The sequence below is a fragment of the Paroedura picta genome, chromosome 2, assembly GCF_049243985.1.
Source record: "Paroedura picta isolate Pp20150507F chromosome 2, Ppicta_v3.0, whole genome shotgun sequence".
NCBI classification, from domain to species: domain Eukaryota; kingdom Metazoa; phylum Chordata; class Lepidosauria; order Squamata; family Gekkonidae; genus Paroedura; species Paroedura picta.
Genome location: NC_135370.1, coordinates 125,979,185 through 126,232,862, shown reverse-complemented (window position 1 = coordinate 126,232,862; position 253,678 = coordinate 125,979,185). Strand labels below are relative to the sequence as shown.

Sequence of the window (253,678 nt, the reverse complement as noted above, 5' to 3'; positions counted from 1 at the left end):
CCTGCTTATGTTCTTTGCAAAGCTATGAACTTGTAATGTGAAGGTTCTGTCTTCCCTTAAGCAACTGATTATTTCAAAGAGAAATATTGATTTCCTGCAGTCCTATCAACATATAAAGCTTCTGAACATAAATTTCAAGAATTCTTTCTCTGTGAAGTTCTAATGGTCTTCTAACCTTTGGTGAAAAAAATAGATCAGAAAAAGTTGAAGCATTTCTTGAGGGTTATGCAAATTAGGCATGTTATTGTAATGAATCAGCTCTTATGATGTGCAAATTAGGTTGCCAGAATTTGTGGCTCTTGTGAATTGCATATCTCATTACTTAAAGATCCATCCTACCCTTTCTGATGTCTATCTGAGAAAGATTCGGTTAGGGCTGTAAAGGCCTCTGAGATGTTTGCAAGATTTGAGGAGTCTAGTCAGTCCCTTGGACTGCAAGGTGAACAAACCGGTCAATCCTAGAGGAGATCAGCCCTGCCTGCTCCTTAGAAGGCCAGATCCTCAAGATGAAACTCAAATACTTTGGCCACTTCATGAGAAGGAAGGACTCCCTGGAGAAGAGCCTAATGCTGGAAGCGATCGAGGGCAAAAGAAGAAGGGGACGACAGAGAATGAGGTGGTTGGATGGAGTCACTGAAGTAGTAGGTGTGAGCTTAAATGGACTCAGGGGAATGGTAGAGGACAGGAAGACCTGGAGGATCATTGTCCATGGGGTCACGGTAGTCTTTTGCCAAGGGATGTCGCGCCCCTGCTCCACTTGGTTTCCCACCGGCATCCCTGAATTCCCGCCGCCCTCTGGGGGGCGCTGCCAGCAGCAGCTGTCAGTGCCACGCCGAGGGGGAGCTCCAGCCATGGCATTCACTGGAGAGCACCAAAGGTGAGCCGGCAGCAGAGTGGCAGGGCAGCCCCTGAGGCAGCAGCCGGAGAGGAGGATGAGGAGGAGCCGCAGCCCGGTACCGACTGATCCACGGACCGGTCCCGGTCCCCGGACCAGGGGTTGGGGACCACTGCCCTACAGGGTCAGTTGCGACTTGATGACCCGTCAAGAAATACTGGTTCTGTGAATTTAGGCAGATTGTAAGTGGCTGGACAGAAGGGATTGTGTCCATGCTTGGTTCTTGTGATGCTTTCTTCCATGCCCAGGGAAACGCCGATGCCATTTTGTGTTTAGGAGGTGAATTTCCTCCAGACCAGACTGGCCAGGGATTCTGGGTTCTTTTTTTGGGGGGGGCATCATCTGGGAATGGAACTGTGGGTTGACAAATAGTTGTGAATTTCCTGCATTGTGCAGGGGGCTCTGGATGACCCTGAAGGTACCTTCCAACTCTGTGATTCCAACTCTATAATTCAATGCCTGAGTTTTAAAAAAGACTTTTAGCCTGGCTGTTAAAAGCAAGTGAGGTAGGTGCCAGCCAAGCCTCAGTGGCAAGGTGCTACCACAGAAAATGCCCTCTCTGTAGTTGCCACCCACATCACCTCTGAAGGCTCAGAAAGCATGTTTCAAGATCAGAACTTAACTCTCAGGCTGCATAATATGGGAACAGATAATCCTTCGAGTACCCTGGCCCCAAGCCATTCAGGATTTTAAGATAAGAACCAGCACTTTGAATTGTGCCCTTTTTTGTCTATCTAGTAGAGAATTAAAATCATTGAGGAGAAATAAGGAGAGCATATAAATTCAGGGAGCAAGAATATTTAAAGAAACAGAGATATGCAGAGAACTGATTTATCTGGCCGCTCACCATGTTTTAAGATGGGCTTGTAAAGTGACTCAAGCTTTAGAACTACCAAGAATCCTTTGTGCCATGACATTCTTCCTTGCATTTAAATAAGCTGCTGGCATTTAAATTTTCTGAAGAGGGCAACATGCATCTGGTAGCCCCATGGCCATATTTGGCTCCCTGACTTCTCAACTCAGAGACAAAACAGGGCTATGCAAGGAACAAGAGTAGCTAATGATGGGACTTGCTGACTAGCTGTGCTGGTGTTTGGGAAGGGGAAAGGATGGGGCTGCTGTTTTGCCCTAGAGCCCTGCACTGTCTAAGTGGCCTCTTACAAAACTAGTTGTCAGCGAGGGTTCCAAAATGATTCCAAATCTGTTCACAGAGGCATCGGGCCCAGTATCTGCCTGCTCCTGTACCAGCCAGCCCAATTAGTCTGGTCATTATTTGAACTCCTGCTCCACGTGACACCAAAAGTGAATGGCCGCTGAAGGCAGGGCTTTTGTTGTGATGGCACCCTGATGACAGAACACTGTCCCCACAGATGATGGGGTTTTCAGTCCCAACTAGAGGCATATTTGTTTGACTCAGGTTTCTCTTATTGCTGGTAATATTATTATCACTGTTGCTATTACCAAAATATTACTGGCTATCTATTTTACTACTACGATTTTAGTATATTAAATATTTGATGTTTGTTTGTTTTTTAATTTCTGCCTTTGATGGTGTGACTGAGTTAGAAATGATTAAAACCAAAACTAAAAGCAAGTGGACACAAAGACGTGAAGGACTGATTCTATCAGGCCATTTAATGACAGGAGGCCACTTGGGACACTATGATGGCAGAGTTGGCACTTTGGCCTACAGCAGGGTTGGGCAACCTTTTAAAAGTAAAGAGCAAAACTACATCAAAAGTCAGAGCAATAGAGCAACTAGCCAGTATCAAAAAGTCTATTTGCATAACCAAAACTACCCGTATTTGCCAGCGTATAAGACGACTGGGCGTATAAGACGACCCCCCAACATTTCCACTCAAAATATAGAGTTTGTTACATTACATTACAGTACTAAGGGCCACTATGGACAGCTATGTCTATCCCAACTGAAGTGCACCCGGCGTATAGGACGACCCCCCCCCCCACTTGGAGGCATGTTTTTCAGGGTGGGAAGTAGTCTTACACGCCAGCAAATACTGTATACAGTTTAACATTACTGATTCATTGATTAATAATCTATTAAGTTTTATCAGCTGAGAGGCTGTGAATGATTTATTTGAAAGTAGCATACACAAGGTCTCAAAATAAAGAATACACAGAGCACCCTATGCAATTGTTTTAGTATACTGGCACAAATCTGCAAAAGTTGCACTTGGATTACTGCCAGCTGTTCACCTCTATCATTTTCCCCTCTATAAAGCATCACTAATAAGCCCCATAAAGTTCCCTTCACAACCTGTTTATTGTATTATCTCACCTGTCTCTCCAATAGATTGCACCTTTATTGGATTTCCTTGTTTAGAGACCCATATTTACTTCTGCACTGAGCCTCAGCTGGCTCTGTAGTCATAGCTCATTGTGAATCTTATGGAAAACATGTTTGATAGGAAAATATATAGCCATAAGTTGAACCTCTAATAATATGCTCACCTGTTTGCCATCTGCCTTAAATGGCTGCTGAGCAGCTTTGCAGTTGTGCAAATGGCAGTGGTTGCAGAGTTTCGTTTCCTTGTCTTGTGCAGCTTTTGCATCTGCACATTATGTAATTATTCTAACCATGCATATTCAAGGTCAGGTCAGTAATTGTTGTTTGGCAGCCAATCATATAAGTAAATGGTAAGCAAATAAATCAGTCAGCCACAGGTTATCAGTAAACATTATATTTTAGAACAAATCTTACAGTTTGGTCTTCATTTATGTCTGTCTTATAGTCATTACTGATAACCTGTGGATGATTGATTTATTTGCTTACCATTTACTTATATGATTGGCTGCCAAACAGCATGCAGGGACAACAGATCAGTGGGAGACAGGGGCAGGAGGAGGAAGAACTGGGGCTTTTAAACCCACTTTTTACTACTTGAGAGAGTCCCAAAGCAACTTACAATTGCCTACCCTTCCTCCCCCCACAACAGACACTCTGTGAGAGAGGTGAGGTTGAGCGGGCTCTGAAAGAGCTGTGATTGGCTGCATGTGGAGGAGTGGGGAATCAAACCCAATTCTCCAGATTAGAGGCCGCCGCTGTTAATCACTACACTAACCAGCTCCCAAGACTCCCATTGGGCAATGAGAATGCATTTGTGTGAAACATTTCCAGATTCACAGTACTTCCTGAATATGTTTTTTTAAAAAAACAACCTGACAAACAAGCCATAACAGTTTATGAACACCTGAGTTTATTGTAAAAATACTGGCTGGCTATTCACAACCAGTGAACAGTCTATTACCCAAACTGGTGAGCGAGCATTCTTACTTTCACCCCAATGGGCCAGCTTCCTTGGCTGTCCCGTCCTTTTCTTTGCCTGCTGTCCTCCTAAATCTCCTAGAGCATGCATCCTTTGTGTTTTGATCCTTATGAAGTTCATAGATAGATAACTAACCATGATTGCATCTAGAATAGTCAGAGGAGCAGGCAAGACTTGGAGCCAGGATGTGCATCATTGTTTCTGGGCAGGAGGCAAAATAGGACAAATGGGATTAAACCACAAAAGGTCATAGAGAATTTACAGTTAACCCACTGAAAAAGGTAAGGGAGTGGTCAGTCTCAGAGGAAGCTGTAATTGCGCCACAGTAAAATAATCCACAGATGAAATATAAACTGCCTTCCAAGCACACCTGGAGTACTGTGTGCAGTTCTGGAGGCCTCACTTCAAGAAGGACGTAGATAAAATTGAAAGGGTACAGAGGAGAGCGACGAGGATGATCTGGGGCCAAGGGACCAAGCCCTATGAAGATAGGTTGAGGGACTTGGGAATGTTCAGCCTGGAGAAAAGGAGGTTGAGAGGGGACATGATAGCCCTCTTTAAGTATTTGAAAGGTTGTCACTTGGAGGAGGGCAGGATGCTGTTTCTGTTGGCTGCAGAGGAGAGGACACGCAGTAATGGGTTTAAACTTCAAGTACCATGATATAGGCTAGATATCAGGAAAAAAATTTTTCACGGTCAGAGTAATTCAGCAGTGGAATTGGCTGCCTAAGGAGGTGGTGAGCTCCCCCTCACTGGCAGTCTTCAAGCACCCTGTGAGGTAGGTGGGGCTGAGAGCGCCCTGACAGGACTGTTGTGTGAGAACAACTCTAACAAGACTGTGATTAGCCCAAGGTCACCCAGTTGGCTACACATGGAGGAGCAGGGAATCAAACCTGGCTCAACAGATTAGAAGACACTGCTCTTAACCATTACGCCACACTGGTTTACTAAAGATAAATAGGGCTGTTTGACTGGCACTCAGAAGGTACATAAATGAAATTAATACTAAAAATAACTAATGTAATTATTATATAAAAGTATAAACATTTATGCATTTCTAGAAGGGTTTTTCTTCTGCTGGGAAGACGCAAGTATTCCTTTCATGTCTGTGACTCATTGTACAGCTACAAAACAGAGAAAGGGAAGTCAGTGGGAAAGAATTCTGAATGGGAAGCATTCTGAATGGGAATGATGCAAATTGTCTCTGGCATACTGAGATGGATGCCATATATTATTCACTGGAATGAAGCATGGTTAACTGGAGAAGAGAATGTGAGAAAAGAAATTTAGGTCAGAATTTCCAAGAAAAAAAAAAGAGAGTGAAATGTACTGTAAACAGTTTCCCTGAGGGGATTAAATAGAAAGTACCCCTGACTACATGAGTTTATGTGACCGTGAAATTGAGACTTTCCTAGGAAAGGAATGATACATTCTCAGTATCTTATCTGTGACTGTTTGACTTATGGACCCAAGTTGTATCTGAGCAAACTGTGATAATGGTTGTTTGTAGACACAGCTGTGGTTGCTTTTGGCCTCTGCTGCTGAAAACCTAACTTTGGGGAGAATAGAATGGATAGAAACAGGAGTTCATTCCATCAAATTAGCAAAAATCAGAATCTTACAAGAATTCTGGTGCATAAATAAATCTCAAGATCAACTGAGTGCTTATAAATTACAAAAATTAAATTAAGCATCATGTATTGCAATTAGTGACATTTACTATGACTGTCCTGTGAACAACCAAAATCCCTGTAACCTCCAGATATTATGAAAGTAGGATCAGTAGCAGCATCAGTGCAATGGTGACCTTTTACTCCATCTTCCTATATCACATAACCACTCAATAATGAAAGGCTTTGACAAGTGGAAGGGCACTTAGAAGCAATCATGTTGATAGTCAGCAATGGTTCTGCACAGTGGAAAGAATTCATCGGTCTCTTGGAACACACACATCATCTTCACACATCTCTGCAGAGGGAAGATCCCTCCTAGGCATAAAATGGCTGTAGTGAGATGCCATGAGATACTACACAACACTGCTGAATACTGTGCAGCTGTGTCCCTTTAGATAGGGGATAGGTATGACACCTGTGCTTCAGAGACCTTTGAATGGCTTGCACTCAAAGTGCAGCACAGAAGGTTTGCTGTGCCAAATTAAGCAACAAATAATCCATAAACAAAGAGGCCTTTTTCCTACAATTCGCAGCACTTGCTATCACAAATCTCGAAGCATTCTCATGACTGCATTAAGTTTAAAGCAAACAAAAAAGCTTAACCAGCAGTTCACAGAATTGTCCAGCACCAAATATCACTGTGTCAGAATGGACAGAACAATAATGTTACAAACTATCTGGTCATACAGAAGAATTTACTCTTCCATAACTTGTACAGTATGCACCACTTTTTGAAGTTGTATCTCTCCCACTTTCAGTCTCTGTACATAGTTACTTTAATCAAACCTTTCTGGGTCAAAATGGTTGCTCAGAGAGACTTGCCCCCTATCCATTCCTTTATTGCTATCATTTTTTAACTAGCTGTTTGTATTTCCTTACTATCTCATGACTGTAGATCTGAACTTTGAGTGTTATGCTGGTGGTTTTATCATTGTTTTCCCTGTGCCCTTAGGGTAGAAAATATCAGAAAAACTTAAATAGAATAAATTAAATTAGGCTACTAAACCAGACAAGCTGGTCCAGAAAACATCTTAAAACAAATTTTAACAAAAGCACTTTGCTAATATGCAAATGTTTGGGAAGACATGCACTATCATATATTACAGTTTCCTGAAACCACCTCCAACAGTAATCCAGATGGGAAAACAGATATAGCAGGGCTGGACAGGACTGGGAATCCAGAAAGAGGCAGGTGCAAAGGACAATACCTAGCCAAAAAGAGGAAAACAAGCAGATAAGCAGTCTGATAATGCAGAGGGGAAACTTCTTGCAATAGAAAACTAATGCCCAGGGGTACCTTAAAGACCAATAACATGTATTTCACTATGAGCCTTTATGAGGCACAGCTCACTGCTTCAGACAGAGTTACAGTGGTCTTTGCAGCTCTAGAGCAGACTGTGGTAGGGAACTGGGACTTCTTATTTCTGGAATTAGGAGGATTCTGGTTCCTGGGGTAAGTATCTTGGCCTGGAATGCTTACAGTTTCCTCTTCCAAGTGTTCTTATTAGCAACAGGATCAGCATGTGACCTGCAGTGCTCCTGATTTGAGATATATTTATTTAATATATTTATTTCATACTCCCATGGGGAACCAAAGCAGCATAATTTTTTCCATATCCTCCATTTTATTCTCACAACTCTGTGAGGTAGGCTAGACCGAGAGGTTATGACTGACCCAAGGTAGCTGAGTAAACATTTATAGAGCCATTGTGGATGGATGTGATTCCAAGTTCATTCTGGAAGCTTTGGAAAAGGATTGTCTTGCTTGCTAAGGGTAATCAATGAAAACCATCTAGTCTCCCCAGTCAATGACAGGACAACATCAACAGGGGCAGCCTTCCCACTAGGCAGACCTTAGCAACCGCCTAGGGAGCCAGAGAAGCAGGGAGTGCCAGTGGTGGCCAGTAGCAAACCCAGGTAGGGCCTCTGTCCCCTGTGCACCTGCCAGTGGCCAATGATCCATGCCTGCCTTCTGAGAAGGAGGAAGGAAGGGAAGGGAAGGGAAGGGAAGGGAAGGGAAGGAAGGAAGGAAGGAAGGAAGGAAGGAAGGAAGGAAGGAAGGAAGGAAGGAAGGAAGGAAGGAAGGAAGGAAGGAAGGAAGGAAGGAAGGAGATGCTGGAAATGCCAGGTTCTGAACCAAAGACCAGGGTCCCAAACAGATGATCAATTACCGAGCCATGGCTTCTAGCCAAATGAATGTGGAAAGGGCACAGGAGACTATGATCCTGGGCCACTCCTGATTGCCACACAATTGACTCTTCTGTGCATTGCTGATGTGCGTATGAGCTGTATTGTGCCTCAAGAGACAGATCATATTTCCAGAGACTGCATATTCACAGTTTGTACTCATACTGATTAATGCACTTTCAGTCTACTTTCAATGGTCTTTAGTAATGATTTGCAAACAGATTTTGCCATTTCTCACAGTAAAATGCAATGATAAAGTGCACTGAAAGTGGATGGGAAGTGCATTATTCATCATATGTGAAAGTGCCAAGTATGGAGGCCAGGAACAGGGACCACAGTAGCTCCATCTTTTGACCACATTGAAGCCTGGTAGCTGAAAAGTATAATAGGAGCTGATGAAGGGACAGATCAATATGGGTAGAAATGTTAGTTTGCCTGTAACAGTAGAAAAGAGCAAGAGGAACAAAATTTGTGGCAAGGTACTGAGATTTTGTGAGTCACTGCTTATTTCTTCAGATAAACTCATGTCCCGCCACAAATTTTGTTAGGCCTATGGACTTTTGCTCTTTTTTCTATTGATGAATGGACCTAATGAATGAAAAGGAAAAACAAATGACAAACAAACAGGCTAATATAAAGATGTGCTCAGTAAATAGACTAAAAATTATCTCTGTTCTCATGCTTGCTCTGTCTTCACTTTCAGTCTGATGACTAGATCACCTGTAGATCTGGTAAAATATTACCCTCGCCCTTCTAGCTCCTGAAACTCATGATCAGAACACTGATGTGTGGAAGCTTTTGCAGGGCTGTCCTATATTTCTCCAATGGAAACTGACTGCCACAGGCAGCTCTGAACTTCCCATTGCTTGGAAAATAGGAGCATGAAGCAATATTAAGCATTTGATACTTAACACTCTTGCCCTTGCTGTTTGACTCTTGTGCATACCAAAGCCGTAGCTCTTAGCAACATGAAATCCCATCCTAATTAGCCTTCACTTAACAATACTCTTTTGTATGCTGTTAGAATGTCAAGCACCTTCTGTTCAGGGGATACAAGGGGGAAAAAACAGAGTATTGAAAGCCAACATTTCCAGACTCTTTTGCAAAGTGAATGGCAATATGGATAGCCTTTGAGCATGAAGAGCTGGGCCTGAAAGCTAACTAAAGGTTTGTAATTGTTTCAGAATTTAGACACTTACATGAATTAAACTGTGGAGCACTAGAATCTAAATGCAGTTAATCGTAAATAGATGGAATTCCTGTGAGAATCTCTAGGCAAACAGTTAGTCATATGCCCTGTTTTCCTTCATATAAAAAGGTATTTTTTGTCCCCAAATATGTCTGAGACACATAAATGGAGAAAGGATGGAAAATATTGTTTCACATGTAGATCCAGTCACATAATCTGTTGCCTTCATCATCTAGACAAACAGATTGTCACAGTGGAAAGAATGCGTCCCCTTAAAGTTGTGGCCAAAGAAACACAAGCACCTCCCAGATGCTTCATAAAAGCATAGGAAGAGTCCTGCTGGATCAATGATCCATTAAGTCCAGCATCCCGTTTCTCACAGTGGTCAATCAGTTGCTCTGGGAGCCTTTGAAGTTGCCTGCTAACATTCAAATTCAGAGGTTTACTCCTTATGGACACCAGTAGCTACCGACAAACAAAAACACATCATTCTGCTTAGGGTAATCACTTTATAGAATACCTCTATTTGCCAAGGTAAAGAGTCATTTATATCAGGGGTAGTCAACCTGTGGTCCTCCAGATGTCTATGGACTACAATTCCCATAATGCTGGCAGAGGCTTATGGGAATTGCAGTCCATGGACATCTGGAGGACCACAGGTTGACTACCCCTGATTTATATGATACTAAAATTTGAGTTAAGAATCTAATGCTGGAACAAAATTTGCTTTCCCCTTCCTCCCACACTAGAGATGTAAAATTCTTCATGTGCTTCTCTTCCACCAGAAGGGGGGTGTGCTCTTGAGATAAAAGTTCTGCCAATTCCACAGAGTTACAATCACAGTTGAAGCTCCAATCAATGACAGCTGCTCTTCAAGCTTCCATCCAACATGTCACATAGTAAACCTGCAGCTTGCATGTCAGCGAAAACTAGTTAAAAGAATTCATGTGAGCTCACATGTCTCAGAAGTTCCAAGCATAACAATTCCAGCTCTTATAGGACCACTAGACATATCCATAATAGTCTCCAGTTCAATAAAATCAAAGTCCAGTACCACCTTTAAGACCAACAAAGATTTATTCAAGGCGTGAGCTTTCAAGTGCAAGCACCCTTCGTCAGACTATGATCATCTTACATGATAGGTAATATATAGCAAAAATTCATTACATGATACAGACCAACTTAATTCATTCAAATTATCAGCATGAAGTTGTTCTTGTTTAAACTTTGGGCCTCCAAGCTTGGACTTTCAAAAGGCTTTTGGCAAGGTACCTAACCAAAGACTCCCAAGTAGGCTTAGCAGTCATGGGATAAGAGGATGAGTTCTCTTATGGCTTTTTAAAAAATGTTAAACAACAACAAAAATGGGAATAAATGGACAGTTCTCTCAATGAAAGGAAGTAAGCAATGAGGTCTCGCAAGGATCAGTACTGGGGCTGGTGCTACTTAATTATGATCTTGAACTGGTGTGACTGGTGCATTGGCCAAGTCTGCAGATGACATAACATTATTCAGGATGGTGAAAACCAAGGCTGACTATGAAGAGTTCCAGGATGAATTCTATAGGTTGGGTGAATGAGCCAATGAAGTTCAATTTATGTGAGCCTAAGGTGATGCACATTGAAACAAACAAACAAACAAAAACTTCAAATATAATTAATGGAGTCTGAAATTACTGATACAGAGAGGAAAAGAGACCTTGGGGTCATTGGGGATTGATCAATGGAAGTGTCAACCCAACACGCCACAATAATAAAAATGTCAAACACTATGTGGGATTATGAGGAAAGGGATTAAAAATAAATAAAACTGCCTATAAATAAAGTCCCTGTATAGATCTATGGTCCAGCCTCACTGGAATAGTGTGCAGTTCTGGTCACCATATTTTTAAAAAGATAGTGCAGAACTGCAAAAAAAAGGACTGAAGAGTACAACCCAGATGATTCAGGAGTTGGAGCACCTTTCCTGTGAGGGATGGCTGAAGAGTGGTACTTTTCAGTTTAGAAGAGACTACTGGGGGTGGGGTGATTGAGGTTTATAAAATTATGCATAGGTTAGAAGAAGACTGAGAGAACATTTTCTCACTTTCCCAAAATACTAGAGCATGAGGGCATTCAGTGAAGTTGATTCAGGATGGTTGAAAATATTTATAAAAATGAATGCAGAATGAAAAATAATACCTGATTGATAAGTGCAGTGAAAACAAGGGGAAATACAGAACAGAAAAGAAAACTCAAGGGACATGCACAGTGACAGCATGGGACAACACCAGTGCATAAAAGGCCTATGTTGGACCAATCAACATGTTTTGCAATAGTGCATTGCTGTTGAAATCAACAGCAGCAAATGTTGACTTTGCCTTGGAAGACACTTTCAATGACAAAGTTGACTTTCAGTTGGCACAGCAAAGGATGGTCGTTGCAGAGCACTCTTATTATTTTGAGAACTGCTTGGCTTTATGTCAGAGAACTTTTATAGAGCTAAAACTGAAGACATCAACATAACAAAGGAGATTCTGAGCTTGATCAGCATCACTCAAAGTTTTATGGTTTGGCTGAGGGTCAGAAATTTAAAAATACTTTATCCTTTCAAATGGTACTCTCTGTTTTGCATAATGGGAAGACATATATACTACTTCAAGGCCTGCAAAAGTCAGACAAAGATAAGCAGCTTAACAATCTAGGCTGCTGGGTCGATTATGATAGTTGTGCAGCACCAAAATAACAAGGGAAGCTACTCTACATGAACAAGCAATGCTAAGAAATCCCTCCCCAAAAACTTGACTTGGACATGCATATTGATTTCAATAATCAAAGCCACGAGGAAGAAACTTTGTTTAGGCGTTAGTGAAAGCCACAGGAGAACATAATCCATTCATTTATTTTAAATGGTACCCTGACCCTCAATCAAGTTGATTAACCAAATAGCAGACAAGAAAATGACCATACAAAATGATAAATCATATTTATTATTAGTTTTATATACCACCCCCTCCCTGCCAAGCAGGCTCAGGGCAGTTTGCAATATATAAAATCACAATTAAAATCATAATTAAAATATAATCGAAAAATTCAATACTCCATTATATTTATGGATGTTCTGCTGGTCTGCTTCTTAATCCATTTCACAATGGTGTGGGTATTAGTTTAACTTTTTTTCAGTAGGGGGAATATGGAGATAGAAAGTTAAACCACTAAAACACACATATATAACTGTAAAATATAAAAGCCTGCAATACATATTTATCAGTATTAAATCTGAAAGAATGTACAAGCACCCCAAAATAATATAATATAAAATCAATTCAAAATATAGGCAGGAATACAAAGCCAATAATTTCAATCTGTAGTCCTCAGTATTTATTTGTTTGTATTTTTGTGTACTGCTTCTCATTATGACATCTTGGGGCAATATACATAAAACCAGTGGGGAATAGTAGCCAGTGCAGTGGATGGATGATCAGGGTGATATGGGCTCTCTACGGTGTTTGAGTAAGAACACAGGCAGCTGCATTTGATTCCACTTGTAGTTTATGGAGCAGGGATAAGGGTAGGCCTGAGTAGAGCGAGTTGCACACTGTTCAGGCTGGGAAGGCACGCTTCCTGGTCTGACCCTTTCTCATCCAACCAAAGGACCTCCATCTTTGAGGGGTTAAGCTTCATGTAACTACACTGAAACTATTCCGCTACAGCCTCCAGGCATCTGGCCAGGGAGTTGGGGGGGGGGTTGGTTGGTTACAAGCCGACCATCTATCAGGAAAAAAAATTATCTGCAAAATGGCAAGGAGTTGAGAGATCTATCCAAGTTTTTGTTTGTTTTTGATTTAAAAAAAAAACACTACTACCTTCTTCTTAAAAGATCCCGTGAAGGGTTTTTGTAGAAATACACCAGCTGTACTAATAAATGGAAAATGTATTCACTCTACAAATGCAGTAAATAATGTTAGCCACCAGATGGCATCAACAGACATAGTTCTGAGTTTTTGAGCAAATGGGGTTGTTCCCGCTGCAGGGTTATGTGACAACCCCCCCCTCCCCAAATTCATTGGAATTATATCACACAACATCACACAAGATCACACAACATTTAGCCTTTTCTTTTCCTTTATGTTCAATTTTGGCTGTCTATAAGGAAACGACAATGCTATCATTGCTGTTATGTGTTTTGCCTGAATGAATTCATTTGGCTCCTGCACAATTTAATTTGATCTAGATTTCAACCCTGGTATCTCTTCTCAGTGCTATGGCTGAATACTGAGCTGGTATGAAGTAATAACATGGCAGAGAGTATCAGAACATATGCAGAGTGATTTCTCCATAATTAAATGACCACACCTTTACATTTGCAATCAGGCGAATATCTCAGATTAAGAGAATGTGACTTCAAAGGTTGCTGGAGATGTGATATTTTACAAATTAAACACATAGAATTGTAGAATAAATTCTCAAGAGATGGATTTTATATTTCTTCTTTATATTTATTAACTATTTGGATTCTCTACAATACATATCGTACAGCAGAACCCAAGCATATTTTTTCTCGGCCTGGTAAAAATGTGACGTATAGGACTTCAAAGAAACATAGGATTGCCAACCCCCAAGTCAGGCCTCAATTTTTCAGAATTATGGCTGATTTCCAAAATACAGAGAGAAGATCCCCAGGACAAAATGACAACTGGAGAGGAGGGTTCTATGGCATCAGATCCCTGTTGAGCTCTTTCCCCATCACCAAAGAATCCCCCTACCTGGAGCTACCTGGAGCTGGCATCCTTACACAAGCATGATCTTGCCCCATAGATACAGTTTCATAATTCATAGTGGGATAATGATTGTAGTGCAAGCTTTCACAGACAAGAGTCCCCTTCACTGAATATTCCTGGGTTTTTTGGCAGCAACAGACTAACACAGTTCTCCTCCTGGAATTATTACTGAAGAGATTTGAAATCAGTCTTATCCTTATCCTCTATATATTTGTGAAACAGCCTGGGGGATGGAACGTGTCTGGCTGTCCGAGCTGGCTGCACCCTGATTGGCCCTGCCCTTACAGCTCCCGCTCTCCCTCCCTGGACGCTAGCCATATTCCTCTCAGATGCACCAGAGACAGAGAGAGACACGCAGAGCCCTGCCAGACTGAACACGAGCCCTCATTACCTCCTATCGCTCCTTTTGCAAGGGAGGCAGAGAGAGACACAGAGAGCGCTGCCCCAAACTGCACACCAGCCCTGCTTCCCTCCTAAGAATGAGCCCTAATTTCCTGCTCTGCCTCCTGCTTTAAGGCACACCAAGAGACACACAGAGGGAGAGAAAGAGACATGCAGAGGGAGAGAGATCTGCACCTCCCAGTGTCCCTGGGTCCTAGCGCCCATTGTATTCCTGGTTGCAATGGGCTTTCTTGCTAGTGTATAATAAATAAACAGATTCTGAGATTTAATATGTGACTAAACTGTCCTGATATGTGAACAAAGAACATTCTTACACTGTGTTTACAAGGGTTGCCATGGCCAGGCAATCAGTGGGAAACTGGGGGGGAGGGACATTGGCGCACTATTACCAACCGTGTGACATCATTGCCAGGAAAAACCTGGAAGTGATGTCAAGCCTCTCTAGAGATTCATACAGAGGAGTGATGTCATTTCTAGGGTTTTCTGCTGCTGGCCGCAAAGCAGGAAATCTCTATGCACACACCAGTAGAGGTTTGGGAGCCCTATTGTTCATTAACACACCTTGCCTTGGACAACAGAGAAGGGCTGGTTGCTGCTGAGGGAGGGAGCACAGCAAAGAGCAGACAGAGAAGGTGGGGAGAGGGAGACAAAGACAGCATGTGAATGTGGCTGTGTCCCTATCACAAGATTGTCCCTGTTTTTTTTTAAGTATCTAATGAAGCAATGAAAACTGCACCAGAGTTTAAGCATCTCTCTTATGCAACCTTGTAAACATTACTGTGATGAATGAAAAATACTTTCTGCCTTTTAGAGTGGCATTGCTCTTCTTTGCCCACTTTGTAAACAGCCTTGACACTAGTGGGAATTCCCCAGGCAGGCCTCTCACTGTCCTTTTGGGTTGCTGGATGGTCCAGCTGTATTTGTTTATAAAGATCTGTAGAATACTTCTTCTGACTCAGGCAAAGCAGGACTAATGGGGTGTGTGTGTATGTGCATGTGTGTCCCTTACTGGAAATGAGATATCTTCACCAAGTCTACATATCCCAGATAAGATAACAGCCCAGGGAAACCAATCTTCTAGTTGTTCTTCATTGAATGTCAGCATGAAACTATAAAGGGAGGGCAACAACATATCAACGAACCCTTCCCCTTACTAGTGCCACCCATCATTCCACTCTCCAAAACTCTGCACTCATCATCATCACTGTCATCTATATATCAATAGTTAAGTCAGCCAAATTTTTGGATACTCAATTCCAGTGACTGGAGATGTGAACTGGCAAAAACAGACCTTTCTAAAAACCTGAAAAGGGCCCCAAATTTGCAGGGGGGTGAGGTGAATATGAATCTCAAAAAAGAAAAGTTGGAGTTAAAAATATAGAAAATGTTTTTGTCATTAAAAGTCAGGGAGTGGGGGCAGGGCCCTCTCCAGGGCTGTTTTAACCTTTGATGAAGGACTCTTTGAATCCCATCTGGCAGCAACAACCAAGCTACCTGTTACTACCTGACTTACATGACTCGCCTAGGCCTGGCTGCTTGCTACAGTTTCACAGTACCCACACTATGAAAGCCAGTGTAGTACAGCAGTTAGGGCATCATGACAAGGTCTGGGAGACCCAGGTTCAAATCAGCAGTCTGCCATAAAGTTATTCAGATACATGGTGACAGCAGCTAGGACTATTAATGCAGCTAAATGAAAATTAGACATCTGATCACATTTAGAAGAATGGGAAAATATAATTGCTGAATATGCAGCAATAGCAAATTAACAACCTATTTGAGAAACAGGTCTATTACAATACCTGAGGAAAGATTGCATGTGTATTATATGTATTATGCTAGCAGGAGAAAAACTTAAAGTGAGAAAATATCATGTATGGTAATGAAGTAGTAGAATTAAAATCTGCTCCAAATGTAATCTCCCAAATATAAATGGGTTCGCTATATGAGATATATAATATACTTCCTTTAATGCAGTGATATACTACTTATCTATTTAAAATTATAACAAATATGTAAAGGTAAAGGTATCCCCTGTGCAAGCACTGGGTCATGTCTGACCCTTGGGGTGATGCCCTCTAGCATTTTCATGGCAGACTCAATACGGGGTGGTTTGCCAGTGCCTTCCCCAGTCATTACTGTTTTACCCCCCAGCAAGCTGGGTACTCATTTTCCCAACCTCGGAAGGATGGAAGGCTGAGTCGACCAGTGTAGTCAAAACAGATTAGGTATGAAGTTTGAAAGTTAAAACTTAAATTAATGCAATTGTACTCCAATACAGTGGTCCGCAACCTTCCGGTTGCCGCGGACCACTGCTCCGGAGTGGCGGGAGAAGGCGGCCCAGGGCGCAGCAGCCCCACGCGCGGCAGCCCCAGCGCAAACGCGCATGCGCGGACTGCTGGCAGGGGTGCAAACGCACGTGTGCGGTAGTCCGCGCACGCGCGTTTGCGCCGCTGCCATGCCGGCGGCCGCGGCTCCGTCTCCCGGCCCCTTCAAAGCGGCCGAGTAGCTTGCGGCTCGGCAAGCTTCTCTTCCCCCCCCTCCTGAAACAAGAAGCTTGCCGGGCCGCGAGCTAATCAACCGCTTCGGCGGCCCATTTGCTCGCGGCCTGGCGAGTTTCTCGCTTCGCGGGGGGGCGGGAAGAGGGAGCTGCGGCCTGGCGCCAAAGCCTTTGCGGCCCGGCACCGGGCCGCGGCCCGCAGGTTGGGGACCACTACTCCAACAGAAACAAGAATTATTACATTGTATAGATAGATAGTGCCATAAAAATAATAATGTACGGGATGAAAGGGAAATCATTCTCTGTCCTATACATTATGTACTACATGATTGTTTGTATAACTCATTTTTTCTTTTTTTCCCTTTTTCTGTACCCTCACTGTTTTTCTAAGATAAATAAATAAATAAGCTCATGTAGCATGGAAGATAAGCAGGATCAATATTTGGATGGGAGACCACCAAGGAAAGCTCTACAGAAGAAAGCCACAACTAACCAATTCTACTTTCATTTGCCTTCAACATAGCCCCTTGCTGGGGATTCCTCGAGTCAGTTGTAACTTGACAGCACATATGCCCATAATGTAATATATGAACAACTCTCTGTGGTCATCGCCATGTTATCCTAAAATCTTCAGTAGTCTACAGGCTATCAAATAGAATCATATAGAACCTTCTGTAGGTCAGCAGAATACTCAGCATCAGCGTCCTCCACATTTTAGGACAAGCCTATAACAATGTAATCCTATACAAAGTTACTCAGGTCTAAACTAATTTTTTTTCCATGGGGTTAGACTGGCATAACACTAGTATAGCAATGCAAAACCCTATTTAAAAACCTTCCCAACTGCCATCCCGTGCTGAATTATATCCTTTTTTAAGCCTGCTGACTTCAATTAACTTAGAAGAATGTAACTCTGTTTAAAATTTCACTAGCACCTTGGTTGCTAGTTTTCATTTCTATTTGGGACATAGGAGAAGCAGGTACAAGGAAAAAGAGATAACAGAGAAACACAAACTTGAGTCATGCCTTTAAGATCCTTTAGGATAGCGGAAACTTTTGTGAAATAAATGTGCCCCCTATTGATCTCCGGTGGTTTCAAGGAATATAACACACAGTTATATGCACCGATAAAAACTTGTATAATATTGATAGAGAAGAAGCATGAGAAGACATTCAGTCTCCAGACACACATAAAATGCATGTCTAAATGAGAGGTGAGTAAAAAAGAAGCTCATACCTTTGATGCTGTCTCCTCTTGAATTCATGGAGAAGGTCACTCCACACACTTGCAGAATTCTGATAATCACTTAACCAAAGTATTCATTAGTTTCTTCTTCCTGGCAGTGTTCCAGACAGTTTCCATTCCTTGGATATATTTCCTATCCACTGATCTCTCTACATCCCAAGCAGCTGGGCTTGATCTTTTCTTTCTGTGATATATATATATGTGGCATGACATCACTTGCACAGTATTTATTTGAGGAAGGTACAAGGAGTGCTCTGGTATGTGAAGACATCCTGTACTGCATACTGCCCAACACCAGACATATAACAACAATCACACAGAACTAATCTGCCACAAGCCCCCTTCTCCTTTTCTTGGCCCCATCCATTCCAACATCTTTTCTCAGTATTGCCCAGTGCAAATCAGACCTGACTATTGAGAAAAGTGGCTGACTTTTGGCTTTATATTTTCCAGCCTAAATAACTTCATTTTATTTATCTGAAACATTTATAGCTTGTGGTTCTCCTCCAAAAGGATTCAAAGCAGTTCACAATAAAGATTTAAAAGTCACAATAATACTCAGTCTGGTCAATAGAAAGCTAGTCCAGGAAGGAACTGTTATTAGACCACCCTCTCATATAGAGTCCCAAGGCGTATGGCCTTATACAGCCTCCAAAGATATAAAAGCATAGATTCCTTCCTCACATTTTCAGAAAGGACATCCATTCCCTTACATACTTTGAGAATGGTATCTGACTCTGCATAAGCGCTCAGTCAACTGTCCCTGAAGGGCTGGTCAGTGTCCATCGAGCTCTATAATATAGCACTGATACATCTGAACTTGTCTGAGCAATTGTCACTTGAGTGTATGGGTCATTCTCTGTTCTTTGCTCCTTTAGAATCCAGTATACAGAGGGGAATTTGGGTATCTTTAAACGGCTCAGGGAGTGGTATCATATTTGGTAAAGGCTGTTGTGGGCGGAGAGTGGGCGGGGCAGGTCTGGGTGAGGGCCCAATCGGAAGGAGTGAAGCCATCCAGACAGGCCAGAGATCTAGCCACCTGGGAGGTGCAAAGCGCCTACCAACCCGCCCCGCCCCCCCCCCCCCGCCGGGAGTGTTGTAAGGCGCCACCATCACTTCGCTCTTGGCCGTTTGCAAAGGAGGACTTCAAGTTAGTGGCATGCACCTCCCTGGTGCCTACAGGCCTGGGCCTGGGGAATTACTTCCCCGGGGCCATGGGGTGCACCTTGCAGAGATGGGGGATGCGCTCCATGGGCCCCAGGGAAGCCGCGGCTTCGGCGGGAAGGGAAGGAGCTGGGGATGGCTTCCCCGGGCCTGCGGAGCAAACTCCCCACCTCACAGAGGCCCTGGAGGAGGCCCTGGAGGCCCTGGAGAAGCCACGGCCTCGGCAGGGGGGGGAGGGAGCCACGCGGAGCACACCCACCTACTCACAGAGCCACAGCCTCGGTGGGGGGAGGAGGGGGCTGGGGATATCTTCCCTGTGGCCGCCGAGCAACCCCGCAGCCTCCCTGGGGCGCTGGGTGTGCTCGGCGCCGGAGGGGGGCTTTCAAAGCCCGTTATTATGAACAAGCTTTGAAGCTAGTTTAAAAATAAAACTGTACAAGAGACCTGGCACAAGAGACCTATGTTTTATATAAACTATAAGACAACACATAATAATGAAATATCTCTTATTAAAACAGATATGCTAGAAGTACAGCTAAGGGATGCAATCGGAATTGCTAGCCTCCTGGTATGGCCTGGAGCTCTACTGGAATTATGCTTGATATCCAGACTATAGAAATAATTTTCCCTAGATGAAATGACAGCTTTGAAGGACAGACTCTGTAGTACCACATCTCCCTCCCCTCACCAAACTCTACGCTTATACTTCCTGTAGATTTGGGAGGGTGGGTGAACCTGTGGAGGCTGAGGTTTGGGGAGGGGAAGGATCTCAGCTCAGCCCACTCCCAACTTCACCCCCAGAGTCTCCAAGTATTTCGCAACCTTGGGCTAGCAACCCTATATGTATTTAATGTGTCCGAGCAGCAATAACTGGTGCGGGTGGGAAAATAACTTGGAAATAACAATTTTCAGTGTAATATGACTTATAATAATCTTATTCTACTAAAAGCAGTTTTTATATATATATATATATATATATATAATGTATATATCTTATGTATATTTGAATACATTATTCTGGGGAACCATTCTGTCCTACAGACTCAGTATGCTCAGGAATATAGAACACAGTTTTGTGTCTTTCTTCCAGTAGAGGGCGGCCACACACAGCCCATATATAAATCTAACTGGAACTGGAAGCTCCGTGGCCGTCAAGGGGGTTAGTGTTTGTTGGCTTCAGGCGGCTCTCTGTAACCGAAGTGGACAAGTTACTGGGTTCAGTGAGGGCGACCACTTGCCCCTTGGATCCCTGTCCGTCCTGGTTGCTCAAATCGGGCGACCAGCGGATAGGCCCCTTGAGGGAGATTGTCAACCTATCCTTAACATCTGGAGAGTTTCTCCAGGGGTTCAAGGAAGCAGTGGTACGCCCTTTACTGAAAAAGCCATCATTGGACCTGCGGAATCCCTCCAGTTACCGCCCAGTTTCGCACTTGGTGTTCCTGGGTAAGGTGATAGAGCGGGCTACGGCGGACCCACTCCTAGGTTTCTTGGATGAAACTTCGGCCCTCAACCCATACCAGTCTGGCTTCCGCCCTGGCCACGGGGTGGAGACCATGCTGGTCGCCCTCATGGATGATATCCAGTGCCAGCTGGATCAGGGCGGCTCCACCATTCTCGTGCTTCTAGACCTGTCGGTTGCATTTGATGTGGCCGACCACGAGTTATTGGTACACCGCCTCGCCGGAGCTGGAATAAGGGGAACTGCGCTTCAATGGCTGGTCTCCTTTTTCCAGAACTGGATGCAGAGGGTTGCGATAGGGGAGAGTATGTCGAGCCCTTGCGAGCTCCCTTGTGGGGTCCCGCAGGGGGCGATACTCTCCCCCACACTTTTTAACATCTATATGCGCCCTCTAGCCCAGCTGGTCCGGGGCTATGGGCTGGGATGCCACCAATATGCGGATGACACCCAGCTCTACTTCCTAATGGACGGATGGCCAGACTCCACCCTGGATAAATTTGCCAGCTGTTTGGAAGCGGTAGCTGGATGGCTCAGGCAGAGTCGCCTGAAACTCAACTTCTCCAAGACGGAAGTCCTGCGGCTGGGCAGAAGAGGGCAGGACCAGGAAGCGTGTCTCCCATGCGTGAACGGGGTGCAATTAACACCTGCATCAGTTGCCAGGAATTTGAGGGTGACATTTGATGCCTCCCTCTCTATGGAGGCTCAGGTCACCAACGTAGCTTGGACAGCATTTTTCTATCTTGGCCAAGCCCGGCTAATAGCGCCCTACCTGTCCTCGGAACACCTGGCCACAGTGATCTATGCCAGTGGTCCCCAACCTTTTTATCACCGGGGACCACTCAACGCCTTTTACTGAGGCCCGGTGGGGGGGTAGTTTACTCCTCTACTCTCAACCACTGCCCTAGCGCTCTCTGATCGCTATGGTAATGTTTAAACATCCCTTCAAAATAAGATACAGACACGCCACAACAATGAAGTGTGTTGTAAAGGGTTGGGGGGGGGGATGAAGTAAAGGGCCGGGGGGGGAGAAGGCGTCCTTGGGGGCCCACCTCCAATTATTCGAAGGACCACATGTGGTCCGCAGCCCACAGGTTGGGGATCACTAATCTATGCAACGGTCACTTCCAGATTAGACTTCTGTAACTCGTTCTACGTGGGCCTTCCCACGTGGGCCTTCACACTTTTCTTGGATGCTTTAGGATGCTTAGGGCTAATCCTGCGTTGAGCACGGGGTTGGACTAGATGGCCTGTATGGCCCCTTCCAACTCTATGATTCTATGATTCTATGATTCTATGATTCTATGATTCTATGATTCTATGATTCTATGATTCTTTGATTCTTCCCTACGTGGGCCTCCCCAAAGGAGGCAATAGGCCCACTGTTGGGTGCGGATGGACAAACTCTAACGGAAGATGCAGAGAAAGCAAAAAGGCTTAGTGCCTATTTTACATCTGTTTTTCCCCACAGGTCAAAGTGTTTAGGCACATCTAGAGATGGCCGTAGCCAAAGGATAGTGTCGGGTGGCAGGTTAACATGGATAGAGAGGTTGTCGAGAGGCATTTAGCTGCACTGGATGAGTTCAAATCCCCTGGTCCAGATGAAATGCACCCGAGAGTACTCAAAGAACTTTCCAGAGAACTTGCACAGCCCTTGTCCATCATCTTCGGAACCTCTTTAAGGACTGGAGATGTCCCGGAGGACTGGAAGACAGCAAACGTTATTCCGATCTTCAAAAAAGGGAGGAAGGATGACCCAGGAAACAACAGACCAGTGAGTCTGACCTCTGTTGTGGGGAAGATAATGGAGCAGATATTAAAGGGAGTGATCTGCAAACATCTGGTGATCCAAGGAAGTCAGCATGGATTTGTCTCCAACAGGTCCTGCCAGACCAACCTAGTTTCCTTTTTTGACCAAGTAACAGGTTTGCTGGATCGGGGAAATTCAGTTGATGTCATTTACTTGGATTTTAGTAAAGCTTTTGACAAGGTTCCCCATGATGTTCTGATGGATAAATTGAAGGACTGCAATCTGGATTTTCAGATAGTTAGGTGGATAGGGAATTGGTTAGAGAACCGCACTCAAAGAGTTGTTGTCAATGGTGTTTCATCAGACTGGAGAGAGGTGAGCAGCGGGGTACCTCAGGGCTCGGTGCTTGGCCCAGTACTTTTTAACATATTTATTAATGATCTAGATGACGGGGTGGAGGGACTATTCATCAAGTTTGCAGATGACACCAAATTGGGAGGACTGGCAAATACTCCGGAAGATAGAGACAGAGTTCAACGAGATCTGAACACAATGGAAAAATGGGCAAATGAGAACAAGATGCAATTTAATAAAGATAAGTGTAAAGTTCTGCATCTGGGTCAGAAAAATGAAAAGCAGGCCTACTGGATGGGGGATACGCTTCTAGGTAGCACTGTGTGTGAACAAGACCTTGGGGTACTTGTGGATTGTAAACTAAACATGAGCAGGCAGTGTGATGCAGCGGTAAAAAAGGCAAATGCCATTTGGGGCTGTATCAACAGGGGCATCACATCAAAATCATAAGATGTCATAGTCCCATTGTATATGGCACTGGTCAGACCACACCTGGAGTACTGTGTGCAGTTCTGGAGGCCTCACTTCAAGAAGGACGTAGATAAAATTGAAAGGGTACAGAGGAGAGCGACGAAGATGATCTGGGGCCAAGGGACCAAGCCCTATGAAGATAGGTTTAGAGACTTGGGAATGTTCAGCCTGGAGAAAAGGAGGTTGAGAGGGGACATGATAGCCCTCTTTAAGTATTTGAAAGGTTGTCACTTGGAGGAGGGCAGGATGCTGTTTCTGCTGGCTGCAGAGGAGAGGACACGCAGTAATGGGTTTAAACTTCAAGTACAACGATATAGGCTAGATATCAGGAAAAAGTTTTTCACAGTCAGAGTAGTTCAGCAGTGGAATAGGCTGCCTAAGGAGGTGGTGAGCTCCCCCTCACTGGAAGTCTTCAAGCAAAGGCTGGATACACACTTTTCTTGGATGCTTTAGGATGCTTAGGGCTAATCCTGCGTTGAGCAGGGGGTTGGACAAGATGGCCTGTATGGCCCCTTCCAACTCTATGATTCTATGATTCTATGATTCTTGTCTTCGACTCGGAAGTTACAGCTGGTCCAAAATGCATCCTTCTAAGTTAATTGAAGTCAGCAGGCTTAGAAAAGGATATAATTCAGCACAGGATGGCAGTTGGGAAGGTTTAGAGGGATGGAATATGTTGGATTTGGTCCATGAGAATCTAACAAAATGGTTGAGCTCTCTACACAAGAGAAGCAGTTTCAGTGGCTTTGTGATATTACTGGTCAATGTTCTATTCCTCTTACAGTTACCTCTATCTTTCCACCCTAACTGATGCCAAATCAAAAGGTCGCCTAGCAACCAGCAACTCCTATTCACACTTGCAGAATAAAAGAAGCATTTGAGAAGAACTCTCTGAGGTAAAAAGATAACAAAGCCAAACTGCTAATTTCCCCTCTTCTTGCAAGCCTCTAAGAGATAGGTCACCTGCCTGTTTGGACAGTTTTGAAGAAGCCATGGAATTATGGCACCGAGACAGCCTTCTTAGATGAACAAGTCCAGAGAGAGAAGGAGCCACATCCTTATATCATGCTAAGAGGCTAAAGAGCTTAGGGCTTTCAAGTTAGAAAAAGGATAACTAAACAGGGATGAGATAATCGTTTATTTACATAGTGTGAAGAAAGTTATTTAGTCCATGTTTATCTCATCCTTTCACCAAGGAGCTCAAGACAGTGTATACCATTCATCCTTCCCCATTGTAACTGCATTACAAGAATCTAGTGCAGTGTGGTTTATTCAGAGATTAGAGCTGTCCTGGAATCTGAAATGTGAAATAACATTTCAATCTACCAGACATTCTGCCAGAGAATCTCCATTTATCAACAAAAGAACTTCAAAGGAGAAGGCCAGCAAAAACAAAAAAACAGAATTAGAATTTATCAGTATGGTTAACTGTATTAACAAGAGAACAAAGACTGAGTGCAGTGGCACCTTTAAGACCCACAAAGTTTCATTCTGGATATAAACTTTTGTATTTATGCACAAAGGAATAAAACTTTGTGGGTCTTTAAGATGCCACTGCACTCAGACTTTGTTCTGTTGCTTCAGACCAACATGGCTACCCACTTGAACAGTATCAACAAGAAATAGGGTGGCCTGGCCTGGCAACCAACTGGAAATTGGGGGAGGGGGAATGAGGGGTTTCAGTGACAGTGTGATGTCACTTCCAGGAAAACTCAGGCCCATTCCGCACCAGGATCAATGTGGCAAATTGATTATGGAAAGAAAAAACGGAATTTAAAATAGTGGAATTCGGCGTAATGCATGCCTGCCTTTGTAGTGGAATCCAGTTGTGTGTCAATCGTTTCCCACAGGTTTCCAGTCTCGCCAAAAATCGCTAGAAAGGAAGCAATTTTTCCTTGCTTTGTCCCGCCCCTGGCTGTCAATCAAATGAGCAGCCAATGGGCAGTTGTTACCATGCTCCGAAAAATCCCCTTTCCCTTTAAGAATAGGTTTTTTTTTAAAAAGAAAAACACACGTTGCAACGAATATGTCTTGATTCCTTGATTCCTTGCTTCCTCCTAACGTAGAGACCCATCTAGCTGGCAGCTGGCGTGTGAGCTGCCATTTCATCGTTGCCACGCTCCCCCGAGTGAAAAAAAAATCCCCCCCCCGTGCACGGGCGTGATTTTCGGCTGAAAATAAAGGGAACTTGCAAATGGGGCTGTGTTGTGCTTGGTGACTTGAGGGGAGCTTTGAAGCAGCTCTGTGGAGGGACTGCAGCCGGAGAAGCCTCACTGGGTGAATGAAGCCTCGCTGGCTCGTTGCTCTCCGCTCACTCCGAGAAAAAAAAAAGACAATTGCTTCACCAGAAGTTCAGAGGAGAGAGCCAGGGGGAGGGACTTTGCTCAAACCACAACAATGGTAACACACAGAACTTTTTCGAAACTATTGCAGATTGTTTGCAAGAGTGTAGCGCTTTCCAGAGGGTGAATCCACTTTTTGGGATTTCCCTGGAAGCGCTACAACAAAGCGCTTTTAGCGGGACTGTTTCAGGAGTGTGGCAGATTATGTACGACGTCGTGCATAACTGCATATTAGTAGCGATTACAATTTGCTACACTCCTGCTATATTAAACTGGTGCGGAATGGGCCTCAGAAGTGCCCTATCACCTTCTTATGAATCACTGGAAACTTTATGATCAAATCATAGAGGTTTTGGCAGTTCCTAGAAAGGATTGGTGTCGCTTTCCCGGTAAGTGACATCAGTCCTCTCTAGGAATCACCTAAAAATAAGGTTTTTGCTGTTGGGTATTCAGTGATTTCTAGAGAGGTATGATGTCATTTCCAGTCTTTTCCAGAAGTGACATCATGCTGCCATTAACAGGTGCTTTAAAAATGTTTTTTTTCTCCTGCTAGCCACTGGACTGACAATAGTTGAGGCTTCCTGAGTTGGGTGACCCCCACATCCCAGCAGGCACAGAGCGACCCTAACAAGGAATTAAACAGATGTGACACTATTCTTAGCTACCACAGATTGTTTAACACACCAAGATTAGTTGGCTACTACCACTTAGATTAGTTGGCTACTATCATGCATATTCTTGCCATGGTCATATTTTCTTTATTTTCTTCTGTTGCGTGTATATTCTTGCTGACCTAGAATTCAAAAACTTGGAAGTGCATCTAAGCCCATGAAAGCTTATGTTTCAATAAATCTGTTACTCTTTTAAAAATCTTTTGAGAGAGAGTATGCATCATATGGAAGTGGGCATATTTTCATTCCTGTCACATGAAGAGTATGTTGCATTTTCTGGGCTTTCTGTTCATGCAAAAACCTACCATCTTGCCTTTTCTTTATTGAAAACTAAAGCTTGCTGATGAATGATGCTGAGATCCACCACATTTAAATCTTGTCTCCAAGTTCTCTATTTTTTTTCCTGGCAAGTGGGATCAAATTTAGGATCCATGGGAGTATCACAGTGTAACTGCAGAATTTAGAGACACATCCTTGGTGTATACACAAAATGCAAGTGCAGAAGGAATGGAGAAAACTGGAAGTAAATGAAATATGAGAATAGCCCTTTGCTTTTCCCTTCATAGGAAAAGTCATTTTCCATGACAAGATCTCAAAGAAACCCTGTGGTCCTTTCAGTTTCCTTATAATGGGGAAATAAGTGTGATAGGCAGATAATGGGTGACAGGCAAGGGGTTAAAAAGTTTTGTGCCGATGATGTCAGTTCCTGCGCTGCTTTGGAGGGCTGGCTGGCTATGATATTTGAGCCAGGCTCTCCGCTTGGAGGAAAAGACTCTCGCAGAGAAGTGGGCAAGTGCTGAATGGGATTCAAGCGAAGCTGGACGCAGGGATGTGGGGCTGAACGTGTGGGCGTCTTTGTTATACCCCATCCTTCTCTCGCATCGCAGACCGGAGGAGAGGGGCAGGCGGATGGCAGCACGCTGATCCCGAGCACCATATCACCTTGTGCTGACCGAGAACAATACAAGGTCAGCCACATAGAGACTTTTACCCTCTTCACTTCCAGTGCCCCGCTTTGCCCAAGCCGGCGTCGCTGCTAGAAGGAGGCAGCTAAAGGTGCGGCTGTGAGCTTATGTTGTGTGTCTGATCTCCCCCGCCCCCTCCCCGCCGCCCGTTCCTTGACCTAAGTAGAGTAAAAACGTCTCTTTTAGGATTTACAAAAAGGAGAATGGAGCTGAGGGACTGGGGAAACTTCGTTGTTTATGAGTCGCCAGACTAGATAGCACTCGTCTCTCATTATTCAGATGCAGCAGCTGTAAGCCTTGCCCCTTCTGGCTAGCACTAGCAGGGAACAACTGTTGTTCCATATAAGCAAGGACTACAACAGCGAGCATAATGAGCAAGCTGCATAAACTGGAAAGATCAAGGCAAGTTCACCTATCCCTTTGCAGGGAGCTGCTAGTGGAAGGAGGCCGCTTATGAGAGAAGAATTGCCTCTAAAGTGGCCATTGAACAGACAATATTTCTGCACTGTCCTCAGTAGCTGGTGTATTTCCTTGTACTTCTTTTGGCTTTTTAATGTACTGATATTTGACATCCTCCAAACATTTAGGTGACTTACAGAACTGGTAAAAATATAAAATAATTTTTGACAGAAAATGCAACAAAACAAATAACAATAAAATTCAACAAAAGTAGCATGGTTCCCTAAAAGCTGGGTATCAAAAGCAGCCTTAGCAGGTTTTCTTCCTAAACAAGAATGGACAAATGGTGTATGAGAAAGCTGGGGGAACTCCTTCTGCAGCTGTGGGGTACAGCAGAAGATGCATCTGTATATGATCTTGCTGCATCTATAGACAAGCACAAAACCCTCCTTACGAATTCAACAAGTGTGCGTACTGTTAAGAAAGAAAAGACTACTTCTGAAATACGCAGACTCCATGCAGAAGGTGAGATGCTGATGGGAAGACTCTCCCTGGCATTCTTGAGTGGCATTGCTGAGTTGTCTTCCTTGGCCTGTACCACATGCCCCAGGGACCTTGTAACAAGGGCACAGCAAGACAGCGGGAAGGGGGGAACTGCATAAGTTCCAACTACTCATTGAGCACCTGGGAACCCAGAACACTTTGGAAGGAGCTTGAAAGCAAGGCATGTGTTAATTTCACATTTTCCCATATCAAAAATTAACACTGCGTTACAAAATCAATATGAGGCGGACAAGAAATAAGCTAGTGCTTCCCAGCGGCCATGCTCAGCTTGTGGAAATGTGCCTTATTTAGACCTATGGTGAAACCAGAGAAAATAGTAATGAAATTCCTGAAGTGATAAATTGAGAGCTGCTTAATTGCATGCAACAAATTTGTGATTAACACTTTGTGCACTCATGGCAAGGAGAATAGCTTTCTCCCATAATAAATGTATTTGTAAATGACAGATTATATGTATGTATGTATGTATGTATGTATGTATGTATGTATGAAAATATTACAGTATTGTTTATTGCACAATATTGAGTAAAAATGACCAGTAGCAAGGAAGAGATTTAGTCTTTGTTATGCAGTATGCATATAATAAGCCTGCCCCTCACCTCAATTTCTGAAACAAACCTGATTTTAACACTCATGGATGAGATAGTACAGATCATATATCCTGAAAATGATGTAATTTTCTAGGCTAAGAAGTCTGAGTATAGTAAGATCCCCTATATACTGTATCTGTAATAGTGAGGTTCAAAGCTGGCTCCTTGATAACATTTTTTGCATTCTTTCCTGGTAAGGTAGTAAAAACATGAATAATTTGTTATTGGAAAGTAATCATGGAAGGGAGGCTTTTGATTATTATTATTAATATTTGAGTTCTTAATTGCTTTTTTGAATGATCCATCCCACGGTCACCTCCAGAATAGATTACTGTAACTCGCTCTACACAGGCCTGCCCTTGAGCTTGACCTGGAAATTACAGCTGGTACAAAATGGAGCAGCTAGGGTCCTCACAGGAACACCATGGAGGACCCATATCCAGCCAGTGCTGAGGCAGCTGCATTGGTTGCCAGATGCGGCCTGGATCCGGTTCAAGGTTTTAACCTTGGTATTAACCTTTAAGGCCCTTTGTGGTCTGGGACCTGTATACCTGAGGGACCGCCTGTTGCCCTATGCCCCCCGCAGGGCCTTGCCCCCTGCGGGTACAAATCTGTTGGTCATTCCCAGCCCTTGGGAAGCGCATCTGGCCTTGACCAGGGCCAGGCCTTTTCGGTACTGGCCCCCACTTGGTGGTATGAGCTCCCGGAGGATCTATAGGCCCTGCGGGAGCTTTCAGCGTTCTGCAGGGCCTACAAGACAGAGCTCTTCCGCCAGGCCGATGAGCTAAGGAAGATCTGTGTGACCCCCCCCCCTTTAGGTCAGAGACATCGTTACATGTTTGGCGGACTTGGGGTTTATCTGCCCTTCCTTGCCTTCTTTTCAGGGACAGAATTGTGAATTTTATGTTTTTTGCCACAGCTTCCTATGAGGAAACTCTCCAGGGTCCTGCCGTCCAGGTCCACCCTGATTGGCCCTCCCCCTCCAGCTCCCACCCTCCCTGCTAGAAGCCTTTTGGCTGCGGCCTCCATTGTCACCCACGAGGAGAGAGGCAGCGACAGGGCTTTGCAGCCTGTAGGTACGCTCCTGCTAGGAGGGAGCCCATTTTTCAAATGGGCTTTGATACAAACAAACAAATAAATAAATAAATAGCCTGAGCCTTTTAGGCCAAGAAAGATGGTTAAAGTTGATAAAAGGCTGTAGTTGAATATATTTTGGACAAAGTCTAGTCCTGCTGAAGTTTAATGAATGAGGTTTTTATCTTCCTTCTTAAAAAAAAAAAAAGATCTGTGCCACTTGGATACTTCATAACCAGAACTTTTCTTTAGATGGACTTTTTCATCCATGGGGACACTTGGTGCATTATATCTGTTGCCTACTTCAGTGAGCTCATGGCAATCCAGCAAAAAGGACACACTGGCCATGTGAATTTTAAATGTAAGCCAAGTGAGAGGCCTGTCATTCCTGACCTCCTAGGAATATCCACATACCAGGCATTATGCGGACTGATTGCCAGAACAATCTTGCTGTAAAATACTGGAATCAATATCGCTTGGTGGTCTGCATAGCTAAGCTGGGGAGTGGGAGAGTATATATAAATTATAGATGTTTTGATGCTGTGGGCTGGCTCTATCATTCGTAGACAACCATGAGAGAATGCCATCCAAGGACTTTTAAAGCATTCCCTTTTATCTAATCTTTTAAGTAGCTTTGACTGAAGAGCCTATCTTAGCAGTCCTAGAAGTTAACGTTTTTTTTGGGGGGGCGGCAGGGGGGAATCTTTGTTTCAGACTCTTCTGAGTATTCTTAAAATCTAATTAAAGGACTTGTTTCATGTAAAAACTGACAGCCCCTTAGCTAAACTACAGGAGGAGATAGATTTCAGAGGGAAACATTTTTTTAGGAGGGAGTAGCATGTAGACTGCAATTCATAAAATAATATTCTCAAAGAGGATATAATTAATCAGGTAATGATAACTAAGTGTAACATTCTATTCAGATTTAGCGGTCATAGTTTATTTCAGACAAGAACACTCAGAAGAGTTTTCACACCAGTCTACTAATAGAAAATGATGGTTCTCCAATGAAACAGGGCACAGACAAGGCAAATGTTACTACGTACTTGGAAGACTACCCAACTATGCAGAATAAGTAGTCTATACATTTTAGAAAATGGCTAGTGTCATGGAGTATTGAGGCCAATTAAGGGTTAGGCAAAGAAAATATGAAAACATAATGGGAAGGCAGAATTGGCCCAATCTATACTTTAGCAGCTAGTATCTAGAATAGAAGAAGAAATTATCATCAAAGGGCTGCACACTGAAAGATATTTATCTCCAACCTTAATTCATCCTCCACAGTCCAGGATGCTAGATATTTTTAAAGTCTCTGAGCAGTTTGAGCCTTGAAGAAGGGGGAATTAATTAAAAGAGAGGGAATGTAAGGAGCTGTGAAAGAGCCTTATAACTTTATGTTAGTAGAAATAGTGGGTGGATAGGAATTAGAATAACAACATGGGTGTAATGGGTCATGAATATTGAATCTGTATCCAATCTTCCATGCATTGTAGGAAAAGAAAAGTTAAACACTTTTCACCTGTGCCATACCACTTAGTTTCTGGGTTATGTTAGTATCTTCTTACTCATTTAGTCCCAAATTTAAGTAGTTAGAAGAAGAAGAAGAAGGGTTGGTTCTTATATGCCACTTTTCCCTACCCGAAGGAGGCTCAAAGCGGCTTACAGTCACCTTCCCATTCCTCTCCCCTGTGGGGTGGGTGAGGCTGAGAGAGCCCTGATATCAGTGCTCTGCTAGATCAGTTTTATCAGTGCTGTGACGAGCCCAAGGTCACCCAGCTGGTTGCATGTGGGGGAGCGCAGAATCGAACCCAGCATGCCAGATTAGAAGTCCACACTCCTAACCACTACACCAAACTACCATAAGGCAATAGCTTTCCCTTTCCGATATGGTAAAACTGTTGGTAATTTGTACATCACTGTTGGCCTACATCTGAGGGAGGCTTCATGGTAATGGAAACTCACTCTGCAGAGATCTGTAACTTTCTAATCCAGTGGTTCTCAACCTTCCTAATGCTGCAACCCTTTAATACATTTCTTCATGTTGCAGTGACCCCCAACCATAAAATTATGAGTGTTCTTTCACGGAAATTAAACTGAAACTGACCGATAGCATGAAGATCCATTGTTCATGATTGTATATAAATTGGTTTTTCAGAACTGCGTTTCTCAGTTCAGTTCTGACTCTTGTCCCACCATGCCGATCTCACTCTTTTCCACTGCTCCAGACAGACAGCTTCAGGAGGAGCGGCAACAGTGGCAGCGCCCCCCCCCCCCAAGCAGCTCACCCTACTGCGACCCCTGTAAAAGGGTCATTCGACCCCCAAAGAGGTCCTGACCACCAGGTTGAGAATCACTGTACTAAGATAGGGCATGTATAGAGGGAGGGACAGAGGAATTGTGTTTTACAATTTTCTTCTGAAACCCTTTCTCCATATGGTGATGTGCTAAAAATATGCATATAAATATTTTCTTTTTAATAAATACTTTATAATTTTTGATCCTGGTCATGGGTCTTTGTACCACAAAGACCTCCACTGTTTTGGATATGCTATTTTAAAAGGAATGCCAGGGGGAAGGCAAGTGGCTGTTCCTCCAGGGTTGCACAAGGCAATAAATTGACCCCATGGTGAACAAGCATTGGGCAGCAGGAGACACAGAGTCAAGGCTTCAAGTCTTGGATGGGGAGCTGGGTGTCTGACTCCTGACTCTGTGACAGTTCCTACAAAGGTTGGGTGGTGGCGGCAGAGAGAAAATCCACTTCAGGTTTCGGGAAAGCCTTGGAGGGCAGGGTGGAATGGGGTCTATAGGCCAGAGCAGGACAGTTCTACCACAGATGGCGTTCTACAATTTGAGATCTAATCAAAGTACCTGGGAATGTGTCTTCTCAGGATTGCTGGGCAGGGGGAAAGTTACCTGGTACACAGAAGATATGGACACACGTTCTTATACTTTTGGCATATATGAGGCCACAGATTTATTGTTATGTAATTTATGTAAATGTGCAAAAGCACAGTAGTGGGTGGATCGCAAAAAACCTCTTCCTATCTTGTGGCCAGCCAACCATAAGGAATCAGGGGTGATGCCTCCAGCAGGCCTGCACGTGGGGACCAAGTGAAGCCTAGGTCAAGCTCCTGCTACCCATCAATCCTGCTAGTACCCAGGGAGGTGCTGCACAGGAAAGCACCATGGGCTCTCCTGGCCACTTGCCATGCCAACACCCATCCCCCGGCTGGGGAGAAACTGATGTGTATGTACACAGCCTCTTAAGGAGGTCCCCCAAACTGGTAAAGCCTGGCACGGGTTTTGCCCCCAGGGATCCGCCTACCACCAAACTGCCAGCTATGACAAGAAACAGGATAAACAGAATATATTAAGACCAGCCAGGTGCAGAAACAAAGCAACATAACATAAATAACAGGGCTGGAGGGTGGCAAAGCTTCCAGCAGCATGGAAAGAGCAAGAGGCTGCTTGTCCTGGCCAGCTGTCTTTTAAAGCTGAACCAGGCCACAAGCCCTACCCCAACCCACACTGCACCTGAGCTCTCACAATTAGATCGCACCTGCTTTGTCCGATCACAGAGACAATAACCTGTTTCTGCTTGCCGGTGTTGCCTCTGCTCAAGCAACAGTGGGCTGCTTCACTAATTAGCGGCAGCTGTACTTCTTTCTGTTCAAAGCAATATTGTCTTCTGGAATTGAGCTGTTATTTGTTCAATACCTAGAATGCCCATTTGTTTCTTGAGACTTCTGAGGACTGTTCCAAGGGCTCCATTAACAACTGGCACAATGGTAACCTTCTTCTCCCAGAGGTGCTCTAATTCTACTCATTGCTCTTGGTATTTGTGATCTTCTTTTGTTCTTTCTTTTCTATTCTGCTGTCCCCTGGGATTGCAGTGTCAATGATCCAAACCCCACTTATCATTGTTTCCTCTACAATTGTGGTATCAAAGGTGTTATTCTCCAGGTGTTTTTCTGTTTGTAATCAGAAGCCCCAAAGAATCTTTGTTTCATCGTTCTCCATGATCTTGTCTGGTTTGTACTCCTATGAATTTTTGGCTGATGGTAATCCATTCTTCTTCAGTGCATCATAGCTGCAACTCTATTATAATGTTCTTTATAGTCAGTTTGGAGCAATTTTAATATAGGTGCTGACCATATGGTCAACTGTTTCATCTTTTATCTTGCAAAGTTGACATTTGCAGTCATCACTGGTTTTCTGAAGCTTGACTTTCACACTATTTGTTTTGAGTGCTTACTCTTGTGCTGGTTGAATGAGTTCTTCCATTTCATTTTTCAAGTATTAATTTTGGATCCGCTCTCAGCTGTTTTCATTATCAACATTCTTCTCTATAGCTTTCAAATATTGCCCATGCAAGTGCTTTTGTCTCCAATTGTCAAAGTGACTTTTTATTACAATCTTTTTATAATCTTCTTTGGCTTGTATAACCCGCCTTGTATACTTCAACTAGAAGTTTCTCTTTGCTTTTCTCAGTGCTATTATACAGTCCTCATTTTTCTTCTTCAACTGCTTGCATAAAGTTGAGACCTCTTCCACCTGATTTTCTTGGTAAGTGAAGACAATTAACAGCACTTTCAGGCTCTAGTGAATGATACATCATCATTATCTTGTGATTAGTACTATCTGTTGCTTCTAATTCTGCTTGTTCCCAATCAATAATGCTAGCTCATAATTGGGGCATGTGTTAATTGCTTTTACCATATTTCCTGCATTTAATTGCATTCACAATATCTGTTAAACTCTTGGTAGTACTCCTTGAACATACGTTTCTTAATAAGGGTATGTTTGATGTTGTAATCTTCTGAAATTCAAAGGTGGTTGTCTTTTCTTTATCTGGTTTTTCTTCTACATGTTTATTACCTTCTAGTGATTTGCAGAATTGTCTTTAGTTAGTCTGGAATTGGAAGTTTTGTCTGTATTGTTGGATCCTACTGCTGTACTTCTTGAGCTTCTGGAAATTACAGTTATTTTATTTGAAAACTTCTGCAGTTTGGGCTATTGTTATGAACTAAGCTAAATCCTTCCATTCTTTTGCTGCTTCAAACACCCTTTAAATAAATTCTTCAACACAAACAATGATCCTGTCAACAAATGCCTGTGGGGGACATTTGTCCTGCCCCCCAGCACCTGAGCATACTACTCGTGTTAGTCCCACTCCCTAGATGCAATGCAGACATTACTTACTGCTGACATAGAGAGCAGGGAAGCAAAATGAGATATAAGTGGATTGGCTTTACAAAAGCTTAAAGAAATGACTGCAGACAGAGCTGGATGGTGGGCCTTTGTTCATAAAGTCACCATGAGTCAGAAATGACTTGATGGAACCTAACAACAACTGCTTTAGGATGCTTTGGGCTGATCTTGTGTTGAGCAGGTGGTTGGACTAGATGGCCTGTATGTCCCTTCCAACTCTATGATTCTATGACAAGGGTCCTGCTCTGGCTCTGATACTACAGACCCCACAAATCCTTAAACCAGACCTAGTTACCACAACTGCTGCACTATACATGAACAAGTTGGTTTTAGCTATGTTTGTTATAGGAATTGTTTCAGTTGCTGCATTGATATTTTCAAAAAGTCATGCAAATTCTTCCTTTGATGTTGTTCTAAGCACAGGTAATTTTTAATCTGTCTGCTGTTAACATGCTCTTTTTGCCTTCGGGTATTCCTGTACAGAGGTGAGCTGATGATATATTGTCAATTAGTGGACATTCAAGATCAATTTCATTTCTATGGCCTACTTCTTGGTTGATTTATTTTCTTCCTTTGAGTGGCTCTTGTTCTTTATTTCATCTAGCTGCATTGCTGTGAAAAAGTTGAAGTTGTTTTGCATAACCAACTGTGCTGATCTGCTAGACACTGTTCAATGATGGTAGAATCAGGACACTTTTCTTTCCATATTTCAAACTTTTGTTTCAATATAACATCATAATGATTCTGTTTTTGTTCTTGAGACCATTTTTTCAACATTGCTAGGGGTCCAGTAGCTTATCAGTTGCCTAATATGATTACTTTATAAAAGATCCTGCTCCCAGATCATCCAGGATGATGATGATGAAAAGCATCACAATTTAAAAGTTTCATCTGTGAAGAAATGAATACACATTCAAAGAATGCATACTTGAATTAGCCCTTAGTGAAAAGTGTCCTTGATTTTTTTTTGGGGGGGGGGAGACTTTGACTACTATGTACATTTTGGGGGGGGGGAACCTTCCTGTTACAGATTTTTTTACTGTATGGAGAAAGTATATCTGCAAGAACATTAAGTATGAAACCTTACATTTCTGTCCTTTACCCATCTTTTGCTTTGATCATTTAGGGTATCTGGAAAGGCCAGTCTGAGGAAAAGAAAGGCTTAAAATGGCAGAGCTCACAGTCAAGAATGGCAGCTGTGTGGACTGGCAAAAACGATGCCTTGCATTGGAAACCCAGCTCTTCAAATTCCGCCTTCAAGCCAGTAAGATCCGGGAGTTGCTGGCTGAGAAGGTGAGGCCAGAGTTCTTATGTACTATAAGAAACATTTTTTGCATCTTGGTAGGTCTCAGGATGAGATCAGCCAAAAGGAAAGGTTGTAGTCCTCACACATTGTCACTAACATATGTAAAAATCCATGTATGTACTGGAAAAAAACAAGGGTTTCAACTTATAATTGGTACAGTGGTCTTGAAGAGCTGGAAATTTTTACTACCTGAAGAAGTCATGGCTTACTATTTTAGTTATCAATGATTCTTTTATGCACCTTGTTAATGCCAGATGTTTTTATGTATTTTGTAATTTGACTACTGGTCTAGTACCATAATAATAATAAAGACTTGATTTGACTTATAAGAACATTGTCTATCACAATGCAACATAGAGGCAGACAGATAACATTTTGTTAGCAATTTTGAACCTCTTCCCAGTAGAGTTTCTAAAAGATTAGTATCATAGAAATATACATTAAACCATTATTTCTCGCATTGTGTGCACGGCCATTGTTTGTTCAAATCTTGGTTTGTTATAAATCCTTGGATTACACTGTCAACCAATCGGTGCTTTTACAAATAATGTCCTTTGAATGGTGATCACACAATAAGCCTGCCTGCAGAGCACCTGACTTACTGGGGGTGGGGGGAGACTCTATAGAGGAAAATGGATACTTCAGGGTTAATCCAGCCTGGGGTGGGGGTCAAACTACTGGACTCTTTGTTGAGATTAGGGAGCCCTTTGGTTCAATGATCAGGTTACTCTGTAACTTGCTATATTTCTTTGTGGTATTTTTCCCCCTCAAAGGCCAAAGAACAACCAGCTACAGGCTCCATCTCCCCAGACCTTGTCAAATTTTAAAGTAAGGAAATCTTTGCTTTGTATCGACCAGCATTTAAAACAACATTTTTGCCTTGGTGCTGGAAATTGATTGATTTGGGATTGGTGAAGAAGTGGTTCTCTCAGTGAATCAGGTGCATGCCCAATCTCCAGACACTTGTAAGAGATCCTCTGCACCTGCATGCTTATTTTTAGACATCGCTTTTTGCAGAGTTCTGAATCTTTTGGGCAAACCTAGCAACTGTACAATTCATCTGTAGGTTTATGGAGTTTGGGGCTGGAGCCTGCCAAAGCAGACTTGCTCTTTTGTACTCTACACATATATGGTGTGAACCTAAAAGTGGGATATACATATCTAAGTAAACAAACAGGGCTTCTGTGATGAGAAGTGAACACATATGCCTCTGTGACCCGTCTATAAGTCAATAAAAATATGAAGAGTGCCAAAATGCAGCCTTAAAAACAAGCCCTTTGCACTCTGCTGAGGGTCTTGGGGGAGACTCAAAGCAGATATCTTTATAAGAATAGGTTGTTTTAGTGGATTCAAATGGGTAGCTGTGTTAGTCTGAAGTAGCACAATAAAATCAGAGTGCAGTAGTTTTAGTGGTGTTTAAGAGTGCATACACCAATAGGCAGTGTGCATCTGGTAGCTGGCATTTACTTCAGCTTTCTAGTTTTCTCACACTGCTGTGCGCCCAAGAGAAAAGAGGGGCAATATTCTGTTGATGAGTGGCATGGCAGACTGTTGCCATGGAAGCATGATGACCCTGTTACAAATGAGCTGTGGGGCCTCTCAGGGGAGAAAAAGTCTGAGGAAAACATAGAGCTAGTCTGATTAACTTGCAAAGAGATAGTTTGAGCCTTACTTTGATTTTAATATAAATGCCCAGGTTTTTATGTCAAGATATGCATATGGGTACCTATTACAGGATACTTATGGGCTGCTTATAATAAATTTAAACACATCTATCTACTTGTAATAAATGCATTCCAGATTCTCTTGGTATCTAGAGTGCTTTCAAACTGTTTCCCCCCTCAGTGTTGAGTATCCAGGGGAAAAGAGGAGTAATATTCTGTTGATGATTGACGTGGCAGAAGGTTGCCATGGCAGCATGATGACCTTGTTTCTAATGAGCTTTGGGGCATCAGTCTTTGGCCATCAATGGCTGCAGACAGTACATTAATTCAGTGGCTTTCTTGGAAGCAGTGCCTTCTTCTACCCCATCACCCCTTAGATTCTTTACTTTCTGTCTTCAACTCATCCGTATCCTTAACTTTTGATACATTTGCAGACAGTTTCCCAATGTACCATCCATCCTTCTTATCCCTACCCTAGGCTCATTTTCTTTTTTTATATCTCCACTTAAGCTTTTCTGTAGCTGAATGCCTCTAGAGAGGGAGGAACAAAGAGATGGCTGATTTTGTCCAGTGTAAATTTGTGTTCCCTCCATTCTCATCAACCATCTATCTAACTGAGTAATACTTCTTTACCTCCCTGACCCATAAATACTCTCGTAATTCTTTGTAACTCTTCTCTAACTTTGATGCCTACCAAAGTAGCATCCTCAGCAGAATGAGGATTAAAATATAACTTGGATATCTTATCTGAAATGGTAGTTTTAGCTAGTTTAATTTTTGTCAAACTAATGGTATGAACCACTGGAAAACTATAATTAAGAATGCCAAAAATTGGGTCTGCTCATCAATTGTGTTTTGTTTTTTTAAGTTAATATTTATTGATTATATATATACACACACATAAGATTGTCATTGATTAATTGGTTCTCTTGAGAGATTCATCCCCCCTCCCTCACCTCCATTCAGTCATTGGTTAGTTTGATAGTCCACAAAGAGCTTCCATTGCTTCTGGAATTCATTTTCTGGTCGGCTATTGACTAATACTGTCAGTCTCACCAATTTAGCAAAGTCAGATAGCTTTTCTAACCAAAGTTCTGTCGTGGGTATCGTCTTCACTTTCCAATTTTTAGCCAACAATATTCTGGCTGCTCTTGTAGCATTCAAAAGTAATACTCTTGCCTGTACTGGCAGATTGTCCGGAAAGAAACTTAGTAACCAATACTCAGGTTTCATTACAAACTTAATTTTTAGCATTTTTTCTAGCTCCAAGTGAACCTTGGACCAATACTTATACACCTTATGACACCTCCACCACATGTGAAAAAATGATCCCACCTTCTCCTGACACTTCCAACATTTGTTATTACCCCTATTGGACATCCTTGCTAAAGCTTTTGGTGTTAGGTACCAACGATAAAACATTTTATACCAATTCTCCCTAACAGCCTGACTCCTTGTTAGCTTTGGTATCTTATTCCATATCCCTTCCCAAGTTTCTAAAGAGATTTGAGTTTCGAGGTTCATCATCCATTTAATCATGCAGTTCTTAATAGACTCTGTTTCAGTCTCATATTGCAAGAGTATTTTATAAATTTGTTTTTGTAAGTAGGGTTTTTCCTGCATAATGATTTGCTCAAACTCAGTTAGGGATATTTTAACACCCTTTGAAGTTCCAAATTCCGTTTGAGTCTCGACTTCAGTTGGTTATATTCTATCCATTGCAATGGAATTCCTCCTTCATTCGGAGTTTGAAGGTCTTTTAGTCTGCCTGTGTTAGTTAAAATGTCTATATACTTCAGACAGGATATCCTTGTTTGCTGTTGAGCGGTGAAATAAGCCTCAATTGGTGATTTTATTAGGGAGCATGTTGCCGATAATCTACCCTTATATCTTAGCCAAATCTTCAAGGCACCATCAAACCATAGGCTATTTTTTATTTTCTTCTTTTTGTTTTTGGTTTTCTGACTTGAAGAGGGCCAAAGAGTTTCATGCAAGCTTGATCCCAGTCCACCCTTATCTAATGCTAAATCTTTGAACATTGGGTTAATCATCCAATCCGCACAATGGTGTTTTTAAGCATGGCTCCTGCCAGTTTGTAAGAGTTGGGCACTGTGTGGATTTTCATATTTGTGTGACATGATTCCAAATTCACTTGAAAAGGTGACTGTGCATATTGTGTGCATTGCAGGGATTGCACACTCCTGTTGTGCATGGCTGGCAGTTCTTGTAGATGTAACATCTGAAGAGGGTGCAGTTACACCTGGAAGTGAAAAACATAGGAATATATGAGCTTTTTCATTAGCTCTCCATTAGATTTGCTAGGGGTAAATTCTCTGTCAAAAGCCTATCAAAGACATATTAAGCTGGATGCTAATGTTGAGGCTGGACATCAGTCTTGGTAGTGGTTTCTAAGTAATCTGCTTGCAGTGGAAACCTGTAGAATGTAGAACACAAATGGCCAGAGTACCAGGCGTGACATCTTTAAACCGCTCCACGGTATGAAATAAAAGGGTAAGGGGTAAGTGGGCGGGCGCTATCCGGGATAAAAACTTGGCCACCCCTTTGGCTACTTGGCCCGCGCTGCGGACTCTCCACTCCTCTGAGGCCGCCATCGTCTCCTCTGCACCCGTGGCACAGTAGGTTGGCCGCGGACACCGGCATGGCCGCCACGGGGGAGCCTCACCCCACTGGGCTGAAGGAAACCTGCTTTCCCTCCACCCGGCGACACCCCTTCCCCGCCCTCCGAAATCGCTGCTACCCCTGATGCGCCTCCCCAAATGGCTCTCCGCATCCCGCCAATGCGCTCTTCCCACCCCAACCCCGCATGTCCCTTCCCCACCCCCCAAGTCTTCTCCCGGCCGCCACTTGCCACTTGGTGCTTCAGCCGCTTCCCTGCCAGTTCTGTCATCTCCCCGCTGCCACCGCCACAGCACCAGGCCCTCTTCCCTGCACTGTCCCACTCCCGGCTGCGTCGCCCCGGGCCCTGGTTGCTGCCGCCACGCCTCACTGCCCTGGCCTACTTCCCACCGCCATCCTGCTGCAAGCAGCGTTGCCCCTGGCCGCGACACTGGCCACAGGGCGGGGCCACGAACGCCGCAGAGCCGGGCCGCCGCCACCACCACCACGTCTCGCTGCCCTGGCCTTCTTCCCGCCACCGTCGCCCCGCCACGCAGCCCAGGCCTCTGGCCTGCGCCCGCCACTGGCACACACTGACGGGGCAACGCCTGGCAACCCTCTCCACCCCCTTCCTATGGCCCCTGCACCCCCGGCCTACACATGCTAGCGCCTGCTGTATTCAGAGGACAGCGGGCTTTATTTCTAGTAATGTAATATGTCAATATTTAATGAGAAAATTATTCTGAAGATAATCATGATGTACATTCACTCTGTATTAAAGGTTCCAGCTGTAAGAACACTTATAATCTCATTGTAAAAGACAGGGTTTGACTCTATCAAGGAAATGGTGCTTTCCCCCTTAGTCTTGAATATGTTCACCCCTTTTACTTTTATATCCCCTCCCATTATTCAATCTGCATTGTGTCTTTAGATGGTAAGCTTGTGGGTTGAGTTTATCTTTTTGTACAGTATCTAATTGTTGAATAATAATCATTTATCATTTTAACGTGCTTAATATTTGTTTTCATCATTTTCCTCCAAAGATGCAGGAACTAGAACAGAGAGTGATTGAAGCAGAACAGAGAGCCCAGAGTGCAGAGAAACAGGTAAGAGGTTCTATGAAGTCTTCATTTGCCATCCTTCAGGTGGGAGATCAACTGGGATTACAACTGCTCTCCAGGTGACAGAGATTAGTTCCCCTGGAGAACAGGGCAGCTATGGAGGGTGGAGTATACAGCTTTTATCCTGCTGAGCTTGCTTCCATCCCTCCCCAAACGTCATCTTCCCAAGGCTCTACTCCCAAATCTCCAGGAATTTTCCAACCTGTTGCTGGTGAAACTAAGGGAAACTTATCTCCTTTGTTGGGAGGTTACAGTGTGATTCTTAGAGAGCCTTGCCACTGCTGTGGTGGGGAGGAAGCAGGTGGGTGTTAAGGAGCACTGCTGCCACTGGTGCTGCTGAGGTGGGGAGAAAGGGAGAGAGTGTGAGATAAAGTGAGGAGGCAGGAAGAAAAACAAATGACATGGTGAGGGAGCAGGAAGAGAGAGAAATGGGGGAAAGAGGCATAGAGAAAAGCGAAAGGAAGATAACAGGTGGTCAGAGGGAGAAAGAGTGAGAGACAGAGAAGTAGAGGGTGAGAAAGCAAAGATGGAAGGAATGGATAGTCACTCTTACGAGCTCCCACTTTTCAATGTATTTAAAACTCAGTGTGGCCAGATTTATGGATACTTGTCTGTAAACTGGAACCATGAAAAGACAAGACAACTCTTTCTACAACCTCAAGAAAAGACCCAGTTTTGCAGAGACATCTGGAAAGAAATACTCTCAGTGGCCATTACTAAAATTCTTGCTTTCTGTCAGTAGCAGCAAGCCCACAAAAACAGATGTGTAGAAGCAGTTAGGGCTTCAGAAAAATCTGATACAACTAGGTTCAAATCACTCTATTGTGGAAGCTCATTAGATGCTCTTGGACCAGTTATATATTCTTAGCCTAACCTACCTCACCGGGTTGTTGGAAGAAGGGAAGATGAAAGAAGAATGGGGAAGGGATGTGGACTGGGGACACAGGGGGGAATGAGGTGCCCTGTGCAAGTCATTGTGATTTCCCCACCACACAACTGAACCTGGCAGCTGGCATTGCAAAAGGTATCAGATGTTTCCCAGGAAGAGGCGGGAAATTTGAAGATGGAGGTGCATGGGAGATAAACATAGATTGGCTGGACGGTTGGAAGGAGAGAAAGAGACTAGCCATCAGGACTTTTAGTAGACAAGAGGAAATAAGGAGATATACCCCACAAGTCCTTGTAAGTCCCCTTCTGGTACAGTAGAATTTCCATTGTCCAGCACTAAACAACTCTTATCTATTTCACACATTGCATAAAACCTGCATTATAATACTTTTGCTTACCCACATGTCCAGTTATTTGAAGGTTTCCCACTTTCAGGTAGAGTCACTTGATTTGTACCTTCCAGTAGTAAAAAGGTGTGCGTGGATGAGAGATATGATATATCTTAGGCCAGACCACCGTGTTCTGTTTGAGCCTGGAGGTAGGAATCAAGCCTCATGGAAGCTTAGAAGTTGCTACTGCCTGCTATTAATGAAACCACCCATCTTGGTATCCAAGGAGAAAATAGTAATTAAAAAATGCTTTAATTTAATATGACATGCTTAGGAAGTCTCACTAACCTAGGATATTAAGCCTGAGCAATCAACACCTGGGAAATAAAAGCGCTACATGCTGTGTATTAAAGCTGTTGTTTTCTTTCACCACATGAGCCCAGAATTTTGGACGCCTTACCCAGTGTGCTTCTTGCAATTATTATCAAATAAGGAAGCCCCACTTCTGCCCCTGGCTTCCCACTGCAGAGCGCTTAGGCACCAGAGAGGTGGGAGAGGCTCTCTCTTTCTACTGTAATTATCCTGAGCTCTAATAAAAACACATTCAGAAGACTAAGCTGTCTTCCTGGAATGCCAGGCACTTGCCTTTCAGGTTCAGCGCAGGAGAGAGCACATTTGCCTCTCTTTCTAATGCAGACAGACAAACAGGACAAAACAGATATTTCTGCAACTCGAGAGTGAGGCATTACCATCGGAGCATAAAACTACTCTCATAGATAAATTGGGAAGCAGGTTGGGAGAAATGGAGGCATACCATTGCCATTCTGGGTCTTTGTGGGAGGACTAGAAGTTATTGCTCCTGAGACCATCTGGCCTTTAAAAGAGAAGACTGGTGAAGTTAATGGCTATTTAATGGGGGAGAGAGAAGAGGGGGGAGGGGGAGAAAGAGCATATTTATTTGCTGGGCCAACTAAATAATTTTTTACATTTCCAGAAATCTAGTTTCTAAATAATCAGCAGCTGACTAATACTGCTGTTAGGATGAAGTACTGCAGGGTGGGAATGACCTCGGGACCCATTCCCACCCTGCAGTACTTCATCCTAACAGCACAATTACTCAACTTTTTCTGATTATTTAGAAACTAGATTTTTGTCCTCATCTTTAATAGAGGACTCTATTTAATAGAGGACTCTATTGAGGCTGTGACTCAATGGCTAACATTACTAACAAACTGGAAAAAGAATTTTCCACTTTAAGGAGGGATGTTATTTTCCTAGTGTCCTTACTTCACCTGCCCATTGCCATGTTAAGCCTGTATTAAAGGAAAAGAATACTTTTTCACCAGGTTGTTGGCAACTCTATCAGTGGTAGACATCTCCTTGGCAGAATGGCCCAATCTCAGTCCCTGGAATCTCCAGGCGAGAAGATCATGTGGTAGGTGATGTGAAAGACCTCTGTCTGTGTCCCTGGACAACCACTGCAAATCAAAGTGGACAATGCTGACCTTGACTGACCAATTATCTAAGTCAGCTTTGTGTGTTCTCACCTATCATCTGGCAACTGTAGTGAACAGGGCTTCAGACATGCTGTACAGAAACAAGGGGACAAATAGCAGGATGGAGGGGTAAGAAAGGGCTGCACCTCTCTCAGCTTCTGATTCAGCAGTAGATTTTATTTGTTTATATATGAGTCGTTTCTAGGAATGGTGGGGTAAAATTCAAATACATAAAAACAACTACAAAAAACCGAGCCCCTCCTCTAGGTCACAGGGCTCAGAGTTTCTCACAACATGCAATAAATCTATAAATAGATAAAACAGACTTACAAAAACATTCATTTTCAGTCCATAAAACAACAGCCTTGCTCAGGCATCAGAATAAAATGTGATCAGTTAGCACCCAACAACTAGCACCGCAGTCTGCTGCCAAAAAATAGGCAGCACTGCTCATAGGTGGTAGAAAACTGACCTGAACCCTCCTCACTGGAAAGCCTGGCAGAACAACTCCAATTTCCACTTGAAGATGATATAGAAACTGCTGTTACAAATTGTGATGGCCCATTTGTTAGCAGGGCTATGCAGTAGGGCCATGCCACTCCTTCAGCACTCTCTATGATCTGGGGCCCAGATCATGTCATCTTGTATGCTTTGGATAATCTCTTGTTCCCAGTAGACTGTCATTCCAGGCACCTCTGTTAATACCCTTCCTTCAGCCCTTTGATATAATGTTTTTATCAATCCCAGAGGTCTGATCATGGAATTATAAAGAATGACAATTCCTTAAGAGTTCCCCTGAATAGGAACCAGTTACTAAATTAGTTGTTAATTTCACCAAGGTCCAGCTATAATGCTTACAATGATTATGTGAGGGGATCTTTCAGGCTGAAGTGCTGGAAGAGAAGCTGAAACTTGCAAACCTGAAAACAAGTGAATCAAGTGAACACAAAAAATACCAGGAACTGATGAACAGAGTACAAGAAAAGGATGAAATGATCAGCCAACTGGAGACACTACTGGAAGAGCAGGTAAAATGATCTATTTGGCAACCACAAATGGCAGTATAATAAACGGACAGACTTATTTTAACGGAATATTTAAGAAGAATCTTATAATAACAGGAAATTGCAGATCATCAGAGTAGCTATGATCCGCAGTTGCTAAAATGTGATTAAACACTAATGTAATTCAAACTAAATTATTATTTGGTACAGTATATAAGGAATCAAGTAATGCTTAGACAGCCTGTTTGAATGACTTCTTTGCTTTCCGTTTGGCAAGTTTATCAATTCAATCATTAATTATTCTGCTATCTTTCTGTGCCACTGTGCCACTGAAGAAACTGAATAAGAACAGAAAATTACTATCCAAAACCTCAGGCAGCAGTTAACTGATCAGCAAGTGCTGTTGCACATTTCTTGTCAACAGTAACTAATGCTGCTGCCAAATGTTCAGAACTTCAGTAAGCTTTTTACTGATTATGCAAAGCGTATAGTGAATATCAGTATATAGATCACTGGGCAACAGAAAAAATACAATTTTTGCTAAATTTAATATAGAAGGAAGAGAATCCTATGGTGCAGAAAAGTTAGTCTAGACTTCAACATTTTTTGTGAACATTCAGATTGTTACTGTATCCTAGCTTTAAAAAAATAACTCAACTTGTAAAAAGAAACCAATCAGATTTTTGGATAAGCTATATTCTGTCTAGCCTTCACAGTTTCCAGAGACCTGAAAGCTTGGACTACTTCCATGCCCTCCATCAGTAGGTAATGCCACCCAATTTGGCTCCGTTTGCCTTGCTAATGCACCATCTAAAATTATTTTACTGTTATGCAAATATAAAGATCACTTTGTTTTTCTGCTGCTCTCAATCTGAAAGAATTGGGGGATGAACTGATAAATACTCCCTCTTTGTATTTTTAGTAGAGAGATTCAGTTGTTATTACATTACATTTGAAAGGGGGTGGGACAGTTTGGAAATACAGAAAAAGGTATGAAATTCTATCCTTTAATATTTGTTACACTTAGAAGCCAGTTAAAAGTGAAGTAGCAGAAAACACAGAATTAACTGTAGGTCCTCAATAGGTTGCCCCAAGAGGCCTCCCACCATAGTGAATTCCTTAAGAATTCTTATCTGCACAACCAGTTTCCAATGGCCAGTCAGAGGTTCTGCTTGGGGAGATACTTTGGCACCATTTTTACTCTTCTAAATGTATGTTTGCCTGATGCCATCAAGATAAGGTAGCAGCTGAGTATATTCTTAGGACAATGCATATTTGTGGAAATACATTTTCCAGTCATTGGCATAAATTTAGTTTGAGGCACTTTTTGCCATGATTGTCACATAATCCTTGTTCTTTTTTATTGTTATGCTTCTTTTAATCACCACCTTAGCTGTTCAGTGAGTGCTGGGGGGTTATCCATTCCCATCTCCTCCCATTTGAGTTGAGTTGAGTTGTTTGCTGTCCCTCACCATTTATAATTGTCAGCAGAGGAATCACTTGGGCTTATCCTTAGGGAAGTCACTGCAAGGTAGTAACGCTTGCAGTGGGTGTTGGAATGCAAGCCACTCTTTTTCCTCTCTTTCACTCAAGGCTGTTGATTGTCCCCCATGATCATTTATCAGCACTGCTGCACTCCAGCTCATTTTCATGGGATTCCGGAACTAGGCTGCAGGCCAAAAAGGTGAAAGTTTGGACAGTCTTGCTTGTCCATTAATCTTAAGCAATATGAACCAACACAAAACCTTGGGGGTGCTCAGCCTTATAGGGTCTTTGGGCAGCTTGCACCTTTTTCTCTATTACCACGCCTGCGTGAGAGTTCATAAAACCTTCAGATGATCCCTTATAAATTGCAGAAACATAAAAGGGTACTCAAGCACTGACACCAAATTGACTCTAGTGCTTTCCTAACATGTTTGTCTTTTTTCTTTCTTTCACAGAAGCAGTTGAGAGCACAAGAAGCTAAAATTGTTCAAGAAAAAGCCGCCAAAATTAAGGACTGGGTGACAACCAAGCTGGGAGAGGTGGAAATTTTGTCTCATTCTTTTTGAGCTGTAGCAGTTGAAGTATTTAATTAGTTTATATTTTAATAGACCAGCTGTATGGATAACAGCAATACAGCATTAGTGAAAACAAAGAATTCTTTGACCATTTCCACACGAGGAATTTGCCCCTGCCCAGCCTCTCATTATTTGCGGGTTTTAATGCTGCTTCCTCATGACATTGGCAGCAATCCATAGCTCTCCAATGATTGGTGAGAGTTTTCATCCCCATTGCCCCGTGATGAGGGAATGTGGGAGAATCCGCTTCCCCTTTCTTGTCACGGCGCACAAAAAGGTGCAAACAGGGGCAAGCCTCTCTGAAAGAAGAAACACCTGACAGTCTCACTAGCATTTTGCCTGCCCTCACACCCACCCTCCCCTCTCCATTTCTGGAATACTAAAAAAAAAAATTCATGGCATAGTCTATGTTGCTATGGGACTGCAAAGCAACGTGCCCGAGTATCAGTGGAAATAAAATGTACCGTTGCGTTCTCTTCAGTGTGCACAGTACTATTGGGAGTGGGCAGCAACCCTATCTAAAACACATTCATGTTTTTGTCTTCTGGCGGTAGGGCATGAGATATAACATTGTGGAGATCTGTGGTTAGGAGTGTCAACCTGGATATCTCCTGGAGAGCCAGCTTGGTGTAGAAGTTAAAGGTGGCAGCCTGTAATCAGGAGAATTGGGCTAGATTCCCCACTGCTCCTCATGCAGTCAGCTGGATGACCTTGGGGCAGTCATGGTTCTCTTAGAGCTCACTCCACCTCACCTACCTCACAGGGTGTCTGTTGTGGGAAGAAGTGGTGTAGATGATTGTAAGCAGCTTTAAGACTTCTTCAAATAGTAAAAAGCAGGGTACAAAAAAACAGGTCTTTTTCTTCTCTTACAACTGCTCTCCAGAATACAGGGTTCATTTCCTCTGGAGAAAATGGGTTCCTTGGAGGATGGACTCTATGGCAGATGTAGCAACCCTATTTGCAGTGAGAGAAGCTAAATTACAAAAATCTCTCTCATATCACAGAAGCGCCTCTTTTTATTTATGCTGAAAATGTACATGCTGGCTTTCCAGAGCTCTGCTCAAGGCTTTTTCACCTGTAGTAGAGTGTCCAGGTATATGTTCTTCTTTTCTGGTGCAATAGGATGTTCAATTGCCCTATAACAATACAAGATTATAGTACAATTTCTGAATTTATTTAGCAATGAGTCCAGCTTCATTGAACTAAGTAGATGTCAATATCTCTGGCTGCGATGATACAGGGTAAAGAACTATTCCTAGAAATGAGACTTTTAAAATATTTTGATTAAATTAATCTTAAATTTTAATGATCTAATTTAACTAAGAGACCTGAACAGGACCTTTGTAAATGAAAGGCATTTTGTAGAATTCGTTTTCATTGCTTCCCTGCATTGTTTTTCAGCTTGAACTAGAAACCCATTACCTCAAGAGTTGCAACCTGAGACTGACAGAGCAGATTGAGGCACTTCAGAAAGCTTTGCAGGGTAAATATGTTTTTAATTGATTACCAATATCTTGGGAATCAACACGGAAAATGGAAGTGAGAATCCTCAGTTCTGTTCCTGCTATTGCATTGCTGAGTATAGTTGACAAGTTGCAAATCTCTCTTCGCCAGTCTCACTATAGTAACAGTTTCCAGTGAACAGAGGGAATGTGGACATCAAGTAATGTTTCCACTTTTCATCTTGTAAGTATTTTTTAACATTCTGTCCATAAAAATCTCATTTCTGTCTTCATAACCATTTTTGTTAATGGCAAAAGATCCACTACCTTCAGCATGGCTTGTCCTTCAGTTGTGCTGCAGCACCAAAATGCTGATTAACATTATTTGCCTGCAATGTTAGCCATTTTAGCAACATGGAGATAAATAAGACTTTCATACAGCTGTTGTTTAGGATATTGCAATAGCATTCCAGCTCCATGTTTTATCGGTGCCACATATTCAGGTATCTCTCACTGATGACATCGATCCTGATGGGTTCTGATGGTCATTTGTGAAGTTCATGAGTCCACTTGAATAGGGATTGTAGTGGATGCCACTTTGATACCTGGCTGTTACACTTTAAAACATATGAGGTCGAGTCATAATACATGTAGGACAGCAGGCATGGTTGTCCAGAATATTAAGTGTTCCATCAGTAGCTCTTGCAGCTAATAAATAAAGCATGGGTAATATATTTGTGTCTTTAAGTGCCAGTGTGCACCCACTGGGGAACTCCAGCCTTTTCAGCTATTCTAACTACATGTACATGGATGTTTGAAGCAGACCTGTAATGTCAATGTACACACAGCAGTCATATTTGCCGCATAAAGCATCGTTCTACCTTTGTCTCGCTGAGTTCAAGGCTACAGCCTTCAAACCACGTAGGACTGCTGCCTCCATTACACTTAGCTATACTGGTTGCCTTTTTACACAACAATGTAGACTTCAACTTGGTGGTGAGCCATAAGTCATATATTTCCCCACTACATGTAGGCATTTGAAGCCTGCTATGTAAAAAACCTTGCTTTATCTGTGATCCACCTTTTTTTAGTTGAATAAATCCTGAAGGCAGTGGTTTTCACCAGAACGTAATTAGCATTTCAAATGCAAGGGAAATGGCAGGGTGTCTGTTCTATGCTGCTAAACTCTCATTGGCATGTGTTTATGCCTCTCCGTCCACTAGGCTTCTGCTTTCTCTACAAGTGGATGCATGCACCCTTCCAGTTGGAAGCTTTGTAAGCAGGTTGTCATCATCGGCTCTGAATGTTTATAGAACGAGACAGTTGCTACAATAACCTGGTATTAAGTGTTCTGAGATGCCACTGATCAGACTGTTCTGAATAATGCATTGGCTTCCACACATAATTGTATTAAATCAGCCCCTGAGTCAATTCGGAGGCTCCTGAATAGAGTTTTTTGTGGGGAAGGGGTTTAACCAAGGCTTAACTGTGAAATGTGCCTTCCATCCCAGTGCTCAGCTCTGGAATGTGACAAGTAATAATAAAGACCCTATTGGCTTTGAGCATTTGTGAAGAGTATGTCCCTCCTCTCCAAACAGCAGCAACCTCTCCCCACAATACATACACATATAAGTGTGTTTGGAATTAGCAGGAACCTCTTCTGAATCTGCAATCTTCAGACAGTCATATGCCCCAGCATATCTCTTTTTAGAAATTAACCAGTGCTGTGGCAAAAGATATATCTATCTCTTCCAGGCACCTCTTCTGATCAACTGTTTTATCTATGGTTTTGACTGCTAAAAATTTGCAGACAAAGTGATGATAGTCTTTGGCCATTTTAATCATCCTATTTTCTGGTCAGAAAGAAATGTTGCCATTCAGTATACTGATAGGGAATTTCCCCTAGTTTATGATTCAGAATGGACCTATAAGCGCTAGTAGCAGTGCTGTGAGGCTCTTATCTGACTAGTGATGTCAGTAACTGACTATACTTGTCCTCTAAAATAGGCATGATTAGATTTAGGACAGTCTGTGTAGGTTTAAGAGGATGTAAACAGGCTTTGGACTGAAGGTTAGAAAGAGTGCCAAGAATGATAGTCTAGTGAAAGAAGGCTCTTTGAGAAGGTTATATTCTGCAGGTGCCAACCTGCAAATGGGCAAATGCATGTGCTTTTGTGGCTCCCACTTTGTGGAATGACCTTCCTGAAGAGGTCAGGAAGACTCCCACTCTCCTGGCTGTCCCCCAACTGTGCAAAACTGAACGATTCAAAAGGGTTTTTTTCTGTGCAAGCAGTAGAGTAGCATTGTCCAGAAGGCTACACAAATTACTCAGATAAATTATTGTGGACAGTGATATTCCTGTCTGTAGTTGTGGGTTGTATTCTCTTGTGCAATTTTTGCATCATTCACTCATGTTAACACTTGACTACAGTTCTGCTTTTAGACTTTGTTAGTTGTACAACCCAAATTCTATTTCATTATTGAATTTCCCAAATTGTTGATTGTATTGACTCACTGTGTTCGTAATCCACTTTAATTCCTGGTGAGGAAGATGGACTATAAATAAAGCAAATAAACGAATAATCTTCTGGAATTGCTAGAGCTTGTTGTCAAAAACTGAAAACAATTACAAGTATACCCATACGTGACAAAGAGTTGCAGACTGCTGCACTCTGTGCTAGCATTAACACATGTATATTTCATTTTCTGCCATATGAAAGTTAGGAAAAATAAAGGATATACAAAATAATGTAAACATTCAAAGAAAGTTATTATTTGGACTCTCATTGAGTCACAAAAGGTGCAACTACTAGCATGTTTCGATAGTAAGCTAAACTTCATATCCCTGAAAACCTTAATAATATATTATCACTGAACATATCATAGCATACTAACTTTTGCAAATATAATTACACTTAAACACAGGAAATCTTTAAAATATTGTATATGAATAGTGCAAGAGGTTTTTTCCCATAGTACTCCTCAAATATCCAGATTTGTCTGTTGGAAAAAATATCCAGATTTTTCTGTTGGAAAAAATGATCAAGTTCTTGGACCTTTTCATGCTGCACATTTGGAAGAATGTGAATCAAGAGCAGAAAGTCCCTAGTTCAAATCTCAAATTTCTGCCATGATCTCATCGGGTGGCCCAAAGCAAGCCATGAATAGCCTCAGTCCCTTCTCTGCGATAGGCGGATGATAATTCTGACATAGCTGATAGTGATGCTGTAAAAGTTAGTAATATAATATATGTGCAACTCTTTGCATACTTGAAAAATGCCATGTAGATTCCTACAGTGATTGAAGTGCTGCGTGAGTGTATTTATACTGATGTAAATACAGTAATTACAAAGCCATGTGACACTCCATAGCAAAGCGTAAGGAAGTAAAAGGTCAAAGGCAGAGTAATACAGTTCTTAGCAGAGAAATCAACTAGGTTGACCCACAGAGATTATACAGGATTCCTATCTAATTAAATGACTTTGTTCCCTGAAGGAACATGTCAAAATCAAGCAGCATTACTACTTATAGAACTGGTGGCTGAATGACTGATCTGCTCCTGGATCCAAAGAGCCAGAGAGAGAGCCAGCGTGGTATAGTGGTTAAGAGCAGTGGCCTCTAATCTGGAAAACTGGGTTTGATTCCTCACTTCTCCACATACAGCCCACTCGGCTACCTTGGGCTAGTCACAGCTCTTAGGACTGTTCTCTTAGGACAGTTCTGTTAGAGCTCTTTCAGCCTCACCTACAAGGGTGCTCTTGTCAGGAGAGGAAGGGAATTGTAAGCCACTTTGAGACTCCTTCAGGTAGTGAAAAGCAGGGTATAAAAAACAACTCTTCTTTTTCTGATCCTCACATAGCTTGTTAGATTATTCCATAAATACCTGGAATTAAAAGAACAAATTTAGAGTCCAGTGGTATCTTTAAGACCAACCAAGTTTTATTCAAGGTATGAGCTTTCATGAGCATGGTTACTTCCTCAGGTACAATATCATGAAATCAAAATAATCAGTTCAGACTTATAGATGGAGTGAGAAGGCAAATTAACACATAGCTTAATGATATTGGCCAGGTTCCAGAGATGCATACGAAAGGGCAGCAATTAGGATTTGTTTGCACTCACCTGAGATTGAATTGCATGGGAAACAATTGGCTACAATAAAAAAATGCAAATATTTACATAAAGAGAATTATGGGCAAATCTGGAATTAATTTTGCAAAAATAAGCCATACTCTGCTTGTCTTTTGCACTCAATTGTAGATACAACAACTCCATCTGTTCCAAGTTGTAATGTTCAGCTGCCTAGAAACCCATTATCACCCTTCTCTGAGAACTCAGACCAGCAGGATTCCAGGCTTCTCTCAGTGGGCCTCAGGCAGGCTCATCAAAGTGCATCTGCAAAAGCTACAACAAGTATGGTCTTTATGGATGACTCCTGTGTTGGAGGTGAGATTGAAACTTCATTGCCTTCCCAGAGCTCACTGAAATTTACCACTGACTTCTCACATGACCCAGATTCTTCAGAGAAAGATTTTGTTTCTGTGGCGCCCCCAAGAACCTGCTCAACATCTCTGAGCCAACAGACTAGTACAATGAAATTTCATGGAGATTTAACTTTACAGTCCCCTCTGGAACAACTTCAAAGGTCGATCAGTGACTTGGGCAAGATAGCATCTGTTATGTACAATCCATCAGATGAACTGAGTGCCACATCCCATGCGCCCAGGTTGGATTTGTCCTTCAGAGAAATAACAAAAGCTCCTAATTGTTCTGTTTCACCATCCCTTCCAGCCTTGAACTTGTCAAAATCCATCACTTCAGTGCCCTCAGATTTCTCAAGGAGGGAAGGTGGCAGTATGACTCTTCCCAAAGCTCGGACTCCAAGCAATCTGAGGGACAGCATCCAACTTGCCAAGAGGCATTATAGTCAACCTCAGTCAGGAACTGACTGTTTTCATCATGTGGTGAACATTGAGATAAGCAAATTTCAACCTGTAAGAGCTCCTGAGCAATGCCGGAAAGAAGTGGAAGAGACAGATATTGATGAAGAGGTAGCAGAGAAGATGGAGATGGAGAACTGCCTGATGGAAGAGGGAGAGATGGGTGAAGAAACTCCCCAGAACTTTTGTTCAAGCAAGGAGATTGAGACGTCTGAAGCCAATGTAAGGGACATGGGAGACAAACCCCCAACTCCTCCCTTGCACAGATTTCCATCTTGGGTAAGATATTCATCAGGAATCATTGCAAGTGGGAAGATAACATATACCTTGAAAAACCAAGTTTACAATTTCCAAGCGGGACACACACACACCACTCCATCCCAACCTCAGTTTGCAAGCATCTTCCATCATCTCTACTATCACTGCTCATTTCTATATTATAGATTATAATGATCAGCTCTGCAGGCAAAAATGGCTATTTTGGAGGGTGGATCCTGAGGCATTGTACCATATTGCGGTCCTCCTCCAAACCAAGAATATTTCCAACCCAGAGTAGCCAACTTCCAGGTATCTCCAGATTATAAAGATCAGCTCCCCAGGCGAAAATGGCTGCTTTGGAAGGGGGCAGGGTTGTTGTGCAGAAGAAACATTTAAAGCCTCCCACACAAGTTGTTGTGGAGATGAAACACTTTTGGCTTACTGCACAGGGTTGTTGTGCCAATGAAACAGGAGGCAAAAGAACCCCTGCAACAGCATCCAGTTTAATCTGCACAACAACCTTGCATGATAGGATTCAGATGTTCAGAGACTGGTGGAGAAGAGACATGCAAAGCTTGGGTGTATCTGCCCTTGAGCAGCAAGGCTGGCCACAGCAATATTTTAAGTGAGAATGGGCTTTTCTGTGGCCACCCTGTCAGCCAGCCATTAGGCAGAAGGGGAAAGCTTTTCCACCTCAAAAGGAAAGCACACACATGCCCACAGACTCCCCTGCGTTGCTCTTGGAAATTTGTCCCTCCACTCAGTCAGGGGCTGTTAGAGGCTTCCTTCACAGCAGGCCTGAGGGGAAGGGTGTGTGTGTGGAATCCTGAGACAGAGCAGCAATTGGCCATGGGTGAGGGGAGATTCCACCAGTAGAAGGCTTTTGAACCTTCAGTATGTTGTCAGAAGTAAGAATCACATTTTATTTAAGACAGAGTGTTACATTCCTAATTGTTAACTTCATTCCCTTACTCATAACAGTTACTAATATATGATGCACAGTTAGGTGAACTAAGGCTCTTTGAGCCTTGCAACTAATGTGTGGCTTGTTTTTTTATACCAGTTTCTACTTCTCTGTTGCAAAGCAGGGTTGAAAAGGGCATAAGATCTGGGGCTGGGGGTGGTGGTAGTGGAAGTGTATGATTAAACCTTCTCTGCCACAATTGTGCTCCCACATCACCGCTCCTCTTCCCAGTCCTTTCCCTCTTGAAAGTGTTTCTGATAAGTATTTCTGACACTGAGGACAATGTATTTATTTTAAGGCTTCTATAACATCACAGTTAAGAGTCTCTTGTGGCGCAGAGTGGTAAGGCAGCCGCCTGAAAGCTTTGCCCATGAGGTTGGGAGTTCAATCCCAGCAGCCGGCTCAAGGTTGACTCAGCCTTCCATCCTTCCGAGGTCGGTAAAATGAGTACCCAGCTTGCTGGGGGGTAAACGGTAATGACTGGGGAAGGCACTGGCAAACCACCCCGTATTGAGTCTGCCATGAAAACGCTAGAGGGCGTCACCCCAAGGGTCAGACATGACTCGGTGCTTGCACAGGGGATACCTTTACCTTTAACATCACAGTTAAAGTCTCTTCCTTCCTTCCTTCCTTCCTTCCTTCCTTCCTTCCTTCCTTCCTTCCTTCCTTCCTTCCTTCCTTTCAGTGCCACCCTAAGCAGAGTTGCACCCTTCTAAGATTTAGAACGATGACTGATAATGTCTTCCTTCCTGTCCAACAGGTAGTGTAGAGTTTTGTGCCATGCAAGATATCTGCTCGTAACTGAGTTGCTGTTGGTCTCAGAACACAATGAAGGGAAAGATAACAGGGTGCAAAAAACGAACAAAGCACCCATGTTGTCTGAAGCTGGAAGAGGATTTTATTTTTAATTTGCCTTTTCCTCTGATTTTTCCCCCTGCCTTTGTTTTAGGAGAGTCGTATCTATGCAGTAGCCAAGTGTGGCATGAGAGTGTCAGAAGTGGCTCTGGGGAGTGACTCTTCTAGCCAGAGTAAGTACTAGTTCACCCAGAGATGCCTTTGCTGATATGTCCAATGGTATTTTTAAACACCTGGGAATGTAAATGTTTATGTTAGTAGATCACTACAAGTTAGAGTAAAGCATGTTTGGTAGCTTGTGTTTATTGATAAGGCGAGTTCATGGATACAAATAAATTTCACAGGATGCAATTGCAGTGACTTCTTTTACAGAATATGTCTTGGGAATTGCTGGTGCCATTAATACAACACTGTTTAATTTTGCCTTTTGTTTGTTCTCCACCCCCAATGAATTTCTTACCTAGTGGATGAGGACACTTTGACCATTTATGCACTGGGCACTTTACTGCCCCAGCTCTCGTGCAAGAACACAAATAGGGGGCAGATGAGGTGCACTGGGCCAAATGCTCCCCCATGTGGGTGCAGGAAGAGGTGGGCCCACCTGCCACGACTAAAACTCCAGCCTGCAACCCAGCATAAAACCTCCAGTGCATAAACGGTATTTGGGAAGCTGGTGCTACATCTCAGGAGCTCTGAGAAGAGATGCAGCTTCTTCTTATATTATCATCCTAAGCAGAGTTACAACTTTCTAAGTCTGTGTTCTTATCTGAGCAGAGCAGTCTGAAGATGTCATCCTGCAAACAATGTAAAACTGGCAATTGGTCATTCACACATGCATTTTGTGATGGCTCCTACATTGTGGAATGGGCTACCTGAGGCTCTTAGGAAGGCCCCATGTTTCTATCATTTTGTAGAATGTACAAAACAGAACTGTTTGGGAGGGCATACCTATAGAAAGAGCAAAGCTGTGGCTTAATGGTTCAGCTAAGGAGATCACTTTTCTTGGGAATAAATGCAATGACTGTCTTGTTGCCTTAAACTGATTGGTTTGGATACTACCCTGGTTATTCTCTTACCTTAAAAACATGTGTGAAATTCTAGGATGACACTGATGACGCTGTGAAATTCTAGGATGACTCTGTACTCCTAAGGACACTTTGCTGGGAGTGAGGTCCATTGAATAACTTGAGACTTACTGCTAAGTAGATCTGCTTAGGATTGTTCCTTGCATTGGCCATGCGGTTATGGGCTTACAATTCCTATAGTTGACTACTACTAGCAAACATATTCCTGACCAAAATGAAAAATATACATGTACTAGAACCTAGACTAAAAAGACAAATGGGATTTAGGGCTGTATCAAATGGATTATCATGTCCAGATCACGGGAGGTGATGATACCACTTTAGTCTGCTCTGGTTCGGCCTCACTTGGAGTACTGTGTTCAGTTTTGGGCACCTCAGTTGAAGAGGGATGTAGACCAACTGGAGCGTGTCCAGAGGAGGGCAACAAAATGGTGAGGGGTTTGGAGACCAAGACATATGAAGAAAGGTTGGGGGAGCTTGGTCCATTTAGCCTGGAGAGGAGACAACTGAGAGGGGATTTGATAACCATCTTCAAGTATTTAAAAGGCTGCCATATAGAGGATGGAGCAGAGTTGTTCTCTTTTGCCCTGCAGGGATGGATGAGAACCAATGGGATAAAATTAATTCAAAAGAAATTCCATCTAAACATTCAGAAGAAGTTCCTGACAGTTAGAGCAGTTTCTCACTGGAACAGGCTTTCTCAGGAGGTGGTGGGTTCTCCATCTTTGGATGTTTTTAAACAGAGGCTAGATAGCCATCTGATGGAGAGGCTGATTCTGTGAAGGTTCAAGGGGGTGGCAGGTTACAGTGGATGAGATATAGGGTTGTGAGTGTCCTGCATAGTGCAGGGGAATGGACTAGATGATCCATAGCTTAATGTGTGAGCATGGAAACAATTATGACTGCTTATGTGTGTATTTATACCAAGTTTTCTTTTGCTGACAAAAAAGTCCTACTCTCCTAGCTTGGCACTCTCCTTTTGGGTCTACAAATAGATAGTAAATTTTCTAGAAGATGCATTTGGCACACACACACACATCCAAACTATTTCCAGAGCTCATTCTCAACTTTAATGATGAATGCTCTTTTCCTAATAACTTCATGATCACTTGTTGAGTTTTTCATGTTCCCTGTAGCCACATCAATGTTTGCTCCTGAAACCCCACTTAGTTGAATGTGAATGCCTCCGTTTATATTTTCATTGTTTTTATTCACTCTTTCTTTTAATTATAAAAGAATTCTCAGCTTCAAATTCCCCGACTTATTCATCTCCCGGGCCATTTACCTGCCTCATTTACAGAAATGTTACAGTACCTGTCTACACCATGCTAAAAGGGGTAAGGAACTATTTCACATTTCTCTGTTAGGAGAACATTGGGAAAGGTGGGCAAGCCAGTGGAGAGTAACAAATAGGAGTGAGACTTTGGTAGGTCCTTAGAATTTATATTCTGGCTGCCAGCAAAGAGCTACATTAGGAACAAGTGTTTTAACAGAAGAAAGAAATTAAGCAAGTGGTCAAATCCCACAAGTTTTGGCCCTCTGAAAACAATATATGTTAGCATTGTTGCAAGAAGGCATGGAACTGTATTGGAGGCTCTTGTAAAGAGAAGGAGAGAAGATGAAAAAATGAAGATAAATCCCAGGGTTCAAATAGAGGCTGGATTTTAGGCAACAAGCAGTGATACAAGGTTGAAGATGCTGCCTGAGACACTGGACTGGGGCTAATTAAAAGGGCAGACAATATTGGACACCTGCCTCAAAGACAGCCCCTCCTTGAAATATAGTGTACAGGGCCAAGCTGTAGCACAGGCAACAGGGAGTTCTTCATAGTCCTGTGCAAGAACAACAATATCTGGTCCTACTTCTGGAATACAGTGAAATCTATGCCCCCCTTTGCCACTCCCATACTGAACTTCTGCAAGCTACCTGTTATGGCAGCAGAGTGGCCCCATCACATACTTCTTGATTTGTCACAGAGCAGTAGTTACATCCCCACCTTCTGGAATGCCAAGAGAGCCATGCACTCAGGAAATGCTGTCTACCCGGGCTTCAGTGGAGCAGCATGCCTTTGCCTCCAAGATGCCTGGAATGACTCCTGTTGACGTAGCTACAGATTAGAACATTTGCATCTAGCCCTCAAGTAAAAGCAGCTCTGTGTGTGTAGGTGAAATGAGAAATACCTCAAGGTAATGTAATAGTAATGTTAACTCACAGACCGAGGGCTATGGCACTATACAGCTAATCCCACACTGTAGTGAAAATGGCCAACTGATTTCACGCCAGCAAAAGAGCTGCTGATTACGATATCTAAGTTATTCTTCTCCTTGCAATATCTTAGCTGCCAACAAAATATGAGACTACTTCTTAACAAGGGTGTATGTGTGCCAGCATTAACAAAATTAGTGCAGCCAACACATTCCAGAATTGTAATGTGTGAAACAACACATTTACAGTGTATGAAATTATAGACATTTCTGTGGTATGTTTGGACAAATGGGGCATTTTACATAAAATGGTAGCTGCAATTGCACTTGTAGTATTCGGTACACAAACAAAATGAATTGGAAGCTCCAAGAAAAAAGGATGAGCAACTATAAAACGTATTGGTTATTGCTATGGGGTAGCAGAGTGGGCAAAACTTTGCTGTTTTCTCATGATTTGCATGTTATGGTTAAACAGGGCTGGCTTTCCTTTCATCCTGACATTGTGGCTTGTTTTCTAGAAAGCGACCCAGATCAGCAATGTTCCTTTCTTAGATGAGTCTTCCTGCTCTGATGATGACTGCAGCTCCCACGTTAGTCTCAGAGCTTCCAATGCAGGATCTGAGCCCAGGAAAACCAGTATACCTGGCAGTCCTCGTGCAGTGAAAAGAGGTAAGGTGGAAGAAGAACAGACAGTAAACTGCAGATAGGGCAATTTTTGTCTCCCTGGCTGGATTTGACAAGCCTAGGCCAGAGATTCTGCCTGATTCTATGGTTTCCTAATCTGATAGAAAGAAAACACATTCACAAAATGTACAACCTTTCGCCTGTAGCCTCCCTTCACAAAAATCCGTTATTAGATACAACAAGCTGCCAGAATTTGCAACATTTTGCCTATTTCCCTCTCATGATTCAGAGTTGCAAAATCCATCAAGGGCAGAATGGGCTTTTGGCTTAAATTTCTGTATTCACCTTGTGTTTTGTTTTATTTAATTGTTGATGGATGTTTTGTTTGTTTGTTTTTAACTAACCTCTAGTTAATTCAATCATTGGTTTATATTATTAATTCAGCAATTGGTTTACATTATTAATTCAACCATTGGTTTATATTATACCCTGTAGACAGAAGTCAGCAGACTCCATGCATAAGAATAGGCCCAAAATGTTTTATGTGTGTACTAATGTCCACATTTCACTTAATAACTAGCACCCAACACAGCCTCCCATTTTCCTTTGAGTTAGAATAGGGCTGCCAACACTGGCAAGGAATATGGAGTTTTGTTCCTGGGTCTGTGCCTTTCTCAACTTTTACTGTTGAGAATCCCCTGAAACATTCTTCAGGCTTTGAAAAAACCCAGAAGGGTGTGATCATGCAGAATATGGTTGGGAAGCATAGCTGGGTCTATGCCCACCTCAGGTCCCTCCCCTTCCCACCCCCTCCAAGCCCATCATTGGCCATCTGGGGGGTAAGGCAGGTTGACATGACCATATATGGACACATTACCCAATAAATGTTTAACATATTAAATATATATATATTTAAAATACTTCCATCTATTTTGGAAACCCTTCCAGGGTCATCAAGAAACCCCAGTGTTTCACAAAGCCCTGACTGAGAAAGCCTGCTAGAGAGTGCAAAGTCTGGGGAGGGAATTCAACAGCGATATACCTCTGTAGAGTCTACCCTCTGAAGCAGCCATTTCCTTCAGGGCTTTTGATCTGCGTAGTTTGGAGATCAGTTATAATCCCAGGAGAACTTGGCATATAAAAGCTTCTTCCCATGCAGAAACCTAACAAAGACCAGATGTGTGTATCAACAGCATTCAAACTTGACTTCTAATTGATCTCTTTTTAAAAAAAGAAATTAAAATAAATAAAATAAATTTACTGTTTCTGACAACTCTGATTCTTCTTATATTAAATGGATAAATGCTTTTAGTCCAATAGTGAAAATTGGCTTTAATTCAATACAGAAAATGCCAGCTTGGTCATTGATACACGCCTAATGAAAGATCATTCAGTACTGGATTAAGCATGGGCAGTATGTTTTTATTTTAATTGTAATAATTTAGACTGTCACTGAAGAAAAGCTGGGCAAGAGAGATTCTGGATCAGCTGTTGGTTGCTTAGGCACACTTTGTCCTTGCCCCCAGGCAATAAAGCAAATGATACTTGTTTTTATTCTGCTAGTTTGTACATACTAAACTAAATTGGATCTTAGGTGGAGGCTAGTTTGATAAGAGTTCCCTCATGTATATTCATCCATTTTTGGTTACAGCATTAAGTGAAGCCTTGTCTGTGAAAAAATAACCTTCAATTTCATTTTCACTTGATGTTGCAAGCAAAACAGGTATCCTGTTTCCCAGCAGGGCTTCCAAAGATACATTACCTTGCTTAATTTCAATACACTGTTCCTCGATGGAAGCATTTATTCTCCTGGAGGTTACTCAATGCTGAGCTGTCAAGACAGAGACTGAGTGATGCATATGTGAATCAGCTCCTTACAGCATTCAGCATACAAAGTAAGGATGTCCTGCACACTGTCCTTTTTGTCCCTAGCAGGTATTTCTATATCCTCGCTGAGCTCAGAGAGTGACTATGCCATCCCCCCTGATGCCTATTCCTTGGATGGAGACTATTCTGAACCAGAGCATAAACTGCAGCGGACATCCTCTTATTCCACTGATGGAGGGGCCTACAGTGTAAGCTATGACTCCTCCCCCCATTCCACACTGGACTTAAATGTAAGAAGTTTGGTATTTGCTACATGATGCCTTTCTAGTGCATTTCAGAAACCAATGAACTCTTACATTCCCATAAAGCAGAAAGTGACATTTTGAAAATCCCTGATGTATTGAGACGCTGCTATATAATTTGCCGCTGTATAATTTGAATCTTGATGTGGGAAGGAAAATAAATGCTTCTCTGCTTATGACTGCAGAGCCATTATTATCCTTGAGGTATTCCTTCACATCTTATTCTTTAGCCACTGGCAGAGTTTTTGTCCATATATGAAATTTCAGATTTTGAAGAGAATTTGAGACTAGAGTAGGCAATGGAGGAGAGTAGAACTTGAATGGACTATCACTGGCTGATACATGAATAAGTACTTAACTGTGCACATCAACTTTCTACTTTTGGATGGGGTGATGGCCATAATTCCTGCTGAACAGCAAGGGCAAAGGTTATGGGCATCTGTCAATCAAACCATCACCCCCCCCCCTGGTGTAATCTTAATACCACCCATCATGAATTTTCTGGGTATAGATTGGGCCATTTCACAAGATAATGTGCTTATTTTTATTCCTAGGAGCCCATGGAGAAATCTGGTTATTTGCTGAAAGTGAGCAACCAGGTGAAGACATGGAAGAGACGGTGGTTTGTTTTGAGAAATGGACAACTCATGTATTATAAATCCCCCGTGAGTTCCTAACAAATATTCATGCTGGGGGTGAAAGAGGGAGTGAGGCATGATTTGCTTAGCCAAGCATTCCATTTAATCTAACAAGGTAAAATAAAATATATCAGAATACACTGAAACTATCTCTCATAATACCTTGCTGATACATTCTTTCATAATTCTGAATGATAAGGGGTCAGCTATAAAGAAGAAAGCCCAAGAAAGAAAGGTATGCTCTTTATTTGCAATTGAAAAGAGAAAAGAGTCTGTGAGCTAGTTAATTCTATATATGCTAGCAACTGAAAACCCCCCCAAATGTGTTTGTATTTACGTATTTCCTTTATAGCCTTCCTTTCTCACTGAGTCTCAATGCAAAATAATTTATGATATAATAAATACAAAAGCTATCATCCCTAAGCCGTCTTTTTAAATTTTTTTTCATTTCACATTGTAGTAATCTGAATAAAAAAGAAATAACAATATGTCATTAACACCTATTAATCTGTATAATTCTCATTTTATTAATCTCTTTAATAAGAGAGCCAGTTTGGTGTAGTGGTTAGGAGTGTGGACTTCTAATCTGGCATGCCGGGTTCAATTCTGCGCTCTCCCACATGCAACCAGCTGGGTGACCTTGGGCTCGCCACGGCACTGATAAAACTGTTCTGACTGGGCAGTGATATCAGGGCTCTCTCAGCCTCACCCACCCCACAGGGTGTCTGTTGTGGGGAGAGGAATGGGAAGGCGACTGTAAGCCACTTTGAGCCTCCTTCGGGTAGGGAAAAGTGGCATATAAGAACCAACTCTTCTTCTTCTCTTCGTCTTTTCAAATCGATTAAAGCTTGCAGTCTACATTTTAGATTTATTTCCTATTTGGTAGCATTTTCATGTTCCATCATCTTTCCCTTCCATAAAATACAAGCCATGCATTTGAGAAGTTTTACTTCTTTCTCCAGAGTGATATAATCTGCAAGCCTCAGGGACTGGTTGAGTTGAATTCTTCTTGCCAGATTGTACGAGGTGAAGGATCTCAAACATTCCAGGTGAGCACTTTTTAATTATTTTATTAATAGGTCAAACAGATCAGCTTTCATATGATTTGAAAAAGGTCAGGCAAATTAATTTAGTATGAAGTTAGGAGGTCTGAAACTTACTTCTGAATGTCATATCAGCCATCTTTGTATATATTTCTTCTTCCTGTATAACTACTTGTGAAGGAAGAAAAACACAGAACACGGCATTTATGCAGTCCAAATTCAGTTACAAGACTTCAGCATGCCACTAGGAGTTGTCTAAAAGAAACAGTCCACATATTGTTTCCCAATTACATTCTGGGCGTATATCATAACATATATTATAACAATATGGCAAGTCATCCGTGGACTCCTTGTTGAGGAGAAAATACTTGAACAGTTTTCGCACTTAGCACATTTCAGTAACACAGAGTGGCTTAAGTTTCAATGTTCTCTTTAACATTCAGAAAAGTAATGTTAACTCTTAAGTTTTGAGGTTGCTGGAAAGTGAATGTGGCTAGGATTTTAATACTCAACTACTACAAAACTGCCTTGTGCCTTATGGTAGTAGCTTGTGACTTTCTTGTTTACTTTAGCTTGTCACTGAAAAAAGGACCTACTTCTTGACAGCTGACTCTCCTAACATCTTGGAGGAATGGATCCATGTCCTTCAAAATATGATCAAAGTGAAAGTGACCAGTCCCATTGAAGTTCCTCTTAGTGATGCAAAGCCTACTGTGAAAGGCTGGCTCACCAAGGTACTACACAGACTTTTAACCAGGGTTTCGTGATGACACTGGAAGGTTTCTCGAATGCGTGGGAGTTAATTATTTTTATATATATATTTTTAAAATTCATTAAACATTGATGATAGAGCCTCTTGTGGCACAGGGTGGTAAGGCAGCCAACATGCTGTCTGAAGCACTGACCATGAGGCTGCGAGTTCAATCCCAGCAGCTGGCTCAAGGTTGACTCAGCCTTCCATCCTTCCGAGGTCGGTAAAATGAGTACCCAGCTTGCTTGCTGGGGGGTAAATGGTAATGACTGGGGAAGGGAATGGTAAACCACCCCGTATTGAGAAAACGCTAGAGGGCGTCACCCCAAGGGTCAGACATGACTCGGTACTTGCACAGGGGATACCTTTACCTTTTACCTAAACATGTATGAGATAATATGACCATATTTGGTCATGTTGACCTGCCCCCCCCCTGCAATGGCCAAGGATGGGCTTGGATGGGGTGGGAAGGGAGGCCAGGTAAGCATGTACACAGCTATGCTTCCTATCTGTATTCTGCATGATCATGCCATTTCTGGGGTTTCTCGAAGCCTGAAGAATGTTTCAGAGGCTTATCAACAGTAAAAAAGTTGAGAAAGGGTACCCAATAACCACATGCAGAGTAGGATATGCGACAGCAATTTGCCATCTTTTGTAGAAACCTTAAATATATTCAAAATATATTAACCCTAGTAACAAAATAGAAAGGATTTGTTTTATAACAGATCCTAACTACTAGGTTAGGTTTACAAATAATTTAAACCAGAATTCACCATCCTTTCCCTCAGGACTAGGCTGAGAAGATGGGTTATCTTGGAGGCAAAAAATTAGATGTTATAGCCTGAAGTTTCTTGAAGTTTCTGCCTGCAGTTTCTTGAAAGTGTTAATGATATCCATGGGAGTGGAAGTGGGGATTCTGATTCTGGTGTGTGTGTGGAGGGGCTTACTTCTTTCCCCTGTGTGCTGTTTCCCCAATTTTAATCACTTCTACAACTGCCATTTTTCATATGAGGTAATATAGTAAATCTGGAAGGGCAGCATTACATCAGAAGAATGGTGTGTGAGAGAGACAAAGAGGAATAACTCCCTCTCCACCACACTGTGTACTTCTTTAGCTAATTTAATGCTTGAAAAAACATGGGAGATAATTTCACAAAACTTTTGTGTTATCAGAGTCTGGCTCATTTCAAATGGAAGAGGCTTTGAAGACAGTTTCAGATAAAATAGTTTATTGTGATCAAAGACATTAGATTTCAAATAAAACTATCAAAAATCTATATGGATAGTTTAAAATCACAATAAAATAATATAGGACTAAATCATTAAACATCCTAAAACAAAAATTCTAAGTCTACAATGTGACATAGCCATTATCATCATTTATCTTAGTTTGAACTCTGCATAGATAATTACAGAATTCACCCACTTAACTTGAGTAATATGAATTTTCGCCATTTAATAGTCTAAACATCTTCTCTGAGTGGCTGTAGAGACTGTTACTGCACTAGTAATATCATTTGGATTTGCATTTTTAAAGGGCCAGCTTTTTCATCCATTTCTACATTAAAATTTGCCTTTCCAGGCACAGTCCTGAATTGCCTTACTAGATGTTTTGGGAATTCCTGGTTACAGTGATTTCATCAGTCAAGGTAGTGACTAATTTGGGATTGCCCAATTTGGAAATGCATGCATTTGGGTTTTTCCATACGCCTGCCATTTTGAGTTGTTTGGGCATGCCCCTTTCCTCATTCTCCCTCCCCCTCCTCCGTCAGGAAGCAGATGTTGAAGCTAAAATGAAAACAAAGGAGACAAAAGGCAACCAAGAATAGACAATAGAAAAAGCCCAATGTACAAAAAGCAACATAAATTCTTATTAAACACTGTATCACTTTATTAAATAATTCTTCACTTATAGAAAAGAATCTCACTAAAATTATACACAAAATCTAAATATGAATGAATGACACAAAACCACATACACACCCACTATTCACTCATACTAGGAATTACATAACACTTCTGTCACAGACATATTTTTAACACACATCCGTTCCACTTAATATTTCTGGTAAGGGCTGGGAGGAGGAGCTGGTCTCATGGCATAAGTGCCACTCAGCTCTTAACACCTACCCAGGGTGGCTGTCCCACCCCAAGTGCCTCCTCCTCCAACTGGCTTGCCTGTTTGTCCAGCAGCCTCCAAATTGCATTCCATACCCCACCCCTGACCACCCCTCCTCTTCCCTCCGAGGCTCAGAGGCTGCAGATCCCTTTTCCATGACAGTCCCGAGGATACCTAAACAGCCGAAGCTTCTCTCTATTGGGGAGAAGAGTGGGGTATAAATAAATACCGTGAGACAGATTATTTTGATTGCTTTGCTGTTTTTACAGGTAAAACATGGACGCTCTAAGCTGGTTTGGTGTGCACTTGTTGGAAAGACGTTTTATTATTATCGAAATCATGAAGACAAGGTATTTTCCTCCTTTCTTCTGCTGAGTAATTTTTACTTCTTCACATCAATTATAGTTGACATCTTCTCTCTCCCCTTTACTCAGTTTCACAATCCCCTGGAGGAAAATGCATAATCAGATAGGCAGAGAAACTGCTCCAATTCATTTCGGTTCAGAGTCCTATTTGGATAATTTAGTCACCCTTTCATGTATATTTTCCTGAACAATAATCATTCCACTTAAGTGTGGAATACAGTACATGTCTGTTGTACCATGAGTCCTTTATCCTCTCGTCTAATGAACAGTGATGAAGGAAAATTCATATTTACTATGAAGTACATCATACTGGAGAGAAAGTGGTGTTTATTGCAGATGCCAGCTGTGAAGACCATAGTAGTACCATTCATAGCTTATAGAATCATAGAATCATAGAGTTGGACAGGACCTCCAGGTTCATCTAATCCAACTCTCTGCAGAATGCAGGAAATGGCTACAAGAGCCAAGTACCTACACAATCCCTTCTGTCCACTCCCTACAATCTGCCTAAGTTCACAAAATTAGCCTTTTTGTCAGATGGCTATCTAGCCTCCTCCCAAGGAAGCCACCTCCAAAGGAAGCCTGTTCCACTGAGGAACCACTCTAATTGTCAGGAACTTCTTCCAGATGTTTAGCCGAAAATTCTTTTGAATCAATTTCATCCCATTGATTCTAGGCCCTCTGGGGCAACAGAAAACAACTCTGTTCCATCCTCTATGTGACAGCCCTTCAAGTACTTGAAGATAACTATAATATCACCTCTTAGTCATCTTCTCTCCAGGTTAGAGACCAAGCTCGCTCAACCTTTCCTTATGCATCTTGGTCTTCAAACCCCTCACCATTTTCATTGCTCTCCTCTGGACATGCTCCAGTTTGTCTACATCCTTCTTCAGTTATGAACACAGTACTCTGTGAGATCTAACTAGGGCAGAGTAAAGCAGTAACATCACCTTGCGTGATCGGGACACTATACTCCTTTTGATACAGCCCAAAATCTCATTTGCCTTTTTAGTCACTGAGTCACAGGGCCATTCCGCACCGGGATCCATGTAGCAAATTGTTTGCTGAACGAAAAATCGCCATTTTAAATAGTGGAATTCGTCGTTATGCATACCTGTCTTTGTAGTGGAATCCAGCTGCGTATCTATCGTTTCCCACAGGGTTCCGGTCTCTGCAAAAATCGCTAGAAAGGAAGCGCTATTGCTGAGCTGTGTCCCACCCCTGGCCGTCAACCAGCCAATGGGCAGCCGTTATCATGCTCCCAAACAGCTCCTTTCCCTTTAAGGAAGGTTTTTTTTAAAAAAAAAAAAAACACACCTGTTGCAACGAATATGCGTTGATTCGTTGCAACGGAGAGACCCATCCAGCTAGCAGGTGATGTTTGAGCTGCCGTTTCATCGTTGCCACGCTCCCCCCCAGTGAAAAAAAAATCCCCCCCCTCACGGGCGCGATTTTCGGCCGAAAACAGTGTGAAAAATAAAGGGAAAATAAACCAGCAAACGGGCCTCTGCAATGCTTGTGCTTGGTGACTTTAAACAGAGGGACTGCAGCTGGGGAAGCCTCACTGGGTAAACGAAGGCTCGCCGGTGCGTTGATCTCCACTCGCTCGGAGAAAAAAAAATGGTGATCGTTTCGCCGGAAGATCAGAGGAGAGAGCCAGGGGGAGGGACTTTGCAGAAACCGCAACAATGGTAACGCACAGAACTTTCCCGCTAGTGTTGCAGATTGGTTGCAGGAGTGTAGCGCTTTCCGGAGGGTGAATCCACTTTTTGGGATTTCCCTGAAAGGGCTACAACGAAGCCCTTTTTGCGGATCGGTTTCAGGAGTGTTGCAGATTGTCAACGACGTTGTGCATAACGGCAAAACTGTAGCGATTTCAATTAGTAACCATTGTGCTATTTTGGACGAATGCGGAACGGCCCACACTGTTGACTCATGTTCAGTGTATGGTCTACTAAGACCCATAGATCCTTTTCACACATACTACTGCCAAGACAAGTTTCCCCAATCCTACAATGATGCATATTATTTTTTCTACCTAAATGCAGAACTTTACTTTTATCATGATTGAAATACTTTTTAGCCCATTTTACAGTCTATCAAGATCATCCTATATCCTGATTCTGTCTTCTGGTGTGTTTGCTACCCCTCCCAGTTTGGTGTCATCTGCAAATTTAATAGGCACCCCCTCTATTCCTTCATCCGAATCATTTATAAATATGTTGAACAACACAGGCCCCAGGACAGATGGGATAGGATAAGTATAGCATATATTGGATAGCATAAGCATACACAATTGAGCAGTGGTAATAGCCGTGTAAGCTTTTCAGAAGTATGCCTACTAAATGTCTCTTTTTCCCTTGAAATGCTTATTAACATATTTAGTTTCTTTTCTTAGTGCCCTCTAGGCTATTTGCACATGCGTGAATCAAAGGTGGAAGAAGTGGATCGCTCCTGTGACTCTGATGAGGATTATGAGGCTAATAGTGGGGGCCTCTTTTCTTCTAATTGCACCCTAGTGATTCACCCTCCAGATCAGAGTCCCATCTACCTACTCATTGGTACAGAACAAGAAAAGGTACAGACTGACTCAAAAAGAGCCTGGGGGCTAGGGTGTCGGGGGCACCACATACAGTGGCTAACACACAAAACTTACTGAAAGCTGACTGTCCTCGATCTCCTGGCTTGTTTCATGAGACTTTTGAAGGTACCGTTTTATGTACAAAATGTACAAATTGGCAAGGTCCCTGAAGTAGTTTGAGATCAAGAAACGCATAGTAAGAGCTGCAGGTAGCTCAGATTAGCCCTTTGTTTACCACCCAATACAATTAAAATGAAACATGAAAAACAAAGTGGTACCTCATGTTTAATGCTTTAATACAATGATCAGCCACCATTCTTTCTATCCCAAGGATACTTGGTTGTACCACCTGACAGTGGCAGCCGGCAGCACCAGTGCCAAAGTGGGCACTGCCTATGAGCAGCTGATTGGGAAATTACTGGATGCAGAAGGAGACCCAAGTAAGTGAGAAACTAAATGCATTTTTTCCTGAGGGTAGTGGTGAAGATTTTGTTTACAGATAGCTATCTAACCATATCAGTTTCAACAGCTCTACCATACATCAGGCAAGCATGTGTTCCTTTCCATACATGTGCACATTTTTAGCCCACAAAATGACTATTTTGTTTGTAGGAGTGAAGTACTCTGGGGCACTTGGTATATGCATACACTCCTTAATGCTTGTTCATCAGTAAGCCACAAATTAGTCTACTGATAAAGATCTTGCTCTGGGCCTGGAATAACAGTCCCCAGAGTGGAAACACAGTGCCTGGGGGTAGCAGAAGTGAGTAGCAGAAATATTCTGCAATGGATTTACAGCCTCCAAAGTAGAATGATGGCTCCTAAGAACAGCAGAAATGTTCTGAAACTGGAAAGATTTCTTTTTTTCTTTTTTCTTTTTTTTTCATTCCAATCCTAGGGCAGTTTTTCTGGCTCCAGGGACCATCATTTCACTGGGGAATATCATTCCAGTTCCAGAACACTTCTCCTGCCCTAGGGGATGTCATCCCACTCTGGAGACTGAGAGCACCAATTCCTGTCCCAGGGACTGTCATTGGGGTTGCCATTCTATAGTCCCAAAGCACTGACTCCAGCCCTAGTTGAGACTCATCCACACGGTTGCTTCCCTATTCCTGGGCCAGTACTGCAGTTCACACCTTGGATCTGCAAAAGAAATATATTCTTGCTACAGAATCCCAATGGAGGGTATGGTGAGTATGGAGAAGACACCTACTAAGCAGACTACAATGCCAGCCCTGGTCCTCTGGTTGCCTCTGACAGCTACATGAAGCAACAGAGGCTTAAACCCCATTTATAGTGGACTTTTTCCCTAGAAAAATTATTAATGCTCGGCATGGTCAGTGGCAAAAGGAAAGGTGGTTGCCAAAGGATCTGCTGGCTCGACATGATCAAAGCCGATACAGGGATGACCATGAACCAGTTAAAAGAAGCAGTCAGAGACTTGGACACATAGAGAAGACTTTTTTATAGAATCGCTGAGGGCCAGACATGACTGAACGGATATCATCATCATCATCATCATCATCATCATCATCATCATCATCAGGGATCCCTTTTGCCTCTGAAATTAGGATGTGCTTTAATTGTGACCTTTGTATAGGCTGACCTGCCGTTATTACACTTTGCTGGTCAGTGGGCAGCTGATTTACATCTTCAGAAAAATGCATAGGTTTTATATGACAAAATGTGCTGCCACTTGCCACCATTTTGAAATAAAGAAGTTTCCATGAGGGTTGTTGTTCATAGTTTTTCCAAATGTGTTGATTGGCTCTACTGGTGTACTGTCATATGTGTTTTTAGATTTAGGGATCCTTTCACCAAAAAAGAATTGAATGCAAGCGTCCCCCTTATTAATTCAGTTTGTCTTGTCTACTCTTTCAGATTCTCCTTTGTGGAAACACCCTATGCTGTGTTACAGCAAGGATGGCCTGCACACTCCTCTTACCACTCTGCCTTCAGAGGCACTGCAGACAGAGGCCCTGAAACTCTTCAAGGTATTTAAAGAGACAACACAATTATAGAATCACTAGTAATTAAGCCCGCTGTAGCTGCAATACAACGGGCGCTAGCTGGTTTTCCTGCCCCCCCCCGCGCCGTGGCCTACCTGCGTACTCGTCGTCCGTGGTGGGGGCCGCACTGGCGGTGGCGGTGGCGGGATATCCTCCGTTGGAGCCTCCATTGGCGCCGCTTCTGCGCCGCTGCTCTGTTGGTCGTTGGCTGGCTGCCAGGCAGGGAAGTTGGGGGGCGGCGGATCGGGAGACTCCATTGGTGGCGGCCTGATGCGGTGAGAGGTGCTTTGCGCCTCCCGCGGCGTCAGGCCGCCGGCAAAGGAGCCATTGCGCGTGGCTTGCAGTTGCTCCAGCGGGGAATCGGAGGGACCAATCGGCAGGTGCGAAGCGCCTGTCGATTGGTCCCTCCAATAGTCTGTCCGGAGGAAGGGGCCAATCAGCACCCTTCCTCATCCCGGACACATCCCGCCGCTTGTGTTAAGATAGAATTAGAAGGGGCCTCTGGGGTCATCTAGTCCAACCCCCTGCACAATGCAGGAACTCACAACTACCTGCCCACGCACAGTGACCCAGTTTCATGCCCAGGTGATCCCCACACATACACCAAAAATCTCCAGAATCAAGCCTGGCCTGGAGGAAATTCACCTGCCATCCCACAGTAGTGATCAGCAATTCCCTGGATATGCAAGGAAGGGCCACAAGAGACAAACACTGGCACATCCCTTCCTGCCCACCCACTCACATTATTGTTTTTCATAATGTTCTGTTCAAGTGCTGGACAGCAGAAGAGGATATGTTAGGGAGAGTAAAGTCTGCATATTATTGCAGAGGATTAGTTCAGCCTAGATCCAAGGACACATGCAAGGGTTTTGTACTGGTCAACATTTTATTTTATTTTTTCCCCCTAGCAGCTCTAATTATACATATCAGAAATGACTTTTGAAACTCCCCTCTGTCTGAGCGGCTATTTACCATGTGGCTGCTAAACAAAATAAACAAGTATAAAGGCTTCTTGTTCTAATGGAACTGACAGCTATTTTTAAGGATTCAAGTCGGTAACCATGTTGGTCTGAAGCAGCAGAACAAATTTAGAGTCCAGTGGCACCTTTAAGACCAACAAATTTTTATTCAAGGCATGAGCTTTTGTGTGCATGCACGCTTCCTCAGGTACGATAACTCAGGAAGTGCAGACAAAAGCTCATACCTTGAATAAAAATATATTGTTCAGCTATTCTTATGGTTGCTGAATCTTGATCATATTCTTTCTTGAAGCTATGTGACTGGCAAATTCCTCTTTTTTCTGTCTTTCTCCTTGGTTGATAGAGTGAGCTAGCTGACCATTTGGTGAAGAATGTTTGTGGAAGGATACTTTAGGGCTCAATAAATTCAAGGGACCAGGGGCCATGGTGTTTAAAAAGTTCATCATGGCATCTATTATTTTCAGCTGTCCTTTATTATATTAATGTCCTCTTGTAGAAGTGTAATGTTTGTTTGTGAGGGAGGTTATGTTTTGCACTCTCTCTCTCTCTCTCTCTCTCTCTCTCTCTCTCTCTCTCTCTCTCTCTCTCTCTCTCTCTCTCTCTATCTCTCTATCTCTCTATCTCTCTATCTCTCTATCTATCTCTCTCTCTATCTCTCTATCTCTCTATCTATCTCTCTCTCTCTCTCTCTCTCTCTCTCTCTCTATCTCTCTCTCTCTATCTCTCTCTATCTCTCTCTCTATCTCTCTCTCTATCTCTCTATCTATCTATCTCTCTATCTATCTCTCTATCTATCTCTCTATCTATCTCTCTATCTCTCTATCTCTCTATCTCTCTCTCTCTCTCTCTATCTCTCTCTCTCTATCTATCTATCTATCTATCTATCTATCTATCTATCTATCTATCTATCTATCTATCTATCTATCTATCTATCTATCTATCTATCTATCACTTTTATTATGGATTTTTAAAAATTACAAGAAACGGAAGAGTTTAGATTTTGTGGTAGCAATAACTAGGATGATAAAAAAAATTAGTTTCTAAATATTTGGAGTGTCTCATAAAGCCAACAAAAAAAATTGTCAAACCTTTGGATTGTTTGACTGTAAAACTATGCTGTATTGTAATTCTTCAAACTTTTAAATTAAAACAGGACTTCTGAATCACTTGCGTCTAGACCAGAGATGTGCAGTCAGAAGTTTACTGATCAAAATCTAGCCCAGTATCATATATAACCCAAATTTAGAATTATTTCTAACATTCAGTAGCAGCCAAAAACCTCTAAACAGTTTTCCAGTGTCTTACTGTATAGTTGCAATTGCATAATATAAGGGAACCAGCAAGGAAACAACACATTTTTCTAATGCAGCTGCCTCACTGATCCCCCCTGTATCTGGCCCTTCCTGGATCCAACCAACTCTCCTTGGGCGAGGGATGCTCTTCTGTTGGCAGCCATTTCTTTGCTGCTTCTTTCTTCAGGAGAAGAATATATTATTCTTATATTATTACTGTCAAAGTCCAGCATCCTTTGTGGATAGATGCTTCCTTGAGGTCTGTAGACCACTCATTCCTCATTCTTAGGCAAAGGAGCAGAACATTATCTCACAGAGCAGTTCCCTTGCAAAGGTGAATATTAAGCTACTTTTATTGTCAAATCTGCATTTCGAGGATCAAAAAACAGCATCAATGGAGCCATCTTCTGATCATATGTTCCCTTTTGGGTGAGGATTCCTGTTCCTTGTCAGAAGCAGTATGCAGGGAGAAATAATCCGAAAACATGCCCAAAGCCACGTTAAGATTTTTTAAAATTTAAACCATTAAATAAAATAAGATACAAAACAATGTTCGGTGAAGCCCTATATATGAGGTTTAAAAAGGTGCTAAATGTGTTTCATTGATGGTAAGAAAAGTGAAAAGACTCTCCCAGTTTCCATATGCTTTTCTTCTTCTCTCCATTTCAGTCTTGCCAGCTGTTTATCAACGTTCCTGTAGAAGCTCCTTCCATTGACTACCATGTGTCACTAGCCCAGACTGCCCTACAAGTCTGCCTGACGCACAATGAGCTACAGAATGAAATTTATTGTCAGCTAGTTAAACAGACATGCAGACCAGCTCAGAACCACTCAGTCATTCAAGTAAGAGTCCTTCTTCCCCTTGTGTCTGGCAATTTAGTGGGCTGATTGATATACTGGAGACTTAACACATTAACTGGTCACTTCTTATATCTTACTAGCAGAAAAGCCCGTTGTACCAAAAATGCAATGGGCTCTAGCCTCCCCCAATATCTGGGCAGCTCCGTTGAGGCCTGGCAAGGCCGTAGCAAGGCTGCTCGGGGTGGCAGCGAGCATTGGCAGGGGCTTCCCCCCACCTGGGCAGCTCCACGGAGACCTTGTGAGGGAGTCAAGTATATATTTGTATTTGTATTGCTGTTTTTATTTCTGTTTAGGGGTTTTTACTGAGTTTTAAATGTTGTAACTCGCCTTGAGCCTTTGGGGGGAGGCCAGTAATAAATAATAATAATAATTTTGAACTTTGTCAACTCTGATACAGCCTGGATCTCAGTTGGCATCACATTCCACCAGGTTGGAGCCAAGGCAAAAATTCCCTGGCTGTAATCAAGGCCAATCATGCCTCTTTGGGGCCAGGGACCACCAGCAAGTTGGATTCCATGGAGCACAATGCTCTTTGGGGGTCGTGCTCAGAGAGACAGTCCTTCAGGTATGCAGGTTCCAGACCACATAAGGCCTTAAAAGTTAAAACCAATACATTGAACAGTAGCCACTGCAGCTGCTGGAGAGCAGGACAAATATGTGCTATCCATGGAGTCCTCACAAGGACCCTAGCAGCCGCATTCTGAACCAGCTGTAGTTTCTGGATCAGGATCAAGTGTAGGCCTGAGTAAAGGCAGTTACTGAAACAGAGTTACAGTGATCATGTGGATCACTGTGACTAGGTGATCTGGGGCCAGATAGGGTGCTCGTAGTTTTACCTGGTGCAGATAGGAAAACCCCTGCTGAGCTACTCTTGTGACCAGCACCTCCATTGTAAGGGAGGTGTAAAAGATCAGACCCCCCCCCCCAAGTTCCAGATAGTGCAAGTAGTTTGATTCCTTACAGAAGTATAACAAATGGGGTAGACCTTGAGAAATTATAACATAACAAATCATTATAATTACTGATCATCCTGCTAGGTACAAACTGAAAGGCAATGCCGAATGTTTTTTCTTGGCTCTGCAAAGGCAGCAATCTTAAGCATGCTCCAAGGGAAATTTCCCTAGGATTACCATCTTAATGTGCTTAATACAAACACTGGCATGTGAATGGTGAAAAGGGATCCTTTCAGTAAGGGTTGCTAAAATAATTTGTTTGTGAAGACATATGCATCTCCACAAGAGTAGATGTGCACATGTTTTATACCAGCGAACATGCTTTTCAAAACCTGTTCCTCATCCTCGTGCAGTATACATATTTCTGCTCAGTGCGAATTGGGGACAAGTCATTGTGTTGTGAGAGTAATTGTTGGTGATAAGAAAAATAAGGCTTTTTTATTCATTGAAAACTTGTTTTCCTCTGCAGTGCTGGCAATTACTGGCTCTGTGTGCTCCTCTTTTCTTGCCTCAGCACCATTTTCTTTGGTATATCAAGCATCACTTGCAGCAGCATGCAGACCCCAGGTGAATAGCTTGTCACATTTTCCTCCCTGCTGAGTGACATCTGAAGCCTTTCTGTGTAAGACAAGCTTCACATGGGATACCATCCTCCAAGTGGGACCTGAGAATCCACTGGAATTACAGCTCATCTCAAGGCTACAGAGAACTGTTCCACTGGAGAAAATGGATGGTTTGCAGGGTGGATTCTATGGCATTGTTCCTCGCTGAAGTCCACGTCCTACCCAGGTTCCATCCTCAAATCTCCATGTGTTTACCAGCCTGGATCTACCCTCCATCTCCCCACCCCACCCCTACCTGTGGCAAGGCAGGACCTTGCAACCCTATCTTCTCAAGGAACATCAGTCCTTAGAGACATGCTTAAAATTGGATTTCTGAAGCAGCAGCCTCACATGGATTGTTTACATACTGAGAACTTCACTGCCCCAGCTTCTGTGCAGGAGTACAAATCGGGGGCGGATGAGGCACACTGGGCCAAATGCTCCCCCACATGGGTGCAGGAAGAGGTGGGGCAATTTCCCATGACTAAAACTCCAGCCTGCAGCCCGGCATGAAACCTCCAGTAGTGTGTAAATGGTCATGGCAAGCAATTTGTATGATTTACTTCACCAAAGAGATAAGCTGCTGCCACAGAGGTTGTCTCTCTGCCAGTGCATATAATTCTGATTGGCAGATCGCCAATAGAATATCAGACTATTATTATTGTTGTTGTTGTAAATAATGTTGTGGCAGGCATTACCAAGAAGATAGCCAGGATATTAGCAAAAACCACAGGTCACATCGCAGTGTTGCAATGGTTACCCAGTTGGAGGTAGGGGGAGTTGTCTATTCCAAATAATAATAACACTGAGTTGTGGGGAAATTCCACAACTCTGCATTGAGTTCCAATAAAGTAGGATAGCGGCTAATTTTTTTTAATATATATAAATGCAGCTTCGAATTTTGGGGTAATATGCAGCAACATAGTATATAAATTGATCTTTTAAATTGCACAATGTGTCATTTTTATATTAATATGTAACAATAATTAATTAACATGGAAATATCTTCCACATAGTAATTTGGAATTGTGAAGCAGCCCTAAATTTGGATTTGGATCCAGCTAGAACTTAATTGCTATGAAAAAAGTTCAGGACAAAGCGAAGTCTCTGATCTCACTGATGAAGTTTTTACAGTGAAACAATAAAGCTGTCACCTAGTATCCCCCTCTTGTTTAGATAACTATAGTAAGTGGCATAACAGATGTCTCATTCAGGCAGTGGCCGTAGCTTCAGCAAGATGTTACATGCCTTTCAACAATATCATAGATTTGGGGTAGAGCAGTCATTGTAGAAAACTGTTATTGGCCCTCTTTCCGGGTTGTTTCTTTTATGTGTGTTTGGTTTTTATATGATTTATTGAATTTTAAGAATATTTTATAGGCACTTGTATTTTAAATGCTGTTTTAATGTCTTGATGTTTTAATATTGACTTAATTTTTGCCAATTTAGGAAAACCAGTTAGGTATCTATTTATTGCATGGTGTATGTCATGTAGCAACCAGACAAGGAACATTCAGAGGTGGTTTGCCATTTCCTGCCTTCACTCCTAGTGTTCCTTGGAGGAACTACCACCCAAATTCTTGGAGGTCTCACATCCAAATATTAGGCACGGTCAGCTCTGCATGGCTTCTGAGATCTGACAGGATTGGGCTTGCCTGGGCTTATCTATGTGGAGAGGCAACATAGAAATGTTTTACATAAAATAAATAGCAGAATATCTCTGAAATATGTTTTTTCCTGTCTTTGTGATTAGAAGTGAAATAGGAAAGTATGCAATTTACTGTCAGAGATCAATGGAACGTACTTGGCACGTTGGCGAACGAGAAGCCAGACCTTCCCGAATGGAGATTGTATCCATTTTGCTGAGAAATCCCTACCATCATTCACTCCCCTTCAGTATTCCAGTGCACTTCATGAACGGAACCTACCAGGTAAAACACAAATTGTGAGAACCAGATATTGGTGGTCTTTCAGTATAATAGCCTATCTGAAATTACCCCATATGTACTCCCCAACCTCAGTAGATATCTTGCTATGAACTATGCTTACAGATGATTTATACAGCTACAGAAAAAATCACCCACTTCCACCAGTCTGAGACTTACATTTTAAATGTGGAGGATGCATTCTGGTCTGTGACCATACAAATAAACTTGATACTTGATGTGGAGGGTTAATATCTGAGGTTATAGTGATGGGCAGATGAATCTCCTTAATAATGTGTCTTCCACACTCACACCAATTTGGTAACATGTGAGACTGAGACTGTCTTTGCACAAACCCTTCCTTCACGTAAACCCATTCCCAATGGATGCTGCATGGCCACCCCATTCTAGTCTTCAGATTGTGTTGTTTCATTGGTCTCATTCCAGGTGGTCGGGTTTGATGGCTCTTCAACTGTGGAAGAGTTCTTGCAGTACCTGAACCAAGAGACAGGCATGAGGCAATCATCACTCTCTGGGTTTTCCCTCTTTACGGATGATCCGTCTGGCAGGGATATAGAGCATTGCCTTCAAGGCCCTATGAAGGTAATTCACTTTGATTACTCAATTCCATTTCTAGACAGGTTCTCCTAATCCCCTATGAATATTTGATGGTTGATGGTGACTAAGACTGTAAGGGAATCAGAATAAGATATCCATCTGGATGAGCACTTTGTGGAAGTTCTATGTCCTAAAGTTTGTTTCTTGGGGGATGGTGTGTTGAATATTTTATGTTCCTGTCATATGCAGTAAAATCTGTAAAAGAATTCTGATACTATTACTCATGATATTGTCTCTTTGAAAAATAACAAGTTAAAATATTATATGGTAGTCAAATAGTGTGTCCTGATCACAGTAAGTATACTATCTTCAACTCCTCTGCTGAATTCTTTGTAGGGATTTGGGGAAGAAGAGTAGGTTTTTATTCCCCACTTCTTTCTACTGTAAGAAGTTTAGAAGCAGCTTACAGGCACATTCCCTTCCTCTTCCCACAACAGGCACCTTGTGAGGTAGGTGTGGGCTGAGAGGGTTCTGAGAGAAACAGTGATTGGCCCAAGGTCAGACAACTGGCTTCATGTGGAGGAGGAATGGGGAATCAAACCCCAGATTAGAATCTGCTGCTCTTAACCACTATACCACACTGGATCTCAGCCTTCTTGTATAATGGATGTACCTGTTAATTTTCACACCACTGTCCCAGTAGGTGGCATGCCAATGAACTTCAGTACTACTTGAATATATTATTATTATACATTTTATTATACAAGGGGGTAGCAAAACTGGATACCACTTACTCTGTATTAATGAGAAAGGGGTACAAAGACTTTGTATCAATTTCAGGTACCCCTGGTTTGAGTACCTCTTCTAGCCTGGGTATTAATATGCAGCACAGTGGGAGTATTCTTTTAAGGCAGAAAATGTCTACTTATTACTGGGCTTTATTATGAAAAATGTGTTGGCTCAGCTTGGTTATTCCAGTTAGCTGTTAGATTTGTAAGAGAGAAGGACATGCAACTGATCTATAATTGCTAATGATCTGGGAAACTCTTGCTGCTTATCTTGATGTCTAAACTATTGAATTAATTATTACCTAGGGATTTTAGAAAAATTCTAATCCCATTGTTGGCTAGCTAACTTACAAGTTTGGATGTGAGGAAATGCACATTTATATAACTGCTCAGCCATTAAACTCACTGGACTTGGACGTGCCTATTTCTTTCAGTCTAATCCACTCCACAGGCTGGTTGGTGCCTCCTTGAATTTATTGCAGGAAGTATAGGATGCATCCATGACAGTCTTAAAACAATGAACAGTTGCTATTTTTATAAGCACCCATGTCCAGATCCCTTGATCCCACAATATCCTCTTGGTCTTTATCTATATATGCTTCTATGCCCTGGTAATCTGTCTCCATCCATCTCTTAATCTTTTTTAAAGATCTGTGATGTCATTTCAAAGTGGGAGCAAGCTTTGAAAGAGCTGAATCCTGGAAAATATGAAGGTGGCTCAAGAATAGTGAAGTTAACATATAAAAACAGGTACTCTCCATAGATTAGTATTGTATCCATCTGATTATGAACTCTTACATTTTATATAGCTTAAAGCAGGGGTAGACAAATATTCGCTCAAGGCCCAGCAAGCTTCTCGCTGTGGGAGGGGGGGGGGAAAGGGTGGCATGGCCACCGCCAGCCCGGTGCCGAGACTTTCGCCAGAGTAGGTTGGGATTTGGACTCTATGGCTTTTATGCTTTTATGTATTGGGGTTTTATGCTTCTTGTAACCTGCCACGAGTCAACTGTGAGAGAGGCAGGTAAGAAATCTAATAGATAATAGTAATAACAAGATTTTGGGTGACATGAGTTTTGAGAGACAAAGCTCCCTTTGTCAAATAAAAGTAGGAATGGAGAGCCCTAGGTCCTCAAATCCCCATCTGAAGGTGGGAGGGGCATTGCAGATGTCCTCTGCTTGAGAAATGCTAATGCAGAAGTGCAGAGAGATGAGAGTCCTGTGTCCCTATTCAGGCTTCGGAAGCCTGTTGTTCTGATTTATGGGACTAATTTGTGTCAGATTCTTTTGAAAAAGATATGGATTGGCTAGTATATTTTTTTATCACTTACAGGCTGTATGTCCATATATGCTATTGCTATATATGTGAGTTCTCTCTGCCAAGCTTTCAAGTCTGAGAATAAAATCCCCAAGGAAATGTTCCTGTAAAAGCTCCTCTGAGGTTAATCCAAGCTATGCAAGGACGCTTCTGTGCTCTTGTGTGGCTCCCTTTCATTACAATAAGGCTTATGCAGAAGAACTTCCCAGGTTCTTGTGTCACTTTCCCTGTGTGTTTATGTGTACATGTTTAAAATTATTAATCTAAGTTTTTAACTTGGGTCAGATCCTGTGCTATAATGGTACTTGGCACTTCTCTTCAACCTAGACTGTATTTTCGATGTCAAGCCAAAGGTGAAACAGACCGAGAGCGCTTGCTGCTGGCTTTCCAGATTAGCAGTGAAATAGCCAGAGGGAGGTTCCCTGTCAACAAGGAGTTGGCTCTGGAAATGGCAGGTCTGATGGCCCAGGTGAGCAGTCAGCTCCTTGTTTTTGTGCTGAAGGACCCCTTCTCCTGGAAAGAACCTTTGGACTCACCATGCCTTGCTTACTGCCCCTTCCTCACAGTATGTGAGCTTGGCCTCTGTTACAAATTGGGTCTTTCCTATGTCACTCCAGTGCTGTTGTGTGACAGGAAGCCACATGTCAAGTCCTTGAGAAGGGCGTTGAAAACACTAGTATTTCAGAGGAGGTTGTGTTGAAATTGCTTAAATGTTAATAAATTTTGGTGTTGTGTTTTTTGCTGGTAGTATTTATGAGATTGTCAGTAGGTTTGTTGAAAGGCCAAGGAGGACCCATATCATTAATGCTCCTAAGACAGTAGAAACCAAGAACTCTCCAACTATGGGAGAAATGCCACAGAGGGCTTGACAACATAGGCCACAATCTTTCAAATCGTTTCCTCGGAGCAAGAAGTCAGAGGGATTTACTTCCGAGTCTATTTAGGATTGCACCTTTAGGTTCACATGGCCTTCACAAAGTAAAGTGTATGTGGCATTTGTCTTGCTCCACCTGGAGACCCTGGCACAACACTTTAACTTGAATAGTAAATGGTATGGGGTTTGCCCTGCTTAGTGTCCCCTTGGCATGTATGCTACAGAGAAAGGTAAAGAAAATAAAATATTTCTGCAGAGAAATGACAAAGAACAGGACAAGAAGAAAAAACAAAGCAAGAAAAACAAATTAGAATGCAAAAGTTTTTTAAATACCCAACAGCAATTTAAAAAACCCTATTTGTATCATAATAGAAGCTACTACAGCCAACATCAGAAAGGTGATTTGTAAGATGTAAAAAACTGGAAAATGCAGGACAAGATCATAAAAAGCAGACGGCTAAACATGTTTTAAGAGAAGTGTTCTGGCATGGACCTATAAACTGTAAACATCCCCAAGACAACTGGTTTGAGAAGGGTGGGAAAGAAATGGAAATAAATAAATGGAGGGAGGGAGGGAGGGAGGGATGGCCCGTAGGTAAGCCCCAGGCAAACCTCATGGAGGAGGGTATTACAAAGGCATAGGACACCACCAAGAAAGCCCTGTCTTTAGTCACCACCTTTCTGACCTTTGCAGGTGGAGACACAGAAAGCAGGGGCTTGGGAGGAAGATCTTAACTAGCAAGCTGGACAATATGGGAAGAGGTGGCACTTCAGATAGTAGGCCAAAAGAGGCTGGGAGCAGAGGAGACAAATAGAAGAGCCCAACAGTGTTATGGTAAAGAAGGCCAAGATAAAGCAGGATAGACTCTGGGACATAGTGTAGGTAGGGTTCCCAACCTCCAGTTGGGGTTCGGAAATCTGGAAGAACTGTGCACCCTCCAAAATGACTGCTTTGGAGGGTGGGCATTATGACATTGTATTTCATTTAAGTCTTTTCTCTCTCCAATCCCTGCCTTCCTAGGGTTGCCAGACTTCAGTTGGAGCCTAGAGATCTCCCAGAATTTCAACTGATTTCCAGCCTTTGGAGACCAATTCTCCTGGAAAAAACGGTTGCTTTAAAGAGGAGCGCTGTGGCATTATCCCTCACTGAGGTCCTACATTCCCCAGATCTCACCCCCAAATCTCCAGGAATTTTCCAACCTGAAACTGGCAATACTAAGTGTATGGTGGAGGAAGAACCTAACTTTTCTAAACCAGCTTCATTCCTTCTCCTTGTTATAAATATGAAAGTTGGACAATGAAGAAAGCTGCCATCTGACAGAAATGCTGATTCTTTGAACTTAAGCAGATTGTAATTGGGTGGGCAGAAGGGACTGTTTTGGTGCTTGGCTCTTGTGGCCCTTTCCCAGGGAAATGCCAAACACCATTTTTGGATTGGGAAGCAAATTTCTTCCAGGCCAGACTGGCCATGAGTTTCCTGCATTCTGCAGGGGGTTGGACTAGATGACCCTGGAAGTACCAATTCTATGATTCAGGAGGAAATGTGATGTTTGAGGAGAATTTTACTGATACCATTGACGACCAAAAAGACAAATAAGCGGGTTCTAGATCAAATCAAGCTGAACTCTCCCTAGAAGCTAAAATGACTAAACTGAGGCTATTATGCTTTGGTTATATTATGAGAAGATAAGTTACTGAAAAAGACAATAATGCTAGGAAAATTTAAAGGCAACAGGAAAAGAGGAAGGCTCAACATGAGATGGATTCAGTCAAGCAAACGACAGCCTTCAGTTTGCAAGATCTGATCAAAGCTGTTTGTGATTGGATATTTTGGAGGACATTAATTCATAGGGTCACCATAAGGAAGTAGCTTTCTTTCCATAAAATATGTACTGTTAATGCAAAAGCCACAGCTGTCAATCTCTTTGAGACTCATTTTGCCTTACCTTGTTCTTAGGTGGAATATGGGGATTTGGATCGGCCAGTACCATCAAGCCCAGGTGGGTCATCACATTCCAAAATGCAGCATCTTCTCCAGCAAGTGCTGGACAAATTCTATCCCAAGCGTTACAAGCACCATGCTACTACTGAGCAGATGAGGTAAGAGATTAAATGTGCCTGGTTGTATTCTGTGATGTCTTCAGCATTTCACAGGTAAAAATAGGGGCATTCCTATGCGTGAATGATTGGGGCTAAGAACAGAGTAAAACAGCCCCACAGCAAAACTCAGTGGACTATGGCAGAGCTAAAAATAAAATCAGTATCAAATGGCCATAATCCATAAATTGGGAATAAAAGGACATTCCACACAAAATTTAGTTGCAGCTCCAACTGGATTTTCTTTTCTTTTACTAGTCAGCCAGTTTTCTTTTAGTTGTCTTCATAACCTTCTAGACTGAACTCCATTCTATGAATATTAAGCTGCTGAATGTTGTTTAATGCTGTTTCCTTTGTTAATGCCTTTCTTTTGTGGTTTATTATTTATCATTGTAACATTTTAATGTTGCTGTCTTTATGAGTTTGTTGTATTAGTTTTCTTCATAAGCTGACTCAAGCAGGTTTCTGGAGAGACAGCAAAACATTGAACTACTATGTAGAGGTATTGCAGTAATTGTAATGGATTTAGACTCAAGTAGCCCTGCATAGGCTTGCACTGTAAATAAATCAGCCAGTCTCTTGCTGTCTTTTTGTCTGCATTTCCCAATCTCAGCAGACTGGGACATAGAGTGTAGGTGAAACAAGACTAGAGTTATTTGATCCTGAGGACCAACTCCAGCCAACACTCTTCCTCAGCATTTCTTTAGGGAGGCTGCAAACCCAACCAGTGCAGGGGACAACCCACTTCCTAGGTCAAACCCTCCCCCACATCAGTAAAAACTCCTTTTTGACAGAATTGTTTAGCCCAGGGGTAGTGAAACTCGGCCCTCCAGATGTCCATGGACTACAATTCGTACAATTCGCTGGCAGAGGCTCATGGTAATTGTAGTCCATGGACATCTGGAGGGCTGCACACATGTTCATGATTTCCACAGCCTCCCTGAGATCAGCTGGTAGTGTGAGATAGAGCTGAGTGTAATCAGCATGTTGATGGCACCTCAGCCCAGACCTCTGTATAACTAGGTAATTAGAACAGGTAGGAATTAATTAGTGTCTCTAACAACAATCAGCTCTGATGTTTAATTACATAATAGACCACAATAAAATAGATACGCGCAGTCAATAACAAAAAATCCGGAGCACAGTAATGAATTGTCCCACCTAGACTGTAGAGTAAAATCCATGCTACTTCTCATCAAGCCTCTTCTGAAATGTGAGACCTTTTCATGGGAAAAGGCAGGTGCTTGTTACTTCATGAACATCACATCCAAGAATAATATTCCCCCAGTGTAATCCACTTTGTTGAATTTAGGTTATTGTCTTATGAAATTTGGTGATAGGGATGTAAACAAGCATCTGAGGTGATGAAACTGTTATCCAAGATACAAAATTAACCCAGTTGTTTTGTACTAGCCAAATCTGAACAAGCTGTGATATTATTTCCACAGACAGCTGGCTGATAAATTGGCAGCAAAGTGGATGGTACTACAGGGTTGTTCTTCTCCAGAATGTGTCCGGATCTTTTTGACAGTGGCTCGGAAATGGCCCCTCTTTGGAGCCAAACTGTTTACTGCTAAGGTAATTCTGTGTTTAGTTGTACAATCATTCTTGAACAGTATTCCACAGAATATCTGTTCTATAAAGTGTACTCGTTTTTAAAAACGGGTAGTAAAGTCTTCTCTTTGTTAGCTTTGTTAGGTCATTTTTCAAACTGTTAAGCATGTGTTCTTCCTACCACTAGGGGATGCTAAGTCATCATAAATACCTTTGAATATCGTAATGAAAATTATTTGTAACCAAGCAAATCTAATTTTTAAAAAAACCTTTTGTCCAAGTTCTTTTCTTTGAATCTTGCATTATTTATTAATAATTTGTATTTATAGTCTCTCTTTCTTGCTGGGGTTTAATGCAAATGATTTTTTTAATTACATATACAGTCATTAAAACAGGATTACAAAATTAGAGCTCAGTGCAAAAATAACAGTATAATACAGCAGATAATTAATAAAAGCAAGACTAAACCATTGGAGAATAAAACCAGCATGATATATGGAATAAACTATGCAGTGGAGTTGGATTACAAAATTAGAAACATTGTCAATAATAGTACATGCAATGAAATTCGCCTAAACTTTCTCATCGCCTTTAATATTTGAATTGTTTCCATTATAAAAATGGCCTCCTGAACAATTCTGCTCATTAATTGAATCTAGCCCTTCTAGGATAAAGGAGGCCTTATCTCTGTTTTCTTAAACTATTTCAATAAGATTCACATTTTGAAACTAGGAATAGCGCTTGGAGACTATGACATGCCCAAGGCTAACCAGTGAAATCATGACTGAGAGGAAATTGAGTGCCTAATCAGAATTTACATTTTCCACATTGTGAACGGCCATATGTGCCAGATTATTGATTGTTTCCCTTTGGGGTGAAGCAAAGTAGTAGTACCGTTGATAATATTGTCTGGGTTTCCAGGGAGTGGCAACAACATGAAATTATAAAGAAACTGATGTGTGTTATTTCTTCAGCCTGTCCTGCCTTCACCCCTGGAAGACTGCCCATTGTGGATAGCTGTGAATGAAGATGGAATAAGTCTACTGGAATATAGCACTATGGTGAGAAATATTAGCAAATATGAGTACTCCTTTGCAGAAGCAATTTTAAACAATCTGATGACAAGGAGGTTTGATATCTGAGATTCCTTATTTACTCTGAGTATAGAGCAGAACTACTGGTGTTCGTTTTTTAATGGAAAAAATACATTGTTTATTTTTACAGGAAAGACAGGGGGCTAAACCAAGAGACAATAACAGAAATTATCTCTGTATGTGTTATTGTTATTAGAATCATAGAGTTGGAAGGGGCCATACAGGCCATCTAGTCCAACCCCCTGCTCAACACAGGATCAGCCCAAAGCATCCTAAAGCAATTTGTGTTATTTTGTAGATAATACCATCTTCCAATGTAGTAAAATCTAACTGTTCCAAAATATAGTCTTGGATTGTATGTGTATGTATGATATATAATGACATCACTCATATGACATTTTAATGTGCTTTACATTTATTATCTGGGGTTAAGAAATTCAGACTGGCCCAAAATTGTTGTTTTTAGTTTATCCGTGAAGATCCATTCTCATATACAAAGATGTCCATACAATGTCATGAGTCATGTTGTTGTTATATGCCAAATGAAGAAAGAACTCTCCTTCCCTTTAAGAGTACCCTCCCTTTAAGAGTATAAGCTTCTTCTTGTTAGGGCACAGCAGACACTGCTTATTTAGTCATTTATTTGAAATATATTTATACCCTGCCTTATCTTTGCAAACTCAAGACATCTAACAAAACAGCAAAAACAGTAGGAGGCAGACATGGTAAGCATCCAACAAATTAAAATCAGTACACAATTCACAAATTTAAAAGCGAGGACATAGAGTTAAACACGGCTTTAAAAGCTTGCTTTCCACCAGAAGCTCTCTGATAAAGAGCAGTCTTTTGCAGTCTGTTACAAGCACTCAACAGTGCCAGGACTGAACATGACACTATTTTCCAGTTGAGTAGAGTAGGTAAATGGGGAGGCAGAGGGAAGCACCTTTTTAAAAATTCCATTGATGTTAATTTGACAAATATTGATGTTACTTTAGAATGAATATTGACTGCCTGCATATGTACTTCTGCATCCTCATAATGCCTTCTCAACCAGTTAGTCTCTTGCAGCAAAAATACAGAGTCCAGCTCCATCTTAAAGGTGTTCGTTCTAGTCCACAAAAGCTTATGCTGGAATAAAACCTTGTTAGTCTTTAATGAACCACTAGACTCCTGTTTAATTTTGCTTAAACTTTGCATTTCATAAACAGATTATAAATAAACAGATTAAGTGACCATCTTTCTACCGTAGGAAGTTCATGCTATTAAGGACACATGGAATTTCACACTACTTCTGGAAAGGGGAGCATAAAACAATGTGATTTTAGTATCAGTGTTTATAAGGTAATGTAGAAGTGAGAGGTTTTACCCAGATTTCATGTTAGGAAAGCTTACAATTATGCATACACGGATGTGGATCTCTGAACAGAAGAAAGTCTCAGAGAAACAAGTGCTAAGTTTAGGTACCTTAAATACAGCTCCAATAGTCTGTATGGCGAAGGATATTTACACTGATCTACTTGTTGTTTAGACAAGGCCTGAAAACATATAGTGGAGGGGGTGAAGATTGTCTTCTTCCAAAGCATTTTCTTTTCCCCAATCACCTGTCTTTGTTTACATACAGCACTTAAAACTATCTTATGCCTTCTCTTCTGTGCTGACCTTTGGAGGCTGCCATGATAACTTTATGATTGTAATCAGCCAAGTGAAGGATAGGAGCTCTGGAAAAACTGCCCCAGAAAAATTACTTTTTGCAATGGCAGCTCCAATGGTGAGTATTAAGCAAAATGTAAGAACATTTCTTTTTGTGGTAACATTTAGAAAATGGCATTTTTTTCTTTCCCATATAAGAAGACCAGAGAATGCCCTTCCAATATCCTTGGGACAGCAAGTAATACACAACATACACAGTAACTCTGAAATGCTTCCTCTTAGTATCAATCAGACTGGTATTTTCCCAATTATTAATGATATTTTTTAAATTTTCAAACATATTAATTATTCAGGAGAAGCTTACTTTAACTGCCTATCTGTATATTGTTCTATAAATGTTAGCCTGTTTAAATCAAAACTAAATATGAGTACAGAATAAATAGCCTGTTTTTCAAAGAAGTTTCTGGAATTGGCTATTGTGTTCCTGTCTTATATTGTAACCTGTTTAGCACTCCACAGAACCTTGATTCAGAACATTCCAGCAGAACATTTTCCCACTTTTAAAGTGTCATTTATACATTCATATAAACCACCCTCCTTCTGCACAACAGGAATAAATTCTTAACTGGAAGTTACTAAAAAAAACTGAATGGAAAGCTGCAGCTTCTCTCCTCTGTGCACATGTGATGGTTCTCAGCCTCGGGGGGGGGGGGGGATGTTCATGCCTAAAAGCCTTGCTCTAGAATGTCCCAAATTACAGCTGCACGGAGGTACAGATCTCACTGGTATGATTGTGCTGATGACCACACCCTCTGTTACAAGTAAGCAATCTGCTCTTCCTCTGCAGGATGCAATTGCCTCAAAATATCCAGAATAGAAGTGGTATATAAGTCATTCATGCTTTGGGGAGGAGCCCACAGCTCAGTGGTAGGGCATATTAGTAAAATGTGCATATACAAGATCTAGCATCTGATAAAAGATTTCAGATAGCAGAGAAGGGAAGACCGAGGTTTTTGAAGGGCCACTGGGACTTAGGAGTCACAGCACTGGTAAACATGGGCCTGACTCACTATATGACTTTACCTTAAAGATCATCTTACAGCAGGTCCAATAAAATGAATGCTGTTGAGTTATTTCTCTTTTCCTCTCTCTTGCCATCCCTCAAGCAGATTGTTGAAGTGACTCTCCTTATCGCCAGTTATATTAACTACTGTTCAACTCCAAGCATCAGTTCAACATGGCATACATCATCTGCTAAGAAGCTCATGAACATTGAAAGCAGATGCTTCTTTCCTTCTCTGCCCCGGATGACTAGGGGGCCAACGCTGCTGTAAGGCCCGTTTCCCTTTGCCACACTGTGAATCAAGGACTGCTGTGATTTCACTGTCTGTGACCAGGCAGGCTCCAGGACTACCTCCTTGGTAAAGCGCAACAACATTCCTAGAGACTTGTTTAGAGCTAGACTCCTTCTACCTGCTAGATTTGTGAGGGGGGGTATCTATTTTGAACAGACTGTGCACCTTTTATAATATTTTGTCCTGCCTTAATAAGACATGCATTACTCCTTCATGCCCAAATCTCTTCCTCTATGAATGGCTTCACAGAATTCCCCTTGATTGCACTGAAATTGTTGAGTTCATAGGCCGTTTACATCAGAGGTAGTCAAACTGCGGCCCTCCAGATGTCCATGGACTACAATTCCCAGGAGCCCCTGCCAGCATTCGCTGGAAGGGCATTTGCTGGCAGGGGCTCCTGGGAATTGTAGTCCATGGACATCTGGAGGGCCGCAGTTTGACTACCCCTGGTTTACATACTAGTTCCATAGCTGCTATCCCTAACTTCTTGTGTTTTTGATATGTCATACCACATTGCCTACTGTTAGAATCCAAACCTATGCCACCTACCCTTCTCAGTAATTTATTTCTTCCTGTGTTGGTTCTTTTCTGCTTTGGACAGCAAACTCTGCAGGAAAGGAGAATTAATTCTGAGCATTCATCTCTTGATCTTATCTTCTGCATTTCTTGGATTACCCTTCTGAAAACAGAATTCTTTTTTAACTGTTGGTTTTTCCGAATGCTTGAGTTCTCCCCTTCACCTCTAGTAATAGGGAAAATGAGATATGGTATTCCTCATATTATTTAAAGTATACTGTTAGTGGAATGGTGCTATGAACATCCAGTAATAACATACTGATCACATAAATGCAGACAGTCTTACAAGTGTCAAGCAGCCTGGCTAAGAGAGTTCATACGATTTAGCAAAGAACACCAGGAGTAATATATTGGTGTTTTTAAAGAGAGTTTACAGTGAGGAGCAAAACCTCAAAGGCTTTTCTGCTTACTTTTCACAAGCATAATGTTTAGCTCTCAAAGGGAAATGGGGAAAACTTGTTAAGAGGGCTATTGCTTCTCAAGAGAGTTTGGAATGAGGAAATACCTAGGTTGTGGATATTCTTCAGCTTGAAGATCAGCTTTTCACAAGATTAATAATTAGTTCTCTGAGTAGAAACTTAGGCATGAGATGTTTAATACAAAGCAGTTTTATCTGGTCTGTTACCTTGATGCTTAGGGCAATGCAGAAGTTGGCAGTCAGCTTGCAAGTACTTCTTTGAAGAAGCAATGTGCAGTTATTACGACACCTTTTGGCTATTTAAATAATTACTTGTACCAATGCCTTAATCTTCTAAGCATCAGCACTTCATCAAGCATATATCTCAGAATTTTTAGTAGGGTGGCTTAACTTCCTGTCCCTGGCACTAGGTCTATTCCTTGTAGCAGACACCTGTCCTGATGCATGTTACATGCCACTCCTTTAAAGTCTTTAAAGCTATCAAAACTACAATGGCCCTCTAAGCTAACTTTCCCAAATTTTAATCAAGGTACACAGAACATTTTGTCCCCAAATTTACTTGTAAAGTAAATACTTTTGTCAAAAGAGATAAGAGGGGAAGGCCTTACGTATTTGAATGTTTACATTTCTCTTTTCTTTGAGTTTTATGTATTACTGGTCTAGTTGTCCCTGAGTAGCTGACTTTCTCACATAAGCCTGTGAAGGGGTTGAGATTGTGTGGCCAAATGCATATCTGGTCTCTGGAGAATACCAAGGTTATTGGCCATCCTGTTTGACAGGATGAGCTAAAAAAAAAAAAAAAAGGAAACTGGTTTTGCACTGAAGCATGAGGCAATTCGCAGTAAAAAGAATTTCAACAATTTCCAATGCCAATTGTTGCCAAAACAAACCTGGATAGTACCTAACTGACCAGCTGGTACTTCCAAAAATGGGTTAACATTACAGACAGTAACAAAATCTAAAAAAAACCCAAGCCTTATAATACCTTTTAATTAACAAAACTATCCAAAATAATATAAGACACTGTGCAAGTTTTTGGGTTCTCTAGAATCATGTAGCCAGCTGGATGTTAAAAAACAAAAAGAGGGGGAAATAAAAATATATCACCTCCTGATCAGGAGGCTTGGCTGACTATAAAGGGCACATGGTGTGGCTAGTAATGGGCTGGGTCTTCAGCATGCCAGGAACCAGAATCAAGAAAGGAGAAGCTATCCAATAGAAATGCAGCAACCATTAGTTGATCTTTCTGATGCTGAGCAGCACACAGAGGTGTCTGGTTTGAGTATTCTGATATGGGCCAATGCAGTTATCGACTTTTTTTGCCTGTTAAAGGATAACATGATGTAGCATTACATTCTCTCTGTAATGGCAATGTAGTGGCAAAAATGGCCAGAGCCATTTTAGGGTGTCCCATAATATGGAAGTAGTGCAGAGTGGGGGACTCAATCATGTAGTCATGTCACAAAGCAGAGTGATACTATATGCTATGGAGAAGAATTCAACATGGAGATGTCATTTACAGAGCCAGCCTTATGTTCAGTGCAACATAATTTTGCCATGAACAAATAATTTGGAGGCAAGTTAGAATGTAGTGTTGATTTTCTGTGAGAATACTGATTTTACTGACACACTGGAAAGATGCATTATAAGGACCATGACAGATCTTGAAGTAAATCATATTGCTGAGGGAACTGGTTTTATTTAACCATAAGAAAAGCATGTATGCCTATACATGCCAACTTGGAGAAAACCCTCATAAATTCAGTGGGACTTTCTTCAAAGGAAACATAGATAGAATTGGATTACTCAAGGGACAATCAGTTATCCCAAAAAGGTGCAAAAACAATTACTGCATTCATCCCATGTACTGTGGACCAGAAATGAAGCAATAGCTCAGAACCCTTGGACGATAGTTTCAGGTTACACTTTTGGAAAACAGTATCAATAATAGTACTATTAAGAAGAACAGTTAGCAAAAGAGCAGAATGGCTGGGAGATCTGTGGAATATCTTCTCTAGAGAATGCTAGGGAACACTTGTATATGTTTGGGGAGTTTTAGAAATGGATAACTGTCATGACGTAACCCTGACATGGAGGGCCAGGCTAGGCTGGTCTTAGAAGCAAAGCAGGGTCAGCCCTGGTTAGTATTTGGATGGGAGCCTTCCACGGCAGCCCAAGACTGTGATACAGAGACTGTCAATGGCAAACCCACCTCTGAACGGCTCTTGCTTTGAAAAACTCTAGAGAGTCACCATAAGTTGGCCGTAGCTTGACAGCATTTTCCACCACTTTTATAAACGAGATGGTGGATGATTGGTTGGAGGGGGGTTGCCCTCCAACTGAATGATTCTATGTAGCTGTACATTTGCTGGCAGGGGCTCATGGGAATTGTAGTCCATGAACATCTGGAGGACCACAAGTTGACTACCCCTGCATTAAAATGAGTAGAGAGAAAAATCCATTTTGACCAAAAAATAAGCCACATTGCTTGAATGTAATGCAGAGTAGCAATAGAAGAATTCACCACATATTTTAACTTTGAATTTTTCTAAAACTTCAATAGCCAAATGATTTTAGGGATTTAACAAATACTTGAATGACTGTTGGAGAATATCTCTATAAACATTTGTATCTTGTGTTATTTACTGTACATAAAGGACTACTTCCAGGCTCTTTTCCCTAGGGGTGCCTTGCCAAGGTCTCTATTCCACTCTAAGCAGAGTAATGGCCTTCTAAGGGTTAATGGCACTATGAGGATTTGAACCTGGGTCTCCTCATTCCTTACTCCTAATCATAAAGTGCCTGTCTTGATCTTTGTAATGTTGGAACCACTATATTGTATTTCTGGATGTGCCTACTACTGTCACTGGTACCAATGTTGCCTTTGAAAGATAAAGGCATGTGATGATGTTTTGTCTTTAAGCTACCACAAATTGTGTCAGGCTTCACTAGTGCTTACCATTGGAATCCCTCCTGCCTTAATGCTGTCTTTGCAAGGGGAAGTGAGGGGAAGTGGCTAGCAAACAACCATATTCCTAAATGCAGTCCTGACATCTGGCCTTCCAAACTACTGAAGTGTTTTTATTCTAATAATCATTGGGACAAAGCCTTTAGATCAAGCTCTTAGTTTTACCATTGTTAGACACAAAGTGACAATTTCCCTTTTCCCTTTTGTTAAAAAAATGGTGCATCTTTTCACTGTACTTTCTAAAGGTTCTAAAACCTCTTCCGTTAAAATGCTCTAATGAATTTGTGACTAACGGGAGACTTGGAGCTGGTTCACTCCTCATATTTGCTTTGCATCCTCTTTATCATTTCCATGGAGTTAGGGGCCAGCTTCTTCAGACCTATGAAGCAGCTCTAGGTTACTTGACCTGAACAATCATTTTATAGTATTTAACACTTCAAAGCACATCAGCAGCATTTTTTTGCAGCTAATCTGAACCTCAATCTGCAGTCTGAGTCAGAATTTAAAATTTGCTGACGAAGCTTCCTGTGGGAGCCAAGAACAGAATCAGTCAGTTGCCTATGCTCTGGCTACTATTAAATAACTCTATCGATTTCAACAGAATTCATGTATTATTATAATTATTATATTTATTACGCACCCTTTCCCCACAGACTCGGGATTAGATTGTTGGGCATTTCAGGCAATTAAACCTAGACTGCTTGTTTGTACTAAGAATGCATCTTTAACAGTCTTACGTGGGTCAGCAAAGTAACAGCGAAGTCATTCATAAAGCAGCCCACAATAGGGAATACATTCATTTTTTATAATAGGAATCTGCTTTCCAGTTTTAAAATTATGCTTGACTTCTCACCTACCTTATGAAGTAATTCAAAATTATTCGTATCAGACAAATGAGAAATGGAAGCAGAACTGGCTCATTAAACAAAATGAGATGTGAAGCGGAACTATCAGAGCCAAATCCAGGTCTCTCCACATTGGTCTCCACAGACTTTCATACAGCCATATGCCTATTTATAGTTCGAATTCAGAAACTCTGTACATTCCCTGACTATTTTATATGACTCCACTGCAGCACAGATGATGTAACTTTATTCTGATCAGCTCCCTGACACTAACTGGACATTAAGTGCTGTGTGAGCAGACGGACTAACAAAAGTCTTTAATAATGACCATCTTGTATTAAAAGGCTGCCAAAAGATGATAAATAAACTTGTGTCTGTGAGTAAAGAGATCTTCGTTTCTTTGTATTCATTCTGTAACTTTGTTACTCAGCAACTATGCTATGAACAGGTGGTTTCATCATTAATTAAGAGCATCATTAATGTAGTAAGCAAAGACATGGAAGAATATTGAAAGAACCAATCTCCTACCACAATGGAAAGAAGTTTAGAGAAAACAACAACAAAAAATCTGTCTTGATGTGCTAGCTCTCCTGATGGAATGAAAGATTTCAGAGCCAGCACATATTCCATGCAAAATGTTTCTCCCAAGCAACTCATTAAAAGAAACTATTGAATGTAGAGGCTTTGTGTTGGAATAGCAGCCTTGACATGCCCATCTTCAAACCTGTACCTGTTGTATTGCAAACAATGGTGACTTCTCTATAGAGAATGATGATGTTCCAGCCCGTTTCTGCATTAGGACTGTTTGTGGCCTTAAGATGTTATGACTTTTCTTTGGGATGTGGGGGGGCACTTGTAAACCTAATTGAGATGCTCTGTCCCGTTAGCAGACTCCAGGAAGGGGCTTGTTTTCCCTCTGCAAAGACTTTGCTGCAGGGGCTCACCTAATTCCTCTTTGCCCTGCGCCTGTTCAAAATATCTGAGGCAACAAGACAAGCTTATACAGAGGTTTAGAGAATCTTAGCATGCAGATGACATCCTGTTCTACCTTGTTTTTAATGTGGAGCTTAGCTGTTACAGAACGTGGTGAACCACCCAATAACAAGGGATTATCAAAAGCAACTTTTTGGTGCATCTGTACTGGTGAGGTTCTGGGCAAAATTCAAGTGTTTTGCTTTGAACTATAAATCCAAAATACATATCACATATCACCTTAGCTTGCACTATAAAAGCACTAAAGAGAAAGCACTAAAGAGATGCTTTGATGGCTATCCACCAAGCGTGGAACTCTCTTATACAGGAGATTCACAAACCACACCTAGAACACTGTCCAAAACTACTTTACGTGTTTTTGTTTGGACTGGCTTTTAATGACAGCAGGAAATTAGATTTTGTATCATTTAAAAACTACAACAAGGGGGCTTCTGAGGGCTTGCAAGGAAGATAAACTCTACCTCCAGTTCCTCCCTTACTGGTTTCCTCTTCTTTACCTTTTTTTCCTGCCAACACCATCTACATCACTTGCACAAGTAGCTACAGAAATCCACCTGAATTCTGGCTTGGGGGAAAGAGGTGACATTTGTGTGTATATAAACATCTCTGTTAGCTGTAGGTAGGTATCCTCAAATTAGCTTTTTCTTTAAACTCTGATTTTTCTGCAACCTTGGGGATTTCCTCAGATTTGCAGTACTCTTAAACGGTAGCCAGGTTTACCTATCTGTGTAGGGACCAATCTTTGGCTATTAGATATATGTGTTTATTAAATTGCAAATACCATGCATTACTTAACTGCTACATTCTTCTAGTAGAATGGCCTCCACAGGACTTAGAAGGGTCATGTTTTACATAGGGTGATGCTGTTAAGTGTTGCTACTTGCCTCACATCTCTAGGTGAAACAGTATAGACATTCAAAAAATGAAGCATGTTTTACCATTTGACAGTTAACCAACCCACAGTCCAAATTGCATACCCATTAATTATGAGAGAACTGTATGACTTTTTGTGCAAAAGCAACTCCTCCCCCATCTGTCCACTACTGACTTACTTTTGAAATCCCCCTTTCCAAAGCAGTTTCCTGTGTGGTCGTGTAAGACTGTTGCTGAGAATCTGAAAGTGGCCTCATACAATTATGAGAGAAACAGTTCTCTGCTACTTGTATTTTTAAGAATTCAGGAAGAAAACGGATAGATACTACTTGTGAGCCAGGGAAATGCAGATGAAAACACAATTAAAACAAGCCAGAAAATGAAGCATTTTAATCACACAATAACAATGACAGAATGCTAATGACAAGCCTTTGTATGTGGTAGGTGTATCAGCAAGTCCCATGAAACAATGATCAGCCCTCAGCCAACAGTTTAACACTGCTGCCAGCTTCTTCTGTGTATCTGCATTAAGAACAGGAGCTAGATTGTATATGGCACTCATCACCCCCTGGCTGCTGAACTTTCCTTGTAGATTTCCATTCACTTAAGCAGAGTTAATAGTTGACAGAAAAGAAGATTATTGTCGAGTTTCTTACAGCATCATGTTGACCAATGAAGAGATGGAGATCTGGTTTAGATTCCCCCCCACACACACTATTCTTCAAGAAAGTATGTTCAGTCCTTACCCAAAACACAACTGCAATTTTCACTTTTCTGATCCATTAAGTGTTGCTACCTGCCTCAAATCTCCAGGTGGAACCATCAAGTTATCGAGCTCATTAACATGTTTGCCATCCTGCATATTTTTTTAAAAATCATTGCAATGTAGAAAATTTTCTACCTTCATAAAGGTACAGGTCAAAGACATGATTTCTTGGTCTGCTCCAAGATTTCTTGACAACTTTTGTAGACTTCCACAAGACAGTCTAGGCGTGGCTTGGAGCTCTGTAAAGAAGAGAAAGATTTAGATAGTTGACAAATTTTAATTCTGTAGATAAAAGGCAGACTGTGGAAGCTTCACACAAACAGGGACAGTGCAACAAGAAAAAAATGATCTCAAAGGATGGAGATGGTTCATCAAATTGCTTGGAAAGAAAAAATTCTATAGCATACTAGAAGAAGAAGAAGAGCTGGTTCTTATATGCCACTTTTCTCTACTCAAAGGAGTCTCAAAGTGGCTTACATTCGCCTACCCTTTTCTCTCCCCACAACAGACACCCTGTGAGGTGGGTGAGGCTGAGAGCCCAGATATCTGAGAGCCCAGATATTACTGCTCTGTCAGAACAGCTTTATCAGTGCTGTGGCGAGCCCAAGGTCACCCAGCTAGCTACGTGTGGAGGAGTGGGAAATCAAACCCAGCTCGCCAGATTAGAAGTCCACGCTTCTAACCACTACACCAAGCTGGCTCTGATGGACAAATTCCCTGCAGTTTGATTGAGAAGTGGCTAGTAACTGGGTTTTTAATAATGGAAATAACTTTTTTCCTGAGCTGAATTACAACCTTCAGAAATCCATACCTGAGTTCTGAAATGTGATATTGTTGAAATGACAACAATAGGAATGTGAAACAATCAAAAGACAACCTCACATCCTAGGATGCCTCTCAGAAAGGTTTCTGTTGCTCCATAACACTTGAAATGCTGCTAAATATTTCCATGACAGTATCCCAGATCCTAGAGGAACTAGGATATGGAGTTTTTTAGGGCACCTGATAGTGCAACTCAGTATTGCGTTGCTCTGAAAAGCTACATTATCTAGGATAGGGCTTCTTGCTGAAAATTTTTGAACCATGTAAGAATCTATTGAGGAAATAGTGCTTGATTCATGTTGCAACCAGACATTACAAGCTTTTAAAGTCTTATTTTGGGCTAAGTAAATACTGTGCATGCTTTATGATCCCAAAGCTTGTCTCAAAACTGCTACAACTGAATTTTTTAATCACAGTATTCATGTCACTTAACTGCCAACAATTAAAAGAACCAGTAACCTTTTCTTGAAACATGCTAATTAATAAATTCATTGATGAAAAGATTATCAGTGAAGTTGTAAACTGAGCTATAACCTTCTATATTCAGTGAAAACAAAGGGTCATTCTCTTTACAAAACACCCTTATACTGAATTAGATCACTGGTCCATCAAAACCTATATGGTCTACTCAGACCAGCAATGGTTCCCCAGGATCTCAGGCAAAGGACTTTCACATCACCTATCACCTGATCCTTTTAGCTGGAGATGATGATGACTGACCTACTGTATGCCAACATGTGCTCTTCTACTAAGCACCAGCCCTTCCCCTGTATATTGGCACTGTATACCTTAATTATATTTTGTGTAGCTACCAACTAGCAAACAATGTGAACAGAAACTTTTTTAGTCTTTGCTGCAGTAAACTGTGGGACCTAGGTTTTTTTGTGGATGTAATTTATGATTAGGAAATCATTCCTGTAATGTGTAATTCATATATGAATCATTCTCACAACTGACTGAATATTTTCATGGTAACTGATAACTTGCATTATGAGACATGTCTATCGTTCCTCCTAGGTACACAATAGAACATTTTAACCTCAAACTGCCCTGGTAGCCAAGTTAGACTGGGAAATATTGTCAAGCTTAAGATCACCCAGGCTCATTCTTCATGGCGGCAGGCACACCGGCCACCACCAATGCATTGTGGCGGAGCTGCATGCTCTGCTCTGCAGCATTTTGTGTCCCCATGGGGAACACATTTCGGTGCCAGAGCTGCTCCAATGCCAAAATGTGCCCCATGGGGGACACATTTCAATGGGACACCGGGTATACCACTGAAATGTGTCCCCCCTGTGAAACACAGCGGTGGCAGACTGGTTCCGGCATACTGGGGGGGGGGGGACAGGGGGTGTTAATGTTGCATGAAGGTGAGATTGTGTGGAATGCAATCCCACCTTCCTGCAATGTAAAAAAAAATGCCCTGTCTGCTTCACACTGCTGTGAAGGGCTGCAAAGTGGACCAGGGCATCTTTTGCCCCCTCTGGGCCACCATAGGGCAGGGAGGTCCACATGGGCCTGCTGCAGTACAGGCCCTGTTAGCCCCCACAGTGGTTATGGGAAAGTGGATTATCCTGCATTCACTTAGCCTGGAATAACTGAGGTCCCAATCCACAGCAGCCCCAGGAGGGGGCCTGCCCAGCGGCTGCATCATGTGGAAGTGGGGGTTAGCCTCACTTCCATATGACCGCTCTCTTGGCCTTTTCCGTTTGTGCAGAATAGCCCCAGCGACCCTTGTAATTTGAATTGGGCCATAAGCGTAGAATTTTTAAGTCCAAGTCCAAACTTTCAACTTCACTGTCATGGTCTTTTATTATTATTAATATGTCCAATTTTCTCACTGGAACTTTGCGTAATTTGCATTTCTAGACAAAATCTGTTTGTTTTTTTAAATTAAAATTATAGACACCAATAATAGTCTGAACAGACTCCATGCTTTGGGATGTGCGCCTTTAAAAGCCTGTGGACAATGATACTTAAAAGACCATCTTTCCCCATTCCATCATCAAAGGCCTTGCTCTGGTTGTCTCCAAAAGTGAGGTAGACAGCAACTAGAAACAGGACCACCTAAGTGCTTACTCCTCATCTTAGCAATGTCCTCCTCAGAAAAGTGCAGTTGGCTCCATCATATTTATCCTTCAGAATATAGAATATTTTATTTTCTAGAGATTTCTTCTGAAATCTGTTCAGTTTTTGTTCAATGTGGCTGCTGATTTTGGGGGTTTTTCATAATTATGTTAAATGTATAAAACTGTACAAAATATTTTAATGAATATTTATGATCACTATCTTCCATATTTATTCAATAATACGGAATATATATACTCTAATAAATCCAATAAAATATATCTGTATGGTTGTCTTCCTAAATGTAAGAAAGTACAAACAATTGTACATTTTTATAAAATCCTTTTTTTTTAATTCCTGTTCAAAAACTGTTTCATCAGTCCTATGATCTTGCTCATTATGGTCAACATTTAGTGTTTGGACTGCCTATGGGACTTCTGTTAGAATCCTGAAGATCTATTAATTTTAATATTTTGTCTTAATGCTCAATATAGTCAACAAAACAAAATAGAGCTGATTTTTCTCAGCTGCAGAGATAAATTTTAAAATGCATGACACAAATGTGAAAAATAGCAAAGAGGAGCCAAGTTTTAAATCCTAAATGAACCACAAAATAAATAGTAACCCCAACAACATTAACACTGAAGAATGGGCACAAAACGGTGATTTTATAAATTCTACTACAGCTTAGACCAAAAAGTAAGAAAATTGAAAAAGTGAATATGTATGTATTTTATTTCTAGCCTCCACATCCTACCCTTTCCCCTGGTGTTCTAATGACTGTTGAGTACTTTAACAGTATAAAGTCCATTTGGAGCCTATCTTTATGAAAGGGAACACTAGGAGTTTCATAGAAAATTCTGTACGTGATTTTAGAATTGTTAATAGGCTCAGTGGAGTGGTAAATTGTATTCTTTAGAGGTGACATAACTGAGAAAAACAGGGGCTTAAATGCACCAAAGGGTGACAAGGGTTACTGCCACACCTACCTGTGCAGAATCAACTGCCTAGAAAGTTCAGCAGTCAATCCATGCTCAATTGAGCATGTCACTGCTCTGCTGAAGGTGCTGTTACTACAAGTCAGTGAATTTCAAACTAAGACATCAGGATGTTTCTGGCCACTGGGCTGACAAAAAGATCATGTAAGAAGCAGTGCTGTACATCACTGCCTAGAATTTTGGAAGAAAAAGGCCACAGTCAAAGCTAGTGGAGAAATTGAACCTGATCTAACATGTATTTGCTATTCTGTATGATGACGACACACCTGTGTACTTCCTCCAGTGAAGAAATATAAAAAACAAATAGATCTCAATAGATCAACAAATATCCCAACAAGAGCAAACTAATGTGTGCTTCCAAGCAAAAAATAATAATAATAAGTTCCCCAGATTTAGACTCACCTGAAATAGTGGTACTACCTCAGAAACTACATGAGGTTCTACAGGATCCTGAAGAAGAATACATAGATAATAGATAACCTTTTGCTACAAAAATAAAACACACACAAAGAGAACAGTGAGAAATTTGTCAGGGGGAACACTTCATCTATCCTTTTAATATGATCACAAATAGCAGTGAAAAATACGAATATACATAGGTTAATTCTACCAAACCAGACCATTGATCCTCGCAGATCAGTATGATCTATTCTGACTCGTAGGAGCTCTCCATCCTCTCAGGCAGAGAATTGTCTTTGCCAACACCTGCCACTTGAGATCTTTTAAAATGGGGGTACTAGAGACTGACCTGGATAGTTAAACAGGGTCAGCCCTGCTTAGATTTGGATGGAAGACCATCAAGGTAGTTACAATACAGAGGCAGACAATGGCAAGCCATGTCTAAAAGACTCTTGCCTATGACGTCACTATACATGAGCTGTACTTTTAATGGCAAAAGCAAAAGAACTAAGAGATTGAACTTGGGATCTGACTGCATGCAATGTGCACACTCCCTGTACCACCACAGCCCCTCTAGCTTAAAGTGTAACAGTTCTTTAAAATAACTCCGGGGGGAGGCAGGATATAAATTAAAGAATAAAAAATAATAATAACTTCCAAATCTCCTGCAGTCACCAAAACAGCACACAATCCTACATTGTTTTTTTCTAGTAGATTGCCTTTAGGATCTGGCCAGAGTAGAACTACAACACTGTTAGGACTTATTAGCTTCCTTAATCTTATCATGACAAGAAAAAACAGGTAAGCATAACTTCTTCATTGTCCCCCATTTCCTGCCCCACAAGTGCTCAGCAACAGGAGAAACACAACCTCTTTCTCAGATGGTTATCGAGGGGTTGCCAGGATACAGTTCCAGAGTGGTCAGTAAAACTGATGCCACCATGGAGATTGCTCTAAGCTAGAAGAGAAAAAGGAGCCAAGTAGTTTGTCTCTTGAATAACTCAGTCAACTTCTGCATCCCATTCAGATCTGGTAGAAAAGACTTACTCAGAGACCTCTCCCAAGGGACAGAAAGCTTTATTGGAACACCAACAGACTCTACATCTGTAGAGTTAAAAAGTTTTTAACGCCGCTTTTGGGACATTAAATAGCCCCTTTTGGACTATTTGTGTTTGCTGAACATAGAAAGCAAAGAGATACAATACTGAATGAGTAGTGGCTCAGAACATCTGGGCAGCTTACCATGTAGATGGCTTCATTGATAACCACATCTTTTACCCGATTCATCTCTAGGAAAGTTGTACTCTCTTTGCCAGAAGCATAGGATGAAGTCATCTGTATTCCAAGGGAACCAACAATCAGCAGGGACTCCTGGTCGATCTTCACAAAGTGCAGATACACAAGCAAGCCAATCAGTGTGACAAATATAGCCGCTGAGAGCACCACGCTATTCTGTAATGAAGAAATTCAAGAAGGAAGACATTCAAGATCAAATTCTGCAACTAGTGCTGTATTTCTACCTAATTAACTAACAAACTAAAGCCATAATTATATGAATTGAAACTATTCAGTCTGCAAATGTAGAAAAAAATCCTGTGGAAGCAGATAGGATGAGATGGGAGATTATATAGAAATCTGAAAAAATGAACGGTACAAAGCTAAATACATTCTCATAATGATGGCACAAAGACTCTCCACTGATATAAACAGGCATCAAAACTGATAACAATGGACAATACAGGCACTACGGGGAATGTGCTGACTAGAGTCCGAACAAGGTAAATGGAAAAATTTTGACACAGCAAAGGCTAGAGATACAGGCTGTTTTGGTTTTTCATATTTCCAAAAAAGGATTTTTAAATTTGCTGCTTCCTTCTGGAGGACTTTTGTGTCACTTAAAAATCTTCCTAACATAATACCTCAATTAGCCAACTGTTTAAATCAGGCAGTATAACTGGAAAAAGACTGTGACCTCCTGCAGCAAATTCTCCCCACCCCAAAGGTGCAGCCTGAGAAAGAATTCCATGCAAAATTTGTTTCCAGTATTTTTGAACTGTGGTTCTAAATAACGTTTATTGTTTGTGATGAGATCTCTCTTTCAATATTCTCCTTTGTTAAATAGAGGAGAGTATGTCACCAGCCCATGCTCTTTAAGCCAGCTTGGTGGTGTGGTTAAGAGTGGCAGCTTCTAATCTGGCAAGCCGGGTTTGATTCCCCCTCCTCATGCACCCAGCTGCATGGCCTTGGGCTAGTCCAGCCTTTCTCAACTTTTTTACCATTGAGAAGTTCTTGAGACATACTTCAAGGTTCAAGAAACCCCAGAAGTGGTGCATTAACAATGCATCCGTTTCCCAAAGGTGTTTCTGGACACATCACCTTGGTGGGGTAGTTACCAGGAGTGGGGAGGTGAACCCCTTCTCCAGAGCCTTGCAAGGCCCTGCAAAGCAGCCTCCTAAGGCAGATCTGAATAAGGCCCCAGGTGCTATCTGAGCAGCTTTCCCTAAAGCACACACCCTTCCCTTTCCTTCCCTGGAATTTCCCCCCAGAGGAAGATGGCATTTTTGTAACCAATTCTATGCAATTATCAGTACAGTCTGTCACACCAAGACTACTAAGAGAGCTGGAAAAGAAGAGGAGCTGTTTTTTTTTTGTACCCTGATTTTTATTACCCGAATCCAGCTTACAATAGACTTGGGACAAAAATACCTTGTTATTCAACATGTTGAGTAAATCAGGGAGTTCATTGCCAGCGGGCAATAGTGATAACCACAAGACAGATTTAAAGGAGGAGAGGTCCATCGGTGGCTACTAGGCAATGTGACTGAGGAGGGCCTCCATCGCCCATTCTCTAAATATTAATGCTGGAAGGCAACATCAGGAGAAAGCCTTGGTTCTGTGCCCTGTTTGTCTACCCTGCAGGGCAATTACGCCACACAGGACATTTGGTGGGATGTAGGATCCCCTGGGGCTTTTCCCCAGAAGGAAGTCACACAGAATTTAGCAGCGCTTCCTGCCGAGTAAACTCAGGCTCGCTGGGCTTGCGGAAGTTGGGGGCAGGCGCTCGGTTGGGGTGAAGGGGTGGCTGCGATATTCGGCGCATCCTTGGCCGAGGCGGGACCCCTTCCCTACGGCTCGCAGGGCCCCCGCGAGACCCCCTTGGAAGGCAGGCGCGCGCTCGGGAGAGGGCGAGATGGGAGCGGGCCTCGGAGGCCTCTTGGGTACCTGGCAGAGCACGAAGAGCCCGTAGGCCGCCAGCCACACCGAGCAAGTGACGGCGCTGAGCGACCGCAGCTGCAGCCGCGGGCAGCGCACCAGGAACTCCCGGCAGGAGGCGCTGTGGGGGCGGCGCTGCAGCGTGATGCGGTCCCCGGACACGGTCAGGTACTGCTCTTCCTCCGCCATTTCCAAGAGACGGGCGGGAGACGAGGCCTCCCTCGTGCGCCTAGAGCGCCTCGATCGGCCCTACTCTAGCCTCGGACAGCTCGGTGGCAGAAAAGCTCCTCCCCTTCCTCCCCCCCTCCCCCCCCGCCGAGAGGAGCTGTCTCTTGTCCTGGAGGAGCTGCCGGAGAGCGAGGCCGCCGGAGGGCTGGGGCAGCCGCGGGCGGGGAACGTGGCGAACGGGCGGATTCCGCTGCCCGGGTCCTCTGAGCATCACTGCCAGGTTTCCTGTCACCTGGGATGCAGCAAGACCACGCCGCCCCTCCGTTCAGCTCCAGGAAAATGCAGATTTCCCGTGTCTCTGGGGGGGGGGGGGGAGCGAGATGCTAGCAAAATGTGAATTGGTCTGAAACTTCTGGGGTAAAAGTATGTGGGGATGGTAATGGATGATAAATGTTCTACTTGAACATATCTGCGATGAATTTATATAAGGTTTGCACTTAAAAAAAACCCTGCCCTTTAAACAAGGGTTTCCTGGATGGGTGGGTTAATTCATTGTTATGTATATTTTTTAATTTGTTAAACATTTATTGGTTGATATGACCATATATGGTCAAGTAAAAAACAAAGCAAAACCCTTGACTATTGATGGGGTGGGAAGGGGCAAGACCATGGGTGGAGATTTACCCAGCTGTTTCCCCACAATGTTCTGCACCATCACACCACTTCTGGGGTTTCTCAAAGGCTAAAGAATGTTTCAGGGGTTTCTCAAGAGTAAAAAAGTTGAGAAAGGCCGCTCTAGGGTGTTGCATACTGGAAGAAGATGCCAAATAAGTGCCTTCGGTCAGTCATGGGCCCTTGGCTGGAGCCTGGTTCAGTCAGAGGCTCATCAGGGGTCAGTCTCATCATAGGTCTGGTGAAAACTAGATGCAGTCAGGTGTCCTGTGCCACTGTTGTTGTTGTTAGGTGCGAAGTCATGTCCGACCCATGGCGATCCCATGGACAATGATCCTCCAGGCCTTCCTGTCCTCTACCATTCCCCGGAGTCCATTTAAGTTTGCACCGACTGCTTCAGTGACTCCATCCAGCCACCTCATTGTCTGTCGTCCCCTTCTTCTTTTGCCCTCCATCGCTCCTAGCATTAGGCCCTTCTCCAGGGAGTCCTTCCTTCTCATGGGGTGGCTAAAGTATTCCACTGTTAGATTCCAAAGTTCCACTGTTAGATATGCATAAAGCCATTCCAGCAATTTCCCTTTGGAGAAAGAAGCAGGATCCTATACTCAGGATTAGGATGAATCCAATTACTCTTTCTTCCAGAGAACTGACCTCCCATGGCAACTTCCTTGGCAACCTGCCCTCCACTTCAGGTGCATTGGACACTGCTATATCTTTCTTCCATTTTACCAGCTATACTATATGCACATCAGATTCATTGTGCAGCTCTTTAATTTGTGATGTTCTGTGCATTGTACATTTTAAATACATGACATGATGTGATGGGTATTGGTTTTATTGTGTAGTTATTTTGCATCTTTCTGTCCCATTTTAGAAAATTTTCTACACAATGTACAATCATAACATTCACAACAAATAATTGTCAATACATAAATATTCTGTAAAAATTGCAAAAATAAAAACCAACAAGGTACGGAATGTTCAGAATAACACAATCAAAGGGCACTTCTACACATTATTAAAAATAGCGTTATGCCAGCTGAGTAGTGTAACGCTACATATAATTGCAGCTACATATAATTGCAGCAATCTCCGGGGCGCTACATATAATTACATGTTGGTGACGTCATGAGGAGGGGCCAGAATATAAAAACAATCAAAGGTAAGTATCTCACTATTTTTAAAGGGTGTAGAAATCCCCAAAGTTTTATCTAAACAGAAATGTCTTAGTGTGGCGCCAAAACAGCTCAATGACAAATTTACTTAACATTTTCCAGAACTATCCATTTCTAAGAAATCCTTACAGAATGGTCGACAAGTTTATTCATTTGTTTTCGCCTGACTTGCATAACTTTTCATGAGGGGAGCAATTTAGAAATGGGATGGCTGCATCAGTGCTCTGGCTTAGTTGGTTTCATGGTGCCAATTAGTTTAGGGGAAAAGAACCTGTAAGACATGAGAGTCCATCTAGGGAGCCTCCATGAAATAGTCTTGTGCAGTGACACGAAGATGTCTTCTGAAGGCAATACCCAAATACCGCGTACATATCCTTTTAACACTCTGGCAGCCAGAATGAAAGAAACTGGGGATGTTTGCACTCACATTATAGTATAAAATGGAGAAATAGGAAAGAAAGTTCCCATTTGTGATGGGGCTATGGCTTCTCTTATAAATATGGAAAGAAGAGACTGTCCCAGAATCCGGGCAATTACCCTTTAAGAAGTCGTTCGTGGCGGACCATTCCAGGTCGTTGGGTCCAGTCGTTCACGTGCAGGGCTGGCCGGACCAAGGTCACCTGGCCGTCGCCCCCCCCCTCCTTTCCAGCCGCCCCCGACTCACACTTTCTTCCTTGCTTGCCTTGGGAGAAGAACTGTGAGGAAGAGGCACTACCGGGTTGCTCCGGGCAGGGGGCGCTGTGCTGGGGCGAGGGGCTGGCCGGTGGTGGGAGTCGCTGGGCCGCCGGGAGATCCCCGCGTTTCGTAACCTGGCGCGGGAGTGGAGAGGGGAGGGCACGGGGGAAGGGGAAAGTCTCCATGGCGATGTCGTAACGCTTGACCGGACAGCCGGCGCGCCTCAGAGGCTCCGGGTCAAGCCGGGGCCCTCCCCACAGAAGCCCCCTCCGCCGGGCTGGGGAAGGGAGACCCCGCAGACCCCCCCACCTCCCCGGGGGGGTTCCCCTGGGCCCCCAAGGGGGCGCCGCCGGGCTCGTTCCTGTTTCCACGGGCGTCCTTGGGCGTTGGCCTCGGCTAGATGCAAGAAAGGGCAGCAGCAGGACTGCAGGCCAGGGCGTGCTGGAGGCAGGGCGCGAGGAGCTCGGTTCAAAGCGCATCCGCCATTTAGGATCTGTCTCGAAGCCCTGCTCGATGCGCTTGGAGCAGAAGTCCTGGCCCGCAGGCCCGCTTATTCCCTTTCTTCCCCGCAAGTGAGTGCCTGCTGGTTGGGTTGCGTCTGTCTGTCAACTTGAAGGTGACCTCCCCTGCATCTCATGAAGTGGATTCAGCCCTCCAAAGCTGGCGCCTCATTAAATCTCTCACTCTCTCTCTCTCTCCGTGTCTCTAAAACAGCAGGAGCGTTTGGGGTGGGCTGCGTTGGCCTTTTTGCGGTTTAGCGCTGAACGTCTCTGCAGCACTTTTGCCTAAACCGCTCCGGACTTCGGATCGTCCCAAGCCAATCACAATAAGTTCAAGGGGACCAAAAATAAGATAACATGATACTTTCCCCCCCCCCCAAAAAAAGATATCCCGTCTGATGTAGAGTCCTAGAGGACGCAAAAGCTTGCAGAGCATCCTGTGACTCCAGGGTGGATGGCTGTGTTGGCTGCAGAAAAATTAAGCCGTAGCCCTAGGAAGATTCAGGAGGTTTATTTCAGCACAGTTTTTCATGAGTCAGAAGTCACTTCATTAGATGATGCTTTGGTTGCATCGCAGAGAGCTCTTAATAGAACAACAAAAATAGAGTCCAATAGCAGCTTTAAGACCAACCAAGATTTATTCAAGGCACGAGCTTTCCACTGCATGCACTCTTCCTCAGACTAAATGACCAACCATCTTAAGTGTAGAATTGTAAGGCAAAATAAATTGTGGCAAATTAGCAAACTATCATAATTATCTAAATTAAGCCATATAATTCTTTGCTAAAAGAGCTAATCAGTCCTTTTGAGTTCAGTTATAGTTCACAAAAACATTGGAGAAATAAAACAGTCCGTGTTAGTAATTAATGGTAGACACTTTTCCAGTCATTGAAAGAATTAAAAGGGATGTGTTGCTGGCCCCATCCGGCTCCACCCAAGCGTGGAAGGATCCCTGCAAGACACGGTCTGTGCCGGCAAGTATCTTACATCCACATTTCTTACAATCCCCTCTTTTAATTTATTTTACTGGACAGCGTGACTGTAATGGGATGTTAGTAATATGTAACGTCACTCTGAATTTAACTCTCTGGTCTCGAGACAAGCTACTTGGCAGCACAGCTTGTGCAGGACAAACGTTTTATATTAGCGGGGATGGGTGTGTGTGTGTGGGGGGGGAGGGTGGCTTCTTTGTAAAAGGCGCGTGTCGGGCTTTTTATCTGCCGGGCAAACCCAAGCGGCCACCGCAGGGCGGAACCTGGCTCGGGATGGGGGGGGGGGGGGAGGAAGCAGCCCCGTCACGATCCCCCACCTGGGGGCTGGTAAAACCCGGGGGCGGTGGAGGGGGGGAGGCACTCCCCCGGGGAACTGCGCGGCGATTGGCCGGTTCGGGGCAGGGAGCCGGGGGCGTGGCGGGCCGGGCGGCTGCAGAGCCGGCTCGAGACTTATAAAAGGCGGCACGGCGCCGCCGAAGCCGCTGAGCGAGATTGCGAGTCTGTCCCCAGAGCGCCCGCAGCCATCATGTCTCTTCGCACCAGCGTCGCCCGGCTCTTCCGGAGGCAAGCCGCCTCCTCCTCCTCCTCCTCCGCGCACCTCCAGCGGAGAGCGGCGCATTCGGTGGCCCTCGTCGGCGCGCCTTTCTCCAGGGGGCAGGTGAGCCACCCGCCCGACCCGCCTCAGCTCTCCCGGGGCCAGCGCGGCTCTCGGCCGGCCGCTGCGGCCCCCTGGCGGGGAGGAAAGCCCTGCTCTGGGTCTGGGGGGGGGGGGGGAGGATCTGGGGGGGGGGGATAGCCGGAGGGGAGGGGGGCGCGCGGCAGCGGTGGAAACTCGGCGGGCCCGACGCGTCCGGAGTGGAAATTTCCAGGCGCTTCTGCCGCGCCGGCCGGGCGGCAGACAGTAGTGGCGCCCTCGGCAGAGCTGGGCTGCCCGCGAGCACGTGGCTCCCTCTAACTGCTCCCTTTTGCCTGGCAGAAAAGACACGGGGTCGATCGGGGTCCTGCTGCCCTCCGGAACGCGGGGCTGGTGGAGAGGCTCTCGGGCTTGGGTAAGTAAGGAGCAAGTAAGGAAGTCGGGCCGGAGCGTTTCCGGACCCATCACCTCCCGCCCTCGCCCATGAGTCACCAGGGCTCCCTGGCGAGGTGTTGAAAATCGATCTCCTAAGGCAGTTCTGAATAAGGCCCGCGGTGCTGAGTGAGAAGCTGTCCCGGAGGCACTTCCTTCCCTGGAATTTCCCCCCTGGCCAAAGATGGCTTTTTATCACCGAATGTATTTCTGCATCCCATCCTTTCTTCAAGCAACTCAAAGTGATGAATCTGGTCTGGACATAGGAAATATTAACTTAGTGTTCTCTAGCTGGAACTGAGAGAAATGGGTAGCTTCAGTTATGTCATGGGTATGTAGGCTGTAGAGTTGTGCAGAATGCAGTTTATTTTGGTACAGTTTTGATTCTGATCCATTCCTAGTTTCAGGTTCTGTTTTGGAACAGACTGGTTAGACTAGACAGTAGCAGCACCTTGGACTGGAGCATCAGTTGATAGCTCTGACAAAAAATTAGAGAGAAAAATGTGTTAGCTATCTATGAAATGAAACACAATAAACATTAATTAGGACGAGCCTTTTTCTATTGCAATTTTGGATTTTTGTTTCTTGGCAGATGAGTCAGCCTCAGCTATTACTAATGGATTCTGTCTTATGAATCACTGACTTCTCTTTTGTAGTTTGTAAAATGGGTGCTAACAATATGTGTCTACTTATGGCTTGTAACTTTTGTCATGACAAGTCAGCTGTAATAGTTTGCCTGCAGATAATGTCCAGTAAAACCAAGTTTCACTTAAGTCAGACTTAAAAGCTAAATCAAATTACGTTTTTATATTGTCGTTAACAATGACTAATCACTCCCCTGAACTTTGAAGTAGCGGTTGCAAATCACATACAGCAAGTACCCAGTATTTCCTCTTTTGGTGCAATCAGTAAGTCAGTTCACCTAAATAATGATAGGGTGGCACTAATTTCGGACAATCGTGACAAATAAATTCTGCTAAGAACAGAGTGTTTTCCAGGCTTTCTCCTTCTTGGGAACTCTACAGAAGAAAGGGGACAACTCTGGATAAGAGCTAAAGCAGTTCTAGGTTGGCTATAAATGGATAACAAGATCTAGCTTTATAAATGCACCTTCCATTTCACTAGCCAGAATGTTTGGCCCAGTATTGGAAGAGTAGCCTTGATGTCAGGGTGTTCTTAAACAGAAGCACTGTGACGTAGTATTTTGACAGAACACAGCACTGTTGCCTCAGACCATGACGTAACATTACTGTTTAAAAGTCTGGTGATTGATTTTTAGAGACTGAGCAATGTCTGATGACCTGGGTCTTATTGCAACATTTTTTTGGAATAAGTGCAAAAAAACAGAGCCAGAAACAATATTGGATTTAAAGGACAAGCCTCCATCCAGTTTAACTCTGGTGAATCTGTGTTCTTGCACTTCCATAAGGATTACACTAAATGCACTGTAGACTGTAATATACAGAGAAACCATGTAGTGGTTGGGGTGTCAAACTAGGTTCTAGAAGAAACAGGTTTGAATTTTTACTCTGCCATGGCAATTCACTGAGTGTCTTCAAGTCAATCACTATCTCTAAACTTAATCCACCCCTTAACAAGGCTGTTGTGGTAATGATAAAATGCAGAAGGGAAGACCAATGTTGTAAGCTGCTTTGGGTCTCCCATTGGAAAGCAGGATAGAAGTATCTACTTATTGACCCACACACCCTATCCATATAAGTGATTGGAACAGTTAGCTGAAAATACTGGTTCTGTTTATTGAGAAATCAACCATGACATTTAGGACAAGGGGAAAGTCACTCATTTCGCCTCAACTTCTGTTATGCCTAGATAAAATTCCAAGAACATGTACTTGTTTGCCCCAGAAACAATTGTCTCTTAGAATGAGCATGCAATCATAAGATTTGCAAGTCATGGACTTGCAAACCACTTTTTGGATAATATTTCAGCCAAGAAAAGCTTTGGGTTTCCAAAATGCAGCCCATGACCCTCCAATGATCCATTGAGAATGGAGTTGCAGGTCTTTGAATGGTAGACAGGATGTATCTATCTCTGCTTGGAAATGTCATGGTACAAGCACAGGGTAGGACATTGGATTGGTTCAGTGGGATGCACACTGGATATAAAAGTGTAATTGTGAACAGCCACATTAACTGAAATGCAGCTTGGTTTTGGTCCCACCCATCAACCCGGCCACATCCTTGATTTGATCTTTGAAGTGTAGAAGTGGATCTGATGGTGACCAATGTCATCCCATGGTCACACCACTAGGCCCTGAAGGCTGGTTTTGGGTACTACCCCCTTCCCTGTTTGGGGAGTGGGTGTATTTTTTAGATCCAGATGGATTCCTGAATGCTCTGTGGGACCCGATGCCTCTTGGTGATCCATTGGCAATGCTGGTGGAGGACTGGCAGCCCCACCTGTCTGCCGCTATTGATGAGATCGCTCCCTGGTGCCCTCTCCAATCTTGCCTCAAACAGGGGGAGCGATAGAGAGTGCGGAGGAAGACTTGTGACAAAACTTCAGGAACATCCTATCGCACGCTTATAAAGATGCCAGTGAAAGGGGTAAAATGGGAATATTTTGCCACCTCCATTGCATCCATGAGCTCTCATCTGGCACAATTATTTAGTTCAGTTGCTTACTGCCCTCAAGGAAGGGTGGCAAAATTCTATCCAATTGGATCTAAGCTCTGAGGTATTAATGACTTTTGTTTGCAGATAAGGTCTTGTTGTCCCACCTCAACCTACCTGTTACGCTTGGTACAGAAAGGGAACTGGAGGCCCCTTGGCCATCTTGGCAGATAACGTCTGATGGCTCCCGATGCTTTAACCAAACTGGACGAGTTGCTAGAGTCAGTGACGGCAATCAGCTGCCCTGTTGATCCCTGTCCATCCTGGTTATTCAAATTGAGTTACCCAAGGATAGGAGGACTCCTTGGCAGTGTTATTAATCTCTTCCTTTCATCCTGGGAGTTCCCTGGGGCACTGAGGGTTTGGTGATTCACCCTTTATTGAAGAAACCATCACTCGATCCGCAGGACCTGGCCAATTGCTGACCAGTTTTGCATCTTGCATTTCTCGGCATGTTGGTTGAAAGGGTCACTGTGGACCAGTACCTGGCATTCTTGGATGAAGCTTTGGCACTCGACCCATACCAGTCTGGCTTCCGTCCTGGCCATGGGTGGAGACAGTGCTGGTCAACCTGACAGACGATTTCAACACCAGCTGGATAGGGGTGGTTCGTCTATCCTCATGATGTTACCTGTCGACCACGCGTTGGACCACCACCCTGCTGGACCTGGGATACTTGAGACAGCCCTTCAGTGGCTGATCTCATTCTTGCAGAACTGAACACAGAGGGTAGCAGTGGGGGAAGAGTTGTCCCACCCCTTTCAACTCCCTTGTGGAGTCCCGCAGGGGGCAGTTCTCTCCTGCATGCTCTTTAACATCATACATGTCCTCTAGCCCAGCTGGCTTGAGCAGAGTTGCCTGAAACTCAACCCCTCCAAGGCAGACATCTTGTGGTTGAGTAGGAAGGGACCAGATCAGAAAGTGCACTTACCCAGCATAACATCTCACACTCTGCCAGGATTCTGGGGGTGATTCTTGATTCTTCCTTATTAGTGAAAGTGCTGGTCACAAGATTAGCCCACATGGCATTTTTCCATCTAGGCCAGGAGGATTAGTATTCACCATGGGGGTGGGGTATAATTTTAAGGGGCATTGTCATCATTTTATTGTAAGGTTTCATTGTAACTCACTGCAAGTCAGCTTTCTGGGAGTAGCAAGTAATAAATCAATCAAATTAATAATAATACTGAGTACTAGTGTTTCCTATTACCCGACTGGGCTTTGTTCTTGTATCATTTGTTAGGTGCGAAGTCGTGTCCGACCCATCGCGACCCCATGGACAATGATCCTCCAGGCCTTCCTGTCCTCCACCATTCCCCGGAGTCTTGTATCATAGATTCATAGAATTGGAAGAGACTTCATGGGTCATCTAGTCCAACCCCCTGCACTATGCAGAACACTCACATCCCAATTGCTCATCTACTGTAATCTGCCACCCCTTTGCCTTCACAGAATCAGCCTCTCCATCAGATGGCTATCTAACCTCTGTTTAAAAATGTCCAAAGATGGAGAACCTACCACCTCCTGAGGAAGCCTGTTCCACTGAGAAACCACTCTGTCAGGAACTTCTTCCTGATCTGGAGACGGAATTTTTTTTGAATTAATTTCATCCCATTGGCTCTGGTCTGGAGCAGAGAGAACAATTCTGCTCCATCCTCCATATGGCACCCTTTTAAATACTTGAAGATGGTTATCAGATCCCCTCTCTAGGCTAAACAGACCAAGCTCCCCCAACCTTTCTTCATATGTCTTGGTCTCCAAACCCCTCACCATCTTTGTTGCCCTCCTCTGGACACATTCCAGTTTGTCAACATCCCTCTTCAATTGGGGTGCCCAAAACTTAACACAGTACTCCAAGTGAGGCCGAACCAGAGCAGAGTAAAGCAGTACCATCACCGTTTTACGGTTATGTAAACTATGTTATGTAAAGTTATGTAAACTAACTTTATTTTTCTGTTCTCAGGTTGCCAAGTATATGATTTTGGAGACCTCAGTTTCACTCAAGTGCCCAACGATGAGGTCTACAACAACAGAATCAAATACCCGCGTTCTGTAGGGTCAGCTAACCAAGTTCTGGCTGACACTGTGCATGAGGCTCTGGCTGCTGGGCACAGTTGTGTAACCCTTGGAGGTGATCACAGGTGAGCTGGGAGGAAATAGGTGTGGGAGTTCACTGGATTAAAATAGGCTTAAGCAAATCTTGTGGACGGAGCATTTTAGTGTCTTTCCTTGACAATACTGGAGAAACTTGCATAGAATTGTACTGCAGAGGAACGAGAAGAGAGTTTTTATTGGACTAAAAAATGGCAAGGATAAAATTTATAGGCAGCCATCCACTGCGGTTAGCTTAAATCCTGAATCTCTTGCCATTGGTGCATGTCATGTTTCAGGCCATCTAAAATGAAGTTGGGTTTAAAGGTAAAGGTATTCCCTGTGCAAGCACTGAGTCATGTCTGACCCTTGGGGTGATGCCCTCTAGCGTTTTCATGGCAGACTCAATACGGGGTGGTTTGCCAGTGCCTTCCCCAGTCATTACCGTTTACCCCCCAGCAAGCTGGGTACTCATTTTACCGACCTCGGAAGGATGGAAGGCTGAGTCAACCTTGAGCCAGCTGCTGAGATCGAACTCCCAACCTCATGGGCAAAGCTTCAGACAGCATGTCACTGCCTTATCACTCTGCACCACAAGAGGCTCTAAAGTTAGGTTTAAGAGAGGGCAAATATTCTTAATCTGGAAGTTCAGGGGCAAGAAGTATATTAATTACTATACCACATTTTTTATTTATTCCTGCTTTCACCCTAACAATTTTCAAATTATTTCTAAGGGAATATCCTAAGGTCTGTATGTTTATTTTGGCTGTTGCAATGCTGTTTGCATATATGGCATTTCAGCATGCTTCAATCAATCTTCTGAAAACTCATGACTAGCGAATTAATTATTTTTGCCTTTTTGCTGACATTAGTTCTGTTTGTATTGTTCTGTTGAAGCAGTCTTTGCTTGGTCACTACGGAAAAGCTGGTATTCTGTTATTAGGCAGTGGCTGATGCTGCTTTTTAGAGATCGGAAGATTCATATGACAAATCTTATCAGAATTGGGTTTAGAAAAGCTGGATGTGAATTTATGTGAATTCCCAAGAAAGAAGCAGAGCTCAGTAGATTGTGTTACCATACATCTCTCCCCTGTTCAAACTTCCTTCATATATAAACCCGGAATTCTTAGTATGCTAACTTCCACCCCCAGCCTCAACCTTAGTCACCCTAACTTCCTCAATAAAAATCTGTGCCAGTGGTAATGGATGTGGCATAGCATCCAGAGCCAGACTACTTAATTTTCCTTTAACTGGCCTTTCAGTAAATTTGTGAAAGTCCATGTTAACAAAGTTACTTGCTAGGCACACTGTGTACAAAACCTGCATTTGTTTTATTTTCCAGCTTAGCGCTTGGTTCCATTAGTGGCCATGCAAGGCAATACCCACACTTGTCTGTGATCTGGGTTGATGCCCATGCTGATATTAATACTCCACTCACCACCATGTCTGGAAACCTCCATGGACAGCCAGTCTCATTTCTCTTAAGAGAGCTTCAAGATAAGGTAAATGGGAATTTTGCTTGCCATCTATGAAGTCCAGGTTCTTCATTCCATTGTTCACTGGGTTTTGACAGTTACCTAAGAAGGTAAAACAAAGATATCACACATGAAGAACAGCCTTTTCCTGAAAAATGCACTTATAAGAGGGCCTCAAGGGTGCCACATTGACAAAACGACTTCTCATTATATGTAAGAATTCCTTTAATCTGATCGGTGCAAGTATTCTCAAGCCAGTTGGAAAGCAGTTATTCTAGCATATGAGCAAAGGAACTTCTCTTTGTGGGAGTATAGAACTATCAGCCTAACTGGTATTTGGCTTCCACTCCCTCACTGACTTACAACTGACACATTTCTGGGGTTTTTTTTGGGGGGGGGGGCTTGCCAGGGGCTTCATAGGGCTTGGTCCCTTGGCCCCAGATCATCCTTGTCGCTCTCCTCTGTACCCTTTCAATTTTATCTACGTCCTTCTTGAAGTGAGGCCTCTAGAACTGCACACAGTACTCCAGGTGTGGTCTGACCAGTGCCATATACAATGGGACTATGACATATTGTGATTTTGATGTGATGCCCCTGATGATACAGCCCAAAATGGCATTTGCCTTTTTTACCGCTGCATCACACGGCCTGCTCATGTTTAGCTTACAATCCACAAGTACCCCAAGGTCTCATTCACACACAGTGTTACCTAGAAACGTATCCCCCATCCAGTAGGCATACTTTTCATTTTTCTGACCCAGATGCAGAACTTTACACTTATCTTTATTAAATTGCATCTTGTTCTCATTTGCCCATTTTTCCATTGTGTTCAGATCTCGTTGAACTCTGTCTCTATCTTCCGGAGTATTTGCCAGTCCCCCCAATTTGGTGTCATCTGCAAACTTGATGAGTAGTCCCTCCACCCCCTCATCTAGATCATTAATAAATATGTTAAAAAGTACCAGGCCGAGCACCGAGCCCTGAGGTACCCCGCTACTCACCTCCCTCCAGTCTGATGAAACACCATTGACAACAACTCTTTGAGTGCGGTTCTCTAATCAATTCCCTATCCACCTAACTATCTGAAAATCCAGATTGCAGTCCTTCAATTTATCCATCAGAACATCATGGGGAACCTTATCAAAAGCTTTACTAAAATCCAAGTCAACGACAACCGAATTTCCACGATCCAGCAAACCTGTTACTTGGTCAAAAAAGGAAACCAGGTTGGTCTGACAGGACCTGTTGGAGACAAATCCATGCTGACTTCCTTGGATCACCAAATTTTCCTCCAGATGTTTGTTAATGTTAAAATACATTAATGCAGTGTTAAGTATTGCAACATCAAATCTTTTTGAATACTAAAGCTAGAAGCAAAGAAAAGCTAGAAACCATTCTAAAATGCTAAAATGTGGGGAATCGAAGAAGACTCAAGATACCTTTATTGGCTTAATGAAAATGAAGAAAAAACAATTTTTTGTGGAAGGAAAACCCTTTCCACAACCCCTATGGATTTTGTATGCAGCTTCGTCAGGGGGAATTTACTGAAACAGCATAAAACATAAAAACATAGTTAATACATTGTTTCAAAAAGTTGATAAAATACAAGACAGTTTTTCTTATTACACGCAAGCTGTAGAAGGTTTTTTCATGCAGTTCTTTCAGGGCCTTGTTCTTTTTGTTCATAGGTACCGCAACTTCCTGGATTTTCCTGGCTGAAGCCCTGCCTTTCACGATCAGATATTGTCTATATCGGCCTGAGGGACGTGGATCCTGCTGAACAGTAAGTGCAATACAGCTGGGTTTGTAGAATTCACCATTATGCTACCATTCAGAAGCACTTGGCTTGGGTTACTGCTGCATACACAAGCTATGGGCTTTGTAAAGCTATACCAGCCCTTTTCAACCTTTTGACCATGAAGAAGCCGCTGAAATAATTTTCTAGGCTTCAGGGAGCCCCAAAAGTGATGTCAGCTGGCCACACTGCCTTGCCCTGCCCCCAGAAGTGACATCACCACCCAGGTTAACAGGCAGACTTGGGAGGGGGGAGACAGGAGGTGGCTTAAGGCAGGAGTAGGCGTGTGAGCTCGACCCCTTCCCAGGTGCCAAAACCATGAGAGAGTTCGTTCATCCTTAGGAGGAGGGGAAGGGGAGCAATGGAAACTGCCAGTTCCCTAGCATGTGGCTGCATCCATTACGGCAGGAGGGGAAGAGCCATGGACCCCCTCTGGAGTTCCCATGGACCCATTTGGGAATCTCTGCTGTAAACAGTATACAATAATATCATAAAATGTTTTTCTTTAAAACAGCTATATTTTGAAGAACTATGACATCCAGTATTTTTCAATGCGTGATATTGATCGTCTCGGGATCCAGAAGGTGATGGAAAGAACATTTGAACACCTTTTGGGCAGGTAATGCATTTCAGAGATGAATGGTAAGAAAGCTCTGACAAGGAATGTTTTCAATGAATGTCCCCCAAAACAGGCTGCTTATTGCCAAGGGGCAGACCTATAGAATAGTTTGCTTTTCCTTTTGCAGTCAGGAAAGACCAATCCATCTGAGTGTTGACATCGATGCTTTTGACCCAGCCTTGGCTCCAGCGACAGGGACTCCTGTCAAGGGTGGCTTAACATATCGTGAAGGCATGTATATTTCAGAGGAAGTACATAATACAGGTAAGAACAAGCCAAGCACATTTTACTTTTAGCTTCACATGACATGAGACAAAAAAAACAATATGTTTGCATGGCCAGTGCTTTGCAAAACTATTCTGATGGTTTAAGTTGATCTGTATGGAAGCGTCTCAGACAGAAAGTTTTTTCTCTCCAAACAATTTTTTTTAAAAGTGGGCATGTGCGTGTGAATGCACACAACAATAGGGCGGCCAGGGGGGAAGCGAGGCGCCCTTGTTGTGCCCTTGGGAGGTGGGCGCCAGCAGAAGCCCCCTCATGAGGACTCGGGTGGCAGTGGCTCATCCTTCTCGGGCACGCTCACCATCAACTACCAGAGCCTGCTGGCGCACTTCGAGAAAAGCCTTCTGAGCCTTGGTGGCCCAGCGCTGTTACAAAGCCCTCTGCGCCTCCTGCCCCAGGAGGGGGTCAGTCTTGCATTGACGCCTCCTCGTGCCCAGAACCCTGCTGCACAGGGACTTTCTCCTGCAAGCAGCTGCTGCAGCCGTACCGCCTGTCGGTACACGGCACTAACGCCACAGCCCATAGATCCGCTGTTTGCTGCCACCGCCCACTGCCACCACTGCGGCGGCCACCAACCTGGAGACCCCGCGGAAGGGGCCAGGCGACCCCAATTAGGGTCACGACCCCAAGGTTGAGAGCCACTGCCTTATATGATCATATCACTCAATAAATGTTTATTAAGAAAATATATAAAAATTAACTCCCACCCATTCAGGAAACTCTTCCCAGGCCATAAAGAAACCCTGGGGTTTCACAAAACCCTGGTTGAGAAAGCCTGACATAGATTCATATTTTGGCAGCACTATTCAAAGTTTCTTTAGTTTTATTATATCAGTTTTGTGTTCACCTACAGTGTTTCTATAGTTTCCAAAGTGACATACTACCCAATAAAAGAAGCAGAACATGGATTTAGGGAACTTTACCTAAAATAATAGGCAAGCAAACTCAAAGTGTTTCTAACAGACTACCAGTAACCATGAATGAACCAAATGTTTTCCAAATCAAAGTTTAGAATTTGAGGGAAATATTGTGTTCAGGAGGACATGTACATGACAAGAGAAAGCCACAAGCTTGCAGCTGAGTGGGAATTATTCACTAGAGAGTGGTCACACAAAGTGAGTGGGGAATTTAAAGATGGGGGAAAGGGTTTTTAAGAGAGTAGTTTATCCTCAGTCTGCTGAGATGGGTACATTATCTGTTCAGATGATCAAGAGGTTCCAAAGGTCCCAGGGGGCGGGGGGAGCTTTGCTGGTTCCAGAAAAGCCTCTGAGCTAGCAGAGGGATTAGACTGAACAATTTTGGCTAGAAGAACAGCTATAGCTACAGGAGCCAGCACAAAGGAATGCAAACAATGGACAGTCCAAAAATTCAGGGGGAATCCAGGATGATATTGGGATTTCCTGACATTGCGTTGGAGGCAGAGGCGAGGCTTCCCAGAAAGGTAACAAAGAGTTACTGCATCTAAGTAGGCAGGATGGAAGTTTCACCCATGCTTGTAGCAGAGACCTTGCCTTCTCTGCATGGCATTGCTAGCCCCAAAAACAGCTGTCAAGCAAATTTGGCCATGATGGTGTCAGAGCAGAGACAGCAGACATCTAAGAAAGGGGTTCCTGATAACAAAATAGAATGATCTGGAAAAGCATATTTTTAGGGGTAATTTATTAGGGATTTTATGCATATTGTAACCCGCCACGAGCCTCTGTGGGAGTGGCGGGCTAGGAATTCAATAAATAATAATAACTAGAAAGCTGAATTTCACACAAATATGTCCTATATGTAGGAGCGACAATCTGTTTTTAAAAATTTCTATCCCTTCCTCCTGACAATTCCTCAGGCCTGCTTTCTGTTATGGACATCGTAGAAGTAAATCCATTGCTTGGAGGTTCACAAGAAGAAGTGAGTGCAACAGTTAATCTTGCAGTCGATGTGGTTGCTACATGCTTCGGTCAGACCCGAGAAGGTGCACACATGGTTTTTGAGGAACTTCCATCACCCAGTTCTCCAGATGAATCTGACAGTGAAGAGCAAGTTCGGATGTAGGTCACTGATGTGTAGGCCTATGCTTCATAATAGGCATTATTCAGCTCTGCTGATGATCTACTCCTATGGGCAGGCCTCCCAATGACTACTGCATTCTGGTCTTGTATAGAGCAGCTAAAGGTTTTTCATTGCATGCCTAAACTGCTGTATTAAGAGTTAGACAACCACACTGTCAACTTAGAAATATTTATTACTTTATGTTGCAATTATACAGTCTTTACCAGCATTTTACTGCACCCTGTCTTTCTTCCTAGCCATGCTTCCTTCTGGTAGTAATGCATTATTGTCTGATGAGCACATTGTCTAGATTGACAGCACATTTGTAGTCTTTCAGCTGCAATGCATAATCCATCCTTTTCAGCCTGTGAGAAGGTGTTCTGGCTTGACAATGTCTGTATATAGTCTTTGACATCCAGGCAGAACACGGTCATGAAAGTTCAGCTGAAGAACTTGTAGTAAACAATGGCTACCAGGATGGCTAGTTCCAAAATTATAATGATGGAGAGCAGCAGTTTGTTTGTCATAAGCCTAAAAGGAGAAATGAGACATTAATGTGTGTATCTTTAAAAATAAATCCATTTGACATAGACCGGGATGGAGGCAGTCTGACTCAGCTAAGATGACAGAATCAAATCCCATGTGCTTCAAATAAGCTATCTGTATAGGCTAATCTTTGTTGGTCTGAAAGGTGCCACTGACTGATTTTGTTTTACTGTTCAATTTAACAAATAGAGAATTGCACAATAAAAAAGGGAAATCTTCAAGGGAATTTTTCAAAAGCTGTCACAAGTTTCTTTGCTAGGAATTAGTAACAGTGTGAGAAAGTGATCTGCTTGGAAAGAGTAGAATAAAAACGGCTAATGTAAAACTTTCAAAATCTCGACAAAATCTTGGCCCCTGGTTCTGTATGTCATGCCAACAAAGACATCCTAGCTTGACCATCAGCAATGCTCCTGCATTCTCCAGGGGGTATTATGCACTCACAATTTTTCACCAAAGTCAGTTTGCTGACCTTGTTAAATCTCCCCTTTTAAAAACATTCCTGTTTAAGCATATGTGATGATACTGCATTGTTTGCAGTTTTTTTGTATACCATAGTAGACCAAAGTAAACAATTATGCATTTGGAAGAGTTACTCAGTGGAAGGAGTATATCCTCCACTGTACTAGGTGATGGTCAACAGCAATGTCACCTGACACATGCTGCTAGCAGAGCCTTATGGGAACTGTAGTTCATAAGCTTTCTGTTCAGCCATCGGTATACAATAGCACAGTGGAGGAGAAAAAATACAGTAACGTTTATGCATGGAAAAAAGGCGTCCCCGGAACCAGCATACAGGAAAAAGTTGTAGCAAAGCAAGTTTACAATACTGCAAGGAAACTATGCAGAAAATGCATGCTTGCTGCCATTAGTGGTGAGTGCCATGCAGAATCAAAAATACAACGGTGGAGCTTGTGTGGGCAAAACTATGCCACATGCAGAAACCAAGAAAATACTTTTTTTTTTTGCAGAGTATTTGGGAGGTTTTGCCTAGTGCATAATACCCCCAGGCTACAATGCCACAAAGATCTCCCAGCTTCCATGTTGGGAATCACTGTACTAGCTGTCCCCCTTACAGATGCAACAGACATGATCTGAAGCACTCTGAAACCAGAATCTGGCTTGCAGATAAACCAACAATATATAGAAGAAACCATGAGTTTTTACTTCAGTTTTCTCCTCTAGGCATTTTACTTGATGGTCTTTTGATATTTTTATTAACTGTTTTGTAGATTTTAGCCAGGTTGTTTTGCCTTATGTTTTTGCTGCTCTTCGGTTGTGGTATTTTTCTTCTTCTGGTTTTAGACTGATTTTGTGATTCAGTTTTATAGATATGCTATTTTTATTGGTTAAAACTGTTATAAGCTGCCTTGAGCAGTCCAGAAATAACTTAAATAAAATATTTTACATTATGTCTGAATTGAGTCAATCTGAATTATTTACTTATGTTCATCAAGTGGGTTCAAGTCCATGAAAGCAAGTTAGTATAATGCACCACTAGGCTCTGTTTACTTATTTATTTAGTTACAAACTACCTCTTAAAGTGTTTTAAATTAAAGCAAGATAATAGGAAAAACTAGTCAAATATGTTACAGGAAAAAATTCTCACAGATGAAATCAGCATGATGGGTGGAATCTTTTGCAGTTTCCATATAATTGTAGCATGCACAAAAATACATTAGCACGCAAAAAAGCTCAGCATTGGGGCTTGAATCCAAACTATCATGAATGTAAGGAGTTTGCAGAAGTGGTTCTATTACGTCTCCCTGATGCATGACCTTTGAAGACAATGGGCCAAGGTGGACTGCCACTGCATGTGATGTTAAGATCTTACAACAGTGTTCAATGTTGTCAGTCATGAGCTGTTAGCTTGATGCATGCCACCCTGTCAACACTGGGATTTCTCCAGGGTCAAAGATACAGGGTTGCAGTTGGGGAGGACCAATTCCATTGTTTGATGCTCCAATGTTGCATCCCACAAGAGGCAGTCCTTTCCTCAATATTATTTAGCATCTTCATGCACCATCTTTACCTGTTGGTCTGAAGGTTTGGGCTTGAGTGTCACCGATTTGCTGATGCCACCCACCTCTACCTCCTTGATCAGCGACCAACCAAACTCTCCCCCTCCCCACCCCCTGGAACAACTGGCTAGCTATCTGGAGGCTTGTAACTGAGTGGTTAAAGGACAGTTACCTGAAGCCGAACCCTTCATAGATGGAGTGCTTGTGGCTGGGTAGGAAGGATCTAGTGGTGCTTGCCCAGCCTGGATGGTGTGCATTTTAGTGCTGCACAGACTGCCAGGAATCTGGTGGTAATGCTTGCTGCCTCTCCCTCTATGGAGGTGCAGGTCATTAAAGTAGCTCAGCAGGTGTTTTTCCATCTACACCAGCTAACTAGTGCCCAATCAGGCTTTAGATCACTTGGCTACTGTCATCCATGCAACAGTCACTTCCAGACTGGATTTCTATAACTTGCTCTACATGGGCTCTTCCTTATCACTACTCTGGAAATTACAGCTGGTCCAAAATGTGGCTGCCAGAGTCCTTACCAGAACACACTGGAATACTCATATACACCCAGTGCTCAGGCAGATGCATTGCTTCCTACTGGACTACCAGAATAGGTACAAGGTGCTGGTTTTGAGGACATTCACAGTCTGGGCCTGCCTTTCCAAATATGTCCCTGAAGAGCATTACACTCAGCTGGTTCTGACAGGCTGGTGGTCCCTGGCCCATGATAGGTGTGCCTGGCCTCAACTAGGGCCAGGGTCTTTTTGGTCAAAATCTAGTGGAATGAGCTCCCAGAGGAGACATAGACCCTGTTGGAGCTTGCAAAATGGAAGTTCTTCCACTAGGCATTTGGTTGAGTCTGGACCACCATTAACAGCTAAGAACCCCCACCCTCCCTCAAAACCCTGGTTCTGATAACACAGGAGAGCTATGTGGGAGAGGCCTGGAAGCACAGAACACAATGTTTTAAATATCCTATTGGACCGATTTTAACTTACGTTGATTTTAAATTTATGTACACAGCTGGGCTGAGAGTGGTGATTCTATAAATCTAATTATAATGACAGTAACACAGACAAACCCAAATTCCTTGAGGGGTCTACACATTTGTTATAACTAGTATCTAACCAGGCATAGCCCAATGCCAAAAATATTTTTAAATTTGGCAGCCACTTGATCCAATTCTAGATATAATATTCCATAATATTCTTTTTTCCATATTAGATAAAATATACAGAATCTGCCTTGAAGCATGAGGAAAGGCAGGATATAAATAAACAAATTCATTAGATATGCTAGAATTTGGTATTTAAGCTGAAGATAAAGATTTATCTGAAGTACTGATTATTTGAAGACATGTATTAATAGGATTGTAATATGAACAAAAGTATAATGTTTCCTTGTCCAATATAACAATTTATTCTATACTCCTTCAATATTGCTTCTCACACAACAATGACCAAGTAATTTCTAGATGCTTTGTTATTTAGAGATTCAGAAAATACCTGTACTCTTACTAACCTTCTGGACATGGAGCGTAGTATCTTCCGGCTTTTGCTTAAGTTCTCATTTGTATTTACTAGCTAAAAAGAAAGACTTGCATGTTAGATTTGAAATGCTGATAGGGGAACAGAACATGACCGTGAGTTTTGAGGTGCATTTTAGCACCCTAGTGAAAGTGTAACAAATTAACTAAACAGGAGAACAGGATTTAAGAAGAACCTTAAATCCTTAAAATGCAAACAAGCAACATATTGCACATTATGTTGGGAAAATCAGAACTCCCATGCAGGAGTATCAATTAGCATTTGGTCTTAATTTCTATACGGCTTGTGTTCATACAAGCTAAAGTGTCATAAGCATAGTTAGACATCATTAATCAAGTCTGTGTTCATCCTATGCTAAAATATTAACATTCTGTGCCCAAACTAGTCAAATCCGAAGGCACACTTAGTTCTGCAACCTTTATAATTTATGTAATTTTGGTAAATTTGCATAAATTAACTGATTTGGCTAGTGAGAAAGACACTAACGTCACTGAAGTCTCCATCCCACCCACTCTTTAGCTACCCTTCTGACTTCTTTCCTTACATTTTCAAGCATATCTTCATCCAACCATAAGAGATTAGAATATGTTTTTTTCCTCTACAATGAGTTGTATCCAATAACCACAAACTCTGCTTTTTTTCTCAGGCCTGCAGCATGTGCTTTCCTCTACCCCTTTCCTCTACCAGCACAGGAACATAATAGACCTGTCAACATTTTAAACCTAAAAGGATTGACCTACCTCCTGGGACCATTAAGTTTGCAAAGGCACGTTTTCTTTGTTTTCCCCTTACCCCATGATACCTGAAAGCCTAATGCTGAGGCCTAGGGAAGCCTTCAGGAAAAAAACTGCCATGCAGAATGAGTAGTGACTGCCATAAGAAGAGGGAATAGGCTGCTCTCACACACTTATCCTAACAGAAAAAGAGAGAACCTGTCCCAGGCTATCAAAATCAGTTAACAATATAACAAGATGAAAATTCAAATCCCTTTTTCTTGAACATACACTTCTATACCAGATTTTTGGATGACATTTTTATTGTGTATTTGAACGATTCCATTGACCAATTTATTCAATGGTGCAATAGTCAGCATGCCACAATTACCATATTTGCTGGCGTATAAGACGACTGGGTGTATAAGACGACCCCCCAACATTTCCACTCAAAATATAGAGTTTGTTACATTACATTACAGTACTATGGGCCACTATGGACAGCTATGTCTATCCCAACTGAAGTGCACCCGGCATATAGGACGACCCCCCCCCCACTTGGAGGCATGTTTTTCAGGGGGGAAAAGTAGTTTTATACGCCAGCAAATACTGTAAGTTTACAGGTCACCATGACCTCAAACAAAAACCATTTCTAGACACCTTAGTCACTCTAACACCAGAAGGCAAACTTAGCACATCTTCCTTTAAAAAAACAACAGACAGAAATACTTTTCTCCATTTCAGTAGTTTTCACCCACCTCATCTTATACAAAATTTACCTTATGGGCAGTTTTTAAGACAGACGCATCAATGCTCTGGATACGACTTACAAAGAAGCCAGTCATTCACTAGGTAACACTCTTCTACAACGGGAATACCCAGAAATGATAAATAGCAAAGCTAGAGTAAGGGCAGAGGCTCAAGACAGACATGCTCTACTACAATACCGACAATGTGTACCTGAACAGAAATTGACTTGTACATTTGATTACTCTTACTTTGCCACTATCATTAGAAAAATCATATTAAAACATTGGCATTTAGTTAAGGATCTACCAGGGTGTGAAAGGGGTCTTAGATTAGCATGGAGACGCAACCACAATATAGGGGAGTTAGTCAGTAAGAAAGCATTGCCAACAGAGATGTCTTCTAGCAATTTACCTAAGGGGAACTTTAGGTGTGGCTTCTGCAGAGTCTCTAAGTTTTTGCTCCGAATTAAAGAGTTTAATGAGCCAAGGAATGGCTTTTCTTTTAAGGTGAACCAATTTATCAATTGTTCTAGTAAAAATGTTATATACTGTGTAAAAGTCCTTGTGCTAAATTGTACATCGGAATTAGCAGTCGCTCAATAAAAATCCGGATCCAAGAGCATCAGTCCAGACTCAGACATCGTATTATGGATGCTCCAATGGTGAGCCATTTCGTGAGAAAACTTTTATATGTACTCATTGGACACTTTGATACCTAGGGGTTTGAATATTAGTTTGGAGCTTTCTTGCTTTTTATAAAGCTATACCTTTAAGTGCAAGCTAGGAGTAGTTGAGGTTCAATTGGGGCTTGAGCATAATTACTCCAGCCTGACAATGATACAGTGGGAGCGGCATCTGGACAAAGCTCTCCCATACCTGTGAGCTGAAGGCCGGCATTATATGCAGAGAATTTTGATTAAAATTGTGAGTTGGTAAGATGACTTTTCAAGAGCTATACAATTTAAATAACCTTAAATATGTTTTCTAGTTGGCAAACATTCTTTATATTATATTTTATTACAGGTTGAAATATTGAAAACTTCTTAGGATAAGTTTGAAAATCATAGGAGGTATGCTTCTTTTGCAAATTGGCTTTGTTAATTTATGTACCGTGATGATGGAATTCACACTGATTGTAATTTTTCTGTGACTTTCTGCACATAGGAAACAACCACCGATGAAAGGTCTACTTTGAAAACGGAACAAAATCTAGAGTTCGTTCTGGTTGTTTCATTTATCATTAAAATAGAGATTGTATAAAAGATATTGTTAACTGATTTTGATAGCCTGAGACAGGTTCTCTCTTTTTCTGTTAGGATATTTATTCAGAACCGCCTGTTTTTTCGTGTTGTACTCACACACTCATACAGCAGGCATTAGCAATGGAAGGAGAGGGAATACGGCTATTTATTTTAACATTTATTTTCTGCCCTCTCTCCAGAGACTCAGGGTGGATTACAACAAAATGAAATTACATATTTAAAAGCTGAAATCCAAAAAACAGAATTTAAGTTAAATAAGTTTCAAAACACTAAAAATGTTAAAAACAGAAGAGTTAAGTACTGAATGTGCCCGGCTCTGTCAGATGGGAAAGAAGAGGGGGGAGGGACAATAGAAAATACTGACTAAGCTTCTAAGTTTCCTCTGTTGTTTTATACAGGATTTATTACAGAATTAAAAAGGTCCCATAAAATTTGTTGCATGAGAGTTGCTACTAAACCGGCAGTAATTCAAAAAGAACGAGGAGTGAGTACAGCAAGATCCCAAGCTGGTAGTCTGATTACTGAGATAAACTGGACAGATTAATATTTTTTTCGTATATAACAGTCTAGTGCTAGGGAAGAAGCCTAAAAGCAACTTATTACATTGCAAATATACAGAAAATCACCCTTTACTTGGGTTCTTTTTTCTTGAAAAGGAAACCTGAGTATAAAAATTTCAAGTCTATTTCAATTTCCCCCGCAGGCTGCTTTCTGAACATTCCCCACTGCCACTGCTTTCATGATTCTTAAACTGGCATGCATTTCCATGAACGTAAGCTACAGACCTATATTTTGAACACAGAAAGGCCCTACAGCTGTGCCACAGCAGCCCTGTTTGCACTCACACGGCCTTTGGTGCGTTCCAGTTGTTCCCGCTGTTCCCCAAGTTCCTCAATGATATCAGTGCCAATTTGATCCGTCTCTGCAGCAATCTGATGTGAACGCTCTACGCTTTGACTGGCTCGGTTCAAGCTTTCTGTTCCCTGAAGCAGCAGCACCCTCTGAGACTGTGCTTGAGTCTAAAGACAATTAAGATGTATTTAAATGACAGAGAAAAATGTTCCTTTTGAAAGATTCTCAATGAACGACTACAGAACGGCAGATAGCTTTCCAAAAGAGTTGTAGTCTCTACTTTGCCAGAATGTCAGTTGTCTGCTGTGTGCTTTTGTAAACCTTAATATAGCTAAGGAATGTACTATTCCTGATAGAAAATATTATAACACCAGGTAAGATTGTAAACCATTTTTAAAAGGAACTAGAAAGATAAAGACAGAGACAATTTCCAGCTAGTGAGATTCATATAAAACATTTCTATGATAAAAATGCAAGCATGAACTGATAAAGAACAACAATACATACCAACATACCACAGCCACACCACAAAAACTGCATATACCAGTGCTACCAGAGCTTGATATCCTACTTCCATTGCCATTCCATGGCAGTTAAGGTTTATTTATATCAGATGCTTAATATTCAGCTCTTCTCCTTAGTGAAAATCCATACCTACTTACGCTATTCTTCTCCCCAGCCTCTGCATACTATGAAGTTCCTACTCCAATGCACCTAAATATTCCTCTGATTTACATGCAATTGTTCTTTATCAGCTGGTTGCCTTGCAGGGGCAAACAGTTGATATCTGCACCCAGTTAATATCTGCACCCTCCTATCTCTTGGGAGATGATAGAGCTTACTGGGCTCCAAATATCTTGGACAAGGAAGGAGCTTTAAAATTCTCTTTGATGGTAAGGAGGACAAACCAGTTTACCGAGTTGTTAATGAACCAAGTGACCACATGGAATCCTCAATAATGATCCATTCGGTTTTAATGGGAAAGCAGTTTGTATCATGAACTTGCACTAACACACTGATGTTGCCATCCTTATGCAAACTTGTATAGAAAAGTTAAAAAGAACTATTTGGATTTTCAAGTAAATATACAGTGAGTGGGATCCTTTACTAGCACGGAGTGAGTTTGTATAAGTAAGTGAATAAGTCAATATTTCTCCTTTGGGGAGTAGCCCTCAATGCTGCATTCGACCTTACTCCTGAGTGTTCCCATATCAGCATTTTAATTGACTTCAGACAGGAAAAGTATGACCTACCTTGTTCCACTAGGTTGGTCATACAACTCTACACATTCACTAATGGATAAAACATGGTTTAGTGTCATATCTGAACTGATTCATAGCATGCTATATATAGTGTATTTTTGGAGAAAATTATACTCAGTCTCCTTCCTTGATCCTGCTTTCTCCGTTCCCAGGGGGCTTTTATATGAAAATGAAAATCTGTTTCATCTAAATGATGCCTACCTTTTCTGCTTGTAATGGTCACTTTATGATGTAATGAGTAGCTATGGATTTAACCATAGCAATAAAAGGAACTCAGTGTCATAGTGGAGAAGTACTACAGCTCAGTGTAGAACATCTGCTAGGCATGCAAAAAGTCCCAGGTTTAAATCCCAGCATCTCCAATTAAAAGGATCAGGTGGTAGGTGATGTGAAAGTTCTCTACCTGAGAGCTGCTGCCATTCTGAGGAGACAATGCTGATCTTGATGCACCAATGAGTCCCAGCTCCACACCTGACAATTCTAGAAATCAACAAACAGAGGAAGGCCTTTGCTCAGGCCAGCTGCTCAGCACTGCCCATAGCTGTCCTGGAAGGTCGCTATAGAAAAATCCCCATTCCAGAGAGATTCCAGCCCCATGCTTGTAACCCGCTAAAAGCAAGAGAACACGTTTTGCTCCACTGTCCCATTGATAATGCCATAAGAACCAACCTAGTCCAGCCAACTATAGATCAATATCAATATCAGAGTCTTTTTCCAAAGGATACAGAAACGCAAATAACTTTACACACTGCAAAATTTTGTGCAGCTGCCATTAAATCGTGTGGCATTTACATAAGCCAGAAAGTTTCCTCTTTAACTTAATAACATACTGACTCGATATACAGCCAATGCTGTTTCAATGATGAGTTTTAATCCTGACATGTTTTATATCTGTTTAAAAAAACACTTGTATTCAAATATCTATTTTTGTATTCAATATTTTAATTGTGCATTTGAACTTTGACCTGAATGACCGTAAATAAAACTTCTTGTTGCTGTTATTACACCAACGGTCTGTTTCAGTGTAAGTCAGTTTCATGTGTTCACGGTGTGTAACTGGTCTAGATTTCAAGAAAGAATGCAGAGTACCCTTCTAATAACAGAGGCAGGAAAATGACACACACACACACAGACACCTTCCACAAGTCACCGACATTTGTAGATGGTGGATGCATGCTTCCCTGGAGTGCCAGACAATATCACTGGGCTCAGAAGACAGAACCCAGGCACAAGCCCTGAACAGTAAAGACACAGTTAAATGTGTTGGTTGCCTCTTGGCTCAAATTTATTCATTCAGCTGTTGTCACAAGGCCATAGAAGGAGCTCAACAGTTGTCAATGGAGAAAGAATTAAAAAAGAACGGTACAATATCTAGATCTAAAAACCCAGTCATGCTTAAATGTCTATAAATGCAATTCTATACAATGTTGCTCCAGTCAAAACCCAGTGAAACCAACAGTAAAATTGGCAAGAACAAAAAAACCTGTAGTATTTTAAAACACCATTGTACACGATAAATTTGTAACTCACACTTTGTTGATTTTCTTCAGAAAAAATACCATATTTTTTATCTCCAGGTTCTCTTGGGACCACTCCCAAATCTGTACTTCTCATTTTCCTCTGGAACATGGCAAGGTCTCTTCTATACGTTCTAATTTTGATCATCATTTGATTGTGGAAGGACACTGGAGCATATTTCAGTTCTTCTTCCATTTCCCCTAGCTTAAATATGTTATAAAACATTAAAATATTTGTTAACATGTATTCCTGAAATATGGGCATACTTAAGCTTGGCTTGACAATTTGTCCATGCAGTATACCACTGCTGTGAAAACATTATACCACCCACACTTTTTATCCAGGAATATCAGAGCATGCTGTATGATTGTACATTTTGTACTAGCCTACTTAACGAGCTGGTGTTGTCTAGGCCATCCTACAAAATAGGAGAGGGGAGGGGGGGCAGTGGGAGGCCTGAGTAGATGTTCAGTGAGGTTCTCCGCTGGCCTTAACCACATACCTGGCAGAAGAGCTCCATCTTGCATGCCCTGTGGAACTCTCAGAGTTCCAAGGGGGCCCTGATCTCTCCTGGGAGCTCATTCCACCAAGCAAGAGCCAGGGCCAAAAATGCCATGGCTTTGTTCGAGGCCAGGCGGACTTCTTTGCAGGCTTGGCATATACTGATCACAAAGCTCTCTGAGGGACATAGGCCATCATAGGCAGTCCCTGAGATACACATGACCTTGAACTGGATCTAGAATTCAACTGGGAGCTAGTGCAGCTGCCGGAGAACTGGGCGTACTTGGGCCCTCCATGGTGTTCGAGTGAATACCCATGTGGCCACATTCTGGACCAGTTGCCAGTTCCAGAGTAGGGACAAAGTAAGTTTGCAGCAACTGCTTGCTTTTATCATCCAGTACTATGATGAATCAGAAGATGGCTGAAAGTTAGTAATTTTCATTCATAAAACCTTATTTCCTTAATCTTCCCTCCTCACTTGCTTCATTCTCTTATTCTACATAACTGTTCTCCAGATCTGCACTCTCCTTAAACAAAGAGTTAACTGAGGTCCAGTTTGTAGTGAGGTGGTACAATGGTGTCTAGGTGGTAAAATGTCTGTTTCAGATTGCAGAAGAGGGCTCTAGTGATTGAATGATCTTTCATAAAAGGCATCTTCTGCCCAAACCAGCATGTCAGGACGAAGACTATATACCAGAAACATTTTCCTCAATATCTAGCTTTCCATGTGGATGTAATTTTGTTAAATAGAGTATTCAGTCATGTTATCGTTTTTTAAATTATTATTATTGTTTACTTTATATCCCGCCTCCCCCTGGAAGCTCGATGTGACCCCCCGCCCACACAAACACCCTTGCATTCTTGTGATACAGCTCAAACACAGATTAACTTCCTTAATGACATTTAAATCCCCATTGCCATCTTGTGGAAATTCCTGCACATAGTCTCCCTAATGACACAGAATTCTTTTAAGTACAGCAAAAATAAAGGCCAGGAGCCAAATATTTACAAAAGTAATGCCATAAAGCTAGATTTTACTTGAATAACAGTGACCCGCTCCGCCAGGAACCTGGGAGTGATACTTGATGCCTCCCTCTCAATGGAGGCTCAGATCACGACGGTAGCACGGCTGGCATTTTACCACCTCCGCCAAGCCAAACTACTAGCACCCTACTTGGCCCGGGAACACCTAGCCACAGTGATCCATGCAATGGTCACCTCTAAGCTGGACTTCTGTAACTCGCTCTATGCTGGCCTGCGCTTATCCTTGATCCGGAAACTGAAATTAGTCCAAAACACCTCGGAGGTCCCACATCCAGCCCATCCTCCAGCAGCTGTGTTGGCTCCCAACTGAATTCTGGATCAGGCTTAAGGTTTTGGTTATCACCTTCAAGGCCATATGCGGTCTGGGCCCAGTATACCTGAGGGATCGCCTCTCCGCCTACACCCCTCAAAGAGCCTTGCGCTCTACCTCCTCCAACCTCCTAGTGGTCCTTGGCCCCAAGGAAGCCCGCTTGACCTCAACCAGGGCCAGAGCCTTTTCCATTCTGGTCCCCACTTGGTAGAATGAGCTCTCAGAGGAGATCAGGGCCCTGACAGAACTAAAACAGTTCCACAGGGCCTGCAAAAGGGAGCTCCTCCAACAGGCATTTGGTTGAGGTCGACCTGTCCATCGCTTCCTATTGGCCCCCAAGCCCTCCCCTCCTACCATGACTGTTAACAAATCCACCCAGCCCCTGGGTCTCAGTACGAGTTGAGCTAGGGCTCTTGTACTTGCAGTTTCACCTTCCTTTAATGTTATTGTTGTTATTGTTATTATGTAAATGTTGTTATCATTGTTGTTACCACCTTACTGTTACTTGAATGATGTTACCTGTACTATTTTGTAGTTTCCTTGTAAACCGCCCTGAGCCTTCAGGGAGGGCCGTATAGAAATACAAAAAATAAATAAATAAAATAAATAGATCTTCCCAAGCTTCACAGCAAACTGCTTTTGAGAGGAAATTCAAGATCAGTTTGTGATATGTCATGGACATCAGCTGTTCAAAAACAAAAACCTTTCACTGAAAACATTTTGATTTGGCAGGGTAGATTGCTAAAGTCAGTGAGGATCAAAAGAGAAAGCACAAACAAGGGAAAATGCAGAATAAATGTTTAAAGTGGGATCTCCCCAGCAAGATTTTTTTTTACAACAAATAGAATTTAAAAGGTTTCATATCTGCCAGTGATCCTTTTCATCCAATCAAAATTTAAATCTTACCGTTTCATTTGCTTCTTTTTGTTTTTCTTCAAATTCTCGAAACAGCTTTTTCTTCTCTTCTAGAATACAAAATAGATAACATACAAAAAGGATGTTTTCAAATGAAGAAAATTAACCCTATTCAGCGCTATCAAAAGGTATTCTGGGGACACATTCACCATATAATTTTCACAATATTCACAATTTCACTGCTTGTTTCTGTGAAAACTGATGATTTCACATGAGATATGTGTAAAACAACACCTGAATCTAAATCTCAGCATAAGAGCGCAAGTTCACACAATCTATCAAGGATCATGCAAGTCTAAGGGAACAGCAGGTTATATGTACGTAAACAGGAAAAACAAAGACAGGAAGTTGGCACACACAACTCTACAAACATAGGCATACTTTGCACAATCCATTACACCCTTGTTTGAAGGGAAAGGCTTGCATGAACTGACAAACATGTAGTGGAGTCATGTCATATATTGCCTCATACGCACAATAGATGACTGTGTCTTTGTTTCTCAGTGCCAGGCATCGGATTCCTGTCTGGGGAAGGTGTGAAAGGATCCTATGTGGCTCTAGTTTCAAATATGTGCATGTGTGTTTAAAAGCCCACTATTTATGCAAATTTCTAGAATCTGAATCTCTCTGATCATTAATATTTTGGATTTCATTAGTAGAAAAGATGTTAATTCAATGAAACATTCTGTAATCCATCTACAGAGCTGCAGACCATGGAGTAGAAACAAAATATGGACAGTTCATCAGTGTCTCAATTAAATTGGCTATATGGCCTCAGACAGTAACATAATCATGAAGATTTCCAGTTTTTCTCTTCCAAGCAAACTTTTCAATTCACATTTAAATACTTCAAAATGGAAAATGGGGGGGGGGGGGGCAGGATGTCAGAGAACAGCCTCTCAAAGCAAACACTGAAACACAGTGATACAATACTATAATACTTGGAAGCAGAAAATATGCTATGGTGACAGATCTGCAGAAAGATCAGAGAAATCTGAGAGCTCTCTCAGTAAGATAATACATCCAAAAGCAGATGTAGTAGTATCTCTCCCACATGAGTCATGTGGTCACTGCTGAACTCACAGAATCCTTTGTGAAAAGTCTTTCAATTCATAATCTTCTTTGTATATAGTCATAATCTGTTGACTATCAAACATGAGAATTTAGTTACAGCAAAAAAATTCAGCCCACAAGGATATTCTTTTTTCTAATACCATTATTCCATAAAATTACACTGTTCAAGAACAACATATTTCCACTAGCAAGAAATTACTCTGCACTAGGTCACTAGCAGTACACACAAATCAAACTTTTAAAATACATGTAGAAAACGACTCATGCATAAACCAAACTAGAAACAGACATTCTATTTTAAGAAAATCAGCATCATTTGAAAGATCATGTAACAAATGAAGGAACTGTCTGCCTCTGGAGGCTGTATTTTCTTAGTTGCTTAGTCATTCTATACATACCCTTTCCTAAGAATCCTTGGAAGAATGTCTAAACCTTTTGAAGCCAATACCATTTTTCAGGAAAATAAGTTTATTCCGGGATCTTAAAGTATATACACCTGAATAACAGAAAACGACTCTGCTCCATCCTCTATGAAACAGCCCATCAAATACTTGAAAATGGCTACTGTATCACCTCTTAGTCATCTTCTCTCCAGGCTAAACAGATCAAGCTCCCTCAACCTTTCCACATATGTCTTGGTCTCCAAACCCCTCGCCATTTTCATTGCCCTCCTCTGGATACACTCCAGTTTGTCTACGTCCCTCTTCAACTAGGGTGCCCAAAACTGAACACAGTACTCTAAAGAGATGTCTAACCGGAACACAGTCAAGCAGTACCATCACTTCGCGAGATCAGGACATGATATTCCTTTTGATGCAGCCCAAAATTCCATTTGCCGTTTTACGTGGCAAGTTAACACTTATGCTTTGCTTCAATTCTGATTATTAGATTTCTGGTTGGTTCTACAACTCAGACCCTATTTTCATGCTGTTGGCTTTGTGTAATCCATCCTGCAACCCAGTAAGAAAGTTGGACTATAACTAACGTAAATAAATCTACTTTGATTGGAAACTCTTCTGAAGGGAATGTTCCATTGTACTCAATAGGTTTTCCTTCTGAACAGGACAGGGGCATCTTCTTTGAGTAGCATTGAATGCAGGACTGCCAACAGGTATAAAGAAAGATGTTTTACCCTTTTTACAGCGGTGTGACATGTGGATATTTGTAAGTGAAACTTTTCAGGGCAGGAAGATAAAACAGCATCCAGGGAACCCCTTTTAAAGGGACGGGGCATTTTTCTATGTCAATTGGCCCAGGACACCACAAAATCCATTGTTGTTTACACAATTAAATGTGACCTTGATCTTCAAGCCTGTTTCAGGGGACCCCCCCCCCCGCCCGATTTCCAAACACTCTTAGGGTCCTTCTGAAGAGTCTGGGGGATGGCGGTATTCTACTAGTCCCGCTCCAGGCCCTCAGGCACAGCCTGCCAGCAAGCTTTCTGGGGAAGGGTTCGCTTCTCCTCCTCATGCGGCCTCCGCTGACTTAGGCGCCAGAGGAAAGCGAGCGAGAAAGACGGCAAACCCGAGGGACTCCGCAGGGAGGCGGCGCCAGGGACCCAGCGTTGCGGGTGAGGTCGAGGCGCAGTTGAAGACTGCCTTTCCCCGCGGGCGCCTCTACGGGGCTCGGGGCGTCCCTCCGTGGGGAGGAAAGGCGGCGCGGCGCCGGTGCCCGATTGCTGCCTCCCGCGGCTTGCGCGAAACTCCTCACGTACCCGCGGCCGGGCTCCCGCGTAGTCGCTCCGGGGCGCCCTGCAACTCCTTATGCAGGCCGCGGAAGATCTCGTGCAGCCGCTCCAAGTGCTCGGAGGAGCCGACGCCGTGATCCGCCATGGCGCCCAGCGAGCAGGAGCAGCGACTTCCCGAATGGGTCACGGGAGCGGCTACCGAGGGCCCGCTGCAGGCGCCGCCGCCGCCGCCATCTCCTCGCAGGCACTTCCGGGACAAGAAGCTACCCTCGCCCCGCTGCCTCAAGCACGCGCATAAAGCGCCAAACCGGTGCCCAGAGACTACAGTTACAGGGGCTCATGGTAATTGTAGTCCATGGGTATCCGGAGAGCCACGGTTTGGCCACCACTGCCCTAAAGCGGCCTCTCGTGTATGCGTTATGCAGGGCCACTTTGGTTCTGGCACGGTAGCCATGACCACCGAGGTCTTTGCTGTCATTGACTCTGATGTCTCCCTCTGCAAAGCTCTCGTGTTTAAAGGATGCAACCGTCTGCAACATTAATTTGAGGAGTCAAAAGGAGATGTCGCATCACGTGGGCTGATTAAATACTATTGTTTAATACAAATATTTAATTACTAAGCAGGTTTGATTCACATTCTAGAACCTGGATAGGATTCGCACAGCTAGCTTGTTAGCAAATGGTCTGGAAGATCAACTATTTATGATAAATGCAGGGATCTGGAAATGGGTGTGCTGTCACCACAGCCCATCCAGGTGGCCTGGACACAGACTGCAAGCCCTTTATTATACTATACTATACTTTTAATTTAGTTTAAGAAATAAACATGTTTTTCTTTCATGACTCATTAGATATGATTTACAGCATGGGACTTGTTAAGTGTGTGGGGTGGTAGTGGTGGTCTAAATAAACATTCAGGATTTGGATGTGCCCATCAAGCCTCCTACCCTGCCACTTTGATGGCTGAAGCACACAACCCTACCGCATTGCACCAACTTGTCAATAAAAATGCCATGTGGAACCTTATCAAAAGACTTACTGAAATCAAGGTTATATCCACAGCATTACCCTGATCTAACCTTGTAAAGAAAGATATAAGATGAGTCAGCTGCATTTCACATGGTTGATCACGAGTTACTGGTGCACCATCTCACCAGGATGCACCTCACTGGGATTCAGGGGACGGTCCTTCAGTGGCTGTGTTCCTTTCTCCAACACAGCACACAGAGGGTGGCAATGGGGGGACTTATCGTGCCCCTATCGACTCCCTTGTGGGTCCCTCAAGGGATGGTACTCTCCCCCACATTATTTAACAACTTTACGTGCCATCTGGCACAACTGGTCCAGAGTTATGGGCTGGGTTGTCACCAATATACCTAGCTCTATTTCCTGATGGATGGCTGCCCAGACTCCCCTGGGATATATTTGCCAGATGTTTGGAACCCATGGCTGAATGGTTAGAGCAGAATCGCCTGAAACTCAACCCCTCCTAAACAGATCCTGTGGCTGGGCAGAAAGGTGGCGGGTCAGGAAGCATGCCTACCCAACTTGGCTGGGTTGCTGCTTAACATCTTGCCCTCAGTCAGGAATTTGGGGGTGATCTTGGATGCCTTCCTATTGATGGATGCCCAGGTCATAGGAGTAGCCCACACGGTGTTCTACCATCTTTGTCAAGCAAGGCTACTAGCACTCTACCTACCCTCAGACTGACAGCCCTCTTTTCATCACCTTTTACAATGTCACTCTTGTCCCTGCAACCATGTCCCTATTATTTTTCTTACTTTGAATATTACTAAATAACTCTTTTTTGTTGTTGTTAGCATTTCTTGCTAGCCTAAGCTTTAGCTTTTCTAATACTCTCCTTACAAGCATTGGTTATTTTGTTTATATTCCTCCTTGGTTATAAAGTCCTCCTTCCATTTCCTAAATAAGTGTTTTGTTTTGTTTTTTACTCAATTGTTTTGAAAGCTGTTTGTGGAGTCACCCTGTTTTCTTTCAATTCCTCCCAGTTTTCCTTCCTAAGGGAATTATCTGCGATTGTGCCTTCAGTATTTCACTTTTGAAAAACTCTTCTTGGAATTTCATCTCCTTACGTTTTTCTGACCATGGGATTCTACTCAACATAACTTCAAGTTTGAGAACATTTGCTCTTCTGAAGTCCAGCCTATATGTTTGACTACTTACAGCTTTTCTCTTCCCCAAGATCATAACATCCAAAATCACATGGTCACCACTACCAAGTGCATCCACAACTTTAACCTTGTCAATCAGTTCTTCCCTATTCGTGAGAATCAAGTCTAAAATATCACACCCCCTGATTGCCCCTTCCACTTTCTGGGAAATGAAGTTGTCAGCAAGACAAGTCAAGAATGTATTGGACATTTCATTTTTAGCAGACCTGGTCTTCCAACTGAAATCTCCCATGACTACTAGGTCCCATTCCCTAATAACTTTGTAAACTGGTCTAGGAGCATCTCATCCAAGTCCTCCACCTGGCCTGGTGGTCTAAAGGGACCCCCACCATAAGCGGCAGTTGTGTATATAAGCAGCTCCCCTCCACTTCCCTTTTAGTGTTTTTGGAATACCTTATAATTCCACTGGACAAGCCATTGTTGAACATACAAATGGCACCTTAAAGCGAAGGCTTGAAAAATTAAAACAGAAAGGGGGAGTGAGTATCAGGAATCCCTGCTCTCATCTGCTTTATTTACTATTAATCATCTCAATCTTATTTCTTTTAATTCTCAATTTTTAACCAGGTCTCAGCGTCACTTTCAGGTAGACGCACCCCTTCCTCGGCCGCAAGCCCATTACCGTCATTTACCTGATCCACAGTGGTATGGGCCAGGCCCTTTAATCACCTGGGGCCGGGGCTACGCTGCTGTTGCTCTTCCTTCTGGTGCATTGTGGGTTCCTGCTCGTTGTGTTCATCCAGCGCTTGATGACGTGGCACCAGGGCCTCAACAACCCAATCCCAAACTTCAACATTCAGCTTCACGAGACCGAGCCAATGGCTCAGCACAAGAGGGGAAGGAATAAATCTAATCCTCCAGTGTCATGGGGGGGGGGGGCACTGAAAGGGCTGTCCAATCAAGCTCAGCAGCAGTTTCAGGCTCAAGGCCTACCTGAAACTCCAGAGAATTTTTTAGCTGCTGTAATAACTACTTTACACTTTAACTCTGTCTTGATTATTATGTGCTGCTTATTTTGTCTGCTCATTGAGGGGGCAGTAGTTCATGACATATCAGCACCTAATATATGGGTGCGCCATGCTGTGTATATGTTTGCTTTTCATGGGAAGAATGTATCTTTGATTTATGAACCTCCTCTTTCAGTAGCATCTATGTCTTTCATTCCAACACCTTTTAATTCCCCAGAATTGCAGAATATAGATAAATCTAAGTTGTTTGCTGGAAATTTTTCACAAGTGCCTAGGTTTCATCTATTTCGTTATCACAGATCACTTCTTGGATTATGCTTTTGTTGTTATGCAAAGAATTCTGCTTTTCACCATTGAACCCCGAAGAATCTAACAGATCAGTGATGGGAAAATAGAGCAAAAAACTACACTGCTTGTTTAGATCATTTTTATTTGTGGGGTTCGTATAATAATACCTTTCAACCCAATGTGTCTTTAATGAATAGTACCTATGATCAGCTGTATCACTCTTTTCCCTTGTTTGGTCCTAATAGCTCAGCGCTCAATGAAGGATTTGTGCAAATTGGCTTATTAAGGACCCTAATTTACGGTTTCTTTTAGGTGGTGGATGGGCAACCAATTATCATCTAGGAAAGTATCAGTGTGCAGCCATAGGGTATCTTACCATTCCTGTGCAAGTGGTTGGGGGAAAGATCAAAAGTAAAAGAAGTGAGAAGCAAGGGGCATTGGGTCCTACCTGTTCTAATGAAGTCATTATGGATATCCAGCTAAGTAAAGGAAGTGATACAGGCAGAGCTGTAGTTGGAGCCTTTATAGGAACTCTCACCTTAGGTTCTTACCCTGGTATAATTGCACAAGAAAACAGACATTCCATTTTAGGCGTCACTTGTAGATTAGAAAAGACAGTGAATGCAACCAGTTGGCTGATTCATGACCTGCAGCAAGAGATCTCAGAATTGCATCAGTTAAGCTTACAACATCACTTTGCACTGGATTTTTTATTGGCCCGTCAAGGGGGATTTTGTAAAATTATAGGGGATGCTGGTTGTAAAGTGGTGTATCATGATTTGAACAAAACTATTGAGGATGAATTGAAACGTCTTCAAGAAATAGTGCAAAATAATGTTTTTACAACAAATGAATGGAAACCATTTGATTGGCTTATTTCATGGCTCCCAGATTAAAGGTAAAGGTAAAGGTATCCCCTGTGCAAGCACTGAGTCATGTCTGACCCTTGGGGTGACGCCCTCTAGCATTTTCATGGCAGACTCAATACAGAGTGGTTTGCCAGTGCCTTCCCCAGTCATTACCGTTTACCCCCCAGCAAGCTGGGTACTCATTTTACCGACCTCGGAAGGATGGAAGGCTGAGTCAACCTTGAGCTGGCTGCTGGGATTGAACTCCCAGCCTCATGGGCAAAGCTTTCAGACGGCTGCCTTACCACTCTGCGCCACAAGAGGCTCTTGCTCCCAGATTAGAGGTGGGTAAAAACTGTATTTCTCAGCATTATATGTGTAATTGGCCTTTTGATCACTTTGGGTTGTTTTGTACAATGCATGCCAAGCCTTTGGATCATGTGCTGGCAATCCAAAGAAACTTTGCAGCGACGTCATATGTACTACGCTTATAATCAGCTAAGAATTAAAAAGGGGGAGATGTAGAGATTGGGTTACGTATGTGTTGGCAAACCACGTTAGGTAGGTGTTAGCAAACCACACCCCCATGATCTACCTCTGCCTCTAGCCCTCCCTAGACTACACCTGTGCACCAAACTTCTTCCAGTCACCTCACAGTTTTCCTAGATTTGCCATATATGGCACGGCAGCTAGAAATTCCAATCCCGTTAGAACACAAGGGCTTGCAAGGGTTTCTTCTTTGTTTGTATTGGATGACGAGGAACTATAAAATAAAAAAGTGCCTTCTGATCTTCAGGCTTCTTTCACCAGACTCCTGCCATGTGTCGTTCATCATACCGCCTCCCGAGACCACCCCATTTAAATTGCTTGTTGTGTTGTGACATTTTGGTTGTTCATAACAAATATTATGTTTGTTGGTTTTAGACTTCATTGACCAACAAAGATAACTACATTCTTAATCTATTTTGGAACTATTGAATTATGTATAAAATTTATACTATAAATGTTCCCTTCATTCATTCCACATTATTGGTAACCAACAAAGATAACTACATTCTTAATCTATTTTGGAACTACTGAATTATGTATAAATGTTCCCCTCATTCATTCCACATTATTGGTAACTGAACTCTGAAGTCATTTTGAGGAATAAAACAGAGGGAGCCGCTGTACTGCAATCAAATGCAGTACAAATAAGATGGTTTCTGAATTGGCATCAGCATGAGGAGGGAAGGAGGGTGTAACCTAAATTTCCTCATGAAGAGCTTGCAAAGATTTCATTTAGCTGAAAAACTGGGCTATAAATGTGCTCGTAGTAATCACGTTGTTCTGCTTCTTGACCCTCCCTTGATTTCGACAACAGTGAAACTGGCCGTTTTCCTCACAACTCCACCCACGCCCCTGCCCTTTTATTAACATCAGGACTATAATTCCCAGCATCCCTTCTGACGTACAAGAGCCACACGCTCTATTGTCTCCGCAGTCGCTAAAGTCAGTGCTGAAGAGCCCTGTAAGCGCCGATTCGTCCTGTGAAGAGGCTGCGCGGGAAGCGAAGGCAAAAGACTGAGCTGCGCGATGCTAACTTCTCTGGAGTCCCTGCTGGCGCTGTCCGTGATCGTCTCTCTCTCGGCATTCATGGCTGCTCCTTACATCAGGTTGGTGAGGCGAGGGGTTTTATTAACGTCTTCACGCTTGGAGTACTTACCCCTACCATAAAAACGAGAGTGCAACCTAGTACAAGAGAGTCCTTGAATTTCATGGTGCCAGAGCAGCTTACTTGGCAACAGAAAAAAAATCTTTTTTTTAAATATTTTTTTTGTTAAAAGATTTTCATTAATGATAGAAAGCAGAGTGAAACAAAGTCTTAGAAAAGAAAAAAAAGAACAAAATAAAGGACAATCTAAAATTTCAAACTATACCGATCATCACAACAGACTTCCCTTTCAAATAATAGCAAAAAGATCTGTCAAAATTTATTTGGCAAGGTTAAAAATCGAGTGTCAAACTTAAGCTACTACAAGGAGGGGGGGGGTTAGTGCAATAAAAAAATTCCTAGTCTTTAAAGTGACACAGGTCACCATTTTTGGAGATTTTCTGAATGTCCGTCTATCAGTACTTTTACCTGTTAAATGCCCTTGTTTTAACACATTCCATATATTGATTTTGTTTATTAATTTTAATATTTTTATCCCCCCCCCCATTTTAACTTGTTTGTTGTAGGATGGGAATCAAGCTACAGACAAGGTGCAGTTTTAATTTTCTGAGCATCAACATTATAAGAAGGGAACAGGTCTGCCTCCTGCTGGTGACTCTGTGTCATAAATAGTTGCAGGATAAGCAGCAATTCCACAGATGTAGATCTTCCCATTATTGAAATGTAATGACAGGCAGAACTACTATAGTTAGTAGATCCTAAGAAGTAAATGCAAGAGAATGAAAGGTTTAAGTTATACAAGTATTGATAGAAATAGTATTAGCAATGCAATTGTACTGGAATATCTATTGTTTTACCAAGTGGGTAGCTGTGTTGGTCTGAAGCAGCACAACAAAACAAAATCAGAGTCCAGTGGCACCTTTAAGACCAACAAGGCGTGAGCTTTTGAGTACAAGCACTCTTCCTCAGACTAAGAACTACCATAATGACAGTGGGAATATAAAGTTAATTCTGTTAAATTAGTAAAACTGTGTCACAAGATCCAAAACCAGCCATGTGATAATTCTTTGCTAAAACAGCTATTCAATCCATTCAAATTCAGTTGTAGTTCACAAAAACATAGGAGAAATAAAACTGTCCATGTTAGTGACTAATGGCTTACACTTTACCATTTGTTGCTTGCAAATGTGAAACATTCCTGCAAGTAGAAGCTGAGCTGGCAGCTATCTTGTCATGAGACCAGAGAGTTAAATTCAAAATGACATTATATATTACTAACATCACCTTACAGTCACATTGTCCCAATTAAATTAAATGCCAAAAATGCCCCTCTGTTCTCTACATAGGGCAAACAGGTCAAACCCTCCACCAAAGGATTAATGGACACAGGTCTGACATCAAAAACCACAGAACTGAAAAACCTGTAGGGGAACACTTCAACCTTCCGGGACATTCTATAAGGGACCTAAAAGTAGCTGTTTTATTGCAAAGGAACTTCAAGACAGTCTGGAAAGGGAGATTGCAGAAATGCAAGTTATTACAACACTCAAAACAATTATATACCCTGGATTCAACAAGGATAAAAAACCTATCTCATTATGCATGCTAACCTTGTTTTACTCGTGTATCCACATTCCTCACAATTTATTTTGTGAAGAACCTAAGAATACAGGACTCTTTATATTCAGTGCCCTAGGCTGGATCTCATGGAGGACTTTGACAATCAAAACAGATTTCTGTCCACAAAAAAATGACTTGCTTGCTTCCCACTGCAGGTCAAAATGCCTCATAGAATCATAGAGTTGGAAGGGGCCATACAAGCCATCTAGTCCAACCCCCTGCTCAACGCAGGATCAGCCCTAAGCATCCTAAAGCATCCAAGAAAAGTGTGTATCCAACCTTTGCTTGAAGACTGCCAGTGAGGGGGAGCTCACCACCTCCTTAGGCAGCCTATTCCACTGCTGAACTACTCTGACTGTGAAAAATTTTTCCTGATATCTAGCCTATAACGTTGAAGTTTAAACCCATTACTGCGTGTCCTCTCCTCTGCAGCCAACAGAAACAGCATCCTGCCCTCCTCCACGTGACAACCTTTCAAATACTTAAAGAGGGCTATCATGTCCCCTCTCAACCTCCTTTTCTCCAGGCTGAGCATTCCCAAGTCCCTCAACCTATCTTCATAGGGCTTGGTCCCTTGGTCCCAGATCATCTTTGTCGCTCTCCTCTGTACCCTTTCAATTTTATCTACGTCCTTCTTGAAGTGAGGCCTCCAGAACTGCACACAGTACTCCAGGTGTGGTCTGACCAGTGCCTCCCAATATAAGGGCCTCCAGGATCATCAGGGCGGAGTTGGAGAACTACAGTGAGAGGCAGAATTATAATTAAATCTTCCTGTAGTGCTTGAATGTATTGATTACTTATGCACCCTTATGTTTTTCAGGAAGTACATTGCAGGAGGAGTGTGCAAATCTACAGTGAAGCTGAATGGAAAAGTGGTTGTGATCACTGGGGCCAATACTGGCATAGGGAAGGAAACTGCCAAAGATCTTGCAAGAAGAGGTGAATTAGTATCCCCCTTCATCCCTACAAGAGTATTTTAGGGATGGTGGTATTTGCATAGACCTCAACCAGGCTTAGACTGTGAGATAGGGAAGAGAGGTGGCAATCCTAACCTGAGAGGTTTTCTCCTTCAGGGCCCTTCCCACGCTATCAATACAGGCATTGAATGTGTTGGCCTTGGATGGGGAGCAACGGAGAGTGTGGCCATCTGGTTAGTGGACCATGCGCCAAATGCACCTCTAGATGCCCTGCCAGTTCTGCTGCAGGCGGTGGCAGCCTGGATGCTATGGTTCCCCAATAAGAGAGAGAACATCACACTGACAACAGCTTGTGGAGTCCCACAGGGAGCGGTCCTATCTTATTCAACATCTTGATTCACACTCTTGCAGAACTGGTATGGAAGTTCCGGCTGGGTTGTCATCAATATGCAGATGGCAGCCAGCTCATCCTCCTGATGGATGGCCGCCCTTACTCTCCCCCAGAAACATTAGCCAGCTGCCTGGAAGCAGTGGCGAGATGGCTCAAGTAGAGTCATCTGAAGCTCAATCTGCCAAAGACGGAAGAACTATAGTTGGGTAGGAAAGGCCCATGGGAGGAAGTGTGCCTGACCACACACAAAATAAAAATAACAGCTCACTCTGCCAGGAACCTGGGCATGATCCTGGATGCTTTCCTCACAATGGAAGCTCAGATCACAAAGGTAGCGCGGCTCACATTCTACCACCTCTGCCAAGCCAAACTACTAGGACTCTACCTGGCCCCAGAACACCTAGCCACAGTGATCCATGCGACGGTCACCTCTAGACCTTTAAAGCCATACTCGGTCAGAGCCCAATGTACCCAAGGGACCGCCTCACTGCTCATGCCCCTCAAAGAGCTTTATGCTCTGCCACCACCAACCGGCTAATGATCCCTGGCCCTAAAGAAGCCAGCCTGGCCTCAACCACCATGGGCAGTGCCAGTCCCATGGGCCAGAAGGCGGCACAACAGCTTGTTCCTTTAGAAGTTGTCATGATATGTAAGGGGGAAGTGACGTTACCATTTCACCTGATTTGCAGGTCTTCAGTTTCTGACTTTTCCTCAGAGAGCTTTTTCTCACTTGATGACCTCTACCTACCTGGTTATTGTGATACACATACACATTCTGTGGAGGCATGGTCTAGCACCCTTGGCTTTCACTTCTCGCTCTCTTATCAGAAGGATTGATTTTGATCAAATGGACAAAGCTGCTGCAGTACAGTTCTCCAGCTATCCTTGCTTGCTTGTCCAGTCTGACTGCTTTGATTTGCATCCACAACTCTACCTAGTTGTCGGTGATGAGCCATCTGCTTATCTAGTTATCATTTATTTGATAATTTGTTTCTGCCCTCACTCCAATGTACAGTCTAACCACTACTGTGATTCTCACTGCTTATCTGAGTGCATTTCTAGCCTCTTGGATTCACTATTATAAAAGTATTTTGTAATGTTTAAAACTTGAGAAACTAGTATACGGCAGCCAGTTAATGAGATATTCCTAGATCACTATTCCAATAAACTCATCTGGTTGAGAACCAGTGTTGTCCGTACTGCAGTGAAAACCCATTCTAGCTCCAAGCTACAGTTTCTGCCTTATCAACTCGCTGGCATTATAAAACAGTTTCCCACTTGTCCTCATTGCAGGTGCTCGAATCATCCTTGCTTGCAGAGACATGGCAAAAGGAGAAGCAGCAGCCTGTGAAATCCAAGCATCAACTGGGAACCAGCAAGTTATTGTGAAGAAGTTAGACTTGGCAGACACCAAGTCTATTAGGGAATTTGGTGAGAATTTCCTAAAAGGTATTTAAAATAGGTTTTATCTTACTTTTCCAACAAACAATATTTGCTTAAAGCAGCTGGCAGCCTTCGCAACAGATTAATAAAATAAACAGTAAAAATGTACTAATAAAGAAAAAGGATGCATCATTAGAACCAGCAGCAAAGGATCTCACTTGAGCCAGAGTGAAAACCAAATAGCAGCTGAAATCAGAGGAAAACAAAGCAGTCAGCTGCATATGTGACAAAATGAAACAACTTGGGCACCAGAACACTAAAAAGAGGGTCCAGGCAAAACTATTTTTTTGGGCGGAGGGCGTTCTAATGATGTGGCTTGCCAACCTGAAAGGTCCTAGCCCTCTCCACTCATTCAGAACATGTGTGTGGGGTGTTTATTTTTTATTAATTTATTTATAGTTTATGTTTCTTACACAGTGCACTAAAATTTTAGAAGTTTGGGACAACAAAATTTAAAAGAGAACTAAAGCATAGCATCAATAAGAACATAATATATTAAGTGGTGCCTAATCTTACATTGAGTCTGTTAACATATCAGCAGCCAATGGAACATCTCCAGAATGGCAGTAATATGCATAAAAGTCGATAAAAGTCAAGCCTCAGCACCAGTTAGAGTTTCCAAGCTGATTTTTAGGAGAATCCACTGAAAGCCTTCTGAAGAAGACAAACCCTATGAAGATAGGTTGAGGGACTTGGGAATGTTCAGCCTGGAGAAAATGAGGTTGAGAGGGGACATGATAGCCCTCTTTAAGTATTTGAAAGGTTGTCATTTGGAAGAGGGCAGGATGCTGTTCCCATTGGCTGCAGAGGAAAGGACACGCATTAATGGGTTTAAACTATAAGTACAATGATATAGGCTAGATATCAGGAAAAAAATTTGCCGTCAGAGTAGTTCAGCAGTGGAATAGGCTGCCTAAGGAGGTGGTGAGCTCCCCCTCACTGGCAGTCTTCAAGCAAAGGTTGGATGCACACTTTTCTTGGATGCTTTAGGATGCTTTGGACTGATCCTGCGTTGAGCAGGGGGTTGGACTAGATGGCCTGTATGGCCCCTTGGTTCCAGAAAATCAGATGTACACTGTGAGTTCCATGCTCAGGCCTCAATGTCCAGATATATGGGGACAACTGAGATCAGGACCATCAGGTGCATCTAGGAGAGAGGGTTAATCCTTGCTTCTGTGCTGGTTTCCTGCCCTAGGGTGGTAAAGCAGAGTTCCTGTTCTTGGGGAATTAAGCATGAAGCCCTATCAGTACTCATGGCTCCCTTAATGGGCCAATGACATTCCCTGCTACTGCTTCAGATCAAGAACACATCATCAGGGGAAGCATTGTTCCTGCACACCATAGTCCCAATGCAGATTGGTCTCCGTATGCCCGGTGATTGAGTTCTGGGCACAAAACTCACAGCACACATCTAATCTTGCTGATTTGAGGACAGGAAGAAAATGTAATAAGTAGATTAGCTCTGAGATATTGTTATCCTTATCCTTTGCATATGTGTTTATGTGAACATATTCTGACTGGATATGTATGTGAACACAGTGGGCTTAAAGATAACATTATATTTGCCTTTAGCCAGCAAGTTGTACACAATGATATATGTATGGTGTAATCAGGTATCCTGGCCACTTCCTAAGACTCCTCCCACACAGTACCAAGCAGGGATTCGCCAGACAGAGTGCTCTCAGGTGCGCATCCTTCCCTGCCTTGAAATGCTGATATGAAAAGGAGTGTGCTGGGCAAGGCATTATGCTGCTTGACCTTTCTCCTACTGCATTTCACAGAGGGTTTAGAATGTTATTTCAGAAATTTGTGTTATTTTTTAAAATCTCTGCTGGATGGATGGAGGTTTGTAGATAACTCTTCCATAAGTAACCAACATTGACACTGCTGCACTTAACACCATTCATCCAAAAGTAAATGGACAAGTCCATCAGAATCAAGGCTCTTTGCATTAGTGAACTTATCACTAGAGAATTTCAGCCCTAATTCACATCAGCCCATTTTCTTCTAACAGTTTTACAAGAGCAAATCCATGCTTCCTGGTCTTCAGGTGTGGTCCTGACACTCAACCATAGCCAGTTGGAATTTGGAAATAAAAGACAGTTGATGGAATACTGTACTTCTATAATGTGGGATTGTTAATATAATATGTGTAACATCTTTCTCAAACATTAGGACATGGGACAACAGGCTTAGGCCCAGTTAATACCTAGAAGGGAATGAGGGGGCAGAGACAGCGGGGGGGGGGTAGTAGTAGGAGGATCATGTTTCGAAACATTCCACTCCATTCAAAACTCCCCACAAACCAACAAAAACAGCAGAGAGATGCAACTTATCTCTTTGCCATGCTAATTTTCTGTTTTCATGGAGATTTTCTAGTGTAATAGAATGTTTGACACTAGTGTCTGCTTCCTGCCAGATGAATGACAGGAGGATATGAAAAAAAAGATGACAATGGTGTACTAACATTTCCTCTGATGCTTTGGTGTTCTGTATCTGTTTCTTGTAGAAGAGAAAGAGCTCCACATCCTTATTAACAATGCAGGGGTCATGTTGTGCCCCTACTCCAAGACAGTCGATGGCTTTGAGATGCAGCTAGGAGTCAATCACTTGGGTAAGGCCCTGAGTCACTTGTGTGTGGTGAACGGATACACCTGTTACATTTCCATAAATAACTGAGCAGAAAGTTAACCAAGGCTGCTTTTCTTCTCATCCAGTTGGTTCAAGAGGCCTATGAAGGAGAGGCACATTGTGTGACCTAAAATGCACATTTTGGCTTGGCCTACCAGTCTCTTGCTAAAGGTGCAACAGAAAAATCCTGCTATATTCTGCTCACACATGTCAATAAGGCTGTCTTTTCAGTAGCCTTTCTTCAGAAGTAAAGAATTGTAAATAAGGCACAAACTTTTGCACAAACAGGGGGTGGAAGTACAGTCACAGACGTTCCATTCTAGTCGTGGGGACAAGTAATTTATTAAAACATTCCTGTACCTGTACAGTAGGGTGACCCTTCCAATGTTAACTTAATTTTCTTGAATCCCTGCTAAGCATTGTAATCAACCAGCAAAACTTCATCTACTGTCTCTCTTTCTCAGGGCACTTCCTTTTAACGTTCCTTTTGCTAGAGCGCCTGAAGAAATCTGCTCCCGCTCGCATCGTGAATGTGTCATCCCTGGCTCATCATTGTGGAAAAATCCGTTTCCATGACCTCCAGAGTGAGAAGAGCTACAATCGGGCCATGGCCTACTGCCAAAGCAAACTGGCCAATATTCTGTTTACCCGGGAATTGGCCAAACGCCTGCAAGGTCAGCAGCTTGTTGATAGTACCATGTAAATAACAGCCTCATCTGACTTGCTCATCTGACTGTACAAAGCTGGAGATGCTGGGAAACTGCATGTGTGTATTTAAAAACAAAAGAGACAGCCAGTGTGCCATTGCTTCCATCGCAGAAAGCAAGCCTTCGGAGCTCTAAAAGCTATAAGCCTAGCCCCCCCCTCCCCCCAGAAATATATCTTGAGATTGACTTAGAAATAGAGGTAGAGAGCTTAACACTGCACATGTGAACAGGTGAAGATTAATTTTAGCATCATGTCCCTTTTGGGAAAATGCTAGCAATCAAACAGCCAATGTGCACTAGACATGTAGTACATGGCATCAGCTGTATTTTCTGCTGTGTACACCTGCAGCAGGGAGTCAGGACCAGTTCTGGTTCCATGGAAACATGTTCATCTGTCTTCATGGTATAAAGCTAAAAAAAATGTAGCTTATATTCGGTCAATACCTTTTATGTAGACATATGGAAGGTAACTCATGTCATGACTCATATTCTCCAGGTACTTACTTACTGCACTGTAACATGTTAACACATTTTACTTTTGAACAGGGTGGCATTTTCAGTATGTCTTTTGCATGATTTCTTTTTGATAGGCACGAGTGTCACTGTTAATGCTTTGCATCCGGGCTCTGTAAGGACTGAATTGGTCCGCCATATACCTGTAATCAATATTCTCTGGCAGAAGATTATTTTCTTCTTGAAGACACCAAAAGAAGGAGCACAGACCAGTGTGCACTGTGCAGTGGCAGAGGAGCTGGAGTCAGTGAGTGGGAAGTATTTCAGGTAGGTCATTTATGGGAGCGTACTGGTTCAAGTTGGATTTCTGGGAAATAGAAATCACTCAAAATGTTGCTAATGGCCTGCTCTAGTCTAGTAACCTCCAGACCTGAAACAGAGTTTTGGGATTAAAAAAAAAGTTAATTACAGCTAACATTTTAGAACGCTGCCTGTGGTTCATTGCAAGTTACTTTAGCATTAAGTAGACTCTTCCCGTAGTGAGGGAAGTGTAAGGATTTGGTCAAGGTATGGAGCAGTTATCAAGTCTGAGCAGCAAGAATGAATTTAGGGTTCCTGTGTTTGGCAACTTATATTTTCTTGTGACTTTTCTCATTCTAAAATAGGGGGGGCACTATGTAAAGGTTTTTTTGTCAGAACTCTCTCATCTCCACCTACTTCACAAGGTGCCTACTTGTGAGGTGAGGAAAGGAACATGATTGTAACTTGCTTTGAGACCCCTTAAAGTGGAAAAAGCAGGAGTATAAAGACCTACATTTCATCTGATTAAGTAGCAATTCAGAAGGCAGGTTGAGTGTTTAAATCCACTCATTAAAAAAAAAAAAAGATCCGTGCAGACAAAGCTAGAATGTCAGGGACAAAGGGTTTAACTGTCACTAGGATTTCTGCTAAGCCCAACTTTTAAACTATGCCAGTGCCTAAAATTCTTAATTGCAACGTTGTCCTTTGTACAACAGTGACTGCCAGCCAGCGTATGTGTCACCTCAAGGCCGCAATGATGAAACAGCTAAGCAACTCTGGCGAGTCAGCTGTGAACTCCTAGGCATCAAGTGGGACTGACTTTGAAGGAACGTGTGTTGCAGCTCTGTATTGCCAGTAAGGTATTTGCTGTGAAAACAGAAACTGAGAACCCCAGCATAGTCATCTGATGACAATTCAAAGTGTAAATTAAGGATTATGTTTCAGCTTAGTTTCATACAGACTTAGTGGTGTAAGAGGGGGATATGCATTTTCTAACTCGAGAACAGCTATGCTAATCTTTTTCTCAACTAAGCAGTCAAGCATGGCAGTCATATGTGCCTCTGCATACTGTGGCTTATAATCATTTGTAAAGCCAGGACTCCTGTAATTTAGTGGAGGTTGACATGGTGCTTAAAGCTCTTTGGCTGCAAGCAAGAGATGTGCTTGGCTGTTCAGGCTACTTCAGCTTCACTCCTGGACAGTTCAGAACACATCCCTGACAGATGAACAGGCGTATGTTTGGGGCCTGGGCACTTCATCGCATCTAAGGCTATAAAAAGAAGGCCCTGGGCCTAGTGAAGAAGCTGCATATTTAACTTTCTGCTCCAGTACTCCCAGAGAAAGTATTTGAAAGAGCAACTTTTTAAAGAAAGAAAGCTCGAACCCTAGACCTTCTCCCAAATCATGAAGACTACTGTAGTGTGCCTCTGTTTTATTAGAAGAGGCCACGCTAGGAATACTGGGAGAGCAAGGAGGGTGATTGGCTGGTAGGAGTCCTCTTTCATTGGACTATTCTGCCTCTGATCATTTGTAATAAAACTTCTCAGTTTACGTTGTTCTTCTTGTGGAAAGTACTATGCTTTGATTTGTACATGTTACTTAACTGGTTTGGTTTTCACAGTTCTTCAAGGTTAAAGTAATACTGACGAGGCGACCAAGTTTATTTTATTTTTGCTTACTTTACACAGAATTACATGATCTCTTCTTAGAAGTTTAACTCATTTGTTCATTCAAATGTTTACAAACTTATTACAGTAATACAAGCCAGTTCCCAGGGGCAGGTCCTGCTGGTGACACAAAGAATACTCAGGATGTAAAGTGCATAAAGTACAGTGCAAAAGGGAATGCCACACACAGGCCAGAGTCTTCTGCTGAGAAAGTTTCCATTTTCTCCCTCTGTAAAAGGCATATGTGTGTTTGAGGAAAGCTCAAAAAGAAGGGATCAGAGGCAGTAACACACAGGGTATTTTATCCAGGGACAAGTAGTGCATCACCTTCTAGCCCTCAGACAAGCCTGTCTTAAGCCTGAGAGACAACAAAAGCAGGTTTTGCTAGCCTTAATGAGATAAGCTTCAGGAAAACAGAAGCTAAAAGTGGCCATCCTTAGTTACTTAAGGCAAGCTATTTCTGGGCACCACATGTAATGAGTTAAGCATTTCCCAAACTGTGTGTGTCTGATAACACTTACAAGTCAAATGAGTCAGGACAGCTGTAACTTTCCACTTTATGAAGGACTGTGCTCACACCATGACAGTGATCAGCTACAGAAGAACACAGAAGTTGCCCATCTTCAAAACAACACACATGCAGAGTAAAAAAATCATGGAGAACTGCCTGTGCTTGAGTGAAGTGAAACACAATGGACACACTTGTCTATCAGTGTTTGGCTGTTAACATGAGGACAAACAAACAGCACTCTAGCTTCATTTACAATCCAGAGTTTTGCAGGACAGAAGCCAGTAACCGATTAGGTTTCTTTTTACTTAGTGATCAGAAAGAACATCTGAATCTGATTTAGAGTGCAGCCACTGGCTATATTTAAACCCAGGCCTACTCCAAACCTGCCCCATTACAGTCTTGATTACTCTACCGTCAAGACAAATTTAGGAGCACAACAGCAGGCCAAAACAGACTACTCATTTGACAGCAAGTCTCAGTTCCACACTCCACTCTGTTTACTACTTTTGCCATTTTCTCTGCTTTTTGTTTGTATCTTGCCTCACATGGCAACGGGTACACAATTATTTCCCTGAATTGCTAATGTGGAGGATTACACTACACCTGCTGTTAAGTGAATTTAACAGGACAGCATGACTTTCACTGACAGTTTCCACCAGCAGCAGCCTCTAGGGCAAACAGTTGCTAGAAAGATTATTTTGCTACTTGGAAATGTGAAACTGCCATTTTCAAAGCTCACAGGCCACATTACCAGTTCATCCTCATATTTGCTTAGCAGAAGCTACAATTTCCCTCTGCCTCCAGTTTTCACGTCATCTAAGTGAATTACTAAGTCTACCTTAACTCTTGAACAATAAAGTTGAAAATCGTGTGATGTTTCCAGCTGGCATTTTGTAAAAGATGAGGTATTTTCCACGATGACAGAAAAAAAATTATACCCCCCCTCCCAAAAAGAAAAAGAAAATGGGGCTTTGCAATTTCATAAAACTGCTGTTGTGGAAGCAGTATGGATTAAGACCAGGTATAAATAGAGACACTGGAAGAGGCAGACACACTTACCCTGTGTGTAGGTCAAAATGGCCTGCTGCACATGGTCACCGGGTCATTTATGAGATACTTGCCCTTTGGTCACTACAGAATCTCCATGAAATAGTCAGGAATATGGTGAGAAGCAGCACTAGGAAACTTCTCTGCCAAGTGTTCTGTATACAACCTGGGAAACCGACGTCATTGCCAAGGAGTCCAAACAAGTGAGGAAATAAGGTGAAAATTGGCAACACCTAGGGAGTCCCTGGTGCTACACTGTCAGGTTATAAATCTTCTTCCCAATTAATACAGAAAGCCTGGGAAGCAGCTCAGGAAGCAAGAAAAGAAGCAAATGGTAGGCAGGGATTGAAAGCCTCTTTACAAAAGGCAATACCAACAACAAAAAGACCATCTAGCTGACTTCTTAGAAGAGAAAGCAAGCCAGCCAGGGTCAGCTCTGATTTCATCTGAAAACACTAATGGACCCTCTGGCGACAGCTGAAGTAAACTCTTCTTTCAAAGGGAGCATGAGCAACCATTGCAGAAAATGCTATGTAGCTAGGTCTTACACTGCAAGAAGAAATACAAATTCCTCCCAAACAGTGAAGTTGATTTGAAGTGTAAATTAGCAGATCTACCAAAGCAGATCTACCAAATGGATCTAGAAGAAATACCTATGCTTCCAAGGTTTTCCAGAGAAAGTGTAAGAATCCAAACTCAAGGCTTCCTTAAGTAGATTGCTTCTCTCAGTTAATACAAACAGAGGATAGTGTTGCTCCTTTGATAGACAGGACACACAGAATTGGCCCTTCTGCCCAAAACAACCTTTTGAGACTATGACATTTCTTCAATATTGCACAAAATATTGGAGAGGTACAATTAGAGGCAGTCTACCTTTTCAAGATTCTTCAAGTCTTTGGGATAGTTCTCCAGAAAAGACACCAGATGAAGCCAACAATAGATATCATTGGTCCTTCCTTTTCAGTCACCCAGTGGATTACAAAGGCATTACATTGCAAACAAAAATTCCAGACCAAGGATGCCCAGTATTATCTTTGCTGGGAATTCCTTCACCAGATCTATTAGTAGGCTCTGAAAATCAAACCAATCAGCCTTTGTAAAAGAAGGAGACAGACAGCTGATGCATGCCAAATACAGATCACTCGAAATACAAACTATGGTGAAACAGATGAAGACAAAAAAGCAGTTGGAAACTTCCTGAAATCAGGCTATCCCGGTATGTGTCAACTAGCCACAGCAATGTGCTCCAAGAAAAACTCATCACAATGGCAGGTGAGTTCTTGTTAATTTTTACCAGCAGCAGCACAGCAGAGAGGAAGCTTCTGTGCCCTCACAGCTGCCCATTGCCTCTCAACATGTATTTCAGAAGCCACACACTAGTCATGTTTAGGAACAACCAATCACAGTAAGTAACAGTAAAATCCATTTCTGATCATAAAAGGGATGAAGGGGAAGACGTTTTGGTCATGGGTTTCCTGTAACAATTTTGCATTCAAACAACTGCAAAAAGATGGACTCTGAATTAAATCTTATCCAGTGTGGTTGTCAGGTAAATATCAAATGGCCCAGGGATAAATAAATGCCTCAATAGTAACAAAAGGGTCTCTCTCACTGTTAATAATTCAGTCTTGCCTTTTCATGCTCAGCACAGCAAGAACGCACTGAAACAGAGGTAGTTTGTTATCACCAGGACACAATTGGCACTTTTAAGAAATCAATCCCTTCCCTTTCATCTGACACATCTGAGCAGCTCCTCTCCACCTTGCTGTTAGCCAACAGTTCACTCACTTTTAACATTTATCAACAAGCTGGTCTCATCAATATGATGCCAAGCCTCCCTTTGACGACTAAAAAAAATCTCCACTCAGATGGTAGTCACTTCTTGGTGCTTTGAGCAAGCCAGCTTTTGGGCTTAGCCTGATGCACTGAAAGCCACTGGGTGCAAATGGCCTGCACCACATCTTCCCCACTGTCCTCGGCCAACTGCCGTACATGCTGAACCAACTGCATGGCTCTAGGATTCTCCAGCTTCACAGCAACCAGGTAAGCAGAACGCAGCTTGTGGCATCTCAGATATGCTTGGATCTGAAGCACAGAGAGAAAGACAAGATATTTATTTGCTAGTTTCTGTTGCTAAGAAGACATAGGGCTGTTGGGTTTTTTAAAAATCTTCACAGCTGAAGCCAATGGTGACATGCTCAAAGATGCACAACAGATATGGCTGCATTGTCAGCCATGTCAGCTAGGGAAAGCGCTAAAATTGTTAGACAGAAATTATAAAAACAAATCCTGGACTCTTATTTATTATTCAATTTATAGCTCGCCTGATTCTGAAGCTCAAGGCGGGTTACAGAAGTCATACCCCCTAATTTCATTGTACCTCTTGGACCTTTCAATATTTTGTTTCTTATGGATGTGTTAACACTTGGCAGAGATAAAATTTCAGAAACTCTAGCGAACCAATGATCAAGATGGACTTCCTGGTTCTCTTTCAAGATTGACTCACCGCTGAACTTCAGCACATCATTTTAAACTCTAGGGTTCAATTGTTTCCAACTTCAGAAGGACAAAACATCCTTCTTCTAGAACCCAGGTTTAACTTAGGGATGCACATTCATTCATTATGTACTTTTGTTTAGCCCCCAGAAACATAACAATATGGTATTTCAGAGGAGAGGCTAGATCTTCCCTTGCTTTGTTTTATCCAGCCTCAACCAAAGCTCTGGCAGAAGAGCTCTGTCTTAGAGGCCCTGTGGAACCTTGTCAGCTCCTGCAGGGCCCTCAGCTGTTCCAGGAGCTCATTCTACCAGGACAGAGCCAGAGCCAAAAAAGCCCTGACCATAGTCGAGGACAGGTGGACTTTGCATGGCCCAAGGATCTCCCGTCTATCAGCTGCTGCAAATAGCAATGACCTATGCGGGGCATAAGGAGTTAGACAGTCCCTCAGGTATACAGGGCCTAAAAGTCCTTGAACCAGATCCGGTACTCAATTGGCAACTAATGCAACTGCCTCAGCACAGGCTGGATGTGGGCCCTCCATGGTGTTCTAGCGAAGATCCTAGCAGCTGCATTTTGTACCAGCTGTAATTTCCGGAGCATGGACAAGGGCAGGCTCACATAGAGGGAGTTACAGAAATATAACCTGGAGATGGATCACTGCATGGATCACTGTGGCAAGGTGATCCTTGGACAGATAGGGTGCTAGTATCCTCACTTGGCCAAGATGGTAAAATGCCTGCTAGGCTACCTTAGTGACGTGGGTCTCCACAGAAAGGGAGGAGTCCAAGTTCATGTCCAAATTCCTGGTGGCATGTGAGGTCTTCAATTGCACACCAGCCAGGCTGGGTAAAAGCACTTCCTCATCTGGTCCTTTCCTACCGAACCACAGAATCTCCATCTTTTTGGCAATGAGTTTCAATTTTGCTTGACCATCACTTCTTCCAGACATCTGGTGAATGATTCGGGGGGGGGGGGGGGGAGTTGGAGCTATCCATCAAGAGATACAGCTGGGTGTCAGTAGCATAGTGATGAAAACCCAGCCCAAAGCTCTGCACCAGCTGGGCCCAGAGGGCAGACAAGGAACTTAAACAACATGGGGGAGAGGACTACACCCTGTACCTTGCTACAAAGCTTCAGGCAGGAAGGACACAGCGCTCCAGGTTATAACACGTTAACATCCCTGCTTGCAGAGCAGACACAGGGAGTAATTTGGCAGCCCAACAAGGCAAGCAGCACTGCCAAGTGGACAGAGCTGCTTCCTTGGGCACCCCAAGGAAGCAGAGAGGATTGCAAAGAGAGGTGGCTTGGCACTTCAAGGAAGGCATGTAGCATGGAAGAGCATTCATACTGGGCATCGGAAAACTGTGTGTCTGCACTGCAAGAGCACAGAATTGAGAGAGAGAACACACAGAACTAGTAGCAACAAAATCAGTTACACATCAGTGCAGGCTATGCACTCTGCAGAGCACCAGAAAGACTGTTTTTTAAAAAGTGTTAAGTTTTCCCTCCTCTTTTATTAGAAAAATAGGACATTTTAGTTTAACTCCTTCCCCATTGGTTAACACACACATTCATGACCACAATTTTCTAGCCAATGACTAGGAAAAAACGACTCTCTGCAAAGTAGCATGCTGTGCAATTCCTCTTCAAAAAACCCCCAAATATTACAGTGTGTGGCCTTTTGGTGAATAGCCTCGTACAAAGGGGCATTTACTTGAATTCATAATACACAATGGCTTACTTTACAAAAAGAAAAACATCCTGTTCTGGAATAATGAGGAGCTCAGAACACACAGAAGGAAAATTTATCTCCACAGATGCTTATAGCCTCTGCAAAACGAGCATGTAAACCAAAAATGGAAGCTCAATAACTGTACTGCAGAATCTGCTAAAAACCTCCAGACTCTTAACTTTGGTAGGACCCCAGTTCATGACTGTGAGGGCAAGTTCATCTATTGCAATTATTTTTTTAGCAAAATCCAAAACTAACATAACTACCCATGTTTTTCATTGCCTTTTTTTTTAGCAGAACCACGCCGCTATATGTCCTACTGCATGTTCAGCTCTGCTAGCTGGCACAGCCTAAGTGGCTCACAGAACAAGGAATGATTTGGAATGTTGTCCCTGCAAATCTAGCCCCCCCTCCCCCCCGAGAGATAAAAATACTGGACTATCTCACAGGTCTGCTGCAAGCACTGGAAGCACCATGTAGGTATTATTACTGCTACTAAACAATCAGCAAACATATTCTGATACTTGGTCTGAATCAGAACAGCACCAAATAATGGACAAAACTGGGAAAAGGACAAGTAGAGCATATGCAACAAAAAAGTTGGACATCTGAAGAATTTCCTTCACATCCAGGGTTAGTATCTCCAGTAATGTTTCACTCACCTTGTTTTCATCGCTGTCCATATCCTGGATCAGATCATCCAGCTCCTGCATCCCATAAAGGAAAACAGTTAAAAATTTACACTTATTTTCCACAATTAAGAACCAAAATCTATCTACAATTTTTCCCAAGATCTTGCCTCAAAAAATTCTTGTGACATTCCCTGGATCTGTAAGGTTCTAGGATCAGGGCTGGTCTTCTTGAAGATGGATAGTGAGATTTCTCAGAACTGGGCTTAACTGGAAGAGCCCACAATATGGACTTAATAGCCATTATGATGGATGGGTCTAGCCCATTTTCTGGAACCCCCCTTAAAGCTTTTTGGAATTGTCACTGAGCCTGTAACAGCCAATCGTGGCTGATGGAATTCTGACACCCTTACTCCCTTATTCCTAATAGCAAAATCAGGGGTCCTATCTGCCATGGATGATGAGAGATCATTTCATCTTGGGAAGAGCTGACATTCACGGAGATGAACTGATGTTGATAGACACAGAGCAGGTAAACACGATTACTCTCAGATGTATGTTTTTGCATCCTGCGTGGAAAATAATTAATTCCTGTGATGTGAACAGCACCTGACTATTAGCGACTGCATTCTGGCAGACCCCTGCAATCAGGATTTCCAAAACCCAGACTGGACAAACCTTCTTGTGTGTGTATGGAGGGGGAGCTGTTCTCCCATTATCTTGTACACTCCCTCAGTGTGTTTGTGTGCCACGCACCCATTTTGGGCCAGCCCTGATTGGCAGGTGGGCAAATATCAGGAAACGGGAATTCCAAGTTAGGTTTGAAATCTGCTTTAATTTTCTTTTCTGAGAACTTGCACCCCAGTCTCTGTAACCTTTATACCCTTAAGAGATGCTGACTGTAGAAAAAAGCTTTTATGTTAAAACAAATGCCTTGATTCCTTATCTGTGAGCTTTACCCTGCCCCCCCCCTTTACCAGGGAGCCTTGTTTGACAGTACTCCTGCCATCATACTATCGAAGGTTTTGCTACTGAAGGGACAGTGCTCCCCCCCCCCCATGCTCTTAAGAGAATCGGAGAGCATGAGGAACCTCGGTCAGTCTCCTTCAGACAAATCACATTCTCCCCTTGCCTCAGGGTGGGGTTGCACCTTGCTGGTTTGTTGAACAACCAGGGAGAGAGAATGACCTGAGAGACATGAGGGGGAAGTATGTTGCAGTCTCAGCTTAATCTACCACAAAGTTGAGATAAAGTTCTAATTCACAACAATCCAGGCTTATCCTTTTGAAAGTCATAAAGGCTAGTGTTTCAGGCCTATAAAAATATCAGTATCAAAAAACCAGAAGAATTACTCCAGTTGTTCCCTGCTTTCTGAACACATAATACTGATTAGTGAAAAGAAAGGCAAGTGCAACTGAGCCTCACAGAAAGCAGAATTACCTCAGAAGGGATAGCTTCAAAGTTATCCAGACAGCTGAGGATGACATTGTCCCCATCATTTTTCGCAGCCACTCCTGATTCCTTGATGCATTTAAGGAGCTGCCTGATCTCACTGTACTTCTGCTGCTTCAACAGCTGCCGGGCGACTTTATTGTATACCGTAGCAGCCTCCAGCTGAAAGTCCTAGGGTGAGAGAATTGATATTCTGTTAAGATGCAGAAATATCTTCCTACAACAGCAGTAGAATTCTGCTGAGACAGAGGTAGCCTAGAGTGCATATCAAAAGGTAGAAGAGAGGATGCTTTTCAATAAATTGCCTCCTTCAAGAGGTTTTTTTTGGCTGGGATCTCATCCCCCAGGAGCAGCATTTCAGGGGCATTTCTGAGCACCAGTGGAGAGAGAGGCAAAAAAGTGGGCAGAAAGCCCTTTTACCCGCAGTGATTCTCTAAGGATCCAGCTTAGAATATAGATTGGCGAAGATCTGACTGCTGGGAAGTGTAGTTCTATAAAATTAACCTTCCACTATAGTGAAGGAGCCTCTTGTGGCACAGAGTGGTAAAGGCAGCAGACATGCAGTCTGAAAACTCTGCCCATGAGGCTGGGAGTTCAATCCCAGCAGCCGGCTCAAGGTTGACTCAGCCTTCCATCCTTCCGAGGTCGGTAAAATGAGTACCCAGCTTGCTGTGGGGTAAACGGTAATGACTGGGGAAGGCACTGGCAAACCACCCCGTATTGTGTCTGCCATGAAAACGCTAGAGGACGTCACCCCAAGGGTCAGACATCTCGGTGCTTGCACAGGAGATACCTTTACCTTTTTATAGTGAAGGATACCATAACACCAAGCATCACCTGTTAAAAAATGGTTGGCTACTGGAATCTTACTGAACTCTTCTTCAAGGGACTACTGATTTATACCAAGTTCCCTTCTGCCTCATGTGACTCCCCCTTTAAGATCACATGCACTGTGGGCATTTAACAAACCTCTTAACCACTGGCTGCTTCTGACAGTCAGCTTAATGAAGGCAACCCTGGATTTTAATATCTGCCTGAGACTTGAATCTTTAATTAAAACATAGTTCATACTGTCTAAACTGAGCCACAGCTTTCCTGAATATTTCCACAAAGACAGGATATTTTAGCTAGGAGACTCTTTAAAGTAAATGAAACTTTAGAGAAGAGGAGGAGCTGCTTTTTTATACCCTGCTTTTCACTACCTGAAGGAGTCCCAAAGCAGCTTATGAACACCTTTCTCTTCCTCCGCCCACAACAGATACCCTGTGAGGTAGGTTTTAAAAGGACTGCTCTGTGAGTATAGCTCCCAGAGAACTGTGACTAGCCCTCGGAGACCCAGCTGGCTGCTTAACTACTATACCATGCTGGAATTAGCCATAAGCATCCTCATTTCAGGCTAATTCCAGGGTACTTAGTAGGACTTGAACACATATGAAGCTGCCATATATCTAGTCAGAACATTAGTTCATTTGTCTCAGTTTTCTGCCAGTTTTCTGTCTCAGGTCTCATCCACAAAAAGGTCTTTCCCACAAGAGATCCTTTGGATAAAAATGCCAGGGGTTGCATGAAAAGTATGTACTCTACTACACAGTCAGAACCCTTCTTTCATACTCCCGAGTAAACAATGTCAGGCAACTAGGTCTTAGCCGTGCAGAGTACAGTTTACCTCCACCTTTTACTCTTTACTCTTTACTCCAACTTTATAACCAGATATATAAAATGGCTCACAAAATAACCATGAACACATCCCAATTTTTAAAAAAATGTTGATTAACTTTTGTGTGACTTCAAGTACTGTCCTTGGTGGACTGTTCAGAAAAACAAACAAAACAAAATAAAAGCTGCTTTGAAGTGCTTCTGTTTGGCAGCTCCCTGCATTTTGGTCAGACACTACTTATGATAGAAGATCAAAAGAAACTGACGATGGCTAACGGTTTATTCCAATGAAGTGTAGCAATCACATGATGTGCATACAGCCAAGACTCGTCCCTAGGTGGATACCTTGTTTTTGAAGGACCTCTTCAGTGACTTACAGGAACTATTTTTTCCTTTTCAATAAATTATAAGACTTCTTCAAATACACATCTACAAAATATCACCTCAACACAAAGGGACTATTGTAGGCTGAGGCCACTAGATCCCCAGGCCAATTTGAAAGTGAAAAACCTTTGCATTTAGGTGATATTTTGTAGTCATGTATTTGTAGTCTTATAATTTATAATTTATAAACTGTTAGCATCATCAATTTCTATTGAACTTCTCTTGGACTTTGACTGACGGGTCGTTTCCTGCCTCCGACTATTTATAATAAGCAGCTCTCTCTCTATTCTAAACAATTGGTATTGTTGTTATGTGCGAAGTCATGTCCGACCCATCACGACCCCATGGACAATGATCCTCCAGGCTTTCCTGTCCTCTACCATTCCCCGGAGTCCATTTAAGTTTGCACCCAATGGACAGTTCCAAACCAAATGGACAGTTCCAAAGAGTAAAATTCTAAACAATTAGATATCAACAAGGCTGATTGCGAAATCAGAAATTAAACAAAATTACAATACAATGGGCCATGCTATTTTTAAGAGTTAATTTCTTGTATTTGAAATCACTCTGAACAATAAGAAATTAGCAAAACCATCAAAATACAGAAGCTTAAGTCAGTTTTTTAATGGACTCCTAAAATGCAGACAACTGTCCCAGGCAAGTGGTGCTCTCAAGAGCAAAACATTTATACATACACACATAATTGCAAGATATAGCATATCTAGAATCTTACAAGGTTTAATATACCTGCAGGACTCTGAATGCAATTCCAAAGCCTTCTTCAATGTTTTTTCCTTCCAACATAACCTGGGAATTAATTGAAAATATGGAGAGAAGGGAAAAAGCTTGAGTAACATGCAAGTAGTTCATAAACAGTACCATTCAGATGCTCAACATAAACAGATTTCAAGCATGAGGGCAAATCCTGGAGACAGGATGCGTTAAGTCTTGACACCCACCAGCTTTGCAAGACGTATCGAGTGCTAACTGCTATGAGCTACTGTCAAGTTCCTCTAGACTGCACTGATTTCCTTCCACAGTTTAAACCTAACAAGCCTCAAGATGGGTGCCCATTATACTATGTGTGTGTGTGTTCCAAGAAGCAGAAAATAAATGGCTGATTCAACCAAGATTTCTACCGGTGCAAGGTGGAAAGATGAATTTCTCCTTCTCTGACTCCCCTGGGGAGCTATTCTTAGAGTCCTTCATTCCCCAGAAGCATTTGGAGCTGCTGAGGGTGTGGTAGAGTGGCAGAAGTTGCCGTCAAATTGTGGGGATGGAAATCTAGGTAGGATTCCAATTAAGTTAGCCATTTTGAAGAAGAAGAAGAGTTGGTTCTTATATGCCGCTTTTCCCTACCCGAAGGAGGCTCAAAGCGGCTTACAGTCGCCTTCCCATTCCTCCCCCCACAACAGACATCCTGTGGGGTGGGTGAGGCTGAGAGAGCCCTGATATCACTGCCCGGTCAGAACAGTTTTATCAGTGCTGTGGTGAGCTCAAGGTCACCCAGCTGGCTGCATGTGGGGGAGTGCAGAATCGAACCTGGCTCGCCAGATTAGAAGTCCGCACTCCTAACCACTACACCAAACTGGCTCTCTCTCTTCAGAAATGCCAAGAGCCACAATTGGTCAACTGGAGAGATTCCTTCTGAGCCTCCCGCACCCAGACCTGTTAATGTCCAACCCCTTCTTAGCAGCTGTGACTATATTATATTTACAGTTTTAGTGCTGAAAGACAACATTTCAAAATACTGCTGTGGTGGGGGTAGGTAACCTCTGATTTACACGCAGTGGGGAGATCAGAATTGGACCATACTGCAAACGAAGCAAGGACAACCCAAATGTCCACATGTCAAATGAAACCCAGAGAGAAACCACTGCTCCTTGAGCAGGTGTTCGAGAAAATCTGGGAAGCTGTAAAGCAGTGGTCCCCAACCAACAGGCCGCGGCTCCCTCTCCCCGCCCCCCCCCCGCAGTGAGAAACTTCCCAGGCCGCAAATAAATCGGCCGCCAAAGCAGCCGATTAGCTTGCGGCCCAGCAAGCTTCTTTTTGTGGGGAGGGGGAGAGGAAAGCGCAGCTGCCGGCGCAAACGCGCATGCGCGACAGGTCCGCACATGCGCGTTTGCACCATGTGCAGCAAATTTGCACATGCACGGCAGGTCCGCTCATGCGCGTTTGCACTGTGTGCAGCTGCAAAGGCGTTTGTGTGGCAATTTCGTGTATGCGCGGCAGGTCTGCTCATGCATGTTTGCGCCGTGCGCTGCTGCAAACGCACATGTGCGGCAGTTTGTGCCACACACGTGCATTTGCGGCCACACATGGCGCAAACGTGCATACGCGGACCTGCTGCGCATGGGTGAAATTGCTGCGCATGCGCATTTGCGGCCGCGCATGGCGCAAACACGAACCTCCCACGCATGTGAGAAATTGCCGTGCATGGTGCAAACGTGGACCTGCCGCACATGCGCGTTTGAGCATGGGCTGTCGCACATGCACAGCGCCCGGATAGCCCTCCCCTCCCCACCGGTCCGCAGCCTGAAAAAGGTTGTGGACCCCTGCTGTAAAGGACTAAAATTATTCCACAATATGGTTGACTAGGAGAAAGGGAGGGATATATAATCCTAACTGGTCTGTTTTCAGGAACAAGTGACCAATTTCAGGAACAAAATACATGTAATACCTTTTTATTGGGACCAATCACACAAAGGGAGATGCCTCAGGCAATTTGGTGTAGTGTTTAGGAGCCAGTTTGGTGTAGTGGTTAGGAGTGCGGACTTCTAATCTGGCATGCCAGCTGGGTAACCTTGGGCTCACCATGGCGCTGATAAAACTGTTCTGACCGAGCAGTGATATCAGGGCTCTCTCAGCCTCACCCACCTCATAGGGTGTCTGTTGTGGGGAGAGGAATGGGAAGGCGACTGTAAGCCCCTCTGAGACTCCTTCGGGTAGAGCAAAGCAGCATATAAAAACCAACTCTTCTTCTTCAATTACCACAAGGCCCAAGTCACAAGGCCCTGGACAAAACACTCAGCAGGTATGCAGATTTAAATGATGCTTCTTCATCTTCTCATTCCAACACAAAAAAGGTAAGTTTGTAAAAGGAGATTACCTGTAATAATGGGTCACAATTTCACATTTCTTCATTGCAAAATACACTCAATGGTAGCATTTCATTTTGATGCATAAAGTGCCATGATTTTAGGCAGCATTCAGTACCTTGCAAGCAACTTCCATTTTCATTTGATTGTTTCCAAAAAGGGTGGGCACAGTCATCACAGAGGCAGGCAAACCACTCAGTTTCTCACACTGATAGAGGAACTTTGTTACTTCCATTTGAAGTTCAACTGTACTAAGATGCCTAAATTTAGGGGAGAAATTTTTCATTAACTACCACAAAGCCATATTTTAATAACCTAGCCGGAGCAAAATTATTCAGCTATATAAAAGGCTTCTGAAGGCATGCTGTTATCTGTAGCCTTAATAACCTGGTTTGTGTGCGGATGACATACAGAGTAAAACATAACCAATTGGCTCTCAGTGGGGGATATGGACCCAATAGGGAGAGGGATCTCCCTCACTAAGGGCCAATTGTGATCTGCCCAGCTTTCCTCTCCTCTTTCATGCTGCTTCCAGACACTTGGCAGTAGGGAGGAAGATACAGCCCCATTCCATGGCAGAATGGTAAGGCGGGGGATGCGAGGGGTGGCTGACAAGCCAACCTTTTTATCACCGGGGACCGGTCAATGCTTAACAATTTTACTGAGGCCCGGGGGAGGGGTAGTCTTTTGCCGAGGGACGTCGTCGCTGTTGCCGGAGCCCCTGCTCCGCTTGCTTCCCCGCCAGCACCCCTGACTTCCCGCCACCCGCTGGGGGGCGCTTCCAGCAGCAGCTGCATAGTGCCACACCAAGGGGAAGCCCCAGCCATGGCAGCCGCAGAAAAGCACCGAAGGTGAGCCCGCGGCAGACTGGCAGGGCAGCCCCCGAGGCAGCAGCCGAGGAGGAGGATGAGGTGGTGCCGCGGCCCGGTACCGACTGATCCACAGACAGATCCCGGTCCCTGGACTGGGGGTTGGGGACCACTGCTCTACAGTGCTGCGGGCACAGTGCCAACCCTGGTGGCCCACCTCACCTGGCTGGGCTACCATGCTCCAATGCCTCCTGCCCACTGAGGAGCAAGAGGAGACCGATTGGCCATGGTCTGCAGAGCCATGGGCACAATGCTGACCCTGGCAGCCTGGCTTGCCTGGCCATTGTGCTCCAAGGTCTCCTGTTGCTGAGGGGCAAGAGGAAGCTGCGAGTTTCAAGACCCCATTGTTATAAAGGGCTTTTATACTAGTAACATAAAACCTGGCAGCTGAGATTATATGCAAATCCAGAAAAACTGAACTCATTATTTTCTTCTTGAAATAAAAAATGTGTATCACTATTGGACAGGAATAGCCCATAAAGTGTACATTATTATTGCTCAAACATACACATAACCAAGAATGCATTTTTAAAAGAACTCCAGAATTCTGAAGCCAATAAAAATCCTATTGAGATTTATAGCAGAAGTCCTAATCTAAATCCACCTCTCATTTCTTTGTCATTATATCAATGCAGCTGATAAAAGGTTGGATTTGAAATCACCGTCCAACAGGGTTTTGCTGTTACCTTGACACATCAGGCACAGACATTTTTTTACGGAAAATGCACTGGACTTTCTTTCTTCCTGAGGTCCGTGAAACTTCCTGTAGGTAAACTTTGAGGTGATCCTTAACTTTCAGTAGCCACTTCTGCCTGCCTCCCAGTTCTGTATAAGACTGTGCCTTGTGAGTAAAAAATCTAATACAGGTCATGGCAGCACGGACTTGATCCTGGAAGACAGATATTTTTGAAGACAAGGATACACTTTAAAGCTAAGGTGTCAAGTGTAGTAGTTTTATACATACAATGCCCCTCCACATGCCCCTTTCAAAGTTGGCTGAAGGACATGAAATCCTCCAGAAGATTTGCTCAGACAGAACTATGTGAGGTGTTTGCTTACATGTTACAATATATCTCCGCTAAAATACAAATGCAACAGCAATAAAAATAATCCCCCCAGCTACCCAGACAGTAAATATTTCCTTTGGTGCCCACCCCCTTTCAGGTCAGTAGTCAAATACATAAAAACACCAAATGTTATTTATGCTCATTTGAAAACAAAGGGTTTTTTTTTGTGGGGGGGAACTAACTTTGCCAGGAACCCAATTTAAAACCCTGTGAGCTACCATAATTAAATGCAATGTGCAATATTATAGCAATACAAGTATATCCGTTCCAGACTTGGACCTTCATAAACTGCTGCAATTCATATAGAATATGGTAATAATTCTTCTTCTGCAAGTGCTTGCAAGCTGCGATGAGGTAAACGCCCCAGCTGTCTAGGCCTGGATCAATGGCTTCCAGCAATCTCTCCAGCAGGTGAAGTTTCCCACTTTTATAGCTTGGGACAAAGATCCCTTCAATGAACACTTCCTGTGGGCTCTCCTAGAACCGGGGGGGGGGGGGGGAGATACATTTAGACAGCTATGTACGATATTGATGTATAGGTATATATAAAAATACACACGCACACAGTGAAACTAATAAAGCTTTATCTATGACAGTATCCATATGTTTGACCCTTCTGCTGCTAGCCTCTGAGGAAAGCATATAGATGGACAAAACAAGCTTTACCACAAAGTAATGGAAGAGATTATGCAGCCATATGGCAGCATTCTTTAATGCACTACTCCTTAAGAGATACTTCTCAAGCAGCTGACTGACCTACTACTGCAAGACAGCAAGCACAACAAGCTTCATGGCTCACCTTGTTTAGCAAATGCAGCAGGGCTTCCCGCATGCATCCATGTCGCATATAAAAGCTGATGATGGCTAGATTGGTGCCATAATTGTGTAAGTAAAAAAGGCACTCTTGATAGTAGTTGTTATGCTGGATCTTCCCCTCGGGGATCATCTCCAGGCACAGGCTTCTCGTCCTCAGCACTGTTTCCAGCTCCTTCAGGGTGGCAAAGTAGTCATCATCCTGCTATTAAGGCAAATAAGAAAAAATGGTATCTAGAAATGAAGGAGACAGACTTGCCTTCACAACCCAGTTTCTAATATATGGGCAAAGTCTACCATCAGATAAGTCCCCAGGTTTTCAAGTGTGGGGTACATTTTATTTATATCTGTGTGTTCCTGCCCGTCCCCAAACATAGGCAAGGAAAATGCCATGCTGCAAAATTTCAAGTTTCAACCCCTAAGGCAGTGGTTCTCAACCTTGGGGTCAGGACCCCATTTGGGATCGCCTGGCCCCTTCCCTGGGGTTGCCTGGTTGCCCGCTGCCGTGGTGGCGGGCAGCAGCATGTGGAGGCGTGTGATGGTGGCAGCCAGCAGCCGGCAGAGGTGGTGGGGCCATGGCAATGGCTGCCTCCACGCCGCCTCAATTGTCATGCACATGCATTGGCACATGCATTTCCAGTGCCCCACTGGCTCCTTCTGCAGCTGTCCAGCCTGCCCGGAGGGTTGCACTGGCGCCTGCCGAGGAATGCGCTGAAACACTTCGCTCAGCTCTTTCAGAGCTGGCAAGTAAGCAACCCCCTCCCCCCTGCAGTTAAAAGAAGGGAGAAAAGAGAGAAGCGGCGAGCCAAGGGACCAAGATGCGTGCCCAAGCCCGGCTCGGAGTGTGACAGCAAACAATGTGGATGTGGTGGCGGCAGCAGTAGCGGCCCCCTCCCCCTGGCAGGGCCCGCGCCCCCCTCCGGTCACCTCCTGCGGGGGGTCGCCCATGGCCACGGCTGGGGGGGTGGCAGAAGTGCCTCCGCAGCGCTAGCTGGCAGCTCCTCTGGCTGGGTCCCTGCTGGGCTTCAGCGCCAAAGTTGGGATCGCGGTGAAGAAAAGGTTGAGAACCACTACCCTAAGGGGCCTTCCTCAGTGGCCAAATAAGTTTAAAGGCACAGGTACAGTATAAAACTATAACATTAGGGCTTGTTAAGTGGCAAAAAAAATCCTGAAAAAAATAATAAAAGATGTTAAAATAAAAACATATGGAAAAGATGTTTTGTCTTTTGCATGGCATCTATGTATGAAACAAATTCTTAAAACAGATTTCCCATGTATGCTTCCCTAAGTTAAATGAGGAAACATAATAAATCTAAATGTGATTCTAAAAAACAACCAATAGACAATAAGAGGATATTCCAGTAGCTTTTAACCATATTTAAATGCACACAAAGCCCTTACCACACAGGAATTCTTAACTCTGTGAAAAGGTGGCTGTCTATACCTTCTGACCATTTAGTTAGGCTACTGTTCCCATATCCCCAGCTTCTCTAGGTTCTCAACAGGTGGCTATAACATGTGTTTGGGACCTCAGTTCAGAGGCCTCAGTGCAAGAGACCAGACTTAAAGGAGGGAGGTTTGGATTTCTTACCACAGAGAGAATAGGCTTCACTGTAGACTCCAGGTATTGGATAATATCTTGGACCAGTCTTGTTCCCAGATTTAGCTGATTCAGATCTCGTGGTGGCTTTAGGCATCGGCTGAATTTCTCTCTGGCAGCAGTTAGATTGCCTGCTTTAAGACAAGCCATGCCCCACGCATGCCATGCACCAGCAGGATCTAGGCCAGTCTTGGTAGACACCTAAAAACATGGTACAATACTGAAAACAGTCACCAAACATTTTTCCTTTAGTCTTTTACAGCTGCTCCCTTTTTCTGAGGGGGGGGGGGGAGGAAATGCGTAGATACTCAATAGTATTTTGGAAGTTATTTCCTCTATAACTAGGATCTACTGAAAGCATGTACTTCATACTTTAGAGAAGAAAGCTAATTCCTCATGTATGATGCTAGTACATTGCATCTTTCTTCAGATGGATAAAAAGACATTCTAACCCTCACCTCCAAAAAGTTTCAAATCAGACAAAGGGAACAATTTCAGACTAATTGGGGAAAACTTTTTCATGGGGAAAATGGGGAAGAATATCCTTTAATCAAAAATCTCAAGACAGTTACCTAGTTTCCCCCTGCGAGCAAGCACTAGTTATTAAAAATTCACACTGTGCACACCATAATTGCGTATATATTCGAGTATAAGCCGACCCACCTATAAGCCGAAGCACCTAATTTTACCACAAAATCTAGGAAAACTTATTGACTTGAGTATAAGCCAAAGGTGGGAAATGCAGCAGTCACTGGTAAATTACAAATATAAAAACAGATACCAATAAAATTATATTCATTGAGGTATCAGTAGATTAAATGTTTTTGAATATTTATTTTATGTCACTCAGGGTTGTCCAGTCCAGATGTGTGTGGTGTGTGTATAATCAAGTGTTAATTCATGTTGAGGTTTGTGGATTGGGGAGGATTGAGAGTGATTAATTAGGTGGATTGGATGGGTGGCAGGTGGTTAATTTGGTAGGGGTTGGAGAGAAAGGGGGAATCAGTTTGGGTTGGAGAGAAACAGAAAACAGTCACAGGGGGGAAGCATGGCAAGCCACCGGGAGCAGCCAGGCACCTCCCTGCTTGCTTGTTTGCCTGTCACCCCAACCTCCCAGGCTCTGCAGGCCTCCATCTCCACCCCCCTTCTCATGCTCCAGTGCCTCCACTTGTGCTCACCCGCATATAAGCCGAGGGGGACTTTTTCAGTTTAAAAAACGTGCTGAAAAACTCAGCTTATACGTGAGTATATACGGTTATTTTGGATGTCATAGAGGATTAATGGGTCACTTACTCTAGGGATGCAGACAGAGTGACCAATGCAGTCCTTCCACAATCTGATGGGTTTTCAATAAAACTACCAACCAATTATACATAACTGGTTAAAAGGTTGATTGATCAATAAAACATCGCTCTATTATCTGATCCAAAGTGTATTGAAATAGATGTAGTATACTTACAACATACAAAGTACAAAACAGGCAACTATTTGCTTTTGGAAGGCCACTTTATTTCCCATTCTCAAAAAGACTTGGTATTTCAATCGTAATTCACCAGTTAAACTGGTTCATTCTGAAGATTGGCTGCAACATTAGTTGATGAATATACTGTTAATTATGCCAAACCTAAGAATTTGCTTTTAAGGTTGTGTAAGTCACAAGGTGGAAGACACAATGCACTTAAAACATGACTGTGCACTGTCTACGCATTGAGAATGTCCAAAAGACTACTATTTGAAGCAGCCCACAGGTGTGAACTAGTTTTCCATAGTAACAGCTCTCCATCAGAATTTACCTCTACAGCAAGTTGATAGTATTCTGCTTCCAAAAGTCGATTCCGTAGTCTTGTAACAGCAGCAGGCTGCAAAATCTGATCCAAGGATGGGACATGACGATATGCAGCAGTCACCAAAATAGTCAGCACATCCACTTTGCTGATATAACTGTTGGAGGAGGGGGGACATTCAAACAAGGTAGACGGGAATGTTTCTGTGCAAAATTCAGCACAGCTCCTATGCAAACATTATTCAGTTCAGTCCCTGATCCAACCTTCCCTCCCTCCAGTACAGCACACACACCAACAGATACAGCTATTCACTGTTTGCTCTCTTAAAACCCATTGTCCAGAAAGCAGCATTCGGTCTACAAAAGTCAAGCAAATTTTTAAAACTGCAAACTGTGTGAAGTCCAAGCCTAGGCATGCTCACATGGACACAAGTCCTACAGCCCAACAGGGTTGACTTATAAGCCAGCATAGGTTTTCAGCCACAGGGTTGGGGCAAAATTTCATTTGCACACTCAGGGGAGGAGAAAGGTGAGAGGCTGCAAGGGGCGAATAATGGAATACTGACACAAAGCTGGAGTTAACTGTGGTCACAGCATTATTGATTACACCCACTGGAGCATGGGTGAGGCATGACAGATCCATACAGAGGACCCAACTGTCATCCAAAGGCAACCCTCCCAGCCTGCTTGCTGGGTGAAACTGCCTGGGATGGCAGGTCTCGGAATTCCACTTGGGAGCAAAATAAATGAATGGTTCCCCCATTCCCTGGAAGTGAAGCCAGACAACAGCCCCTGAACTGGGCATACTGCCTAATAACTCCAACACCAAAAGCCCTTAAGGGGATCTCTAAAGTGGAAGGAAGTGAGCATGTAGGCACTGCCTCCCCACCTCATGGATCTGGCCTCTTGCCCAAACTAAGAGCTGGGGAGGGGGGGAATCTGGAACCAGAGCCACAAAAACCCAACTGGAAACAGTCAGGACCTTAAAAGATTGAGTGTCTGTATAACATTCATCAGTCCATTACAAATTTTATGGCTTTTACTGTGCACAACTTAAAAACTTCAAAAACTAAAAACATATATGCACAGCCTATAGGCTATTGCAAGAACAGTGTGAGATGCACTATATAAATCAACTATAAATCTGATGCATTTCAGCCCATGTAGGGCCTTCTTCAGAGGTCTGGTTATGACATGCACTCATTCATTAAACATAAGATATATGCAGCAGCTATGAAGATAACCAAGATAAGAGGGGTAAAAGAATACTGTCAATCTATGGGCCTATTTATCAGTCATTAGTTCTCTTTCCAAGCGCTGCCAAAATTTTCAATGGTGTGTACAATTGTTAGTGCATGTATTGCAATGAGACAAGCCCTGCAACTAGCAGAAACATCCCTCAAGTCTCCCCAATTAAGGAAGGCAGGGGAAGCTGAGACACCTGACTGCATGATCCATGGCGGAATGCAGGCAGACCTTCTCCTCCTAGTCCACCTGAGCAGCACCACCTCAAGCTCCCAGCACTGCCTATGACTGACACTGGAGCCGTCACTGCAGAAGCCAGTCCAGAAAGGCCAGCATGCTGGGCACTGTAGCAATGAAGAGGAGAGATACCTCCAGCTCCCCATGTCCCACCCCTTGCCCTACGCCACAAAATGCTCCTCGGGTCAGTCCCAGAGCCTGGATTTTCACCAGCAGAATGGGCGAAATTCCTTTCAGGTGTACTTTGGATCCAACCCTGACTTTCTACTTATACAGATTCATGCACAGTTATTTTTGTAGAATAAATGCAGTTGAAAAGTTATGAACTAGAGCAGGGGTAGTCAAACTGTGGTCCTCCAGATGTCCATGGACCACAATTCCCAGAAGCCCCTGCCAGCGAATGCTGGCAGGGACTTCTGGGAATTGTGGTCCATGGACATCTGGAGGGCCGCAGTTTGACTACCCCTGAACTAGAGTATTCCCTGGCAGAGGCTCATGGGAATTGTAGTCCATGGACATCTGGAAGGCCACAGTTTGCCTACCCCTGAACTAGAGTTTATCTTCAGAGTAAGAACTCTTTGTTCTTATCAGTTTGTTTTTTTTAACTAAGCACATAAAACAAGTTCATAACAATTTTACCTATCGCAAAGAGCTAAATCTTGGCTCCTTCCAGCTTTTACAAACATCATTTTGGCACTGAAAAGCAGTTGCTTCATGATATCCGTGAGGAGCCCAGCATCCACTTCAGGGTTTGTCAGGCCTCGGGACAGTTTACAGCAATGCTCGATCAGCTGATGGCCACAAGCTACGGCATCAGAGTGCAGACTGAAGATGGCAATGCACAAGGAAGCACTGGGAGCCTGAACATCAGGAAAGAAAAAAGAAGAGCGATAACAGCTGGTAAGAGCTAGGAGAGGGGACACCAATGGATTAGGGTAACCCTACCTCGGCTAAAGGAACAAGCAGAAAGTGTACCGCTTACTGTTTTCATGGATATTTTAGGCTGATCCTGCCATGAGCAGGGAATTGGACTAGATGGCCTGTATGGCCCCTTCCAACTCTAAGATTCTATGACTATATATTCCAGGGAATAGAAATGGAGATTTAATTTCCCACCTTTAAACCCTGGATGCACATGACAGTTTGAATCTTATGTTAGAGAGAAAGTTGGAAGCATAAATGAAATAAAATGTTAAAAATATGGCAATTCAGCCAGTGGGAGAAAAGGGGGGAAGGGGTTTTTTGCCATTTAACCCCAACTGCAACCCCGTGTTTTATGTCCTATGCTGTATTTAGGGGATCAATCAATCCTCATGGATATGATTTTGGGGGTCACAGCAGGCTACAGTAGAAGGAAGCGAGTGTCAAAAAGTTCACTTTTGAATGTATTGCTCTGTGCTAAAAAGGGATCTGATGGGGCTACAACTTGAACTTTAAGTAGTTCTTGGGCTGTAATCCTATGTACTTTAAACTTGAAAGTTCCATTGAACTCTGTGCCCTTAGTTCTGAAGAAACATACTTAAGACTGTACTGTTAGCTCTGGTTTTAAGGGACATATGATCAATCAACCAAATCAATTAATTGCTTTATTATGATCCAAGAATAGCATTTACACAACAAATCATAGAACTATTAATATCATATAAATATAAATCTATACACAAGAAACAACAGTAAGATTCATGGGAATCACTTAGTTTCTTCTGCCTTATTGAGTATGCCACTGCACAATATTTCGCTACATTAAAAGTAATTTGGTAGAGCTATCAGCAAGGGGAAGACAAGTATAAAAGTGGTCTTTTCTGCCTGGGAATTTGGACAAGATTGGCAAAACGTATTGGGTACGAATGTCATGATAAAATTGGCGATATAGGAGCAGATGATGAAAAGCATAAGAAATAAATGCATACCTCCGTTCTATCAGAACAGATGGCAGAGCATTGAACAGAGCTAGAGTAAATGCTCTACGATGCGTTGGGTACTCTAAGGCAGGGGTAGTCAACCTGTGGTCCTCCAAATGTCCATGGACTACAATTCCCATGAGCCCCTACCAGCGTTTGCTGGCAGGGGCTCATAGGAATTGTATTCCATGAACATCTGGAGGACCACAGGTTGACTACCTCGGCTCTAAGGTACATAAATACCTAAATGGGAATTTTTTATCATTATTCCCTGCTACAGGATTAGAATGTGTTTGTGCTCTATCATTTTGAAAAGCAATGTCCCATAGTCTTTGTCTAACAATTTCCTAACTTGATACCCTAAATGCAGCGTTAGAGAGGTCAAGTTGATGGAGTTTGGTAGGTATCTGAGAACATTAGAGGGGTTAAGCCAGAGGGGAAAAAACTTTTCTTAAACCAAATATATAAAACCTGAAGCCCAGCATGTATCTCTAAGTAGGGCATTAGATCTATAGCAAAGTGCTCCAAACAAGGATCTAAGGCAGTGGTTCTCAACCTTCCTAATGCCGCGACCCTTTAATACAGTTCCTCATGTTGTGGTGACCCCCAACCATAAAATTATGCAAGTGTTCTTTCACAGAAATTAAACTAAAACTGACCAATTGTGTGATGATCCATGGTTCATGATTGTATTTAAACTCCTGGGGTTTCTGAGTTCAGTTCTGCCTCTTGTCCCACCATGCTGATCTCACTCTTTTCTGCTGCTCCAGACAGACGAACATTCTATCTTGATCTACCCCCAAGCTGCTTGCCCTGCTGCGACTCCTGGGAAAGGGTCATTCAACCCCCAAAGGGGCCCCGACCCCTAGGTTGAGAACCACTGATCTAAGGAATTTAGATTGATTTACTTCCAGTTTTTCATAACCATTATACAAGCAAACTTGTGTGCCGTGCATAAGCTGTGGCATTGCCTTTCCTTGGAATACTTTCAAGGCATAAGGAATATGTCTGCTCCTTTTTGTGAAAAAGAATCTTAAGGTTGTTGCAAACATTCTTTGAGCTGGTCAGCTACTTGGTTAGGTGTGATATCCACGAGCTGGTAAGGGACATGCATAAATTTGGAAAAAGAAGCTCCCCTCTCACCCCAGAGTTCACCACTGATTAACTTCTACCCTGTCTTCTCTTTCTTTCTAGTACTTCCTTTATTCTTTCTTATGTCCTTGCCCCCTTTCCTGTTTTTCTTTAAAGTAATGTGTTTCACATATTTACCTGTTCATAATAAAACTCACTGCATACAATTTCATTCTCTTCTTCTCTCAAAGAAAGGAGCCATTCAAGCTCGGTTATCTTTGGTACTTGCATCACTGCAGAGTGTTCAGAGGTCTCTGTTTCATGACAGAAATGCAGAAGTGAAACAATTCATGAAAAGAATGTTTCATTAAAACGTTTAGGACTTCTTGTGGAAGACCCAAGTAAAGAAATATTTCTAGAAGCAGAGAGTAGGCATTAAAATGTTTGAATTGTTGTAATCAGATCTTTTTGCCAAAAGCCTTGCTGAGCCATTTAAAATTTCTATTTGCCAGTTAGAGGGGGTAAACTAGGAATGTTAAGTTAACCTTGCCACAATCCTTCATAGATGTGTTTGGCACACATAAAGCCTCATCTTCATTAAATGACAGGGTTGGTCCTACCTGTAAGCCATTGTTCCTCAAGTGTCTTCTGTGCAGGTACACACTGACCGCTTCCAAGCAGGTCTGCCATGGAAAAGCATATTCCTGAGATAAAATGTCCTCTATTGCGGGGGTCATCAACCCCCGGTCCGCGGCCCAGTAACAGTCTGCGAAGGCCACAGTACCAGGCCGCCGACAGCCGCGCCTGCCTCCCCCCCACAGCGAGAAGCTTGGGGAAGAGGCAGGCCCGGCACGCCAGCGACGCAAACACGCACGCGCAGTTGCAGCACATGCACCTTTGCGCCCCCTGGTGGCGAAAACGCACATGTGTGGCAACTGTGCGTGTGCGTTTGCACGCAGCTGCCGTGTGGCACCCGGCCCGTCGGCACTCCCCTCGCCCCGGAGGCGGTCGCTGACCACAGAAAGGTTGGGGACCGCTACTCTAGAGGGTGCTTCTCCTCCCTCTTACCATTGTGAGATGTCCTTTCCCCACCCAAAGAATGGTCAATGTGGCCCAAGGGAGGGGAGCATATACTCCCTCTGTTCCTCCTGAGCCATTTGAAAGCATCCCCCGTGGACAGATCTATCCTGGGGCTCCCTCAGTCTAAAACAACTGGATATGCCACTGTGTTTATGGGTGAAATTTTGATTGGAGGTGTGGAACCTGCTGAGGGTATCATCTACTGAGCTGTGTTTCCCATCTACATGGACGGCCCATGAATAAGTGCTGTGCTCTAATCCTAGTGCTAGATTTCTGACACTTCTATGTTGAGCAGCCTGGATCTTGTTTGTTTCATAGAATCATAGAGTTGGAAGGGGCCATACAGGCCATCTAGTCCAACCCCCTGCTCAATGTAGGATCAGCCCAAAGCATCCTAAAGCATCCAAGAAAAGTGTGTATCCAACCTTTGCTTGAAGACTGCCAGTGAGGGGGAGCTCACCACCTCCTTAGGCAGCCTATTCTACTGCTGAACTACTCTGACTATGAACTTTTTTCCTGATATCTAGATTGGATATATTGGATCTTCTTGGCAAGGGGGTTCTAAGACACTTCTTTGATTCAACAGAATCAGAGACAGCAAGCAACGGCGAATCGTTTTGGAGTGAACTGATGGAACCGAGGTTGCTGCAGAACGGGCTTGGTGGGATTGCCTTGGGAGCTTTACTGGCAGAGGTCAGTGTCTTTTCCCAAAAGGCTGTCTTTAAATGAAAAGCCCTGTCACTTCATGCTTTGGGGTGAATTCCTGACAAATGTGGCAGGATCCCACATTATGTTCTTCTCCAAGATAGAGAAGGAAAAGGCAGTGTTTGTCAACGTGTGGCATTTCAGTACCATATTTAGAGCATTTCTTTAATAAGACCTTTTAAGTCATTTTGGGGGGCTAGAAGTAGTGCACTTAGAAAGGAGGTTGGGAGCTACAGCCATTCAGAGCCCTAAGAAACAGCAGCATGAGTCAAAGGAGCCTTTCTTGTTTGCCCGGCATGCAGTAAGAAGACGGGTTCTAAGAGGAAATTCCCTAACGTGAATGGGCTTTCCCTTTCTTCTAGCTATTTCTTCAACGGAGCAATGCTGGGATGAGCCTTTCTGAATGACAACAAAAAAGGTACTAAGGGAGTGGGTGCCCTATCCTTTGGACAGGAAAAGGACATCTCACTAAGGTGAGTGGAAGAGAAGCAACTTCTAGAGGACATTTTAGCTTGGCAATATACCTTTCTGCTGCAGGCCTCTCGGAAGTCCACTCCCAATGGAGAGACTGCACAGAAGACTGAAGATGAACAGTTCATTATTGGCATCTTGCCTAAAACTGAGTTTCATCAATTGTATGAAAGGAGATACTGAATGGATTCCCTATTCTAAGACCATGGAACAGCCCAGCAAACCCTGCAGTTAACTGTCTGAGAAAGTAGGACAGTGAACAAGGTTTCCATAACAAGGTGGTTCTTGATGAGAAATTGATATCCACAAAATGTTCTCTTAATATAGCCAGCATGTCCTTAAAACATATTACCCAGAACCTGCCCCAGAGTGGGTGATTGATTCATTCCTGATGCAGGCTGGGGCCATGTTGCAAGGGATGGAAACCCCTTCTCCTCTGGGTAGCAAAGCATTCAGGCTGCTGAAATGTCACACTCATCGCTCTCAAGACAAAATATTGGGCAAACTATACCTTCAGAAGATGCCAGTCTGGCCAAGAGGGAAGACTTCTGAAAGCCTCAGCCAGCTGTAAGGCTATATCACTGTAAAGTGTTAGATTTATTGGCTATCCATATACACAGAGTTTGTGTTAGTCATTATCACAGCTCTTTATAATGGGGGAACAGCAAAAACACTGAGAGTTATAATATTTTGAATCTTATCCCTGCCAGAAGAATAATACCTTGGATCCCTAAGCTTGCCATGTTCTCAAAAATAAATTGATTCAATGAAAAAGTCCTTCTTTGTACAGAACAGTAGCTGTACTAAGGCTAGAATGCTCCAGCCACAAACATTTTTTTTGCCTTTGACATGCCACAGGAATATTTTTTGCATTTTCTAAAAGCAAGGCTATGAGCCAGAGATTAACTCAGCTTCCCCTTATAAGCTAACACAGTGCTGTTTTACCTTCTTGATCCTGGTCTTCATTGTCCGAACTATAAATTGAGAAATAAAGGAATATTATAAAACAAAATTTGATACAGTCAAGTTTTTATTAGCAAAACATAACAATCGTATTTTCCTCACCCCCTATACATACATGCCAAACAGAAGAGAGCTATTATCACAATCTTGGTATTGTACAAATGACCTCACAAGATGAGGTTTTGTGAGGTCATTTGAGAGCCAGTTTGGTGTAGTGGTTAGGAGTGCGGACTTCTAATCTGGCATGCCAGGTTAGATTCTGCGCTCCCCCACATGCAGCCAGCTGGGTGACCTTGGGCTCGCCACGGCACTGATAAAACTGTTCTGACCGGCCAGTGATATCAGGGCTCTCTCAGCCTCACCCACCTCACGGGGTGTCTGTTGTGGGGAGAGGAAGGGGAAGGCGACTGTAAGCCGCTTTGAGCCTCCTTCGGGTAGAGAAAAGCAGCATAAAAGAACCAATTCTTCTTCTTGTACAATGCCAAGATCGCAATAATAGCAAACAATCTATTTGCTCTGAATGTTCCACTTGTGTAATTATTCCCCAATCTGCTCTTGTAAAAGAAGTACAGCAGTTAAAAGAGCAAAGTCTCTGAAATAATGAAAGCCAATCACATTGTATTAAATCACGAGTTATGGTGAACATCTGAGTGAACCACAGATCTAATACACAGACACCTGAAAACTATTATTTCTAATTTTCCACCTAATTTATTGGGTTGATTCTTACCATTCTTCTCAACAGAAAAGGCATTGTATCTAATTGAGCAGAGTGGTAAGACACACCCCATTAATTTTATGTTTACAAAATATCTTCCTTCTACTTTCAATTCCTGTATTTGAATTTCAAGCCTTTGCCATGAAGACCAAGAAATGACACAGTCAATCAGTCCTTCCACATGGCCAAATTTTACAAAAGGTATTGCCATAGGATAACTGGAACTGATGGCACACTACATGGGAATTAGCAGTAAGTCTTTGAAAACCAAGGGGGGAAATGAAGCCACAAGCTAGGGGTCCCCAACTACAAAGAACCACTGAAATGAATTTCCTAAAAAGAACAAAACCACTCAGCAAAATATTATGTTGACTATAATGGCCATAGCTTGATATTCACGGCTGCTACTCCAAAAAACAGAAAGAGTATTCACCTACATTATTAGATCTTGGAAACATTCTGTTGAACATTCCTTGTTACAGTAATTGTAGCACTGATCACAGACACGAGCCAGGTTTTCCCTACAAGCTTCTACAGCCATCCTCTTGGTTGAACAGGAACTGCATACGAGCCTCCCGCAGCGTCTGCAGTGATGCCGCCTATTAAACTGAGACATAAAACGCTAGTTATCACACTCAAGAAACCTAAATATCAACTTCTTTTTGGGAGGAGCAGCAGCATGAAGCTGCTGTACATTATTCCTGGGCCACTAGGTAACTACCTATTCAGAAACCCAGCCAGTGTCCCCTACCATGGTAAATCGTTCAGTTTTGCAGACCATGCATGTTCCTTCAGTTTCATCTGGGATCCACTGGTGTTTCAGTGGGGGCCTCTCAGGTGGCACAAACTCTTGAACCGAAACAGTTCTTGGTAGATTTCCTCCTCCTGGGCTGGTTGCGTGTGTTGAATCTTAAAACCAAAACCAACAGGGAACTGAATTACTGATACCATACAATGATAGCCTAATCAGATACTTGGGCATCAATGTTGGCAAACAAGTAAGCAGCGGACCTGAATTGTTTTCACTCATACTACCTCCGTTTCTCATGTCTGCAGTCACGTATTCCAGCACTGAAGAAACAGGAGAAACGGGGGCTTAAATATAGAAGATCAGTCAACACATAGATTCAGCAATAGATCAAACAACAAAAGCTATAAACCACTCAAATTAACTTGAAGAAATTTGGGGTTTTCTTTCAAAATCACAAAATGGATACAGTATCACAGCTTTTCCAGAATGATCTGCTACTTGCTCATTGCTACCTCACAGGAACTAGGAGTGATGAATGATAACTCTGGGCTAACTCACATTTAGCATTTCCCCTCCAAGGCAGGAACCTGCCTCTCTCCAAGGACAGCCTACATGAGGTGTGCATGATGGTGCAACAAGGGGCAGTGTATCATCACTACCACACTCTGTAGATACCCAAGCACCTGCCCCTACAGTCCTAAACCAACTGCTCCTTCAGAAATAGTTGGGAACAATATAGTTTATTTCTTATATTTATATACCGCCCTCCGCTTGTGCCTCAGGGCAATTTCAAGAAGCATGTAGTGGGATATTTTTTGCCTCCTTCCAACTTTATTGAAGAGTTTATTTGGCATCATAATGAGGAGGAGACTGAAGCTGCCCCAAATAGCGTCTTTCTGAAGATCCAGGCTTCCCAACCAGGATCAGAGGCCCAGGACCCAAATAATTCAGATAATTCTATAGGGGGAAAACATCATCGGCATTAAAAGGACAGAGGAAGAAGAACTGGTTTTTTTGTACTGTGTCTTTTACTACCTGAAGGAGTCTCAGAGTGGTTTACAATTGCCTTCCCTTCTTCTCTCTACAACTGACACCCTGGGAGGTAAATGAGGCTGAAAGAGCCCTGAGAACTGTGACTGGCCCAAGGTCACCCAGCATGTGGAGGAATGGGGAATCAAACCTGGTTCCCCAAATTAGAGGCCACCACCCTGGCTCTCCTTACTGCTCAATTTTTGGTGCTCCAAGAAGCATTTGCATACTGATAAAGCAATATAGATATATTCACTATAGCTCATGAGGGCCCCTAAGTCTTCACTTTGCTTCTAGTTTTCACAGGTGTGGTTCAAAGTGCTAAGACATGGCTAGATGTTACCAGAACAGGATTCAAACTTCTGACTACCTCCCTACTTTTCCTGCCCCCCCCCCCCCGTGCCTGCTCAGATTTCCAGCAGCTGGCAAACCTATTTGCCCTCTTGTCAAAGAGAGGAGGGAGAGTGGGAGCCACAGGCCCTTTCAGCTATAGAAATCATAATAAAAAGATCTATATTGTATTTCAAAAACAAAAGCAGAAGTAAATACTAGGATGAGATTAACAGAAATAAACACACCCAGTTGAACACAGCCTAACTATTATGCCCTTTTTCTCACCAGGAAAACATAACTCTGTTGATCCTGATTTAGACAATGTGCCAGATTCGGATACCTGACAAAGACTCTCTTGAAACTGAACAATGGAATCTAGGCAAAAAAAGAGAAGATATCGGTTAGTATTTTTTAATTAATCTGCAAAAAGGAAGATTACAATAATCTACTCAGCAGGGCACAAAAATATTAATCCAAAATAGGGATTAATTTGTTTGACACAAGTTGGATTAGATGACCTATGAGGTCCCTTCCAACTCTATTATTCTATGATTCTAAGTGGGCCATAAATGTTTCCCAGACTGGTTCATAAATGATTTATTAACTGTCTAGCATACAACATTGAGTATAGAATTCAAGTTTTGGACCTAAGTAACAGAATGTAGGCTAATATTTAGGACTGAAAACTGCCGTTTAACCTCACTAGAACTTTTAACGTTCTCCTTCCTGAAATGCTTTTGCCCATGCATATTTTAGAAGAGTGAAAAGTTCAGTTTACAAAAACAGCACATGGCTGACATGGGGATCCCATAAAGCCCACATTGTGACTGCAGGCCCCACAAATACTGATATAAAACGGAAGACTCAGGAGAGAGACATGATTAATCTCCAAATACTGGAAAGGCTGCCATATACCAAGGGACCAAGATTTGTTCTCTGCTGACCTGGAAAGGGTGACTAGTTCTGATGGGCTTAAATTACAGCAAAGGATATTTTGGTTGAGTGACAAGGAGAAACTTCCTAATGGTAAAAGTTGGTAGAAAATGAACCAGTTGCCTATGGGAATGGTGGGCTCTCCCTTGCTGGGAGTCTTCAAGCAGACACTGGACCACCATTTCTCAGGAAAGCTCTACTTTGGATTTTCAGCAATAAGGGGTGGGGGGTTAAACAAGCATTTGGTTTGTGACCCTACTGCGACAAGTGGTCATAGAACTACAACGCTGTGTGGTGATAAGGCCACTTGGACAGAAGAGGAACTGGGGGGGGGGGATATAGGGCAGCTCTGAGGCCTTGAAAGCAAGCCCCAAGCACCAAGCACCAACCTAGATTCCCAGAACACATCACAATGAGAATAGCAGGAACCAGCATTCCCCTGTGTATGCTTCAGGACTTGTGACAATGGGTTTAATATATGGCAGGAACCACCTCCCTTCAGCCGAGACTTCTTAAATACAGTCACCTGATCTCTTCTCTTTTAATGACATAGGGAAGTCGAGGGCTTTCCCTGCATACTTGGAAAGCAAAGCATCAACATCTTCTACAGTGAAACCTATCTCTTGTCCATCCAAGAGCTGATGCAGCGTCTGTATGGCCACGGCAGCCCAATCCACTTTCATATTCATCAGGAGCTGTTCCAGCATGAGCAGTGGCTTGCAGGACAGGTGAGAGTAGTTAGCACGGTAAGCCTCAGGAAGAGTCAGCAACACCTTGTGTGTGCAAGAAACAAAAAGAAATTGCTCCCTGAGGAATAAGCGCATAAGCAGATCACAACACCTCAAGAAATTCAAGTAGAAGGCAGCTGCTGTGTACTGAACTTGGCCATGGGCACATCACCTTTTGGTCTTACACAATATGATTGCTTTCATGATTTCTGAGGCTTTCTTCCATCAGCTGCTGTACTGCTTGTGCAGAAGCAGAAAGGGGAATACAGTTACACAAGGGAAAATATTCAACAATGTGGCAAACAAGGAATGCAAACAGCTTGAGGTTCTTCTGAGGTGTTTTATAGAACACCAAGACCCAGTATTAGCACCCTTCTGTTTGGCACATACAGTCTACTATACTAAAAATAAAATTCAGCAATACTGCTGAGAACTTGGCTCCCGCTTACCTTTGATCCTATGTAGAGAGCCTGAATTTCATTGTGGCGCATTGCTGTTAAGTGCCCGTAGAAAAAGGTTGTGAGGTAATCTGCAAGAAAGTGAGAAGCGGCCAAACTGGGATGCTTATCAAGGCACTGTTCACTTATGACAAGCTGAATGTCTGGGTCTTCTATCCTTTGTAAGAGCTGTAAAGAGATTGCAGAGATCATTCAAATACAAGAGGCATAGTTTATTAGAAGTCTAAGGTCCCACAAGCATCTGAATAGACTTCAGTATCTTCTACCGTAAAGTGCAACAGAAATAATAAAGAAAACGTTGCCCACCAGATTTCTAACATGATGCCATCTGCAGTTAACACTGGACTTTGGTCTAAAGTATTTCAGAACAGGAATCCTCAAAAACAAGCAAAAAAACCCAGCAATGTTTTTGGGATTTAACATTTCCCATTGTTTATCACCAGTTAACAATTAATTTCACAGACACTTAGATTCAAATGCCTGCGTGTCTTACAAATTGCTTTTTTACAAGATTATTTTTTTCATCATGAACCCCCCCCCCCCAAAAAAGGCTACTGCTTTAAAAGACAGGAAAGTGCCTATCTGCGATACCTAGATACCCTCAGTCTTGCCAAGGATGGGAACAGATCAAAAAATGGTTACCAGTAAGGCCTTCTCCATGTCTCCCTTCTCCAATAAGTGAAGGAGATGCTTCTGGTGAAGACTGATTAACTGGTCTCTTGGAATAGGATATAGATTACCCCATTCTTCGCATAACTCATATTCCTAGGATAAAAACCAAAGTTCTTTAGGAATTCCATTTTGCACTGTTACTATCAAATATAAGTAAGAAATCCAGTAACCCATACAATACAGTCTTCAGAGGGAAATCATATACAGTACCATGTCTAACATAGTTTTGTTAAATCTTGTGTAAATTTCCAAGCTTTTCGTACAATTCCCACATCTTCCCAAATGTGTTAACCTGTTGCTATTCTGGGGTGGATACTGCAATTCATGGGTGCAAGGGTCAGTTAGCTGTAGCAAGGATTGGGTGAAACTGCTCTCTTTTTCCTCTTCCATGAGCATCACTTCACTCACATAAGAGGTAGAAAGGATGATCTCATTCTCTTCCCCTCTCCCCACTATAGCCCTCAAGCTGCTGTGGCTGTTTAGTACACAGAGGTCCCTTGGCACCAGGAATAAACTTTTCCAGGATCAGAAATGGTTCTGGAGGAGGGGGAGAGCAAGGAAGATATGGGACCATGAGTGCTTTCCCACTGGCAGTTTGTGGGATCCAAGCCACTCAACCAACAAGAAAGCAGGCAATTCGGGGAAGAATAAAAACCAATTCTACAAAGCCAGAATACACAGGAGAGTCTTGTTCTTCCAACACAAAGTTTAATGGACTAAGCAAGACCAAGTTTCCCCAACCCCCCACCTCCATACAGGACAGTACCTTTGCCTCTAGAATCACCCCCAGAACAGCTTGAGGATTATCATCGCAAGCTGTTTTGAGATCCTGCCAGTCAAGCCACACCGGGATATCTTGTAGATTTAAGATCTATTAAAATAAAATAAAAATTTGTTTTAATTAGTTTGAGAAAGGTAATTTTGTTGGTCTGTGGTCAAAGATCTAGATTCAAGTTCAGTAGCATTTTAGAGACCAACAAAATTGTTGGGGCATAAGCTTTCACAGCTTTGATCTTTTTTTAAATGACCCATGAAGGAAAGTACTATGTGTGATACTGTGTTTTACACAGATCTCTAAGAAACAGCTGGTTTTTACTTCATGTCTGTTCTCCAGAGAGCATCCTCTGAACTGAGTCAGCCAGTCTTTATAACATCTTGTACATTTTACCTTCCATAATAAAAAAGAGAATCTGGTGCTACATCAGACATCTTTCTGGAACTAAAAAGAAGTCTTCATGACTGGGAGCCTGCAGCAGAATGGATGCTATTACTTCACATAGTGTCATCAATGTACACAGCAAGGTACAGTAATGGAAAAACACTGCATCCCACTGATGATCCAAATTCTTAGTGACGGAAAATTTTACTTCACTTTTCTCCCCGATGGGGACCCAAAGCAAGACACAATTTCTTCTCCATTTTATTCTCACAAGAACCCTGTCATGTAAGTTAGGTTGAGAACATGTGACTGGCTAAACAAACTTCAATGGCAGACTGTGCAATCTTACAAACACTTCCCTGGGAGTAAGCCCCACTGAGTACACTTGAGTAGGTTTCTGAGTAGACCTGCTTAGGGGGGTTCAAACCTGGGTCTCCCAAGCCCAGTCTGATACTCCAGCTACCTGTAGTAGTCACGGAAATTGCATTGTCTTGACAACCAGATCATCTGAAGGTCATCCAAAAGCACTTTTAGGGATCAGTCCTATCATTCTCATGTATCACAATAGAAAACAATCCAGTGAATATTATTAACATGGTAATGCAGTTTTTTCTTCATTTGCAGGAACACCCAGGAGTCTTAAATCAAAGTACACCCCAATAATTTCCCCAGGTTTAAGAACTGACCAGCAGTTCCAGAGTTAGAGAGGAGAAACCTGAAGACAACTGGGCGTATATACTTCTTATAGTTAAACAGAAACATTTTGTTAATAATAACGTTATACCACATACACAGATAAAATCTGGGACAAAGCTTGTCTGTTAACAGTTAGTTCAATTGTTTGTTGAACCACTATGTAAGCTTGGTGGAATCACTAGAACTTATTTTCAAGTAATTCAGTGATTCAGTCACCCCACTTACCCTGTACAGGTTCTGGATAAAACAGATCACCAAAGAACACTAATCTTGCATTAGATTCAATTATTCCTACTTCCATTTAGACCAGGGGACCCAGAAATGCTTGAGAGTTATCATCACCTCTTGAACAGACATGCATTTTAATACCTTCCAAAATAAAGTGACGTTTGATTCATGGGGAAGGCAGTTTCCACATTCACCACTGGAAAAGTAGCCGAGGCGAAGAAAAAATATTCACCTTTTGATAAACCTGAAGTTCTCTTGTCTTGCTCTGCAGATCAGATTTGAGTTCTTCAGACACCTCAGGGTCACAGGTGCAATAAGATAAAATCTCTAGACAAGCCTTCAGGGGCCACCTATCCAGACAACGCAAGGCCAGCCTGCTCCGCAGCATAGCATCCCTCACTCGGAAGAGATGCCGCCAACCTTCCAGACCTGGAAAGCACGAAAGCCCAATTTCTGCACTCTGTACATTTCAGCTGCACAGTGTCAACCCAGCATCAAAGTTTATAACCTCACTCCAAAACAGAGTGACAGCTTCATTACTGTGCACTCTGCCTTGATATTGGTATGTCATCTATTTTATCACAAAACTGTTTATTCTTTTCTTAAGAGTTCCACACCTCGCTTCTTCTCTCCCTCCCACCACCCTAACAAGTTTTAGGCATCCAAGTCTACTTTGGAGACATTGCCTTTATAAAGAGATCACTCCTATGCCATTTCACGGAGGATATCACCTCAACACAAATGGTGCATTGAGCCCACTACAAACAACATGCAACCTTAACTGTAACACAGCCAACACAGCCCCTCTCAATGTAACCTTCATCTGAATAGAGCCATTACACCCTCTCACAATGTAAAGTTAGCATTGTTAAAAAACCTTAAATGATAAAACTGTCCCCATACTCAAAACAAGTTGCAGTGAGGAGAGGACAGAATGTGCTTTTTTATTTCTCCACAGAAATGAATGAAGCCCCAAATTTCAGGTTCACTCTCCGAGGTGTCATCTACACGAGAAGAAAACACTTCTTACTATCAGCAGCAGCACAACTCAGGACAGCATCCCTCACAGTGACCAGCTCTTCCATATCCTGGCTGTAGAGATCCAAGACCCTCAGGGCTCTGAGCCAGTCACCTGCCGTGAGTGCTTGCTCAAAGATTTCCATTAACACCTCAACAGCTCTGACTGAATGCAATCCCACGAACAGCAAGGAGATGTAGGATTTGCCACAGAGGCTACTAGCCAACCGATTTTGCTCATCTTGAAGGTCCTGAAAGGGCTGGCTCATAGTAAGAAGAAAGCTCTCCAGAAATGGGAATTCCTTTAACAGCACTTCACATTCCCTGGAAATTTGCTCCATAGACAAGGGGACTTCACGTTTGCCTCGGAACTCTATCCACGACAGGCCTGTTTTGGGAGCCTTCTGAACATCGGATGCACTGAGACAAGCCACGGCAGCTGTTAATGTTGACTGAGACTTCAGGAACGAGACGGCGGAAGCTGTGAGCATGTGCTGGTTCAGATCAGCCAGTGAGGAAGAAGAATGGCTTGAAGCGTCCTCAGAGTCCATGGCTGGATTGTGGATGGGTATCTCAACATCAGGCAAACAGTGATAGGCATGGAGATGGGCTAAGCTGCTTATATTGGTCAAAAGGGATCTAGTCTGGCTGCTTTGCCTGGTGTTACACAGGGGCAGTGCTTCACAGCAACAGTGAATTATTACTTGCTGAACATTTAAATTCAGTTCTTCTTTGGCCAGCAGCAGAGACAGCCTGTAGGATACAGAAAGAGAACAGAGAGAACAAACTAAGGTCAGCTGAGGAGCTGTGGCCACTCTCATTCCCTGTCTGCCTCTAAGACACTCACACAGTTGCCACAGTCACTTTCCGTTTCCCCAACCAGCCATGCTGTGGCCGTACAGTGAAGCTTTTCAGGGAAACAAGGGGAAAGCCCTTTTAAGGCCAAGGATAAGGGAAATGGGCATGGCAGCAAACTGCTCTATGCATTTGGCAAATTGGAACTCAGCTTCACCACCCCCTCGCTGCAGCAGAGCCAGAGGGAGAATCTATACACACCATCCTCCACAGCCACTGTGCAGATGCCCCTTTAGATTCTTTTCTTCCCTGCTTAAGAAGGAAGAAAGCCCCAAAATTGGATGAAGCATGTACAGAATAAGCATGAATTCATGTGCAGATTCCAAGCTTAATGCTTAAGGTCTCCCTACTTGTTTTGCAGGGCAAAATCATCGCATAGGACAAGCCATTGTGCAGAGAGCAGATGGAAGGATTCTGTCAAGGGATTTTAAGCAGGTAGTTTGAGTGTTGCCCAAGCAAGAAGATAAACTTGTAGACTACACTTTACATCTGCTGTAGTTGCTAGAGTCAAACTACGCTGTGTCATTTGCAACAGGCACTGTCCAAATTCTGCCACGGTGACTTGGACAGAGACTTATTGTGTGTGAGCAAACACATTCCCCCAAGTGAGTGGGGCAAGGGCTTCAGTCATCCCTCCCTTACCGTTTTCCTGGCCCAAAGCAACACTGACAGCTGCTCTTTGCCCCGAGGAGCTGTGCTTGGACCCATCAGTACACACCACAGTCAGGTCAGAGGCGCACAGGCATTGCAATTTTCAAATTTTACAAATAGTTACATAATTTGACCCCTAGAGTCTCTAGCATACAGAAGCAGACTTCAAGAAATGTCAATTTTCATTGAGGTATTTAAAGGTACCTCCAAGAACGTGGCGGGAGGGTTGCATTTCCATACAAGGAGATGTTCAAATTGTACAAAAGAATGCAACACCAACCTTTCACAACCTTTCATGTCACAGTCAAAGGAAAGATGGAGACAAACTGATCCTAACCATTTCCTTAACTGTTCAGAGGTAACCATGTCTTGGCAATCATGGAATATTTTTGCTTTTGAAATGCCAGCTGAAATGGAACTCATTTAACAGGACAAAAATTTTAAAAATCTGGCTTCTGATCAAGTGGATGTCTAGAAACCACTTACTTGTCTGGAGAAACCTGTCTCTCAAACAGCAGCTGGGACAGCAACAGAGAAGGGCTCTGCTGGAGCAACAAGAAGGGGTTTCCTATTTGCACTTCAGCAGACTGATCTAGAGTGGAAAGATTGACACACAGGATTCAATTTCACATTGTGCCTCCAAAATCTGTCTTCCAAGCCTCACTCCTTATGGCAAAGGTGAACTCTCCAAAACTCCTCACTAGGATATTCAGTTTCCTAATATATTGCTTTGTTTTCATTCAAACGCAATCTTAATTTTTTAATTGATTCAAATATAGATGAATTTCTATTTCCTAAAATGTAACCAAACAGCAAGATAAAGATACTTAATATTTAGTGTACTGTAACACATTTCCCCCTAGATCAAATGTATCATCAAAATAAAGTTTAAAATAAATTTTTGAAGTCACAGAAAGTTGCTAGTGAAGCTATGGTGTACAGAACTTCTAAACCAAACAGATCAAGTTGTTCTTTCAGGGACTGAGATATCTTACCTAGTTCTGGATTGAGACTCTGAAGGATAACCGCAGCCAGCTTGTTAACGTAAGTAAAGAAGTTCTGTACGTAGACAGGCTGCACCCTGCTGTCCTGTGTGGTCTGAGCATGTCGGTCCAGCGTTCTTAGCAACATTTTGACTTGATTATAAACGGGATGTGCCTCTAATTCTGCAGGTTTCAAAGAGGCTTGTTCCACCAATGAGGCAAGTAAGTTACCTTTGGAATCTTGTTAAAATAAAAAGTCAAAAAAGATAAGAGATGAAATATTTCATCACAACAGCATGCAAGGCCTTCCTCTCACCAAAATCAGACTCCTCAGACGCTGCTTTCCACCTTCCATTCAAGTCAACAGGTCTGCTCCAACCAGCGACAGAAGCAGTACAAAAGTACGCCACCTAGGTATGCTGCACAGGCATCAGTAAGAATTAAACTATATTCTTAGCTATTATGTTGCACCCGGTGTGTGAGATGATCAAATATTGTTCACTCAGTTGAATTCAGTTCTGTTTTCATTACCAAGTAACCTCAGTCAGAAAAATAAGAGCTGCAAGCACAAAAAATTGAATCCTTGGTCGGGAAAATAACATTCCTTTTTTTTAAAAAAATAGTAGTGAACACTAAAATGAAGATCGTAAAAAACTGGGGATAAACTTAGAGGTGGTCTTAAAGCACAGGGCATCCGAGGCAGTTGCCCTGGGCTGGGTGACCTCCTGAGCACCAAAGTCCTCCACAGAGGGAGAAAGAAGCAGCACCTGTCCACCACATGCACCCACTGGCCCTACCCGGGGGGCCTTGAGCATTCGCTGGCTGCCACACGCATTCGCCTGCTCTATCAAGGACATAAACAGCAGTCAGCGAGAGAGAAAGGTTTAGAAGCAACTGAGTGACTGGAAGTCGATTTAATGAAATATGTGTACCTGAAGAATTTTCTACATTTTCCAGTTTCTCCAGGACTTGATCAAAGCGCTGTAATAACACAATCTGATCAGTAATACAGCCCTCTGTCAGGCTCGGATAACAAGTCTGCAGCAGATCCACAATACTGCAGTGGAAGTGACTACTTATTTCCTCATCGGAGATTTCTGTTGGGAAATGGAGAAGACCAACTATGTCAAAACTTGGTGCCATTTTAAATATCACATTGTCTCACAAAAGAGAGTAACACTCTACGAATGGCTGAAATTTCAACTCTCAAGCCAGCCCAGGAATGTCTGAAACAGCAGCTGCCTTGTGAACACAGAATCATTATCCCAATACTCTTATACTTCTGGTAGCTTTTCAAGATCTCCAGCTTAGGTCCTCTCTCATTTGAGCAGATGCTTCATTCAGTTTCCTGTACAGAACTCAGTCTCTATACTGGAGAAGGTGTATACACAACTATCTGAAGTGTGGCACAGAGGCTTTCCTGCTGGAGGAACACAACTGGGTAGCCAACAACTGCCCAACAGCAGCAGAAAATATACTCAGATAGATCACGAACTGAGTTAATGTCAGAACAAGTGGAAGGTGGAAGGCAGAAAGGCAGCTCTGGCCAACCAGTTGCCCAGAGTATCGGTAAGCAAGTCCTCTTTCACAGACACAGCAGTCTTACTTCTGGGCCACCAACTAGCTTTGCTCCAGGGCCTTTATTTGGATCTAGGATCTAGGTCAGTGGTTCTCAACTTTCCTAATGCTGCGACCCTTTAATACAGTTCCTCATGTTGTGGTGACTTCCAACCCTAAAATCATGCAAGTGTTCTTTCACAGAAAGTAAACTGAAACTGACCAATGGCGTGAAGATCCATTGTTCATGAATTGTATATAAATTGGTTTTTTAACCAGAATTTCTCAGTTCAGTTTTACTTCTTGTCCCACCGAGCTGCGCCACCACTGGAGTGGCTGGGGGGAGACTGTGCTGCGCTGGAGGCACTGCTGGAGCCCCTGGCGGCCAATCACGGGCACCTGCTGGAGGACCGGCAACAGTGGCAGCGCTCCCCCTCCCAGCCAAGCTGCTCACCCTGCCACAAACCCTGTGAAAGGGTCGTTCAACCCCCAAAGGGGTCCCAGCCCCCAGGTTGAGAACCACTGATCTACGTCTTCCCAATCTCTACTTTATTGTGTGTGAGGAGTAAAAGTATTTATGCTTGAATCTACTCTAAGCCTTTACAAGAAATTGCTGTCCTCTTTGAAGAAGGGCTGGAAACAAGCATAAGCTCATGCCAAGGCTGTTGTTTACAAATGGAAGCCTTCTTGGGATTGTGCTGAATCTACTGAATTCTGCATCCCACACTCTGTTGAGCAATCCCAGGCATATGGATTTCTGCTAGCTACATAGCAGTGAAATAAAATGTATATCTAGCATGTCCAATAGTGTGAGATGAAGTGAAATATTGATGTAAACATATATATGAGCCCTGGCCACAAACACGTTAATAGCCAGGACTAATCAGCTGAAACCTACTTGGAGGAACAAATGACACAATTACCTGATTTAGGGTGTCCTTGAGACATATTGATAATTTTGCTTATTTGCTGAAGAAATGCTGGGAATCCTCTCAAGCCATCAGAGCACAGAACAGATTCAAGTCTTCGTCCTGTTATCAGATGTGGAAGGCAAAGCAAGGAGAACAGAAAGCATAAGGTCAACAAAATTAGACTGAAGCTCTCTGGTGACCTGTTGTTGCCTTAGATTACTTTTAAGGCTACAAAATCCAGAATACAATGGTAAGTGAGAGAAACCTACCCTTAATTTCAAGGCTGTTAAGCAACTTCCTCTCTGCCATCTCTAAGAGCTGCTTGCAGGTCTTCCATAAGTGACCCTGGGTGGCTGCCAAGTCAAACGTGGCCATGGCAGAGGAGCAGAGGCCTTCCAGGACATCGCTCAGGGGGTCTGTATGGTCTAGCTGGACACTGTTGGTCCAGAAGCCCTCTTGGAACATAGGGACAAGACCTTCCGAAGGTCTAAGCAGCTTATCAGTGACATCCGAAATGGAGTAAAAGACCATACCTAAAGAAAGTCAACAAAAAAAAGCTAAGCAGGTCATTTGGACCCAAATGAAACAGTCCCTCAGCTTTCCTTTTGTTTTGTTCATGTCTGGGAGTACACAATTCCTTTGCCTTCTAATGCTTAGGATTGTTTTAGACAACACAGCAGAAGGCAGAGGTTGCTTACAATCTTCCTGGTTCCAGGGCTATGATGGAACCTTGCAAGTAGAGTGTTTTAATCTGACCTTCGTGGTTCCTTGACTACAGTGTTCACATATATAGCACAGACGCACAAAGAACACACACACAAAGACCAGTGTGACAACAATGGACAATTGCACTGGATATCTGGTGCAGAGATAGTGCATGTCATTCCCTAGAACCCACAACATCCCTTATAACGTATGTGTGGTAAAATGCTTAGGCCGTTGCTTACCTGCCCTTTAGGCTCAACACTATTACAAGCCAGAACAACTTCTGATCCACCAGGCTAATCACAGGATATAACCTGTTAATAACGGCCTGCTCTACTCCCCACAAAAATCTGGAAGTTTGTTTTCCAGCATTGGGCCGCTGTATCATGGCCTGTGTCACAAGTTATACAGGCACACCTGGCTTTACAGTTAGGTTTTATTTAAGCCTTTGTGCATTATGTGGAAGCTACAATTACTGTTCTTTGAAGTCTTTGTGTCTCATGGTACAACATGGTAATGTTACTACATATTGTGTGATTAAGTTCCCACCTGCTGCTGCTGCGTTCCCAATAGCCTGTAGCGTTGAACGGCCACAGACCGACTGTTTCAGGCTCACAGAACCCTCCAATGATTGAGCATCCATCTTGTGTTCCACTTTTGCCAGTTCCTTGATCACTTCTTGATAATGTTCCAGGAAAATTAGCTCCCCATAGGACACAGAGGACTCCAAATTAAACACAGCAGCTACCTAGGATTGTGGGATTTAGAGACACTGTTTAATCGGTCAGAAGACTGTTGTGGGAGAAGGTAGATAAAGAATGAGCACAGCTCCTTTAATTCAGGGCTCTCTTGAAATTGTTGCATGGTGGAAGCATACATGCAAAGAAATATTTCAAAAGGAGAAAACATCCTGCTACCACTACTACAGAATTTCTCTCTCTCAAAAAGGGATCTATACAGGTAACCAATCCCAACCTAAATCTTCCATTATTTACACCTTCCAAGTGACGAAAGCTTCCATTTTCACTTTTCTTTATTATATAAATGAGATCAAAGGGTTTTTTTTAATGAAGTGGTATTGCCATTAGGTAGTAAATATTGTTATAAGCCGCCCTTTCTAAATGTTTAGGATGGGTAACAATATAGACTCAACAATTGATAAAATTATGTTGTGTATAAATATCGCGAAAGCATTCTTGTTCCATGTGAGTGGGTCAGATCTTTAGAGGTCAGATCCTCTCTCAGTTTGCGGCAATAAGGCAAACAGTCCTTGAGGGTCCATCAAGGTCCCAACGATAGACCTGGTGAAACAGCTCTGTCTTGCAGGCCCTGCAGAACTGGTTAAGCATAATTACCTTCTTGGGTATCTATAGAAGATTGTCCAGGGATCAGTGGACCCCACAGAATCCTCTTTGGATAGAATCCAGAACAAATTAAGTTTCTGGAACACCCAAAAACTTAATCCATATATGTATTAGGCTTATCTGGGAAACGGTACATCAGGGTAGGGAATGTTCAGGTACTTCCTCAAATCTTGAGGCTATGAATCAAGCCCTCCTCGTAACGCCAAATGTTCAATATGGCAGGCGGCATCAACGGTCAAGTGAAGATGGATGCTTAGAGGGTCTCTGTACGTTGCTCTCCATGAGCACTATTGTGCAGACTGGCCTGGAATCTCTGGAGATCAATTCCTGGGGTGCCAATCATGCACCAGGCATATGAAAGGCAGCTTCTAAACAATGTCTATCAAGCTCCATTGAACTACCTGGTGGGCTTCTACAACATTTCCCCTCAGAATACAGGCAACAAGAAGAGATTCTGGCGGAGAAAGCATCATTGGGATGAGGGAGCTCTGCAGCGGCTTTATCCTGTATTCTACATCACTCCAGTCAGAGAGCACACTGGCACTTTCTTCTAAAAAAAAAAAAAAAAGCATAATAATTTCTGTAAACGTTAGTTCTTAGCTCAATATTAATTCTGTACAATTCAGGCCAAACCGTTTCAACCCCAGAACACATGGAAACTATACCGGATGCATTAGCGCTGCTTAATTCACTGCTTGTGCTTTCCAGTGAGGTGCTTGAAGCTCCTCCCTTGTTACCTGAGGTAAAAAACACACATAGAGAGAGACACAACCTTCAGCCAGACAATTTAATCAACACCTTCTCATACCAAGTTCCACAAGGAACAAATGGAGAACAACGGCCAAATACCTTTAGATACAAGTTGCTGCTTGTGGGTGGCAGGAATAGCTTGGCCCAGTTTAGATTGTTACTCACAACTGGGCTGAAAGTCACGGAGGATGATGGAGGAACAGAAGCACACAAACAAGAGCTCCACTGTAGTGTGTGTGAACTTTGCACACCAGAGCACTTCTACACAGCATCTGTAGAACACATATGTACAGGCTGCCAGATGGGCAAGAGGCGTCTAAATGTTACACCAGCTGCAAAGGTAAACATTTCTGGGCAACCTCTGAACATAACCATCACTGTGACCCCCTTAAACAATGCATTTTGGGGGTGGGGAGAGTTTAGTCAGATGTTCTCCCCATACAGCCCATAAGGCATTTCTAAAAAGCCTAAATTGCCTATGCCAGTACCAGTCTAATTTTACATGCACATCTATGGTGTTTATCCAAATTATGCTTTACCCACTACCTTAGTGAGAGGCAAATGTTCTGCTACCATTTACAGCTCCTCCTATTCATGTGAATTCCTTCACCCACAATACATACAAAACTCTAGGGGTTTGACCACTTGCCCACACACTCCCATATGGTGCAGAAGGAAAAGAAAGGACATACTCTTGGGTAGCACTAGTTGCCTGTGGGGTAAACAGTACAGCAATATTTATTTATATTCACATTTATTAACCATGTGCCAGCCATCACCTCAACACTAAGTCACTGTGTAAACTAAAATTTCTTCTCTACCTAATGCTTAAAAATAGAGTCCAATAGCACTTTTAAGACCAACAAAGTTTATTCAAGGCCTTGAATTCAAGGTCATTGTTGGTCGTAGTGCTATTAGACTCTATTTATGTTGTGCTACATCAAACCAACATGGCTACCCACTTGAATTGATCCTTATGCTTAAAGAGTTATTGATAAGAAATGCATTTGGAATCGTTAACTTGAGTTATCATAACATATGTCAACATGTAAACAGGCATCCACAGAAGCCACAGGCAAAATACACCTGCTCCACTTCCCTCAGTTTACCTGACTTTTGCTTTTGAGGTTGAGTGTGCTTCTTGGCACTGGATCTTCTGGTTAAACGACCCTGCATTTTGGTCTGTGCAAGCTGATCACCTGTAGAAGCACCAAGCAGCTCTGTCATTCGGAATTATTTTTATACTCTCGGCACATTTTATGAGAGCAAAAAAAGAGTTAAACAGGCCCACAAATGGGCCATGTTTCTTACTTTAATGTACTGAATAAGATTTACCCTTGAAGAAAAAAAGGCAAGCTATGGAGTTACTGCAACCATAAAACACCTATGCAAATCATCACTTGTTGCTACCAAAAAATCTAAACTACTTATAGAACCCACGTACTTCCTTGGTTGAGTGCTGGGGCTGAGTGGCAGATGACAAAGGGAAGCACTGGCCATCGAAAACAAATTGGATAGAGGGAGATTCCTCAGTCATCCTCAATCAGCCCCACCTACCTCACAAGGTGTCTATAAGCCACTTTGGGACTCCTTCAGGTAGTGAAAAACGGAATAATAAAAAAAAACAGCTCTTCTTTTCATCATTCCTTTTGGAAACCTCCTTCACAACTGAGCACTACAGGCAACCAAACATGCACTATTTTACAGAGCTATACATCTGGAGACTTCTGTTTGCTAACACTGCCTCTGGTCTCTCCTTTTTGGCAGCAGAAGCACCACCAATGGAGTTCCATCCACACAATACAACCAGAACAGGTCAGGGAAAGCTACCAGTGACACAGGCCTGTACAGGCAGCTGCTTAACAAGGGTGGAAACTTCTCGTCTTTATTCCTGAGGCAAAAGATGGTCTATCTTCCTTTTGTTCTCTTGCTAAATGCAGGGAGCAACAAAAACAAGAACCGGGACTGGCTCTATGCTTCAAACGTTCATGCAAAAAAGCTTGTGCAAAAGTCTCTTCTTTTATTCTGGTTAGTCCTTGGAAAATGGCAGGACAAGTCAATTTGATTACATTATATTCACAGATCACTGTAACCAAACACCAGATGGGTATTTGTTTTCTAAAATAGATTTTTAGTCTCTTAATATGCATATATTGGCTCTGACATCTCCAACGCCAAACCTAAACATGATAAATCACAAGAACCAGTGTTTTAAACCTGAAAATCATAGCTGCCTTTTGTTGCAGCAAGACTCTCTTGGTGTCCACGTCGTTAAACATGTTGGGCTAAATGCACCAGACACACTTGCAGCACTTGGAGAACTGCAATGATCTGTATCAGAAGCCCCTTCCATAGCCGTTCAAGTGGACTAAGTAAAAGCCATAGAAATAATTTACCTGAATTCCTATTACTCATCACAATTTTGTGCCGCCATTGAGCTTCAGAAAGGTACTTTGAGAACAGCTGCACGCGGGAGTCAAAGCCATCTTGGTTTACAGATAAATTCAAGCAATCCAGCAGTGCCAGCTCCTCCTGAGGCATGTGCCTCGAATCCCATGGCAAAGAATTCTCAATTTCTTTCAGATGATCCAGGAGCATTTTGAGAAAGCTCTCCATTGCAACATCATCTGCTAAAAATCCCTTAATTCCACTGGTGAAGTGTTTCAAATCCAAGTAACTTAATTTGACAGAACTGCAATTCTTGCAATTTGATTCCAGGTCTAGCAGCATTTGGTCTCCAAGAAGCTCTTGAGATGCAGTGGTGGCGTGCAGCCTAGGTCTTCCTTCACATCCTACAGAGTGCTGTGGGCTGGTGGAAGCAGAAGAACCTTGGCTAGCACAACATTCTGGTCTCTTCTTCTTAAAGTCAGTTTCTTCTGCGCTCTCATGCACTTTGGAGGAATTATTGCAGAGGTCATGGTAGGAGACAAGGAGCAAGGAGAAGATGTTCTCCAAAAGCTCCAGACGTAGAGGAACAGGGACAGTCCTTAAAAACTGCTGGCACTTATCAAGATACTGAGTAAAGAGGCTTGCATGATCTGCATTTGTGAAAACAAAAAAACATATATTTAAAAGATCAAGTGTTTCCCTTTTGCTACAGACTTTGTTTACAGAGCCACAAGACTGGGAATTCAGATGCCTCCAAGAACCAGCTAGCCAAGGACTCATAAAGGTAAAGGTAAAGGTAACCTCTGTGCAAGCACCGAGTCATGTCTGAACCTTGGGGTGACGCCCTCTAGCGTTTTCATGGCAGACTCAATATGGGGTGGTTTGCCAGTGCCTTCCCCAGTCATTACCATTTACCCCCCAGCAAGCTGGGTACTCATTTTACCGACCTCAGAAGGATGGAAGGCTGAGTCAACCTTGAGCCGGCTGCTGGGATCGAACTCCCAGCCTCATGGGCAGACAGCTTCAGACAGCATGTCACTGCCTTACCACTCTGCACCACAAGAGGCTCTTCAAGGACTCATAGAAGAGTTTATATGTGTGGTTTGTGAATAACCATTGGTTTGTCACCTCTGGTAAGCAAGCAAATCAATTCCCATCACAAATCTTGTTTCAGAGAAATCACACATCTACAGCTGTAAATACTCAGGGGAAGTATTTGGGGAACGGTCTTTGGACTAAAACTTCCCCATACCTGTGAGCCAAAGGCCAATATATATATTGTTTAAATTCTGTGAAGAAGAATAGATCCTAGTGAAGGACTTCACCAGCAAATACTAAGTTGGAAAAACAACCACTGATAACAACCACTGATTAAAATACCTTTGAAAACGGTTTAAATCTGGAGTCCGTTTTGGTTGTTCTACGACAATTAAAAGAAAAGACATTTATATTTATTGTTAAATTGTTTAAATGTTTATTATAGCCTAGGGTAAGTTCTTTCTTCTGTTATCATACTCATTTTGAACCGTCCTCTTTTTGTGGTGTACTCTTAATCCTATTATGGCTACAGAGAAATTTCTGGAGCAAGGGAAAATAAGCACAAAGTCCAATCTGACCAAGGAGACAAAGAGCCATGGGGGCAGTGAGGCTTGCAGTGTCTCCCATTATATCTGTATTGTTTACAGTTCAAGACCTTGTTTTTCTCTGCAGAGCACACCGACATACATTGAATTACATTTTTGACTTTAGTATGTACAATCTACTAGACCTGGGAAGAGAAGCTGGTCTGCAGGTTCACTGAAGTCAGGCAGCTCACCAGGGCAATCACTTGCAAAGTGGATCACACAATCCTTGCAGTTTGCATGCCTGTGAGCATTGACACAGAGTGCATAGATGGCATATTTCATGGCACAAAATGCCTGGAAAAGAATGAAGTTGCGCTGCTGATTCAAGAGGCTGGAAGCTGGCCTCACATTTAAATCTGAAAAGAAGAAAGTGAGAACACAGAAAGACTATTTCATCCAGAAGGAAGCAATTAAGTTATATCCTGGAATCATCTCCCCACTCCATTCAACATCCATGTCTAAGCTGTGTGAGTTGAAGTTATATGGGTTTCAAAACAGCAGACATCAATGCTCTGACAGAACAATAACAGGACTGAAATTTTGGAACATTTCTCTGTATATTCTTGCTACCAAAGAATCATCTGATCCACTGGATATTTGGTCTATATTTGAAAGACAATAGCTGGTACTATCTACTTTATACCACACTTCAGCCATAAACTCCCCAAGTGTTCTTAAGCAGTGGTCCCCAACCTTTTTGTCACCGGGGACCGGTCAATGCTTGACAATTTGACTGAGGCCCGGGGGGGGGGAGGGGTAGTCTTTTGCCGAGGGACGTTGCTGCCGCCTGAGCCCCTGCTCCACTTGCTTTCCTGCCAGCGCCCCTGACTTCCCGCCACCCGCTGGGGGGGTGCTGCCAGCAGCAGCTGCGCAATGCCATGCTGAGGGGGAGCCCCAGCCATGGTGGCCACTGGAGCGCACCAAAGGTGAGCCGGCGGCAGAGTGGCAGGGCAGCCCCCGAGGCAGCAGCCTGGGAGAACGAGGAAGAGTCGCAGCCCAGTACCAACCGATCCACGGACCGGTCCCAGTCTCTGGACCGGGGCTTGGGGATCACTGTTCTTAAGTATAAAAACATACGTAGAGCCTGGATGGATGGGAGTGCCAATGAGAAATACTGATAACTTGATAACACAAACAAACAACATTCTTCTGAGTATGATAACCTGGAGGTGGTTACAACTATAAAGTGCCAAACTTGCTAAGTGTTGCAGATGAATTAGCATACACACCCTGCCCTCAGGTTCACAGTGCAAGGGTAAAAACAAAATACTTTTTTTGGGGGGGAGGGGAAGGAAGGAAGGAGCTAGGTAACAAAGTGAGTGACCAAATCCCTATAGCACAAGCTGAGGAAAACTTGCAGTGAACGTGATCAAACACAAACTCGACTGAAGATCAGCCCAGACAAAAGCAACAACAAAAGAAGGTACTGATGATCAGCAACATTTTGCTTATTAAAATATCTGTAGACTGCCTTTCCACAAAAGAAGCCAAATAAGGGACAGGATTATATCCCCACAAAGTAAAGAGGCTCACAACTCTAAGGATACCATCACCACCATGTTTAGAGGTAGGCCCTTTCTACATGGGTTATTTGCCACAGATTTTACATTGCTGGAAACTGGGGGGGGGGGGGGGAGATTCTACTTCCCATCAGAATCGTGGTGCTTCTGCATACCGCCTAGCTCTTCCTCAACTTCTCTGCAATCTTTCCCAAACTTGCGCTGCTGCAACATTTTGGGAACGATCACAGGAAAGCCTGGCTGGTTTTGCCAGTCACACACACACACACATACCGAATAGCTGATTTCTCTGTTCCAGCCCAGTGGCAGCCATCCCTCCACATGCCATGAGGGGGCTTTTTAACATTTTAAATAAAATATCAGCAATTGGCATAACAATGTACTGGCATATCTGTATGTCTGTTACTGATTCAAAACCCTTGTAGGAGAAAGGAGAGGGGAATGACTGCCGTGGGGAAGCCCTATTGCCACTGTGGCACACTAGCGGCTGCAGCAACACTGAGGCCTCCACAGGAAAGCCCTGCTAGGTGGAAAAGATCGCAGGGACCTATGTCTTCTCTGTGGTCAATAGTTCCTTCGCTCAGTTTGGCTCATAGGCCTCTCTTGTTCGGCATAATTGGGCCAGTGGCCAGAATGATCCGATCACATTCAACAGACTCTTGGTGAAGCTGATTTTAAAGATTTGTCAGCAGTTCAAGTGAGGGCAACCTAATGCAGGGAGGTCATGGAACTGAGTAAACAAGCAGGACACACTGGTTATCTATTCACTTCCAGGTACTATTCAAAGGGCTGGTCACTACTTTAAGTACCCTGTCCTCGAAGGCTTTAAAGAATCATCTGCTCCCATTCAATCCTGTTTGTAAGGCAAGATGTACTGCAGAGGCACCCTTCTTTAAATGGGCATCCCCAAAGATAGAGCCTTTCCTGTGATGCTGCTTCAAGTTTTGGATCCTCCCCACCCCCCAAGTTGTTGACTGGGCACACAGCTTATGTAGCTTTAAGTATCAGGAGACTAATCTTGTTTACCCAAGCTTTCAGTAAATTCTGCAGGATTATGTCAGGGTGTACGTGAGTATTTTTCACTCTCCTTTCTTCCTATTCCAGCAGGTTTTTTTTAAATTCTTTTATTTGGTGGGCTACTGGTTTTCACTGATGTGTATTTTTTTATGTTGCTTAGTCGCTCATTTTACAATCCATTCTACAATTTAATTCTCCTACAAAGGTAACGTAATGTGAACAGGAGTTACAACACCTCATACACACAACCATATGCCACACACAATTGTTCTGGCTTCTCTTCCACAGAGTACTCCAGCTATAACCAGCTAGATGTTCACCCATGCTTGCGATTTGGACCTTGTATACTTCCCCCTTTCTACTATATATCAGGCATAAGTATATACTATAATCCATTCCAACCACATTTTGTTGGGTTATGAAGTGGGAAAGTAACACACAGGCAAGACCTAGAATAAATGTCTCCTGTATAAACACTTTCTCCTGTATAAACACTTTCCCGGCTGCTACAGTGCTTGTGTAGAAAATTTAGCTAAACAGTTAATTCTTTAAGCATGTTATAGTACCTGCTGTCAGCAGTATACAAAGGAAAAATGAAGAACAGAGGAAAATAAAGATATTTTGGCAACATTAAAAATGCAAAAGGGAAAGAAAGCAAGGAAAAAATGTGTCATATTTAGACACATTTTGTTGGATCCAGAAGAAAGCTTCACCAATTCCCCCCTCCTAGTGCACACCTGACTCTCTCTAGTGCTATTCTTTGGATTTGGCCAATTTAACTTATTTCTGTCAAAAGAAAGGAGGTGATTTTTGCTAGTTCTCCCCGCTTGCTGCACTCTGTAAAAACCTGCTCTTGGGGAGCCTCATGGGAATAGAGCCTGCAACGGGAGGGGGAAAATTGACAAAAATGACTCTCCCTCTCCTGCTAGAGTCAACCCACTATTAGGACACAGATGGAAATTAATGACTTCCTTGACTGCAAAGACATGCATGCCCAATTGTAGCAATGAATATTTAGAACACACATCCACTAGATGGACGATTGGCCATATTCACCTCTTTGAAACATTTACCTTGAGCTTCTGTATCCCCAGTTCTTTGAAGAAGCTCAACAACAGCATCTTCATCCAGAGTCACAAGGTTGGTCAGGTGGTGAAGGTGGTAAAGTGAGGAGTGGCAATCTAAATTGTGCAAATGCTGCAGAATTATCTTCTCTGGGAGAGGATTACTGCAAGGGGGAAGAAACAGAGATTCAACGGTAGAAGCATTAGCTTACAACACAAGATTTTTCTCTAAAGGGGGAAGATTCACAGCAAACAGAAGTCCAATTCACAGTGGTCTAGGAATGTTTTTTTCTTTAAATGGAAATAACCTTCAAGAACTCTCAAACAGTTTGTAGAAGGTGGTCAAAAGCCACCAGTGATAAATGTACTCAGCATTGTATGCAAGTTATGTTTTGTGATTCTATGGACATATCTGTCTGCTCTCTCTTCCTCTGGGAATATGAATAAATGGTTCACAAGGACCAGCACAGATTTGCACTTGCTATACAACCATGCGACACACGTTAAGTAGTTAAAACAGCTCATCTGAAAATGCATTCAGACAATATTACAGGTTGCCAAACCACAGCATTTGGATTACATTGTTAAGAATACAGAGAGGTATGGATCCACTCTTAGATGTGATTCTCATAACCCTGGCCACGTACTGAAATGGCTGAAGGAGGTTTTATGCAGATATGGCTACAAATGGTCCATCAGTTTCAGGCTGGCTTTGTGCAAGATGGTGTTATGTTACTAAGTATAAAGCGAGGTTTTCTACCTAAGATTCATTCAAGTGAGTAGCCATGTTCGTCTGAAGCAGCAGCAGAACAAAGAATCCAGTGGCACCTTTTAAGCCCAATGCACACTTCCTCAGATACAATGTCATGGAATGAAAGTGATCAGTTCATACTTATAGGCAAGGTGTAAGAGCGAATTTACATACAGCATAATGAAAATGGTTAACAAATTTCAGAGATAAACAGAAAAACCAGCAATCTTGATTGCAGCAATTCAATCTCAAGTGAAAACAAACAAATCTACACTGCTGTTTTTTTCTATTTATCTCTGGAATTTGTTAACCATTTTCATTGCAACTGAGGAAGTGTGCATGCACACGAAAGTTCATACCTTGAATAATATTTTGTTGGGTCCTAAAGGTGCCCCTGGACTCTAAATTTGTTCTGCCTAAGATTGTGAGTAGAAGCCATGGCCCAATCATCTCCACGCTTCAGTTGCCATTATTAAAAGGGGACCCTGCTTAGGCTCTGCTTTATGTTGTCTTGTTATTGATGTCAAACTTTGAAGTAAAATTAAGACAGTAATATAGACAACAGCTGTATCACTGATTTCCTGCACAGGCCCCTAGTATGGTGGGGAAGGGAAGAAGAGACTCTTGTCAAGCAGAATCAGGACAAAGGATTTCCAGGCACATTACCTATTTTGTTGGATACACCATTCAAGAACCTCCAGTTGAGAACACAGCCCATCACAAAAGTCTTTTAAAACAGTGTCATTGCAAAGTGCCTGTTGATAAGAAAGGAACAAGATGGAGTGATTTTAAAAATTACACACTAGTTAACAATCCATAAAAAGATCAGTGCCTTCCAACTGATCACCCAAGAACTGACTGAAATCAAAGACAGAACCCTGCACCTTTCCTGCATGCATACTGATAGATGACTTGCCTGAGATTTGTGAAGAGTCCACAGCAGCGTTTTGGCTGATTCCAGACTACGGCACTGAGTCCATCCCAGCAATATCAAGAGGCGACAGAGGTGGCTGAATTCCCTCCTCAGTAAGTTATCAAGGCTGGAGAAATCTTCCCTTTTCAATAATGTTAATGCTGTGATCTAGAAAAAAAACACTTTTATAATACCGTTGACCAACATTGTGGGAAATAGAGTCACTAGTAAAACTGATCCAAGAAACATTTAGGAATGTAATATATCAACACAATGAGGTTTGGCAGTGTGACAGACTGTCAAGAGTTAATGTCTAACAGAATCTGAGAACCTCAAGAGTCACAGGCTATTCTAACAAAATTCTGTTGAGGGAAGAGTAACTGTTGAAAACGAACAGTTTAAGAGACTGTTAAGCACTGACTGTGGACTGAGAAGGAGGCTAAGAGAGGGAGTGGATCAAGGAAGACCATCTTTCAAGCACAAAGAAAAGAAATAGCTCTTAAAGAAATGACTGATCGTTTCTATAAAGGAGGATTTTGGGAACTTGATTGTATGTTTCTGCCTTCTAAACTTTAGACTTTGATGAAACTCAGAAACTTATGCTTGAGTGTTTAAGCAGAAAATGAAAAGAAAGCCTTTCTCCTCAAAATTGTATAACTTTGATGAAAAGCAGGAGCTGGTGTTTGTGTGGATACAAAATTCTACAATCTGTTCACCTCATATACCCTACCTACACGATTCCACCTGACCTTTTCTCCAAGTTAAATAAAACATGTAGTTTATTTTGAACCCTCAAGAGGCTTCTTGTGTGCCACTTCAAAAGCAGAATATAAGAAGGCACTTTTCTCTTCTCTCAGTTCCTGGGGCTAGGCCAGCATCTACCTATATAAAGTAACTGGAGGGGACAGCCTTGGACAAACAAATAATAAAAAGTAAATAGATAAAAGGACTGCTCAGCAAGAAAGCAGTAAGGAAAATGCTGCATATGAGGGAGGGGAAGAAGATGTGATCACCATAGGCAGTTGTGAGGTCACCTAAGACTTCTAGAGAGTCACCACTGATCAAGGTAGACAGGACATGCCAGAGTGGATCTGTGGATCGCCTCTGAGAAAGTATGTACTTAAAAGCATATACCTAGTGGCTCAACTAAATGAGATTCCAGATAGCTTTGATGACTCAAATTTCAAAACAATTATGTTTTTATAGTATTAATCTCTGTTTCTTTGCAAATGCTTTCTCTAAAAGTAGATTTAACTACTTCTCATTGGATTCAGAGAAAGGATCTGGCCCTAGTTTGAAATTCATCAGTCACCTATTATGAAACTGGGGGAGGTGGGGGGGGAGGTGTGCCAGCAATCTCAGTGCTGTTAGTGAATTTCTGAAACACTGGTTCTGAGTGTGAGATTAATTTGCCCAATGCCTCTTGCACAATGCCTCATTAGGGCCTTACCAAAATCTGTTCCAAAAAGTGTTTGTTGCTGCTAAGGAAGTAGAAGTAGGCAGCCTTCCAAGAATAAGTATGTTCAAAATCCGAGCACAGAGCCATCACTGCCCGCTCAGCATCCAGCTGCTCAGATACACCTGAAACATCCAAAACTGGGGTTAATCTTACATATGCCTCAAGGCCCAGAATTGCATCAGGAAAGACAGGTTCTCTGTGCATGACAACTAGTCAGCAACTATTTCCTAAATTTGAAGTCTACAGTTATCAAAAAAAAAAAACCAAAAAACAGCCAAGATACCACACCATTATTGCGGGTGAAGCAGGCATAACTTGCTATTACACTGAGTCTGTAGGAACCACAGGCAGGAAGGCAGATCTCTCAAACTGACTGCTGCTTGGATACTGGAGGATAAGACAACCAGTTTCTTATAACTGAATCCCCATGTTGCTTCTTTGAGGAAAAACTCTAGACACGCTTCTTCACGTGTTCTACACAGGGTTGGAAATATACTACCACTGTGTTATCTGTAATATACAGGATGATTCAACATACATTATGATCTCCCCATGGTGATACTGTATCACCAGTGGAGCTCTCCTAGTCTGCATTTCCACCTGTCTGTACAAACACCAGCAGAGATTGTTACAAGCTGTTTCAGTGGGTTCTATACTGCTGACTCAACATTTGCACAGACATCTAACATGAGATTAGAGGCAAGTTTTGCAAGCCTGTTTATGAAGTTTTGCAGTGATCCAAGGTCTCATGTTCTGCCTAATCCTCCCAGACAAGTCACTAGTTGGAAACAACATGTTATTTTAATGCTCAATTTTACTGCAAAGTTTTCAGTCTAGTGCAGGGGTTCCCCAGCTTCTTTCAGGCCACAGGCTACTCTTGGGATTCTGACGCAGCACTGTGGATGCAACCACAGTCACAGGAGGCAGAGAGAGACACATAATGGCTGCTGCAGCTTACCTTCAGGCTCATAGTAAAGGTGTGTGAGCTGTGGTCATAACAACCAATATAAGACTGTATTGCAATAAGTGCAGGAGAAGACTTAAGCATCAATTAATTATGTGAGCTGTGGGGATAGCTGCTGCCAAAGTAAATGGTGGTGTGGAGAGAACCCTGCACAGCCAATCAGAGACCCTGCTGAGTGAAAGTTCTACTTGGCCCCTCCTAAAAATACTTGATGGGTGCCAGGAATGGGGTCAGCAGGCACCCGAGTGCCCATGTCTGGTCTAGTGCATGGAGACAAGCAGCAATGAGATGTCTGAATGAACCTGGGAGGAATCTAACAGGCTCAGTATGCTGGACCTTTCATTAGCATAAGCTAACAAAACAAGACCAGATTTTATCTGAAGGGGCTGCAAGAAAAGGCTTAGAATTCAGCAGGACTGCTCTGAAATTTGTGGCAGCAACTTCTACTCAGTGGAACAGAAGAGATGCCATTCCTTGCAGAGAGCTGAAGCCCATGCTCGGGGGGGTCTTGTGTTCAACACAGAAGCGGGCTGGCTTGGGTTAAGTTGCTTTGCCTTCCCATTCAAATCTCAATGGACTCATCTTGTTGCTGACCAGGAAACAAGCAAGAAAGGAAGAACTGTGGCCCACAGGTAAGTTGCGAACAAACCCCACACAAGGTAGCTCCACAGTTATCTCTCAAATCTGCATCCTGCTTAAAAAAAAATCCAACTGTTATTTTTAAAACCAGGGACTGCTATTTACTTTAGTGCGGGATGCAAGGCCCTCCCTAATCAAGCTGCTCAGGGGCCCAAGCCACCAAGAGCACAACCATCACTCAAAGGGAACAAGGGGCTCTAAAAGCGTCTCCATAGTTTCAAACTCTGCCGGGGTGTCCTCTCATCTTGGACAAGATATCCTGAAAATACGATACTGACTAGTGGAGGGGGGCAGGTAAGACTTGGCCAGTGGGACACACTATTTGTTGCTGGCAATTTTTTTAAAAAGTAACCTTTGCCTGGTGACTTTGGCCCCAGCAGTTTCTCTCGCGTCTTCTCAATGAAAACACTGCCAAACGTGCTCAGCAAGGCATGGCTGCCTTTCCGCAACATACAGCTGAGCAGCCTCTCTTCCTGCAGTGGGCTTTTTTCAGCCCAACATGCATCCAGAAGTTCTCTGCACAGAAGGCGCAGCTCTCTAGTCGGAATCTCCGTCTCCACGCTCAATATGCTTAGAGCACTGCAAATTTCAGCTTTAGCAACCTTCTGTTCCTCTTCCAGTGACTCTGGATTTAGCTGAAAACGTTTCAGAAGCTTTAAGGAGTCCCAGAGGAAGCCAAGAAGAATGTTTTGTAGTGAGCAGCTTTCTGTTAGGAGAGAACTATCTCCTGCAGAATCTCTCTGCAGGAACTCCAACAGGGCTTGCAACTTCCGAGGCGCCTGCAATAGTAGTTTCCGGAAAGCAGAGATGACTGCTGCACTAAATTTCGGCACGGATCCATCTTTTTGTTTCCTGTTCGACCCATGTACGTTTTCATACACTTCATAAAGCTCCTAAGGAAGAAAATACACATTGTTTGGAAAACAGCGAGGGATTTCTATCCATGAACAGTTCCAAGGAACCGTCACCTACATTGACTCGGTTTACACAGGAGAACTAATAAGAGCCAGAACCTCCAGTTGGCTGCACTAACAAGTGGTTTCAACCAATGTCACAGTGAACTGGAGAGCCCTTTTCCAATCTGACCTTCATCTAACCGCTATTGCCTGCCCTACTCACCAACCCTCTGGATTGCATGGATTCTTTTGTACTGCTAAAAACACATCTCCTTCCTTGTTGCTGTTTAGTGCTACACACTACACACTAATAACACAGAAGAAGAGAAAATTACACTGTTTTGATTTCCTTGGAGGGAAAAATAGAACAAATTAACAATTAGATCAACACTTGATATAAATCAGAGGCTGTAACAGGCGTAAATAGCTATGGTTACGTGATAATTTAAACATTCATATTATCAGTCAGTTATTTGTATTGCTACTGAACAGTGGGTCACAGGCTGTCTGCAAATAATTGACTGATAATAGGAATGTTTACACTATCACGCATCCCTATCCTGTTACAACCTCTGATTTGTATCAGTGTAATCAGACCACTTCAAAATGTAACTAAGACAGAGACTTAAGTCGCTGACAAGAGGCTCCATATTGCCAAAAGCAGTACAGCTGATGAGCAGTGATCTTCTGCAGCTGCAGTCATCTGACTACAAACTAGTCATAAAGGAAACTCTTGCTAGCTAACAACCATAACAATGAAGAATAACAGTACAAATCTTAAATTTACATTGGTTGCCTTTTCCCAACAAGTCTGAATCAATGTGCAGAGATTAACGGAGATGTGCTGTCTGCTAGCCCTTTCTCTCACACACACTCTCTTTTTGGTCATCCCATATTCCAAAGGAATTACCCCAGCTGCAGCCCCACCACCTCAACCAGCTAAATTCATCCTTTGCATGCACCAGAGCTGTGTTAAATGTAACTCTTGTTGAAATTAACTTTTTTTTTTACATTAATTGGCGTGCTCCCCTAGAAGTAGCTCTATCAACTTTTTCTTCAGCCTGAAACCATACCTCAAAGATGGTGTGGGAGACATCCTCTCCAAGGTCCTCTGCAAGGTCTTCTAAGAGCACCAAGAATTCTGTTTCTCTCTGGAGAGTGACTGGAACTGTTTTCTAAAACAATACAAAATTAGGAACTTTTTAATGAGCTTCATAAAACAGCTCTAGTTTTCAATAGTGGGGCTGCAAGTCATTTCTCACTGTACTTAGGTAGTTCTTGAATACAAGGAATGCATATCTCAACGAATAATTGAACTGACAGCTGCAGCTTACCAGTGCTTATTCTAGAAGAAGAGTTGGTTCTTATATGCCACTTTTCTCTTCCAGAGGGGGTCTCAAAGCGGCTTACAATCACTTACCTTTCCTCTACCCTGTGAGGTCAGTGAGGCTGAGAGAGCTCTGATATTACTGCTCAGAACAGCTTTATCATAGCCGTGATGAGCCCAAAGGTGACCCAGCTGGCTGCATGTGGGGGAGTTGGGAATCAAACCCAGGTCGCTAGATTAGAAGCCACCGCTCTTAACCACTACACCAAGCTGGCTCTCTCTACTGAATTTGCTTCAAGATGGTGGCAATAATCCCAAAGGAGATTTTTGGCAGTGCCCAGTTTTTAGAACTTAGGAAAATTGCCAAGTTTCCTATTAGTCCAATTCATGTGCTTTATAATAGCAGCCTAGCATATGGAAGTTAAGCAGATGATGCAGGCCTCATAATTTATCCTCCTATGACAATAACTTATTTAAGCTCCTGCCTTTTAGGCTACTTGAAAATCCACAAAAGGAACATTAAGAAGGTGGCAGCATTGGGCCTGAAGGACATATTGGCAAAAATAAGCTGAAGAGCAAGTTCCATCATCCACTATACCATGCACACAGGCAGCTCCTTTGCACTACAGCCCATGTTCAAAACATGACTTGCACTTCACAGAGAGGCCTCAAACACGACAGTTTGTAATCAGGCATTTGAGCTGCTTTTCCTATTAAACACCAAAAATGAAAAAATGCAAGGAATACAGTATTTCCTAAATGTAGTATAATATTTCACATATCGGAATTGTAATTTACAAACTTAATTGGGATCAAGAACAAAAACTATGATGGGGGAGGGGTTCTTCCACAGTGCCAAGATCAGTCTGCCAGGAAGGTACCCTGATGGGGTGTTTGTTGGTGCTGAAACCCACAATACAGGAGGATACTGTTACCCCAGCAATGCTACAAGGCTTTGGACACTGGGTTTAGGTCCCTAAAGCAGCCCCTCTCAACTTTTTTACTGTTGAGAAACCCCTGAAATATTCTTCAGATTTCAAGAAAGCCCAGAAGTGGCACAATTGTGCAAAATATGGTTGGGGAGCATAGCTGTGTACATGCTCACCCAAGCCCCTCCCATTCCCACCACCTCCAGGCCCATCCTTGGCCACTTGGGGAGAGGGGGGTCAACATGACCATATATGGTTATATCATCCAATAAGTGTTTCACAACTTTTAAAAATATATAAAATACTAATTAACTCCCACCCATTCGGGAAACCCTTTCAGGGCCATCAAGAAACCCCAGGGTTTCATGAAACCCTGTTTGAGCAAGCCTGCCCTAAAGAATGACCTCCAATGCACTATATAGCAGAGACATGTACACAAAGTTCTTCCTTACTTGGAATTAATTTTTTTACCTGTTCTAATGCTAGCCACTTCTGCAATACAAGAAGCCAAAACCAAGCGAGTCTTTGAGGACTACAGTTTGATGCACACCTAAAGAAAACACAGACACAAGGATTAAACACTTATATCCTGATAAGTTTTGGAGAATTTATTCTTAAATAGCTGTTCTCTGAACTACAGCCTTTGCAAGGCATCTCTTAATGCTCAATGCTCCTGTCACACCCTGTTCCTTAACCCCAGATGTTACCCAAACAGGCAGTCCCCTAATTAGTTGGAGGAATGAGCAAATGAGGCGGAGTGAGAGGCAAGTAACTGGGATTCTCCACCTATGTGTACCAGGATTCTTCCCCTTCAGAAAACTCTCAAATAAGCCAGACAAGTGTTCAACTGGAAAGGTTTTTATTAAAAAGAAACCAATAGAAACGCATACACACAGAAAGACAAAGAAGAATTAAGGAAGCAGGGAGGAGCATGATAGATGTTTAAAAGGTAAAGGTAAAGGTATCCCCTGTGCAAGCACCGAGTCATGTCTGACCCTTGGGGTGACGCCCTCCAGCGTTTTCATGGCAGACTCAATACGGGGTGGTTTGCCAGTGCCTTCCCCAGTCATGACCGTTTACCCCCCAGCAAGCTGGGTACTCATTTTACCGACCTCGGAAGGATGGAAGGCTGAGTCAACCTTGAGCCGGCTGCTGGGATCGAACTCCCAACCTCATGAGCAAAGCTTTCAGGCGGCTGCCTTACCACTCTGCGCCACAAGAGGCTCGATAGATGTTTAGGGAAGCAGCAAAACAACTAAACTTTTGAGAGAGGACACAACATAGTGGGGGTGTGCATAGAGGATCCAAGTCACACAACAACCACGGCAGTAGGGTGACCTGAGGCGGGTTGATTCACTGCCAGAAAATAGTAACTCAATTGTTCTACCAGAGGCAGAAAAAATAGTGGGAAAGGCTTGATGACCCTACAAGCACCAGATAGGAAGGGTTAATGGGTAAGGTAAACACACTTAAGTATTGATTAACTGTTGCTTAATTAAGGTAACTGGATGTAGGGGAAGTGTATTAGCCAGATAGCCACTTTTGAATTTTAAAATTGTTTTCCCAACCTGATGCCTGGCTGACATCCATATTAGTCAATTTTGGCCCAAGCAGGCCCCTGCACATCAAATATTGGGATGATATTAAGAGAAGTGTTCCTCTCTCTCTGCCTGAAAACTGTCCCTCTGCAGAAGGGGTCTGATTGCTAACACAGCCACCCATACACCTTTGCTATGTCTCAGCTAAGTTGTAGCAAACTGTCAACTGTTGTGGAATGAAAAAGAGGGCAGTAACAAGTAGCACTACAGATGTGTGCTTTTCTGTCCTAAATACAATTATTATTTTTCCCAAAGGTAGATCAATTTGATACATTCTTCATTTGCCCTGAAAACATGTTCTTATAAGCCTGAATTCACACACATTTGCAAGTGTTTTTGAGCCAACAAAGAGGTATTTGGAAGTTAGAGGCTCCAAGATCCTCTCAAGCACAGCCTAGAAGCAACAGAATGCTCCCAGAATTTGTGGCAGTCCCAAAACTTGACTTCTGTTTAAGAGCGCATTTATGGCGGTAATTTATAGTTCCCCTTTCTCACTGAGACGGAAGGCAAATTACAGAATGAGAGGACAATGCAATAAGCCTGCACAATACATACAAGTAATGCAAGGAATGAATTCTCTCTACTTGCTTTAAAAATGAAATGCAAAGAAAAATAATCTCCTGCTTTGGAGATACCCTTTGAAAATAGTATCACCTAACCTGGAATTTATATCAACATCTGCTACATTTATGTATAACAAAGCACATCTTAATAAGCTTGTACAATATTAAGGTGGTCAAGCATTCATATGTAACTAGCAATAAAGGAACACATTAAAAAGAGACATGTAATATCAAAGCTTAAGATTCCTGTCACATATATTTATTTACGCCCACCAATCAGTGACAGGAAACCATTATGATGCTCACCTCCAATGAGAAGGGCAGGCCACCAGAGCACGCAGGATTGTTTCCACCTTTTCAGCACCTTCTTCCCGCCACTGATGCAACTGAGGAACACAGGCCTGGGCCAGTTCCCAGTCTCCCCGCCGCACACATTCACAGAAAAACCAGAAGAGCCGCTCCAAGGAAGCAGATTCCTCCTTACCAAATGGGAGCATGTTCCTGTTTCAAAAGGCAAGCACCCAAAGAGACTAAACATCACTGCTCATCAAGTCCTCCTCTAATATTAAGTTTCCCAAACAGTCTCTTCCAATGTGAAAGGGGATTCTACAGAATGTGATGACAAAGACCTTTCCAGTCCCGGGTCTTAAATTTCATGTACAGAAAGTCTCTCTCCCAGTTTGAATGTGCTAGTTTTATTCTTCTAGGTAAGATCTACTTGTGATTCTGTTTATGAGGTTAGTGAGAACAATGACAGATTTTTCAACAGTGTGTCAACTTTGTAAAATGCACCCTCCAGAAGAGCAGAAGTACTTCTACCTCCCGGCCCTGAGAAAGTTATAGTAATCTACAATTTTTAAAAGGATTAACAGAGGTAGGAAATGATATTTATTATTTATTTAATTTCTACGCCACCACTCCTAGCCAGTTAGCCCACAGCGGCTTACAACCACCATAAAATATAACATGACAACATTAAAATCCCTCAACCAACCACCCAAACCCACCCCCTTACCAAGTCATCAATATTCATTCATTCATTCATTCATTCAAATTTTATAGCACTCCTCGCTTGGCGTCTCAGGGCGGTGTACATAGAACCTGAAAAATATACTGTAACATTAATAACATTTGTAAACAATTGAAAGAGGAGATATAACTGATATAAAAACAACGGATCATGGAGGAGACATTTTGCTGTTGGTGTTGCAGTTTCCTAGCAGTTCAATCAGGTCTTGGTCTTCATCATCTGTCTTATCCAAAAGCTTGGCGGAAGAGCTCCATTTTGCAGGCCCTACAGAACAGTTTGAGTTCCGGTAGGGCCTTGATCTCGATGTGAGCTCATTCTACCACATTGGGGCCGAGAAGGAGAAGGCTCCAGCTCTGGTCAAGGCCAGGCAGATGTTTTGGGGCCAGGGATTACCAGATTGTTGGAATATATAGAACAAGTCGCTCTTCAGGGGGTATAGGCAAACAGGTAGTCCTTGATGTACACAGGACCCTGACCATGCACGGCCAATATAAAAGGGAATCAACCATGAAACTATCCTTATTTATTGAGATGGATTCTTTTACCATTTGTTAAGGGAGGAATGGTAGGATAGAAGTACTATTCATTAAAGTGTACAGAAACATAGCCATAGCCGTATCAACTTTCATATGTGTTTGATTGTTTTTTTTAATCTAACTAAGATGACAGTCTCAGTTCTAGTTTAAAAAACAAACACCCCAAAATAGTACTCTTAGAAAACAGAAGATCATGTAATAAGGAACAGTATTTCCCATGGCTGGTTATAGAAAGCCTAATGAACAAAGCAATAATATGACATTAGTAAAGAGCCCTCCAGCAGCTCCAACCATCCTGAGCAAATACATACCAATTAACCAGATAACACAAAGAGAAAAGGCAAAGGGATTTAAATGTTATCTGGGAGGGCAGACAAATGGCACTGCAAGCTCCAGGGATGGGTTTTGGCTGAGGGGCTGAAAAGCAGAGGGAAAATGTCTCTGTCCATGTGAGAATTTATTAAAGAGTGAAACAAAGGGGTTGGGAAGTTCTAATTGGCTCAAACTCTGAAAAGTACTTCTGCAGAGACCACATAGGAATGATGAAAAAAAAATAACCGAAACTCATCCTCTCAAATCAGCAGCCATCCTACTTGACACATTTTCATTTAGCTCTCAGGTATTAAAGTCCTCTATTTATTTTATTGTCTAGTTTCTCACTGAATCTCAATATTGACCATATAGAGTAAATCAAAACAATCCACAGGTCTAGGATCACAGATATCTGAAGCAAAGGTTAAGTATTAGACATGTTACACAATGCAGAAAATAGTATTACTACAGTGAATAAAGGATAATATATATGGCAAACAGAGAATACCTATTGTACACAGTGGTATATATCCATAGTGTCCCGACAGCCCAAGATAGCCTGATCTTAGCAGATCTCAAAAGCTAAGCAGGGTCAGCCTAGGTTAGTACTTTGATAGGAGGCCACCAAGAAAGTCTGGGGTTGCAGTGCAGAGACAGGCAAAGGCAACTACCCCATAGTCCACAGTACTTTCCTGAACCATCCTACTAGAATAATACAATCTTATAAGAGAGACTCTTAATAGGACACATGAAGCTAATTTATACCAACTGACCCACCAGCTCAGTATCTGTTTGCTCTGACTGGAAGGGCTCTCCAAGATTTCAAGCAACAGATGATCCTTCCCCAACACTTACTAACACAAGAAACCACAGACTGCCTCCTCGGTTCTCCAGCTTGTAAAATATGAATTATGCCCCTCCTCCATTTCAAAAGCTCACTTTCTCCAATCTGCCAGGGTGTTGAGAAGTCCTCCCCAACCCTCTAACTTATAAAACTTAGGTTTCTTAAAGAAGCAAGTGACCTGCAGAGAAACCACTACTCAAGTGTAAACTCTGTTAAACATTTATGCGGAATTATTATAAACCTCTTTGAGCCTCTTGTGGCGCAGAGTGGTAAGGCAGCCGCCTGAAAGCTTTGCTCATGAGGTTGGGAGTTCGATCCCAGCAGCCGGCTCAAGGTTGACTCAGCCTTCCATCCTTCCGAGGTCGGTAAAATGAGTACCCAGCTTCCTGGGGGGTAAATGGTAATGACTGGGGAAGGCACTGGCAAACCACCCCGTATTGAGTCTGCCATGAAAACGCTAGAGGGCGTCACCCCAAGGGTCAGACATGACTCGGTGCTTGCACAGGGGATACCTTTACCTTTACCTTTATTATAAACCCTCCAACATTCAACAGGAGATTCCTAAGTGTGCATAAAGTACCGGTTTATTAGAGAAGGGAAAGCCTTGCCATTAAAAAGTTTTGTTCACTCCGCTGACCACCTAGAGAATTTCCCTGCAGCTTTCAATAGAATTAAAAAACTACATATATTGAAGGAAGCATCTGCAGTGAGCTAGGACAGAATAACTGGATGCCCAGCCGATCTCTTCTAACCCGTAGACGGCGAACTCCTCCGTTGAAGTCGCCTTTCTCGCAGCTCTTACCCCACCGCCACATCCCGTCAAGAAGGATGAATACATAGCCCCCCACTCTCACGCTGAAGAGCCTCGCCCCTGACCTACCTCGGGGGAAAGAGGCTCTTCCGCTAGTCACCTCCTGCCGGGAGCCTCCCGATAGTCAGCCGACGATCCTCCCGGGCACTTTGAAAGCGCACTCAACTACACTTGGCGAGGCCATGTTGAAGGCTAGATCAGGTGACCGGAGCGTCTGGCGAAGCTGGCTGCTTATTGGAGGAAGAGGCGGCCATCTTTCTCTGGGGCGAGAAACGCCGGCAGGCGCTGTCAGTCAAGCTGGCACAAATGTCACGTGCGTGGAGAAGGCGTTCGTTCTCCAGTTCAGCCACCGGGGGCGAGAGTTCCCCTTCCTCCGCGGAGGCAGCGCCGTGCAAGTCGAGAGCGTGCTGGCTGTGCGCCCGGCGTCTGGGCCAGCCCTGCATTAGCACCATGCCACAGCGGCTCTCTGTTGCCGTATACTCCATCCTGTCCCTTTGAGTAAGTGCGACGCTGCACGCAGAGCCACAAGGGCGTCGCTGTGTACACGCTATGGCCGTCTACCCGCAGAGAAGCCTCACAGCTTCTCCGAGCTCAAGTGCGGCGGCCACGCCACGCTCCTCTTGACATGGGCAGTCGGAGTGCGCAGCAAGTTCTCCTCGCAAGGAAGATGGTAGCCATTCAGAACTGATAATGAAGTGCCAAATGTGTATTTGGCTTGCGTGCAAGGCGTATGCAATTCCTTTCCCTGGAGTTTGAAGGAAACGTGTTGCATGTGAAGTACTCTATTTTTTCTTTTATGCACAACTTAATTGCTTCATGTTAAATATCCTTCATATAGAATCATAGAGTTGGAAGGGGCCATACAGGCCATCTCGTCCAACCCCCTGCTCAACGCAGGATCAGCCCCAAACATCCTAAAGCATCCAAGAAAAGTGTGTATCCAACCTTTGCTTGAAGACTGCCAGTGAGGGGGAGCTCACCACCTCCTTAGGCAGCCTATTCCACTGCTGAACTACTCTGACTGTGAATTTTTTTTCCTGATATCTAGCCTATATTGTTGTACTTGAAGTTTAAACCCATTACTGCGTGTCCTCTCCTCTGCAGCCAACAGAAACAGCATCCTCCCCTCCTCCAAGTGACAACCTTTCAAATACTTAAAGAGGGCTATCATGTCCCCTCTCAACCTCCTTTTCTCCAGGCTGAACATTCCCTAGTCCCTCAACCTATCTTCATAGGGCTTGGTCCCTTGGCCCCAGATCATCCTCATCGCTCTCCTCTGTACCCTTTCAATTTTAATTACGTCCTTCTTGAAGTGAGGCCCCCAGAACTGCACACAGTACTCCAGGTGTGGTCTGACCAGTGCCGTATACAATGGGACTATGACATCTTGTGATTTTGATGTGATGCCCCTGTTGATACAGCCCAAAATGGCATTTGCCTTTTTTACCGCTGCACCACACTGCCTGCTCATGTTTAGTTTACAATCCACAAGTACCCCAAGGTCTCGTTCACACACAGTGCTACCTAGAAGCGTATCCCCCATCCAGTAGGCATGCTTTTCATTTTTCTGACCAGATGCAGAACTTTACACTTATCTTTATTAAATTGCATCTTGTTCTCATTTGCCCATTTTTCCATTGTGTTCAGATCTCATTGAACTCTGTCTCTATCTTCTGGAGTATTTGCCAGTCCTCCCAATTTGGTGTCATCTGCAAACTTGATTAGTCCTTCCACCCCCTCATCTAGATCATTAATAAATATGTTAAAAAGTACTGGACCGAGCACCGAGCCCTGAGGTACCCCACTACTCACCTCCCTCCAGTCTGATGAAACACCATTGACAACAACTCTTTGAGTGCAGTTCTCTAACCAATTCCCTATCCACCTAACTATCTGAAAACCCAGATTGCAGTCCTTCAATTTATCCATCAGAATATCTCTTGTAGTGGGTCTGTATATTCAAAAGGAACCATAAACAGTTGGTATACGTGATCAGTCGACTTGCAAACAACATTCTAAAGGATAGAAACAATTGATTTGCCTCTACATCTATGTTGTCTTGTTTTCTGTACATGTAAATTAGGGTTCCCTTTCTTATGTTGTTAGTTGCGAAGTCATGTCCGACCCATGGACAATGATCCTCCAGCCCTTCCTGTCCTCTACCATTCCACGGAGTCCATTTAAGCTCGTACCTCCCTTTCTTATACATTTGCAATATGGATGTTTCTGAAATGGCTATCATAACTTACTGCACGGGTGGACTTCTTAATTTTGGGGGAAGGCTACAGAGCAAAACCTGGTCCAGGCCCACACTTAATAATCTATATTAAATATTATTACATTATTTATATTTCTCAAAAATGTATGTCCTCAGCAGTAAATCGCATGGTTTTAAATATATAATTTTTCACTCACAATAGTCTGAATCGCAGTCAAAGAAAGAGGACTCACGAGGAAAGATGTCACAACCTACTTCACTGAGATAATTTGAGTAAACCTTTCATTCATATATGAAAGGAAATACTTCCACTCTCCCTCTCTTTTCCTTACAACCTTCCAGTGAAGGAAGTTAGGTTGAGTGACCCAACGTCACAGAAGGTGCTTTGTGGCAGAGTGGAAATTTGAACTCTGATCTCTCCAATCTTAGACCAATGCTCTATGACACCACTTACATACTGGATACTCTACATGAAGTTCCAAATGTCCCTCAGAACCCACAGTTTACCCCCAGTAAATAACTGGCTTCAGATAACCCTAACCTAAAAATAGGGAAGCATTTGTTTGGTTGAGGCAGGGTCCAGGATAACAGAATTGCCTTATACTTTCCATATTTGATGAACTAGATTTACCTTCTTTCCCTGCCTCTTGTACACAGACACAAAATTTCAAAGGCTATTTCCATATTTTCCATTTTGAGCTTCCGGATACCAAAATCACCTTAATTTCTGGCATTTAAATCATAGGCCTCTGTTCTTCCCAACACACCTAGCTAAAGACAGAAATATTCCCATTCCTTCCAGTCCTTTTTTTTTTTACTAAATCTGCAGGACTTGGGATACCAAAATCACCATAACTTCCAGTAGTCTTTTTTTTGATGAGCCACAAGTTGCAAGTAGGGGATTTAGGCAAAATTTCCAAAGATGCCCAGGAAAAAAATAAGGTCAGGCAGTGCGACAAGTAAATGCCCTAAAATCTCAGAGAAAGAAAGTGGAGTTGGCAGCCTCCGTAAGAGTGGAGAGGAAGAGACTGTACAGTTTAAGTCTAAGCAACTTCATGAAGCTACCTGGCAGCCGGGGTAAGGGGGTTGCCTCCTCCGGGAAATCCCAGGGAGGCTTGAGCCCCATTGCCCCTCTTTGTAATTTGTGTCCCTGGTTTGCTAGACTCCCCCCCCAATTAAATTACCCCTGATTAATTGTTTCTTCTCCCCTGAACGTAAATGTAATCTAACATGCACAGCAATCAAACCGGGATCTACCAGCATCTAGCATCAAAGGCTGGCATAACAGGGCCTTTGGATCTGGAAAATGTGCTTTTTTCTTTTTTGTAGCATCTGCCTGATGAAAGACTCTATAGCAGGGGTAGTCAACCTGTGGACCTCCAGATGTTCATGGACTAAAATTCCCATGAGCCCCTGCCAGCATTTGATAGCAGGGGCTCATGGGAACTGTAGTCCATGAACATCTGGAAGACCACAGGTTGACTAGCCCCTGCTCTATAGAACTTGAAAGCTTGCACAATGTTTTGTATTATTTGAGTGGGCCTCAGTTTTGTTTCATCATAGCAATGTGCCTACGGTATATTGTTTTTTAAAAAACATATTGGAGTAGGACCTGGAAACCAAGATCCAAGTCTCCATGTGTCATGAAATTTACTGGGAGGCCTTGAGACAGTCATTTTTTCTCAGCCTAACCTACTTTATAGGATTGTTGTGAATGTCAAATAAAGTAATAGAGAGAACTGTATATACTGCCTGAGACCCTTGGAATAAGGGTGGTGTAAAAAGATGCTAAATAAGTGAAGTAAATGAGGAAAACAACTTGGGGCTGCCAGGTCACCCAGCCATCAGTGAAGGATGGGCAGTAGGGTTGCCATATCCAAGCTGGGAAACTCCTGGAGATTTGGGTGAAGTCTGAGGGAGACAGGGACCTCAGGGGGCTACAATGCCACAGGGTTCACCCTCCAAAGCATCCATTTTCTCAAAGGGAACTGATCTCTGTAGTTTGTAGATGAGCTGTAATACCAGGAGATAGCCAGATTCTACTCAGAGGCTGGCATTCCTAGAATAACAATTGATTATCGATTTACATTCACCATAACAATCTCATACTGAAATCTTCTCAAGTTGCGTTTTTATCACTGTGTGGAGTCCTACTGAAGGTAGTTTTTGGAACATAACACTTTCTCATTGGCTAGGCAAACAGTTTCTGGTGTTCTCAAAGCATTATGTCCTACATTCCTTGCTTTCTCTTCGGACGATCCCTTTGAAGATGTTGAGTATTATGACTCAGCTATTTGCAGGGGTGGTGTCAAACTGGTGTTTGCTAAAGATAATGCTCCCCACGACATCCTTTATTCTGTTTTTTTAATGCTGAATACAAACAAGAAAAGCTCTAATAAGTCTGTGTAAGGTATGAGCCTAACGGGCCAGCAAAAGATGACAGAAAATGACAGGGGCACAAATGTAAGTATAAAATCTAATTTATAGCAGGAAAGATTATTGTATTGGGGAGAGAACTTTCCTTGCTTCATCTCTTTGCATTATATATATATAGCTAGCACATACCTGGCAAGATTAAATCCGGGAAATTTCAAATAGGAGGAAGCAGTATCAGGATTGGCTTAATGCTATAATATATAAGAATCCCTTAGATTAACTGAAACCACACAGGAGCAATTTAAGCAAATGGATATTTGGATATCTACCTATTTTTCCTTGTAAAACACTGGAGGGGGATTTTCTCTATTTTATAATGTCATGTGGGAGAAAGAGGTGTGTTGGGAGAGAGGGAGGCCACCAAACTGAATTTTGATCTGATCCAAGAAAGGTATGGTTGATTTTTTTCATGAATAAACTTATATTTAAGCTGTCATTATATACACACAAGACATTTCAGTTTGCCTTTCTCAGTACAAAATTCAAAGTAGGCTACAATTCTATTAAAGCTGGAACAACAAAAATGGTAGCAGGAAAAGCTGTTTTCAGCGACTATTGGTCATCATTATCAATTGCATAGATAAATCACAAAAAAAGTATCCTCCAACTGAAAAGATCATCTGGCCTTACTGAGTTAAAAGAGTGGGTGACTTCCTAAAATTTTTTTACAAAGCCAGTCTACAACATGAGAGCTGTTACAGAAAATGCCCACAGCCAGAAGGAAGCAATTCTAACATATCTTCTGCAGGGCACAACATACAAACACTAATGGGAAGAAGAATGTAAGAGGTTGAATGAAGAACACAACAATTACTTTGCAGAGCCTGAAATATTTTGCAGGTGTATAGGACACTGCATTTTTACATGGCCAATGAAAACCATTAATGTTACTTTGGTAAGGGACACACTTGAAAGCAAACTGTGGAATGTACACTTGCAAAACCCTGAACTAGTTTAGGAGCAACTAGTCTTCCCATTTATGAACATATGAACACAGAATAATTCAGGACACTCGAGCTTGAGCAGTTTGTTCTTGCATGGAGGGCTCGGAAACCAGCATAGACGTACATTCCATCTTGGAAGGGTTGAGTTTCAGGCAGCTCTGCTTGAGCCAGACCATCATCGCTTCCAAATAACTGGCAAATGTATCGGTGTGTGTGTGGGGGGGGAGTTGGGCCGTCCATCCATTAGGACGGTGGTCCCCAACCACCAGACCGCGCCCTGGTGCCGGGCCGCGAAGGCCCTGGCACTGGGCCGCAGCTCCCTGCGCAATGCGCAGCCGCAAACACGCATTCACGGCACTCCCGCGCATGCACGGCCAGGTCATGCATGCGCGTTTGCACCAACATATAGATGTTAAATAATGTGGGAGAGAGGACTGCCCCTTTTGGGACACCTTGGTTGTGTTCTGTGTGAATATATTTATGGCTCAATGGGATTTTAAAATATTTTACATGTACATTTTAAATGCTCTTTTAATCTTTTAAATGTTTTGTGTTTTTGTGTTGGTTCCCTTGGGGACCTTATCCAGGTGGAAAGGCAGCACAGGAGTATTTTAAACAAATTAGATAAATATACTATTTAACCCAAACATATAGTTTTGCAACATGTAGTTCTTTATCTTATCGTACAGCAGTCACTGTTACAAATTATATTTTTCTGTTAGGTAGAGACGTATATTGGTGAAATAAAAGGAGGACTGAGACCAACCATGAGAATCACTATCATGGGGGTAATATGCACAAACCCCAAAAGGTAGGTATGTGAGCTAGTATTCTGGCAGCAGCCACACATATCTGAAAAAGATGGTTGCAGCAGACGTCTTGAAGAACAGCATTCTTTGTGGGTGGTTCCACACTAGCCATTTAGTCTGGAAGAGTATCCAAATAAGGCCTGAGCCATTTCTCTCTCATTAAAGCCAGGCTAATTATTTTCCATCTTGAATGGCTTTAACATCAGGCCTGGGAAGATGTTTTAACTGACAGGTGACTGTACTAGTATTTTAGTTTAATTTTAAGATTTTAAATGTTTTATTGTACAAGATTATTCCTTGTAAGCCACCCCAAGACCTTTTTGAAGAGGGGCAGCCTAGAAATCCAATGAATAAATAAATACATAAAATAAAAAATATAATTCAAATATATGTGTAGCTAAGTAAACAGCCATACACTCAAGGTCAAACTTCACCTTTCATTAATTCAAACATACACAAATAAGAACTCAAAGAGGAGAAATACAGGGGAAAAAGAAAGAATAAAGAATTAGCAATTAATGGTCATTTCAAAAGACCCCCTAATCTATGTAAATGTCAAGCCATTCCAACAACACCCAGAAATGAGAGAAGGAGAGAGAAAGAGGACCTTAGGACTGAATCTGTAAAATAAAAGCAAAATGAGAGAGAGAGGGGGAGAAAAGAGAGAGAGAACTGAAAACTAAGTAAGATAGGACTAAGATAAGGTAAGATAAAACTAAGCTAACAGAAAACAGAAAGGAGATAGCTAAAATAAAAAATGCTGCAGGAACCCTTCAGAATTTCACTGGAACCAGATAATAATTGAGTGATTGGATCATGTAGCCCCTCCCAATGAAGAGATGCAGCATAATTAGCTGTTGACAGTGACTCACCTAGAAACATGGGAAGGATTCCTTTGCATTCCCCTTTTTCTTACTCTTACGTGATTTAAACAGTTTCTCATGGGAGATAAAATGAATTGTAATCCAGGAAAAAAAATATGGCATGACACTCAGCAGTGTTTGAAATTTCCCTTTCTCTTAATAGCTTGATCTGACAATTTTGGGAGGGAGTAGTGGAGAAACAACGGAAACCTGCAGCTTACTGGCCATAGTCATTGTCTTCTTTATTCTTTTTATCCTTTAGCTGGCGATTGGTGGAGCAGGTTGTCCTCTCACCCAATATGCTGCTGTAGATGCTGCTGGATGTTTTACTTTGTTCATAATATGTTTCCATTCTTGTCGAATGGTGGCAGTAGTTTTGGCCATATGAATAGTTTTGGCCATAGTCTAGGCTGACCAAGGTGTCAGAAGATTACTTCCTGGGTCTAGTGTAATTTTCCAGTAAGCAAACCTTCAGGAAATGGCAGACGTCTTGATTGGGGGTGTTGGTGTTTTTGAAAACTGCATCTTTGAAGGGTGAAGAAATCGACTGAAAATGGGGGGGGGGGTTAGGAATGCATGTGATAACCGTTGAGGGGGTCTTAGGGTATGGGTGGAAGGCCTATGAAGCTGGTTCTGGTTAGTGCCTGGATTAGAAACCTACAGAGAAAACTACCATGTGTGCATTGCCTCGAGTACATTGCACCAAAGATAGATGGAATATAAATGAACAATACCAACTTTCTTTTTAGATAGGTGAAATTTTTGTTCTTCATCACATTTAATTCTTTGCAGTTTTTCAGTGACTTTGTTGTGTGACCCTACGGATACAAGCACAGATGTTGGAATGTTACTGGCAGTCAACTTTACTGAGAAATCCATTGTTCGGAATTCAAGGATTGCTGGGAAGTGGGGGAAAGAGGAAAAGACCATCCCCTACTTCCCATTTACAGCAGGGGACTCATTTAAGGTACTTTTATTAGATAGCATGGATCATGGAAGCTTAATGCTGTCTTATACAAATCAGACCATTGGTATATCAGCACCATATCTACTGACAGTTGCTGTCAGGCAGAGTTCCTTCCCAGCTGTGCTTCCTGCAAAGTCCTTTACCTGTCAGCTGTGATCCCTGTAAGATCCTTTAACTTGGACTGAACAGGATTGTATGCATGGAAAGCACATTTTCCACCTATGCTCAGCATTTGTAGAAGTTGAAGGGAGACTGACTAGTCCTAAGCCATTCTCTGTCATCTCTTCAGTTCATCTCAAAACAACCAGGATGAAATCAACTACACTGAAGCTTTATTGAAACCAATGTTGGAAACTCTTGAAAGACAGTTTTGTAGGGCTTTTGTATGCTTAATTTCTGGATTTATTATTTATTTGATTTATACACTGCTCTCCTGGCAAGTGGCTCAGGGCAGCATAGAACATCATATTCAGTAACAGTAATGGGTTAAAACATTTAAAAATCACTTAAAATCAGCATCTTTATCTAGCAGCAACAACCAGATCATGTAGTCAGATCATGCTGCTGTGATCCACAGGTCACTTGGGCTTATTATTCTCTTTCAGATGGAACTGTTGTGTGAGCATCAGCAGATTCGGATCCTGCTTGATGGGCGTCAGCTCTGCGATTACAATCACCGTTTGGTACCCATGCAAAAGGTGACAAATGTGCAAATATCAGGAGATCTCAAGCTTACCAAAGTGGCTTGAAAAAAGGAATAAAGAACCCTCATATAATTATGGTAAACATACATTTCCTGTGACTGCTGGAGTGCTTTAGTTCCTTCATGAGTCTTTTGAGAGATGAATTGGGCATGGGACCCTGGCTGTCTCTACTCTTTTAGGTTTTATTTTTAAAATTGCAGGTTGATGAAACTGATTTGTTTTTACTTTCATAATAGAACAACCAGTGGCTGGGAGATTCTGGGGCCCCGAGATGCTCTTTTGGAGAACACACAGGGGATTGCAGAGAATGGGGTGGTAGTGAATATCACATATAGCGATCTCAAGCATCAAATTCAGATGACCAGTCAAACATTGCTTTCAGGTTGCAAGCAAAATAAAGAGCCAAAGTTATGATCTCACCAGAATCAAAACCAGGAATGTGGGCAGCACACACAAGCCAAGCACCAAGTGGTGTATCATAATTAGGAGAAAGCCAAAGATTTTTCTTCGTACAAAAGCTCTCCCTTGCCTTTTCTCTTTCCCTGGTCAGCCACCTCCACCCTCTAGGCAGTTGGTGCTCTCAGGGCTACGGCCAAGGGATTTTGTTTCCCTAGGCAAAATATGACTTTGACAGCCCCCGCCCAATTCAATGTGTGTGTGGGAATTATCACAATAATGTGGCACCCCAGGTTGGAGATAGATGGGGCAGCCCTGAATGATCCTCACTTGTGCTTCCAGTGCTTCCCCCCACCTGCAAAAGAGTGAGTGGTTGAGAGTGCACACACAGCAGGTTTATTTATTTACCATATGGCATGTGTGTGATGTACCCAGGAGATCCTAAGAGTGTCTGGTAGCGAGGCAGGAGACATTTGGAGATGGTTGGCCATTGCCTGACCCCAGATCATGGCCCTGGTGTTCCTTGAAGGTCACCCTTCCAAGTGCTAGCCAGGGCTGACCCTGCCTAGCTTCTCTGATAGGATCTGGCTTGTCTGGGCTATCCAAGTCAGGTCACATAAAGCAGTGTTCCCCAACCTTTTTATCACCGGGGACCGGTCAATGCTTGACAATTTTACTGAGTCCCAGGAGGGGGTAGTCTTTTGCCGAGGGACGTCGCTGCCGCTGCTTGAGCCCCTGCTCCGCTTGCTTTCCCGCTGGTGCTCCTGACTTCCCGCTGTGCACTGGGGGGGCGCAGCCAGTAGCAGCTGCACAGTGCCATGCCGAGGGGGAACCCCAGCCATGGCAGCCGCTGGAGAACACTAAAGGTGAGTTGGTGGCAGAGTGGCAGGGCAACCCCAGAGGCAGCAGCCAGGTAGGAGAAAAGGAGGATCCACGGCCCGGTACCAACTGATCCACGGACCAGTTCCGGTCACCGGATCAGGGGTTGGGGACAGCTGACATAAAGCACAGATTGCTGTACCATGAGCACTGGTTTGGCTACTGATGGAAGGGGGCAATCAGGCCAGTCGGGGAAGAGAGCAAAGGCAACTTCAGCAAGGATACAGGGCTCCGTACTACAAGCACACAGGGGGCGTATTGCCTGAGTGGTTACATAACTGAGTGCACAAAATGATAAAAGTACGGAGACAGCTTAATTCAGGAACTAACATACTTGATAGCTAAGACACAGATACGTTCCTAGATACATTGAGGGAGAGTTGTAAATTTTGGAACTTCTGAGGAGTCAGATATGCCCTAAGTGTAGCAATCTGGAGTCAGACACAAGGAATGTCACTTATCAGGAAAGAAGGTGCTGACCCCACTATCTTACCTAACTGGCCTTTTCTTTTGATGTCCTCTGCAGAGTAGCCCTTCTTTTCTTGTCCATTAGCTCTAGCTGAGGAAGCAGCTACAGTTTCTTGCTTCTTGCTGCTCCAGCTGACTGCTCCCCCACTATGAAGGGATACATCTCCACTCACTGGTGGACTTTCTGGCAGCAGGATTTCCTGCCCAGTCTGCAGTCATGTATCCCACTACTCTGGGACTGTTCCCATTCAGGTACTTTATAGTCTCTTGACTGCATTGCAGTCCCTTTAGCTTGATGAGTCAGTTTTCCTGCATAACATGCACACAGCTGCTGTGATTTCTGGATGTATCACTGGACTTATGAACAATAGTTTTCCAGTTGCCTGTCTGTATTGCTTTTTGTCAGGCAGAAGTTCACTATTTCCTTCTTGTTTCAAGTAGTTTGTCTCCATAGGAGTGCTTGCTGGTTTTGATTCCCTGCTCCTCCACAGGCAGACAGCTGGGTGACCAGTCACAGTTCTCAGAGCGTTTTCAGCCTCACCTCCCTCACAGGTATCTATTGTGGAGAGAGGAAGGGTAAGCAATTGTAATTTAAGACTCCTTCGGGTAGTAAAAAGTGGGGTACAAGACATCAGCTCTTCTCTCTTACTTTTTTCCAGTACTTGATTTTTCTCTTTAAGATGACAAGTAATGTTGTTGTTGTTATGTGCGAAGTCGTGTCCGACCCATCGCGACCCCATGGACAATGATCCTCCAGGCCTTCCTGTCCTCTACCATTCCCTGGAGTCCATTTAAGTTTGCACCTACTGCTTCAGTGACTCCATCCAGCCACCTCATTCTCTGTCGTCCCCTTCTTCTTTTGCCCTCGATCGCTCCCAGCATTAGGCTCTTCTCCAGGGAGTCCTTCCTTCTCATGAGGTGGCCAAAGTATTTGAGTTTCATCTTCAGGATCTGGCCTTCTAAAGAGCAGTCAGGGCTGATCTCCTCTAGGACTGACCGGTTTGTTCGCCTTGCAGTCCAAGGGACTCGCAAGAGTCTTCTCCAGCACCAGAGTTCAAAAGCCTCAATTCTTTGACACTCGGCCTTCCTTATGGTCCAACTTTCACAGCCATACATTGCAACTGGGAAGACCATAGCCTTGACTAAACGCACTTTTGTTGGCAGGGTGATGTCTCTGCTTTTTAGGATGCTGTCTAGATTTGCCATAGCTTTCCTCCCCAGGAGCAAGCGTCTTTTAATTTCTTTGCTGCAGTCCCCATCTGCAGTGATCTTGGAGCCCAGGAAAATAAAATCTGTCACTATCTCCATTTTTCCCCCATCTATTTGCCATGAATTGAGAGGGCCGGATGCCATGATCTTTGTTTTCTTGATGTTGAGTTTCAAGCCAACTTTTGCACTCTCCTCCTTCACCCGCATCAACAGGCTCTTTAGTTCCTCTTCACTTTCTGCCATTAGAGTGGTATCATCTGCATATCTGAGGTTGTTGATATTTCTCCCTGCAATCTTGATCCCAATTTGTGACTCCTCTAATCCCGCATTTCTCATGATGTGCTCTGCATACAAGTTAAATAGGCAAGGCGACAGTATACATCCTTGCCGAACTCCTTTCTCAATTTTGAACCAGTCAGTGATTCCATGTTCAGATCTCACTGTTGCTTCTTGACCTGCATATAAATTTCTCAAGAGACAAATAAGATGCTCTGGTATTCCCATCTCTTTAAGAACTTGCCACAATTTGTTGTGCTCCACACAATCAAAGGCTTTAGCATAGTCAATGAAGTAATGACAAGTAATAGGTAAAGGTAAAGGTATCCCCTGTGCAAGCACCGAGTCATGACTGACCCTTGGGGTGAAGCCCTCTAGCGTTTTCATGGCAGACTCAATACGAGGTGGCCTTGCCAGTGCCTTCCCCAGTGTTTCAAACAGCCATCAATAAAGGTTGGCATATTTATTTCCACAAGGCATTTGAATTCTCATGGGCCCACACATATCACAGTGTATTTGCTCTAGGGAGCACTGCATTTGGCTTGCACTGTGCTTATTAAAGCTTGGTCTAGCTCCCTTTGCTTTGACACACACACTTCTCTGCATCAGGACATTTGGTCATTAGCACGTCTCTTGTTAAAATTTTACTTTCACATTGACTTATTGCATCATTGTCTCTATGATCTAATCTCCTTTGCTAAAACCTGGACAAATTCTTGTAATTACACTGCTTTGTAAAGCTTACTTTCTCTGTGTGACATTCAAGTCCCTACAAATCTCCACTCACATTACCCATTGCAATTAAGTCAGTTGTGTCTCTGATAAAACCTTTTATCTCCAAAGGTTGCTTTTATTCCTTTCTTTGCCATTGCAGTGATAAAATCAGTTGTAGCCTCAGGATTAACAAAGAATTGTAACAAGGACTTCTCAGGTTTTACCTTTTGGAAGTCTGCAATACAATGTCCCAGAGCTTATGCCTTTAATTCAGAGGATATTCTCATCTCCTACATACAATTTCTCTTTAATTTCATCATCTAATGTTTTAAAGAAAGTTCTGTTATTGCATGTGTGAAGTAGAACAGGAATCGATGTATGGAGTGGTGCTTTTTGTGCTCCCTGTAATAATATCAGGCTTTGTTGGCTGTTCATTAATTTTAAGCAGAGCCTTTCTGCATCTCCCTAACATTTTGTGAAAAGTTTTTCTTTGAGTAGTGCCTGAAGGGCAATTGCACTTGATATGCCATGGTTTGCCACAAGAATAGCAAATTAACTCTCCTTTATTATTTATATATTCAGAGCTGATAGGTGGGATGCCCATCTATTGTGCTTCCTTCAAGCTTCCTCCTCCTCTAGCTGACTAATAACTCTTTTCAAGCACAGAGGATCTTTAGCTCCTGTTTCACTAGTCACATTGTCTGGAGCTGCAGGGGTACTGAAACTGCAGGGGAAGCCTCACTCTGCCCCAGGAGAGTCACACAAAATTTGCATAGCTCTGCCTGGAGCAAGAAGAGGCATGACCTAACCAGTTCATATTACTTCCCCCACTGAAGGAGAATGCTTTATTCAAGAACTAACATCTAGATAATAAGGAACAGAGATAGGTTCATAACCACATCACTAGCTGAGAGACAGTTGTGAGTATTGCCCTAAGAGTAGTAATCTGGTAACAGACAGAGAATAAAGGAAAGATGGTGCTGATGGGCCTTCCCCTGCAGGATTATTTTCTTTCGTACACCAGACATTGCTTACTCCAGGAGGAAGGACTGGAAGACTAGTTGTGGCGATGGTTGGGTTGCGGTCGGGGGGCTAGGTTTTCCATCCCATTTGCAGCCTTTCGAGTCAACTGGGAGGCTACTGTGTGAAACAAAGAAGCTGGACTAGACCACTGGCCTAGTCAAGGAGGGCTCTCCTTATGGAGAAAAGTGTCTTAGACATATGAGGGAAGGTGAAAATAGTCACAAACATTTTTAAACATCCCTAGTTTGGAATGGTTCGTTGAATGTTCACTGCAGTTTATCTTGGAAACCTTTAGCCTTTTATCAGCTGCCTTGTGATAAACATACATATAGTGCTTTGTGTCATATCCCAGTTTGTGATGTTAGAAGAGCTCTTCTATCATAGGAAGAAGGGCGCAATTAGCTCCTGATTTCCCTTCTTACTAAAGTCCCCTTGCTGTCTGAGGGTCCACTGTGTCAGGAACAAAACTGGTGGGGAGAGGTTCAGTGAGCAGCGATGAAATGAGAAAGCAACAAACTCAACAAAGCTACTCAACAAACTCGGCTCCAGCAGATTATCTCTTTGGCTTTTTAGAAAACCCAGTGCTGTACCTTTGTTCCAACAAAATGCATTCATTGTTGGAAAATATAGCTTGATCACATCTCAGCCAAGTACGATGTACAGTTGCTATTCCTAGACTTGTTGTACAGGAAATACAGGTTAGACAGATAGTTCTTTAAAAATAAACAGGGGAACTCAAGACATATGACTTCTTATAATCTATGTCCTGTGGTCTCCATCTCTAGGGATTTCAACTGGTGTGGCAACACTGTGGTCACATACGAGAAGTTTCCTAACTAGAATTTTATCGGTTCCAGATTGACATTAGAAACTGGGAGTCCTGTCTCACCATCATGCTTAAATATACCCTGTACACTAGTGATACACACAATTTGTAATTTGCATTTGTTTTTTTTATCGAGACATGGCTATCCATTTACCAATCCCCTCTCATATATACTACATTAAACAAATAATGACACTACCTGAATATTGTACAGATCTCTTTTTCTTCCATGCCCCCTCTTATTCAACATGCATTTGTTGCTGGATTGGATTGTACCATTTTCTACTTCTGCTGATGATGCAATCCACCCAGCTGACTCCACAAGGATTCTTGTATTAACGAAGGACTACATTAGCAGAAGAGCATCTTGGGTCGATGGAAGCTCTTGGGTATCCAGCAAGGCCGTGCTATAACTAAAGCATAGGATCTAAACCACTGAAGCTGTTGTCTTGGTGACACAAACAAGATACATTTGAGGGCAGCTGGTAGAATTTTGTTATATTCAATTTTGTTATAAATCTGCTCTTAATCTCTTATGCTATTATTTCCAAGTGTATACTTCTCTAAAGGATAGCTGTGATACAAGAAGACAGTCTCATAAAACTTTCTGAGCTGGATAATTTATGATGAGGACAAAATGTGAAGAGACAAAGTAATGGTTTGTTAATTATTACTCTGAGTCAATATAATCAGTGTACAATGATAATTTCAGTGGCCAACAGTGCACTCAAGCACTTTACACTTTATAAAATGAAGTTAGAATTTATTTATTTAATTCATTCATACCTCACTTTCCTCACCAATAGAGACCCAAGGCAGCTCACATCATTCTTCTTGCCTCTGTTTTATCCTCACAACAACCCTGTGAGGTAGGTAAGGCTGAGAGAATGTGACTGGCCCAGATCACCCAGCGAGTTTCCATGGCAGAGGTGGGAATTCAGACCTGGGTCTCCCAGATACTCGCCCCACATTTTTTAACTCTAAACCACACTAGATGTTTTTAGGACTGCATCAAAAAACATAAGATTTTACAACTAGAAAAGTATAATTAAATATGTTAAAAATCATCCTAAAAAATTTAAAAGGTCGTTATGGTTTACCCTGATTTATTCCTTTTTTATGTTCTAACTTTCCATCATTAACCATCTGTGCCTAGCAACACTCAGAGAGTTTCCTAAGGGTTTTGCAGGATGACTACTGCGCTAAAGGCAACACCAGCCATGCAAAAACAGTACCCAAAATGATATTATGGCCAGTTAGAGAAATGTTTTCTAAAGAGACACACAATTTTATTTATTTTTATTTACAAAATTTATAGCCACCTTTCTGCCCAAGTAGGGTCACCAAATTGGCTAATAGTTGGGACATTATAAAAATATATTTAAAAAAAATAACAACAAAACCCAAAACAAATATCAAAAGCACATAAAACAGTAATTAAAGCACAGGACATGAAGGAGGGAATAACTGTGAAAATGCCAAACAAAACAAAAAGTCTTTACCTACAGGCAGAAGAAAGTGACAGAAGGGGAGATATAAATATCCCTGGGGATGAGGGTTTGCAGGCCTTCCACTATGTAGGAGACATGCCACTGGCCCCAAATGGCAGGAGACAAAATGAAACACCACCATCATGGACAGCATGATGTCACTTCTGGGGAAAAGGGGAAATGACATCCCGTAGCTCTAGGAATTGCTCAAAACTCTCTTGATTTTACCTCAATCTGTTGTTAGTTGCCAGGCTGAGAAAATTCTCAGAAATCAGAGGCACCTGAAGCAGGGTGTCAAAAGATGGCCTTAGTGGCTGAATAGGTTCATGGGGAAGTATGAAGTGGTATATCCTTGAAGGTTGAGGAATTGTAGGAGTCTGCGTGAAAGTGGACTGAGAGCCAAACTAGACAGGATAGGTAGCATGACTTGGGAAACAGGTGACTGACCCAACTCACTGTCACATGTATGAATGGGAGAACTTATCTTGAAAGGACTCCATTACTCCATTCAGTCCTAGAGCACTGCAAGGGGGGAGGAGGAGCTTTCTGTTCCCCTCCTGCACTGTAATTTGCTGGGGGAAGGGTAGTTTGCCCCTTTCTGTGGCCTTAAGGTGACTGCTTGACACTTCCTCCACTTAGTGGCTAATGTGACCCAAAGGTAAAGCCAATGTGACCCAATGGTAAAGCCATATATTTGTCAGAAACGAGCTATGTGCTCAGCTGAAATGCCTCACTCATACATCTCAAAGTTGACAGTCGTGTATACGCAAACAGTAGTCAGCTTGGTTGGATTCTGCTCTTGTCCAGTTTAGCACAATTTTAAGTTAACCGTTTAATGGCCTCAATCCACTGTACCCTCTCTGCCTTGGAACTGGCCTGTATGTAGTAGTGGATGTCATTCTTAGTGATGATTTTGAAGAGATTACCCTGCACATTTCCTTTCACTCCTGTAAAAGAGGGTGGGAAGCAATAGATTAGGAAGGCATTAGGACAGCACAACTGCTATAGCAGCAGTGATAAAGAGAAAGCAACTGAATGATACAGGAGGGAAAGAGGGAGAATGCATGAGCAGTCCAAAGAAGTGGCACATTTTTGGTGTGATCATGGCCTTACACGGTCAGGGGTGGACTGGAAGGGAAATCAACCCTGGAAAGGGCTCCTCCCCAGTCCACCCTGGCACTGCTCCCAAAGGAAAGAGGAAACAAGGCTGTTTTGGGCCCACCCCACCCCATATGAGTGAAGTTGCAGGAGGCTGCCTCCTTCTCTAGCTTATGGTTAAACTACACATGCCCCATTGCTTGGGTCAGGGTGGCACTGGTAGGAGGTGGCGGCCAATCAGGCATTGATCCATAGGAACTTTTTCAACAGGCTTGATGGCCAGTCTGCCCCTGTATGTGGGCATACAGTCACCTCAAGAACCTTTTGTGTGAGCCAGCCATTTATGTAATGACTGTGGCAGCCACTTCCAAACATTCTTTTCCAAGATGCAGTGTGAATGACAATTGCGAAAGCTCTCTCAGCACAAGCTGGTAGTCCACATTAAGGATTATGGATAGCGGGAAAGCAGTATGTGAGAAATTCCAGAGGAGCTCATTGTTGCCGAATGCTTGCAACTCACCTGTAGGGACACCATTGTCCTCTAATGCTGAGACAAGGCAGCCACGAAGAGAAAAGCCACCAGCTGGCCTGTTATCGTCCTGCAGAGTGGAGGGGAAAAGCTGAGTGAGAGGAGTGAAGAATCTAAATAAGTACCCTGCAAAACATTTTACTCTGGCAAGGAAGACTTGCCTAGACGGCAGATGGCCACACCATTAGCACTTAAGACTCGTCTCAGCCCATTCCTGTTATAGTTTATTTCTCTACAGTTCTTTCCCAGCACTGTTTGCCTTTCTGATGACATTCAAAGTTCATTATCTAAAGAGGCAGTGTCTTGATTAAAAATGGAACACACGACTTCACTAAAGGGTTACCCTAATTGTGTTTAATTCCAGCCATGTCGATTACTTGGACTGCTCACCCCTCCCTCTGCTCCCATTTTGAGTGAGTGTGACCTCAGCCTCACAGAAGCCAGTATAAGAAGGAATTAAAAAGAAATTATGTTAGCCTTGTGTTTTAAAAAGTAATGCAGAAAATAATCAGAAATATGCTGAGTCTGTTGTTGCACCTTAGTAGGATCATAGTAGTGCAGGAAAGCAGGGTCAGCTCTCAGGACAAAACGCCGCACCTTCCAATTTTTCCGCTTGTGCCCCTGAGAAGTTGAAGGGATAAAACTCAGTGAACTGTCCTTCTCAGTCTCCAGAATGCTGGTTTTCAGGGTCTGGGGTTTATTTTCAAGGCATCATTGAAATCTGAGGATAATCAGCTAGCCAACATAATTGATTTGTTGATTCTGATAACTATGACATATGTAAGCTGGAGAGGGGAAGAAATTATCACGAATAGAGCTCAACTGAATTTTTACACTTAGTGCAGTTAATCTTCATGTTTGCATGGTGAATAGCCCCTTAAAGCCACATAACTGTGGTATTGCAAGCACATTCCTGACTAGTTTAAGAACACTATGGTCAAGGGGAATAACCAGCTTCCTAAAGCTATTTGAATTGGCGTTAAATAATGTTATGGAGGACCAAGGATTTCCTGGTCACAATATCATTATGATTCTTAAGGAACCCTCTTTGTAAAGGGCATGGAGTAGGTGCTTCTCTGGAGCACAAATAGAGAAAATATTCTGTATTTTTTTTTGTATGGAGTTTAATAGTTAGGATTTTTTATTCCAGCGAGCATTGCCATGCATGCACATAGTTTGCTTTCATGATCCAAAAGTCACAGTTACCTGTTTTATTAAAAAGCCTTGTTTTACAATTGTGCCACTCAGTTCAAGAATATTAAGATGAAGCTCTTCCTTGGAGCTGACTTTCTTCCTGTAGCTTTCTGCCTGGAATTAAATATATTTTTTTAAATTGGAAATTTTGGGAAAGAAAGAGAAATTCATAAACCAAAACATAGCTATTTGGCCCTGATAATAAAGTATTAATTGTGCTATTATTGTGAAAGAAAAATCCCACGCCCAAGCAGCTTTTTTGCCAGGTATAAGCTTATTACAAAATCATAAAAACAAACATGTATGAACTGGCTTCCTTTATTGCAGACTTGCATAAAGGCCAAGTTGCCAAGCTGCTCCCATTCTGAATACAGACTCAGTGCAGTCCATCTACTGTATCAGTTTTTGAGCTAAATCTTCAAAGCATTTGAAAGATTATTTTCAAGTTATCTTTCAAACAGTTTGTCATCTGAATCATGCTTTTTGTGATTCCCCCCTCCCCCAACCACGGCACATGCATGTCTACCTTCAATTTAAGTGTCATGACAAAGGGAGATCTGCCTTAAATAAATTGCTTACAAACGTATAGAGTGCAGTGGAGTCATCTAAAAACTGCTCTGCCAGGTCGCCATTCCTCATGGCCTCAACACTCCGGGCTCCCACAGGCTTGGTGAAATTTTCTTCCATCAGCACAGAGGCCAGCGTGGCTGATTCTAGCCGGGAGGCAGAAAATCGGTTGGAAATCAGCCAGTCCACCAGTGCAGCACCTGAGAAGAGGCAAAGCATTCCTGAAGACCACCAAAGACAACCTGCAGCACACCTGTCACAAAGGCAGGGGGAGCCAGGCACTCTCATCCTTTCATGGAGAAAGGTGCCAGAAGGAGTCATTTGACCATTTAATACTTATTTCTGTAACCTAGGCCAGCGTCGTTTTTCCAGAATACTTTCTTTCCTCTTCCACTCTTCTATAAAGACTTGGATTGAGGCCTACAGAGCTGTATGCTTGCTGTCAATTTATCACCCACCTCTACAAGTCAAGCTCTAATCCTTGTCTTTTGCTAAACATTATCTGAAAGATGGGTTTCAGGAGCATCCATAAATTTCCTGCAACGTGTTGCTTAAGGCTTGAGGTGGATTAGAAAAGCTTTGAGGGTAAGAGAAATAGCACTTAATATTGCTATTTGGGGGGGGGGTGTCATGCTGTGACCTTGAATTTCTTGCATCTAATCCTAGATCTGTGAGATCTCATTATTTTCACTCACTGAAAACATACTAATTATTCTTTCACATTTAATCAGTGCTAATTCTGAGCTAATTCTGAGCTAATGAGACCAGGTGGCTGGACCCTGATGAGCCTTTTTTTATCAAGGAATATCAAAATACTGAAAGGCTGGCGATCATGGGAGTTGTGTACCTGTAAAGCTTTCTTTATACATGTTGCCTTGTTCAGTGTTAGGCGTCAGCTTAACTCCGCTACTGTTGTCATGCATTTTATCTACAATATGACTGTAAAAGAACAAAGAATGGACAGTGTTAACCAGAAAATCCGGTCTGGTAAAATGGCCAAAATTTCTCAGTCTCAGTTCATGCAATTGACAAGGAGCTCTGGCTTGTATCACAAGTGTCCCTTCCACAAATGGAAGGTCTGGCAGGAATAACATGGGAATTAAAAAATGCCCTCCTAGGGCTGGTTCGCACAAACACTTACACTTGATCACTTGCTGGGGTAGTCAACCTGTGGTCCTCCAGATAGGCATTTGCTGGCAGGGACTCATGGGACTTGTATTCCATGAACATCTGGAGGACCACAGGTTGACTACCCCTGCATTAATGGAAATCTGGTCCATCTGGGTGTAATATGCAGGGCAGAAAACCTTGCAAAAAGTCTGCCCCAAAGGATGGTGTTTTTATTTCTGCACATGGAGCTGGTTTCACCACAGAAATGCCACCACAGTATTTTTGATTACGCACAGCATTCCCCATTTATAGCAGCCACTGCGTCTTTTCACTGCAGTATTTAAAACAACTTTTCTTTTACAATGGTCAGGAAAACACCTGTTTTCGCAGGCATAAATACTAGTTTATTTTTGATCTCTCCTATACCACCGTACACCAGTGAGGGAAACAGATAGTCTCTAGTCCCTCATCTACCAATGGGAGTTTGAGGCACCCCTTGTTCAGCTTAGATCCTCCCACCTCTGCAATAACAAGATTGCAGCAGCAGGAATTACTTTATTCATTCCCTCAGAGGCATTTGCAACCATTTCAGTCCACTCTCTACAAGGAACAGCATACCTTTGAGGGGGAAAGGTGGTGGTGTTTTCAAAAGACTGTGTACCCCCATGGAAATTTCTTGTTGCTGTCTCCATGTCCATGAACAACAATTCCTATAAGGCCTCCCTAGTAGCATGTGCCGGAGTGGTGGTCAGGTGACATTGCAGCTGACCATGGCCTGCCAACGAGTGTCTAGCACAATGGAGGAATTGCCCCCCCCCTTACACTATTTGCTGGCATAAGGTCATCTTTCAAATGCATAATCCTTGGAGAAGAACGACCATTTTAAAAAATGATGATTTAAAAGGGTCAGCATGCTGGCTTTGATGAAAACCTTTACATGCATAACCCACACTGAATGGGCCACCACAGACCACAGACAGAATTTGCATTAGTCTTTCCTCAAACAAGGTTCACACATTCAGCAGCCAGTTGTCAAGGGTAGAGTATTCAATAGTCAACAAATCACCTGTTGCATAAGCATGTATCCGTGGCAGAGACAACAGTATTTGCTACAAAGGGGTCAGTCTGTAGATGCTTCTGCAGGGTTTTACCATACTGGCCTTTAAATATGTTAAACTGTGGAGAACTGGAAGGGAGGCGAGCTCGAAATTTGTTTTCTATGATACACATATATGGATCATAGGAATGTAGTCTGAATAACTGTTTTACACTTACTTCAGGCTGATATTTGAAGGCAGTTTGAAGGAATTTTTCATAAGATGTAGCTGCCGAACTTGCACTGGATTGCCAGCATGAATAGCACTTGTGATGTCCAGTGCCCAAGTATCACGTTCTTCTCTGGAGCATGAATCGAGGAAATATTCAGTACTGTTTTTTGTATTCAGTTTAATAACCAGCTACAAAATTAACAGTGCAAAGAAAAAAAGGAATTATGGTATTTGCCAGCTATCAGCAAAGCCAAGCATGCCTCAGAAACACATATTTTCTGACTGTGATTTCATCCAAACAATGAGAAACACAGATTTTGAACAGCTTTATGACTCTAGTGGCAAGCACACAAGATTAGGTGTTGCCTCAGACTGAGAGTTTGACTTTTAAAAAATATTATGATAGCCGTGCAGCTTTGAAAGCTGTGGTGGGGAAGGGGCAATATTGTTCCTTTCAGAATTATCTTCTGGTTTATCATTCAAGTCCTCAGTTTGTAACATTAGAAAAGAACGCGACTCACAAGCAATGTTATGAGCCAAATAGAAGGTGAAGACTTAGGGCCATACTGCACCCAGAAAATATAGTGAAAGGCTTACCTTTTGCTGACAACATTTTTTTGATGTTTTACACAACATTATCACCATCCAGCATCCCAGCAGCAAACTGGCAGCTACATCCTCCATTTTAAAGGGCTAGCTGGGGAATCCACAAAAGTGGATTCCCCTAGCCATGTAATGCGAGCAAGAGGAGAGCACACAGCAAGCCACATGCCAAGGAAATATGGACAGCCGAAGTAGCGCTATCTCCACCTACAGCGCCTGCCCTCACACCAGCCTCCCTACCCCTTCTCCAGAACATGCTTTATATATATATAGCAAAGCATGCCTCTCTACCCCCCCCCCCCCCAATTTGGGAACTAGGTTACTTTTATAAAGCTTCAGGGCTCATAATTCCAAAACAGTGGCAGTAAAGTAAGCACTATGCAACTATGATTAGATGCATAAACATAGCAACTGAGAAGTTTTACTTTTACAAAATAAGCTTGCATTGTGGTCCCTTTAAAACAGGGAGAAAGGTGATTGGTTGCCTGGCTTGATTGACAGGCAGAGGAGAGTTGCACTTTCCTCTCCTCCGTCATTTCAAACAGGCATATGGAGTGCCAAGAAGTGCGAGAAGATGGCAGAAGAGAGCGAGAGAGCCAGGAGGTGAGGAATGGTCAGAGGCGCAATTTTTTAATAGTGTTACACCATTGCACTGGCGTAACGCTATTTTTTTCAATGTGCGGAATGGCCCTTATTGAATGCAGCACTGATAAAGTGACCAGGGAACCCAAGGCAATAGGAAGAAACAGATGGGATTAGATGTGTGCTACAGCAGTAAATAAGGCAAACTGTTAGGAAATATTAGAAGGACTGAAAACAAACCAGCCAATATTATAATATCCCTGTATAGATCTGTGGTATGGCATTATTTGAAATACTCTGTGCCCTCCCTGTTACCATATCTCAAAAAGGACACCACAGAGCTGGGAAAAAGTAGGAAAGAGGGCAACCAAGATAATTAAAGGATTGGAGCTCCTTTTCCTATGAAGAAAACCAGAAGAGTCTGGAATTTTACAATTTAGAAAAGAGATTACTTGAGGGATGTGTCAGAGGTTGATAAAGTTATGCACGGGCTAGAGACAAGTGGCAAAGATTACTAGAAATCAAGGGCATCCAGTGAAGCTGATGGGCTGTAGATACAGGACGGACAAAAACACTCTTTACACAGTGAGTTATTAAAATATGGAATTCGCTGCCAGAGGAAGTAGTGATAACTACAAGCATAGACCACTTTAAAAGTGAATTAAACAGATCCATGGAGGATAAAACTATCTCTGACTATCAGAGCAAGACTGCAATCAGTCTGGTCAGAGGTGGCATTCTATAACTTTGAATGCCCCAGGCAGAGACACCGCCCTCCCACTTTCCAGCGCAGCAAGATTGTGTAATTTGTTCCCTTCATTTCCTACAGCCAATGCATCAGCAATGGCTATCATCAAACGGGCACCCGTTAGGTCATACCGGTCTGTTCTCGAACTCCAAACATGGGCAGGTGATTGTGCAGCAATCCAGAAGAATTATTCCTTTTGGAGAAGCTTCCTTCTTTCCTCCCACAAGTTTATAATAGAGCAGCCTGTCTTGGAGAAGAACAAACCACCTTGTCTTCCAGTTGTGGACAACACGCCCCTGCAGACAAGGAATGGAGATTTTAGTAGCAGAAGGTTAAAGACATTTATCTATCACTGTCAGTGTTGTACATCTAGGATTCCCACCCCCATAATAATTCATACTTACAGTAATTTGTTTTAGTCTATATTATACTAGTTCATATATCAACAATAACAATAACCTATCAAAAACAAGTTCATGAGATTTTTATAATAATAATGTGCTTCACATCCATCCATACTAGGTGTGACCACAATAAACAGAACGGTACCCATTTGCATAGAAGTTATAAGATATACGTTCTCTGCAAAAATCGAGTAGAGGAGGCAAGCTCAGCTTGCAAGCATTCTTTTTAAAGCCCTAAAATTAAACTTCAATCTAGACTAGCATATTTCCATAAGCGAGGGCCAAACTAGGTATGATGGCATCCTTGTGACTGCTGCCATGTAAAAATAAAATGCTACAAAGACCCAATCCTGATCCATGGAGAGGTACAGCTGTTTCAGCACTTGATAAGGTGTGGAGAGGGGGAACAAGAGCCCCTTAGCCTGATCAGGATTGGGTTGTCAGAACATTTTAAAATGACCTAAATTGTCCTTGAGGCAACTACAAGGATACCATCACATCTACTGACCCATTCATCGGCCCGGGTGTGTTGAACTGGATCCTGTTGAACTGGATGTCTGTTCTTCTGGTGCATTCCTCCAGCACAAGAAGCCTTCTGCCAATATAGGAGGATACTGGTGTCAGCAGAACAGATCAAACCAAAAGGTTATGCTGGCCATCATAATAACTGATGCACAAGAAATATGTATAGGTACTGGATCTATTAGGCCAAGGAGAATTCATGGTGGTTTTTACAAAGTATGGAGGAATTCCCCATCAAGATACTACATTACTTTTCATGTACATAATAAGGGACTGAGTGGATCTAATCACCTTCTCACAGCAGCCCACTGCAACCCATCCCACCTGCAAAGTATCAGTACAGGGAAACCAGGTGGACAAAAAGCCACCTAGCATGGTGCGTGTATGTATGTGTGTGTGCAGTAGGAAGTGGACAAAGTACCACCATACAAGCCTCTTGTGTCAGTGGAAACTGGCAAAATTGGGGGGGGGGTAATTTTGCTTGATTTTCCTCCTGTCAACAGTGCCCCACCACCAGGTGGCTCTTGACATGTTGGTAAAGTGCAGTATGGATCCTAATTTTGTCAGGTGGATCGATAACTGGTTGACAGATCATACCAAAAGGGTACATGTTAATGGTTCGGCATCCTCTTGGAGAAGAGTGACAAGTGGAGTTGCCCAGGGATCTGTCCTGGGGCCTGTGTTGTTCAACATATTTATACATGATTTGGATGAAGGAGTAGAGAGGGTACTTATTAAATTTTCAGGCAATACTAAACTGGGAGGGGTAGCAAACACAACAGAAGCAGAATCAGAATACAGGATTATATTGATTGGCTCGTGAACTGGGCTAAACTAAATAAAATAAAATTCAATGGGGACAAATGTAAAGTCCTGCATTTAGGTAGGAAAAACCATATACACCAATTTAGGATGGGGGAGACTTGTCTTGGCAGTACTATGTGTGAAAAGGATCAAGGACTCTTAATAGACCATACATTGAACGTCAACAGTGTGACTTGGTGGCTAAAAAGGCAAATGGGATTTTGGCCGGTATCAAATGGAATATCATGTCCAGATCATGGGAGGTGATGGTACTGCTTTACTCTGCTCTGGTTCGGCTTCACTTGGAGTACTGTGTTCAGTTTTGGGCACCACAGTTGTACAGGGATGTAGACAAATTGGAGTGTGTCCAGAGGAGGGCAACATAGATGGTGAGGGGTTTGGAGACCAAGATGTATGAAGAAAGGTTAGGGGAGCTTGGTCTGTTTAGCCTGGAGAAGAGACAATTGAGAGGGGATCTGATAACCATCTTCAAATATTTAAAAGGCTGCCATGTAGAGGATGGAGCAGAATTGTTCTCTCTTGCCCTGGAGGAATGGACCACATCCAATGGGATGAGATTAATTCAAAAGAAATTCCATCTAACCATCTAGAAGATGTTCCGGTCAGAGTGGTTTCTCAGTGGAACAGGCTTCCTTGGAAGGTGGTGAATTCTCCATCTTTGGAAAATTTTAAACAGAGGCTGGATAGCTATCTGATGGAAAGGCTGATTCTGTGAAGGCTCAAGGGGGTGGCAGGTTACAGTAAATGAGCAATAGGGTTGTGAGTGTCTTGCATAGTGCAGGGGGTTGGACTAGATGACCCAGGAGATGCCTTCCAATTCTATGATTCTATGATTCTTTGTTCATGCAAGTCCCTCAACCCAAGTCATGCCTTTTCAGGGTCACAGACAGCTCCTCCAGAAAGGGGAAATGGGTGTGTGTGTATGGAAACCTGTTTCCAAGATAGTTAGATGCCTGTGGATCACAGAGGTTCAGAAGGTGTGATATCCCTGTAACAAAAGGAGAGTTTGGGACAAATTCACGCTGATTGTGTATCTCAAATACCAATGTAAATATACAAGAAGAAATGAACAGATTCATGCTCTAGGTCCAGATGATGTGATATGTAGCAGAGTTCTATCCTTAAAACAAGATTATTACATTTGTGGAATATACAAGAATTCAGTAGGAAAACTCAGCATCTTAATAAAAGAACAGAATTTGAATGTAGGGTTGTCAGGTCATTGTCATCGTCATCCCCCTCCCCAGTGAGCAGGTTTGCCAAATCCAGGTTGCAAAACTCTTGGGGATTTAGGGAAGGAGTGTGGGGAGGACAAAGACAGTAGCTGGGTACAAAGCCATAGAATCCACCCTCCAAACTTTCCATTTTCTCCAGGAGAACTGTAGCCTTTAATTCCGGGGGATTTCAAGCTCCCTCCTGGAGGTTGGCATCCCTATTTGAATTGTGTGGCAAAGGGTGCATGTCAATGAAATCCAAAAGGTCTCTCATAAAGCTACATCCTGTTCCCAAGAGTAGGAGCTGTCCTAAACAAAGAGTTTTATATTCTCTCAGGACATTTTGTAATGAAAAACAGGTTTAATTGTTTTGCTGATCTTCTGAATAGGCATATTGTTTAAAACTGGTGCTTATCATTGGAAAGTTGACTTAACACCTCTTCCTTCTTTACAATTCCCTTGGGAGTTGAATCACGGGATCTCATTTGCCTATCTACCTATGACTAAAGTACCAACAGTGTTAATATTCCCTGCCCACTTCCTTTATTGCTTACTTACTAACTTCTTCCCATCTTGTTTTCTACATCAAAGGAAGAGTGGAGCAGACACTGAGGGTGAATTCTGATGTACATAATTTATTTCTCTCTGTGAGGTCGCTACACATACTACATACAAATTATTCCTTAAGCACCAACCTTCTTAATAGTGCTTAAATGCAAATTTTAGATTCAAAGTCCTCTAAAAATGTATATACCGTACATATAGCTTCATCCCAACATCCCTATGGAAACAGGAAAAGCCTCTTCTGGATGGGCATTCAGGACCAAAAAACTGTAAAGGGGTCAAGGAATTCTCTGCTCTATACAATCCCCTAATAGTTTCTTTTCTTCCCACAGTACCAAGATCCTACTGCACATTTTCTCTGGCAATTTGTGCTGTTCCTGTTTTACAGTTTGGGGGTGAGTAAGTGATGCTGACTCAGTAGAGAACAGCCAGCAAATCAATGGCTTGAGGAACAGCTCCAACTCCACATTTCTAGACCCTGCTTCTCATGTTTTGGCTTATTAATTCCCACCCCCAAGTTAACTATCCAGATGTATGCAAAGCCAGCACACCAGAGAAATGGGTTATAGCCTAACTTTCTCCTTAACACACAAAATTCCAGGCAAAGCTGCTATTAAATCAGTGAGACACTTCAAATACACACAGATACTTCAGCTCCAACCAATCAACACCAAACAACTGCAAGCAAAACTGGGAAACTTATATACATGTTTAAGGCTCCTGCCAAGACATGCAGTTGGTCCTTAATGAAGGCCTTGGATAGGTCCAATATATTGTCCAATGAATGGTTGGGAACGGGAACTCAGCAAATCCCAATTAAAAGTCCAGGATCCTGGTCCCCTGCTCCAAACTCTGCATTGGATAGTCCACACAACTACAGTGTCATACATAGTGTCATATCGTGAATCAAACTGCTCCTTGAATGCAGCTTGACTTTTCCACAGAACTATGTACAGTTTAACAATACATTCTCTGGACCAAGCATTTCATGAGTAAAGAAGAGTTCGTTCTCAAGTAGGAAAGCCTATCTTTGCAAAATACCCCTTCAGCCTCCATATGGGGACTGACACCTTTATGTTTATGGTTTTGCAAGAAGCAACAGATACGAGCCCCTAACATGAAAATGGCATTGTCAAGACAGAAGTTTACCAATGTATCTGTTGTTCCTGAGAAATAGGTCTAAAACTATGCTTAGCTACAGTAATGAAAAAAAGAATTCTTCATATACTGCAGCAAATCAGACACAGACAAAAATGCATAGGGAAATGGAGTAACAAGGAACCACTGCATGAAAAAAAATACATGATGGAACATGTTGATGGAACACAGGAGCTGGAGGGAGGGGGGTTACTTACCTTAGAAATTACTAGAAAAAAATGCTAAATGCAGTGTCAGACACCAGCAAAAAGAATGGAAGGCAGAGCAACTGTTTTTATGCCCCTTGGATTATCAACTGATCTGTGAATGAGAACTGAACAGCTTAGGGCTGATCCTGCGTAGAGCAGGGGGTTGGACTAGATGGCCTGAATGGCCCCTTCCAACTCTATGATATTATGATTCTATGAACTGTGCTCAGCTAGTGGCAGTATGTCCCTCTGATACAAGGAGCTCAGAGACCCTCTTGTTTTAGAGAATGGCTCCTTGTGCCAGAAAAATGTACCCCCATTAGCTAAGCAGAGTAATAAGATACAATCCTATAACAACTTAAGCCTGGTGAGTTGCAGTTTTTATGAAAAATGAATCCTTGTAACTGGGTTGGAATTTGAATTTAGAAATCCACTAACAAAAATAAACGTGCAGGCTAATAAACTCAAACTGAGCTATCTAGTAGAGCAAGCAAAACAAGATTGTTCTGAAGCTAGGAGCAGAAATATAAAAAGAGAAGTGCTCGTAAAGACATGATCAAAAGCAGTGGCTGCTAGGAGAGTGGATTCAGGGAAGGAATTTGATCCGGCTGAGAAGGTAGCACTGCAAGTTGAGACAAGAGGAAGGATAGCAAAATGTTAGGGCGCTGCTGTCCACAGCCCAGCTTCTAAATACTGCTGCTGGCTCTCAGAAAGCTTCCACATTCAAAAGCAATAACCAAAATATTTTCTTAATTTTAACATTATTTTGAAGACTGGAACATTTTAAGGCAGTTGTAAGCTTGACTGACTGTACCTTTTTAACAAGAAATCCCTCTTTCAAGATTCCACTTCCTTCCTGCATTCTTGCAATCCAGAAACTGTGTCAGTTAATAAGTGTGCAAGCAGATGCAAGCCTAACCCTTTGCATGTGAAGTTTTAAAAGGCAGACTAACTTTTGTTACCGCCTTCTCCAACGTGACGTCCATTCCCCTTCCTTGCCAAGAGACGTTAGGTAAATACTGAGCCGGCAGTGGGAAAGCACCTGCCCTTAAAATAATACCAAACAGGCAAAGTTTAAGAGACTCATTCAACTGTAGCACTATTTCACTACAACGCTACCTGATAGGACCAGCTCATCCAGTGACTCAGGAATCTGATTGTACAGCAGAGGAAGGAGACAGATGGAAGCTAAGAATGGAGACAACAATGTTTTGTTTTGTTCTTCAAGGTTTCAGGCATTCTGAAGTTGGATGTATTAATATATTGTTTGCTCTAAAGCCTATAAGCTCCAGCTGCATACCGACAGCACTAATATGCCACTAACCTGGCCAGGCCTGTGCAGAGGGCTTTTATTTTTTAAGGGGGGAAGGGGTTACAATACATTCCAGAACCTTTGTGAAACTTCTTAATTAGTTCTGACTTTTTCTTCTTTTTCTATTATTTTTAAATCTCGGACCATTGTTAATAGGTTTTCATTAATTCAATGAGTAGAGCTTGATGTATTCTTTTTATTTAATTTTTTTGGGGGGGGAGATTACTCCCTCCCCCACATTGCCTTGGACCTGGCTTTCTGTTCACATGATCCCTCCTTTCCTTGGTGGACAGTTTCACAAGCCACCAATCTAGGTCTCACTTACATGATAGTTGAATCTGTGTAGTCTGTGAAAGTTTGATTGTTCCCCACCAAGCAGAGTTCTCAGCCAGAATTAAATGGTAGTTTGTCAGCAGAAAATGAACCCCCATTTGCCCAGGTACCAGCATTTGGGTGCCAAGGCAAAAATGGGTTACAAGATTGCAGAAACCAATTTTCCCCCACTTGCATTCTGCAAAAGAAGTGTCAAGGAGAAGGATTGGACAAAAATGATGAACCCAGTTCAGGACATCACAAAGCAGCCTCTGTCTATTCATGATGCCTGTAAAGAGCTCAGGGACAAAAGGCATGGATAACTACCTAGAAAAAATGGTGGTATGAAAAATCTTTTCCTTCACTATAGCAAAGAACATTGTTTGAGCAAAGAAATGAGAATGGAAATTGTATCCCAGGAAAGAGTGCTGGGGTATTTCTCCTCTGCAAGGAATGTGTCTCTTATCAATAGGTATTTCTATTTATTTTTCTCAAGGAACTGAATATTATGGATAGAAAATATTCTAAACTGTATTTGTTTACAATCTGACCCCACCTTTACTTTATTGTATTTTATTTATTGTCAGCACCCTGAGAGTGATCCCTGAGGTGCTTGGGGTGGGGGTGGGATTTCTTACTATTTATTATTCTCGCCATCAGACTATGTTAGGGTTTTAATGTTTTATCTGTGGGGATCTTTTATGTTGTAACCTACCATGAGCTGACTTGTTTGATAGTGGTGAGTAATAAATCGAGTAAATAATAATAATAATAATAATAATAATAATAATAATAATAGTAACCAATTATTCTCAAAAGGATCTGCTATTAAGCATTTGCTGTAACAAATCATGCACATTTCTAGTGTTTTACACTATTCGTCAGCACAGAGATTTTTGGCTCTACCAGTTCTTGGTTAAAATTATGTTACTGGCCATTAACATGAGATGTGCTAATGTGAAGAGTCTAATTTTAGAGCCTGTGTGCAAATTGCAGTTCATTTACTGGGTTTTAAGAAAAAAATCTAACAGTGTTGTCCTAAACAGAATTATGGCATTCTCAGTTAATTGATTGCAATGGACTTCAAAGGGAATATATTCAGGATTGCACTCAAGGAGAGAAGGGACCTTTGCAGTCAGATGACATGACTTTAAATAGAATGCCTAGAAATAAAAATTTACAATGGGAAGCTTTCATATTATACTTATCACACTATGCCAGTTATAATCTGAAATCTAGCATTGTGAGTCACAGGAGAGGAAATATTAGTCACCATTTCACTGCTCCCACATGCCAGCCAAGTTGAGCAAACATTATTACAGAGGGTAAACATGAAGAAAATAGCACACAATTGTCTGTTTAATTATGGAGCACTGTTCTGGCATGAAGAGTTATCCCTATGTTATTGTACTTCATGAGACTCCTCCTACGTAAGAGAGAGGGGCACTGTGTACTTCAGACACTGGCCAGGGGGCTGAAACTATCTGGACCTTTTGTGGCTAATCAGGCTGCACAATAAGGTGGACATCACCTTCACAAATGAAGATGAGTGTTTGGGCAATATAACAGGGCCTAAGGACTTAATATTCTTCTAGAAAAATCTCCTGAGGCAGATCACTAGCAATACTTTCCCTCTTCCACACATTATAATGAAAGTACAGAAGCCCATTGCTTCATTACCAGAAGCAAAATACAAGTACAGCAACTGCTGCAAGGCTATGAAGAGCCAAATCAAAGGACGGCTTGTTCTAAAAAAAATCATATAGAATTTCCTTCAGTGCTGTGCAATTAACTACTTCAGATCGTTATCTGGAAGCATCTCCCTTAAAACATAATTACTATTTACCCAAAATACGCCAACATAATACACATAGGATTGTAATTTAGCCCTTGCCTGCTTGAGAGCAGAGGCCCACCAGCCACAGCATGGGACTGCTTTGGCCCAGGCGAAGAGCTCTCTCCTCACTCTGTCTTGTGGTGGGCCCAAACAAGGAGCAGGCACAGGATGCCGCTGCTTTCTATATGGCTGCCACTAGGGCTACTTTCTTCAGAGGATGAAGGCCACTCTATCCCACCTCAGTCACTATCTTCTGAGGGGCCTTTTATATGTCATGACAGATGTGGAAGCTGCTGTTTTATGGTATCCTCTCAAACCGTTTATTTAGCATTTGAAGCTATGTGGTACAGTAAGATGGCTACAACCACAGTAGAAAAGAGCAAGAGTCCAGTAGCATCTTAAAGGCTAACAAAGTTTGTGTCGGAGGGTATTTGCTTTCATGAGTCAGTGTTCACTTCTTCAGATACAGCTGGAATGTGAGTCCATCTGTCCTGTATATATGGGGAAGTGGAATAATTTCAGATGCTGAATCACCTGCTATTGTCATTTGGCATCTGAAATCAGTCTATTCTCATTATAAGGCCAGGTGGACTCACATTCTAGTTGTATCTGAAGAAGGAAGCAGTAACTCATGAAAACTCATGCTCTGACACATATTTTGTTAGTCTTTAAGATACCACTGGACTCTCCTGTCTATGTGCTACAGAGAGATTAACATGGCTACCCAGCTTAATCTATGGCTACAATAAGTGTAATATACAGGACTGTAAGGGCAAAAACCAGGGGGAACACCAAAGGACGGGGTTGGGAACATGGCTTTAGCTTTTCTAACACTGACTACAAGCAGTGATTATTTATTTATATTCATCCTTGGTTATAAGGTCCTCCTTCCATTTCCTAAATGAGTCTTTTTTATTACTTAGATCGTTTCATCAGTTTATGGAGCCACACTGGCTTCTTTAGGCTCCTCTCATTTTTCCTTCTCAATCATACAGATATGCTTAAATACAGAATATTATAAAGCATTTAGATACCCTGAGGTGTGCACACATAACCTGTAAAAGATAAAAGCCTTTAACATCTGTGGGGGGCTGCCTCTGTTAAACTGAAACCAGATTTTGGCTGACAGATGCAATGTAGGATGTTCATATGTATTCCCAAAATTTATTGGAGCATAAAATATGTAAATTAATGGACTCTGTGTATCCATGGAAACATACAAACATACACAACATTTGAAGTGCAAAATTTCATTCTAGCTAAAGTATCTTAAAGACTTTGTGTCTCCACAGAAACTTATGCCACAATTAATCTGTAGCGGGTTAAAGTGCTACAAGACTCCATTTTGTTGGGACTAGTTTGGGCTCTGAATTTTAGCACAGCTTGACTTTTTATTATGAGCAACTCCCAATTTAATAGTAAACGTAACCACACACCACAGCACACATGTAGAAACTTGCACCTATGTAAGACTCAATTTCAGACAATTATGTTAGTTTCGGGGCAAAGACTGATATTGTTATGCATCTCTTCACAACCAGCTGAAAATAGCTTTTGTCCTGCAGACCACCCACATTGTGAGGAGAGCTGGCAGTCACCCACTTGTCTGGGAATTCCCTCAGAGGTTATCTGTCTGCAATCCTGTTTTCTGTTATTAACAGGTATGCATGGTTCTCCCTTGGGAGTCAAAACACCAGCTGCAGTCTCCTATGGTTATCAGTAGAGGCACATATGTAGTAGTGACAATTTTCTGCCCTAGGATCTATAGAGGGTAGGGTTTCTATTATTGCTTCATCTTGGTGGAGCATATAGGAAAGAGCATAACTGCACATGGAGAATTTGTTGGTCACTCTAGGATGCTGAGGAATGTGTTAATGTAGGATTTCTACGTATCACAGCCCCCCCCCCCACCACCACTCCAGCCTGCTTCTGGGTCCACTCCCATTCAAGACATGCTGCACCTTGCAAACACTCTGAAAAACATTCCCCTCTTCTTTTGTTACAGACTAATAAGGCCACTTACACATTCTAGTTTTCTCTGCCAGCTGCCCTAAACATGCACAAATGCAAATGCTCATCTACTATGTTCTTTTCCCACTGCCTGCACAGCCTCTTCTGCAGAAAGTCACAGCACCAAAGAAACCAGGGGCAAGCCAGACTGAAGACATCTCTGGTTACCTCTCAGAAGTAGTAAGAACAGCACTCAGGCATAGCTTAACCCTATCATGCATAACCCATTAAGAAGCCTTATAGAAAGCACAAACCACAACTCTGTTAGAACTGCGCACAGGATTAAAAGAAAGGACCAAGCCAGTTGCAGACTTGTTTCAGAAGCATTCAGTCCACGATCCCTCAAAAACCTTCTTGGAAATTGGAGTAGGAAAGACTAGAGAGCCAGCATAGTTAAGGCTGGCAGACTCTAATCTGGAGAACCAGGGAGGACTCCCCACTCCTCCACATGCAGCTAGCTGAGTGACTTTTGGCTAGTCACAATTCTCTTAGGGCTGTTCTCACAGAACAGTTCCGTTAGAGCTCATTCAGCCCCACCCACCTCACAGGGTGTCACAGGGGAGGAGATAAATGTTCATAACCTGCTTTGGGACTCTTTCGTGTAGTGAAAAGCAGAGTATAAAAACCTATTATTATTATAGTGAAAATTGCCCAATTTACGTATTTCCACTTATCTCTCAGTTTGCTGTGCAACAAACATCTGACAGCATTCACTGCAGTTCAAGTGGTTTTCATTACAACGAACAATGCACTAATCCTTGCCAGTGTCACTGCAGATGCTGCTGGTTAGGGGTGAGCCCCAATGGGCAATACAGATTATGTCAACAGCATATTGAGTTTCTTTCAATAGCATCAATCCATTCAATGCTATTACTCACGGGTAAGCTCCTTGCGCAACAAAAGCTTTAAATAAAATTGCTTGCTGATTTTCCCTTCTGATGTACTGAATATCAGTATGTTATTGTATGATTCTGTTAATAAAAAGTATCTATAGCTTTGTGACCAGATACAGTCCATTTAAGAATATTGGTAAACCTTCCATGGATTCAATTCTAAGTGTCTCCATGGCAATAAATATTGGGGGCAGTAATTTCAACACAAGAAGTACCCAAAATGCATATACTTTTTTTTACAGAAATACCTAGAATTTCTGTTACTTATAATGTTTTACTATCTTCCAATACCAAAATAACCAGAAGCTTAATTCACATCATCCAGATTTCTGTGTCACATGGGGAGAACATTTTCCTTCTGAGCTTGTTTTGTGACTTCCAAATAATTGAATGTTCTCATCCCATTCAGGCTTCTGTTAAGTGTCCATCTATCCACAAGCCCTTCTTATTCTTTGTTTATCTAAACAAATGTACAACAACTTGCTTCCTATGAGATTAAGGTATTTTAAAGGAAAACTAGGGCCCTGCAGAAACTAGAACTATTTCACAGGGCCTGTAAAATGGAGCTCTTCCACCAAGCCTTTGTTCGAGGCCAAAGAAACAGCCACCAAATAGAGCTCCAGAAGCCCCTCCCAACCACCATCTGTGCCCAGCAAAGATCCAGGGCAACTCCCGATCTGAAAACACTCCTAGAAGGACTGAACTACAGCTGTAGTGAAAAAAATACTCAGTTGTAGAGCTGCAAAGTTTTAAAGATTCTACAGTTTAAAATGTCATAAGTTCTACTGTTAGAAATGTTACAAGTATTGGACCACAAATTTTTCATTGTAAACTGACCTGAGCCGCAAGGGAGAGCCATATATAAATGTAATAAATTAATAAAAATAAAGTGGTACAAATAAGTTAACACTGTAAGCAGTATATAAATCTCTAAATAAATAGTGTACCATTCTGGCTAATACAAGCTATAAGCTATGTATGTATATATTTCAAAATTACTATCTTATTTGACTTGGAAATTTCAACACAGATTCAAGTGGGTAACCATGTTGGTCTGAAGAAGCATGCACACAAAAGCTTACATCTTGAATAAAATTTGCCTAGTCTTAAAAGTGTCATTGGACTTAAGCTTTGTTTCAACATGTTTGTGATCCCTGCAGGCAAGAAACACGATGTGGGCAGAACAGACAAGAATAAACTTAAGCTGTGTTTCTATGCGTGCAGCAGCTGCTCAATTATTGAAGGCCTTGTGCAAGATGTGAGTTTTAACAGGACTGAACATTTGAACCATTTTTGTCAG

The 253,678-nt window shown here is 42.7% G+C and overlaps 8 protein-coding genes across 21 annotated transcripts; 4 read left to right on the top strand and 4 right to left on the bottom strand.

The window, feature by feature from the left end:
* The first annotated feature begins 27,071 nt into the window (after positions 1–27,071).
* Positions 27,072–94,732, top strand: PLEKHH1 (pleckstrin homology, MyTH4 and FERM domain containing H1). Of its 9 annotated transcripts, none has more exons than XM_077322514.1 (29): positions 27,072–27,402; positions 36,276–36,442; positions 41,779–41,841; positions 45,454–45,597; positions 47,514–47,597; positions 49,035–49,116; positions 53,336–54,294; positions 56,187–56,265; positions 58,414–58,514; positions 59,900–60,050; positions 61,941–62,080; positions 62,689–62,799; positions 63,735–63,821; positions 64,388–64,549; positions 66,955–67,035; positions 69,449–69,628; positions 69,963–70,071; positions 71,513–71,625; positions 74,582–74,755; positions 76,196–76,293; positions 78,082–78,259; positions 78,701–78,856; positions 80,249–80,349; positions 81,242–81,383; positions 83,746–83,888; positions 85,334–85,463; positions 86,414–86,500; positions 88,155–88,301; positions 89,353–94,732. In XM_077322514.1, the coding sequence occupies exons 2-29, from the start codon at positions 36,317–36,319 to the stop codon at positions 89,515–89,517; spliced, it is 4,293 nt and encodes a 1,430-aa protein (XP_077178629.1). In that variant the 5' UTR covers positions 27,072–27,402; positions 36,276–36,316; the 3' UTR covers positions 89,518–94,732. The 9 variants fall into 9 exon arrangements, with proteins under 9 accessions (XP_077178629.1, XP_077178628.1, XP_077178627.1 ...); XM_077322513.1 differs by having other exon boundaries at positions 61,938–62,080; XM_077322512.1 differs by having other exon boundaries at positions 61,938–62,080; positions 81,200–81,383.
* Positions 94,733–96,584: 1,852 nt separating this feature from the next.
* Positions 96,585–104,741, bottom strand: PIGH (phosphatidylinositol glycan anchor biosynthesis class H). Of its 3 annotated transcripts, none has more exons than XM_077322519.1 (4): positions 104,486–104,741; positions 102,506–102,715; positions 101,267–101,314; positions 96,585–97,216 (listed from the first exon to the last, which is right to left on the bottom strand). In XM_077322519.1, exons 1-4 carry the CDS (start codon positions 104,663–104,665, stop codon positions 97,130–97,132), a joined length of 525 nt encoding a protein of 174 aa, XP_077178634.1. In that variant the 5' UTR covers positions 104,666–104,741; the 3' UTR covers positions 96,585–97,129. The 3 variants fall into 3 exon arrangements, with proteins under 3 accessions (XP_077178634.1, XP_077178633.1, XP_077178635.1); XM_077322518.1 differs by having other exon boundaries at positions 101,267–101,350; positions 104,486–104,734; XM_077322520.1 differs by lacking the exon at positions 104,486–104,741 and adding an exon at positions 103,970–104,328 and having other exon boundaries at positions 101,267–101,350.
* Positions 104,742–109,075: 4,334 nt separating this feature from the next.
* On the top strand, positions 109,076–122,611 carry ARG2 (arginase 2). The gene is made up of 8 exons (XM_077322507.1): positions 109,076–109,316; positions 109,635–109,707; positions 114,321–114,498; positions 115,791–115,950; positions 117,612–117,706; positions 118,233–118,337; positions 118,465–118,601; positions 120,454–122,611. The coding sequence occupies exons 1-8, from the start codon at positions 109,185–109,187 to the stop codon at positions 120,657–120,659; spliced, it is 1,086 nt and encodes a 361-aa protein (XP_077178622.1). The 5' UTR covers positions 109,076–109,184; the 3' UTR covers positions 120,660–122,611.
* Positions 120,832–137,064, bottom strand: VTI1B (vesicle transport through interaction with t-SNAREs 1B). Its single transcript, XM_077322506.1, has 6 exons — positions 136,670–137,064; positions 133,873–133,931; positions 131,124–131,315; positions 128,325–128,498; positions 124,730–124,791; positions 120,832–121,187 (listed from the first exon to the last, which is right to left on the bottom strand). Exons 1-6 carry the CDS (start codon positions 136,785–136,787, stop codon positions 121,097–121,099), a joined length of 696 nt encoding a protein of 231 aa, XP_077178621.1. The 5' UTR covers positions 136,788–137,064; the 3' UTR covers positions 120,832–121,096.
* Positions 137,065–142,394: 5,330 nt separating this feature from the next.
* Positions 142,395–152,605, top strand: LOC143830259 (retinol dehydrogenase 12-like). The gene is made up of 7 exons (XM_077322501.1): positions 142,395–142,593; positions 145,033–145,151; positions 146,814–146,969; positions 149,473–149,577; positions 150,059–150,268; positions 150,892–151,081; positions 151,771–152,605. The coding sequence occupies exons 1-7, from the start codon at positions 142,514–142,516 to the stop codon at positions 151,871–151,873; spliced, it is 963 nt and encodes a 320-aa protein (XP_077178616.1). The 5' UTR covers positions 142,395–142,513; the 3' UTR covers positions 151,874–152,605.
* Positions 152,606–152,697: 92 nt separating this feature from the next.
* Positions 152,698–217,465, bottom strand: ZFYVE26 (zinc finger FYVE-type containing 26). Of its 3 annotated transcripts, none has more exons than XM_077322492.1 (42): positions 217,288–217,465; positions 213,992–214,186; positions 211,996–212,074; positions 210,342–210,443; positions 208,725–209,265; positions 206,761–206,891; positions 205,314–205,478; positions 205,064–205,152; positions 203,656–203,810; positions 200,189–200,401; positions 198,429–199,070; positions 197,142–197,231; positions 195,948–196,019; positions 195,684–195,832; positions 194,468–194,666; positions 193,483–193,746; positions 193,226–193,333; positions 191,678–191,842; positions 190,758–190,985; positions 190,249–190,354; positions 188,270–189,009; positions 187,472–187,668; positions 185,923–186,027; positions 185,127–185,249; positions 184,476–184,652; positions 183,825–184,071; positions 182,651–182,740; positions 181,004–181,161; positions 180,690–180,859; positions 179,517–179,545; positions 176,514–176,629; positions 173,983–174,203; positions 171,872–172,019; positions 170,070–170,279; positions 168,465–168,683; positions 167,945–168,142; positions 167,285–167,487; positions 165,848–165,989; positions 163,379–163,438; positions 160,580–160,762; positions 159,173–159,217; positions 152,698–156,364 (listed from the first exon to the last, which is right to left on the bottom strand). In XM_077322492.1, the coding sequence occupies exons 2-42, from the start codon at positions 214,180–214,182 to the stop codon at positions 156,155–156,157; spliced, it is 7,680 nt and encodes a 2,559-aa protein (XP_077178607.1). In that variant the 5' UTR covers positions 214,183–214,186; positions 217,288–217,465; the 3' UTR covers positions 152,698–156,154. The 3 variants fall into 3 exon arrangements, with proteins under 3 accessions (XP_077178607.1, XP_077178608.1, XP_077178610.1); XM_077322493.1 differs by having other exon boundaries at positions 200,237–200,401; XM_077322495.1 differs by lacking the exon at positions 167,945–168,142.
* Positions 217,466–221,710: 4,245 nt separating this feature from the next.
* On the top strand, positions 221,711–228,721 carry LOC143830262 (galectin-related protein A-like). Its single transcript, XM_077322505.1, has 4 exons — positions 221,711–221,899; positions 223,539–223,627; positions 225,281–225,455; positions 226,061–228,721. Exons 1-4 carry the CDS (start codon positions 221,849–221,851, stop codon positions 226,202–226,204), a joined length of 459 nt encoding a protein of 152 aa, XP_077178620.1. The 5' UTR covers positions 221,711–221,848; the 3' UTR covers positions 226,205–228,721.
* A 3,281-nt stretch (positions 228,722–232,002) lies between these two features.
* On the bottom strand, positions 232,003–246,941 carry PLEK2 (pleckstrin 2). Of its 2 annotated transcripts, none has more exons than XM_077322500.1 (9): positions 246,829–246,941; positions 241,271–241,435; positions 239,214–239,395; positions 237,676–237,767; positions 236,841–237,028; positions 236,274–236,375; positions 235,605–235,688; positions 235,059–235,137; positions 232,003–234,387 (listed from the first exon to the last, which is right to left on the bottom strand). In XM_077322500.1, the coding sequence occupies exons 1-9, from the start codon at positions 246,874–246,876 to the stop codon at positions 234,260–234,262; spliced, it is 1,068 nt and encodes a 355-aa protein (XP_077178615.1). In that variant the 5' UTR covers positions 246,877–246,941; the 3' UTR covers positions 232,003–234,259. The 2 variants fall into 2 exon arrangements, with proteins under 2 accessions (XP_077178615.1, XP_077178614.1); XM_077322499.1 differs by lacking the exon at positions 246,829–246,941 and adding an exon at positions 242,052–242,132.
* Between the last annotated feature and the right edge of the window lie 6,737 nt (positions 246,942–253,678).

Bases quoted from the DNA above. Each gene is read 5' to 3' on its own strand.
- PLEKHH1 (XM_077322509.1), top strand. From the start codon at position 36,317: ATGGCAGAGCTCACAGTCAAGAATGGCAGCTGTGTGGACTGGCAAAAA. The intron at 36,443-41,778 runs GTGAGGCCAGAG...TTTCCTCCAAAG, and splicing joins GGGAGTTGCTGGCTGAGAAG to ATGCAGGAACTAGAACAGAG. The intron at 62,081-62,688 runs GTAAGCTATGAC...TTTTATTCCTAG, and splicing joins CTGATGGAGGGGCCTACAGT to GAGCCCATGGAGAAATCTGG.
- PIGH (XM_077322518.1), bottom strand. From the start codon at position 104,665: ATGGCGGAGGAAGAGCAGTACCTGACCGTGTCCGGGGACCGCATCACG. The intron at 101,351-102,505 runs GTAAGCTGCCCA...TTATTTTTGTAG, and splicing joins TCAATGAAGCCATCTACATG to CAAAAGGTTATCTATTATCT. The intron at 97,217-101,266 runs GTGAGTCTAAAT...TCTTCTTTACAG, and splicing joins AGGTAGTACCACTATTTCAG to AGCTCCAAGCCACGCCTAGA.
- ARG2 (XM_077322507.1), top strand. From the start codon at position 109,185: ATGTCTCTTCGCACCAGCGTCGCCCGGCTCTTCCGGAGGCAAGCCGCC. The intron at 109,708-114,320 runs GTAAGTAAGGAG...TTCTGTTCTCAG, and splicing joins GGAGAGGCTCTCGGGCTTGG to GTTGCCAAGTATATGATTTT. The intron at 117,707-118,232 runs GTAAGTGCAATA...TCTTTAAAACAG, and splicing joins GACGTGGATCCTGCTGAACA to CTATATTTTGAAGAACTATG.
- VTI1B (XM_077322506.1), bottom strand. From the start codon at position 136,787: ATGGCGGATCACGGCGTCGGCTCCTCCGAGCACTTGGAGCGGCTGCAC. The intron at 133,932-136,669 runs GTACGTGAGGAG...TTTGTATTCTAG, and splicing joins ACGCGGGAGCCCGGCCGCGG to AAGAGAAGAAAAAGCTGTTT. The intron at 128,499-131,123 runs GTGAGTTACAAA...AATTGTCTTTAG, and splicing joins CTGAAGAAAATCAACAAAGT to ACTCAAGCACAGTCTCAGAG.
- LOC143830259 (XM_077322501.1), top strand. From the start codon at position 142,514: ATGCTAACTTCTCTGGAGTCCCTGCTGGCGCTGTCCGTGATCGTCTCT. The intron at 142,594-145,032 runs GTTGGTGAGGCG...TATGTTTTTCAG, and splicing joins ATGGCTGCTCCTTACATCAG to GAAGTACATTGCAGGAGGAG. The intron at 151,082-151,770 runs GTAGGTCATTTA...TTTGTACAACAG, and splicing joins GTGAGTGGGAAGTATTTCAG to TGACTGCCAGCCAGCGTATG.
- ZFYVE26 (XM_077322492.1), bottom strand. From the start codon at position 214,182: ATGCTCCCATTTGGTAAGGAGGAATCTGCTTCCTTGGAGCGGCTCTTC. The intron at 197,232-198,428 runs GTAAATTATTTC...GTGCTTCTACAG, and splicing joins GATGAGTAATAGGAATTCAG to GTGATCAGCTTGCACAGACC. The intron at 167,488-167,944 runs GTCCAAGTCTGG...TCTGTCTTCCAG, and splicing joins AATTGCAGCAGTTTATGAAG to GATCAAGTCCGTGCTGCCAT.
- LOC143830262 (XM_077322505.1), top strand. From the start codon at position 221,849: ATGAGCCTAACGGGCCAGCAAAAGATGACAGAAAATGACAGGGGCACA. The intron at 221,900-223,538 runs GTAAGTATAAAA...TTTTTCTGTTAG, and splicing joins AAAATGACAGGGGCACAAAT to GTAGAGACGTATATTGGTGA. The intron at 225,456-226,060 runs GTACTTTTATTA...ATTCTCTTTCAG, and splicing joins CAGCAGGGGACTCATTTAAG to ATGGAACTGTTGTGTGAGCA.
- PLEK2 (XM_077322499.1), bottom strand. From the start codon at position 242,117: ATGCACCAGAAGAACAGACATCCAGTTCAACAGGATCCAGTTCAACAC. The intron at 237,029-237,675 runs GTACACAACTCC...GCCTCTTCTCAG, and splicing joins GTATAAAGAAAGCTTTACAG to GTGCTGCACTGGTGGACTGG. The intron at 235,689-236,273 runs GTAACTGTGACT...TCAACTTCTCAG, and splicing joins AAGGCTTTTTAATAAAACAG to GGGCACAAGCGGAAAAATTG.